Below are 288,358 nucleotides of genomic sequence, written 5' to 3' on the forward strand. Positions count from 1 at the left end.
TCTTCAAGTGTTGGCACAAATACGTTTTTTCTACACTTTCTCTTGTTTAAATTATGAAACAGTTAAAATAGTCTAAATTAAAATAAATTTTTATGTATTTTTCGAATTTTGGAAAGGAGGAGCGAATGATCGTCTCGCAGTGGTGAAAGGGGTGAATTGGACAGAAAAGCTTGAGAACCAGCTTGAGTTAGTAGGACTGTAATTGTTATCACATTACCATCACTACAGTAATTAGCATAGTAGTTTGTTTTTTGATTTATGTGTAAATATTTAGACAAAGCTTCCAACAGTAATTGATAATTTGGTTTCTTGATAAACAGTCAAAATCAAGTTGTCAATTCAAAGCTTGTACAATAAGTTCTTTACACCATCTATAGAATTCGAAACAAAACAAAACTTTTAAATTCATCCATTATGCCATGATTAAATGATATTTTCTTGATTAAAATTTCAAAATGACCCACCGATTTTTGTATCTCGACTCCTTTTCTTTTATTCACTTTTCTACATGAATTGTCTGGATTTATTTTAAGATGTATGCCTGCACTTAAATGTATCATGACAATTATCGCGAACTTTAGGTTACGAAAATTTATTTATTGGAATAGTATTGCCCAAATAATAAGCATGGAAACTTAAAAACTACTTTTAACATTATGAAATAGGTGTAGGGCAAATCTTCAGTATCTCAGATGAACAGATTTAAAATTAAGATTGAAGAAAAAATCAAGGTATGAACTTGGATTAAACTGAAACCTAATTTAATATTCTAAAGCAATGTCGGCAAACTCATTAGTCAACAGAGCCAATTATCAATATTTCAATGATCGAAATCTCATTTGAGGGCCACATTTTTTAAACTTAAATTATTTAGGTAGTTATATTGTTATTCACTTAATTAGCGTGCGATTACGCTGACTAAGATCAGATCAACGTACGTTCGCTGAGGTCGACCCTCTTCCAATTCCTCCATCCACACTTGTCTTATATACTCGTTTCGTATATCTTCTTTCTTTAAACCTCTCTATATGTCCAAAACATCTTAACATACCATTCTCAATTCTCAACACTACATTTTTTTCACTCCACAACACACCATAAAATTAAGTTCACACTTTAGTTTTTAAATTTTAATTATACTGTAGAGCTATTAGGTTATTTCGAAGCCGGAGAGATGAAAAATGAGCAACGCTGTCATATCCTTCTTTTTCTTGGGCGTGTAGCTTCTGGGTATGTATTTCCTTCCTACCGTAGACGTATCGTATTGTGTGCGTTGCATAAAACAGCCATTTTAACGGCACAAAACTTTATTAACACACAAATAAAAATAATAAGTACAAACGATGAACACACAAGTATCACTTCGTTTCTTGCATCTAAGCTGACATACAACACATTCCCTTCGTTACTTCCTTACTACCTACTAACTACTCTTCTCTAGTAAGTCTCATGAGAGAGAGGCGTTGCAGGCCGTTCGGCTAAACTGCGTATGCGTTGTCATCACGTCATGACACCTCCCCTCGAAAAGATTTGATTGCGTCTTTCAATGACCTGTCAAATCCACATATATAAACATTTCTTGAAACAAAATAAAATAACATTCATGAAATTTTCGAACTTAATTAACCCATTCTTACCATTTTAAATTAAAATTACTTCAGCATAAGTTCAGTAATCCTATTCCTTTAAAAAGATGTAACATTCAATTAACATTTCAAACTTAAATCCTTCACATAATCATAATCATATAAGCAGTTATCATATAAACGAGACAATACAAATCAATCATTAACATTAAACATAATACTTTAGCAAACCCTAGCTAAATCTTTAAACACATTACCTAACGTTAGAAAAAAAAATTTAGCATTTTAGCTAAAAAAAAAATCAAACTAAACAGTCAAAATGTCTTATAGTTCATAGTTCATAACATCAGTCATGCTTCCAGTGAGAGGCAGTCATTCGAGATAACGAATCTGCATTAATATGATCTTTTCCTTTCCGGTATGTAATCACTGCATGAAATCGCTGTAATGCTAAAGACCAGCGTTGTAAACGAGAACTTTGTGAAGAACATTCGGTGAGAAATCTAAGAGGGTTATGATCACTAACGATGACTATCTCAGAACTGAAGATATAAGCTTCAAACTTCTTCAGGGCAAAGATAACGGCAAACGCTTCCTTTTCAATAACAGCGTAATTTCTTTGTGTCTCGGTCAACTTTTTACTAGCGAAGGCTATTGGGTGTTCTACACTATTTTCATCTTGTTGAGCTAAAGAAGCTCCTACAGCATATGCCGATGCGTCTGCGTAAATGATGAAAGACAAACTAAAATTTGGAGGGTAACATTTAGGGGCATTGCAAATGGCACGTTTTAGTTGAATAAACGCTTCATCGTATTCCTTCAACCAAGTAATTTCGTTCGAAGCCCTTCTTTTTGTTAACGCCGTTAAAGGTTGTGCTATCGCAGAAAAATTGGGTACATAAGACCGGTAATACGATAATAGTTCTAAAATACTTCTTACATCTTTCTTAGTCCGGGGAACTTCTAAATTCTGTATGGCTTCAACTTTTTTTGGGTCAGGTTCGTATGAACCGGAACCAAATACGTGACCTAGAAATTTGATTTTATGCTTTGCAAAGTCACACTTATTGAAGTTAACCGTGAAATTTGCCTTTTCTAGCGTACTTAAGACTTTGTTAAGATGTTCCAGATGTGTATTCCAGTCATCAGAAAATATAATCACGTCATCAATATAAGAATCGGCGTAGTCTTTTTGTCTACACATAATGTTACTGTTCCATTTTGTTAACGCATAAATTACTGGATGCACATATTCACTTTCTGATTCAACGATTAGCTTTAGCTGTAAAAGCTCATCTATTTGTCGATCAACTTCATTTCTTAGAACTTCAGGTATTCGATACGGTTTCTGCTTTCTTGGCATACTTCCAGGTTTCAGTCTGATGCTGTGTTCTCCCACATTGGCGATTTTCGGAATACCAGTTCTCAGGTTCTTATGCCTTCTTAAAATTTCCTTAAGTTCTTTCTTCTTATGCGGTTCAAGGTGTGTAAAATCACATTCCTCATTAGAATAGTGTTCTTTTGCTTTCCGTGGAACAATTCTTGGAACGTTTTCAACTTCGCCGAAATCAATATCTGTATCATATATCACACCGACATTATTCACAGCGGTATTGAACTCTCGTATCTTGTTTGCGTGAACGTGCTTCGATGAATTGTCAGGCATTTGTACTATGTAACTATAATCAGTATGCTTTTTGATGATCGTAGCAGGTCCCGTCCATCTGGCATAAACTTTGTTTTGACTATCAGGGATTAAAGCTATAACCCTGTCACCTTCCTTGAATTCTTTATGACGAGTCTTTCGGTTACGGTAGAATGCATAAGCTTGTTGCTTTCCAACATCTGTAAGTCCTGCGTATTCAGCAGTTTTTTCCAATTTCGTCTTCAAATCATTCAGATAATCGGTAACTGAACTTAACTGTCCATGAGGAACAGGAGTTTCATTAGTCCATGACAATTTCAAAATAGACAACGGGCCATTAGGACGTCTTCCATAAAGCATTTGGAACGGACTAACACCAGTGGTAGCATTAGGAACTTCTCGGTAGGCCCAAAGTAAATACGGTAGATGTTTCTCCCAATCTTTCGAATGTTCTCTAACGGTATGATGTATCATTCCCTTTAAAACAGCATTAAATCTTTCTACCAGGCCATTTGAACTTGGATGATAAGGAGTCGAGAACCTTGGGGACGATCCGATCCTTTTCAAAAACTCTTGGGTCAACGAAGCAGTAAAATTAGTTCCTTGATCTGAAGCAACAATTTGAGGAATTCCTGTACGTGAAAAGATTTGCAACAATGCATCGCATGTTGCTTTGGCATTCAAATTCTTCAATGGCACCGCTTCGGGCCACCTTGTACATTGATCAACAGCACACAGAACATATTTGTAACCTCTACAGCTTGGCTCTACAGGTCCTAGGATATCCACATTAATTACCTGGAATGGTTCTTTAGGACGTGTTACTGGCGTAATCGGAACTTCATCAAAGGGACGCTTTTTCGCTTGAAGTTGACAAGAAGTACAAGCACTGCAGTATTCATTTACATCTTTCTTGATTTCAGGCCAATATAACGAATATCTCAAACGTTCAGCTGTCTTCTTGGTTCGCAGGTGACTTCCCCACAAGCTAGAATGAGCTAAGTCCAAAATTTGTTTTCTTCTTTCTTTAGGAACGACTAACTGGTAAACTCTTTCTCCTAGAACTTTATCTTTATGATACAAAAAGTTGTCAATAACAATAAAGTTATTACTTCCGTTCTTAACATTTTGCCAGCATGTTTTTAAAGATGGGTCATTGATTTGTTGCACTCGAAACAGTTCTGAATCCGAAGCACATTGATCGTGTCCCGTGCTACCTTTGGAATCATCCTTACCTGTATCTTCATATACAAGCGCACAACATTCTATTATCTTCTTAACAGTTTCATTACATTTTTCATTAATTAGGTTTTCCCTATCATGGTTAAGTATTTCGTCAAAATTTTCAGTTTCATGAAAAGGCATTTCACCGAAACTATCATTAGCAAAGTTTACATTTTTACATTCAAAATTAAACTTTCTTTTATCATCTTCCCTTAACTCATTAAAAGCACTTAACGACAAGAGTAAATCATTACATAACTTATCCACCATTGCACATGTTATAAAAATAGGTGACATAAATTTATCATTTTCAGAATATATTACTAAAGGTAGGTTAATGAGAGGAGCTTTTAAAGCTTGCCCGAAAGCTGACGTGAGGATAACACTTCCATGTGGCGTACAGTATTTTTCTGGTACAATATCGGTCTTGACAACGGTCAATTGCGTGCCTGTATCTGCTACTGCATTAATTAATTTACCATCACATATAAGTTTAACGGTTGGAAAGTCATATATTAATTCTTTAACCTCTTGATTCGCAGTAAAATATTTAGAAGAAATCTTTGCAGTTACGGCGTTAGAATTATTCTTAATTTCTTCTTTAGCAACCCTTTCCTTATCTTCATGCAATAATATATTATGATACTTAGAATTACATTTTGAACATTTTAATTGAGAAGGGCAATTTTTTATTCTACAGTTCCTTTCGAAACAAAGAAAGCATCGATTAGAAGCCCTTAAACTCTTTTTCCTTTCTTCCGGAGACATAACGCATTTTTCCGAAGCATGATTTTCGCTTTCGCAAAATAAGCAAGGGAAAGTTCGAACAACTGCAATTTTGCTTACATTAGGGGAATAGCTGGCGCCAAATTTGTTGGCGTTGAATGAATTCCGAGTGTGGAAGTTGTTTCGCTTTTCATTTGGTTGTGAATGCCTTCCAAGAGAATTAGCGTGACTCTTAGAATAAAATAGATTTAATGAAGTTCTTCGCGACTTTCAATTTCCCGTTTTAGAAATTTCATGAGGTTGTCGACATTAAAAGTTTCCTCATCTGTGTTTTGACGAGCAAAATCAAGCGTTATATCCTGAGGTATGCATTTCATTAACAAAGGGTATAGTAACTTTCCATACGATTCGGTCTTGACCCCTATCGAATTTAGTGACCTTACTTGTACGTTGCAGGTATCATATAATTCCCTCAAAGAATTAATGTCATTAGAACTTCGGACCGGCCGTAAATTTAAAAGTTTCTGCATGTAAGAATTAATAAGGAGATCTTTTCGACCATACCTCTCTTTGAGAATTTTAAAAGCTTCGTCGTAGTTTTCTGGAGATAAAGAAAAGCCTTCTATTGTTTTTAAAGCTGCACCGCCTAACAGGCTAAGCAAGTAATTAAACTTATCTACTTTAGATAATTTTTCGTTTTGATTTATTGCCGTTTCAAAAGAATTGTAGAATGTCTGCCACCTTTTAGCATTCCCATAAAATTTATCAATCATAATCTTCGGCAATTTAACATTATAATCAGAACTTTTATCGACACCAGAAATAGATAAATTGTTACTATCATTAGAAGAACCATTAGAAACTAGCGAACTATTGCTATTTCTTTTTTCTTTCAATAATTTTGTGCCTCTAAAGCTCCATTTCGCAATTTTTTCTTCGTATTCCAAGGCACTTTCGATTTCGGTTTCAATGTCATTAACATCAGTCAAAGTTTTAATTTTTTCGTCTAACGCTTTCAAAGAAATAGCTTTTACTTTTAAACTTTCCAGTGATTCTTCAAGGTCTTCAAGGTTACCGGCTGCAATTAATGATTCAATAGCATTTGTTACTTTAGTAATGGCTGAACGCATAACTTTCCGTTCTTTCTTAGATTTCGTTAGCTCTTCAGCCATTTTTGTAACCTTGAATTCCACTTTACCACAAAATAAATTGAACAAATTTCTTACCTTTCTGAAGACTCACTTACGCATTTATCCGTGAACTTTGCAGAATGACATATCCTCCTGTTCTGACACCACTGTCATATCCTTCTTTTTCTTGGGCGTGTAGCTTCTGGGTATGTATTTCCTTCCTACCGTAGACGTATCGTATTGTGTGCTTTGCATAAAACAGCCATTTTAACGGCACAAAACTTTATTAACACACAAATAAAAATAATAAGTACAAACGATGAACACAGAAGTATCACTTCGTTTCTTGCATCTAAGCTGACATACAACACATTTCCTTCGTTACTTCCTTACTACCTACTAACTACTCTTCTCTAGTAAGTCTCATGAGAGAGAGGCGTTGCAGGCCGTTCGGCTAAACTGCGCATGCGTGGTCATCACGTCATGACAAACGCCTTCGCCGGGAATCGAACCACGGACCTCTGGAATACGCGCCCAGCGTGTAGACCACTACATCACTAAGGCACGCTAAGAAGGCTGAAGAAATACCTTATAATACTATATCTCGAATGAAACATGATATTACACTTAATAAAGATACTGTTTATTGAGAAAATAAAACTGTAAGGTATCCAAAAACATAAATCGTGATAATTATGAACAAACAGTAATGTGAACAATGGTCTTACATCTCATTAGAAAGTTTGTGTAACTCAAATTTGTATGTTGTTATTTTTAATTTTAGGCATGATTGCAAGTTCTCATCCATAACTCGCTCTCTCTCTTGCTTATTCTTGAAAATATTCACGCTTGAAAATTATTGTTCTCATGAATATATAGATGCTAAGAATAAGGAAAGACCATCAAACGCTAGTTTTTTCAGCTGTTTATTTATATGAGATAGGAATATTGTTCCATGTGTTAAAAATCAACATATCTTCCTTCTCCAGGTCTTTCAAAGCAGACCACTTGTGCTGTGAAACTAAGCTCACATTTGCTTTTCTCCAATGTTTCTATATCAGCTGTAAGACTTTCAAATTTCGAGCTTCATAATTCTTTGTTTTTTAAATACAGCTATTGAGACTTGAAAGATGCCAGTGTGAATATTAAAGGGAGAAAAATTAAATTATGTTACAATAATATTTAGAAGTTTTTTAACAAAGGCTAATGTCGCTTTGTTGTTTCTGAGTTCCTGAAACCTGATGAGAAAAACTTCTATGATATTTAAAACCGTTGTTTTTAAATAAAAAATATCAATATCAGAATTATTTCCTTGACGATGTTTCAACAGGCTTGGAAGATGAATCAAAGTTTCTTCTTCAAAACCTTTAGCAAAAAGAGATAATTTGTTTTTAAATGAAATAATTTTTAACATCGAAAAACAGTATGTTTTCTTCTCCTGCAATTTTTGATTTAGAAGAGACGCAAAGTCTACCATGAAATAAAATTTCTGGATCCATTAGTTCTGAATCCGTTAGTTCTGAATAATAAACACCCTTTTCAAGGAGAAATACTTTAAATTCTGTTAATAAGGACGCTAAATGTTTCCTCTTGATAACCAACGTACTTTGTTATGCAGTAAAAGATCTGCGTACTCACACTCCATTTCAATTGAAAATTCTTTAAACTGGTGATGATTAAGAACTTTAGCTATAATGGAGTTGATAATTTAATCAGCAATTTCATGACTTTGCAGATTTCTTCTGGAAATATCTGTGCACAAAGCGCTTCTTGATGAATGATACAATGGTAAGTAAGTTTTCTCGTGACTGATTTTTTTCTTTCAAAGTAGCAACAAATCCGTTTTTTACCCTGTCAATACTTTTCGCCCCGTCTGTTGTAACTGATACAATTTTATCGAGGGGAATATTGTTTTTTTTCAATGCAACCAGTTACAGCATTTTCTATAGAATCTCCACTTGTTTGACCTTTGAGTGTCAATAATCCTAAAAGTTCTTCTTTGGAACCTGTAGGTGAAATAAATCCTACAAAAAGTGAAACTTGCACTATATTATTTATGTCACAAGACTTGTCAACTGCTGTTGATAAAGCTGAACCACTTTAGGATCTTCGACTTGCTGGTTAATTATATTCGAAGACATTTTGACTGTTCTGTCTTTCACTGTTTTAGCAAACAATGGTTTGTTTACTTTAATTTTTTTAGAATAAAAAAATTAGAATTTTTTTCTTAAAATCTCGAAATAGCTCTTCGGATGCATTTATAAAACAACTTTATATGTATTCGCCGTCTGTATATGCTTTCCCTCTTTCAGCAGTCTCTTGACTAATCACAAAACTTGCAATGTTAACATTATTGCAAGATTGCATCCAGTAATTAAATACAGAACTTAACTTCTTCTGAAGTTCCTTAACTGTTTTTTTCTTGCATCACCAACGGGATATTTAGAACTAAATGACATATGTTTAGTTGTGAAGTATCTCTCTACATTTGATGGGCCCACCAGCGGCCGAGCGGTAAAATCGCTGAACACTGGTAGTTCGGTCCGAGGTTCGAATCCCGAAAACGGGCTGGCTGAATGGGCGTTTTCGTGGTTTTCCCCATGTGTAACGTGTATACGAGCCAGTTTCCCTTAGAAAGTCCTTCACGAAGACATGCCTTTCCTTAGGCAGATAGCCCTAGTGTGCTTTCCCGTATTCTCAATACACACACTCTACATTTGATTTCTTGTTATTATCTAGTATTTCCTGCCAAATATAACAGGTGGAAGGGCCATTTGAGTTTCGAATATACACAAAAGTCTCAGTCCATTCAACTTGAAATTCACAGTGGATTTCATCTTCCGTTTTTCTATGCGTCTGATTTGTAGCCATGTTGTTACGAGAAGGGATGACTAAGGCCGGAAACAACGAAATGATTGAGGACCAGTCAACAGCAGTTAGGCAAAAAAAAAACGGCAGTATCCCGGAACGCAAGAAAACAGGAAATAGGGTTTACACCCATGAATTAATTCCCTTTTTTAAATGGCTTTTAAACAAAACAGGGGGAACCTCCTGCATTAATCACTCACAGCAAGCATTCTGACTGACAAAAGTAATAACACTCATTTAACTTGTGGATGAAATGTGCGCACCCCCGGAAGTATGGGAAACCTTGGTTCAGGCGAAATGCTATTGATGGGCGTCCCGCGTAGTCGTTAGCCCAGTGTAATGTGAGTAGAAAACGAGTGCTTCGCATCGAGGCAGGGACAAGTCGGATGCTAGTATCAGTGTTCTTGTCGGTATGATTGTACTGAAATCAGTACAATGGCCCATTTATCAATACACCAGTAAAAATCTTACTCGAATCAGTGAAATGGCAATTTTAACTTGATATGCCAAATATGAAATTTCGTGTTAAAATATCCGGGTTTTTAGTTTTTAGACAATTCCAATTTGAAATTTTTTTCATATTATATTACAGGGATGGTCAACCTGCGGCTCGCGAGCCACATGCGGCTCTTTGCAGGATTATTTGTGGCTCTCGATAAATGTACCCCAGTTCCCTTTTCATTTTTGTGTTATTATATTTAAAAAAATTATTATCGTTTCGTATGTGTTTCAAAATGTCTTTTAAATTACAGACAACAAATATGAAAGACTAAGTGCAACGTTGTAACAAATTTCATTTCCTTCCATCGTCTCTTGATTTTTTTCTGAATCCATTCCAAATTAACATAATTCAAGGTGAGTTTTCCCATTCCGAATATAACTATGATCCAAAAAGCATCTGGAGAATTAGAATTAATAGAGATGCAAGAAGATCAAGCTCTACAATTAAAATATTGTTACGTTATTTTCTTCCTTCACGTTCGTAGGGGGTTCGTAGATTTGGAGCAAATAACGACGACACTTGATGAGGTATCGAAACACACTTTATTTAGCCAATATTAATCAGGACAGCTTCAATAACACTTTTTACAGGCGTCGAAAATCTACTATAAACATGTTGGAACAATCAGCGACACAGCCTTCACACTGTCAGGCAATAACGGTGGAGATAGCTTCACTGCAAAGCACCAGAGTACAGCTTCCGACTCTGTTTGGTTGTTCTCGGAACTCCACGTACTCTCGAGACTCTCCACGCGATGCACTCGACGATACACAAGAGTATAGCTCTCGACTCATCACAGTCTAAGACAAAACTCGACAATGCACTAATTCGCAATGCACTAAAAGACTCTCTCGATGCACTCGACGACCAACTCGGCGCTAGACTTCGAGACCCTCGCTCAATGACTGACTATCAGCTCGCTAGACGAGGCACACTCGCTCGCCCTCTCGATGAAGCACACACTCACTGACTGCGGACCAGCAGGGTTTATATAGCTTTCGGCCTGTTTTCGAGAACATTCTGGGCTAAACCGGTAAGAATTCGTTGGTCCAGAATTGTCCAGAAGGTTCTCCAACTGTCCATGGTATATCGCCAATTTTTTCGCCAAATGGGCGATTTATCGCCAAATGTGGCAACTCTGTCCTCCTTGCTATTTTATGACAACCCTAAAACTGCTTTGCGGAGAAGCCATCTTACCGTGCCTGTACATTTCGTAACAATATAAATCGACGGCGATTACTGAATTTTGGAAATTTGTACCGGAATTCGAACTATCCTGAAATAAAAAAGGCTGCTTGTCGAATTATTTCAACATTCGGAGCAACGTACTTATGTAAATCCTTTTATTCCACTTTAAAATTCGTGAAATCCAAACACCGATCAGTATTAACTAACCAACATCTCAACGAATTACTGAGAAGTGCTGTCACCAATTTTTCACCAAGTTTTAAAGAATTATCAAGAAAAGTAAAATAAATGTGTTTAATTTTTAATATTTAATTTCAATACACATATTTTGTACTTTTATTTATATGTTTTCAATAATATAATTTCTGTAAAAAAATGTTTAATAGCTTTTTTGCATACCTTTTAAATTCATACTCGCGAAAAATTTCAAATTTTGAAAAATGGCTCGAACTGTCAAGGAGCTTGGCCACCGCTGTTATATTATATGCAGCCACATATTTCATTTCATATTATATGCAGCCCAAACATCGTCTATGTATTTTATGTTCCCTAAATTCAGTTGCTAGGAAAATTTTTGTTTCAGACACTGGAAAACAAAAATTTGAAAAGTCTAGAAGCTAAAACTCCTGATAGTTTGAAACTAAATTTCATTTTTACGTTATTGGTTTCTCATTCAAGTTTAAATTGAATTTGAATGGTACATTAATTCAAAGCATTTCATTTGTTAAAATTTGGCTTATGACAATAACTACCACAGCACAATTTGATGTATAATCAGTACAATCAAAATCCCGAAATAGGTACAAAATAAATTTCCTAAATAAAAATAACCATTGGCGGATATTTTTTCATGCTGGTGTAAAATTTGACGGCCTTTGTGCTGTATTTTCAAGATTTTCTTGCTTTCACGAACGTGTGGCTTTATGTGCTATTTTGAACAACAGCCACACTCAAGGAGCCAAAGAGCCACATTTGGCTCGCGAGCCACGATTTGCCACTGTTCTGTAATACCTGATGAATTCTCGTCTCATCTTTATTTGCAACACTAAGAATACTAAGTAAATAGAACAATGTAAAACAACTAAACTTGAAGTTATAAAATTAAAACTATTAACAAAATTAACTCCTACTTCTTACGGCAGGATAGGCCACAACGATTCAACTTATTTATGAATCAAGAATTACAATGGTTCATAACAGAAAATATTCCTTCAAAATTTGTTATATTTCCTGGATTTCAGGAAAGAATGAATTCCATGGTATTCAATATTACGTATTAGTAAAGAAAATGAAAATTCAATTAATGGTTGATGTATGCTGCTGATGTAATGATTAGTGTGGTGGTTGCAGGTGGTGTAATCTGAACAAAGTTATCTGTTTTTACTCAGAAAAAAAAATTTTAACTCGAGATACGCATTCAAGGAAATCATTACGAAATTTCAACAGCAATATACTCTTGTTTTTTATACTTGTTTTGTTCCATCGACACTTTTGAATCAAAATTACGAATATCAACTAAATTATGATTACAATGACATTAATAAGGAAGAATCCTCGTTAAGGGAGAAATATTTCAAGCGTTTTATTTCCATTGTTCCAAGAGAACTCGAAACAAGAACGTGGATGAGTAGTCCTTTCGAATTTTTGCAGTTTATTCTAATACAATCTCGAGAATATTTTAATATCATTACGGAATGACCTCACACTTACTGTAAGCAGGGCTTAATTTCTAAAATTAGAAGTGCCGGAGCGCATATAAGCATTCTGTACCGCGCCACGCGCATAGGGAAAAACCCGTACATACTTTCATTGGACATACTTTCAGATGACATCATTTTCTCTTGGCATAATAACGTTTAGGCCGGATTCTTACGTTTTTATTTTCTTTGAATGCCGCGCATGAGTGGCACGGAAGCGGGGAAATTATCGTTTGTTTTCTTCTGTTTCATGGAATAATAAAATTATATAATCTTTCAAAGATACTGTTTATATCAAAAGCAATCTTAAGCGCTTAGATTTCATAAATAGATGAGTTCATGAATTTAGCGCAAAAACCAAAACATGACGATCTCGATCTAACTGTAAAGGCATTGGGGGCTAGTAAGTATATTATTATTATTGCATTCTATTCCTTTCATATTGCAGAAAATATTTCCTTTGCAAATGTTATGTTATTTCCATGTTAATGTCTATGTTTTTCAGATTTCTAATATTCTCTTGCCTTAAATCAAAGAAAAATGTGCATTCAGTATTGTCGCTGAATTAAATACACGTGTATAAGAATACATTTATTAAAAATGTCTGCAATTAATACACATTTACGTAGCTAGCACATGAAGAAATAATACTTTTTCTCTCTAGGGGGAAAAACTGATATATTTTTTTAATATTAAGTTCACCACACTTGTGTTGTAAAAAGTGTAATCTCATAGCAATAAAAATACAACGCACGTAATAATCTTTACGGTACTGCTATCAAATTGTAAACACATGGTATGGAGGTGTACCCTCGAGTCCAAGCAAAGTCAAGGCGTTTCTAAACGTAGAAGAAATTATGTCATCGGAAGCCAAATCCAATCACGAGGAGGTATTTTCCTCCATGTGTATGGCTCGATACAGAATGCCTATATGCTGCCGGAACCTTTTGGAAAACTGTCAGGAAAGAAGATAAAAAATTTTATAACTAAATAAAATGAGTAGTAAAATAATTAATAATTAAACAACAAAATAATTAATTATTAAAATTAAATAATTAATGCTTAGAATAATTAAACAATAAATATGCAACAAAATGTAAAGGGATAAATAAAAATATAATAAGTTATTAAATAAATGGTAAACAACTAAATATTAAAATAAAGTGCTGGAACTTGATTTATTTGGTGTTTCGGCAAGAATTACAATTTCACACAAAAAATAAGAAATAGTCAACTGTTCTGCGGTTTAGTTTAAGTTATATATATAATGTACTACTTTAAGGGATGATAGAAATAAAGACCAATGAAAAACGTTAAAATAGTTAAAGCTTCATTAATGGAACTAGAAAGAATGTTATAAACAGTAAGAGAATATCGAGAAAATTTTAATGGATGGCCTGTAGGTATGAAAACAAAAAGAGAAAGGGTCTAACATTTTCTGACTATGAATTCTAGCTGTCAAGCAAAATATGACAGGGGAAAAAACTTTCACCCAATCCGAGCCTTAGTTGAAAAAGAAAAGCAACAAGTGGCAATTTTCATCCCCCGTCTTTGGTTACTTTGCGCTATAAAGTCTGAAGTCTCCATAAAGTGTATTCTTTTCCGCTGGATGACACTAGCGTTGGAACGAAAAATTTTCTCCCTGCCATAAATTCATTTTACTTTCGGGAGACTAAGCCTTTGACATGTGGATGGGGCTTTTCCTTGCTTAAGTCTCGACCTCTAGTCAAGGGTTTGTTTCCCAAGGAAAGAAAAGCATGCATTCAGAAGTTAGAATCAATTTTTAATATAATTTTATTATTAAAATGCTGAAATTGTTCATTTACATTAAAGAAGTTCCAGAGCTTTCTTATTTAGGGCTCCGGTGCGCTCCAATTAGAATTATGATCGATCCCAAAAATTCAGAAGCGCCGGAGCGGATCTCCGGTGGGCGCCGGCGCAATTTAAGGTCTGACGAAGAGTTGCTAGTTGTGAGAAGAGTTACTAGTTGTTAGAAAGCATTTTAGATCTGTAAATGTTTATTTGGCATTGCAGTAATCTTTCTGTTCTGGCATTACATCAACTGCAGCAGTCAAATAGACTTCTATGATGTTATGGAATGTTTTGAGAACAAGAAAGAAGCATAGTAATGGTATAATTTTAAAATTCTGGAATTAAAATTTTTCTTCAAAAATAAGCATAGGGTTTTAATTTGTTTCCCCATATGCCGTTTTAAATTTTTAGCCCAAAAGAGCTGTTAGGCCCGAAACACGAGTTTGAGTATTTCATTTTTCATTCGAAACTGCTGCCATTCAGCAACATGTAAGATGTTTGACACTGAATCTATTTGATACTTACTTACAAATTAAGCACAAAGCAACAGATGCAGGTGTTAAGAACATTAGCATTTTTTTAAAATTTTTAATTGGATTCATTTAAATATACTTGTAAATGCATTTATTTCGCAAAATATCTAATTTAAAAAATTAAATATTTTTATAAAATGAGTTTATGCAATTTTTTCTTTTTTAGATATATTGTAGATACATGACATTCACATGTTATTCTAGTACATGTACAGTCATCTAGAAACCTATAAAATGTTTCTCTATTTCTCCCGGACCATCTCTATCGACACTTTAAATTGATAAAAACCATATTAAACTTTAAAAGAAACCGCGTGACCATTACAGTCTGAAGACTTTAGGACTTTTTATTTTTGTTGCTCGGTTTTTTTTTTTTTTTTTTTTTTTTTTTTTTTTTTTTTTAATGTAGTTATTTGTTTGTGTAACCAGAAGTGTGGCAAATTCGAAGACCTTTTCCAGGCGGCAGAAGCTCTAACTACGCCGCTGCTTCTTTTTTCCGCCGTCTGGCTTGTCTCATAACTAGACTAACAACAAGTATGAATGGATTTTGAGATTTCAATTTCTAACGTCTAAAATTCCTTAACATCTTCCGTGCGGCTATGACGACAAACATTATGATCGCAAATGGGAGAAAGTCGTTATAACCTTGGAAACAAAATGCTCGAAAAAAGTTCGATTGGGTCTGTGTTAGTAAATGCTTAATATGTCCGCTTGGAGAATTTTCATTTACTTCCTTATCGATTGCTGCTATTAAGAGAAATATGTTAGGAATACTGTATATTTTCTAATACTATATATTTTCTAACTGGTTTTTCTTTTACATCTCGAACGTAACTTCCCAAATTTGCATATGTTGAACAGATGAATAGGAAATAAACTGAATACGTAGTTATTCAAGAATATTAGTACTTACAGTGTCTGAAAAAAGTGATGGAACACTTGTGCTTTACAAAAGGAAACTGCAATAAAATAAATTTAAAAAACATGTAACATTTTTTGTGGGTGTGTTTCACACTTAAATTTAGTAACAATTATTACATAACATACATTTTCTCAAAATATTAAAATATTAATTTAATAAAAATACAATTGTTTAGAACGGAGCAGAAAATGGCTTACTTAAGTGATGGGACACTTACTTTTCCATCAAATATTTATCCAAAAATTTTACTTTTTAAAAGGTTTTAATATTTTGTTGGATTTCCTTTTACTTTTAAAACATGATTTAATCTTCTTGGGATGGATTCGACTAATTTTTTTTGTGATTTCTGGAGTGATTTTACCCCATTCTTCTTGAAGCACCGATTTTAATTGTTGTTTTGAAGAAATGGTGTGTTTGCGAATTCTTGATTCCAATTCTTGCCAAATATTCTCTATGGGATTTAATTGTGGAGATTGGTGGGGTGTTTTTATTATTTCAGGACAGTTATACAGCAGCCAGAGTCTAACGTTCAAAGCACTGTGCTTGGGGTCATTGTCCTGGTAGAATTTAAAATCTTTATGAAGGTTCAATTTTCGTGCTGAAGATTTCAAATTTTGATTTAAAATGTCAATATACTTGTACTGATCCATTATACTTTCAATAAAAACAAGATTACCAACTCCAGCGGACGACATACACCCCCATACCATAACTCCTCCTCAACCATGTTTTACTGTTGGCACCAAGTTCTGTTTGCGAAATTCTTCCCTGGATTTTCTCCACACCAAGATTCTACCGTCAGAACCAAATATATTAAATTTGCTCTCATCAGCAAATATAACTTCATTCCAGTAATCAGAATTCTTATTTATGTTGGATTTTGCGAAAGCCAGTCTGAGTTTTCTATTCTTTTCACTTACGAAGAATTTTTTCCTGGCTGCTCTACCGTGATATCCAGTAGATCGAATTACTCTTCTAATAGTCTCAGAATTAACAATTACTCCATATAATGCTTGTAAATCAGGCAGCAACTTTAGGAGCACTCATTCTTGGATTTTTTTTAAATATTTCGAACAATAATTCGCTTTATTCCATTGGATAGGTTTGATGGTAGGCCAGGTCTTCTATTATCCTGAATCATATGATTCTTTTTATATCGTTTAATGATATTGAAAACTGTTGAATGACTGAAGTTAACTGTTTCAGTAGTTTCTCTAATAGATTTTCCACGTTCAATATACAAATTAATAACTAATTTTCGAATTCCAGGCAAAGTTTCTTTTCGTTTAGCATTCATGGCTGCACAGAGCTAAAAAACACAAAAATTCCAAAACAAACTGGAGAGAAATACTGCAGACGATTTTATAAATTATTGGCAATTGTTTTTGAGTAAAATTTATATTGCTTATTTTTATTGTTTACTTCAGACGATTTTTGTTGCATAGTACGTAGTGTCCCATCACTTAAGTGAACCATTTTCTGCTCCGTTCTAAACAATTGTATTTTTATTAAATTAATATTTTAATATTTTGAGAAAATATATGTTATGTAATAATTGTTACTAAATTTAAGTATGAAACACACCCACAAAAAATTTTACATGTTTTTTAAATTTATTTTATTGCAGTTTCCTTTTGTAAAGCACAAGTGTCCCATCACTTTTTTGAGACACTGTATATTATTATTATAATTTTATTTTCCTTTTTGTTAATGATCTTTAGTTACACCCGCAAATATTGCAAACATTTAATGTTTAAGCAACATGTGGTTCATTTCTTCTTAAGCCTGTTAGAAGTTTTAAGGGACTTTTTCATTATTTTTGAAGCAAACTTGAAAATTATCTGAATGAAACAGCTTTGCGTCACTGTCAAAAAGATTCATGTCAACGAAAGTTCTTAAAATGAAAGCCGAACGCTTTTCTGGGCAACTTCCGCGTAAAGAGATAATGCAGTAATTTCGAAAACAGAGCCAAGGCCTAAGGCTCCTCTAAAGCCTTACCGAGGCCAAGTGAGTATAAGTTGGCCTTGCCAGTGCTAAAGAACTATCCTGGGCGCGAGATGTCACTCGAAGTACTATTTTTGATGGAAAAGGCGGGAGTCTAAAATAGGTATCTGTGTTTACTGAAATTGCGTATTTTGTTCATGGATATGTTTTAAAATGAAAATATAGTTTTATAACAATGTTGTCATGCTTCATCCGTTAATTTTATCATTAAATATTTAGTAAATTAGTTTTTGCAAGATTATACGTTTCTCTGCCATTGTAATTAATGCAAGAGATGATTATTTTCATGCAAAAAAATTAGAAACACCTCCATTTTGTAGCAGCTTGTGATTAATGCAATAATATGGCGAATAGCTGCTAGTGATTTTATTAATTCTGATTACTAAACTAAATAAAATATATCAAATATTCAAAGGTTGTGGTTTTATACTGTTAAATATTCACTTGTTAACCGGGCTTCAGTTTTTCATGTGCATGGATACTGCCAAGTCTAGGAAAAGTTAATTTCATATAATAGCAATAACAGATGCAGATGAGGAGGGTTAAGAAAGCTTTTTAATTTAGTTCTGTGTCGCAAATTTTTTATAGGTGAATTCCTTACATGCTTGTGTATAATAAAAATTAAATAAACAGAACTCTCTATCAGAAGTTAGCTACTTAGTAATTAGACAAAAATAGTTGTGAAAACAATTTTTGTTATGTCTGTAAGTTACATAATTATATTTTACGTAGTACACGTTTGATTATATGTAGCTTCTTTTATACCTTTTTTGCAAAAAAAAAAAAAAAAAAAAAAAAAAAAAATTATTATTGAACAATAAAATTTACTTGATGACATTAGTGGCTTTAGCTGAGCACATGTCACACCAGATTTATTATATCTATTGAAAGGATTTTACCTTTTAGATAAACTTATAAATTTTGATTTAACAGGTTGTAAAGTGCAGTTCATGCTTATGGTGAATTAATTAGATTCTAAATGCTTTTTTCTTTCTTTTTTTTTTCTCTGTTTGTTAAAGTATGTATTCAATTATAAGACACTTAGCTATAATGTTTTGTAATCAGTTTTATTTCTAATTTTAAGTAAATTACATTCATTTGTGTTTTATTATTTTAGCAAATTTGTTTTCCAAAGCATTTTATTTGCAGTGATCATAAGTAAAGTGTGTTTGGTTTCTTTGATTTAAAAATGTTTGGATTTTTTTAACTGTCTGAATAAAGCATTCAGCATTCAAATTTTATTATAATGAACAGGACACATGAGTATGAATACCACATTCTGATGTTCATATGCTGTTTGAGTGTTATAAAATTGCACAGCAGCTTGAATATTGTAAAAATTATTGTGTTTGGAATAAATAGAAGGAAAAAAAAAAAGAGAAAAATAAAACTTTCATGTTTGTTTTGATTTGCATAAAGCCATTTCAAATGATATCAATACCAGAAAAAATTGAATTTTTTCCTTTATTAAGTAATGTTAGATAAGAGTCTAAAGTGACAGAACACTTGATAGATAATCTTATGTTTTGGTCTCTGCACTTGAGTAGACCAGCTACATGAATAAATTGTGATTTTCCATTTTATGTGATATAAACTCTTGTCAGTTTCCTTTAGAAACTTCTTCACAAATAAAGAAATTTTTAGCTCTTTATTAGTATTATCACATATTTTGTGTGCAACTGCATAATTGTATAGAATATCGAAATACTTATGGAACCCGACATTAGATGGAGCTTTAATAGTCAAATATTACATAACTTATTTGCATATTCTGTATTGTTGCTGTGTGTTACTAGTTGGTATATGTTTCATATCTAGCATAGTGTTAAAAATAAATATGGTACTAAAGTGTTTTATGAATTTGATATTTATGGCTGATCTTTGGAATATGGTAACTGGTAGTTTGGCGACATTTTGGAGGTGATAAAGGTTACTTCCTAGAACTTTGGTAATAATGTGAGAAGTACTTAGTTCCGATTACGCATTATTTTGTGTGAGGGAAATTAGAGATCATGAGATATGTCATGTGACATTAATGGACGAATTACAGTTCTTTAATCATAAAAAGGGGGGGGGGAATTTGGATAACTGTAGTACTATATTATTTTGTATTAAGCTTCGTTGTGTGTTGTGTGAAATAGTGGAAGTGTGTGTGTGCCACGTAATGAAGATTCTGAAGATTAGGTAAGTTAGTATTTTTAATCATTTGAGGATATTATTTTTATGCATTGTTCTAAATGTAAGGAGTAAATAAATTAATATGGTATTATTGGAAAATTGTTATTAGCAATGATTTAGTTTAAAGTAATTAGGATTGTAATTTAATTTTTATTAATTTAATGTATGTGCTTATTTATATTTTAAGTAGTGGTTTTTAATTTAATTATATTTTAATTTAATGATCGTGATTTTGTGAGTTATATGTTTGTAGTATTTTGGAATACGTTGAGTATTTTCATGCATTTTCGTGAAATTTTTGTAATATATGAGAAAAAAGCAGTGTACATGGATATAGTGAAGAGTGTGTGATTCCATTTTTGTGCGATTCTGGGATGTTTTTTTAAGTAAAAATAAGTCGACGTGTACATGGTTTAGTGATATTTGAATTAAATGATAGTTATTTTGTGAATTTAATGTTTGTAGGAATTTGGTATACGTTTCATTTGAAGTAAACGTGCATGGAAGTAATTTAAATATTTGACACTAAGTATTTGTAACCATTTGTAATGTTTGTGGTATGAATTCGTTGGTGACGCTTATAATATAATAGATAATTTAGAGGTAAAAGTTTTTGGATATTTTATTTATTTTATACGTGGAAATGTTCATCCTTGGAAAGGGTATATACTTTTTCGCGATCAGGTAATTTCATATATGTGCTTTTTACCGAGTTTAAAGATTCACAGATTTTTTTTTTTGCATTTTCGTGCAAATTTTTGTAATTTATGAGAAAATAGCAGTGTAGATGGATAAAGTTAAGAGTGTGTGCAATGCCATTTTTGTGCAATTCTGTGATTTTTTTTAAGTAAAAATAAGTCGATGTGTAAATGGTTTATGTGTATGTGCTATTCTGAAAAACGCGCAAGGAGTTTGTGATTGTGCACTTTTTCCCAATTTTGCAGTTAATATTTGTCATGAATAAGCGGTTTTCTTACATAAAATTTCTAGCATAAGTGTAATTTGGCTAGTAGATTGTTGGAAAAAGTGTTCAGTAAATAAAAAGGAAAGAAACATGTTTTTACTTCATGAAGACTAAATGGCGGCGAAAAAAACAATAGAGGGTTGCTGTAGCAGAGTTCGTCGCCAAATTTTCGCTAAAAAATCGCCAAGTTACCATAATCCAAAGATCAACCATATTTATTATTTTATATATTATTTTAGACTCAACCGTATTATGTTAGTCTTAGTAATAGTGAGCTATAAAAATTGCAACTGAGCACTTTTATCATATAAAAATAAAATATCAAATTCTAATGAAATGCTTTATTTTTTCCAAGATAGAATGCAAATAAATGCACATTTTAAAATAAAAAATTCACCAACTATCAAATATAATAATTCCTCTAGGATATCGATCATTAATGTGCGGTCTTTTAAAAATTCCAGGTTGATCTTTACAATACGGTAACTGGTAGTTTGGCGACATTTTGGAGGCGATAAAGGTTACTACCTGGCACTTTGGTAATAATGTGAGCAGTACTCAGTTCCGATTACGCATTATTTTGTGTGAGGGAAATGAGAGATCCTGGGATATGTCATGTGATATTAATGAACGAATTACGGTTCTTTAATCGGAAAAGGGGGGAAATCGGGAAAAAATCTAGAAATTTTGTATTTGGCTTTATTCTGGGTTGTGTGAAACAGTGTTCGTGAATTTTTGGATCCCATGGCCGGAACTAAAGTGAATTCGAAATGGGTATTTATGTATGTATTAATTTAGTGTATGTGCTCATTTATATTTTAAGTAGTGTTTTTGAATTTAATTATATTTTAATTAAATGATAGTTATTTTGTGAATTTTATGTTTGTAGGAATTTGGTATACGTTTTAGTTGAAGTAAACGTGCATGGAAATAATATAAATATCTGACATATATGTTCTTTTTACCGGGTTTAAAGATTGAGAAAATTGTCATGTATTTTCGTGAAATTTTTCTAATTTATGAGAAAAAAGCAGTGTACATGGATATAGTGAAGAGTGTGCGCAATGCCATTTTTGTGCAATTCTGGGATGTTTTTTTAAGTAAAAATAAGTCGGCGTGTACATGGTTTAGTGATATTTTAATTAAATGATAGTTATTTTGTGAAATTTATGTTTGTAGGAATTTGGTATACGTTAATTTGAAGTAAACGTGCATGGAAATAATTTAAATATTTGATAGTACGTATTTGTAATGCTTGCGGTATGAATTCATTGGTGACGTGTATAATGTAATAGATGATTTAGAGGTAAAAGTTTTTGGATATTTTATTTATTTTATATGTGGAAATGTTCATTACTTTTTCGCGATCAGGTAATTTCATATATGTTCTTTTTACCGAGTTTAAAGATTGAGAAAATTGTCATGTATTTTCGTGAAATTTTTCTAATTTATGAGAAAAAAGCAGTGTACGTGGATATAGTGAAGAGTGTGCGCAATGCCATTTTTGTGCAATTCTGGGATGTTTTTTTAAGTAAAAATAAGTTGGCGTGTACATGGTTTATGTGTATGTGTTATTTTGAAAAACGCGTAAGGAGTATGGTATTGTGCACTTTTTCCCAATTTTGCAGTGAATATTTGTCATGATTAAGCAGTTTTGTTAGATAAAATTTCTAGCATAAGTGTAATTCGGCTAGTAGATTGTTGGAAGAAGTGTTCAGTAGATAAAAAGAAAAGAAACATGTCTTTACTTCGTGAAGACAAAATGGCGGCGGGAAAAAAAAAATAGAGGGTTGCTGTAGGAGAGTTGGTCGCCAAATTTTCGCCAAAAAAAACGCCAAGTTACCATAATGTAAAGATCAACCAAATTCCAATTTAAAAATGAGTTTTGAATCTGTTATGGTAAAAATATATTTCAGGCTACCCTTTGGCAAAAATTGGCGATTTTTTTCGCCATTCCTGTTTATGTCCAATGCCCTCCCCAGTAAAATGGCGTCCAAATCATAATGCAGTAAAATGTAATTAAAACAAAAACTACATAATCTCAAAAAACTGCATTTTAAATCAAACAAGGATATAACATAAAAATGGAAATACAGTCAAAAGTCGTTAATCCGGACTCGTCGGGACTTCGGCGATTCCGGATTATCGATTTTTCTGGATTATAGATCATCAGTTTAAATCTGGTAAAATGGCATGCAGAAATTATAAAATTAAAAATATGAAACCGTAATTTACGAAATAAAGAACAATTATGATCTAAAGGGTATCAAAATTTACAAAAAAAAGCTTAATATTTATTTGTTTACTTTATTAAACATTTTTTCAATGTAAGTTGTTTAAGTTGCTTCATTTTTTATGTGATAATACATTCTCTTTAATTCTATAAACAGACATAATTTCTTGTGCAGTTACAAAGTTCCACTGTTCAAGTTCTATAATTGCTGTGTCGAGAATGCCAACTAATTTGTCAATCGAAATTTTTTCGTTTTCAATAACCTCTGTTACTTTCTTCGCTATCGGAAGCGAATTATAATGACGAGGCATTTGATTTAAATCATATCAAAGACAGAGTACATCGAGATGAAATACTACATTGAGTAAGCAATTATAAGCCAAATAAAATAAAAACATCTGCCCTTAAGATAAGGATAGTGCTGACAGATCAACTTCCAATTCATTGTACGCCGCCGCGGCGTTAAATATAAACAAACGTTAAAGTTTAGATAAACAAAGGATATGCCTTTATCCATTTTTTACAGCAATTCCACTTTTTGTTTAATGGACTCCGAAAGATACTTTCGCTTTGTATATCCTTTACATATTAGGAAATATATATCGGAAATTCTATTTGACATAATCGAAAGTTCAAGCTTACTTTTATAAAATTGCTCTAACAGTCTGTAAAAAATAATAATCCGGATCCAATTCGAAGATTAAGGAACAACGCAATCTGCAACATTAACTGAAATAGATAATTAGATAATTTTAGCTTAGCTTATCCCGTCCGTTATACATTAAACGCGCATTCGTAAACGTATTTTGCGCACGTGCACACGCAAATTTGAAGCTGTAAAGGTCTTACTTTCTGCGCATGCGTCAAAGAGACGCATGCGCAGAAAGTTTGTAGCTTTGAGGTCCGGATTATAGATCATTCCGGATTATGGGTGTCCGAATTAACGACTTTTTACTGTACTTGTTATGTAATCTTTCCAATACAAAAAAGAAATATCGACTTACCTTATTTAAAAATTTCTATTTCTTCTGTATAAGAGGCACAAAGAATTCCTTAACACCATCTAAAAACTATTTAAAATTATCTAAACTAGAATCTGTATACTGCCGTCGTCACATAAATTCACAAAAGTAAAAGTGAAAAAGATTCTCTGTACTGCTGGACTGTCGATGGCATTTCCTTTGAAAATCGATTTTTATTACACCCCACATACCTTTCATAGTATTGATAGGAGCTCAGATTTTCAAATCCTTAAACCTCACTGCAAAATTTATCGAGAGTTGAACGAAGCCATTTAAATCTTCATTTACACACCAGTCAATCAATGTTTTCTTCCCCAGTCATTTTAAACTGTACATAAACTTAAGGTTAATTGTACCACCAGCAGGCATTTTACGGTGTAAAGCACAAAATAAGCAATGTACTTCCTAAGCAGCATCCAACACATAAAGAAGCCCGTACAAATTTTTTCCCATCTGTCAAATTCACCGCAATCATGCAAACGATTGCGTTAATAGGGTTTCCATAACATTCAACTACTTGGGTTACCATAAATGAAACAACTAGGTGATAATCCTAGGGTTATCCTAAAATATAGACTAACCTCTGTTACGTGACGCAAGAGAAACATACTGGCGTGGAAAGTAAAACAGGCAAATCAACAACCTTGTATTTCGTGTAGATTTTCTAAAATCCCAATCGATTTCGAGGGCAAAACGGGTCCCCCTTCATCAGGAGCAAAAAATTCTGCAAAAGCAAATGCCAATCAGATTTATACCCTACAGGTGACCAGTGGAAGAGCCGACAGTGACATCTGTCGGCAGAAATAGTAAAGAAAAATGAAGGTTTAAGTTAGTAGAATTTTAAAGGCATTGTCAAAACTGAATGGGAATTAAAGTCATTGACTATTGACATAGTCGTTGAAATTATAGTACGCATTAAGCAATACAATTACAAAGGCATTAGGCAAGACTGGATTGGAATTAAAGTAGTTGATTGTTGATTAGACTGGATTTGACTAATTTTAATCCAGTCTTGCCTAATGCCTTTAAAATTCTACTAACTCAACCCTTCATTTTTCTTTACTATTTCTGTCGACAGATGGTGATATCGGCTCTTCCACTGGTCGCCTGTAGGGTATAAATATGATCAATGTTCGCTTTCTCGCTTTTGTAGAATTTCTTGCTACTGATGAAGGGGGCTGGTTTTGCTCTCGAAATCGATTGGGATTTTACAAAATCTACGCCGAACGCAAGGTTGTCGATTTGCCTTTTTTACTAACCTCTGTTACGTTTAATATTCGATAAAGAAACTTGCAGAGAGCTGGCTGGTGTTTCCACCAAGCAAGAGCCATTCATTGATTGCATACTGCCCGTTGGTGCCCAAATATGCAGCCAATTTTTAATATTTGATGCATAGATCTTTAATAATCTAATTTAATTCACATATATTTTATCAATAATTATTTCATAAATATTTTTTACTGAATCTTTTGATGGTAGTTGTAAATGATGAGTTACGTAATGTCAAATAAGATTGCTATGAAAGAAAATTTTTTTAGCTGATTGATAGCAGCCTGCAGTTATCTTCCTATCATTACATTATCTCCAATCGGAACAAGCAATTAAATAATTTTTGGAATAATTTTCAGAAAATGCAAATTAATTGAAAGCATTAATTATACAGTCATTTATGCATTCAGAAATTGTATACTCCGAGGTGGTTAGAATAGAAGGAGGGAGGATTCACAGTTTTCTCCACTATCGGGGAATGAAACCTTACCTAACAAGCAGGGTCCATGTTTTTAAAATCAAAACATTACATTAACATTACGGCAGTAAAACGTATGTTTTCTAAGCTTGTTCCATGCATGTATTATCCAGAAATAATATATTAAATTTATAATGAAATGCCTTGCTATTGTTGATTTTTTGTTTTAAAGTAATAAAAATGATATCATTTACTACGTACAGAAAATTATTAAGAAATAGTTCAAAATCTAGGTGCATGTGTATAACATTAAAGCCATTAAAAATGATGTTTCTGCATATTTCAAGGATTTATTTAGATTTTATTAGCCACCTGTTGGATGTACTTTTTAATTTTTCCTTTAAGAAGTAATATTTCTGATTTGTTCATGATATTAACATAATTTATTAAGGAATCATTTCATATACAAATGTTTAAGTAATAGGAAAGAAAGTTCAGCTTTAAGTTGCAATACGCTAAAACAGAAATCCACATATACGAGAGCTATCCAGAAAGTAGATTACGTTTTGGAATAAAAAAATAAACAAAGTATAGGAAACAAATTTTATTATATACAGATGAAAGCCACACTCAAATACTACTTTTCTACATAGTCACCATACAAATTAAGGCATTTATCGTAGCGATGTACGAGCTTGGAAATTCCTTCGTCGAAAAATTCAGCCGCCTGCGCCTTCAACCACTTCGTTACCTCTTCTTGCAGCTGTGCGTCGTCATCAAAACGCTGCATAGCCAGCCACTTCTTCATTGCTGGGAATAGGTGGAAGTCGCTCGGTGCCAGGTCGGGACTGTACGACGGATGAGGAAACAACTCCCACTTAAAAGATTCAAGAACTTTACGAGTGACATTTGCCGTGTGGGGCCGGGCGTTGTCGTGAATCAACAAGATCTTAGAGCTCAATATTCCTCTGCGCTTGTTTTGAATTGCTCTTCTGAGTTTTTGGAGAGTTTGGCAATACCTTTGAGAGTTTATTGTAGTGCCTCTTTCCAGGAAGTCCACCAAAATTACACCTTTTCTGTCCCAAAAAACAGTCGCCATCATCTTCCTTGCCCACATTGTTTGCATGCATTTCTTGGGTTTTTGGGGAGAACTTGTGTGCCCCCACTGCATTGATTGCAATTTCGTTTCACAGTTCACATGTTTCACCCATGTTTCGTCACCAGTAATGATGCGATCGAGTAAAGAGTCACCATCCTTATGGTAAGCGTCCAAAAAGTTCAACGCTGCAGCCATTCGCTGATTTTTGTGGTCCTCTGTCAAGATTTTTGGAATCCATCTTGCACAAAACTTGTGGTAACCAAGCTTTTCGCTGATGATTTCGTGCAACAAACTTCGCGAAATTTGTGGAAAACTCAAAGAAAGTTCCGTTATTGTGAAATTTCGATTTTCACGGACTTTAGCATCGACTTTTTCGAGAAGTTCGGCGGTCACTATGCTGGGTCTCCCACTTCGATCTTCGTCGTGAACATTGGTTCGGCCATTTTGAAATCTTATGACCCACTGACGCACTCCACCTTCAGTGATAATGTTGTCCCCATACACTTCACGAAGCTGCCGATAGATTTCTATCGGTTTACAGTTTTTTGCAGTCAGAAACCTTATTACTGAGCGCACCTCGCAGCTCGCGGGATTTTCAATTAACGCAGACATTTCAAACCGTCACAGTATCTGAACGGAGCACAGCACGAACCTCTCACTAGCACGGCTAGATGCAGACTGAGCTGCGCAACGCTCTGACCCCAAGATGGCCGCGCTAGCCCCGCCCCTAGCGGACACAGACGGAAACGTAATCTACTTCCTGGATGGCCCTCGTATATATATATATATATATTTAATTTTTGGCTATTGCAGTTGTTGAGATAGCTAATTATTTGATCTAATTTCAGGAGACTGGTACTTGATGTAAATAGTATTTCATCTTTTTCATTTATCTAAAGCATTTATTGGCATATTTTAAAAATTTAAATAATTCTTAATTTCAGTTAAAAACACATTTTAACTTTTGTCCATTTATCAATTTTTAGAAGTTTTTAAGGGGAGGGGGGAAGCTTGTTTTTGTGGAAACTTGAGAAAAGTATTAATTTTGATTCGGCTTCATTAAATTAAAATTACTTCATGGAATCAGAAAATCTAAAATGCTAAACAAATAGAAATAAAAATAAACAGCAAACAGATTTGCACGATATATGTCAAAAGCAACAGCTAATAAGGGATGGTTAATTTAGATGGTTGCTCAGCTCAGCGCATCTCCCAGTTCCATTAAAAAAAATTAAAAGCTTCTTTAAATTCTATTCTAACTTAAATAGATCCTTTTCAGAACCAACAACCTTCTAACAACGAGAAAATAAATATTAATAAAATAAAACAGATTTATGTGGTTCAGTTATGTAGATATTTTACTTGCTTTTATCACTATACTGTCCAGAAATTTGGAAGTTTATGCAAAATAAAAAATGAATAATAATTAATACATAAAGAAAAGCATTAATTTATTAAAAACCTTTACAGTTCATAAAATAGTAACAATTAATTTCTTACTTTTAATGAAAATTATAAAATGAATTACCTAAAACGTTCAAATTGTATAGTTTAAATCCTAGCATACATCATTGCATGTTAAGGAACAAAGACACCAGTTATAAACACAAACATTAAACTTTATTTAACATATTTTGATAATTATTAAGTCCTTTTTTTTTCCTTCACTTCTAGAAAGAAAATTACATGACATTGTGATATATCTCAACATATTAAATTATATTAAAAAATCAATATTTACATGTAAAAAGTAATCCAGGAATCCTTTTAAAAAATCTGTTCGTGCATCCATATGCAACACAAGATCCCATGCTTCAAAAATGGAAAAAAAAAAAAAAAAAGTTGCAATGAGAAACTTTATTGCACGAGTCACAGCAGTTGCAGTAACATTGCGCTGAGGATTTACGGTTTGAGTTGAACCTTCCCTCCTCCTATTTTCTAACCTCCTTGGTATATTTAGCTAAAAAAGGGGGGAAGGGTGTAGCTCTTCAATAAATTATTTCAATACTTTGTCAACATTATGTGGATCAGAACATTATTGGCTTTATTACTTTTGATCTTTGGGTTAGGTTAGGTTATTTGAATATATACGTAACTAAAACATACAAAGGCTATCTGGGAAGGACTTAAGGAACAGGCTCTCATTTTTGTTGCATATGGGAAAAACGAGGAAAACAACTATGCAACCAGCCTGTTTACCTGGGATGGAACCTGATCGATCTCTGTGATTTTAACCACTGGTGTGCCTTTGATCTAGTAATCAGCCTCTGTCAATCACTACTAGGGATGGCCAAACTGTAACCCTAAATGCAACTTGCTTCGTAGCAAATGACAGTTTTATTTTTCAACTTGAAACAGAAATTTTGCTGTGGCATGACTAGTAATTTTGTTTCTCAAATTTTACATAAAGTAATTTTAAATAATTTCAAATTATATGCTATTTTTGTGATTTATAGCCGCAATAATACTCCTTTTATTCTATTAAAATTACTATTTTTATTCTTTTGTGATCAAAATATGTATGTGTTATACATATTAGTTTTCTCTTTCATCTAAAGATTCCATTTACAATTTTCCCCTTCCCCTTTCCTTTTCTTTTCCCCCTTTTTATTGTTGTTGCTGTAGAGACTTGAAAAAGTCTTTTTTAAAATTTTAATGATATTTTTTAATATGATATTTTAGGGAAAAAGAAAATAAAAATATACAAGCCTATGGATACAGGAAAGAAACAGCATATATTCTTAGTACCAGGTTAGTAAACTCATGAATAATTTTTTTTTCAGTATATTGAAAATTGATAATTATATGCTCAACAGTATTTTTCAAAAACTATTAAATGTGATCATATGAAACCCATTTATTAACCATAGACTGCAATATGATGTGATAACAGGAATGTGTAGTTCTAGTGGTATATCATGGCACTAGTTCTTATGCTGTCTAAATCACTGGTTCTCCAAGAGTGTGTACCTCGGCACACTGGTGTTCCATTAAAATTCTGGACTGTGCTGCAAGAAAAGGTATAAGAAAACTCCAAACACATAAAAAAAACAGGCTTGTATATTAAAAATTTTAGTACTGTTACTTATTAATCTTAGAGAACTGAAAATACTTGCAATACAAACTAAAAACGTAATTACTATATAATTACTACTATCTCTTGGTGATTGTTCATTGGTTTATATACAGTCAAAAGTCGTTAATCCGGAATGATCTATAATCCGGACCTCCAAGCTAAAAACTTTTTGCGCATGCGCCGCGTTGGCACATGCGCACAGGCGTTTTACGCGTGCGCGTAAGACCTTGACTACTGCGCATATGCGTGTGCGCAAGTGCAGAATACGTTTTCGCCTGTGCGTTTAATGTATAACGGACGGCGTAAGCTAAAATTATCTAATTATCTATTTCAGTTAATGTTAATGATTGCGTTGTTCCTTAATCTTCGAATTGGATCCCGCTTATTATTTTTTGCAGACTGTAAGAGCAATTTTATAAAAGTAAACTTGAACTTTGGATTATGTCAAATAGAATTTCTGATGCTGGAACTTCCAAAGGATCTACAAAACGAAAGTATGTTTCGATCTCCAACAAACAAAAAGTGGAATTACTGCAAAAAATGGATAAAGACATGAAGAATGTGACAGAGAGGTTAGTGAAAACGAAAAAATTTCGGTTGACAAGTTAGTCGGTATTCTCGGCACAGCAATTAACGAGACTTGAACGGCGGAACTTTGTAACTGAACAAGAAATTATGTCTTTTTATAGAATTAAAGAGAAAGTATTATCACATAAAATGAAGCAACTTAAACAATTTACATTGAGAGAAATGTTTAATAAAGTAAACAAATAAATATTAAGCTCTTTTTTTTTTTGTAAATTTTGATACCCTTTAGATCATAATTGTTCTCTATTTCATAAATTACGGTTTCATATTTTTAATTTTAGAATTTCTGCATGTTATCTTACGAGATTTAAACTGATGATCGATAATCCAGAATCGCCGAAGTCCCGACGAGTCCGGATTAACGACTTTTGACTGTATACAGTGTTAAGCCTAGGAAGTGATTGATATTTCAATGGTTCATTTATCATGCACTAAGGAACTAGGGATTTGCCGCTGTATTCCATGCAGCAAAACAGTGTGCCACAAACTGAAAAGATTTAAAACCCCTGGTGTATATCATGTGGCAACAATTTTTTTTCATTTGCTGAAATAAACTTTGAGAGATGGTGTTTTGCATACCCAATCTGCCTAAACAACATGAACATGCTATCATACTATACCTCACTGCTGAAGGATACCAAGCAGCTGAGGTGTTTTGCCATATGTGGGAATTGTGTAGTAATGCATGCATCTTGAAGATAACTGTTGTGAACTGGGAAAGAATATTTAGGGAAGGATGTGAATAAATGAGTGATTATTCGAATAAGGTTTCATGTATATACTTGGAAAGATGACCATAAAACTCTATTTGAAGAACTACTTTTTAAACTCGCTTTTGCTTTTAAAACTGTATCATTCGATGGTGTAGAAAAGTTTGATAATTCATAAAATAATAGTTAATCAATCATCAGTTAATGAATATAACTAGCTTCATGATAACGTGATTTTATTTTATTCACACACAAAAATATAATAGATAAATTTTACATATTAGTACATCGGCAGAATATGCCAGTGAAAATCCGCGCACCTCTCTTTTTCTCGGCCTCTCACAACTACTGTTTTGGTGAAGTTCTTTCACTGTGATAAAAGTCCACATTTGGTGAAGTTTGCATACTTGGCTTTTGTATCTGTTTTTTGAATCTGGCAATTCCTTTCCTGATTAAGGCCATATTTATTCTACAGAAGACTATTGTCTCAATGAGGCTATCCATGTGAATAGAGATATTGGATTAACCATTAAGAAAAATAAGCTTGAGACTTCAAGGAACCACATACTTTGGCATCAAAGAAAGTGGGCATCGTAAAAGGTCCTTAAGTATTCAGAAAAGGAGAATCCAAAAATTTTCTGTTGCTGGTTTTGCTATGGAGTGCATGGTTTAGCTAAATCAAAATTGAAACAAACAAGGAATGAAGAAAAAAACTGACATAAACATATGTGGAAACACAAAAGTCTTTTAAGTGTTTATGGCCTCCAAATGTTTTAGCCGGCTCCTGATCTGGGATGTCACAAAGTGTGCGTATAGCGAGTTTTCAGGATATTCATGGAGAGACAAAATTTGGACTTCAAAGCTTTAACTCAGGTACTGATATAAAGGCTGTCATCCATGAAAGGTTCAAAAGTATCCTTCAGAATTTTACATGGATGGCATTTATAGATTGGTCACATGACGAGACAAACATTTGACTGCCAATGGTGACTTCCGAAGAGCAAATGCTGTGACATTCGTCTTTAATGCCTACATATAAAATGTAATTAAATATACTTATTATTTTCAGTTATAATCTATAAATGGGTTTTAGTGATCAACCCATATATATTTTGATTTTTGACACTGTTAAATTATACTTTATCTCTTTTGTAAGTTATTTGTTGTTTAATATAAAATGGAGAAATAAATAAAAGTGTTTCTTATTTACTTAACAATTGCATTCATTTTTGTGATCAAAGATTTACCTTTTCATCCATGCTGGTGTAAAACATTACTGGAGTATCAGGCTTTGACCTTATTCATTGCTAAGAGTTTAAATATTTTAATTTTATGCTTTTATATTGAGCTTTGTTGTTTTTTATTCTTTTTAGTCATCAATATACAGTCTTATATCTTATCTGTTTAAAATAACATACCGAATAATGATTATTGGAGGTGCTATGAATCAGCATAATATTCATAAATCTCCAGGACTAGTGTTGAAAGTTTACCCTTAGAAAACCAAGGCCTTTGCTCACTCATTTGCTTGAAACCCTGTGTTGAGATCTCCCATAGAGGGCGTTGTAGCACCCCTCAACTGTGTGAGAAAAGTTTCGATTTCGGGGAGAGTTGGCGTGAGTTTTGAGAATGTAGTGTGAAGAGCTGTGTAACGCGTATTTACTATGTAACTGTACTAGGTAATATAATGTAATTAAATGTATTTATTCAAAATGTGGAGCAATTTTGAAGGAGCATACTTCACATTTTTTTTTGGAGCCACCAAGTGAGGAAGAGTCGATCTTGGAAGCTGTGGATTCTAGTGGTTTAGTTACAAGCTTTGTTTGGGAATTTGTGGAATTTTGCAGGAAGGTAGGCTTTGTTTTGATGTTTTGTTTGAAATTTGAATTATTGTAAAATGTCGGAATTACCTAAGTTGAGAAAGGAGCATAGCGCGGTTAGGTCTACGTTAACTAAGTTAATTAACAAAGTTGAAGCTTTTATTAAGGAAGATTCTAGCGAGATAGATGTTACGAATAAGGTAGATACTTTAAAGTAATTTCGAGCCCAAATAATAGATAAGGAAACTAATTTAAAATGATTAAACGATGAAGTGAAAAATCTTTGTAATTGTGATGATGTAGAAGAGGAAATTACTGTGTCAGAGGAATATTCAGAAAAAATTATCCTCTGGAAACAAAAGATAACTAATGTAATTGATAGATTAATGAAAGATGAAATGAATATTAGTAACGTATTTTTTTCTATTCCCGCAACTGCTCAAGGTACACTAGAAAACCAAACCTTTAAAGAAACCAAAACAGTTAAACTTCCTAAATTGATAATCAGTAAATATTACGGTGATCCTGCTTCTTGGTTAGAATTTTATAACCAGTTTGAAAGTGCTATTCATAATAACAGTAATCTTACAAAGATAGATAAATTTAATTATTTAAGGTCATATTTAGAGGGTACGGCATCTAATCGTATAAGTGGTTTTGCGTTAACAGAAGAAAATTATGATGCTGCTTTGGATATATTAAAAGGTAGATTTGGTAATAAGAATAGTCTTATACAGACACATTTGAATGAGTTACTTAAAATTCCTATTATTAGAAGTATAAATGATTTAGCTGGATTGAGAAGGTTGTTTGACAAAGCTGATACTCAAATTAGAAGTTTAGAGTCGTTAGGAGTTGAAACAAAATCTTTCAGCACTTTATTGATTCCCATTTTGTTAGAAAGAATTCCAAAGGAACTTGTTTTAGAATTCAATAGAACATATCCAGATAGTGATTGAAATTTTAAGGATTTATGTACCTTTCTAGACAAAGAGATACGGTCTAGGGAAAGGACATATTTATTTAGTAGAAAAACTGAAAATTATCATAATTTTGGTAATGAATATAAAAGTAATTCTAGGAAATTTGAAAATAAAAAGCTTAATACTAATAGGAATATAACAACTGCTAGTTGTACTACAAATGTTAAAAGAAACTGCATATTTTGTAATAGCAAAGAACATGAATTTTGCCAATTTGAAAGTGTCGTAGAAAGGAAAGATAGATTAAAAAGAGATAATCAGTGTTTTTGCTGTTTCTCAAAATTCCATTTAGCGCGATTCTGTAAAACTAAACTCGACCCATGCAAGAACTGCAACAGCTTAGCTCACCATTCCTTGCTATGCGGAAAAAGTAATAAATCAGCTGAAGTCGAAGGGGAGAAAGAGAATTCAAACGCGGTGACTCAGTGCAGCTCCTCTCAGTGGGGTTCAAATGGCAGTGCTATACTGCAAACTTGTACTGTCTTGGCTTGTTCGAAAGGAAACTTTAAACTATGTCGGGTGTTAATGGATAACGGGAGTGAAAGATCTTGGATAACAAAATCTTCGGCAGATGCCCTTAGCCTTAAAACCATTCGAAAGGAAAGATTGTCATTTTATGCTTTTGGGTCTACGAAAGCCATAAATAAAACTTACAGTGTAGTAAAGTTAACATTGAGGAATAGGAACAATCCTAAGAAATATATTGAGATAGAAGCATTAGTTACTGAAATTATTACTGCCGCACCCATTGCATTTCCCGATATAAATATTCAAAATATTTTTGAGCAAAAGGGTTTAAATTTAGCTGAGGCATGCATGGATTCAGATGAAGGTATTCACATTTTAATAGGAGCAGATTATTTTTGGGACATCATTAAAGAGTCGAAAGTAGAAAAAATAACCAAAACGCTAAACTGCATACAAACTATTTTTGGCCTTACACTCCAGGGCATACAAAACAATCCTGAGGATAAAATTTGGGGAAACATATAGTATCAACAAACTTTTGCTTTGGCACCGATATGCAGATGCTATGGAATTTAGAATCATTAGGAATTACAGATTCTTATAAGTTATCAATTGCAGATGAGAATTTGATAAAACAATTTGAAGATAATTTGAGGTTTGTAGATGGAAGATACGAAACTTGTTTGTTATGGGGAATAAAGCCAACGGATTTAAAAAATAACTTTTGTCTCGCTAAAAAAAGACTTGAGGACTTAAAAAGCAATTTCGAAAATAATGAATGGTTGGCGAATGAATACAAAGACATAATTAAAGATCAGCAGAGTAAAGAATGTTCAAGAGATGCGAAGGAATATTTCATGCCACATAGAGCAGTTGTGAGAAGGATACTACTAAAGTTCACGTTGTTTTCAATTGTAGTTCGAAAGCGAAACTAAATCTCTCTTTGAATGATTATTTAGAGACTGGGCTGAATTTGAATCCCAATGTACTGGATGTTATTTTAAATTTTAGGAAATTCAAAATTGCATTTTGTGCTGACATAGAGAAAGCATTTTTGATGATTGGAATTTCAGAAGAGGATAGAAAATTTTTTAAATTCTTGTGGTTATCACAAAATAATGCATATGACACGTTTGCCATTTGGTTATAAGTCATCGCCATTTATTTTAAGTGCAACAATAAAAAAGCTCTTAAAACAGTACAGGAATAATAAACCCGAATGTGTTGAAATGTTAAACTCTTCACTGTATGTAGATGATTTATATTTTGGGGGAAATAGTATTGAAGAGTTTAAGCTGTCTTCTGAAGCTGTGTCGATTTTAAAGGATGCAAGTATGATTTTGCGAAAATTAAAAACTAATTCTGAGAAACGGAGGTCATTGTGGATGCAGAATGGACTTAGCCATGATACTTGTATTTCTGATTGTCAGTTGAAGGTTTTAGGCTTGAACTGGAACCCAGTAAATGATAAATTTTCTTTAGATGTAGCAAAATTAATGGATAGTTTAAAGAGTTTGAAGAGCACAAAGCGTTATGTCTGGCATGTTGCAGCAATGATTTTTGATAGAGTTGGTTTTGCAGCTCCATTTGTAGTTAGGATTAAGTGTTTGCTACAGGAAATTTGGGAACATGGTATTGGTTGGGATGAGAAATTGCCAGATGACCTTAAAATCAAGTGGACTAGCTGGTGTTCTGAGGTTAAATATCTGAAGGATATTTCAGTTCCGAGAAATTTATTTGTGTGTTGTGATAACTTAAATTAAAAAATGGAAATACACGTATTTTGCGATGCATCTCTTATAGCTTATGGTGCTGTAGCGTATTGTTGTTACTTAAATGATAAGGGTGACATTTCCGTGTCGTTTGTCATGTCGAAAAGCAGAGTAGCTCCTTTGAAGAAATTGACGTTGCCACGATTGGAACTAATGGCAGCAGTCATAGGAGCTAGAATAGGAAAGTATCTGGGAGAGGTTTTTAAGGATCTTATTGATAAATTTGTGTATTGGACTGATTCCTTAATTGTCTTGTTTTGGATAAAGGGTTCTGCGAAACAATGGAAATAGTTTGTCGGTAATAGAACGGTTGAAGTGCAGGAAAAATCAGATCCCAGGTCTTGGAATCATTGCAGTGGAAAGGAAACTTCTGCTGATTTCATTAGTAGGGGTGTACCAGCTCAGTGTTTGTTGGAAGGTGATCGTTGGTGGTATGGTCCACAATGGCTAGAAGGAAAAGATAGTTTTTTTCCTAAGCTTCCACTGAAGGATATCCCACTGGAAGTAGTAGAAACTGAGAGAAAGGGATGCTTTGTGCATACTACTGTGATTAAGAATTTTGTGATTGATGAACTGCTTCATAAATATTCTTCTTGGACAAAACTTTTACGAGTTGTAGCTTGGTGTCTCAGATTTATTGCCAATGTGAAACGATCATCAGTAACAAGAACAAAATCAAATTTTCTCCAGACTGGAGAGCTAGTCGTAGCACATTCTTGGGTAATCAATTCTGTGCAAATGCAAGAATTTAGTGAAGAAATCGATCATTTGAAAAGGAGAAAACCAGTGAGTCCCCGCAGTAAACTCAATATGTTGAATCCATTCTTAGATGATGAGGGTATTCTAAGAGTGAGAGGACGACTAAGAAATGCTAGCATCGCGCAGAATGTAAAATATCCAGTCATTCTACCTAAATCACACTATATTACAGAACTGATAATACGATATTATCACTATAAATATCTTCACGGAGGAGCACAAATGCTCCATTCAGAAATCAAGCAGAGGTACTGGATTATTAATGCACGAGCAGCTATTCGAAAGATCATTCGTAAATGTGTAACATGCTGTCGACACAGAAGTGAGTTGTCATATCAAGCAATGGGCGATCTTCCAGCATCCAGAGTGAATCCCGCAAGAGCTTTTTCGAAATGTAGTGGGGATTTTTCGGGTCCTTTTTTAAGTTAAATCGAGGAAAGGGCGGTGTTCGGACAGTGAAGATCTACGTTTGTGTTTTCGTATGTTTTAGTACTAAGGCAGTACATTTAGAACAAGTTGGAGACATGATGACAGATACCTTCATAGCAGCTCTAAAACGATTTATTGCTAGACATGGAAGACCAGAGGAAATGTATAGTGATTGCGGCACTAATTTTATACGTGCCAACAGACAACTGAAATCATATTGTTCTGACCAAAAGGTAGCTAGATACTTAATAGAGGAAGTGGAATTTCAATCCGCCTTCTGCGCCGCATTTTGGTGGACTGTGGGAAGCCGCATAAAGGCTATAAAATATCATATGAGAAGAGCAATTGGTTCTCAAGTTCTAACTTTTGAAGAATTTGCTACTTATCTAGCAGAAGTCGAGGCATGTCTGAACTCAAGACCATTAGTAGCAATTTCAAGTGATCCAGATGATTTTTCTGTGATTACACCGGGTCATTTTTTAATTGGAACATCATTAAAGGCTATTCCGGAACCAGATGTGTGCGACGAGACACTAACACTTTGCAATCGCTGGAAACTAGTTCAGCAAATGTCGCAGTCCTTCTGGAGGAAATGGTCTAAGGACTATTTGACTCAACTGCAAGTTCGCACAAAATGGCATCGTGCTTCAGCATATATTAAAGTAAATGACTTAGTAATCATTAAGGAAGATAACACACCTTCCTTAAAATGGAAACTGGGATGTATCACCGAAATTTACCCAGGTAATGATTATAGAGTTCGTGTTGTAAAAGTAAAAACTGCTGATGGTGAATTCAAGAGACCCATTCACAAACTGTGTGTGTTACCAATAGACAGTTAAGTATCGTGAAAAATTTTGAACTTTAACATAATATTCATCGCTATTCATTTAAATTCTCTATGTTTTAATGTTATTGTACATATTTATGTTATTAATTTTGTGTAATTCATTGTTTACATTTATATGTTGTTTAGGCTTAGTATTACTCATTTATAAGCAAGAACTATTTAATCTAGAAATTATATGTTTACTAAGAAAGTAATAATTTCATGTAAGAGGTAGTTTGATGTCCTGAACGGTCATCCGTGGGGAGTATGTTGAGATCTCCCATAGAGGGCGTTGTAGCACCCCTCAACTATGTGAGAAAAGTTTCGATTTCAGGGAGAGTTGGTGTGGGTTTTGAGAATGTAGTGTAAAGAGCTGTGTAACGCGTAATTGCTATGTAACTGTACTATGTAATATAATGTAATTAAATGTATTTATTTAAAATGTGGAGCAATTTTGAAGGAGTATACTTCACATCTGATACACCTGAAATTCGTTTGAGATTCAGAACAATTTCTTCCTCCTTCCATTTATTAATGTACAAAGAGATGGGAAGGTTTTAAATGATATCGGTTATAACACTTTCCAGCATATACAACAGCATTCCTAACAAAAAAGCTTCCATTAGCCTCTGAGTGAGCACCTATAATTTAAAAATAACCTAAAGTGTCACTTTTAACCTAAAGATAAGGAACCATGAAAGAATCCTTTTATAACAAGACTGTCTTAAAAAAAGATGAACTGATACACTGCACCTTAGGTTATTGTGTACTTTAGGAGAAGGGTAGAAACAGAGCATGTGATCACGGCCATTTGGACAGCTGTTGGTCATTTGAATGAAAGGCCATCTCAAGTGTTTTAGTTGTGAAAAAGTTAAATGCAGAATTTCTGCTTCGGTTGCAGAAGTGCAAATGAATATTATGCTGATTCTTTTTGTTTTAGTTCCCCTTATATTCTTACATCTTATTTAACTATCTGCTTTCTTTATGCATGTTTGTATTTCATCTTTGTCACTGAATAAACTTCCAAAAATGATGTTATTTCAAACACTTATTTTCAATTTTTTTTTTAAAGAGGAACATATCAAACAGAAGTTTTCTGTTTTGCGCTTGAAACATCCTAGAACGAGTAAGAAACTTTTTTTCTCTAATAATTATTTTAACCATTCATCTGTAGTGCGAGATTAAAAAGTGTTCCAGTGTTATATTAAACTATTTACTGTATTGGTTTTCCTGCATATTTCTGCAAGTTCTGACTTTACGTTTTTGGTTTTATATTTGTTTTGCATCAAAGATTTTTAATTTTACTGTATATAATTTTTCACTTATAGAACTACTTTCTTTTTTCATAGCAAATTAATTAAAATGTTTAATACTGCTAATTAAATAACAGTCCCCCACCTGTCTTCCCCTACTGCCACCAACACGAGAGGAGTTTCAGCGTTGCAAGTGTTTTGAATGCTCTCTTGCCTCACACATACTACAGCCAAAAGTCATTAATTCGGACACCCATAATCCGGACCTCGAAGCTACAAACTTTCTGCGCATGCGTCGCGTTAAAGCATGCGCGTAAGACCTTTACGGCCGCGAATATGTGCGTGCGCAAAATACGTTTACGAATGCGCATTTAATGTATAACGAACGGTATAAGCTAAGCTAAAATTATCTAATTCAGTTAATGTTGCAGATTGCGTTGTTCCTTCGAATTGGATTCGGCTTTTTTTTTTTTTTTTTTTCCAGACTGTTAGAGCAATTTTATAAAAGTAAGCTTGAGCTTTCGATTATGTCAAATAGAATTTCTGATATATATTTTTCTGAATTTCTGATATATAATAAAGGATCTACAAAGCGAAAGTATGTTTCGAAGTCCATTAAACAAAAAGTGGAATTGCTGCAAAAAATGGATAAAGGCATATCCTTTGTTTATCTAAACTTTGTTTATCTTTAACGCCGCGGCGCACAATGAATTGGAAGTTTGATCTATCAGCACTATCCTTATCTTCAAGGCAGATGTTTTTATTTTATTTGGCTTATAATTCCTTACTAAATGTAGTATTTCATCTCGATGTAATCTGTCTTTGATATGATTTAAATCAAATTCTTCATCATTATAATTCGCTTCCGATAGCGAAGAAAGTGACACAGGTTATTGAAAACGAAAAAATTTCGATTATCAAATTAGTCGGTATTCTCGACACAGCAATTATAGGACTTGAACAGCGGAACTTTGTAACTGAACAAGAAATTATGTCTGTTTATAGAATTAAAGAGAATGTATTATCACATAAAAAACGAAGCAACATAAACATTTTACATTGAAAGAAATGTTTAATAAAGTAAACAAATAAATATTAAGCTTTTTTTTTTTTTTTTTTTTTTTTTTTTTTTAAATTTTGATACCTTTTAGATTGTAATTGTTCTTCATTTCATAAATTACGGTTTCATAGTTTTAATTTTATAATTTCTGCATGTCATCTTACCAGATTTAAACTGATGATCTATAATCCGGAATCACCGAAGTCCCGACGAGTCCGGATTAACGACTTTTGACTGTATATGCTTACAAACATCCTACCATTCTCCGAGATTCAAACCTTGCCCCATGGGTGCAGCAGTCAGCATCACTAAACCACACTGTTGGCTGGGTGGCTGACAGGAGATCTACTGTAAATCTTAGGGTAGGGGATCAAAATTTATGAGTTAATATCTTTAACATTGTTTATGGTGTAAACTTGCAATATTTTGACATATGCCATGTTAACACAAAAGTAGTATGTTATTTCTGCAGGTATTTATATTATCTAACAAAACATTTTTATTAATTTTCATTATATTTTTTTTCTATGTATAGGACTATCCATTTTGAAATATTGTTACGAATTTGGTATTTAAAAAGCTAATGTTAGTTCAATTATAAATTAAATGGTTTTATTTCTCGCGCAGTGCAGCGCGTGATGAATATTAAAAGAAAGCTAAGCCGGAAAAATTAAAAATACAAGAGCGCGTGCGTTAAATAAATAAATATCTCTTTTTGATTTCGAGAAAGTACTGGAAAATTCTAGCGCGTGATTTTAAAATCTTATAAAAGGAAGAAAACATCTCAGTTTGTAGTAGTTGCTTAGTTTGTTGTTGTTTAGAAAACTGCCGTTGTTGATTATAGCGAATTCGCGGATTAGCGTTCTTTAGCTGAAGGCCTTGAGACAGAATATTGGTGACAAGAAACCGACCGTAAAGTGCTGGAACTGCGGTGCTGAAGGACACATCCGACGAAACTGCAAAACACCCCAGGGCACGGATGCTAAGACCGCTCCTAACGAACAGCAGGGAAACTAATTAGTGGCCATCTCGCGGGGCGGAGGTTGCCAGATCATGAAAGGCCCCAGTTTAAAGTGCTTCAGATTTCTGCAGTGAGAGGCGGCAGTAATGGACTTTTCATAATAGGACATATTAATGGAGTTCCCTGCAATATGACGATAGATACAGGAGCCAACGTTACCATCATCCGAAAAGATTTGGCTCAACAACTGGAAAGCAAACTTATCTGGACGCCGCCCTGCGTTACCCTACAGACTGTGTCCGGTGAGAAGATCAACATCGATGGAAAAGTAAATGTTAACATCACGTTTGGAAGTGCCGCTTACCATCACACGGCATATGTAGCAGAGATCACTGATTCTTGCATACTCGGATTGGACTTTCTAAGGAAATACAACTTTTCCTTGGACTTTAAAAATAACGAATTGCATTCTACATCTGAGGACATAGCGTTATTTGGAGTCAATGATGAAGTTAAATCTGTCCATAAAATCATAGCACAAGACAATATCACAATACCGGAAAGAACAGAAATTTTACTTCCTGGATCCATAGCCGAAAACAGAAATTTCCGCTACGGCATCATAGAATATCCCAATAACTGTAATAGCCCAAAAGGAGTACTAGTAGCCTCAACACTCGTCGACCTATCCAGAACGGTTATCCCGGTGAGAGTCGCCAATGTAACTGAGAAGGGGAGAATTATTAGGAAAGGTGAAGTGGTTGCAACATGTACTCCAGTAACCACCGTTGAAAGAAAGAGTAACATCCAAGAATCCGTGTCCTCAGAGAGAATTACATCGGAGTTATTGCAGAATGCGCAATTAAACGATAAAGAGAGGAATGCTGCCGATCGCGTCGTTAAAGATCTTCAAGTTGTTTTCTCCCGCTCGTCTTCTGTAGTGGGTCGAACTAGTTTGACACAACATAGAATAGATACCGGCAATCATCCCCCGATCAAGCAACATCCAAGACGTCTACCGTTTGCTAAACAGGAAGAGGTGCGAACACTGTTAAAAGATATGAAAGAAAGCGATGTCATCGAGCCTTCAGTAAGTCCATGGGCATCTCCCATCGTCCTAGTCAGAAAGAAAGACGGCTCAACAAGATTTTGCGTCGACTATCGCCGGTTGAATGAGGTTACGAAGAAAGACAGTTACCCTCTTCCTAGAATTGACGACATTCTAGACACTCTTTCTGGCAGCAAGTGGTTCTCAACACTTGATTTAAAGAGTGGGTATTGGCAGGTAGAAATACAGCCTGAAGACCGAGAAAAGACGGCATTTACTACGGGACAAGGGCTTTGGCAATTCAAGGTGATGCCGTTTGGACTGTGTAATGCGCCGGCAACATTCGAACGTCTTATGGAAACTGTTTTGAAAGGCCTTTCCTACGAAGCCTGCCTCATATACCTGGACGACATCATCATCGTCGGAAAGAGTTTTGAAGAACATTTAGAAAATCTTAGGAAGGTGCTTCAGAAACTGAAAGAAGCCAATCTGAAGCTGAGTCCCGCTAAATGCAAATTGTTCCAAAAGGAAGTGACTTACCTGGGACATGTCATCTCTGCAGAAGGTGTGCGCACGGATCCTGAAAAGGTATCAGCCGTTAAATCCTGGAAACGTCCCGAAAATGTCCATCAGCTGAGAAGCTTCCTAGGGCTTTGCACCTACTATAGGAGATTCGTGAAGGACTTTTCTTCCATCGCAAGACCCCTTCACAAGCTGACAGAGAGCAACCAAAAGTTCTTGTGGACAAAAGAATGCGACGATGCATTTAACAACTTAAAGGAGGCTTTAACATCTGCTCCAATCCTGACGTATCCTCAGCTTGACCGACCATTTATTCTCGACACCGACGCGAGTAATGAAAGTGTTGGTGCTGTTTGTCCCAAGAAATAGACGGCCAAGAACGTGTAGTGGCATACTGGAGCAAGTGCCTGTCTAAACCGGAGAGGAATTATTGTGTCACCAGGAAAGAGTTGCTCGCCATAGTCAAAGCTGTAGAACAGTTCCATCACTATCTATACGGCAGAAAATTCCTGCTCCGCACCGATCATGCATCATTGACCTGGCTTTTAAATTTCAAGAATCCTGAGGGTCAAATAGCCAGGTGGATACAGAGACTCCAAGAATATGACATCACTATCCGTCATCGTAAGGGATCATCACACGGAAACGCCGACGCCCTGTCTAGAAGACCTTGCCAAGAAAGCTGCCGATATTGTTCCAGGGTGGAAGCGAAATACGAGCTGCTGACTCCGGTCGCAAGACAAATTACAACATCAACATCGGCTGATCGAGAACCGTGGAGTGATGATGAAGTCAGGAAAGACCAGCTGGAAGACCGTGACATTAAACCCATAATTGATTTAATGGAGTCATCAAACAGAAAACCTACCTGGCAGTACATTTCTATCTGTAGTCCTACAACCAAACAATATTGGGCACTCTGGGATTCACTTCACATTCGAAACGGCGTCTTATACCGGAAATTCGAATCGGATGATGGGAAGACGTTCCGATGGCAACTTATACTTCCAAGATCCCGCATTCCTGATGTCCTTAAAGAGTTACATAGCACCCCTACTGGAGGTCACTTTGGAATAATGAAGACCTTGCAGAGAGTTCGTGAGCGTTTTTACTGGAATAATGCAAAGGATGACGTGCAAAAGTGGTGCCGATCTTGCGATGCCTGTGCAGGTCGGAAAGGACCGAGGAAACGCAGCCGAGGCAAGCTGCAACGTTACAACGTAGGGGCGCCTTTTGAACGTATCGCCTTTGACATCCTGGGACCTCTGCCACGAACTGCTGATGGCTACAAATACATACTCGTTGTCATTGATTACTTCACCAAGTGGCCTGAAGCTTATCCTATTCCTGATCAAGAGGCTGTCACAGTAACTGAGGTAATGATACAGCACTGGATTTCCAGGTTCGGAGTGCCTCTTCAGTTACATTCCGATCAGGGAAGGAACTTTGCCTCGGCAGTAATCAAAGAACTATGCAAACTACTCGGCATTGACAAAACTCAAACGACGCCATTGCATCCCCAGTCGGACGGCATGGTAGAGAGGTTCAATTGAACCATCCTTAATAACCTCTCATTAGTGGTTTCCAGAAACCAACAGGACTGGGACAAGAAATTACCACTCTTTTTACTGGCTTACCGCAGTGCTGTCCACGAGACTACCGGCTATTCTCCATCACAGATGCTCTTCGGTCGTGACCTTCGTCTGCCTTGTGATCTATTGTTTGGCCGCCCTCTGGATGCTCCTTCATCGTCTGAGGAATATATTCAAGATCTCCAGGCCCGGTTTGAAGTGATGCACAACTTTGCACGAGAGCGAGTCAACTTGGCGACGGAGAAGATGAAGACCCGCTACGACACAAGAGCTACTGAACATCAGTTCCACGAAGGAGACAAGGTGTGGTTGTGGAATCCGACTCGACGGAAAGGACTTTGTCCGAAATTACAGTCACCTTGGGATGGCCCGTATACAGTCCTAAAAAGGCTGAATGACGTCGTGGTTCGGATTCGTAAGTCTTCGAACTCTAAACCTAAAGTCGTTCATTACGACAGGTTAGCTCATTACTATGGCCATAGTACGTAATGTAAATAATTGTAAATAGTATCAGACCATGGTCCTTTTTGTTTATAAATGTGTATTTAGTATTTGATTTGTATTTAGTATTTGTTTTGTATTTAGTATTTGATTTGTTTAAGTTAGTTATTGCATTTATTGTTTATATTGTTTGATATTGTAATGTAATGTTTATGCCTCAGTTGCATTTATGCCACAGTTGTAAGTTTAGCTTCCTGTCCAGGGATTGTACTGCCCGGGACGTGCAGTCCTTGGGAAGGGGGCAGTGTTACGAATTTGGTATTTAAAAAGCTAATGTTAGTTCAATTATAAATTAAATGGTTTTATTTCTCGCGCAGTGCAGCGCGTAGCAAATATTAAAAGAAAGCTAAGCCGGAAAAATTAAAAATACAAGAGCGCGTGCGTTAAATAAATAAATATCTCTTTTTGATTTCGAGAAAGTGCTGGAAAATTCTAGCGCGTGATTTTAAAATCTTATAAAAGGAGGAAAACATCTCAGTTTGTAGTAGTTGCTTAGTTTGTTGTTGTTTAGAAAACTACTGTTGTTGATTGTAGCGAATTCGCGGATTAGCGTTCTTTAGCTGTTTTGAATTACGTTCTATTGGACATTTGAGTAGTTAAAAGAAAACTACTGTGAGATATTGTAATACTGCATGATAATTTGAGAAAATTTAAGCAATTTTGTTGTGATAATAATAAATTTTTGTTTATTTTTCATCGGACTTGTGCATTCATTTCATAACGAACCCGTACGCACACAACAATATTATTAGTGGATGTGAATATTCTACAAGATATCTGTCTAAAGCATTCAAGTTGAGTTCAGTGGATTTAGATTGAGTGTAGATGAACCCAAACTATTCAGGCAGTGTCTTAATTTTTCAAAGCATTTTAACAGATACAGTGTGATGGGGTAATAACAAAGAAGGGATGGGTTTATTCATAACTCATATTATTTGATCCACCTAAACCCATGGCAATTTTGTTAATACGGTAAGACCCCGCTTAACGCTGTTTCGTTTAGCGCTGTTTTGGTTTAGCGCTCTTTTATTTCAACCCGGGGATTCCACGAAATCGCTCGCAGCATATGGGGATTCCCCGAAATATTATGCCGCGATAGGTTTCAAATACATATCCGAAAGAGTGTACTTGTATTTCTTGTTTGGTGCGGTATTGTACAGACATATTTTGAAGGGGTAAATGTGGAAGATGTCGAAGAAATAATTCAAGAAGCAGCGGCTAGTCTTTCTAATGATGAGCTCAAGGAATTAACTGAACAAGAAGAAAACAAAAATGTTGACAGCAGTGATTCAGAAGAAGAGCAAAAAGAACTTTCGATGGCGTTTGTAAAAAGGAGTTTGTCTACCATAACTGAAATAATGGATCAATTCATTGAAAATGATCCGAATTTTGACAGGAGCTCAAAAGTAAGGCATGGTGTTAGAGATGCTCTATCCGTTTATGAAGAACTTTTAAGAGAACAACACAAAAGAAAAAGGCAAACAACATTAGATGCTTTTGTCACAAAAAGGCAGAACACTGAAAATGCGGAAGGCTAACTAAATATGACTGACTTAGAATTTTATTTGTTTTTTTAAGAATATTCGTTTTGTTATTTATATTTTGTTTTTATTTTTGCAAGAAATAATAATGTGGTATTAATTTGGGCTTTAAGAAATAAATGTTTGGTTTTATTTTTATTAAAAAAACATACTTTTTAAATTTAATACCTAACCAATTTCCTAGCCATCTTCCCCTAACCCCAATATTTACATGTAAAGATAGCCTCGTTTAGCGCTGTTTCGCATTACGCTCTACTTTGATAGAACGTATCCCCCGCGTTAAGCGGGGTCTTATTGTACTTTTTTCTTTGTCCAGTCTCATAAGGCATTCAATTTCATTTTTGTTTTCATTTTAGTTTTTCTTTTGCACTTGTTCAGTATTTTCACCTGCACATGAAACACAACATTTGTTAAGCCTGGTTATAAACTTGAGAAATTCTACTTTGAATGAACTAAAAGTTTTTGTTACAGTAAAGTATAGCCATAAATCTTCAGGCAAGTTTGCTAATGGCTAGCGATAGAAAGGAATGTGAGTGGTAATCAAGGACATTATATATAAGGACAAGTTATATGACTTTCTTCAGTCCCTTTGTTACTGAGAAGAGGAATGGGGTAGATTAGAATCTTTCCAAATTTGTAATCTAGTTCCAAGAAATGATGTCTAAAGGAAAAGAGACAAAAATTGCGAAATTATAATACCATAACAAATCTTTGCACAGAAAAGGAAAACGCACAGATATTTATATGTATAATATGTAGTTTAATTACTATTTTACAGTAATTGTAATACTATAGTAAATGTACTGTAAGCATTGTATACATAATATTAAAAATTATTATAGTCTAACTATTAATAAACCACTACATCATTTCAAAAATAATGTTGTGCTTGACCAGGAGAAATCTAGCGAGAGCACTGAGTTACACAAGATATTGAGTTACTGGGAGTCGAGCTAGCAAGACTCAACTTGCATATGGGACAGGAATATGTTACTATAGTTATATTCACTGGTTGTAGTTCTGGTTTCCATTATTTACAGTTTCATATTTCTATTAAGTGTAATGCCTTCTGATACAAGCATAAGCATCCCTTGCCTGTTATTTTGATTTGTTACAGTAATGCTTGCAAGCTGATTTTGTATGCCATCTTCTTGCAGATATTAGAATAATTATATTGTATATAAATTTATTATTATGTTTTATGTTGAGTTATTGTACACCATGAATTATTATGTATTCAAAATTATTGTTGAGGCATGTCCAGAATTGTTTTATCCTATGAAGCTACTGTCCTGTTTTTGTTTATTTTGTACTATTGAAAGTGGTGATGCCAGAGAAACTGAAAGTTATTAAAAGAATGCAATGTGTTGGTTGCTAGGCATTTAGTCTGCCTTTATGGAGTCATCAGACTGTAGTAAACCATGATATTGGACATGCACTGCTCTTATGCAATGCAGTTTACTGTCTGGTGTCAAGATCAGGTACCTTGAGGTTTATAGGATTATAAAATAATCATCAGTGGACATTGTTATTCATGGTCAACCACTGGTTCTTCAAATAACTCTACCTGTTATCTTGAAAACTATCCATATTTGTGATATGATGGTAGGAGCATGTTTTAACTCCCACTCATTACAGATCCTTACCTTCATCGCATTTACCTCAGCCACACTTTGTAAATCCTTACCTTCACGTTTTCAATTATTTAACCTTGTGTGAAGTTATTTAAATGTTTCTATTCTCCATTGCCTGCAATACAGGTCACAATTCAATTAAGAAATATGGACAAAACTCTTATGTTTCTATGATTTATGCAATCTAGCATCATTATTAATCCTTTGGCTGATCATCCCGCGATTTCCACAGGCAACTCAAATGTAGCAAAATTTGTTCATCACACGATTTCTGCAGGCATATGTTTTTCTTCCTTTATTGAGGAGCGAATCCCGTTTTTTCTCCGTTTAACCATTGAAATAAATTATATACAGTATTAGGCATTTAGTTTACATTTTGGCCAAAAAATATCGTTAGTTGTCCACTAAATTGCGGCATTTGAAGGCATGTGGTATTAGCACTCAAACTTCACTTTTTGCCGCTTTTTTCTTACAGAAATGGGTGCTAGAAAACGTTCAGCGATTATCTTAATTATTCAATTAAATTATTGAATTATTAATTAGATTAATAATTTGATTATTAATTAGATATATTGAATCTGCTGCAAAGATTGTGAAGTTGGACTTTGCCTTGAACCCTGTTTTGAACTCTTAACATACTAAACTGCATTTCCAAGCTATTTTTCCCTCAGCGCTTTATATTTTCTTAAATTTTATGCATTTTACTTTTTTATATTATGCAATAAATAGAAATTAACTGTAATTCGACTGAAATTTATTTTAAAAAGATTTTTTTTTGGGTGATAACATCTGAAATTGGTTTTTCTGGCTACTTAGTTTCTCATGATAAAAATCTATATAAAAAATATTTTCTAGAAAGAAAAAGTGCATTTTCCAATTCTCCAATATATATAGATTTAAAATATGAAAAAAAAAATTTTGGAAGAGATTTTGGTCCACAAATTGAGCTGTCAGAGGGTTAATGTCACAATTTCTAAATTTTTAAATGTATATCAGATTTCTGCTAAAGATCTATGATTATGCAAATTTTGAGATTTTAAGGTTTAAAAATAGAGTTGTTTCTTAAACTTTTATACACAGAATAGTTTAACTTTTATATGTGTAGAGCCATTGATGATAGCATATTAGTAAATATCTGTCTCTCAGGTTTAATCATGGATAACCACACTGGTACTAGTAGCAAATGAATAACATGACAATAATGAATGTGATTTTCTTTCTCCAAACCAGTTTCTTTCTTTTATGAATGGTTCATCTGTATCTGTCAATGCTAAACCTCCACAATATGTGTTTTTCATAAGTGATTTAAAATTTTACTGTATGGGAAATGAGCAATATCCAAAATTTGAAAAACCACAGACTTACATAATTATGAAATTGGAGAGGAGGTTAAGAATAAGCAAATAGTACAAGATTAAATGTATGGTTAACCGAAGTTAAGTATGATTTATGGTTTTCAAAAGCTAGTCAGATATTTTTCAGTTTGTTATCTTCAAAAATACAATGTTGCATTGTTAGCTAGTATTGCAATTAATAAATAAGTACCAAAGACTTATAAAATAAAAAAAGTTACATATTGTAAACGCATTATCTTTTACTGTAATATAGCGAAATATAAGGGCCATACTGCTGTAGTAGTAAAATAACTAATCTGAGTTAGCACTGGAGGTCTGAAATGACAGTTTTAAAACAATATATGGGGGGGGGTCTTCGGAATTTTATTATAAGATGAATAATTTTGGTGCAGACAGTTCAACTAAAATTAACATTGGATGATACCTTTAAAACATGCTTTATTATAAATAAATATTGCAGAATCTCACCTTTTTGGGAAGCATAAACTAACCTTAGAGTCAAGTTGAAGCTAAGCAACTTATAGCTGTGTTCAGTAAGAAGACGAACTTACAAAAAGGTGTAAAAGACCCTTTTATTTAACTCAATATTTTAATAGAAAGCATGTCTTGTGCTTACAAAACCACCCAACATTTATGGTTAATTCAAAAGTAATGAATTTCGAATTAATTTAGGTTAAGTCATAAGTTAGCCAAAGGCTACACAGAATGAATAACTTGGTAATTGATTCAAAATTATGCCACCGTGACAAACCACAATGTGAAGAATACGCAACACCGCAGGCAGACAGCTATTGAAAAAATTCAACTAGTAATGTGGGCTTCAGCAGGTGGAACATGTTCTGATTAAATAATCTAAAACCTTTCTTTAAATACTCTATCTCATTTGAATATGCACAAAATAAAATTAACATTCTGGCAGGAAAATGGAAAGGGAGAATGACAGTAAAGGTACTGAACATGAAATGACTAGTTAAATAAATAAATCCTTAAAGTATCTTTTTTGCTTTTATAAGCATTTATTTTATTTATTTGATGACTATCAAACACTTTTGTCATTCCATAGGAAATTTATTTTAGTTACAATGAAATAATAATAAACTTATAGAATTACTTTCAATAGATGTAAGATTTGTATTCCAGCAATAAATACACTCTTTTGGAAAAAAAAAAAAAAAAAAAAAGTACCATGAAGGAAGTGGTTGTTTTTGATGAAATTGAATATGTGTATAGCTCATACACAGGTAATAAAATGATTAAAAATCAAGGTCATAGTACCTGTTCACAGCTCACAGTCACCCATTGAGTGTTCAAATTAGTAGTTGGTCGAACCGCTCCTGGCAGCAATGCATGCTTAAATTCGTCAAGGCAAGGAGTGATAGAGGCTCCTAATGTCATCCTGCGACACATTATGCCAACCATTCATCAGTTGTCGCTCCAGATCTGTGATATTTTGTGGTACCCAAATCTGGCAGCCTACGATATCCCAGATTACACGATTGGTGAAAAAGGTCTGGTGACTTTGCTGGCCAAGGAAGAGTAACAACCGCTTAGAGACAGTACAGAGATATACGAGTGGCATGTGGCCTGACATTATCTAGGTGGAAAATGGCCCCAGGATGACGTGCCATGAAGAGTAATGCAACTGGCCGCAGGATGATATCAACATATTATTGAGCTGTTAAAGATGTATGGAGGATGACTAAAGATGACCTGCTGTTACAGTGATAGAGGCTCCTAATGTCATCCTGCGACACATTATGCCAACCATTCATCAGTTGTCGCTCCAGATCTGTGATATTTTGTGGTACCCAAATCTGGCAGCCTACGATATCCCAGATTACACGATTGGTGAAAAAGGTCTGGTGACTTTGCTGGCCAAGGAAGAGTAACAACCGCTTAGAGACAGTACAGAGATATACGAGTGGCATGTGGCCTGACATTATCTAGGTGGAAAATGGCCCCAGGATGACGTGCCATGAAGAGTAATGCAACTGGCCGCAGGATGATATCAACATATTATTGAGCTGTTAAAGATGTATGGAGGATGACTAAAGATGACCTGCTGTTACAAGAAATAGCGCCCCACACCATCGGTTATGGCTGTATGGGTTTGTAAAACAAAGACTGATTGGGACTGCTGGCCCCGTCCTCTCTCAATACAAACATGGTGGTCATCTGCTTCAAGAGTGAAGCGGGATGTATTGCTGAACACTATATGATGCCAGTCTGTTAAATAGTTGACTACGATGCCATTGGGGTGGTTTGGGCCTGGCAAACAATCATCCTATCTTGCCTCTCGCATTTGTGATCCTTGGCCTTCCAGAGCTTTATTTTGTCGGCAGTTTCCTTGTAGCAACCATTGCTGCCAACATCTTTGCATAGCAGTGTCTGTACGCTGTAGGTGGTAGCCTGTTGCTCGGTATGACCACCCAGCATCATGCAACCCTACAATGCGACCACGTTTGAAGTTGTGTAGTTGTCTGTAAGGTCTTCGATATTGTCGTAATGGCATCTTTAGTTGCTTTTTTACAGAATGACAATGGCTGAAAAAAAAAAAAAAAAAAAAAAAAAAAAAAACTAAAATATCCGCCTTTGTTACTGGTTTTATACTTTGCAAATTGTGCATTAGTAATGAACACTATGATCTCAATTCCTGTTCATTTGCCTTGAAACTGTTACCATTTGCATGCTCGATCAAGATGTTTTTGCATATCAAATTTTGTCACGATCGCAAAAGTCCTTGGTGCTTTGATTTTTTTTTTTTTTTTTTTTTTTTTTTTTTTGCAAAAGAGTGGAGTTTTAACTGACAAAGTTCAATGTCTGCTGTTAATTTTACTAGAAAAGGAAGAAATAAAAGGATTGTTTCTTCTTCTGGAAAGTTTATTTTTCCATTGATAAAATAATGCACAAATGAAGGTTGAATTTTAATGATCTTAAATTAAAGACTAATATTTTTTTCATCCCATCGTCTGTAAAACTGTTGCCAAGCAATGCAACCTAGATTCGATTATGAATAAGCAGTATTGTAAAACACATTCATTACACCTATACTTTGTTTTGACTTAACCTGATTGATTCTTCATAAGCCATTTTATTTTTGTTTTTATGAGTAAAGATATAAAAAACAATTTTTGATGTATTTATTTTTGCAACTTGACAAAAATTACCGTATTTGACGGCATATAAGACACACTTTTTTTCCTAAATTTGATCTCAAAAAAGTTACCTGCGTCTTATACGTGAAGGTAATTGCATTGAATAATTGTTTATTTGGCTTTTATGAAACGTGAGAACTAAAAGAAACCACGCTATTGAAACTTTTTTTCCTTGTGTGTGGCCGTCTAAATAAGGGTGCGTCTTATATGGCGTCAAATACGGTATTAAAATTTGGAACATGCTTTCTGTAGAACAGCAATCTGTGGAATATTTTCAAAGTTATGGGATCGGAACATGAAAAATCATTTGTGTGCATTAATGGGCACAATATGGCTAGCTAAATATATTCAGCAAAAACAATGTATTAAAGAATTATTTGTAGGATTCTAAACAGAATTTCCAGTAAAAATGGAGAGCCTAGCAAAATAAGAGACATTTATGAAAGCCTTCTTATAAAGTGCGAAAATGAAGCAATTCAATTGTTTATTAAATAAAGAAGTGTGTGTTCTACATGATTTGATAGGAATGACTGCCACAATTTTGGTGAGACATCCTCAGATTTTCAGGGTTCCATGATAGTCGGCTTTCATAATCGACAGGAGGATATGTAACTGTTCCCCCCCAAACCTAAAATAAATTTAAATCTTATCTACTGCTGTAATATCATTTCATGAGTTCAGCAACATTTTGCCTTAGAATTAATTATATTTATTTTTCAGGTACTCCAGTATTATGTGCCTTAAATTCCTCTAACAAATTATATGAAGTTTTACATCACGTTGATGAATTATCATCATGGTTTTATGAGGAATCTGTTATAAAAGGTATTCATAATTTTCTGTTAAATAATTTATTTGACTCTTAAGTTCGATGAAAGTGTTGAATTTATGTTTTTTTTTTCACCTGTGAATTATCTTAAATTAGTATGCTGTTGATATATGCTGTATTTTTTATGTCAAATAAATAATGAATTATGATTAAATAAAAAAAAACTAAGTGTTAATAAAACTTACAGTTATTTCCTTAATGTTTTCATAGTTTTATTTTACTTTCTTTCATTATGCTGAGGAAAAGTTTGAATAAATTGGTTTACTTGGAAAAGAATAGACAGGACAGGACTAAGTGTGGGAAGCACCAACACATCGCCATTGGCAGAACTGGTGTCGCTCCTTCATACTAACCGTCTTGAGATGAACACCTCCACAGGGCGTACTTAAGCCAGGCATCGGTGTTAATTGAAATGTTAATCATTGGGGCATAGGGAACTTGTGGTACGGAAGATACAGTTGCTGATGACAATGACATAACAAATACAATACCACAGTTGATGGTGAAACTATAAATATAAATATATGTACACAAATAAACAAAAAGAAATGAATGGAAAAACATTAAACAGTATTATCTTGGCTAAGTTATTGTGATATTATTGGGACAGTATAGCAGTTCATAGATGGTTCACAGTTCATTGACAGTTCATGAATTGGGTTAGAGTTCATACATACAGTAGAGTTCACCAGTTCCAGTTATGCCATTTTTAATGTGCATAACTGTGGTCGTATTGTCTAGGTGCTAAATCTGTACTGACATTGATACACTAAGATAAACTATTGCAATGACTAACTATAAAGGCACCCCTATTGGAAAACTGGCGTTCGTACCGGAGAAGAAGAAGCACTTAAAACAGTTATGGAGCACACAGTTCCAAGCCATGACGGTGGAGTGTGTCAATTATGTTTTTGATACTACTGTGGATTTTTCGGTGCTTTATCAACAAACGTTTGAAGTCTGTTCCTGGTGCTGTGGTATGGCAGATATGATAGTCTTCTGTTATTGGGCGTTGAAATAAATAATGGTCTGGATCACCCAGATTGCCACAGACGCATATTTCAGTCTCTGAAAGGTTTCGTTCATAGAAGTACTTTGGGTACGGTCCATGACCAGAGATATATTGAGAGAGATAATAATTATAAATGGTACGCTCAGTATCGACACATGGGAGAAGTGAATGCGTCCTTCTGCCTTGCGGTCCTTGATCCCATTGTCTCTGCCACTCTTCTTTGGCCATCACTTTTAGAGTAAACTTCAGTGTGGAACGTGGCCATGGGATGTGGATGGTAGTGCCTGACTGTTCAAGGGGTGCCCTGCTTTGCCAGGAAGTCCGCTCTTTCATTCCCGGCGCAATTGCTATGACCTTTCGTCCACGTAAGAATGAAGTTCTTTTGGCTGGAATTGATAATTGTTTGTATTTGATAGGCTATTGGTGAATTTGTGCAGGGATTTTTAATAGCATAGATTGATGATTGGCTGTCACTTGACGATATGGACTCTGTCCGTTGGTAGTTGATGGAGCTCTTGCATACTGTAGAGGATTGCTGTCAGTTCAGCTTGGTGCACGCTGTTTAGATCTCTAAGGTACCCTTGCCATTCTGTGTGTGAGCTAAGGTTATATTGGATGGTTGCAGCGCTGCCAACCTTTTGTTCGATCTTTGAGCCGTCAGTGAAAGCCGTGTATTCCATTGTGGGTGGTGGTTTGTCGAAAATGCAGTGCAGGTTTTGAAGATTCAAAGCTGGGTGATGAAAGTTCTTTTTAGGCTGATCTTCGTAGTCTGTTGGGTGAAATGTGGTCTCATTAAAGTTAGTTGTTTTCTTGAGTTGGAGGACTGTTGTGGAGATTGCATCCATTTGTGCTTGGATTGGGAGCACACCTGCCAGTGTCTGTAGGGCGTTGTTAGAGGTAGTTGAGAATGCTCTGGTGATTTTATAAGGAAAGGTCTTTGTATGGCGTATGGCGTTTTGCACCTTTTGTTGGTCATAGGTATTGCCCAAATAGCGGCTCCATATGTAATGATCTTGTTAACCACGGTTGTAAGTAGTATTTTCATAATTCGGTGGTTCAAGCCCCATGAGTAACCACGCATTGTGTTCAGAGCTTGTGCTATTTTCATAGTGGTGAGTTTTTTGTTGTGTAAGTACTGAATCCAGTTGAACTTGTTAATGGTGAGGCCGAGGTAGTTAACCGTTTCCACGCATTGGGTCCTGTGGTTGTCTATTTTAAATGTGGGATTTCGAGTTATAGTTCGTCCTGGTTTGTGGACAATCGGTGCCTGCGATTTTTGGTGTGAGATCTGTAGTTCTATTTTTTTGCATAGAGCGTTGAAAATTTGAAGGGTGCTATTGCGGTTTTCTTGGAGTTGTTCTCTGGAGCGGCCATTGATGATGAAAGCAACATCATCTGCAAATGCTACGATTTGTGTGTGGGCAGGCCAGTGATGGTCGATAATATGGTTAAAAGTGAAATTCCAGAGGTCCGCGCTCATACACGATCCCTGTGGACATCCTCTTGCTTGTTGCTTTGTGATGACCGAATTGTTGTGGAGTACTATGCTTTTTCTATTATGCAGGTAGTCAGCAGTTGTTAGCTAGAGGTTTCTTGGACATTGAAGGTCTCTGAGGGCCTGCTTGACAGAAGGCCACCAGAGGGAGTCAAAAGCATTCTTCAGGTCGAGGCATAGCAACACAGAGTGTAGCTGTTGGCTTTTGTTAACTTGGATTTGCGTTAGTGCTGTATCGATGGCATGAATGGTGGAGCTATTCGGTTTAAATCCGAATTGGCGAGAGCTGATTTTATTGTCCTTGAATACATGGTATTTCAGTCGGTTTATGAGGAGTATTTTGAGTAATTTTCCAATAGCTGGTAGAAGATTGATCAGGCGGTACGAGCTTGGATCCTCTGGATTCTTGTTCTTCTCTGAGAAGAGCACTATTTGTCCAATTTTAAAACAATCGGGAAAACACTGGTGAGCCAGACATTTGTTGTAAAACTTGAGTAGAATTTCTGGAGATGCTTTGTTGATGAGCAACTGAAGGACTTGGTTATTAATGCCGTCGGGGTCTGGTGCTTTGGCATTGTTAAGGGATTTTACTATTTGAAGTATTTCCTTTCTTGTGAATGGAATGTCATCTGGTGTGTTTGGTGTTTGTGTGGATGATCTTAGTTCTTTTTGCTCCGGTGTATCTTCTGCACTGTCATCTTTTAAGAAGACTTGGTCCAGGATACCGTTGATGGTGGTGCTCATGAGGTCCGTGCCATTACTTTGTGATGTATTGGTTGTTGCGTGGATTTGAGTTGGTTTATAAATCTTGGAAGTGGTCATTTTGTAAAGGGCTCCATAGGTAGTCTGATTTTTCGTATAGTAGGTAGTCCAGGATTTTAGTTTTGCTTCAATTAGTTTCTTTTTATAGATTGCACGTTGTTTGTTAAAGTCGATCCATGCTGCTTTGCATTTCTCATCGGTCGTTCTCCTTTTCATTTTTCGTCTTGGAGCTTTGGTTTTTTGGCGCTCTGCTCGTAGATCCTTGGTCCACCAGTTGGGCTTCGTGTTGTGGTTGACTGTTTTGACTTTAAGGGACGTATGGCTGATTTCTTGGATATGCTTAGTAAGAGTTGTAGCATATGCATTAACTTCATCTTTGGAGTTGATGCTTTGAATTTCATGGAGAATGATATGTGCTTTGGAGTTCAGAGCTTTAGCAAATTTCTTTTCTGCATTTCGGTTGATGCGATAATGTAGCGTTCGAGTGTGCGGAACCTCGACTACGATATCAAAAGTAATTATTTGATGGTCTGAGATGGACTCATCTTCGCAAATACGACGATTGTTAATCCTGTTGATTAAGTGATGGGAAGAGAGTGTTAGGTCTGGCCACCCTTTTCCGTTGATTGTGACAAAGGTTGGCGGGTTTTCTGGGGTATTGTGTAGTAAGAGGTTATAGGCGTTGATGAAATCTTCCATCTGCATGCCTCTGGTGTTGTTACGGGGATAATCCCATAAATTACTGTGGGCGTTAAAATCTCCAGAAATCAAATGTTGGTGTGGGTGTCTTTGAAGTATATGGTGGAGATCGTGAAGTGTAGTCTCTAGATCCTCACTTGGTGACGCGTAAGCACTGGTAAAGTAGAGATCTGAATTTGATATTGAAATTGAAATAGTGATAATATCTCTGTACTTCTTGAACTATTAGTGACCACGTCTTGTTGATGATGTAGATGGCAGCTCTTGGTGCTTGAGATGAGTCCGTAACTTTGTGCGAAATTACATTCCATGTTGTTGGCAGGTTTCGTAAAGATCCTTGGTGGAATTAAGTGATTTATATCATTTCTCTGACAGTAATGTAAAATTAAGTCTGCAATTTTATTGAGGCAAGGGTTGTGTCTGTCATGGACTTAGGTCTGGGCATTTTATAGGTGGCAATATGATTTTGCCCAGTTCTATTGTAGTTTTTAAGAAGAATCCCAGGGTGTGGGGATCTAGGGTCTTCTACTTCCATCAGCCTCTATAGAGAACTTTTGGCTAGATGATATTCTGCAAAGATGCTATACATACACAACCATCTATGCCTTCTATGGGATTCAAACCCAAGCCAAAGATTATGGCAACTGGCTCCTTTACGAACTTGCCAGCAAGCTGTATTTTTTTCAAGTAATTTTTATGTATTTAATGATGCTAATCTCAATTATGGATTGAGAATTTTGCTTCATGCTTCAGTTTTTAGAATCAGTTTTAGTTTCTTTCTATTTATATTGTTCTTAGCAAAGCTATTCTGCTGATAATTCCAATGAGTAGCTAGTGATAAATTATATTGTTAGTTTCTTTCACCTTGTCTTGTCTTCTGTTCGCTTTTTTGTATATGATTAGAAATAATTCTGCTGTTTGCTACTAGAGCTTTTAGAAACTCCAATATTTGTGATAGCTTGTTGATCCTTATAGACTTCCAAAAATACTGTTTTTGATCTTATTAATGGAGACATGTAGCTAAGCTATTTTTAAAATAAAAGATTTTCTTCTTAGTATAGTACTTAGTATAGTATAGTACTAATAGATAAATCATCGCATGATGCTTATCTCTCAATAAAACTTTTCGCCAATTACAGCTCCCCTCACATTTGCCTTAAGCAAATTTGTTTTCACCAAATCTTTTTGGCAGCAGTAGTTAGCTACTGTCTCAACGGTAACACTTCGGATAAATATGTATTTGGAAAAATTCATAGCATGTCTGTAGATATGTGGCAATAGTTTGTTTTTTGGTTTATAGTTTGAATCACTTAATATAATGAAGGAGGTGAAGCTGCCTAGTAGAAAAACTGGTCCTAAAATGTCGCGTTCACTAGATGGCATTGCTGTTCCATTTTAGCAGTTCCAAATCTAAACATTTATTGAGTAGCCAGGCGGCTAAGCTTACTAGCGGATGAAAAAATGTTTGTTTTTAATGTGATGGATTGCATTATTATCAACATTATAATATTCTGCTCACTAATGATTGTATTTTATTCTTCAAATTATAAAATTAATTTACAGCTTTCATGCTGTAAATTAATTGTATTACTTTTTATGAATGATTAATCTGAAGATATTTTTCAGTCCCCCCCCCTGAGAAAAATAATCATATTACTAGTAATAATACTTGCTGTATGTATGTTAAATTTAATTAGAAGAGGTTCTTCACGTCTCTCACAGCTTGATATAAATTGTGGCAAAATTTTAATGAAGCTTATAGAATTTTTTGTTTCAGTCAGTAAATTTTCTTTACTATCATAATGAGTTATTCTTTTTTATGAATCAGATGTCAGTTTTGATTTTGATATTTTTATCATTTTCTGTTAAAAATTTCCATATCTGTTATTGAGAAGTATGTTTCAGATTGATTTCACAAGATTTTAAAATAGAATTTGGATTTGAATTCGATTAAGTGTTCTGAACACTTGGTTATACTGAACTGTATATTGTTCATAATTAAATATAAAGAGTAAAAAATATTGAAACTAATTCAATCTGTCTTTAATTTTGTCCTGCTTGAACTAACTTCTAACCAATAAATGCAGTATTTTAACTAAAAATAAAAACCTATTTCAAACTGAAAAGAAGGGGGGAATGAGTTTATCTTCTTTTCTGTAAATGAAATAGAAGAGCAAATACTCTATCATTCTTGTATAGTTTCAGAAATTTATTTAACTTTAAAATTTAACAATTGCATACTTTCATGGACGAAATGCAGATGCACATAAGTTATGTGCAATATTTAACTAATTCCAATTTATTACTTTTTTTATAAGCCTACAGTAAATATTCTCTTATTTACTAACAATCCAGACGTTCTGAAAAGTTATATAAATTCGTATATGTGATCAGGCATAATATAAATGTTGCTCACCTTTGAAACTCTAAATATATCTGGTTTCTTGATTCCCAAGCTTTTATTCTTCAGTCTAACAGTTCCATAACCACTGTTGTATCCAGGGACGAAACAGTTTCCATTATTTGACTTTTTCATTATGAAAATATCAAATGAGAATATCAAATCAGTATTTTTGCTATTACTGTCTATGCAAAATACTACGAAAAGACAAAAAAACTAGTGATTGCAGCGCCCTCTATAAATAATGCAACAATAAGTAGACCATTTTTTGGAAAAGTGGTAATATCAGTTCTCCTCCATCTTTATACTCTGTGGTTTGAATACACAAAACACCGTGGCTTTCAGCATGAGTGAAATAGTAGGCACAAAGGGAGAACTTTACATTAAAAAAAATTATACCTAAAAATGATACATTAACTCCAGAAATTCTAGATAATTTTTGAGTCGTTAGTACGTTTTCAGAAAAAGTAATTGTTTTTACATGGACATGGTTTGATAAAAATAAATTTTTGATAGCAATTAATAATAATGATAATGATAAATTCTGTTTATTGAAAATGTACCAAAATTAGTTAATTAGGCTTTAATTGCTCTTTTGGGCTTGTGGACGTATAGATAACTTGCAGGCTTAATAAACATTAATGATGTTGATATGACCATAGGAACTGAGTTGCACTTTCAGGTAGCCCAGATGTTTGCTTATTTATATGATTTTGCTGTTGCCTGGTTAAATTTGGTTTATTTGACTATGGCAAAGCACTCAATGGCTATCTGCCTAAGGGAAGAGATGCCTTTGTGGAAGACGTTGTGAGGGAAATTGGCTTATATGCTATATATGAGGAAAACAATGAAAATGCCAATGCAGCTAATCCATTTGCCAGAATTTGGCCCAAACTTTCAGTGTTCAGCGACTTTACCACTTGTACATTTCCCATCTTTGCATTTATGATGCTTTGGTCATTCAGTGAACTTCCCTTCCAAAAATTTAAAAGTTTCTTTATATATATTCTGTTTCTGAAGTACAGTTTTAATGATTTTGTAAAAGTTTTGCAATGAAGGTCAGTGCTAATATTTCTTGATTACAAAAATAATGGAAGTTTAATTTCTTGGCATTTTATAAGACATCTTTTTTATTTGGTGTATCATATAAAATATTGCATTAAATCTTTCTAATTCTAAGCATTTAATATACCTACAACAGAAAAAAAAAAAAAAAAAAAAAAAAAAAAAAACCTGCAGACTGCAATTTTATAATTTTCTGTGTTAAATAATGCATTGTTTAAGTGTTCTAAATTTCCAACTACTATTCCCTAATATAAATGTGTCCTTTTGCTTTAGATGGTAGTTTATTTTTTTTAACTCCAGCTGATCCGCTATTCTTTGTTCTTCCATACATTAACCAGGTAAGTAATTGATTTTTATTGGATTTTTTTATCATTTAAGTATATTAGTCTTTTTATTTTGTAAACCTTTTTTATTAAGCCTTTCGGTACTACTGCCACCACTGACAGCAGCCACGGAACCTTCTCTGAGTACTCCTGTTGCCCTTTGGTGACAGCCATGAAACATTCTTTGGATATTTCTGATAGGGGTATTTGTATGGCTACTATCGCCACAGGTCACGAAATGTTCTCTGGATACAACTGCCTCGCTATTTAAATTGGCATTCATGGAGAGTTATGTGGGTATGATTACTGGCTGTAGTATGCATTACTTTGCATGTGACACATCACTTCATCATTCTATGTGTAAAATGTCTAGCTGCTGTAATTGTTCCATTATATGATAAGTAACAGTCAACAACATGTCTGAATTATATATATATATATGCTATAATATATTGATAAGCTACAGAAAACAAATAGATATGTTTGCTTATATCATAAATTCTTTTAATACTTTACTTATAATTTGAATTTAGTTCCCTTCAAGATGAGTGCAAAACATTTGAAAGGAGAACAATGGATAAAGGAAATAATTGATTCAGGAAGTGATTCTGATGAAGAAAATTTGTATAATTTTGCATTTCGTAAAAGGCAGAAAAACAATCGAGTACATATACTTAGCATTTCGGAATATAAGAAACAAGGGAACCTGAAATATGAATTCATACGCCTTCTGGTATCAAATGGACTTCTCAGAAATTAGCCTAAAAATTCATGATATTATGCTACGGCATTTGAAAGTACTAGGAAACAATATAAATCACTCATTGAGAATTTTAGATTACTTTCAACTGCTTTTTTTTTTTAAGATTTAATTCAATTTATTGTGGAAAAAATACTGGTGTTGATGACTTAAAAGGGATCACTTGGGAGTTTGAGAAGGGACAGAATTGAACAAATTATATTGTTTTATTGCTCTGTCATTATTAATGATATGAAACGCAAGGGTATCCTTAAAGGAATATTGGTGTAAAGATAAGCTTCTCTGAAGCTATATTTTCAGTGAAATTATGTCCAGAGATCAGGACCCCAAATTTTCCTGTTCAGACAGGCAGTGAGATAAACTGCTTATTTTAATGATTTCGCTGCACCTTTTTGACTTGGCACCATCGTTCGCTGCACGCTTTGACTTAGCACCATCGTTTGCTGCAAGTCAAAAAGCCGCTGTGCTATCATTAAAACAAGCAGTTCATCTCACTGCCTGTCTGAACAGGAAAATTCATGTCTTATTTGATTGGCCCTCCGTGGGTTGACTCAGGTAAAACCTGGGAAGCTACTGATTAGGATCTGTACCTATGCAATCTTGGTCATAGGTGTTTAAAATCAGTCTCCACAGGACTGGAGTCATCGTTAGCGATGGTTGTTCCAGGCACAGCAGGGACCATATAGCATACTTGCCCATTCTCGTCCGGTTGTGGTTGAGCTATATAGTCAGATATTCATGGTTGTCCGGGGGGAAACATCCCCATTGGTGAATTCAGCCAGCCTTTAAAGTGCTTGGGGTTTCGAGTGGCGCCTGGAGCCTCAAAACTGCATATTCATATCCTTCCATGGTTCCCCCTTGTGGGCATTTAAAGCCGACATCTGTATACCATGATGTAGTGTTAGCAGGCCGAATTGGTGGCCTGGTATGTCTGACAGTGTTTAAGTGACTTCGTTCTGCTGTCTGGCTTTGGGGTCCCTGTTGATGGCAGATGTTCTTACCATCCCTCCAGAAAGGGGACGTGGAATGTGAGTTGCTGAGTCTTCTTGTCGACTTAGCTTAGTCTTAGCTCGTAGGCTCGACCAATATATTAGTGGCCTCTTGGATCGCCTCTAGGGGTTGGGACGTTTAACTGTGTTAAGGCAGCCTCAAGCTTCCTAGGTCTGAGTGCTTCTTCCTATTAGCACACTGTCTTATTTGACTGAAAGATATAACCAGGGCAGGAGTTCGTCTTTGGTGTCCTTTATCTGTCTTATTTGAGCGTGAAAATATGTGATGCCAATGCGTATGTAAGGGTAGACACATTCGACAAATTGCTTAATCCTTATTTTGTGTCTACTGTTGCAATAGTAGTAATTTGTGCAACATTTATCATTTTTGTTATTGGTTTTCTACATAAAAATAGTTAAGTGAAGTTACATATTATGTTAAACTTAGATTAAATTTTAATTTGGAAAAACAACGATTTGAGCATAATTACTCGAAAACTGTTTACCTCTCATGTTTAAACCATTGTCGTATTCTTGGCCACGTAAATTACTAATATCTAAACCATTTTCCTCTGAAGTCTTTAATAAGAATGTTCATCATTCACCTGTCGTATCTGTTGAAACACAAAATACTAAAAACCTTTCTTCAATACTCATGTCTGTATTTTCTTAAGGTACCTCATACAAATTAATAACTGCTTTTGATGACTGACATCAGGGGTACAATCAAGTAGAATAGAAAAATACTTTGCATGTTTGACTTTACTTAAAAAAAAAAAAAAAAAAAATCTTTATATTTTCTCCCAATAAGCTAATTGTTTTATTTTGAATTTTATCTTCAAGGTAATGAAGCATATTTTTTGAGTTTGAATTTTATTAATATATACAGACATGATAGGGTCAAATTTTGTGATAATTTCATTATTAAATTATTATTTCTTTCGAATAACTTGTTACTGGAACCACGGAAGGCTTAAAACTGAATTTCAAATTAACAGGTTAATTCTTTCGTAATTATTCTAAAAAATTGAACCAAAGATGCAGATTCCAGAAATGCATTTTATTTTTTTCATGAAGTTTGAAGTGCTCATTTAAATGGTTCCAGTTGTTAAATTCAGAACTACTCAGTTTTACGTTGCTGAAACTGTTAAAAATTTTGCAACAAAAACAATAAACATAATGTTTTCAGAAGAATTTAACAACTAATCATATTTAACTCTTTGGTTGTTTTGCAAAATTCGATAAAAGTACATCTAAAAAAATTTGCATCAATTTTTGTCTTTTGGGAAACTGAAATTCGAAACCAGATTATCCAGGATAATTTTTTATTAAGGCTTGAACTTGGAATGGCAATAATGGACTTGAACATAATCCGGAATCATCAGGAACAAGCAGATGCGTATCTACTGCATGTAGATTTCACTAGTATTTTTTCTGTTTTTTTTCGACCGGCTGCATTGAAGTTAAAGGTCATTCACGGGTGAAAACACTTTCTAACAGTTACTGATTATTAGGTTCTTTTGGTAATTTCAGTGGTAGCGTAGATGTTGATGGACAACTAGTGCTAGTAGCATCATCTTGGATATTCCGTAGGTTTTGGAAAAACTGAGTAATTTTAAGTTCTGGTTTATTAAGCCTTCCTCTCACTTTCTTTTTCTTTGTTACATTGATACTCAGCCAGATTTTTCTGTTTTTCTCCCGACATCTGAGGAAAAATGAAAACAAGAAAAGCAAAAGTAGAAAATAACTATTATAAGAACTATTGTGTAAAACACTTTTTCTTAAAAACATTCGGAAAGTCACTGAAATATTTTACCTTACTAGTGAAAAACTGAGTATATCTTAAACCATTCCTTGGAAAATATATGAAATATTGCATCAATACCAAATAATTCAAAAAGGGAATACTACTCTTTTGTTTATTAAAGTAAATAAATCAAATTTAAAGTATGTATTTAAAACATAATGATATAACGAAGCATTTTCCTTTGGTTTTCCATATAGCTAAAAATCGGAGAATGGCAAATTTTGTATTTCAGAATACCTTGTATATTTTTACTTCTTCAAATCTCAAACAGGTATAATTTAAATTCAGTGATACTCCGTAAACATGCCAATTTTTCATCACAAAAGATACTAATTCTTAATTTAATAAACAAATGGTTGATGTAAAAAAAATTATTTTTGAGTAATTATGCTCAAATCGTTACTTTTGTGAATCAAAAAGCTAGCCTATGTTTAACATAATATGTAACTTCACTTACCTTTTTTATGTAGAATTTCAATAACAACAAGCTGTAACAAAAAAAAAAAAAAAAAAAAAAAAAAAATCACAAAATAGATAAATGTTTTACAAATTACTACCATTGCAACAGTAGACACTAAATAAGGACTAAGCAATTTGCCGATCACGTTGACAGCGCTGGCCTGTACCAACACATTCATAAACACTGGCCTTCCTACTGGAGGCTCGTAGTTTAGTGACGTCACAAACTGTTGGCTTTCTCGATGGGGTGCGAAAGATCGCCCCTAAACCAAGGCCATCTAGATGGCATTAGCAAGTTAGGGGAATTTCATCCTTGGTCGTGAGAAGGCACGTGAACCAAGTCAGCTTAATTTAAACTTGATATTTTATTTTTTCGATTTCCATCATGCCTTTAAAATACTGTGTGCCGTTATGCCGGGAAAATTATGGTGACGTTCCCTTGAAACAGTGTATAGATTTCCTAAGCAACAAGATGTATTACATAGATGGTTAAAATCGATATCGCGAGAAAATTTTACCATTTCCAAGTATTCTCGGCTAAGTTAAGCCAAACTTGAAATTTAAATTTATTAAGGTATTTGCTTCTGTATTTAAAAGAATGGATACTTTAATATTAAGGAATTTCATTTCTATAGAATACATTATGTATAATATTGTGTAATCACGTATCGATTAGTATAATTATGTGTCGAATTGTATGGTTTGTAATTATGTATCAAATTGTATCCTAAATATTCACTTACTTTTTAAAATGTCCAATTTTTTACATTTTGATTAATTTTATAACTTGGAACCTTTAACTTCATACATATATGGCAGAAAATGAAATTATTTAACTTAATAATATTTAATATATTTTGGTATTAAAAGTTTTTCTAAAGAAACTGTGAAGGCAATAAATATTTTTTTGGTTTTTTAAATTGTAATATAAAGTGCACAGTTTTGCATAAAACAAGAAATAATTTAAATTCCTAATGCATGAAAATTCAAATATTATTAAAACTTATGTCACTAAGAAACCTTTTCTTCCCTTCTCCTTCCCGAGTGGGAGACAAACACACATTTGCTTGCTATTACCTGTTTTGTTAAAATATAAATTGCAATACTAGAAATCCTACTTTTATTACTTTAAAATTAGTAAATAGGTCTATGTTTACATTTGTGCGGATTTTGCTCTGTGAATTACATTTTCATGAGAAAGATTTTCAGCGTGTTTCTGAAAACTATGATGAAAAAACGGGGAAGAAAATAGAAGTTCCATTAAAACAAGTATGATTGAAAAACAATGCAGTTCCCTCAATTTTCAGTGCTTTCCCCAAATATTTGTCTTCAACAAAATCATCACGTGAGGAGCCGCTGAAGAAAAAAGAGAGAAGGAAAAATGAGCAACTTGAAGCAGCAGTATCTAAAAACATAGCAGAACAGCAAGTATACGAAAAGAAATACCGTTATAGTAATCTGAGTGAGCTTTCATCATGTCTAAAAAATGATAAGATAAGATACCTGATGATTTAATACAGTCAAAAGTCTTTAATCCGGACTTGTCAGGACTTCGGTGATTCCAGATTATCGGTTTTTCCAGATTATAGCTCCTCAGTTTAAATCTGGTAAGATGGCATGCAGAAATTATAAAATTAAAAATATGAAACCGTAATTTATGAAATAAAGAGCAATTATGATCTAAAGGGTATCAAAATTTACAAAAAAAAAAAAAGCTTAATATTTATTTGTTTACTTTATTAAACATTTCTTTTAACGCGCACATGCGTAAAGCATACATTACGCATAGTCGAAATTAGAAAATTGCAACCAGACAGCTATTTGATATATATTCGTGATATTTATAATGACAAGGAATTTGATGTAAATCATATCAAAGATGGAGTACTTCGAGATGAAATACTACATCTAGTAAGGAATTATAAGCCGAGTAAAATAAAACATCTGCCCTGAAGATAAGGATAGTGCTGACAGATCAATTTCCAGTTCATTGCATGCCGCGATGTCCCCCCCTCCTGCAAAGCAGCGTGAAATTGGTAAACAGATTTCGGAATGGTTAGAAAAACACAGGATATGTCTTTATCCATTTTTTGCAGCAATTCCACTTTTTGTTTGATGGACATCGAAACATGCTTTTGCTTTGTAGATCCTTTGGCAGCTCCAGAATCGGAAATTCTTTTTCACATAATTGAAAGTTCAAGCTTACTTTTATAAAATTGCTCTAACAGTCTGCAGAAAATAATAAGCCGGATCAAATTAGAAGATTAAGGAACAACGTAATCTGCAACATTAACCGAAATAGCTAATTAGATAATTTTAGCTTAGCTTATTGTTGGAAAATATAGCTTATTTTAAACCTTTTACTGCATCATCTCTCCTCCTTGAAATGTTTATTTAGTTTAGTTCTTATTTTAAAGTAATATAGTAGTTACTTCTACTTCTTTTTCTTGCTGCCACTGTTTGCATTGAGAATGGACTGTTTCAACCTAATTGAGATGCAAAAACGAAACGCGATGTTACGTCATCTGAAAAGCCGATTCGTGCCGATAGCTGGTTGCCGTGAGATGACGTCATTCCTACTTCTGCTATAAGTATCTCGCGTCGCTCTGGCTCAACCCCCTTCTAGTTCCTGCTTTCCTGGCACTTGGGTGAGCGGTTTCCAGCCCCTTCAGAAGAATGCTTGCAGTCCAGTGATTAAAGTGCCTTGGTTCCGGTTTGCGGGATGGCTGTTCCTGAATAAAGTTCCTTGGTGCCTGTCCGTAGGATGATTGTTCCGTAAAAAGTTCCTTGGTTCATGTCCACAAGATTATTGTTCCGGAATAAATTCCTTGATTCCAGAGGCTACCATGTGAGTGACTGCTGTGGACGGCATCCATGTTCTTCAATAAAGGCGGCAATTAAAATACGTGAGAGGCGATTCCTACTGCAAACGGAGTTGCGCCGGTGCTTTCAAGAACTTGATTTAAATTTTCAGGTGTTTTTCTTGACCATTGATCATGAACTTATTGAATGTGTAGCCAGCTTTATTTTTAGGCCGCATAATCACTGTTTAGGACATTTTTGTTTGTATAGAATGCCAGTGTTTTGGAGACCAGGTAAAAATATTATTTGATGAATGATGGTTATATTATATTTTCCCTAAGACTCTGATATTGTTGAAATTTATTTTCTGTGTTTTTATTCTTTATTATATTGTTAATAAATTGGTTAAGTTCAAAATCTTTTATTGTCTTCAATGTCTGCACAACATATCTCAGGGAGCTTTTATTGCTACTACTGCTAAATGTTTAATTTCTTTAAACTTTAAACTTTGCTTTAGCATCATTTTGGTTATGGGCCACCAGCCCCTGAGTTATTTTTAGTGCAGACTTTTGAAGTTTAAAGTTAATTTAGGACTTAAGAGATTGGGGGGCGGTTTTTGTTAAAATTCAAATATGGCTACTGTTAGTGTCATGCATAATATTGCTAAACTTGATGCATGTAATTATTTTACATGGTCCAAAGATATGAAGTTTGTCTTGAACGAAAAAAGTACATGGCTTTTGGTTAAAGGTATTGAAAAATGTCCTGATTTAAATGATGTTAAGGGTATTACAAAAGAAATTATTGCCGACTTTCAAAATAGAAGTCGATTGGCATTATCTTTAATTTATATGAATGTAAGCCCTGAATATAGAAACTTGATATGTGAAATTGATGACCAGGTAGTGGCATGGAATACGCTTGCCAAATACTTCCAGCCAGATTATCGGTCTAGACATATCTCCCTGTTTTCAGAGTTCTTAAATTGTAAAATTAAGCCAAATGAAAGTATTAGTTTCTTTTCTTCTAGATTAAAACGCGTAACTGAACAGTTAGCTGATATTAATCAGGCTGTAAAAGACGTATATATATGTTTCCAGTTTCTTAGGTTTCTTCCAGATAAATTTGATCAAGTAGTTCAGAATGTTTTGAGGTGGCCAGATGAAAAGTTCACATTTAAAAATGTTGAACTTGAAATACTACCAGAGGAAACGCGTCTTAACTTAAGAGAGATAGATAGGGAAAATTCTAATAAGACTATAGAAGTTCAAAGTACTAACTGTGAACCCAAATTTAAGCAGATTAAAGGGCTCAAGTATTATAAATGTGGCTGTCCAGGTCTTATTCAAAAATACTGTGGAATGAGAGGTAATTTTTCCAGATCACCCTCACCTGCTTCTTCTGTTTCCTCAGCTGTATCTAGTAGTAATAAAACATCTTTTAAGTGTAAAAATAAACCCAAGTTGAGTAAAGGTAAAAATAATTCCCATGCTCAGTCCCATTTTATAGCTCAAGCTAATGTTAACAATTTGGAAGAAAATGATGATAGTTGGATTTTTGATACGGCTGCATCTCATCATTTTTGTAAAAATCGTGAATTGTTCGATACTTTTTCTCCTGTGAAAAATGAGAATATGCTAGCAGCTATTGATGGGGTAACTTTTCCAATTCATGGGAAGGGTACTGTTAAAATGAAATTTGGGGATACAGTTATTTTGCTTAAAGATGTGTTATACTCACCTGAACTGAGACGAAATTTAATATCTGGACCTAGAGTAGATATCAATGGAGCAAGATTTTATGGTAAAAATGGGCAAATTAAAGTTACTGATGATGAAAATGCAACTTTGTACAAGGCTAAGTTGATAGGAAGTAACTATCATGTATTCCCGAAAATAGTCAAAAAGGGGGGCAAATCTGTAAAATTTGAGGCATCCACAGTTCAGCATAACAATAGTGAATTATGGCATGGTCGGTTTGGTCATATAAATTATGGTGCTATTGTCAGGACTAGTAAGAGACATTCAGTTCGAGGTCTTCCTGTATTAAAGCACTCACCTAATTTGTTTTGTGAACATTGCCAAATCAATAAGCAAAGATGAATCTCCTATAGACCCTTAGAAGGTATTCAAGTAAAGAGGCCGCTTGAAAGGGTTTTTTTCTGATGTATGGGGACCTATTAACATTCCAGGTAGGAATGGTGAACGTTATTTCGTTTCCTTTATTGACGAATATTCTCATTATGTGGTAGTATACCCCATTGTGGAGAAAAGTCAGGTGTTTGAAGTATTTGAAAGGCATATAGCACGTGTGGAAAGATCTTTGAACCTTAGGTTGAAATACTTTAGGACTGACAATGGGCGAGAATATGATAATGATCAATTCAGGTCATATTGTAATAAAAATGGTGTAAAGCAAGAATTTACAGATGTATATACTCCAGAACAGAATGGAGTTTGTGAGAGATTTAATCAGACAGCTCTCAACAATGTACGTGCAATCTTACACGATAGTGGAATGAGTCCTGAATTTTGGTCAGATGCAGTAATGTATTTTGCATATTCATTTAATAGAATCTGTCATAAGGGCCAAGATAGAACCCCATTCGAATTGTACACTAAGCGGAAACCATCAGTACGTCACCTTAAGGCATTTGGAACGATTGCCTATGTGGGAATTCCAAAGGCTAAAAGAAATTCTAAGCTTGATCCAAAGGCAACGAAGGGCCGATTTATTGGGTACAGTGTATGAACAAAAGGGTACAAGATTTGGTTGGAAAATGAGCAAAAGGTAGTAGAAACCCTAAATGCTACCTTTAAAGAGTCAATTGGAATGCAGAAAAGTGGCAGTGGAGCTGTACTGGGCACCCTTCCTGATTTGGAATCTGAAGAAAGAACTTGAGTATCAGTGGAGTTCCAATCCACTGATACTCAAGTTGGCTATTTTCCTGAAATAGAGAAAGAACTGATACCAATGTACCTTCTTCTACAATTGGCACTGACACTCAATCTACATTGAGACAAGTAACTTGGCTTCGTAAACCTGTTCCAAGGCCAGACGGCACTCGTACGGATGTGTATTATTTTGAGAGGGGGTCTAATCAAAGACTACGATCGCCAAATGATGTAGAAAGGTATTGCACTGAACATAATATTCAGTATTATCCTACCTTGTTTGATTTCAAGGGAAGCAATACTTATAGTGGTGAAATCGACCCAATTGGCACTCCTTCAACGTCATATACCCGAGATAGCTGACTAGATGTTTCAATTCCAAACACTTATAACCAGGCAATGAAATCCACAGAAAAGCTTAAATGGATAGAGGCAATGGAAGAGGAAATGGCCAACATGCGAAATCATAAGGTATGGCATCTTGTTCCACTTCCTAAAGACAAGACTCCACTGGGTTGCAGGTGGATTTTCAACATTAAACCTGACGAATTTGGAAACATTGTTCGTTTTAAAGCTCGTTTAGTGGCTCAGGGTTATCGGCAAATTAAATACGATACCTATGATGAAACCTACTCGCCTGTAGTTAACTTTTCAGTAATAAGGCTCTTTTTCTCCCTTTTAGTTGCACACCTTGGATGGGCAAATATACAATGCGACGTAAAAAGTGCCTATCTCTACGCTCCTTTATCAGAGGAAATTTACATGTCCCAACCTCAGGGTTTTGTAGAGCGAGATAAAGAAACTTTTGTATGTCATTTAGATAGAGCCTTGTATGGTTTGCATCAGAGTTGGTCGATTATGGTATTACGAGTTGGATAGAACACTATGTAACCTAGAGTTTATCAAGTTTGAGTGGTGTAATTGTGTCTATCGTTTTAAAGATTTTGTCATTCTGTTGGTTTATGTTGATGATATAGTTGTGTTTGGAAAAAGTGAAGTTCAGGCCAAAAGAATATTAAAAGTCCTGAGTTCACATTTTGATTTGAAAATTTTGGGTAAAACAAGAAAGCTTCTGGGTGTGGAATTTGAATATGAGAACAATAGTGTTTTAATTCATCAGCAATTATATATAGAAGACATAGTTGATCGATTTAAGTCTTTTAAAATACAAATTACTTCCCTTCCAATAGTTAAAGGTGTGAAATACTCAAAGTCTCAAAGTCCCAGTACACAAGAAGAAATGACTGAAATGAATTATCCTTATAGAAATGTTTTGGGATGTCTCTCGTTTCTTTGCAAACGTACTCGACCGGATATAGCTTATGCTGTTAATATATTTTCTCAGTTCCAAAGCAATCCTGGTAAGTTTCACTGGGAAGGATTACTTAAACTTTTAGGGTACGTTTCCAATACCAGACAGCACAAACTTAAACTGGTATGCAAGGAACTGAAGCTCAATATACACTCACGTTTGTGAAAATTGCAACACCATGAAGGACTTACGCGAGTGAGCTGAAATTTTCAGGAAATGCAAAGTAGCGCATGATATGCAAATGATTAGAATTGCAAATCCGTAGCGCATGCGTATGCTGAGCAGCGCCCTCTGAACGGCTGATGGATCCGAATAAATAGATGGCTGTAGCGAGGCGTGTATGGTTATCGGTGGTTATCTGCTAGTGGTAAACGTTAACTCAATCTGTACTTATGCCTCGTCGACGAAAGAGAGTGAGATTTGAACAACTTACAGAGTTTGAACGAGGGAGAATCATCGACCTTCGTGAAGCTGGATTGTCGTATCGTGCAGTAGCCTCTCGTGTGCAGCGTAACAGCAGCACAGTGATGCGCGTTTGGAAGCAGTGGACGGACGAGTGTCGGACAACTCGGAAATCCGGGAGTGGACCCCGAAATGTGACGTCAGCTCGCGATGATAGACACCTGGTCCGCATGGCGCGGACGGACCGTACAGCTTCCTCTAGACAATTGGCAGCACTGTGGTCAATAGCTACAGGTGTTTCATTGTGTGCTTCATCAATTCATAGACGTCTGCTGCAGTGTGGACTGCGCGCACGGACTCCTTTATACAGGATCCCCCTAACGCACGACCATCACCGCCTGCGGCTACAATGGGCCAATCAGCATAGAGACTGGCGTGCTGATTGGCAGCATGTCGTGTTTTCTGACGAATCCCGCTTTAATTTGTGGTACCATGATGGCCGCATTCGTGTCAGATGCTATGCCGGTGAATGCCACTTCCGGAGTGCATTATCGAACGCCACAGTGGACGAACACCCGGAGTTATGGTCTGGGGCGCCATAGCATATCATAGACGATCTCAATTGCTACGAATTGTGGGCAATCTGAACAGCAACCGGTATATCCGTGAAGTTCTACAGCCCGAAGCTGTTCCCTTCCTTCAAAGCTTGCCAGGCGCTGTATTTCAACAGGACAATGCCCGCCCTCATACTGCTCGGATTGTTAAATCCTTCTTTGCAGCGCAGCAGGTACAGCTTCTTCCTTGGCCTGCGTGTTCCCCGGATATGTCGCCAATTGAACATGTGTGGGATGTCATTGGTCGGCGTCTTGCTCGTGATCCTCGTCCTGTTGCGTCTGCAGACGAACTTTGGGTACGCGTACAAACGATATGGAATGCTCTTCCTCAGTCAGACATTCAAACTTTGTTTGACTCCATGCCACGTCGCGTAGCAGCACTTATTGCGGCGCGTGGTGGCCACACAAAATACTGATTCTGATCTCTTGTTCTTGTTTGTTTGCTTTGAACATTTAATCATTTATTTGTACCACTACCACTCAACTGTGTATTAAATTGCATTCAATTATGACGATTCCTTCTTGGTGTTGCAATTTTCACAAACGTGAGTGTATATTCAGATTCGGATTTTGCTTCAAGCAGGGATGATATGGTGTCTATTGGTGAACAAATAGCTTTGTTGGGAGAATCACCTGTATCTTGGCGTACATTTAAAGAAAGGGGAGTGAGTTTGTCTACTATGGAGGCTGAATTTATCTCCATGACTGAATCAGCAAAAGGATTAGTTTGGTTTAAAAACATCTTGGATGAATGCATTCAGTTTAAAATTGCAAGTAACTATGTTTCAAAACCAATATTGTTTGCTGATAACATGGCTGCTATATGTTTTACAAAATCACCCATTGAAAACTCAAGGACAAAACATATATTTTCATTTCGTGATGAAGGTATTTTTCATTCGTGATCTGTTGAACAGGGAAATTTTTGATTTAAAATATGTTCCAAGTAAAGATAATCTGGCTGATCCCATGACAAAACCGCTGACTAAGCATAACCTGATAAGATTTTGTGGAACAATTTTCTTATGAAATTTGTTTGTGTATTTAAATTAAGAGTTTTGTTTATTTGAAACTAATATGTGATATATGATGGATATTAGGTAAATGTAAAATTGTATAGTGTAGAATGTTATATGAGTGACCAGGGCCCTGGGTAAATGTATTGAGTGTATGATCATACATATGTCTTTGTATTGTTTTGTAACATGTTGGACTTTCTTGCTACGGTAAAATTTTTGAATAATGGGATAAGATTTTCTCAAAGGAAAATTTTCTTAAAAATTTCTGAATGAAATTGTGATATTTATTTATTCTTGTTTTGAATTTTGTAAAGATACTGGCATTCAGTTTTATTTCAGGTCGGAGATGATGATGTGGGGGGCATTTGTTGGAAAATATAGCTTATTTTAAACCTTTTACTGCATCATCTCTCCTCCTTGAAATGTTTATTTAGTTTAGTTCTTATTTTAAAGTAATATAGTAGTTACTTCTACTTCTTTTTCTTGCTGCCACTGTTTGCATTGAGAAGACTGTTTCAACCTAATTGAGATGCAAAAACGAAACGTGGTGTTACGTCATCTGAAAAGCCGATTCGTGCCGATAGCTGATTGGTTGCCGTGAGATGACGTCATTCCTACTTCTGCTATAAGTATCTCGCGTCGCTCTGGCTCAACCCCTCGCTTTTGACATCATTCTAGCTTTGGATTTTGACCGAGCAGGTTGTACTTTTTCAGCTCTCCTTGACTTTTCGTAAGTATAGTACTTTTGAATTCATGATCGACATGCCAGACTAGAAGTACGATTCCGCGTTACGTTATGGAACCCTACGATTTTATTCGGCAATCAAATGCCATTGAGGAATTAATTAAAAAAGGCACTCGTGAGGAAATAGATGCACAAATCACTCACCTTGCAATTAAAAAAAATCTGATACTCAACCAAACCGTGCAGGTCGCACCTGATATCTTTGATAAGCTCTGCAACATTTATGATCGACTAATTGCAAAGAAAATTCTTCTAAACGTCCAATTTGAACAGGCCATTAGTGATACACCCGTTAATACGGATAACAAAGAACCCAGCACTTCTAACAACATCAACACATCTCAAAATGACACCACCGGAAAATGGAATATACCTAGGAAAACTCACTAAAGAACACTAAGTGACGGAAGTAACTCATCACTAACATCTGTTAAAAACAGATACACTGCACTCAGAATCAAAGATGACATGGACACTATCAACAACACTCAGGTGTTAAACTCCCAGGCTACTGATGAAGAAGGGTTCACGAATACCTCCTATCATAATATCAGACGTTATCGAATGGAAACCACTTAGAGATGAGCTAAAAAAGCTGGTGGAAAAATTCGACAGCAACTTAAAAGGTGGCGATATACATATTAAAGTACATGATTCAGACGAATACAGAATAATAACAAAATTCTTCGACACCAAAGCAATACCATACCATACCTTCCCTCTACCCCATGAAAAACCAATAAGAGCGGTTATCAAAAAATTCCCAGGTCATACCAAAACTGAAGACATAATACAAGAGCTAAAAGAACTGGGAATACCCGTTTCCACAGTACGACAAGTAACCAAAAAAATCGAAACCGAAATAATAAAACTACCAACTTACATTGCTGAAGTCGCTAGAAATGCTAACGGCAAAAAAATATTTGAAGTGACACATATTTTGGACCTTGGAGTCCAAATATGTCCGTTCCGTCCAACACCAGGGCATAAACAATGCCATAAATGTCAAAGGTATGGTCACAGCAAAGCGCACTGTAAACACAATCCCAGATGCCTCAAATGTGGTGAAAAACATTTCACATACCTATGCAAGAAAGATAAAAATATACCAGGGAAATGCTGTTTATGCGGGGGGCCGCATGTCTCGTCCTATCGTGGATGTGAAAAACACCCTGACAACATCAAAAAATCCATAGAGCTCCAAAGAGCACAAAAAGTTAATTCTACAGCAGCTCCAGCACCAGTCAACAATATTGAAAACTTCCTGCCACTACCGAGCAGAAAACCCACCCCTACTAGCACCAATGATACTAGTTCTAATAACAATAGCCAAATTAATAACAATACCGAAGATAATTCCACCACATCCACCTCTGACATGCTCATGTGGATAAAGAATCTGTTTCAAAAAGGAAAAACTCTACTAGAAAGATTTTTCAAAGCCACCTCAATCATGGATAAACTCCAAATAGGCTTGGAAGCCTTCGAATTACTTATCAGCAATAATTAATTACAACAACAATATAAATAATATTCATACTGCTGCCTCCAGCAGCCTGAATGTAGCATTTTTTAATGCTAATGGTGTAGCGCACTGAAATGGAAGACTTCACCACCAAACATAATATCGACATTTTTCTCATTAACGAAACGCACTTACGCGCTGCCAATAAATTCAAATTGCAAGGCTTCAACACCTTTAGGTCAGATAGAAGACATAACCGAGGAGGGGGTACCCTCATCCTCACTAAAAAGCACATACAAGCCACCAGCTATAATATCACAGGTATCAACAACCTGGAATACTGCGCAGTCATAGTGCACTCACATATAGACGAACCAACTATTTTCATATCCATCTGTAGCGCTCCCAATAATACCATCACATATAATGATCTTTATCAGCTCACGCACAGCAATAACCCCATTATAATAGCTGGGGATCTTAACGCTAAGCACCTATCCTGGAATTCAAGCATCAACAATCCTAACGGAATTCTTCTCTATAACTTTGCTACTAATAATGATCTTAAAATACAAGGACCCACCCAGCCGACTAGGTACCATCATACTGGCACATCAGAAGTTTTAGACATCCTTATTACCAAGAATATTCATCAAACTCCTTACCTAGATGTCCTACATGAGTTAACTTCAGATCACCTTCCTCCTGTCCTCCACCTTGTGTTTTACCTATTATGGCTTCGTCAATACTATACCTATGCAAAAAATAATTAACTGGGATATCTTTGCTAATTCGCTTGAAAAACTACCAGCACGACCTGCCCTAGCCGACTCAGCTGACATAGAACTTCAGATTACTAAATTTAATAGGAGCATTAACACCGCACTTCACCAGGCTACCAGATTCGAAGACTATAAAAAACCTAAACTTCCTGAGGAAATACTGAATAAAATTAAAGACAAAAACAGAACCGCAAAATTATGGAGAATAACTGCTGATCCAAGAATCAAAAATATACTCAATAGGAAAATCAGACTTATCAAAAATTTAATGAACGAATACAAATCCAAAAACTGGGAACTCCTGCTAGACTCCATGTCAATTAATCAAGATACGGTGTGGAAGATAGCTAAATCCCTCAGAAACAATAGTAACAATTTCGGTCCCATCAGCACAGGCTCAGGAATGGCTTACACCGACACTGATATGGCAGAAGCTTTAGCAAATCACTTCGAATCCACCTTCACCACAAATGATTACCAGGACAAAGATACTGAAAAAAAAGTACATAACTTCATCAACCAACTTAATTATTACACTGATACCGAGAGAATACCCTTTTCCACCCCTGCAGAAATTAAACATATCATTAATAACCTGAAAAAGCGCAAAGCCCCTGGATTCGATAGAATTACCAACAAAATCCTTAATATTCTCCCCCACAGATACCTTGTCCTACTCACGAACATCATTAACGCATGTATTCGGCTCAATTACTTCCCTGGGCAATGGAAACACGCCATTATCACAGTTTTTGTCAAGCCAGGAAAGAATCCTGCAGATTTAAATTCTTACAGACCCATCAGCCTGCTGCCCTGTATGGGTAAAGTATTCGAACGAGTCCTGCAAAAACATCTGACCCTACATCTTGAAAACAATAACATTATTAAGCAAGAACAATTCAGCTTCAGGAAAGATCACAGTACCATACGTCAGCTCTTAAATGTCACTGAGTACATGGCAGAAGCTATATCCAAGAAAAACACTATTGCCAGTTGTTTTATAGATCTTGAGACGGCCTTAGACAAGGTATTGCATGAGGGTTTACTCTACAAGCTTTACCTTGCTCGACTGCCTATCAACATCAGATTAATTCATTCTTATTTAAAAGGAAGATGCTTCCAAGTTAAAATCAATAGACGTACTTCCAAGAAGAAAAAAAAATCAAAAGTGGTGTAGTTCAAGGCAGTGTTCTTGGCCCTATACTTTACCAGGCTATACCTATACCTCTTAACTCAGAAATATTCAAATTTGCAGATGACACTGCCATAATTACAAAATCTTTGAAGCCTCAACTTGCAGCTGACAAGCTCGAAATTGCCGTCCATCAAATTGCTCACTACTTTAATGTATGGAAATTGAAAATAAACCCTACTAAAACTCAAGTCCTTATCATTAGAAGACATCATAAAAATACCCCGGTTCAAAATAATATTAAAATCAATAGCCAACAAGTCAATGAAGTCACCAATATTAAATATCTCGGAGTTTACTTCGACCAACAGCTTCTTTTCAAAAATCAAGTGGATTATTCTATAAGAAAAGCAACCGCTGCAAAAATGGCCCTACGACCTCTTTTAAACAGAAAATCAAACCTCAGCATCACTCTCAAAAGAAGACTCTATCTTACCCTAATTCGGCCAATGCTTTTATATGCAGTTCCAGTTTGGGCTACGGTCTATAAAACCTACAGGAAGAAAATACAAATATATCAGAACAAAACAATAAGAGAAATACTTAATGCGCCATGGTTCGTGAGAAATGCTCAGCTTCACAAAGATCTAAAAATAAATGCAATAGAAGATGAAATCTTAAGTACCAGTCATAATTTCTACTCTAAAATAGCACATTCAAGACATGAACACATTAGAAAGCTTATCGACTATGATCCTACAATCATAGCGCCTACCAAAAGACCTCGAAATATATTCCACAATTCCAAGTGGTAAATGTATAAAGTGTATATAGAGACTTTAAAAAAATGGACTTGGTCCGGTACCCGACCGCATCTTACTTATTCAGTTTATTATTTTATCTCTTTTCATCACTATTTAACCAAGAATATATAATCAAGTGTTTCAAATAATTTTGTGTTTATTACTGTAAATAGTGTAAATAGTGCAAGAACATAGTGTAATCTACTAAGATATGGACTTAGTTTAATGCCGTAAAGACTTTTACAAAATTGCTTAGAAAACTTTTGTGTGTACAATGACAATAACAATTCAAGCTTACACGAGTGCCTTTTCTTACTGCGCGAGTTAAATTCTCCGTATCACCTCAAAGGAACCTGTTTCCACCAAAAGAGCGCTTTTAAGACGCTACGATTGGGGTCATTGACCGACCTCACCATTCACGCATCACCGGACAGCTTTCAAATCCTTTCCCAGATAAGCGTACTTACGCTTCAGAGCTTCGCCGATATCGGCGCGCCGATTTTTTCGCCTTCTCCTTTTAACTTCATTGCCTTAGGGCAAAAATCCTCAACAGATGCAGTCAAAGTCGTAATACGACTAATGCTGCGATTACCACGAAATGATCTGATCTGGCTCAACCCCCTTCTAGTTCCTGCTTTCCTGGCACTTGGGTGAGCGGTTTCCAGCCCCTTCAGAAGAATGCTTGCAGTCCAGTGATTAAAGTGCCTTGGTTCCGGTTTGCGGGATGGCTGTTCCTGAATAAAGTTCCTTGGTGCCTGTCCGTAGGATGATTGTTCCGTAAAAAGTTCCTTGGTTCATGTCCACAAGATTATTGTTCCGGAATAAATTCCTTGATTCCAGAGGCTACCATGTGAGTGACTGCCGTGGACGGCATCCATGTTCTTCAATAAAGGCGGCAATTAAAATATGTGAGCGGCGATTCCTTGTGCAAACAGAGTTGGGCCGGTTTTAAGTGTTTTCAAGAACTTGATTTAAATTTTCAGGTGTTTTTCTTGACCATTGATCATGAACTTGTGGCGTTCCGACAGATACTTCAACTTCTATTCATGAGATGGCGCCACGTGTAAAATCCAGTTCTTAATCGGAGCAGCAAAGCGACATCTTTACTCACTCAGACTTCTCGTCACACAACTGTACGCGAAGGTAGCACGAACTGTGTTCCGAGCTCTGTGTTGATCTCTGCAATGTAATTTAAATTGTAATTTAGTACTTAATATATTCTTTTGTTATAGGAGATTGTCTACTCTTATTTTCTTTAATTATATCATGCATTAAGCACACGCGACCACCAAAAGTGGTGACCTTTTGACTGAGCACGCTACTGACAATGGATTTTCAACGACCCTAAGCCACGTGCATCCAAGGCATTCTGAAGAACTGACTAAAAATAACAACGAATATGGACATTAAACGTATGCTACAATGTACCCCTTCAATTATTTCTAGAAGTATTGATATATATTGCTTGTGTTTTTTTTTTTTCAAAGTCGTGCATATCATCGCAAGGAGCTTCAGCAAATCATCAATGTGATCTGTTCCGTTCCGCTGACTTTGCCAGTCGTGCAATAATTCTTCGATCATTCAACGACAAATGTGCTACAACAGTGATTTTCGCTAAATGTGCCACATCAGCAACTTTTGTGCAACGTGCTACGGCAAAATTCTTTTCTCAGTGTTCGAAAGTAGTGAATTGTTTTCCCATGTGCTACAAGAGTGATTTCCTTTTTCCTTCGAAAGTGCCTTAGCAGTGTGAAGTGGTGATTTTGTGTGTGCGCAATACAAAATTAACGCATCATTTTTTCTCAAATAGGGGTTTCTTTTCAAATGCATTTCGGTAAAATATTATTTGTGTGTGTAATTGCTGACCCTGTATTATTTGTGTGTGTATCGTTACGTAAATTTTTTCTGCATGGTTAAAATATTTATTGTTATCATGGTAAAATATCAATAGTGTATCTTCGTGCTACAATATTTGTGCTGTTATTATTTAAAATTATTTGTGTGTTTATTATTTAAAGTGAAAATTATCTATCAGTATGCCCGACGATATTCCACCAGAGCCACAAATCACACGCGTTGCGGTGAAGCCACCGCCTTTCTGGAAAAATAATCCTTCATTGTGGTTCGCTCAGATCGAAGCACAATTTTCTATCGCTCGCATTAGTGAGGATTCTACAAAATTCAACCATGTAGTTGCAGCAATTGAGTCTGATATTCTGAATTCAGTGCATGACTTAATTCTCAAACCACCTGATTGTGATTTCCAAACTGAAACGGCGGCTCATTGAAATCTATTCAGAAAGTGAATCTTCAAAAATACGTACTTTACTACAAGGACTTGAACTTGGAGATCAGCGACCTTCATACTTGCTGTCACAAATGCGTGATCTGGCAGGAAGCCATTTTAGTGACGACTTGTTGAAGTCACTATGGCTTTCGCGTCTCCCTAATAACATACAAATAATTCTTGCTGCTTCCAATGAAGATCTAACCTGTTTAGCAGCAATGGCTGACAAAATTAATGAACTTGTTACTCCAGCTTATGTCAGTGCTGCTAATGCTGCACCTTCCAGTTCATCCCTCGAACAAAAAGTGGCTGAATTGACCAAAAAAGTATCTGAACTCTCTACAAGTCTTCATGCTTCACGGAGATACAATCGATCAAATCAGGGCCCACGTAATAAATTTCGTGCCCGAAGCAGGAGTCCATCTCGTCTTAATACTCGAACGCAGTACAAAGAACCCACAAATGGCATATGTTTTTATCATATGAATTTTGGAGATCAAGCTTGCAAGTGTGCCCCTCCATGCACTTTTGAACAAGCGGGAAACTAAATGGGCGGTCTTCTGCTGGCCAAAAGAATGTCCGCCACATCGACAGAATAGTACTGGCTGATCGTTCAACTCAGTTATGTTTTCTAGTAGATACTGGAGCTGACATATCAGTGCTCCCGAGAACTAAAACAAATGCTCACCAACTTAATAAACTTGTACTGTATGCAGCCAATGGTACCCAAATTGCAACCTACGGCACCAAACTATTGACACTTGATTTAAACTTGCGCCGGACTTTCAACTGGCCTTTTATTATTGCTGATGTAACTCAAGCAATTATTGGTGTCGACTTCTTGACACATTTCCACCTTCTAGTGGATGTCAAGAATAACTGCTTAATTGATGCTACAACTCAGCTGACATCACAGGCCCAAGCTTCTCACATATCAAACGTACCTACCAACATAAGTGTTTTATCTGGCAGCACACGGTTTCATCGGTTATTAGCAGAATTCCCTGACATTTTAAACCCATCCAAATCAGGGCAGCATACTCATCAGCCAGAAGTGTATCATCACATTGAAACACATGGCCCACCTGTATTTTCCAAGCCTCGTCGTCTTTCTCCAGAGATGCTAAAAGCTGCTCGCAAAGAATTTGAATTCATGCTAGCACAGGGAACCATTCGCCCATCTAAAAGTCCATGGGCCAGTCCACTTCACATGATTAAAAAGTCTAATGGTGACTGGCGGCCTTGTGGAGATTATCGTTGACTTAATGCCGTCACAGTCCCTGACAGATATCCAGTCCCACATATCCAAGACTGTACCCATCTATTTCATGGAACAAACATATTTTCTACCCTCAATCTTGCCAGAGCATATCATCAGATCCCAGTGCATGCTGAAGATGTGCCTAAGACCGCAGTGACTACACCATTTGGTCTCTTTGAGTACTTATATATGCCATATGGCCTTCGCAATGCTGGCCAAACATTTCAGCGTTTCATACACCAAGTACTGTCTGGCCTCGATTTCTGCATTCCATATTTTGATGATATCCTGGTTGCATCTACAGATGCGGAAGAACATTTTAAACATCTACATCAGATTTTCACTCGCCTTAAAGATCATGGATTAAAACTAAATCCATCCAAATGTGTACTTGGTCAACCCTCAGTTTCCTTTCTTGGATGTCTTATCACCCAGAACGGAGTTAAACCTTTACCGGAAAGAGTCAAAGCAATTAACGACCTACCCCAGCCCAAAACCATCTCTGAACTGAAGCGTTTTCTAGCAATGTTAAATTTCTACTGACGCTTTCTGCCAAATGCCGCAAAAACACAAGCCTGCCTACATGAGTTTCTGAAGAATAGCAAAAAAAATGATCAACGAGCTGTCCCTTGGACTGAATCTGCATCTGCAGCATTCGTGCAATGCAAACACGATCTGGCAAATGCAGCCACACTTTCTTATCACTCACCTAGTGATCAGCTCTCTATAATGGTAGATGCATCTGACACGGCCATAGGAGCAGTGCTTCAAGCTCATACCACTAAAGGACTTTCCCCAATGGCATTCTTCTCCAGAAAACTTACTACTGCAGAAAGGAAATACAGCACATATGACAGAGAGCTAGTTGCTGTGTACTGTGCTGTTAAATACTTCCGACACAACTTGGAAGGACACGACTTCATCATTTTCACCGATCATCGACCATTAACCTTCGCTTTTAGAAAAAACTCTGACTCATGTTCTCCTCGTCAGCTTCGACATCTGGATTTCATCGCCCAGTTTAGTACAGATATCAGATATGTCTCTGGTACTGATAATTGTGTCACTGATGCCTTGTCTCGGGTAAACAATATCAACCTCACTACCCCAGATTTCTCTGAAATTGCAGAAGCTCAATTGCATGATGAGGAACTCAAGAACCTAATCTCAAATCCACAAACCTCCCTTCAGTTACAACCACTGCACATTGATCCAACGCTTAAAATTTACTGTGACATAGAGAACAATAGAATACGTCCCTATATTCCTGTCAATTTTAGACGTGAAGTGTTTAATGCCTTGCACAATTTGGCACATCCTGGAATCCGTGCTACCAAAAAGCTGATCGCAGACAGATTTGTCTGGCCAGCAATGAATCAAGACATCACAGAATGGACTCGTTCATGTATTAGATGTCAACGGTGTAAAGTATCTCGTCACACTCACAGCCCCATTCAACAATTTAACCTTCCAGCAAGACGCTTTGATCATGTACACTTAGACTTGGTTGGCCCATTGCCTCCTTCAAATGGTTACACTTACCTCCTCACTTGTATTGATCGGTACACAAGATGGCCTGAAGCCATTCCTATTGAAAATATATCCGCTGAAACTGTAGCTCGAGCATTCATCTCCCAGTGGCTTTCAAGATTTGGCATGCCTACCACCATCACTACTGACCAAGGCCGACAATTTCAGTGTCACTTGTTCGCATCCCTCACCTCTCTTCTTGGCATTCGCCATATTCGCACAACACCATACCATCCATCTGGAAATGGGATGGTGGAACGCTTTCACCGATCTCTCAAACAAGGTCTGAAGTGCCACAGTAGCACACACTGGACAGAAGCCTTACCCCTAGTCTTGCTTGGTCTTCGCGCAGCATTCAAAGAAGACATTGGTAGCACTTGTGCCGAAATGTTATATGGTGCAACCCTCCGTCTGCCAGGTGAATTCTTTCACCCGGAATCTACTCCAGTAATCGACCCTCCAACATTCCTTCAACGTTTACGTGAGACCATGAGCAATATCTCGCCAACCCCAGCATCTTCGCATAACCAGCCAAGCTATTTTGTACATCCTGCGCTTGAGACATCTTCGCACGTATTCGTGCGCAACGATGCAATTAAGCCAACTTTAACACCTTCATATGATGGTCCATTCAAAGTTGTCAAACGAACACAGAAACATTTCACCATCATCTGCAATGGCAAACAATCAGTGATTGGAATCGATCGTCTCAAACCAGCATTTCTAATGCAAGATCCAACAACTTCCTCATCAACATCACTCCCGGAAGAAAGCTTACATCCCGTTAAAGAGCAACCTAAAACTACCAGATCTGGAAGAAAGGTTAAATTTAACCCAAAGTACTTATAACGTACCGATGGTACTTGGGGGGGAGTACTGTGGCGTTCCGACAGATACTTCAACTTTTATTCATGAGATGGCGCCACGTGTAAAATCCAGTTCTTAATCGGAGCAGCAAAGCGACATCTTTACTCACTCAGACTTCTCGTCACACAACTGTACGCGAAGGTAGCACGAACTGTGTTCCGAGCTCTGTGTTGATCTCTGCAATGTAATTTAAATTGTAATTTAGTACTTAATATATTCTTTTGTTATAGGAGATTGTCTACTCTTATTTTCTTTAATTATATCATGCATTAAGCACACGCGACCACCAAAAACTTATTGAATGTGTAGCCAGCTTTATTTTTAGGCCGCATAATTACTGTTTAGGACATTTTTGTTTGTATAGAATGCCAGTGTTTTGGAGACCAGGTAAAAATATTATTTGATGAATGATGGTTATATTATATTTTTCCTGACTGGACTGACAGCATTAAGACTCTGATATTGTTGAAATTTATTTTCTGTGTTTTTATTCTTTATTATATTGTTAATAAATTGGTTAAGTTCAAAATCTTTTATTGTCTTCTATGTCTGCACAACATATCTCAGGGAGCTTTTATTGCTACTACTGCTAAATGTTTAATTTCTTTAAACTTTAAACTTTGCTTTAGCATCACTTATACTGTCCATTATACATTAAACGCGCATGCGTAAATGTATTATGCACATGTGTAAATGCTTATGCGCATGCGTAAACGCATATGCGCATACGTAAAGGTATTATGTGCATGAGCAGAAAGTTTGTAGCTTTGAGGTCCGGATTATGGATGTCCGAATTAGAGACTTTTGACTGCTGTTGTGATTAAAGAAAATAGTATATTTTTTCTCCAGATAAGCACAGAATCTGCTCCTTGTATTTCTGCATTAGTTGTTATCCATGATGGTCTGCAAGCAAAAGCATATTTTAGAGGTATTCCATTAACAAAAGTTAGTAACCATGAATTTCCTTTAAAAATTAATAATGTGCATAACTGTTCAATGCTTAAAGAAGTTGCAAAAATTAAAGGTGATAATAATGAAAACAGCTTTAAAAATTTATTATTTGTAACTCAAGGCCTTCCTCGTGAATTAGAAAAAAATGCCTCTGAACATAAAAAGAAAGTAGTTCAGTTAATAGCAGCTGTCATTACTCCTTTTTGCATAAAAATAATAATAGGTATAGTTCTGAATATAATGTTGATCCTAAAGTGAAGCAAATTCTTGAAAATTTCCTGAATTATGCTAAGAAAAAAATCCACTTTTTAGACGAAAACTATAAATATGTCACTTTAATGGTTGACGAAATTCACATCAAGCCATTCTTAGATTTCAAAGGTGAAAATATAATAGGAATGGCATATAATTGTAAAAACGCTGCCAATTCTGCTTGTGTTTTTATGCTGCAGAGTATTAGATCTTCATATAAAGATGCTATAAGTATTGTCCCAGTAAAATCATCATCAGTGCAATTTTTGTGTGGATATATTAGGAAAATAATAAAAGGTTTAAAAAATTTAGGTTTTCGTGTAATATGTGTGCTTATAAATCTACCCTGCTAAAATTTAAAAGCTTCTAATATCCTTAAAAATGTTTCCACACATCCTTCTTATATATTTTTTATGCAGTTAAGTGACTTGAATATTATTAGTATGGAGGGAGATTCCAACATTTCCTTACTGTTACTTATCAAAAGTCAACCAGTACTTTAAAGCATTATTTTAACTGTAATTATACAATATAAGACAATACAAAAAATTAATAATATATAATATATTTTGTACAAAGTAAAATGTTTCCGATATTATATCCACGAATGAATTGAAAATATATATTTTCATCTCTCTCTCTGTATATATATATATATATTTATATTTATAAATTTATCTCCTAATATATTTTGGCGTGCGTATTAAAATTTATCTTCTAATATATTTATATTTACATATACAAATATAGAGTAAAAAGAAAAATAATATGTATCTACATCATTAGAAAATACCCTCCTGTTACTAAAGCTTTAAAAACATATATACTTTAAAGGCAGGTAGTAGGTGACCAACGACGATTGTCAGCTGTCAGTTTGTGACATCACGATCTTGTAGTTGGGTCTTTGTTTAAGAAGGTGTTGCCTGTACCCTTACATACGCATCGGCATCACGTATTTTCGTTCACGTAGATTTACAAGATCAGATCAACTTAGGTCAAAAACTGAAAAATGCATTAATTAATAAAAATCAAAGCGATATAAATAGTATATAGATCTTGTGCATGAACTACAGCTTTTGAAAACTTTTGGAGGAAATGTAGCACCGCTGGCTAAAACTCTAAGCTATATTGTTGTCAACAGCATAGCGGTGTGATAAAAGAGTATTTTGGATATATCCCTCGATAACAACCCTACAGCATTTTTTGTGCCTTTTGTAATCACAGTTTGAACCTTGTCGTAAACAATGCTGCGAACAACAGTTTATTCAGTGCAAACTTATTAGATGTCTAAATTAGTTTGTTTTTAATTTTAAGATAATAAATAATGTTTAGCAATATATATTTGGTATCCAAGATGTTTAGTATATTGTTTCATTTCGCTTGCTCACTTGTCTGACCTACAGAGCCCAAGGCCATGAAATTCCTCATGTCAAGGAGCACAAGATATGCCTGTTGTTGGCAACAGTCTTGAGCACCTTACAGGTGACAGTGCGATTTAGCTCAATTTCACACCCAATTTTGAAGGAGAGCATCCTGGGGAAGGATGGGTCCGAACATCTCCCACCCCTCTTTCCCTACCACTAGCCTTTCGAGAGGACTTTTGCCTCGCATATTAGAGTGCCCCCATGCCACATGGACACTATACATTTACAAACACCCGTGCCTTCTCCGAGATTCGAACCCGGGTCCTTAAGCACCGCAGTTAGCACTATACCACTATACCGGTTGGGAGGCTTTTTATAACATAAATGTATGCATAATTCTTTTATAAATATGTTTGAGTGCGAGTTTTAACAAAGCACAAAATGTTTACATAATTAGACAAATTAAAAGATAAAATGTAATTCTTTTGTTTTTTCATATTATTATGTTAATAATACTTCATTTTAAATGTTAACGCAAAGGCGTCACTGCATAAAGGCGCTCACTAGACATTTGCATGATGGCACTGATTAGGTTTGTTGCGGGCCTGCCTAAGATTGCTAATTTTCATTACTGAATACATTGCATGTCTAAAATGAATGAATATGGATACCACAAAACACGTTTTCGCGGCTTATGCTGCTGTACATTGCAACCATTCTTGTGGGAAATTTTCTCATATCATGAATGTCAGCCAGCTCTTCTGTACTGAAAGGGTTAATATAAGTTGCTTGTAAGACATTTATCATGTTTCCATATTCATTAGTACAAATAAAGCTAATTTCTTAAAATAATCTATTGTAAAATACAGTCTACTCAACACAGAGAACTTGCATGAACCTTATGAAAAATTATTTATCATTTTTTAATTTAATTAAAATTTTAATAAAATATATTGTGTTATTAAAATCTTTGATGTTAGATAAACTTTTTATTGAAAATGAGTGTGTGTTAAAAAATATCCAGACACTTGAATATGTTAATATTTCTGCAGCAAATAAATTAATGTGGTATAGGTCCTCTTTTGATATGGTGAGTTGTCATTCTATCAGGAAAATAACCATTAATTTGTGAAATTTTGGAATTGAATGCCATTCTTACTGAAGAGATAAAATTGAGTCAGAGCTCTGGGTAAGTTAAACAACATGTTATCTATGGCTGGACGCATGATTGTTTCAGATTGGAAGGGGCCTACATCAAACTTCCCTCAGTGTGGGCAGTGCAGAATTATCTAAAATATTAAAATAGTTTCCTTCATGGGAACCAGGAAGCCTGCAAATCATAAGAAATAGCCTCAAATCATTATGCTTCTACAACCAAACTTCATTGTTAGTGCTATACAGTTATATTACTGTATAGCTAGTGCTATACAGTTATATTACTGTATAGCACTAACAATGAATTACATTACAATGAATAACAATGAATTACACTAACAATACAATTATTAGTATCATTCACTTGACATATTTTTTGTATTATAAACCCATCAGACTGCCAGCTAATGTAGTGAAATGCACTGCTTTATGCAGAAAGTTGGCAGCTTTAATGCTGTTAAATCATTTTAAGCAACTTTTGACATTGGTTGTAATAACGTTCAGTTTCTATGCATCTACTCAACTTTCAGTTCAGAGACGTCAGTGAACTGTTATTGCTCCAATGTTACATCTGGAATTCAATGCTAAGATTTTCCATCAGTGCAGTGTGGTTGTCTTTTACATACCTCTTCAGCACTTTACAGTATGTGCCATGAATTACAATGGACCGTGTAATAAAACTGCAGAAATAGCATAAATAGATTTTCTACAAGTGCAGCATCCAGTTATTTCACTGCATTCAAAATAGTTTTCTGATCTTCCATTTTATTTATTTGGTTAAACTAATCATTGTAAATTGTCTGTCACTTTTTTTATCTGTCTGAGCTCATTCTCTGACATCAGTTATAGAATCCATCATTCTGAGGGTGTTACTGAAGAAATTTCTAATATTCCAAATTTAATTTTAAAGAAATTATGAGAGCAAGAAATAGAAAATTGAAATATTTTAAAATAGATATGCATGATAGGTGCAGTTTTATTTATTAACATATAAACTGTTGTACTGGAAGTTGATGATATACACTTTGTCTTCAAACACCCAATGATCACGTGCATTTGGATTCTTTTCTTACAATCAGAATCCTACCTTCCTCTTATTGCCAGTTCTGAAAACATTTCCAAATAAATTGTGGGGAATAGGGTAGCAGTTTTTTGTGAAGGTAATGGTAAACAATTGCTTGCAAGAGGTTATATTCTAGGAGCATGCAGATAATTTTTATCATATAGAGTACAAGAAAGTTAATACTTGTCATCAACAAAAGTAATGTGTATGGATAAGCTTGTCATTGGAGCAATGCTGCTAGTGACAGTTTTAGTTAGAAATTATGGAATGGAATTAATATTAGTTTCAATAAAACTGATTAAAGTGAAAAAATTTGTTCTACATAAATTTAATTTGGAATAAATCTGATTATCATTTAAGATTTTCTTAAAATATTTTAAGAAAGAAAGAAAAAAAAAAAAAGAAAAGAAAAGAAAAAAGAAAAGAAAAGGAAGGGGGGAAACGTGTTTTGCAAAAATAAAATTATTTTCACTAAACCAAGTAGAATATGATAATTTTTTATATTTGAGGCAATTGACTGTTGCTATTTTGAATAAAATGCATATTAAGTTTTACTATGATCATTTTATGCAATTCTAGTTTTAAAATGAACAGTGTGAAATAGTTTTCACCCCTTTTTCTAGGATGGAAAATTCTGCCCTTTAGAAGATCTTCTCATTGATGAAAATTATCCAGATATTCACAACTTAACTAAATGCTGTGACTCTGAGGAACTCTTGAATATTTTTGATTCAAAAAGTGACTCTTTTTTTTTTTTTTTACTTTACTTTTCTGTAAATGTTTTATTCTTTCCATTAGTATAACTTCAAAAAAGATTGTCCAGTTTTATGTACTTTTCAGTTGTTCTAAATTTGTTAAATCAAAATGCCTGCTCATCTAAAAAATCCTATAAGTTAGGAAAGTTAACAAAATAAAAAGTGGTTAGAAAAAGGTGAATGAAAGTGTAAATATTTTCTGGCACTTTACCATTAATGCAAACTCTCTTTGAAAGCCATACTCTCTGTGCCATATTTGCTCATTTTTTTTCTTTCCCCCCCCATACCTTTGGCTTGATAATGTTTTCCCCTTCTTTTTTTTTTTAAGTTTTCTTTCCTTTTATAAAACTTCTTTTGGCAATTTTTTTTCTTGATTTCTGTTTATTTTATTCCTCAAATACTTTTTGAAGAAACATGAAATGAAAAAAAATGCAGAAATTATTTGTTACTTATTGCTACATAAGTAAAAAATAAAATATGCTTATAAAAGTAATATAAAAAGTAACAGTAATTAATAAACATTTCATTAAAAATAATCATTTAGGATAAATGTCAGGCATTTATTAAAAAGTAATTACTAGCATTTAAAAATTGCATTTATTATAACAGAAAATATTTCTGCTTTGTAATGTATGCAACATCACATGAATTGCATTGAATAAGACTCTAAATCTTGGCAAATAGTGTCTCTTTGTATTTTATTGTGCCATTTTTTTATACTTCATAACCACTAAAGAGATTGGGTATGACATTTTGTGTGCAGATGAATGAAATTAAAAGAATTATTTACTGTGCAATGTTCCAAATCCCATTTTAACATGTTAATAGCTCCATTTCCTGATGCTTGGTGCTGAGGAAATGCACCAAAACAAAGAACTGTTTTTAAAATGTTGGAGATGCTTAAAAAAAATGATAGTAAAAAAGAAGTGTAGATCAGTCTTTACAAATAATGGAAAGTTCATATCTAAAATAGTAACATCTAAATGAAAACCGACAGTCTTTAAAAGAAAGCAAATGAAGTGTTATTTTTATCTTTTTACTGCACAAAATATTTTATTCAATTAGCATCTTAAACAATACCACTAACCCATAGCTTTTCTCTATGCTTGTTAGCTGTTGTTCTTTCTTCTCTTTTGAAGTGTAACTGTTCTGTTACTCCTCTTTAAAAATCTAGTTGCACTTGAAAAACGAATAATACAGTTTAGAAGTTGGTATACAGTTACTTGTTATAATAATTAATTATATTAATTTAAATTTTTTTTCAGTTCAGTGTGATTCTATACCTCCACTTTTATTCTGAAATACTAAGAGTAACATTTCTTAAGAATAAAGTAATGTCATTAAATTTTTTTCAAAAGGAAGAAAAGGAACAATTTTTTCTAAATTTTATTTAGACTTTTCTAGATAAAGTTTATATTTCTAGATAAAGTCTGTGTAGACTTTATTTATTTTTAGATATTCTTTTTTTTTTTTTTTTAAATGGTTTAGTTGCAAGTCTTCTGGTTATATTTCAGTACTTCTTTTTTCCTGTGGCCTTAACGGAAAAGGGAATTTACTACCCTTTGCAAGCATGAAACAGTTATCAATACTTGCATGCAATTCATTTGATATCTGCACTACATAGTTTCTTTAATATATTTATATACACAGAACTAATTGAACATGAATTTGTATTAATTATTTTATTTAATGCACTTTTATAAGCAATTTATTTGAAATAAACAATGTATGTAAACATGACCCGGAATTCATTTTTAATAGATGCTTTCTGCTGGCTGTAGTTCAGCATTTGTTACTAATACTCCATTAAATACATTACCGCGATTCATGACTAAACATAAACTCTCCTAGTAGGATGTCAGGTGAAGGCAAACTACACTGGTGTGCAAAAATTAAGGACGAGACGGTTTTTTCAATATAACTTTGTACAAAAGCTTTCCAAATCAACACATTTGATACTGTAAGATCCCCAATACGTAAGGACATGAGTAATGTAAGCAACACTTACTAAAAGAGAAATCAGAGGGATAAAAAGAAGCTTTATTGAAAAAGTAGCATGGAGCGCAATGCGACTGAAGGCCGAAACATCCCTGTGATGGGTGTCCAGCAAGAAACATCCGGTCTTTAATAGGGGATATGATCTCCTGTCACTGCTAGGCAGGTTTCACAGCGTCTGCCCATGCTGAGAATGAGGGTGTCAATGAGTTGTGGAGGCAATGCTGCCCATTCGTCTTGCAGCGCCAATCGAAGCTCCGGAAGCGCTACTGGTGGTAAGGTACGAGCTGCCAAGCGTCTGCCTAGAAAATCTCATACATGCTCGATGGGATTGAGATCCGGAGATTGTGCCAGCCAATCCATACGTTCAATATCCTCACTCTCTAAGAGCTGTTCGGCAGCTACTGTGCGCTGACATGGTGCATTATCGTCCATGAAAAGGAACTGCGGACCCATAGTGCCTCTAAAAAGACGCACATATGGAAGAAGAATCTCATTACAATAACGGGTCCCGTTGACTGAACCTGCATCGAAGATGTGAAGGTCTGTACGACTACCAAGCATGATGCCTCCCCAAACGAGAACACCGCCACCTCCATACCTGTCCCTTTCAATGATGTTCGAGGGATGATTGCGGCTTCCCCGCTCTCTCCAGATGAGTATGCGATGAGAATCGCTACTCAGACTGAATCTGCTCTCATCTGTAAAGAGTACTCGTCCCCATTCATTGTCTCTCCAATTCCGGTGTTCCCGGCACCACAGGGAACGCCTTCTCCGATGGGCAGGCGTTAGAAGTACACACTGTACAGGGCGTCGTGCAAGCAGACTACCACTGTGCAGTCTTCTGGCCACGGTAAAACGCGATATCAGTCGTCCAGTCGCCTGTGTCGTATGTCTAGCGATTTCTCCCGCTGTCTGCCGCCTGTTTCTTCTGGCCTGTAAGGCAATATACCGGTCATCTGTGGGTGTGTTTCCTCGTGGACGACCACTACTAAACCCCCGGATAGCTGTTCCTATAGTTTGAAATTGTCTCCAAAGTCGTGAAACAATGCTGTGAGCAATTCCGAACTTTGCAGCCACACTTGTCACACTGTGGCCTTTCTCCAACTTCCCAATGATTCGACCTCGGGTAAAAGCATCCAGATGTCGTCTAACAGATTGATTATTCGCCATTTCTCGCTGAGGCAGCAACTCGGTGTGATTTTAACTGCTATATGGCGTGCAATCTCTTTGCCAGAAATACTGATCTTACACCGACAACATGCTTTATACTACTCAGACACTCCCCCATTACGTCTACCTGCATATCTGCGCATGTGCTACCGTACATCACCTTACTTAATCTCCTGATTGGTCTTTCTGTCCGCTCTGCCTCTTCGTTCAGCTGATATGCTAATTTTTCGACTTCGTCCTTAATTTTTGCACACCAGTGTTATATCCTTGTGCATTTTCAGGGTTCGTAGCTGTCCTTACAAGTGCTTATAAGTCCTTAATTTGAAAATAAAATATAAAGGCCCTTATAGGTGCTTACTTTTTCTTTAAAGCCCTTATTTTTTTTGTTTTTAGTGCTTATTTTTTTCTTTTAGTGCTTTTTTTTAAATCCTTTGTTTTTAATGAAGCACATTTTTTCCCCGTATCAAAGCCGAAACTAAATAAACAACTTTTCTTCCTTATATGCAATGTCAGATTGTGAATCATACTCCTGAAAATTGTTTTCCCCCCTTCCTCTGCATTAACGTAACCTATGGTACGTGCGAGAGTACAGACTGGTGCACGTCGTTCTATTGGCCAAAGAATTGCGAAAACGTAGAAAATTCCAGTACATTCGGTATTCTTTTCCTCCCACCCAAATACTACACACGTTTGAATTTCTATCAAGATTTTAATAAATTTGCATTCTCGTTCCGCGTGGTCAGTTCATATTCGTGTTTATTATGATCGTTATGCTTATAATATGAGCATATGTATGAATATTTATAATAATATAATTGCAGTAACTGCTGAAGTATAGATAAACTTCCAAAAATGGGTGTGTTTTTACACAGATTAGCTTTCTAAGGAATAATATTCGGAATGGCTTAAATAAAAGGAAAGTAATCGAATAGTCAAAATAATTTCATTTTCTTTGCCAATAATACATTATACAGTACGGAGGTTGGGAGTTTCTCCGCAAAATCTCTAATATTGAATCAGCAGACTTTTTTTTTTGTCACTGTCCAATCTGGATTGAATAGGACTAAAAGTTTTTGCGGTCTACCCAACCCAAGCAAAGATTGATTCTATTTCAGAAATTTAATACAGTCTGTTGAAAATTAGAATCAGAAACACCCCCAGATTAGTAAGTCTCTTTCTTTTCCTTTATTTAGTTCTTTCTCCGAATACCGGCAGGTGTTGATTCCGATTGCGTAATATCACATATGGAAGAATTACGCCGCACGTATTGCGCAATAACGTTTGCGGTATTTTGCATTGGTAATTAATTTTGATGTTCAGTCTGAGATTTGTTTATGAACACTTAAAAGAGTTTTACTGTGCTTTCTAAGCAGAATATTTCTCAGTTCCGTTGGTTTTTATATGATGCACATATCGAAATGTCAAAATCATTTATTTAACCTAAATTTAAATTTAAAGAACGGCTACAATCTCCCCCACTCCTCTTTTTCCAGTTACTATCCGGAAAATTCGGGAATTTCCGAGTATGCTGGTTAGTTAAGTTAAAGGATGACTGAATGAAGCAATTTCCCATCTTCTGATTTCAGAAATGTGCCTCTTTTTTACTTAAATTACTTTGCTTGGGATATATGTTAAGAAAAAACTGTTATGCAATGAAAATTTAGAAAATGTTCAGAATTTTGATTTAAGTTAAATTATTTAAATATTAATATGAGTGGAAAAATAAATTGTATGTATTATTAGGTGCCAAACAATACAATTAATATGGCTTATTATTATTTATTTTCTATATTTTCAACTGAAATATCATCATTAAATTTTGTAATATAGTTTAGTTCTGCATAGTTTTTTTTTCCCTCTCATTGTAAACTAATTCTGTAAATTGAACTGTCATTTAAAATTTAAAAAAAAGTTAATTGTTTTCCATTGTTGAGGTAATGCTCATTCTCTTAATAAATATTGCATTGCTCATATTTTAAATTAAAGTCTAATTTTTTCTTTTAAGGTTATGCAGTTGTGTATAATGTAATTAGACAGGTGCTTATTTTTTTCTTAAAATGTGCTTGAAAAGTGCTTATATGTGCTTATTTTTTTAACTAAAATGTGGCTATGAACCCTGATTTTGTTCTGCCATTTAACAAATCCACTTTAAGCATGTTGTTTCCAAGGTATGGTTCAGGTTGTAGGATCCACCAAGTTGTACTTATAGTTCACCATAAAATGTTGGAAACTAGCTTCCTCCAATTTTTCAGTTTTACAGCTATTCTAGTGGTAGTCTGCTCAATTCAACGATCTCTCATTCCCATACTCTTAGATATTTTGCATGAGAATTTTCACTTAGAACATGAACCAAGATGTATTCATTGTTGCTGCAAATGCAGCTTAAATCCACTTTTGCAGCAGTATTCTTTTTGCATTGATCTTTCATTGTATGAAGAAGGATTCACCAGTCTTTACAGTTTTATCATGTAACAGACCTCCCTCTTGTAATTATTCCAGTTGATCACTGCAATTTCTCCCATGTTTAATAGCTTGCACACTGCTGGATTGAAGTGATTTTTTTTACTAGCAATAAATGTCTATTTTAAGCAATAAATGATTAGTAATAAATAACTAAAGGCTATTTTAATTCACTAAACCAATTCATCTGACAGAAGCTCTTTTTTCTTTTTGCAGCTGCTGACTTTCCTTACCTTAAGTGGCTTCTTTTCAACTTACAATTGAATATTATGGCCATTTTCACAAATTCTTTCAAAGGTTAAAAATATATTTCTCTTGGGAAGGGACAATAGAATTTTTTTGCCATCGATAAAAGATTGAAAGTGGTAATCATATTAAACATTTAATAATAAAATGCATTATATTTTAAAGAGAAAATTTTCATTAGCTAAGAAATGTAAACTAAGAGCATATGTGCAGATTAGTAACTATCTATTTCTAGTCAGTGTGGAAATGTGCCAGTTCCTCTTTCTCACCAACATAACTATAAAGGTTCCTCTTTCTCACCAACATAACTATAAACGGAAATACACTGCACAAAAAGTAGGGGGGACAGTTCTATATCTCCCTTTCTACTGGTCCAATTAACGAAATTCAAATTGCATTTTTCATGTCTCAAAAGTGTGATTTAGGATATGTATTATATTTATATATATCACATTGTTCTAATATAAGTATTTTGACACAAAAATCTAACTTTTTCTGAAACGACATGCCAATTGTTTTCCATATTTCGATTCTATGACTCAAATTATGCTAAACTGCCAAGTTTTGTAAAAATCGCATGAGTAGTTTTTAAAAAATTAATTTTCAAAATTTTAGCTCCTCAGTGTTAACCCTTTGACGCGTGCGATATTATTTTTACAATTTTTTTAACTAAAAACTCTAGAAATTGAATATTATGATTCTAGAGACAAATAATATATGAATTAAAAAAATCTACTCTTTCCCATTGTTTTGTGGGTGGTGGTTGCACTGTGAAACCACCACACGTCTAGGACTTTGGAACTTACCTAGGTAGTAGGGAAAAAAACTTACCTTTTTCCGTGCGCGTTTCCAATAAATAACGAAATTTACGAATTTTTTAAAACAAATGCATGTAAGAATTGCATAATATATATATTTTACATTATTTTACAAACTAAATCGTCAGAAAAAATTTAAAAATAAACATTTATGTAATTTTTCTATAGCAGTGAAAGTATAGGAATCTACATAATAAGTACGTTTGGCTACATGGATTAAAAACCTCAGTAAAATAAGGATTAAAAAAAAGACTCGGCGTTTTTTTTTTTTTTTTTAAATTTCAAAGAACAAATATTTTTTGTGACACTGTTCAAAGATATTTTGTCTTTTTAGTACATGCATAGACTCACATTGCATGTTTCGCACATGTATCTTCCATGATGTTTCTTCCTTGTGCTACAAAATGTACACTGATTGGATCTAAATTTCCCCAGTTTATGTCCAGCGTTATTTAGTTTCCTTTCATCTGGCACGTGACATTTGTGGTTTTTTTTATGTTAATGAGGGGGAGGGCTTGGTCTTTTTGGCTTTAGTACGGATCATTCATTTCCCATTCATACTTATTTTATTTGTATTTCGTCTCAAAATATTCAGAAAATATTTTTAATTTAAATAAAACTTTACGCAATTTCTATTTTTAATTACAGCAAAGTATATTTACATTAAATTTAAACCACAGGAAATAATTTATAAAATCACAATACTAGCTTGGGGAGCAAGTTTGTTGAGGTCAGAGAAAAGTTTCTGGAAAAGAAAGACCTTTTTACTGGTCAGGTGCGTGTATTGTTTAGTAATAAAATAACTCTGTGATTTCAAAACCCCTTATCTATATCCGGGTAAAAAGAAATATTCCTATTTGAGAAGCAAGCAAATGCCATTGTAAAGAGCAGTGGTTTCAAGGTGCGACCACCAATTGTGACACAATGCTCTAGTGGGGGCAGTGGTCGTGCCCTGAAACCACAAAGCAAATGCCATACATATAGAGGGTTTTTTTTTTATATATATATATAGTTTAATTATTGCTATTTTTTATTGTTTATGATAGAAATCATGGTGTGCGATGAATAACTTTTCAAATTTAAAGTTGTTTATATTAATAAAAGTAAGTTATTTTGTCTCATTGAAAACGAATTTTAAAAGGCATCCGATTTGAAGTACTAAAACCTAAAACATGTATGATTCTGAAGTCATAATCAATTTATTACATTTATGAATTTCTGAAGAAAGAGGAGAAAAAAATTCGAAAATTGGTGGTTTCAGGGCGCGACCACCGCACGTCAAAGGGTTAATTGAAATTGATATATATTTACTAATATCTCTTTTTTATATTAAGCTACTTGATTCCTTCTTCCTGAATTCAAAATTTAGGTTCATTCCAAATAAAATTCGCCCATTTTTTTATGATTTATTTTTAAAATTTGTATTTTAAATAGTTTTTATAAATTTTTGAAAAAATTTTGAATTGTAACCTATAAAATTTTTACCATCATCTTAAAGTAGATGTATATCTAGGCATGCATCCAAAAAATTAGAATATTTTATCAAAATTTCCTAGGATATATGTGAATTTGCATACTGACACATTTTGAAATTTGGCATATTTGTTATAAGAAATAATAATGCCAAATGTGTTTACGCACTTTGTTAAAATTATTTGAAATAATGAAGGATGACTTTTTTTCTGTTCGTTTGAAATGAAAAAAGGAAAGGCAAAGAGTTTGCTATAAATTAAAAAGTTCACCAAGTAAATTATTTTTGGCACAAACTAAAAAAATGCTCCAAGATAAATTTCAGAATTTCTCTGTAAATTTCGCATCACATTTTACAAAATTTAATATCTAGGCATAATTTGAATCATAGGATCGAAATATGGGAAAAAAATTGCATGTTATTTCAGAAAAAGTCCAGTTTTGTGTCAGAATACCTATATTAGAACAATACTATATATATAAATCTAATATATATCCTAGGTCGCGCTTTTGAGGCATGAAAAATACAATTTGAATTTCGTCAATCGGCCCAGTAGGACAGGAAATAAAGAACTGCCTCCCTTTTTTTTGCATAGTACATATAGGGTACAATAAAAGGATAGTAAAGGAAACCTTTCCTTTTTGTAATTAAGCAAAAATTCTACCTACTTTTATTGAATTGTTTGATTGCATGTATATTATTATTTTCTCTATATATTTCTTTCCTTTATAGTAATATGTCAGATGAATTAAGTTACTTTGTAACCTTTTAAAATAATGGTCTCAGTATTCATAACACACCATTAAAATATATGAAATAAATTTTCCATATATAATTGCCAATTTTTTTCAAAATTATAATGTATATATGTTCTATTAACTATTGTTTTATTCTAAAATAAAGATAAGCAAAATAAGTAGAATTACGAAAACTGAAAGACACTATTTTACACCTGAATTTTTTAACACAATGTTGGGTTTCATGTTTGTGGCTTGATTTTGTAAACACCAATTTTAAGAATGTTCTTTCATCCTTGCTAGAATGTCTTTTGAGCATTATATATAATGAATGATTGATTTTATAAATATATATATATAAACAGTGAAAAGATATTGACGTTAGTTTGCAATAGCCATTTAACCCTCCTTTTTAATCTGGTTATTTCTCCTTTCTATCCTAAAAATGTTAACATGCTGATATTAAAATTATCTGAACTGCATCATTTCAAAATTAATCCTTCTGACATTATACTTTTGTAACACTTACGATGCAAGTATTTATATAATGCTTCAGCCATTTCAGGAAGTAATAATGTTATTTTTCTCTTCAAGATCTCTTCAAATAACAGATGTCGTAAAAAATACGACGTGCGCGTCCTCATGTAAAATTGCCAAGCGTGCGTACTGGAAGCTTAAAGTTATTATAATTTCATAACATTGCAGAATCAAATTATTTACATTAAATTTGTCTTTTACTATTCAGTTTGCAATAGCCATTTAACCCTCCTTTTTAATCTGGTTATTTCCCCCTTTCTATCCTAAAAATGTTAACATGCTGATATTAAAATTATCTGAACTGCATCATTTCAAAATTAATCCTTCTGACATTATACTTTTGTAACACTTACGATGCAAGTATTTATATAATGCTTCAGCCATTTCAGGAAGTAATAATGTTATTTTTCTCTTCAAGATCTCTTCAAATAACAGATGTCGTAAAAAATACGACGTGCGCGTCCTCATGTAAAATTGCCAAGCGTGCGTACTGGAAGCTTAAAGTTATTATAATTTCATAACATTGCAGAATCAAATTATTTACATTAAATTTGTCTTTTACTATTCTCAGAAAACATAATCTTTTATTGCTAATCAAAAATATTCTTAAGATATGTGGTATTAAATATTATTTTAGTCAGAAGTAGACTTGACTTCAGCCATTGAAGAATTAACTCACAATTTAAATTATATTTTTTTCTTAATATGAAAAAAAAAATAAAAAAATAAAGAGGCATGTTGTTATGTCATAAAATTTACCTTTGGATATATATAATCTCTGTCCAAATTCTTTGGACAAAGATTTAATAGTCTTTTATGACCATGTTAGTCTTTTGCATGCCAAGAGTCATGTATAGACTATCGCTTTTCGGATTAAATAATATTAGTAACTTCTTTGATTTTATGATGAACTTCCAAACTGTAGAAAAAGCTGTACAATGAAAATGCCGAGAAAGCTCACTGTCTCTTGCTGTGAAGATATGTGTAGACATTAAACAACAGAGGGGGAGAGGGAGAAATATAAGGAATATGTTTTATATATACCAAAAAAAGGAAAAAATGAATAATTAGGGACTTTAGCAAGGTTAATGCAATGTAGAGATTAGATTTTTTTAAATGAAGCTATATTGATATTTGTACTTAAAAAGACATATATATATATGTACAGGATGAATAGAAAAATAATAATAATAATAATAATAATAATAATAATAATAGCTTGCCTTCAATGTTGGTACTGTACTTTTGGGAGAATGTTGTAGCCTTCTATTTTGTTTTTGCTTAGTGAGTCTTTCTGACAACTTGGTGTCACCTAATGAAGCACTGATCTAGCTTTATTTTGATTTCCTATTAACTTCTGTGTGTATCATTTTAGGAAGATGGTATTCTTCTTATCATATATGCTGCCCTGTATATAATCAACTTTGAAAAATCTGGATGTCTTTGAATATGTTTTAATATTTTTTTCAATGCAGCAATAAATTTTATTATCAGATATTTTTTATGCTTTTCTTTTTATTCTTTAGATGCAGCTGGATATAAAGTATACTGCTACAATAAAGATAAAACTCTGCAGTGGTTGCAAACAAAAGTTAAATATTTAGCCATGTCTCTGGAGAATAAAAATATTCACATAAATGATGGTTCTAAAGCTGCATCATTACAAGTTGATGATGAAGAAGTTGATCCAAGTAATCATTTTAAATTTCTTTATGACTTTTTTAAATTAATAATCATAACTACTGTTAGTTCATATTTTTGAAAGCACTCTTTTTTAAATTAAAAAACTGCAAATTAATTTTTGTAACTAAATTTTTTAAATAAGTTAAACTTTTATTTCCTTCCTGAAACTTCTAAATTTTAAAATAATTTTTATAAAATACTGAATTTTGAAGCACATACTTTTTTGATACACATAATAGTGCATGTAAATGGCAGAGATATTCTTCCTCACTTAAATTTAGATAACATTAAGTTTGATAAAAAATATTCAAGATAATTAAACTAAATTAGTATTAAAATTAAATGGATAATGTTTAAGATGGTTTATGTAATATGTGGAAAGAAAAAGATTTTATATTTTTTAAAAATTATTGCTTGGGGGGAAGGAGGTTAACAATGAGTGGATTACTGAACATGATGAAACACTAGATCAAAAGGAATTAGTACTATAACAATATATACAGTCAAAAGTCTTTAATCCAGACTCGTCGGGACTTCGGCAGTTCTGGATTATCGATTTTTCCGGATTATAGATCATCAGTTTAAATCTGGTAAGATGCCATGCAGAAATTATAAAATTAAAATATGAAACCATAATTTATGAAATAAAGAGCAATTATGATCTAAAGGGTATCAAAATTTACAAAAAAAAAAAAAAAAAAAAAAAAAAAAAAAAGAGAAAGCTTCATCTTTATTTGTTTACTTTATTAAATATTTCTTTCAATGTGCACATGCATAAAGCACTCATGTGTAAAGCATTTCACTATCAGAAGCACTCATGTGTAAACGCTTTACTGGCTTTACGCATGTGCGAAGCGGATGCGCGCATCAAACCCGCATGCATAAGTTTGTGGCTTTGAGGTCCGGATTATAGATCATTCCGGATAATGGACATCTGGATTGCAGACTTTGTACTGTATTTGTATTCTTTCAGAGAATAACACAAAAGTCTGAAATTCTGAATAACCTGTTTACAGGGTCGAGTGAAATTAACACCCTTTTTTATGAGCTGATAATTTATGCCATATCTTTTAAACGTGATGAGATATGTATAGATTTATTATAGGAAATCATAACAACGAATAATGAAGCGAATAACATGACATTTATGAAATGTCAAAAATGTTATCCATCTCATGTGACTACTTAGCTAAAAAAATACCTCTGCTAGATTCAGTACTTCATTCTAGAAAAATAACTATTCTGAGAAGCAGAACTTAAAGGAATGAATGATTTTTTTTTTCTGTTTATATTTAAAAAAATGTTGTATATTCCACATTTCAGATTTACAATTTTATGTTTTCCTCCCAGTTTTGTTTCTTCAGTATCATTCAAGCAAAAGTGACCAAACTATAATTGGTTTTAGTCAACAACTCCTAGGTGATATCAGAGCTTAAACATGATAACATATAAAAATGAAAGTGTGTCTATCAATCATGTACGTAGAACAGTTGAAAGATAAATTCAAAATTTTGAATGTAGGTAATAATTTAGTAATGATTTTTTTTCTGTTTATATTTTAAAAAATGTTGTATATTCCACATTTCAGATTTACAATTTTATGTTTTCCTCCCAGTTTTGTTTCTTCAGTATCATTCAAGCAAAAGTGACCGAACTATAATTGGTTTTAGTCAACAACTCCTAGGTGATATCAGAGCTTAAACATGATAACATATAAAAATGAAAGTGTGTCTATCAATCATGTACGTAGAACAGTTGAAAGATAAATTCAAAATTTTGAATGTAAGTAATAATTTAGTAAATAAGTCATCAAACACCTTAAATTTCAATCTTGTTTTCAAACATATCTGAAAAACTGTACAAGCAGTGATGTTAAGAATGCCTGTGAATTTTTACTAATGACAGCAAATGTCTCTTGTTCTTCACATTTATTGCCAAGCAATGCAAAAGCAACATAAATATTAGAAACATAAGCAACAAAATTTTAAATTATTTTGTTATTTAGTCATTATGAGAGTTTGAAAGAAATCTAGCTGCGGAAGCCAGAAAGGTTTAACCCTTTGCAGCATACCTAAAAGTTTCAATCTGAACACACAAAAAAGCTGAATGAAAAGGAATTTATAGGTTGCTATAGGTTATTACTATAGAACCTTCTTTATTTATACTAAATGGTAGCACAACACAAACCAGTCCACATATTTTAGCCATGTTTAGTTTTTAAAGCCGTCTATTTTCAAAGAGTTTCTCCAGATTTTTTTTTAGGATATAAAAGGAATTGCTTGAAAAGAAATTTCCATGTTATTCTTCTGGCTGTATGCTAATCTCCTTATTCTACATTAGTTTTAAAATTTTACCTTGAAACTTGCCCAAAATTGAACGGTGAACATCAGGTGTGCCCAGAGTAGGATCACTGAAATACTAGGACCAGACCAACAACTGTATGTTTGTTTCCCTGCAGCTCTGTGGTGAGCTCATTCACAATAGAAAGGTGGGTCTACATGTGTGTTTCATTTCTTTTTTTCCTTTCTTTCTCTCTCTATTTATTTATTTTTGAGGAGAGGTTTGGTTATCAACTACGAAATTGTTGGGGTGATTTTCTGAAGGTCACGGGTAATTTTATCAGTTATCTGTTTGGTTTCTCATTAGAGCAGTTCTCTTTTTCTCAAAGAACTTTTGTTAGTGCTATGTTTTGGTAGTTTTGAGTTGTAGATGTTTATTTAATTTTATTTAAGTTTATCATTTCTAATTGCAGATCTAATACAGTACAAAGTCCATAATCCGGATGTCCATTATCCGAAATGATCTATAATCCGGACCTCAAAGGCCACAAACTTTCTTTTTGTATGCTTTACGCATGCGCGTTTAATGTATAATGAACGTTATAAGCTAGGCTAAAATTATCTTTAGTGATTCTAAGGCATTTCAGTTAATGTTGCAGATTGCGCTGTTCTTTAGTCTTCTAATTGGATCCAGCTTATTCTTTTTTTGCAGACTGTTAGAGCAATTTTATTAAAATTAACCTTGAACTTTCGATTATGTCAAAAAGAGTTTCCAATTCTGGAGCTGGCAAAGGATCTACAAAGCGAAAGCATGTTTCGATTTCCATCAAACAAAAAGTGGAATTGCTGCAGAAAATGGATAAAGGCATATCCATCTCAAAATTATACAAGGAGTATGATATTGGAAAGTCAACTGTATATGACATAAGCAAAAAGAAAAAGGAACTTTTTGAATCTTTTGTGGATTCCAATACCCCACTTGCAATGAATAACAGAAAAAGGGTTCGTTATGGTAAAAGTGATGATCATGACAAAGTGATGATTGAATGGGTCAGACAGCATTGCGGTGAGGACATGCCATTGATGGGTCCAATGCTAATGGTTCAAGCCAAAATCATTTCATGAAGAAATGAACTTAAACACTGAGTGCACTTATTCAACAAGTTGGTTAACCAAATTTTAAAATTGCCATAGTATAAGACAATTAAAAATTACAGGTGAAAAAGCTTCAACTGATACTGAAGCTGCTGAACAATTTTCGGACATCACAAACTAAAGATGAAATCTTTCAGTTATTGGATTTTGTAAAGAAATGTGGAGAAGCAGTAATAAATGATGGTATAACAGAAGTTTTCCATTGCGATGACAATGCCCCAATTATCAATCAATTAACAGATGGTGAAATCCATAGTATGGTTCTAGATCCAGAAAATACCACTTTCAATAGTGAAGAAAGTGACAGACAGGTTATTGAAAACGAAAAAATTTCGATTGACAAGTTAGTCGGTATTCTCGACAAGGCATTTACAGGACTTGAACAGTGGAACTTTGTAACTGAACAAAAAATTCTGTCTGTTTATAGAATTAAAGAGAAAGTATTAGCACAAAAAACGAAGCAACTTAAACAACTTACATTGAAAGAAATGTTCAATAAAGTAAACATATCAATATTAAGCTTACTCTTTTTTTGTAAATTTTGATACCCTTTAGATCATAATTGCTCTTTATTTCATAAATTGTGGTTTCATATTTTTAATTGTATAATTTCTGCATGCCATCTTATCAGATTTAAATTGATGATCTAAAATTAAGAAAAACCCTTAATCCGGAATCACCGAAGTTCCGACGAGTCCGTATTATGGACTTTGTACTGTATTAGTTAATTTTTTTTTCTGATTTTTAATTATTTTGCAAATGGATGGGAGAGAGCTGACCGTTTCGGAAGCACTGAAAGTGGCACACGAATTGCCTTCAAGTAGTGAATCTGATACGGATCCTGGTACACGTGCAAAACATGCAATGTTGTGTTGTGCTTTTTCAAAAGTGGTGTCACTTTCTTCAAAAAGTACCACCATGAAAAAAATAGACAGTGTAAATATGAAATGCAAATAATGTAAATATCATATACCTAAGTTACTTTTTTTTCATTTATACGCATGTAATCATCATATAATCAAGAAGAGCTTTTATTGGGGGGGTTTAGCAGGCCTCCCGGTGGCACATCCTGGGTAATGCTAAATCCTGTACAGTGCTCAGAATCTATTTTTTTTTTAATCATAGGCAAATACTTTTACTCTGTTATGCGCTTTCCAGCAATGCTCGCTTCAGCACTCTTTTTGAAGCTGTATTCATTCAGTGAGTCTGCTTCGGGCACACCCACAGAATTAATATGGTAAATACTATCGTTACAAAATTTTACCTGTGTAAGGTCTGATTAGACTGCCCATCTTTATTTATTTATTTATTTTATGGAATTTCTAACTTTAAAAGGTAGTGTGCCGGAAAGGGCTAAAAATTAAATGATCTGTGAATTGCAGTTGCACACGTTGTAAAGCATTTATGTACATTTTGATTTGTTTCTGCCACTTTACTTTTGTTGGCACTTCCATAGCTGTCTTGGCAAAACTAGATAATATAGTTATTTAATAAATAATTAATAAAAAAATTTCTAGTACAGTCAAAAGTCGTTCATCCGGACTCGTCGGGACTTCGGCGATTCCGGATTATCGATTTTTCCGGATTATAGATCATCAGTTTAAATCTCGTAAGATGGCATGCAGAAATTCTAAAATTAAAAATATGAAACCGTAATTTATGAAATAAAGAACAATTATGATCTAAAGGGTATCAAAATTTACAAAAAAAGAGTAAGCTTAATATTGATATGTTTACTTTATTAAACATTTCTTTCAATGTAAGTTGTTTAAGTTGCTTCGTTTTATGTGATAATACTTTCTCTTTAATTCTATAAACACACATAATTTCTTGTTCAGTTACGAAGTTCCGCTGTTCAAGTCCCGTAATCTGTGTCGAGAATACCGACTAACTTGTCAATCGAAATTTTTTCGTTTTCACTAACCTCTCTGTCACATTCTTCATGTCTTTATCCATTTTTTGGAGCAATTCCACTTTTTGTTTGATGCACATCGAAACATACTTTCGTTTTGTACGATCCTTTGGGAGCTCCAGAATCGGAAATTCTATTTGACATAATCGAAAGTTCAAGTTTACTTTTATAAAATTGCTCTTACGATCTGCAAAAAATAATAAGCCGGATCCAATTCGAAGATTAAGGAACAACGCAATCATCAACATTAACTGAAATAGATAATTAGATAATTTTAGCTTATACCGTCCGTTATACGTAAAACGCGCACGCGAAAACGTATTCTGCAGTTGCTCACACGCATATGCGCAGTCGTAAAAGGTCTTACGTGCACACGTAAACGCCTATGCGCATGTGTCAATGTGGCGCATGCGCAGAAAGTTTTTAGCTTTGAGGTCCGGATTATAGATCATTCCGGATTATGGGTGTCCGAATTAATGACTTTTGACTGTATTCGCTTTTTAAAATCCATTTTTATAGGCATCATTAAAAATTATCTCAAAAATAGCTTGCATTGTTTTAATTATTAAACAAAATCGGATTTAGTTAACAACATTGATATTTCAGAGTGCTGAAATTTTCATTTAAAAAATTATGGAAAACATTACACATGATATTTTTCTCCTACAGCTACTGCTTTATTCACAAAAAATTGTTTGATATATTTATTATAAATAAATAAATGTCCATTGCATATAAAGCCCAGATTTAATTTTTCTTTTTTAATCCAGTGGTTGGGAATTTGCTAATAAGCTATTTGTACAAAATTATTGTCAAACCCACTGATCATTTACCCATCATCTAATCATTCAGAAACCTGCACTATATATTTGTATAATTTCTGCATGCCATCTTATCAGATTTAAATTGATGATCTATAATCCAGAAAAACCCCTAATCCGGAATCACCGAAGTTCCGACGAGTCCGTATTACAGACTTTGTACTGTATTAGTTAATTTTTTTTTTTCTGATTTTTAATTATTTTGCAAATGGATGGGAGAGAGCTGACCATTTTGGAAGCACTGAAAGTGGCACACGAATTGCCTTCAGGTAGTGAATCTGATACGGATCCTGGTACACGTGCAAAACATGCAATGTTGTGTTGTGCTTTTTCAAAAGTGGTGTCACTTTCTTCAAAAAGTACCACCATGAAAAAAATAGACAGTGTAAATATGAAATGCAAATAATGTAAATATCATATACCTAAGTTACTTTTTTTTCATTTATATGCATGTAATCATCATATAATCAAGAAGAGCTTTTATTGGAGCTTTTATTTTTCACTATAGCAAAGAAAAAATATTGCATTGGCAAGAGAATGAAAATTCAACATAAAATCAGCTAAATTTTACAAGTCAAACTTTATTCACGATCATACCATCTTAGTGGCAAAGTTTTAAATAAATCTATGCATAATGAACTTACTTGTATAATTATCACATGCTTATCATATGTAACAAGTTAAAAAAGTTGAATATTTTATATGGTATGCAAATTAAAAATGCATATGTTTATATGTAAATAATTTATAATGCTATTCTTTTTAATAAAAATGTTTTCACTGGTCAGTAAATATCATGTTCTTTTTCTCCCATTTAGAAGTGCTAATGGAATATTCATGTCATATGGTATCCGAATATCTCTCAGATGAAGTATCAAAAGACTTATTTCTTAGTCTTGGGTATGGACTACAAATTATTATATTTTCTAATTGTACTGACACAGAAATCATTTAACAAAAAGCCATGCTGCAAGAAATGCAGTGGCGTAGCTAGGGTGGGGGTAAGGGGTACATTTGTGCCCGGGCGCAGCATCCAATTGGTGCCAAATTGATGCTAACCAATTTTTAAATGGAATGCTTTCCATTCTTTGCATACAGAAAGGGGTGCAAATTCTTCAGTTGTCCCCAGGCGCTGGAAACTCTAGCTACGCCCCTGAAGAAATGTGTGCGAGTTAATATGAAATCAAAGTATATGAAATAATGGACAATTAATATTACAATCAAATGATAAAATTAATAAGACAGACTATTATAGAGTAGAAGATAAAAAATTCACACAGCTTGGAACGGGTTGTGTATATTATAAGATTTTTTGGGATTTGTTGTCATTAATGAAAAATTATTAAATTCAGACTTAAAAAAATCATTTTGACTTTTTTTAACAAAGAAATATATAAAGTATGCTATAATTTTACACAAAATAAAATACATAGAAAAACACATCAAAATTATTTTTTGTTTTTTAAACATGTTTACATAGTTTGTTTTAAAATTTCAGAAGTTTTAGTTTGGTTTGAGTTTCTTTCTCAAATTTTACAAAATAATTACTTACTGATCAATAATTACTTAATTTGGCAGTTATAACTTATTTTTCCTCTAGTACTTGCAGTAAATCATGAATTTATTCAATCATGAAGCATTAATCATGAATTAGTATGTGTCATTCTGATAAGTTAAAAAAGTACTATTTTTAATTCTATAATAATAATGTTTTTTGACAAAGGGGCAGCATTTGCTACCATATGTTCTTAGCACAAAATATAGCCAGAAATAACAGCAACAACCATTAAGATATATTAAGAATGCATTTCAGCCTTTCAATATGAATAATTTGTTGCATCAGGTTCTTCTATTTACAATAAAATTAATGTAAAATTCCTTACCTGCTGCATCTTCAGTGTTCTCGATACCAGGCTTCTAATAATCACGTTTTACAGTAAGAGTTTCTATTAGAATTAACAGGCCATCTTGCCTTTTTTTTTTTTTATTCAAATAAAACACTATTATACACTATTTACAAGGTAGGTGATAATTATTTTAAGACAGTACATTTTAATTCTCTGAAGTTTCGTCTTTACGCTCCTCAGAGCGGTTCCAATCTAGTCTCGTTCTCGGAACTCAATTACAGCAAAAGTAAAGGAAGAGATGTTCGTCATCTTAGTGGCAAGAATGTGACATCCTCCCACCTTTTGATTTTACCTCGATAAGATGGGGAAAATAAAAAAAAAAAAAAAAAAAAAAAAAAAATTATCAATAATCAAACAAAAATTCAAGTACAACTTTCACAAATATGAAAAGTAACTAATGCTCTAAAAATTAATACTTACAAAGAAGGATTACACATCTAAACATTTTCTGCATTACATTCATACCATATCCAGATAACATGTTCCAATTGACTACTGTTAGGACAATTAAATTTCTAAAATACTGAAAAGAAACAAAAATTAGTATAGCAATTTAAAAATATGTAACAGGTTTTACAGTTTTACGTCCATATCTAGTTTGATAGTTCATATTACTGTCACACTTATCGGCAGAGTTCTTTCTGTTCATGGTGAAGTCACTAAACAAGTTAGGTCTATCAAGTTCGAGAGGATAAATACGTTTCACAGGTCTTAGGAGTTCACCCGTTGCAGTTTTCACTCTGACAACACGTACTTCATTGTCTTTCCCAGGATATATTTCTACAACACGACCTATTGGCCAATCTATTCTTTTCTTGTTGTTGCTGCTGACAAACATCAAGTAATTTTTGTTGATAGTCCGAGTAGATCGTTTAGATGGTTTTTGCACTAGGATAGCTAAATATTCATCATGAAATCTTTTGCGAAAGTGTTCTCTTAAGTTCTGCAAGAACTTGTATCTTTGTTGTATCTCTCAATAAAATTTTAAAAGGTAAAAAGAAATCTCTTACCTTTTCTTTCACCCGGGAGCCGAGCTTGTTCCATTCTAAATTCTTATTCGATGAAATATCTAAATAATTCCAAGCTTTTGCATAAAGACTGACACTTCTGTTTAAATAAAGATATTATATTTAGATACATTTATACATTTTATATACAATTATTAGGTTACATGAAAATTACGCGCTCTCCAGCTAACAGTCATTCAAGTTCGGGTTCAGAGTTCTAACTACGTTCTTACGTAGGTTTATTTTCGAGTTTAGATGTAATGGTGCTGATAGTTTGGAGTTTAGATGTGGTGGCGCTGATAGTTCGGAGTTTAGATGTAACGTCTTTTTGTCAGATTAATGGTATCCAGGTAGTCTAAGTCTGGTATTCCGACATCGTGCACATCTTGTAGAAACATTGAAGGAGTTAGTGCCGTAAGATCATTTGGATCTTCTGAAAGGTACGTAAGGGGTCTTGAGTTAATCACTGATTTGATATCACAAAGTATAGTCAACATTTCCTCGTAAGAGACAGGACTTTCCGAGAACATTTCTCAACATCTTCTTCACTACTTGTACCAACCTCTTCCACCAACCGCCCCACCATGAAGCAGTTGGGGGATTAAACTTCCACTGTATTCTCATACTAGTTGAATGACATTCTATTTCTTTCCAATCTATCGATCTTAACAGATTTTCAGTTCCAACAAAATTAGTGCCATTATCACTGTAAATAATACTTGACGACCTCTTCTGGCAATAAATCTCCTTAATCCCAAGATGAATGCATTTGTTGATAAACTTTCTATCAGCTCAAGATATATCGCACGATAGACGGCGCAAGTAAAGAGCAAGATCCATGCCTTTTTTCTTTCCTTAAATAAAGAGGACCGGCTACATCGACTCCGGTCACTTCAAACACCAGAGCATCTCGAACTCGATCTTCAAGAAGAGGTGCTGGAACAGTCTGTATATTCTTTGCGCTATATCTTCTACAGCGAACGCACTTCATAAGAACTTTACGTACTGTTTTTCTTCCTCTTAGGACCCAGAATTTCTGTCGAATATTGGCTAGTACGAATTGCATACCAGCGTGGGATAGTCGTAAATGGTAATCTAAAATTAACCTATGAACTAAGTCATGATTTGAGGGCAATACAATTGGACAGAGAAAATTTTCTTCTTCCTCTCTTCTAGTAATCTTGGTCTTTAACCAAATAAGGCCATCTGAGTCAAAAAAGGTACAAAGGTTGCTAACTTTAAGTTCTTTGCCAAATGCTTCTATCTGTATTATCTTGCATATTTTCCTTTCTACAGTTTCTATTTCAGGGACCGTGAGTTCTACTGATTGTTTAGAATCTGGTCTTTTGCAGTTGTTGATAAATCTGCATATCCAAGCAGTTATTCTTAACATTTTATGGTAAGATGAATATTTCTCAAAAAAATGTTCTACCCTTTGCGTATTTAGTGCAGAAATGACTGATTTCCTTTTTTCTGAATTCACTATTTCCATGTCCGGTATTTCCCTTTGTCTAGGCCATTCTTCTTGATTTTTCTTCAGCCAGTCGGGGCCCTCCCACCATCTAATTACTAAAAGTTGTTTGGCGGTGCAACCTCTTGATGGGAGGTCAGCTGGATTTTTTGTTCCAGCAATATGTTTCCACGTTTTTGGATCCGTCAGTTTCCTAATCTCCCTGATTCTGTTTTCCACAAAGACAGCCCAGACAATCTTTTCCCTTTGAATCCATGTCAAAACTGTTGTAGAATCCATCCAAAAATGCGTTTCCACATTTTGCCATTGTAAACGATTTAAAACAGAAGAGCATAGTCTAGCACCTATCGTAGCAGCTATCAATTCCAGACGAGGGATCGTAATAGATTTCATGGGAGCTACTCTAGACTTCGATGCCAACAGATGAACTTCAACTCCAGAATTCGTCACAGTTCTCAAGAAAACTGCAGCAGCATACGCATTACTACTGGCATCACAGAATGTGTGAATGCTGCAGAACTTTCTATTGTCCTTGCTGGAATGTATCCAACGTAGGAGGGATATTTCTTTTAAGAGAAAAAGGCTTTTATACCAATTCACAAAATTTTGTTTTGTACTCTCGTCGACTTCAGTATCCCAAGAAATTCCTGTTTTCCATAGGTTCTGCAACAATATTTTAGGATACAAGAGAACAGGACTCACAATTCCAATAGGATCAAATATTTTTTGTGTTACAGCGAGAATTGTTCTCCTCGTTATTATACCCATTTCAAAACCTTTTAGCCAATTCAGATTGAAAGTTAAATTATCTTTCTGAGAGTTCCATAACAGACCCAATACGGGTGAAATAGTTTCCCGTTTCAAGTTATCTCCGTTATGTAACCAACCTCGAAGATTAAACTTTCCTTCATACATTATTTCTCGAGATTTTTCGATGAATTGGATCATCTCGGATTTTTTGTCAAAACTGGCAACAACATTATCTACGTAGAAGCTACACAGGAGTTTAGCTATCATCTCCGTATCATATGAGGAATTTTTCATGTACTTTTGTATATGGAATTCTATAACAGCTGCCAAAAAAAGGACTACTCTTAACCCCAAATACTACTCTAGTATGACGAAATATTTTCGTTTTCTTTTCTTCCACATCATTCCACCAGAAAAACCGAAGCCAGTCTCTATCTTGAGGCCTTACACTGATCTGTAAGAAAGCCTTCTCAATGTCTGCTATAGCAGCAAACTTGCCTTCCCGAAATCTCAACAAAAGAGATGGAATTAGTTCTATCAAATTTGGTCCACACTCCAAACACTGATTTAGAGAAGGAGACGATTGTTTCCTCGCAGACGCATCAAACACCAGTCGAATTGGTGTCGAGCTATTTTCTTTGATTACCGGTCTATGTGGCAAAGAATGTCCATAGTCAACCGCTATATTTTCTGTAACTTCTTTGATCACTCCTAAGTTACACCAGTCATTAAAAACTGCATTGTATGAAGAAAATAAATTTTGAGATAGAAGTTTCAGGGTGGTAGATTGTAGACGTTTCAAAGCTAAATCCTTGTGGGTGGAGAGTGGTACATGATTCTCCCCTCACGGAAGTGCGACTTCATAACGCCCCTCTTCGTTTAGAGATACAGAATTTTCGAACTGCAATTTTGCTTGCAAATCCATTTCCTCTCTAGCCTTTTTTGTAACTGGATCTGTTATTCCGATAACATCAAGCCTCCACAGTTCTGACAGCGTGGCATCAGAAATATGTAAAGATAATGAAAGCGTGGAAAAGCGCTGTAAGATTCCAATACAACATCTAATGCTTCCAGACATCTAATCTGTGTTTGTACTTTATCATACAAGTTACGAAATGTTTTTATGTCATTCGCATTTTTTAATGATTCAACATTCAGCAAATTATTCATGTGTGCATTAATAAGAATGTCTCTCCTTCCAAAACGGTCGTGTAAGATTTGAATTGCTGAATCATAATGTTTTGGCGATAACGGAAGTCCTTGAACGCAACTAGCAGCTGTTCCTCCTAAATATGCTTTCAGGTAATTAAATTTGTCTACTTTGTTCAATGATTCGTTATTATGTATTGAGGGCTCGAAACTATTCCAAAAAGTAAGCCATTGACTACTGTTCCCATAAAATATGGGAATCGAAAGTTTTGGTAATTTAACATTAGGTGTATCTTTTATATTTTGCTGAGTGTTCGCTGCATTTAAGTCATGATTAAGTTCCTTAATACGTTTCTTAAGCCTGAATTTCCATAACGTTATCTTCTCGCGATATTGTTGTATAATTTCGAACTCATTTTCGAATTCATCTACACTCAGAATTGGTTCAACTTCTACATCGGCATTAGATAGTGTTTCGGTTTTAGCACTAAGCTGTTCTAACAATTCTTCGAGCTTATTAATACTACCTTCAGATTTATTTAATTCACTTTCGATTTTCTTAAATAGTTTTGTAAAGGCAGTTCTTAAGATACTTCTTTTCTTTTTTAATTTATCTACTTTTGCCATTATCTTTCTTAGATTCAAACACTTACACAAAAAATATACGTCTCATGAAAAAGAAATATTTAACTCTTACTTAGAAAACAAAATTATTCTTCTGCTGAATACTTCAAGAACAAGTACTAAAATCTTCAATTTTAATATTCAGCTTTTGAATTCACTTTATTAGAACTTTTCAAAAAACCTGGCGTCCCTGTTCGGGCACCATAAAAATGTTGTATCAGGTTCTTCTATTTACAATAAAATTAATGTAAAATTCCTTACCTGCTGTATCTTCAGTGTTCTCGACGCCAGGCTTCTAATAATCACGTTTTCCAGTAAGAGTTTCTATTAGAATTAACAGGCCATCTTGTCTTTTTTTTAATTTATTCAAATAAAACACTATTATACACTATTTACAAGGTAGGTGATAATTATTTTAAGACAGTACATTTTAATTCTCTGAAGTTTCGTCTTTATGCTCCTCAGAGCGGTTCCAATCTAGTCTTGTTCTCGGAACTCAATTACAGCAAAAATAAAGGAAGAGATAGATGCCCGCCATCTAGTGGCAAGAATGTGACATAATTCTTTTTCCTAAGAGAATTTAGTTCTGGATTCTACATCATTTAGTAAGGGCTAAACTGTAAAATGCACCTCAGTCCCTCTATCATAGTCTCACATGGAAAGTGTCCCTGAATGAAAATATGTTCAATTCACAATGTATAGTATGGCTCATAATGCAGAATTGCTATCTTTGCAATGTTTGAACGCATTTTGGCTGCTGGTCTATGAATGGGAGATCATCAAAATTCTAATTTTTGCCATTTTAATTAATTAAAACTGCACAGTGTTAGCTTTCAGTTACAGTATGAGTTTAGTGACTTTGGACAAGATATTTATTTAGTGTCAGTTATAAAAGTGATAATCCATTGAATATGGCACCGTTTTTTATTCTAAATGAGAAAACTTACCACTAGTAATTTAGTAATGGCATCAAAAGTTGTCAAAGCTATCTGCATTTCACTATCAACATCTTGAACAAGTAGCACATATTTCATATGTTGCAAATTTTTGGTCTTCTACTGTTTTAACCTGTCTCAAAATATTAGAAAGCTATTAAATACAATAAAATACTTCTTCTTGAGCTCTACAGCCTGCTACAGGCCAAGGCTGCCTCTCCAAGCTTTCTCCATCTGACCCTATCTAGCACCACAGCTTCCCATCAGTTTACCCTATCAATTTCAAATTCTTTTCCACACTATCCAGCCATCAACTGGGTGAATAGTGTGGAAAAGAATATGAAAACTTCCTTTTCATTGCTTCCCCTCTATTTTTGGAAAGGTTAGCTTTTTAGTAGGAAATGCATCATCATATCTATAAATATGGCCTAACCATCTAATATGAGATGCCCTTACAATTTCGACACTATCAGGTTCATTACATTTTGTATATATTCTCCACAGTTCATTTTACCTTACCGATTCAAAAATCTTCCGTAGAATTTTTCTTTTCAAATATTACCAGTAGATCTTTCTCTGTCTGGTTAAGTAACCAGCATTCGCTTCGGTTGTACCGAACGTAAAATCTCGTAATCCATCGACCTAAAATCTCGTAACCCCTTGGCTGAGAAGCACATCACTTAAAAGGTCCACTCGAAGGCAGGAGAGATGATGCTAAAAAAAAGAGAACAATAAAAGGGCCTTAACCTCAGAAATGTAATAGAAATAGGGCCACATATCTTATCGATCTTATATAAACTTATTTTGGTTTTTATGCCAATTAATTAGGATTTGAGTTGGTTTTTGAATCCATAAAAACATTTATTGGCCATAGATACCTTATTTTTAATTTCAGTTTTAATATAATTGCACCTTGAAGTCATTGTACCCAGATATTTAAATTGTTTAACAGTCTCAAAAGTATAATTGTTGATCTTTGAAGGAGGTAGGTCTACGATTTTATTTCTTACCATAAATTCTTTTCATAAATTTTGTCTTAGACTCACTGATGGTTAGACCCATCTTCCCTGTTGCTTATTCAGGCAAGACAAATGCTTCTACAACAGCCTGTTTAGATCATCCAGTGATATCAGTGTCTTCAGCAAAAGCCTGCAGTTGAATTGTTCTTTAAAGAATAGTTCCACTTGTTTTTAGCTCTTGCATGGCCTTTTCCAATGCCAAGCTAAACAACAGATAAGAAAGCGAGTCTCTCTATTGCAGACCTTTCTCAGTATAAAAAAGCTGAGGAAAAAGACAAAATTTTAATTCTGCATTTCACACACCTTAAGTGTCATCCTTGTAAGGCTGATCAGTTTCCTTGAGATGTTAAATTCCAGCATAGTTTCAAGTAATCTTTCTCTACTTAAACAGTCATATGCAGCTTTAAAATCAATAAACAGATGATAGGTGTCAAATTTATATTCCTTTGTTCATTTAAAATTTGTCTGATAGAGTGTATTTGATCAATCGTTGGAATCAATCGCCTTTCTAGAAACCACATTGGTAGTTCCCACTAATTTTAGAAGTATATCTCTGCAATCTTTTATAAAAGATGTTGGAGAAGATTTTATATGCTGTATTTAATAGAGTAATTCCTCTTAATTAAAACATTCTAACTTGTCTCCTTTTTTATAAATAGGACAAACAGACCCTTCTTCCAACTCGGTAGGCATTTGTTCCTATGTCTGTATATCATGAATAACATAATAGATTGCTTTAGTTAAGTTTCATTTCATTAATATTTAATAGCTCAGCTTTGATACCATCTGGCCCAACTGATATACTTCAACATCATAGAAGGCTGGAGGAGTGAAGAAAATACTTCCAAAACTATAATATAATTTTATCAGCATATATTTTCTTTTATCTGTGTTTTCTTTAATGCCAACATATTTTATATTAGAGACATCAACAACTTAATTTTTCTTTGTGGGAGGGGTTCTTACATTACATTGTGCAACCAGGACATTTACTATTCATGTAATCAGGCAGATATCACCATTGCATTGGTAGTTCCCAATAATTTCTGTTTTTCCTTCCTTGTCAAACATGGATGAAAGTCTTTCGTTTTTCATCCATGTTTGGCAGATTGCCAGTTTTCAGAATGTTATTCAATGTTCCATAAAGTTTTTCAGTTTAAAACATTATGCTGCTTAACTAAATGATTTAAAAGCAATGTATGTACTTTTAAAATAACTTGCATATAATACAATTTCATATATATATAGTTCAAGGAATTTTTAAATATCTAATCACTAAGATATTTCTGTTTATTTAATTATATTGTAATGAATAAAAGTATTTCTAATGCCATATATCATATAGCTTAAATTTAAGATATAATTGTTTATGAAAAGCCTAACAATAAGTTTTAAATTATTTTTACATTTATCCTAGCATGAACTGAAAAACTGTTCATTAACACATTCTCTTCTGTTTACAATGAACATCTTATGATTATCCTCAAACATAATTAAGCCTTTCTTTAAATTTTTTTAATAACTGATATTTTTTTATGTTCATATATATGCTTGTGGTATTGCTTCATTTTAATCTGCAAACTTATTTAATGAGAAAACTTCAGGTTCTGAGCTATAAACCATCTTTAATGATGGATCTTATTAAAATAAATTTTTTAAAATATAAAATTTTACATTTTAATTTTTTTTCTGAGAAGTGAAAATAACTGAAAACAGAGTTAGCTGAATTATTGATAATTAAAAAAGTACTGCCACTCTTTTTTTCATGTTACATTGAATAGTGAAATCATGATATAAAAATGTATAAAATGACAGACTCTTAAAATAATTGCATAAAAGCCATGAAAATAACTAAAGGTATTACATATGGAAAATTTCTAACTCTTAAATGGTATTAGAAGGATTTAAATATACAGAGTAGTTAAAAAATAAGTTAAGATTATTGCCAGAATATCTAGTTTAATATATTCAAAGGTCTAAGGTAAACTTGCAATGGAAGTACAGTTTTGAGCTTCTAGATTTTACCATAATTCTACAGAGGGCTTTAAAATTAATACATATTTGAAAGAACAAGACACACCTGTCCCCTTTTTTTCCTTGAAAAAATAAATTTCCTAATAGCATTCATATTATTTAACCCTTTTGAGATGATGTGCCTTTGTTTAAGACATTCCTTTGGGTCAGAGGGGAGTCGGAAGGTATCATCCCATAGCATGGAGGTTTTGTATTGCTAAGCCTAACTTTGGAAAAACACACACACACACGAATAAAGTCCTAACATCGTAATTTTTGGGTACTATTTCATATTATTACTTTAGCTGCCATTTATATATTAAAATTAGCATTTAAATATCTTTACTTTAAATGGAAAATATTTAAAAAAGTTTACTTTGAGGATTAATTATCAAAAGTGTCATTCAAATTATTCCGAAGTTTCAGTTGACAAAATACATTAATAAACTTTGAAATTAATAAAAAAGTACAAGAAAGGCTGTTTACAAAAAGAAGTAATAAAATCTTTCATGGGAAGGCAGGCACACGGTAAACTGACAAAATACATATTTCATTCATATACCAGAATCACTAAAAATATCACATTATAACTCTTTAGAAAATGAATCATTATTCTCATCCATCATTACTTTCTCTGATAAATAACACTTTCTTGCAATATAAATTGCAGTTGGTACTTTCCAAAATAAAAAAGGAAATACGTGAAATGCATCCGAAAGTAGCGTAAAGCATGACAGAATCCCGCATATAATCCTAAAAGACTCTCCACAGTAGCGAAAAGAATATAAAAAGGAATCTGAAGGATATCAGAAACGCAAATATCATATGGTGTGTTAAAGAGCTGAACTTTGTTTGCTTACATTACGTTTTGCCTCCTCCCTTGCAACAGCTTACATCAAAGTCAGGCAAAGTATGATTAGACTGAAGGTTATGATACTAAAACTATATTTAGTTCAAAAGTAATAGACACAGGATGCCATCTAGTGATCTTTAAAAAATGGTTCAGTTTAAAAGGCACCTATGCATCACCCGCCTCCTAAGCTCACTTTACAGCAATGTATAGGTGGCATACTCAGCTGTGAGAGACATTTGTAGGGAATGCATATATGGGACACCCATTCAGAAAAGGTTAAATCCTTATATCGACGGCAAGAATGTACTGAATACTATATGGCGATGTATGCAAGAAGTCCCCAGCTTGAATCCAGCTGCTGACAGTACTTGTTTTAATTAGCATCACTTCTTTTAATGTTGCTTCATTATAAAAAAAAATTATCATTGAAAATATTTTTATACAAATAGCACAATAAATGCCACATAACACAAATTTTGCATAAAAAGTAGTTAATATATTTATTTTGAATTTGTCCATTTCAACAAATTTATTTCACATTGTCAATAAAACTTTCATTCCAGATTAAATAATCAGAATATAAAATAATAATATGTATGTATTTAACCTATCACCTCGCTACTGTGACATGAAAAAATTACCTAACACAATTCATGCAGAATTTTAAAGAAATATATTTGAAATTATTTTTAAAAAAATATTAATATTTATTATAAAATAGAGTGGAAATTAAAATTACAATTGTAATTAATTACATGGTAATGTAATTTAAAACATTTTCCTTTTCAAAATTTTGTTTTTTTATATAATTAATGTAACAAGCTGCTGAATTTCAGTATGACACAGTTTTCATAGAATCTGTTATGAAGCATTTTGTTATGAGAATTATTTAACTAGATGGCTGAAATATAGTACTTTAAATATATAGTACTGGATGACTTTACGGACGCACTGTATTACATGAATAGGATGGATATTTTATTGACGACTTCTCACCTCCTAAAACAACCTTGCTGATAAAATTGTATTTAATTGGGCAGTATTGTGTACAGTGTTTTTGATGTATAGATTCTGTCCTGGAGAGTAATGGTATATTAAGGGAAATGTCTAACTTTAGATATTTTAATTCTTTAAAAGGTTCATACGCAATTGTATTTTGTATAATGCAGATATTATGTAGTTCTATATTTCATCTACCACAGTTTTCATTATGTCACTCCATATGAAGAATGTAATGTTTTATGCTTATTTTATTATAAACCTGTTTTGATACAGTTATGCTATTAAAATGTAAAAATATTGGGAGTACAAACAAGTCTCTGCCATTTGACAAAAAAATGGCACCACCAGTAAGTTATTTGTTAAAATTGTCTGATGTAAAATGTCGTATTATAAGGTTGGACATCTGCTAACAACATAACCTTGAAATATTAGCGATTTTATATCAGCACCATATATCTTTTCATGCGAAAATGTTGAGTTTTGAGCCAAATGAGCATCATTTGTGGAAACTTGATTTACTTCTTTCATTCGAAGAAATGTGCGACTGAGGTGTATCGATTGCTTATAAAAGCATATAGTGGGGCTGCCTTAAATGAGAGAAATTAATTGTCTTGAGTGTTTTAAAAAGTTTAAGAAGGGTGAATTTGACGTTGAAGACAAAGAACATAGCAGAAGGATAAAAGTTTACAAAGACGCGCAATGGGAAGCATAATTGGATGAATATTTAAGCCAAATGCAAGCAGAACTTGCATTTACATTAAAAGTGACTCAAAAGCAATTTCACATTGTTTAAAATCATCAGGAATGATTCAAAAGCAAGGAAATTCGGTTCCATATGAACTGAAGCTGAGAAATGTTGAACGTCAGTTTTTAACATATGAAATGCTGTTTGCCAGGCATAAAGTAAATTAAAAATAACTTGAAAAGTTTTTTTTTTTGCATCGCATGGTCACTGGTGATGAAAAGTGGACCCACTACAATAACCCAAATAAGAAGAAATCATGGGGACCACCTGGCCATGCTTCAATTTTGACAACCAAGCTTCATGTAAATTCATTTAAAAAAAATCATGCTATCAATTTGATGTCATATATTATGAACTGCTCAAACCAAATGAAACTATTACTGGGACTGTCTACTGAAGACAGTTGATGAGACTGAGCCTAGCACTCAAAGAAAAGTTCACCCACTACTACTCCATACATAACAGAATTATTCTCTTGCATGATAACGCTCATCCACATGTTGTGATGCTGATCAAAACTTGTTGGAAACACTCAAATGAGAAGTTTTCTCCCTCTTGCTGTATTCACCAGACATTGCTTCTTCTGATGACTACTTGTTTTGATTGATGATGCATGGCCTGTCTGGGCAACATTTCACATCATATGAAGATACCCAAAATTGGGTTGTTCTGAGGATAGCCTCGAAAGATGATGCGTTCTTTCGATGCAGTATCCATATGCTGCCAGAAAGATGGGAAAAAATAGTGGCTAGAGATGGACAATATTTTTGAATAAAACATAACATACCATTTTTTTTTTACAATAAATGCCCAATTTTTAATAATAAACAGTGGAGACTTATTTATACTCCCGATAATATGCATTATAAAAATGTTTTCACATTACATATTTTTTATTATATAGACATTAATAATTCTTTCAATCTAGGTTCGAACAAGTACAAAAGAAGTGTCAGCAGAAAAATCAAGTTATACAGAATAAATCAAAAGTATTTTTTTTTCATTTCTTTTTAATAGTCTTGCTGATGAATTACTCTTTTATATTGTTAATTTTTTAAACTATTACAAACAGATATTTTTTTAAATAGTGCATCATGCAGAAATTTCCAGTTTTTTATGATAAATACAAATGAAGGTGTACAAAAACATAAAAAGTTTCATTGAATCTTCACATAAGCACCCCCTTTTTTTTTTGTTATGATTTTTTGCTATTACTCCAGCAGGAAAATTCCTTTTTTAAAATGTCATTAATTTATTTGTAAAAAAGTTATTGAGGTGCTGTTTGACAAAGAAACTGAACTTAGGTAATTCAGAGAATTCTGAAGTGTTCCGAGGTGAGGATAATCTGAGGGAAAAGGTCTAGTAAATATGAGGTTGACCCAAAATATCCCATATACGCTCAGTGTTTGTTTGACATTCATTGAAATGTGAGAACAAGCATTGTCATGGTAAAAGACATCACCTCAACAATTAATCAGTTATGTGTGCTTAGCTTTGATTTCTGCTTTTAGAACTGCCATTTGGGATTAATATTTTTCTCAATTTATTATCTGGTTTGGAGGCAGTGTTCACAGTATACAATTTCTTAGTAGTCCCACCATATGCAAAGAGTTATACTTTTTGAGGTGCAGCCCCTTATCTGTGTTTCTAAAGGAAGTTCTTTTGACTTACCCATTATCTTTTTCTTGTAACATTATTGTATAGTATATACTTCTCATCTTCAGTAATGAGCTATTTTAAAAAGGAGCTTCTTTATTTTTAACAAAGAAGTGCATGCCTAAGAAGGAAAGCATAAACTGCTCTGTTAAGTATGGGTTACTTCTGTAGCATACCAACTTACATGTCCAATCTTCTTCAAATGATCATGTACTTACTTTTTGGAGTATTAGTCTGTCTGACAGTTCCTGAATTTGTATAGCATAGATTTCCAGGGATAACTTCTTTCTATAAGTTCTTGTTTGCAAAGCAGCATCCCTTTTAAGGCTGCAATTTCTATGCTTAAATTTCTTTGCCACCTTCAAACTGTATCATGAAAAACAATACTTTTGTCCATATTTTCTGAGCAATGTAACTTGCATTTTCCCCTTTTTTAAAATAAAAAAGGATAATATGACAAAAAATAATTTTGGGTTTCTCCATTCTTAACACTGCACTAAAACAAAAGTTATGCTGTTAACTATAATTATGTAATGCAAGCATAAAAGACTACACTTAAACATCTGCTTTGATAAACATCATTCCATATCAGCAGTAACAAAATAATTAGAGGAAAATATGCTTTGATTTGAAAAAACGCTGAATTTTTTTTAATGACCCAATATGTAAAGAACCTTTTACCTCTATGTCAAGTCTTTAAATGACTAATTTCATTATTTCTGCTTGAGAAAAGATTAGTGTTATTTAAATTACGAATTCTTGTGCATTCAATAGTTTTCATCTTACTTAAAATCTTGTGGTAGCACTGAATCTCGTGGTCTTCAGTTACTTTAGTGATACTGTCAAAATTTCAATTTAATGATCACAAATATTAGATAATTTGAGTAATAAGCCATGTTAATGCTGAAATGAAGTGAGGTGGCCAATAAAATATTTTTGTACTTTTTAACTTGATGTATCTGGCAACTTGGCATAGAAAGGAAAGGGAGGAAGCTGGCTGCAATTTTTTGTGTGTGTGTTCCAATTGTGTTCTAAGGCAGTTATGCTGATAATCTAATATGTACTCTACTTGGATGGATTTACTTTTATTTATTTATTTTCATTACTTTTGGTTTTTTTGTGTGATAAATTAAACAAACTATGTAATACCCAGTGAATATGCATAGCAGAGAATAAAGCTACATTCCATAAAATGAGTGCAATAACATTAGGTTATTTTGTTCTATAAGTATAAATCACAAAGTATGAAATAAATATTATAAATCCACTCAGAAATATAGATGGTTTAAGAATCCTCAGCACATTATAAAAAAATAATAATGAAGAAATGTATATAAACAAAAGAGATATATAAGAAAAAGTTTATATATTACTAATATTAATAGAACTGTTCTCTCTCTCTCACAGGAGCCCCCCCCCTCTTTCTTGCCAAATCTACATCAGAAAAGGAGTTTGGATATGATAAAAAAGTATTACTATTCCTCAAACTTCTCATTTGTATCAAAATATGATTTGGCAGCAATACAGGATATCCTCTTATTTGGGTTCAGTTAGACATTAGTACTCGGATGAAAAGTGATAGGACAATCAGATCTTAAAAAGTGTACCTATTGTTACTGATAAACGTTAAAGAATTCAAAAATGAACATATTAAGTATTCGAGGTTGTTTTATGGTTAAATTTTGTGTGAAACAAACTGAGCATTGTCTTTAAGCAACACAATCTTCACAAATTGAAATCTCATAATGATAGGATAACAAATGTTTAGAATTTCTGTAGTAATAAAGTTACGAAATAAAATTAGCCAAAGAGCATAAAAATTAGAATATCTAATTAAATATTAATATATTTTACATCAGAATCGTATAAATAGTTTAATAACTTCATAATGCATATTACAAAGCAAATTTAAGTCAATTTGGACTTCTTTGAAATGCTGCCACCACACAGTGTGAAAACCTCCTAGTTTCAGAAAATGAGAATGCCCTGGTTTTTCATATTTCAAGCTTTCAATTATGTATATGGCATCTTATAGGATTCTACTGAAACCAAATAACTGGTTATATTCAAAGACATTTTGACTGTTCTATCTTTCACTTTTTTTAGCAGACAATGGTAACGCTTTAAAAAAATTTTTTAAACCGCTTTCTTCCTAAAATCTCAAAATAGCTCTTTGGATGCATTTATAAAACAATTTTGTTAAGTATTCGCTGTCTGTATATGGTTTCCTTTTTTTAACATTCTCTTGACTAATCACAAAACTTGCAATATTAACACTTTTGGAAGATTGCATCCAGTAATTAAATGCATAACTTAATTTTTTGTGACCCTTTTAAAGTTCTTCAAATGCTTTCTTCCTTGCTTCACTGACAAGATATTTAGTACTAAATGACATGTGTTTAGTTGTGAAGTGTCTCTCCACATTTAATTTCTTGTTATTAACCAGTTTTTTCTGACAAATAAGACAGGTTGGAAGGGCATTTGCGTTTCAAATAAATGCGAAAGTCTTGGTCCTTTCAACTTGAAATTCATGGTGGATTTCATCTTCTGTGTTTCTTTGCTTCTACTTTGTAACCATGATGTGTTATGAGAAGGAGTGAATAGGGCCAAAAACAGAGAAATGATTGAGTGCTAGCCAACAGCAGTTAGGCAAGAAAATAATGACATTCCAGGACACAAACAGGAAATGTGCTTTTACACTCATGAATTCATACCCCTTTTAAGTGGTTTTAAATGAAACAAAGGAAACTTCTTTGCATTAACCACTTCACAACAAGCCTCCTGACTGACCAGGCTCAGCACTTTTTTTTCATTTTATCACTCACTCAACTTGTGGATGAATTGTGTGCACTTCATAGGTGGGGAAACCTTGGCCATAAAACGTGTGTTGCATCAAGGAAGGGACATAATTAAACACAGATATCAGTGTTATTTTTGTCGATACAATTGTACTGAAATCAGTACAAAAGCCCATTTATCAATACATCAGTGAAAATCTTACTAGAACCAGTACAATGGCAATTTTAACTTGATACACCAAATAATGTAAAGTTTAAATTTCTGACAAAACATCTCGGTTTAGACATTTCCAATATTAATTTTTTTCATGTTACACGCAATCCAAACATTGTCTACGTATTTTATGTTGCCTAAATTCAGTTGTCAGGGAAATTTTTGTTTCAGACACTGGATAAAACTTTAAATTTAAAAGGTCTAGAAGGTAGATATCCTGATATTTTGAAACGAAATTTCATATTTACGTTATTTGATTTCTCATTCGAATTAAAATAGCCATTGAATAAATATATTAATTTAAAACATTTCATTAGTTAAAATTTGGCATAAAACAATTACTACGACAATACAATCAAAATCCCGAAACCAGTACAAAAAAACATTACCTAGGAATAACGTTGGTGAATATGTTTTCATGCTTGTGTAAAATTTGAGGACCTCTGTGTTATATTTTCAAGAATTGCTTGCTTTTATGTGCACGTGCCCATATGTGCAGTTTTGTGAAAGAGCCACACTCAAGGAGCTAAAGAGACATGGTTTGCTGACCGCTGTTGTAAACCATTTAATGTAGAATGCTGTAGTTGATATGGTGTTTTAATTGATGATGACTTGCATATATTCCCCTAAGAACTATCAATTCATATCTTGCAAAATATTGTTTATGAAATTAAAGCTGAAAAGCATTAACTTTTGTGGGCTGCATATGAAATATCAAATGGAGTGAAAGGTCACACAAAGTATAAGCATTAAATGCAAGTTACCATGATAAGAGCACCATCTAACATCATGATTATATGAACAAAATGCAGATAAATTATTATAAATTTTTACATTAGCATAAAATGACGCTATGGACCACATAGCTAATTAATTATTAAATATATAAATAAAAATTATTGTTTCTTTAAAGTATTACCATGAAACTAAATTATGTTTCACACAAAGAACTGTGGGGTTCTCAAAATACTTCTTTGCATTATGAAAATTACTCGGAAATGTGATGAAAAATATATAGGCTTATTTATGCTTTTTAATATATGCTATAGCTTCATAACCATCATACATATTAAAAATTATCCAAAAATTATTTAATAATTTTTCTGTCATTTCAACTTTTTCATCTGCAAGAAAGTGTTTTTTATACTAAACTAGAATGGTTATGAAGTAAATTAAGGAGGTTTTCTTGGGAGATAGTAATAGTCTTTCCTATCTCCTACATATGAATAACAAAACTTAAAAAAGCTTTTACATTATTGGAATAAAATGACCTTACCTGTAACTTATTTTCACAAATTTATGCAAAAATATAGTTTAGCTTAGGGGGGTCATGCCACTTGAAAATTGTGATGTTATGTTAAAAGCACTTTCACTGATTTTATAGAGAATAGAGAGAGAAAATCTTTTTTTATACAATATAAATCGGTTATTTTTATTTAACAATTAAACTTCCTCTTAAGCAATAACCATTGTTAGCAATAAAATTATTTTGAAAAGCTTCAATCTAGTTTGTTTTAATAGCTGCATTTTTATAAAGAATGCTGCATACTTAATAAATCAGAGTGACAAAAAATTATAACAGAAAAGATGTAGACTAGTGAATTTTCAGCTTCTAATATAAATTTTCATGTTTATATACATGTTATAAAATATTCAAAAGTCATACAGCATGTGTTTTTTGCCAACTCTTAATTCAGTTTTCTCTATTTTTTTATTTAAAAAATATTTGTAATGCCAGTTTTCATAAGTTGATAGCATTTTATACATCCTGTTTTTAGCAGTATTTCTACTTTTATTTCTGGTTGTAGAGACTGAAAAAGTGGATTATTAGTTGACTAATTTAGCAACTAAAACCTAAAACTCTCTGCAAATGGTACATGCAACTAAAAATAATTTGGAATGAAACTCTAACATTATTATGATATCAAAGAAGATGCTTTTAATGGTGTATCTGTTAGTAGATGCCAGGAAATGGCATTTGGAGGAAACCCATTTTGATAAATTCTATACAAGAAAAAGTAAAAATAAAAAGGGTAATGATACATAAATGTTGATTATTAAAGAATGAAATGCTTATTACAAAAGTAAAATGAAATTATAGAATTTTTATTTTTTGCCTTGGTGGCAAATATTAGTTTTCTTAAGCAAGTCAGTTTGACCTGCATTGGGTGGCAGTTAAGATGTTCTCACAAGACAATTAGATACATTTTACTTTGAGTATGCTTTATTTATTTATGGAGATATCAACCTGAAGCCATGCACTCCTCTAAGGTTTTTGCCCTTAGTTGAGCAGATTCCTTTCATTTGTAATGTAAATGCAGGGCAGTTTCACCAGTAAAATCATTTACAAAAGAAAACTGTCCTCAATCCTAATATGCTTTGCCATTAATTAAATCCTGTTCAGTCAGCGACACTGTTCATCTCTCATCTTATTTTGCATATTTTCCATTAATGATCTAGGAATTTATTCTTAAAATGTATAGAAAGAACATTAGTTAACTTATGAAAATGCAATTACGAAGGAATTCATATGTGAAAGCTTTCTTGTCTTTAACTAACACTTTAACATTCATTGCAACTAGCCCAATCACTTATCAAATGCTAAGTGTAACACGAATTTACTAACAATCAATTGCTTAACTCAACTGCAAACAAATTCCTTAAAAATATGGCTAAAGTAAACTGAATAAGGTACACAAAATCTTGTGCTAAATTAGAAACAATCTCATAATATTTCAAGGGATGTTTTTACGAATGGAAACAGATTAATAAATGTTAAAGACATATATTTCTCATTGCTTACTATTGTATGATATAAGGGAGGATTAACTTTTTCTGCTTATTCCTGCGAGTATCACAGACTGAAGAGTCTATCCTATTCCTCATACTGCGATATTGTTAGTCTGAAACTTGAGGAAAATTATTTTCCAAATAATGAAGCCATCAACCTACAACATAATGAATAAAAGATCTTGATATTTCTGATCTTACCAAGAAAATTCAATGTAGCACTAGCTTGCACCAAACCATTCTAGTATAATTTCAACAAAATTAACGTGTTTGTTTATAAAGAGCTTATGCATGTTATAGGATAAGATGACATAAGCCTTTCAGATGTCAATTACGATAAAATATCCAAAGTAATTCTGAAATTAAATGTTTTATGGTATATTTTAAAAAATAGTTTGACAAGGTTTTCATGACAATAACAACAGAACTACAATTAGCTGAGGCAATATTTGAGATGATAACCATTGTTAATTAAAAATTGTGCTTAATCCGACAGCCATTTTATAAAATATAAGAAAGTTTATATTACTCACATAATTAACAATTTACTTGTGTTTTTAAGTAGTTTGATTATGTAAAAGTAAATCAGCATTCAAAGTGAGAACATACTTTAAAACAGGATTTATTGTTCTTACATTTAAATAGTTAGTGGGGAAGAGATTAGCTGCATTCATGATTTAACAGTGTTTATTGCAAATTATGTGCAGTTAAATTACGTAGTATTAGGAGTATAAATAGTTTAAATATTATACTATGCATTTTCCATAAAAACTAAATTTTTTGATGGCTTGTGATAATTTTTGTTCTGTATTAAATTTTTTAAAAATGTATTGAAAATTTCTAAACCAACAAAAATATTAGAAATCAACATGCTTTATAATACATGAATGAAAATAATCAAAATTTAGGCTCAAAATCTCCATGTTTCTTCATACAATTTAATATCTTTCTGCATCAGCTTATTATTTGCCTTAGAAATAATTAAAAGAGTTTTTTAATTAAACTTTTTTTTTTTCTCTAGAAAGAAGTTATATGTATAAAGATTCTCATGAAAACAAAAAAATCCTTAATTTTAAGAATGACAAAAATATGCAACTTTCATAGTTCCAAGGCTTGTATCAGTTTTTACATTTAAATATTAAAATATATAAAGTCATGTTTTAATAGAACATTTAATGTTCATAAATTTTCATTATTGATATCTTTATTTGTATCATTAACCATATTTCTGAAAGCAACACTGATCTTTACAAATTTTTTATACTTGAAAAACATTAATTTTCAGAAGTTAAAAGGCATACTTCTTGCATATTTTATAAAAGCAATATTCTTTCCAACTACTTTAGGATGAGCATCTAAACCCTGTCGAGAATTGCAGTAAAAAGTTAGATAGCAGCATCTTGCAGGATAAGAAAGTAAGTCTTTCTCAAATCTTCTGTTTGTTGTATACAAGCTGTTCATTTAATTATCCGACTGACTTTTCCCTCCAAAAACTGTCTTACTGGACACAGGTATATCAACAGTAAGAAGAGCTGCCATGCTACTCTTCAAAAGCAACAGTGAATTTATTCTGAACAGGAGAAATCAACCACAGCAACATACAAAATGTTAAAAATATTTAGTGAGAATGCTATGAGCACCAAAGCATTTGAGATAACATACTTAAAAAAATCCATTGTCTGTAAAGGTCTACTGTGTCTATTAACCTTTAATTATAATTTTAATAAATGGCATCTTTCCATCAAATAGAATGAGGGGAAATTTGCTGAAGTTAATGCTTCTAGAATACACAGCGACTGAAAACTATGTTTATCCAGTCCATTTTGTAAAACATGGCTGGAAAAGTTGACTTGGAAATCTGAGTCTACACCATGCCAAGTACTTAGTGTCAGTATTATCATAGATATTTAGTTGAAGTTAATTCATTTTTGATTTAAAAAAAGCCTTTGTATTTTTGCTTTCATTAAAAGGTATTAAATATATACTTTTTTAGTATGCCCAAGTATTTTTAAATTTATGAAATAAAATATCACTGCACTGTATAAATAAATACCTTGTGTTTACATATTTTTTCTATTAATCAGTTATGTTTAAAATATATATGAAATTTATTATAAAATATAATAGATCAGGGTTCGTAGCGGTCCTTATATTTGAAAATAAAATATAAAGGCCCTTATAGGTGCTTACTTTTTCTTTAAAGCCCTAATTTTTTGTTTTTAGTGCTTTTTTTTAAATGAATGCGCAATTTTCCTCCGTAGCAAAGCCGAAACTAAATAAACAAGTTTTCTTCCTAATATGGAATGTCAGATGGTGAACCATACTCCCGGAAATAGCTTTTCCCCCTTTCTCTGCATTAACAAAACCTTTGGTGTGTGCGGAGAGTACAGACAGGTGGCTGTCGTCCTGTTGGTCAAAGAATTGCGAAAGCATTAGAAAATTCCGGTACATTTGGCGTTCTTTTCCTCCCACCCAAATACTACACACGTTTGAATTTCTATCAAGATCTTAATAATTTGCATTCTCGTTCGGCTTGGTCAGTTCACATTCGTGTTTCGTTATGCTTATATTATGAGTATATGTATGAATGTTCATAACAACATAGTTGCAGTAACTGCTGAAGTATAGTAAACTTCCAAAAATGGTTGTGTTTTAACAGATTAGCTTTCTAATTAATAATATTCAAAATGGCTTAAATAAAGAGAAAGTAATCGAGTAGTCAAAATAATTTCATTTTTTTTTTTTGGCCAATCCATTATCCGATACGAAGGTTGAGAGGCTCTCCCATTTCTCTGTAAAATCTCGAATATTGAAACTGTTACAGTTTGCTGCAAAACAAGCAACGGACTTTTTTTTGTTACTTTCCAATCTGGATTGAATAGGACTAAAAGTTCTGCGGTCTACCAATCCAAGCGAAGAATGATTCTATTCCGGAAATTTAACGCAGTCTGTCGAAAATTAGAATGAATAACACCCCAGATTGGTAAGTCTCTTTCTTTTCCTTTATTCTCCCAATACCGGCAGCTGTTGAATCCGATTGCATAATATCATGTAGGGAAGAATTACGGCGCACGTATTGCGCAATAACGTTTGCGATATTTTGCAGAGATAATTCATTTCGATGTTCGGTCCGAGATTTGTTTATGAACACTTAAGAGTTTGACTGTGCTTGCTAAGCAGAATATTTTTCTGTTCCTTTGGTTTGTCTTTATATGATGCACATATCAAAATGTCAAAAGCATTTATTTATCGGAAAAATCTAAAGAACGGCTACAGTCTATCCCCCCCCTTTTTCAAGTTACGCTCGACTATCCGAATATTCGCCAATTTTCAAGTATGCGGGTAGTTAAGCTTTTACTATTAAAGGATGAACTGCATGAAGCAAATTTCTGTCTTCTGATTTCAGAAATGTTCCTCTTTTTTACTTAAATTACTTTGCTTGCAATATCTGTTAAGGGAAAACTGATATACGATGAAAATTTAGAAAATGTTCAGAATTTAGATTTAAATATCAATATGAGTAGAAAAATAAATTGTATTTATTATTAAGTTCCAAGCAAATAGAATAAATCTGCCTTATTATTATTTATTTACTCTATTTTGAACTGAAGTTTCATCATTAAATCTTGTAATATAGTTTAGTTCTGCATAGTTTTTTTTTTCTCTCATTGTAAACTAGTTCTGTAAATTGAACTGTTATTTAAAATTAAAAAAAAAAAAAAGTAATTATTGTCCATGATTGAAGTAATGCTTATTCTCTCTTAATAAATACTGCATTTCTCATATTTTAAATTACGAGTCTAATTTTTGAAGTTATGCAGTTGTGTATAATGTAATTAGACAGGTGCTTATTTTTTTTCTTACAATGTGCTTGAAAAGTGCTTATTTTTTTAACTAAAATGTGGCTATGAACCCTGTAGATGATAGAGAAATGAATTTGCTTCCTGTAACATTATAAATACTCACAACTTCATAAATCTTTTTTAGAAAAGCAAGCTGTCAACAGCACAGAAGCAGTTGTTAAAAGTGGATAAGACTGGAATGAAGAATATTTCATCATTTTTTCTAAAAAAATAATTCTTTGTATGTGTGCATTAGCAGCAGTTCTTACCACCATAAGAAAAAAAAGTTAAATAAAAGAACTGTGAAAAATGTTCAGAACTTATTTCTGAAATATACAAACAGTAAACATCTCTGGAGTGTTTCTAACTTACATTAAGTCTGTATATTTAATAGATGTGTACCTCCACAAATAAACGTCTTAAGAGCATAATCAAAATTTCACATTTGAATTTTTTTTCAAATTAATGAATTTAAGAGTAATAAATTTTTATTTTATACAGGAAGCAAATAATTTAGGAATGTAAAAATAAATTGCAGAAGATTCACATATATTATCCATGTTTTTATTGCTATAACAATAGTGAAGCTAACACTAAATATTTTGTGTGCTTACATTTAACAGGCTGAGAAAAATCTTTAGCAATAACAAAAGATACATTACACCCATATAGAACAATACTCTGCTGTAGAGAATGTAACTGAATCAACATTTCTGTACCATATATCTTTTCATAACATACACAAGCTACTTCACATTCAAGAAACATGTAATTCATGGAACTCAGACATCAACATCTTGTTTCATACAAGCCACTTCTTCCGATATACCGTACCCATTTTATGACATCATGGTCACTATAATTCAGTTTTGGCTCAAATACTTTCAGGTAACGTACTTTGAGACCTGAAGGAGCAAAAGGTACTTCAAAATTCATGGAGATTGGAGGCCGATTCCATTTCTTTTTGGTATCGGTCTGCAAAAGTTCAATCTCTGCACTTAACTGGGTTTCTTTCATGCCAGCCATCCGTTTAATTTTCCAAACTATAGCATTCTCACTAGCTTTATATTTAGCTTTTCCTTTCATACAAATGAGCTGAACACCACTGGTGTTAAGTGGAGTTGGAATGCGGACTTCAATTTTTTGTCCTATGAGGGAAGATTTAAAATTGGATTTCAAAACGACTTTTACTTCCATCTTAGTACGACCAACTTCTCTTACAAGTGGAATAATTCGAAATGGAAAACTAATATCTTTTGTTATTCTATACCTCATCAACTCAAATTCACCATCAGGAGGTATGAAGCTGATACTGTGCTCACTTTCAAATTTACTCAACTTCACACACTGGTGGAATTGGCAATCATCAATGGCAATTGATGTTTTTCCTGAACTGCGACTTGGATCATCAAGTGTGCTGCTCTTCCCTTTACTTTCCATGGTAATTTTATCATTAATACCAAATTTGCATTCCGGCATTCCAGAAAGGTATGATTTCATGACAACCCTGCCAGCAACATGAGCACTCAAAACTTGCCCTTGAGGTGACATTAGAAGATTAACATATTCCAGCACATCAAGAAAGAGCTCATTTCTGCGATATTTGATACCTTCTCGCCGCCATCCTATCTGCCCAGTTACTTGGGTTGTTATCTGAGTTTGCTCTTCTTTAGTTTGAGATTTTACTCCTTGTTGTGTGATAAAAGTTTTCAGTATCCCAGTATCGGTATTCTGGGGATATCCAAAATCAAGTATTTCATCAAGAAGCTCATAAATTAAAACAAAATTATTTTTCACATTTTCTTCACTTATTTTCCCAAAATAAGACTGCATTACCTCTACCATTTTTAACAAAAATTCAAATACCATAGCTGCATTAACATTCTGCTTTGTTACAGCAGCCAACCAAATATTGCTCCTTTTTATGTGGAAAAAACTTGTACGTGCAATATTAGTCACAGGACTTCGCACTTGTTGCCTGGCATGTATTACATTGACACGAAATGCATCAACAGCATTTCTCCCTATGTCATCCCTAAATACTCTGGAAACAAGCACTTCTCCTTTATGGTTGTAAATGAACAATCCCCCAATCATCTTTCTTTATTTCCGAGTCCTAAATGGAAATAAAAAAAGAGCATGTAAATATTATGTAATGCAAAGATAAAATTTGATCTGAAAAATGAAACTGTAAACAAAATCAAAGCAGAAAATATACATCTTTAAAACAGGAAAAGTATTTTATGTCCATATCCATGAATTTATTTCAACTTTATATTATTATCAATCCTATATGCTTGTTCAAATCTTTCCTCAGTAATCACTGGGAATGCATATATGTATGGAAAATATGGGATTAATTTTAGGAACCATTTATAATCTGGAATTTTGGCTAGCATCATACAGAGTCTTTTCTGTATATGCATTTTAAGTTTTAATAAATCATTTTATTTCCTTAAATAGCAGGTTAAGAATGTTGCTTTGGTTTTCACATTTTTTAAATATATCTGTGATCAGATATAGATCTCTCTTTTACAAAAGCAAAAAAGAATTGTCATTCAAAATCCATGCCAACTTACATTTGCTCTTTTACCTAGTTTCAAAACTTTTTTTAGTGTGTGTTTCAATTTGATATCCTAGAATATTTTATACTGATAACCCAATACTCTGAATATTTCTCTTGACATTTGAGCCTGCTTTTTTTTTTTTTAAATTTATATATATATATACAGGGTGTGGTAGTGAAACTGGCAATTTTGAAACCCTTCAGATAGCAAGTTACGCTAGGAATCAGAAAACGGGAGTGGTTTTATTTAGACTACAAACCTTTGCCATTGACCCCGATGGCATTGTAGACCGGTGAACAATGTGCTTTTGCTGTGAAGGCATTTGACAAAAAACAGCGACAGCTGCGTGGCTTAGCAGCGTGTATTTTGTGCTCCTTACAATCACACACCTCATGTCCCAGTCCCATTGGCACATGTAATCAAATTGTTGGTACAGAACTTTGAGGAAACGGGTGATAGGGTGAAAGTGCAAAATAAGTGTGCACACCAGAGAATGTTGCAAGAGTGGAAGCCTTCAGTGAAAGTCCCAGATGTTCTCCATGCAAGCATGCCCTGTAACTTGGCATATTGGATCACAGTGTATGGCAAATATTGCAAAAGGAACTGGAATACCACCCATATAAAATGCAGATAGTGCAAAAACTGTATGCAGACGACCTTCCAAAGAGACTATGCTTTTTGCTGGGAATTGCTGGAACTCGTGAAGGACAACCCAGGCCTGTGCGACAATCTGATCATTAGCAATGAGGCAAATGTTTATCTGTCGGGCTTTTTGTTAAAAAGCAAAAATTTAGATACTGGTCATATAAAAATCCTGAAATGCTTCATGAAAAGCCACTTCACAATCAGAAAGTGAATCATCATGCCTTACTTTTTTTAAGACGATTGCGGGAATGCCATTACTGTGAATACATAACGTTATGCTCACGTGTTGAACCATTTTCTAGTGCCACAACTTGCTGATCAGATGTACAGGGTGTCCGAAAAGTCTTTCCCTGATTACATAAATTGATAACTCAGGATAGAAGTAAGAAACAAATCTGAAACTTGTGTCGAATTGTTTACAAACTATCAAAGTTTTTTTTCAGTTTTAGGTTTGCAGTACGTAAGTAGTGGATGAGGTGCAGTGCCCAAGAAGCCATGTTAACCAATCAGGAGAAGGCACAGTGTGTCCTGTGGTACTATGAGACACGATCATCAACCACAGTGCAGAGACACTTCCAGACAACATTTGGAAGGAATCCACCTGATATCAAGAGCATTAAAGCCTGGTATGAGAAGTTCAAGAACAGAGGATCGGTTGCTGACCTTCCGAGGTCTGGTCGACCAAGAACCTCAGCAGACAGGGTGAAAGCTGTGAGGCAGTCTTTTCTGCGAAATGCTATCACATATTGAGGACGACGATGGTTATCTCAGACAAATTGCCTTTTCCGAGGAAGCGACCTTTTTGTCAGTGGAGTAGTGAATCGCCATAATGTGCACATTTGGGGTTCACAACCCCTGGTGAGGTCATGGAGTGCACCAAAGGCAGTTCAAAGGTGAATGTTTGGTGCGCATTATTGCACGATCGAATTATCAGGCCATTCTTCTTCGCTGAGGCTACCATCACATCTGCAGTGTATCTGGACATGTTGCAAATGTATGCTGTTCCTCAGCTGCTTCAGTATCACCCCGATGTCTTGTTTCAGCAAGATGGTGCACCGCCTCTTTGGGGTTTGGACGTCCGTGCCTATCTCGATATGACCTTTCCTGGGCGATGGATTGGTTGTGATGGGCCAACGGTTTGGCCTCCACGCTCTCCTGACATAACCCCATTAGACTTCTTTTTATGGGGTTATGTCAAGGACAAGGTCTACCGAACACGTGTACCAGATCTTGAAACCCTGCGGCAACGGATAATCACAGTCGTTGAATCGATCCCTCCAGTGATGTTGGCTAATGTGTGGACGGAAGTTGAATATAGCCTAGATGTGCTACGTGCTACCAAGGGTGCTCATGTGGAAGTTTACTGATGTGTGAAAAAAACTTTGATAGTTTGTAAACAATTAGACGCCAGTTTCATATTTGTATCTTACTTCTAGTTTGCGTTATCAATTTATGTAATCAGGGAAAGACTTTTCGGACACCCTGTATTTCAAGTGTAACTGCAAACACATTCTTCCAAAAAGACAGAGTCACATGACATACCTTACAGATTTCCAGTAACGCACTACAGAACATCTTTCCTGGTCATCTCATCTCCAAGAACGGGGATATTTCTGGCCTCCAGGATCCCCTGACCTTTCAGCATGTGATTTCTTCCTTTGTGATCATTTGAAATCTGAGACCTTCAGGTGTTACCTACCACATACCATCCAGGAACTAAAGGATTGAATTCTAATGCCAGTCTTGTAAGATGTGATGTCTAATTTCTGTAAAAGACTTGGAATATGTGTGAAGGAAAATGGAGATGACCTACATAATGTCATTTTGTACTGTGACATGCCTGTGCAGTATGTGCAAGTTGTTCAGAAACATTCCTCATACATTACAAGCATTTAACTTCTTGTATTTCTTTTATATTGGTGTGAATAAATTTGTATATCTGGTAAGAGATTATGGGTCAGGCAACCTGCACTTTTCTATTTCCCAACATTTAAAATATTTGTACCATTTTAAATGTTGTTAAATTATCATCTAAAGGGTATCAAAAATTACAAAAAAAAAAAAAAAAAAAGCTTAATATTTGTTTACTTTATTAAACATTTCTTTCAACGCGCGCACGCATAAAGCATACATTACGCATAGTCGTAATAATTTAAATTTATAAATTGAAACAAATTAATTCTCATTAACTACCTATTGCTACTCAAATATACCACCTTATAGTACTCACATTAATTTAAACATTTTGGCTCCAAATCAAAATGCACGGTATCATTATACACTCAAAAGTCTTTAATACGGAAAAACCAATAATCCGGAATCGCCGAAGTCCCGACGATTCCGGATTAGGCTTAATATTTATTTGTTTACTTTATTAAACATTTCTTTCAACGCGCGCATGCGTAAGGCATACATTACGCATAGTCGAAATTAGAAAATTGCAACCAGAAAACTATTTGATGTGTATTCTTTATATTTATAATGACGAGGAATTTGATTTAAATCATATCAAAAACGGAGTCGAGATGAAATACTACATTTAGTAAGGAATTATAAGCCGAATAAAATAAAAACATCTGCCCTGAAGATAAGGATAGTGCTGACAAATAAACATCCAGTTCATTGCGTGCCCCCCCCCAGAGCAGCGTGAAATTGATAAACAGATTTCGGAATAGTTAGATAAACAAAGCATATGCCTTTCTGCATTTTTTGCAGCAATTCCACTTTTTGTTTGATGGACATCAAAACATGTTTCGCTTTGTAGATCCTTTGGCAGCTCCAGAATCAAAAATTCTTTTTGACATAATCTAAAGTTCAAGCTTACTTTTATAAAATTGCTCTAACAGTCTGCAAAAAATAATAAGCCGGACCCAATTAGAAGATTAAGGAACAACGCAATCTGCAACATTAACTGAAATAGATAATTTTAGCTTAGCTTATACTGTTCGTTATACATTAAACGTGCATGCGTAAAGTTATTATGCGCATTTCTGTGCATGCGCAATCGCACTATGCGTTTACGCATGCGCAGAAAGTTCGTAGCTTTGAGGTCCGGATTATAAAGACTTTTGACTGTATTTGACTTATCAAATGATCTAACTTTTTAGTTACTTAGAAAAAACATTATATAATTTTCCAATAGCTTAAAAAAAGGATGAAGAAAGTCATTCTACTATTAACCTTTGCTTCTGAGATAACTAGGCCAAGTTTTGTAATTCCTTTTTATCAATAATATCTCATTACTATAGTACCGTGATATGCATCTAACTTATTTTCTACTGAACGAAAAGCAGGATCATATGCCATTTTGACATTATCTGTTATTTGATATTATGTAAATAACATGGTCATTATACTAGTTTAATCCATTATGAGCAAGCTACCAGAATTGTATAGCAGTTTTGGTAATAATCTACTATACAATATCCACTTTTTGTTATTTAGCTATTAGATGGCAACACTAAAATGCTATTTAAAAATATAAAAATAAATAATTTAGAATACGTAAATGAAAATAACAGCCAAACGTCTTTAATCGGGACTTCGGCGATTCCGGATTATGGATCATCAATTTAAATCTGGTAAGATGGCATGCAGAAATTATAAAATTAAAAATAATGAAACTGTAATTTATGAAACAAAGAGCAATTATGATCTAAAGGGTATAAAAATTTACAAAAAAAAAAAGGTTTATATTTATTTGTTTACTTTATTAAACATTTCTTTCAACTCGCGCATGCGTAAAGCCTACATTACGCGTAGTCGAGATTAGAAAATGTCAACCAGAAAACTATTTGATGTGTATTCGTGATATTTATAATGACGAGGAATTTGATTTAAATCATATCAAAGACGGAATACATCGATATGAAATACTACATTTAGGAAGGAATTATAAGCCGAATAAAATAAAAACATCTACTTTGAAGATAAGGATAGTGCTGACAGATCAACTTCCAATTCATTGTGTGTCGCGTCTCCCCCCCCACACACACAGAGAGCAGAGTGAAATTGATAAACATATTTCGGAACAATTAGAGAATCAAAGGATATGCCTTTATCCATTTTTTGCAGCAATTCCACTTTTTGTTTGATGGACATCGAAACATGCTTTCGCTTTGTAGATCCTTTGGTAGCTCCAGAATCGGAAATTCTTTTTGACATAATCAAAAGTTCAAGCTTACTTTTATAAAATTGCTCTAACAGTCTGCAAAAAATAATAAGTTGGATCCAATTAGAAGATTAAGGAACAATGCAATCTGCAACATTAACTGAAATAGATAATTTTAGCTTAGCTTATACCGTCCTTTATACATTAATGTATAAAGTAATAAAAATACCTTTATGCATGCGCATAATATGTGCATGCGTAAACGTATTATGCGCATGCGTAAAGGTATGTGCATGCGATAACATTATGTGTTGACGTATGCGCAGAAAGTTTGTAGCTTTGAGGTCCAGATTATAGATCATTCCGGATTAAAGACTTTTGACTGTGTTTAATTTAATAACCTATTAAATTTAAATTCCTTCCAATTTTATTAAAAAAAAAAAAGCAGGAATAGACCTTAAAAGAGCTATTTTTATGTGTCATTTAGACAAATTATACATTATGAATGGTGTACAGCATAGTTAAAAAAAGTCATCTTTTTTATTAACAGATCTCCACCATGCTTCTGAGAGAATTTAAAAACATTACCAATGTAGTACTCTGAATAGCATGCAAACTCTTTAACTTTAAGATCCCCCAGCACAATTCAATTGAGTATTAATAATGTCTGCAGGACTGAGAAAGTTCTTAAGCAGGTATTTACTAGCTACTGAATGGAGTGGTGCATCATTAACTGCATTATTTTTTATTATCACATAATTTTCACTCACTTTGATACTTCTGCAGCAATTTTATCATGGTCAACTTATAAGATGTGCAATATCTATAAGATGTATTTCAATTGTTTAAGACTTTACTACATGTTTTGAAATATGAATAAGGCTTGGAAGTTACAACAGAATTCTCATTTATGACAGTTTTGATAGATCTCAAGCAGATTTTGTAAAATTTTTCATCTATCTCATAATTGAAAAGACAGCACTACCACTGAGAAAACAGGCCACAATGGACTCTGCAAGGCTTCAATTTTTTAAATTCTTCCAAGTCTTTTCAGAAGTAGCTCATTCTACTACACAATTCTTGGTTAAATGGATGTTATCAAAGATATGAATACAGACTAGGCTTTTTGCAAAATGACTAGACTTGATTCTCTAAAATATTTATAGGTATCTATTACATCTCTGATACTGTAGTAAAAAATTAAAAAATATGAAGATTATCCCTAAAAAATTTGATTGTGACCAGTGACATAATTTGCGAATTTCACCATTTTAATAGGAAATTTTCAATGCATATTATAAATTCATTTTTTGCTATGATTAGTGTCATTTTCACTGATAATTACAAGATCAAACAGTACAGTATATTTTAAAAAACTAAAACTAATATAAAACGGGTTGCAGAATAAAACAGAAAATACTTTTATGTCCACATTGATAAATGTCTACTTCCATTATGATGCTTTACTTTGAACAATATCATCAGTGACAATACAGTGAAAAGATGAAAAACTAATTAGCAGTTGGTACATACAAGTGATTTTTAAGTAAAATTTAAATAATTGTTACGAAAACTTCTCTGTTCATTGCTACATAAAGATTACTAATAAAATTTATATAAGATTCATATTGTTTCAAAAATAAAATACTTTGCTTGAGTCTTTACATTAACATTTCTACTGACAGTCAACCAATTTTCCATAAAATTAGATAAATTCACAAAATGCATCACTGGTCAGAAAGTATGGGCTTAATTAAGGAAGAATTTATTTCTTAAATTTTGTGGCCCCTCTCCCCTAAAATTTATGCAAAAATACAAAAAGATTTCTTATACAGTGTTATGTTATGCTATTAATTGAGCATGAATTTAGACAAGTTCTAGGTACAACATTCTTTTCAAGATCTTCAATACATTTCCTCGTTTCTGTGAGAATAGAAAAGGAATATGGAAAGCTGATATGGAGGCCCAATAATACCTGTGGCCTAGATACAGATAATATCAGGGCTTTGCTATCAATATATTCAAAGGACAAGAATTAATTTCTTAAGGTAATATATAAACATAATCCAAGTAGCAAAAGCACTATGTTAACATTTATTTGCAACCTTTGTTACGTTGAAATTTATGTACTGTTAAATCATTACATTTTAACTATTACTGAAGGCATAAGGTTTTTAAGTGAAAATATTTTTAGAGACGTAAGTTTGATCTAGACACTTGAAAAGTATTTCATTCATTCCTCAATAATACACTTTTCCAGCAGGCCAGACACTTGCTTTATAGTGATATATATATATATATATATATACACACAAAACCTTAGTTAAACAGGAAGTTTTATTCAAACCCACTTTCAATATGCTATCATATTTATACTTTTTTGTAGTTATTACAAAAGAGAAAAATCTTAATGGTTTGAAAGTTACAAGCAGTTTTGAATCCTTTATAAGTAGCTCTATCTGCCTTTATACATGATGTGAAGATGCATCAGCTATTTGAAAGGGGTTAAAAAATTAAATCGTGAATATACGACAGATATAAATTTTCTTCTACTATAGCATTGACAATGCTATGAAATACGATTTAGAGAGAAAGTTATTGCTAGCAATGCATCAGATGCAAATGGGGTATTACAGTACAAAGTCTGTAAATCCGGACTCGACGGGACTTCGGCGATTCCGGATTATAGATCAACAATTTAAATCTGGCAAGATGGCATGCAGAAATTATACAATTAAAAATATGAAGTGTAATTTATGAAATAAAGAGCAATTATGATCTAAGGGATATCAAATTTTACAAAAAAAGCTTAATATTTATTTGTTTACTTTATTAGACATTTCTTTCAATGCGCGCATGCGTAATGTATGCACATTCTTTACGTGCATGCATAAAGTTTGTGGCTTTGAGGTCCGGATTATAGATCATTCCGTATAATGGACGTCCGGATTACGGACTTTGTACTGTATATTATTCATGGGCTGCAATTCCGGCATAACTTGAAAAGGAAGTTTTGAGATGAACATGTTTAAAGCCAGAAAAGAAACATGCCAAAGTAAAACATAAAATTAGGCAAGCAGTAACCTTGTGTTTATTATCAATTTTAGTCAAGGCTATTGATATCAAGGGTAAACAGGTAAAGGTCCCTATTCATCAGGAGTAGAGAAATCTGCAACAAAGGGAAAGCCATGATTTTATTTTACTGTTTTTGAGTTTTTATTACTGGCTTTTGCTTCATTACAGATTTCTTTGCTTCTGATAAAGAAGGACCTATACTTGTTTGTCCTTGAAATCAATAGCCTTAACTAAAATTTACACCAAACACAAGGTTTGCTAATTTTATGTTTAAAATTTTCTTTGGTTTTGAGAATGAACCAGCACGATTAAACAAACCTTTCTCAAAGCATGGCTATTTCACACAAATTATTAAAGTCGTGTCTGAGGTCGATCTCTTTCTGTTTCCAAATTTTTTTACTGGGGCTTTGATTCAGTCGATTTTGATCGGATCGAGCCTTTTAGACCCAGCACGCCTATTCGTATTACTATTACATAGTTGATTTTTGATGGTATAGAAAGCAATAAACATGTCATGTAATTTATCTTACAAGGAAGAAATATTGCAAAGTTTCTGGAATGCATCAATTGGCGTAGAATATATTGAAGAAAATGATTATGAAGTGATTATGAATGTTTAGTTCATATGATGATGATTCTCAGAAACTGATATCGATTCTGAAAACGAAAGTGAGAATAACAAAAATTGCTTTATTGGGAAAAAAATTATCTGGAATGATAAAAAATGAGGATTTTGCCCAGCAAAAAAGCACACAAAAATGAAAACGTGCAGCACAGATGTGTAAAATATTTGTATGTGGAATACACAACACTTTGTACAAAATACTGCTAACATCTGTTGTTGCATTTTTTCTCGGTGTCTATAGTGCTTATAAAGAAAATAAAGAATTGATACAGAGTAAAATACAGAGCTAATCAAGAAAATAAAGAGTAGACACAGAGATACAGTATTTTTTCCCTTATGCTAATATATAACACAAATTTCTATTCCTTTAAGATATTTTATTTCATAAAAGCATTTGCAGAAATTAAAAATTTTAATGTGCACATTTTTTTTCAGTTTGATCCTAAAATTTACTATTGGCACAGATGTAACACTTTTTTTGAAGATTTAGAATTTTTTCTTCAAAACTCCTGATTCGGGTCTTTTGGACCCAGTGCGAGTGCTCTTGTAACTTGTACGAGTGCGCACGCTCATGGGTTAAGGAAAAAGTCTTCAAAGGAGTTCTATTAATAATAATAATTATAAAATAAACCATTTAATAAATTTGATCAAACTATTTACTTATTTTTTACATTATGCTGAACTATAGTGTTCATGCCTCATAATAATGTAAAAATGTTAGACAAATTTAGTTTAATTAATAATGTGGCCATATTGGGAATGTACTACAAAATTACACACTGGAATTCTAGTTGTTTCAATGCTACATCATTAATCAAACTATGAAAGGAAATGAATAATTTTCCAGGAATAACCTATATTTACATAAATTTCAAAATAGAATCTACTTTCATGATTCGAATTCTAGATTGCTGTAAAATGCTGAATAACAACATGATGCTGCATTGCTGATGATTAAACTTTGTATATTGTCAAATTTCATCTTAGATATTACAAGAGGTCTGCAGAGGTCCACGTTTTTGGAGACATTTTAGCTTAAAGTTTGAAATATAGACAAAGAATTTAGATAGTAATATGGCAGTGTGGAGTTTCTTGCCAAAAATGTTTAGCAAGAAATTTGTCGCTGCATTTGGTGACCTGAGGGCGTATATAAGAATAGTTCCGAAATTTCTAAATTTGTTTTAATAATTTTGTTTGCCTCTACTGTGGAATTGGGTGCTCCTTTGACTTTTTTTAAGGACAGGCATCCCATATACGCATTCCTTAAGAACGTCTCTAACAGCCGGGCATCTCATCCACGCATCACTAGAGATTGCATTCAGAGGACCGGTGATGCGTATATGCATTTTAAGCTGGAACTTTTTTCTGAAGACCACTAGATGGCATCCTATGTCCATTACTTTTAAAATAAACAGTTTTAAGTTCCTGACCTTGAGTTTGATATTTTACTCGTCAGCTCTTGCGAGGGGGGGAGGGAAAGTGTAAACAGTTGCGAGCTCTTTAAATCGCTGCATACTGATGAAAACTTGCGTGTCTGATTTATATCCAATTCCTTTTTTATTCTATTTTGTCCTTTACTATGTACGGTCTTTTAGGGTTAGTATGTGGAGTACTGTTACATTTTGCATTGCCCTTCAGATATATTTCCGTTTCTTTTCTTTTTATTTCGGAAAGCCTCACTTCCAGTCCATTATGGCGGAAAGGCACTATTTATCAGAAGAAGAATACTCTCGTATGGTCAATGAACCATTAATTAATGCAGATGAGAGTGATGATTCATTTTCTAAACAGTTAGAAAGTGATACTTCTCTGTGTTTCGAGATTTACCACAGTCTTAATTTTAAATTTTGTTACTTCTTAACTGTAAATAGTCTTTATTGTGTTGTTTTAATAATTTAAAATTTTATTGATGGATTTTATATTATAATTATTGATGGAATAATTTGAATAGTGCTTCCGAAAATTATTTTACAAGATAAGCAATTTTTTAAGTATATTTTCATGTAAAATAAAAAAACATTATTAAGTGTTAACTTTAACATATATAAGAGCTCAAGTAATAATCCAAAATGATACAAAAACTTACGAAGCTAGAAGCGAAACTTTTTTTTTCTTTATAAAATTAGGCTTAGCGATGCAAAACCTCCGTTCTGTATGGTGACTGCCTTCGATTACCTACCGTCCGACATGAGCGTCTTAAACAAAGGTGCGCCATCGCGAAAAGGTTAAGTGAAAATATATCGAGTGTTCATAGAACAAGTGAAGGGAGCGTGCAATGCTAAATTTGTGCAACTCTGGGATTTTTTTTAAGTGAAAATAGGTCAATGTGTACATGGATATAGAGTTTGTGCAATTCTTTGTCTTGTTATTTTGGCTTTGGGTGCCACTACACAAACCAAAATAACAAGTCAAAGAATTTCACAAACTCGGTATCCATGTGCTACCAAAAAACACCAGTTTTTGCCAAGGGGTACTCGTAAATATACTTTTACCATCCAAATTATATCATGAAATACAGTAATGATACACTTGACATACTTTTGATTTTTTAAAATCTACTTTCCCTGGCATTCATTTTAGTTAATTTGAGCATGACAAAGCATTCAAATGCCATCTCCCTAAGGGTAGGATGCTTTTCTGGAGGACTTTCTAAGGAAATCTGGCTTGTACCCATTTGCACATGGAGAAAACCATAAAAACTTTCATGCTATCAGGAATTCTGTTCGCCGGGACTGAACTATGAACGTTCAAGGATTATACCAGTCAGCCTCTGATGAGCTTCTTTGGCATTCAATTCTATTTTTTGCTTACATTTTCTACTTTAAAAAACTTCACAACACTTTGGTTAATTCTTGATTTTTGCCTAATACCACATAGATGATATCAAGCCTTTTTGTAAATTACAAAAGAAAGAAAATTTTTTTTTTTTTTTTTTTTTCCTTTCCGGACATTCAAATGTATCTGCAAAACAAACAATACTAAAAGCAATGCAGATCCATCTCAAATTCTGGATGATACATATGAGAGATTAGTTATAAATTTTAACGCAGTGCTAAAATTTTAAAAATTTTAAATTGCAATAAACCATTATTTATTCAAGTTGCCAAGATATTTTATATTTTGAATGTTTCAGTGACAAGTATCATCAAAATTATTCATATAAAATTTTTCATACTTCCTGATTATCCCCTTCCCCATCGAAAAGTATTTATGAGGCAAAGCAATGTGTCACCAAAATCGATATGTGGTAACCCACGGTGCTGCTAAAAATTATTCATGTGACAACCCACATATGCATTCAACACATATCCATTTCAGTTGGTGCACAATGCTGAAGTTGTACAGATGACAATAATGTGCAATTCGGACATTTTTTAAGTGAAAAATTGTTCTGTGCATGGGATGAGTAAAAGCACAAAAAGGAGAACTTCTTGAAAACAGTGTTTTTTTGCTTTTATTTTATTGGTCTTTGTATGGAATTCTCAGTATGCCTATTCATCCCCCTCTCCCTTTTTTTTTTTTTTTTTTTTTTTTTTTTGCTAGTTTTTATTCTAGAGAATTGATAGGGGAAAACAGCCTAGAGCATTTCTGACAGAACAGATTAAATGAAGAGTTTAGCATATTATAACATAATTGGATGTACTATTATAGTCCATACTTTGAAGACATAGATTAGTTATTTAATAATATTCATTTTACATCATGACATACCATTATTATTTTTCTGTAATTTAAATGCAATAACTAAAAATCAGAATATTTTGAACTGTATGCAGAAAGGCTACAGAAGAATACAACATTATATATGAAATTTACTGAAGAATATGAACAAATTTTACCACCGTAAGAATTTTTTTTTTTAAACTTTACCAAGTATTGCCTAATTTTAAAAGCTCTAAAAATAATTCTTTTTAGAAACTGAATATTAAGAGTTAGAACAGCTTTCATACATAACTCTCAGATGATAGTAGTAGTAGGGAGAAAGTGGAGAAAAAAATAGCCTGCTGCTAAAATAGAATATATATTTGTTTTCATTTACCAATTTAGGGGAAAGTGCAGAATCGCCCACTGCTTGGCGTGTTTTTAAGAATTGCACATGCTTGGTATCCATGTACACATCGGCCTATTTTCACTTAAAAAAAATCCCAGAATTGCACAAAAATGGCACTGTGCACTCCCTTGACTTTATCCATGTACACATTGACCTATTTTCACTTAAAGAGTCAAAGAAAATTTTAAAAAATCCAATTCTTCTTACTCTTGTAAAAAGCGCCAAACAAATAAGTGGGCGATTCTGCACTTTAGCCGAAATTTATGTGTCACTTAAAATTTAAACAACATATTTCCCATGTTTATTAAAATACAAGTTCTATTTTTTATAATTATCCAATAAGGAAGATAGAATAAAAATTTAAGCACTGAACTAAATAAAATTTTACATTTTACCTAAAAGAAATATGCAATACACAAGAAAAGAAATATTCTGCTCTAGTGTAGAACTGGGCGCCCCTTCGATTAACGACAATTTTCTCTAAAATTTTTGCGAGGAAATTTCATTTCTGGTTAACATGATCGTTTAACTTTGCTTTAGCCTCCTGATTTTTTTTTTAATAAAAATAGATTGATGTGTACATGGACAAATTTAAAGCAGTTTGTGCAATGCCTAGTTTGTGCAATTCTGGGATGTTTTTTTAAGTGAAAACAGATCGATGTGTATATGGACACAGAGTTTGTGCAATTCTTTGACTTCTTATTTTGGTTTTGTTTAGTGGCCATCTTGAAATTGTGTCTTCCTGGTGCCGATCTTGACATCAAAAAAGAATCGCCAAAAAACAAGGGGCACCTAATTGTAAACTTTTACTTCCTCACTGCAGAAGCAAATACATAAAATCCTCAAAGCCAAAATATTAAAATATTTCAGATATAAAATATGCATACACTAGAGGAATCTAATAAAATAATCACAGTTTTTAATTACATATGCAAATCATCTTCAGTTGGCTGTGATTTAAAAGCCCAATAAAATGGTTTCAGAATGAAAGTTCTCTTCCCCAACCCATTTGATCCATTTAAAATTCTCCTGAATATTAATTAAAACAGACTGCTTAATAGAAAACTGAATTAGTCATACCAGCGAAAGTATTAATTTTAATATACTTTTAACAAAATAAAAATGTTTCCCATATAATTAAAAATTAAGAAAAATATTACTCTAGAGCAGAAACTGCAAGAGCTGGCAAAATTAGTGCTTTCATGTCTTCTTTCATACAAAAGCTTATTTTCTACTACAAGTTCCTTAAATGCTTTGTAATTAAGTTAAAATATTCAAGATTCTAATCAAAATACTAATGTATTTTAAAAGTTTGATTCAGTGTACCAGTAATATATTAAAATTGCATATAAAACTAACAACTGAAGATAATATAAAAAAGGCAGTTTATTTTAAATAATTATACATGAATTAATGAATAATTAATAATGCAAATTTTGTATAAGGGCTCTGTAGATGTGCAATACAAGAAAGCAAAAACTATGAATTACAGTTTAATGGATACTAAAATTCAATAATAAATTTATTACTTTCAAAAATGAAATCATGGGCATGATAGAGCTTGTTCTAAATACCTCAGCCAAATCTTTTGTAAAATATATTTTGTTTAAGAGAGTTTAGACACATTTATCTCTTTAACATCAGCATTTAAACGGCCATATAAATATCTCTAATACAGAAAAGTTATATTAAAAATAGTTATGGAATAAGGGTACAGAATAATTCTAATTAATTCAATTTCTGTAACACATTAAATTTCATAGTTTTAAACCTATATTCGCATAATGAAAACAGCAATATGAGTAATTTAAAGTGCAAAATGACATAAAAGAAAAGCCACGAGATTAACGGTTCATTTTATTCGTATAAACACAAAACAGTATTTTACCTTACTTTCCTTGAAACCAAATTTTGGAAAGTGTTCTGTATTACTCACGTTATTAAACTTTTACGAATGAACAACTTTCACGTCAGCAGGAGCCATCTACATCAATGGATATTAGAGACCGTAAGTAGAAAATTAGCTAAAGCTTAGCTTTTAGGCATTGAAATTACTCCCAATGTTTGATTACACACTTTTAAAACGAAAGCATAAGGCCAAAGAAGTCAAAAATACCACATTTTTAAGCTCCGGTATCCTCCCACTAAAAATTAGCTACCTCTCACCGCAATTTGAAAACAGGATGTTGCCACAAACTATTACTAAAAATTAAATGCTTCCTTCGAATGTTACCGTCTTTGTTCAATAAATAATTCCTACGCTAAACTGAAATTGAAGCTGAGATTTAGGTCAGAATTATAAGCATCTCATTTTGCTTAAAAATAGTAACAAAGCAAGAATAAATGTGACATTTTTATGACTTTTGGCTTTTTATTCTACCTAAGCATTATTTCTCACCTTCGCTCAGTATATCATTAGTGACATTTGCTTAGCTGTTCAATGAGCTTAAAATGCCAACGTTATTTGCTGGATAACGGACGGTTCTGAAATATAACATTTTAGAACACACGATTTGGGAAATTTATATCATCACGAACAGGAAACAAAGCAAGATACCATAGCACTCTACCAGAAATTTCAGCTTTATTATTTTGGATTATTTCAAATGGCGGAAAAGGAATTTCCCCGCATTAACTTCGGACAGAGTCGTAGCTTGGGTTTTCAGCGGCCAGGGACAACTGAAGATTTCGCGCACCCTACTGCTTGCCAAGGATGGAAAGCATTTAATTCTAAAATGTCGTAACATCAGTTTGGCGCTCCTTGGATTCTGCGCCCGGGGACAGATGCCCCCTTGCCCCCTCTAGCTACGCCCCTGACTTCGGATGATTCTAGAGCGGTTGCTCATCACCTCGTAGCGGGACTGTCGAACGAAAAATTAGATAACGACTGGAACGAAATACTACTAAAAGATACGATTAATAATAAGGAATATTTGAAACTTCTGAATTATGTGACCATAATCCGTACTGAAAATCAAAACGCGGATGGTATGTTCGCTGTTTTCAAACCAAACTAAATGCCTGCTAACATGGACCACTACAGAAGGAAAAGGGCATTCTGCGAAGGATTACTCACATTATTCGAAGGTAAGTGTAAAGCATTCGGTGAAGTACAATCTGATTATGTTAAAACTGATAATAGTATTTTGCATGCTATGCCTAATAATATACCCCCGACTGATGGAAACCTCATTAATAATGCTAATTCTAATGATACTAAGGTTACGGATGATGATTGTATTATGTTTACGAATGAAAAATGTATTCCCAACCCAATAATTTCGGATACTGATGTAAATACTGTGACTTTCAAAACACTTATGCCTAAACGGCCGTCCAAAAAATTAAGCAAACGCCCCATAATAAAATATTTAGATGCTGATGGCTTCACTTCGCCCCAAGAAAACAGCCCGACCATCTAAGTTAATCAAAAAGTAACGTTGAAATCCCTCTAAGAAATAAATTCGACAATTTACCCAAAGATGTTGCAGATAATAACGAAAAAGTTAAGGAAACGGAAATTATTGATGTTTTCGCTCCAAAACTTAAGCCCATAGTGGCTAAGAATGATATCAAGTACTCAGAATTTCTAAAAAAATGAGACAGGAAACTGAATTAAACTTCGCGGGTAAGGTTTGGGGAGAATTCCTGAAATACTTCCCTAAAACTGAAGATGATCACATAGGTATTACTAACTATTTAGACCAACTAAAAGTGGATCACTACCTCATTACAAAGAATTATGAACGACTAGTAAAAGTTCGTAAGAGGTCTTCCGATAGATTGTTCCGTTAATGACATTCACGATGAACTATTTAATTTAGGATTTAAAGTGAGGAAAATAATCCAGATGCCTAGCCTAAAAACTAAGGCGCCCAAGCCATTATACCAAATCCAACTAGAAAATGTTTCAGGGGTAGAAAACATTTATGGCATCAAATACTTGTTACTTTTCTGTGTAGAATTTGTCGACTATAAAGTGAATGGAAGTGTTGTGCAGTGTTATAACTGCTAGCACTTCCATCAAAATTCGGATACTTGCAAACTCAGACCGCGTTGCGTCAACTGCGCCTGGCGATCATAAGACTTCTGAATGCATAGCTAAGAAACTTGATGTAGTAAAGTGCTGCTACTGTTTGGAAGAGGGACATACCGCCAATTTCAGGGGTTGTTCCAAGTTCCCTAAACCCAACAAAAACAATGCTAATCTTCACTCGAATAATGACAAAAATGCAATTACGAAACCCATAGAAATTAAATATTCTCAGGTCACTAATGGCATGTCTTATGCAAATATTACCGAAAACGGCAGCAGGGCTAATAGACATTCATCAAAACCAAGTAATTCAGATGTAAACAAAAATAATAGCAACAAATTTAACCTGTGTTCCCTGGGTGAAGTTTTCAAACTTTTTAAAGAAATAAGTAATCTGTTCAAAGGACGCTCACTAGCTAATATAATTATAAAAATTTCTGCCAAAATGCTAGAGATTCAATCAACGGAAAACTCAATCGACAAACTTTTTCTATTATTTAACGTATTTGAAGAAATATTTATGCAAAGTAATGTCAGCGTATAGCATTTCTTATATATAAGCTTTAAAAACTATTCTATATCTTGTTTGCATTATTATGTATGTATCTTGACAAATAACCTATTAAATTCTCGGCTGGTTACTGATTTTTCACTCTTGTATATTGCCATAGCTTATGATTCTCACCCCACTTATTTCAGTAAATTTATTTCCAATCTTAAAAGTGCAGTTATATTACCAGTGTCTTTATCTACAGTATTTACTTAACTAACTTAATTTAATGCCTAATTTTGTATCTCGCGGAATGTTTCTGTATTCCCTTTATCTCTCATGTATTAAGAAACTCTCTTACAGCATTTCAAGTCACCACCTCCAACAATTTCCCAGATGCTCTGGCATTTTCATCTTTCGATTGGTTTTACGCTTACTTTATTCTAAATTCCTAGCCATACTCGCAACTTCAAAATTTTTATCATTGCTTATATTATACTTTCCACTTTATGGTTTGCAAAATTAAAAAATATCCAAATTGTTTGAGAAGGGGTAGGGCCTTCGGCCCAGGTACCCTGGTGCTAACACCTTCTACCGCGAAACAGGAAACAAATATTTTTTAAAGAGGAACCAATTGAACATTGTGTTGAATGGAATGTTAAGTTGGTTCCTCTTTCAAAAATATTTATACGCGAACAGCTATTCCCTCCCCACACAGTTGCATATTGATAAGAAACGAACCCAACTAACTACTTGGTATGTGCATTCCATGATGAAAATAATTTTCAGTAATTTCTTTTCAAGGCTGCAAACTTTATCAGAACTGAAACACAATAAAGTCTCAAGCTGTAGTAACAAATAAAGAGTTTATAATTATTTACACGCGCACATATGTATTCTTATTTATGGGTCGAAGAAACGAAGAAAACGTTCACAAATAAGGAAACGAAATTAGGCTGTTATTATTTATTCTCAAGTTTTGACCCACTTGGAAAATCTCTTCTCAAAACTTATAAAGTCTCCGAAATGTGTTAATTTTTAGTTTAAATAAAAGTAAATTATTTAATGATTAATTAAACATGCTAGAAATATTTGGAAGGAATATAAATCTAAGAATTCAACATTTAACTGTCAGTGTGTCCGAACTACAAAGTGTAACCGTTAAATATCTCTTGCAAGTATCAAACTAGATTTCAAATAAAAAATAAATAGAAATTTGAGTTTTTTTTTCCTTTATGATATTATTATTATTATTATTATTATTCAAGTGATATTTTCATAAATATTTAGTAAGCGAAATTTAAAATTTATTAAAAATATTTTTTAATTTGTTAATAAATTTTTTCATTAAAAAAATTCTGACCATCAGAGCCGCGTGCACAATTCCAGATTGTGCACGCGGCTCTCACGTAATTTGCTTTTCTCACCCCAGGTCTAACTTAGTCAAAACATAGTTGAATCGAAACGACACAAAAACTTTCGAAAATAATGAATAAGTCCGAAATTGAATGAATGTGAAAATCTGAATGCTTTTTAAAAGAGGTCACCCTTTTATAAATTCTTTAGAGTTAAACAACATATTTCATAGTGACTCGTGAAAACAAGTGGCCTAAATATATTGCAATAAAAAAATGAAATGTCAAAAAATTTTTTTGTTCTGAGCATCTGCGTTCACTGAGAGAGTATATCAATTAAAATTCATATCGAAACAAATTACTGATCTATCCTTCCTCCTCCCCCCCCAAAGGAAATATCAAAGATTCCAATAAATAGCGGTTGATTGTGTACGTCTTATTGCTATTTTATGAGGAAATTAACTCCTTTATGTTAAAAATATTCCAGAAGCTAATTTTGAAATTGGAAACATAGGGTTATTCATGAGATATTTTATGAGTATTAATTATAATTTCATGCTCTCGTAAGTAGCTTTTGTTTTTAGTATATGTCATGCATTTAAATAAATTTCGTCTATCCTATCAAATGATTTAAGTAATTTCAAAATAAAAACACATTTTATTAAAATAATTTGAATGAAAAAATAAAAATTTATACGTAAAAAGTAGTAATTAAAACAAAAATTATTATTATTTTTTTCAATTACAGAAATCACTTTATTTCCTTTACATGTAAAAATTTCAAACTACTGCATTTTTTTATGAAGCCGCATGATATCGCAAACTAGGCTCTACTTAATACTATGCTACAATCAAAAGATAAAAGAGAACTAAAATCGGAAGATCACTATTTATTTTAATACATGTATTATTCCAAGTACGAATGTCATAAGCATTGTTTAGGGATTGTACTGCCTGAGACGTGCAAAAATTGTTGCATGCGTGCGGGCTGGTAATGGATTGAACGGTACAGAATCGATGATAGCTTGATACAATTTATTTTCACACACACACACACACACACAAAAAAAATCTTAGTGCTATAATTTTCCACAAAAAAATTCGTGCAGTTCTTCTCAGTATGATAGAGCACAATCAGTAGTTACCGGTTTAACTTCCAAGAACGTTAAACAGGATGCAATGCAAATCGCATGTAAAGAGCGATGCTCGCACGGAGATCTAACCCTGAAGGCTCAGGTGCTGGGCACTTCTTCAGGCGCCTCGGCTGGGAAAGCCGCATCCTGTGTCTATCACGTGTGAGGTGGCATATCTTTTTACTGGCATATTACTTAGAAGAGGAAGGTTCCTCGTGATAAGTAGTGGACGTGATAAGCAATGGATGAGCCTTTCGCATAAACAGCACGGAGAGTTAGTCGTGTTCATGGCAGGAGCTGCGAGAAAACCTAAGTGATGCTACTGCTACGTTGGCCGGCGCTCAAATGAAGATGGAATGGCATAAAGATGGTCGAAGAGGTGCCCGGAGGAGCTACTGGTCACGTGCGCCAGTGGTCGATCTGTAAAGAAAGTGCACAGTCTTGCTTGTCAGGCATTGGATGGGGGGAGGGGCTTAGCTAAAAGTTGTATCTTATTGAGGATTTGACTTTAAAGACAGAACTAGGAATTATATGCAAGGGTAAAATAATAACTAGAAACTAAAATGGGGAGAACGCAAAATAGTGAAAGGATCATGTGCTAAGATAATAGGTGGCCTAAATAACTATTATGTATGGTCGTAACAGTGTTATGAATATAGAGTAGACGAATAAAAATTGAAGTCCGTGGTAGTGCATGTAGTTGGCGACACTTATGCGTGTCCTAGAATTCCATAGAAGTAGTATTGCTAATACAATTGAATTTTATGAAATTTGGTGCGAGAGATTAATTTATAATTTGGGTACATACAATAAATGCCGGAGTACAGCTCCTGGTCTCTTTTTATTTTCTTCAATCGTATAGTCGTAGGCCAGCCTGGGAATGGAACTATTATTAACTTTTTCAATATTGTTGAAAATTTTTTTTGCAATTTTGGCAACACAAATACTGATGCTATATATATTTAGTTCGTTATGGATGGCTTCGTTTCTGAAGTACCAGGGGCTGTTAGAGATTCTTCTCAGTGTAATGCTCTGGCATTGCTGGATTTTTTGCATGTGTGTTTTACAAACATACCCCCAGACGGGACAGGCGTAAGTAACTATTGGTCGCAGCATGGATCTGAATACATGAAGTTTGTTATGGATAGATAAAACCGAGTTTCGGGCAATTAGGGGGTTGAGTAATGCTTTAGTTCCCCGAAACTTATTCAGGATATGTGTGATGTGTGGGGCCCATCTGAGTTTTTGGTCTAAAATGACACCAAGGTATTTGACTTGCTTCGCCCAGGGAATGTTGACTTCATACATCTGGAGGGTGATACTCAGGTCGACGATTCTTTTTTCTTTTGATGAAGTAAACAGCTTCGGATTTTTCGACGTTCGTTTTAATTTTCCATTTGAGCATCCAGGACTCTAATGCATGGATGTGTTCTTGTAATATTTGTACGACTGCGGCCATGGACGCATCTTGGTATAGTATCGCAGTATCGCCTGCATAAAGTGCGAGTGTAGTGCGGGGGTGGTGTGGGATGTCGTTCGTATAAATTGAAAATAATGTGGGCGAAAGTAAACTTCCTTGCGGTAAACCCGCAAGAGTTACTTTCTGTGTGGAGTGAGTATTGTTATAGCGAACGACAAAGTGTCTATCGTAGAGATAGGAATTAATGATGTCTATGATGTAATCTGGGAATCCCAGAGTGAGTAATTTGTAAGTGAGGCCCTGTAACTATACACAGTCAAAGGCTTTCGAAATATCGAGGAAGAGAGCTCCTCTGATTTGCCTCCTCTAACCCTGAACTGAGAGCTAATACTCCCTTCGAGCTTATATAGATTTTCTCCGGCCGCTGAGAGATCTCTTGTACCTTCCACTTCTCAAAATTACTGGAAGGCATAGGATGAGGCACGAATACTCTCATAGTTACATAATGGGATCAATTATGTCTATTCAACCACAATACCAATTGCAGTTATACACTAGGAGACACAGAACACTAGGAGGAAGGGACACCCAGACCCAGCTTATAAGATAAGCCATAACGCCCCAACCCGTAGAGGCGATCCAAGAAGGCATAACCTCCCGGTTAACCCAAGGGGAACTGTTGGTTTGTGCAGTAGCACTGAAGGCGTAATGAGTAAGTTTCCTCAAGCACAGTTTTCATTAAAGAATAAGTCAAAAAATTAACTGCGAAATCTTTATTTCATAAAATAGGATAATTTTGCTTAACTTAAGCATATCAAAAAGTAATAATCTTCACAGACATTAAAACACTGAATTATCGAAAAGGAGATAACTTACATAGAATCATCATCAGTCCTAAATATCATCAGGCTTACCTATTTAGGCAATAAGAAAATGAAACAGAAAGATACTTTGACACCGTACCTGAAAAGAGAAAGTACTAACTGTATTAGACCTTTGGCTAGGTACAAGAAGCTGAGGTGAGAATCGAATGCTTTGTATTGCTCGCGAACTTTACTTTCTCTCGCCAATATATATCTTGGCGCACGTTCGTTTCGTATGCCTTTCGAGTTTCATTATGCAAAATACCTAAATTTATGCTAACAGGAACAATTTCAGTTTCACAAAGTTTGGATTTCACAAAACTAAGACAACGGTGGACTGCAACGAATCCACCAAAAAAAGACAAACAACGTTTGTTAGACATCGACCGTCCTCCAGTGTTGACCAAGGGAAAGACAACCTTCGAAATTAAGCCATGTAGCGTCTCCACAACCAAAGGGCAGACAAGGCAGTACCATATAGTCTCTGTCGAGCCTAAACCTACTACCGAATAAACGGTGGTTCTTGTCACTGTGAAGACAATCTTTCTCCAGAAGTCGAGTCTCTCTACATATTCACCTAGCCGAGTTATATCAATTCGATTATGTTATATTATATTAATTTTATTGAATACCTTTTGTTTTAATTTTGGTGTTTATATTTCTTGTTAGATTGTTAACCCTTTTTATCACCTAATTTTTGATTTAATTATTATCTCTTGATTTTATACATAAGCAGTAGCACATTGTAATAAAACAATAAGCTTAGATATAACGATGTAGAAGCGTCGATAGCATAGAAGGTAGAATGTTGACTCTGTAATGAACAGGAAACTTGGCAGCCGAGGCAGATTAAAAATATATCTTTATTTCAATCGATATTTGCGGTAACAATTTACTGGGCACTCCAATCGTGATTCTTCAAGAACATTTACATTTTTTATACTGTTGCGAAAGAAAGAGAGCAACGAGGCATAATCTTAGCAACAACAGAGATGAAAACAAAAGTGCGCAGTTTTTCCAATATGGTAGCTTATTAAGATAAAAGTTTTCATTTAAGTTCCGAATTAGCTACGTCATGAGCGTTCCGCAGGTCATATGATATGAATTGATCTAGAAATGACGTAGTCCAGCAATAGCAATAGTTCTCTTTATTTTTAGAATAGAGAGGGAAAATAGTCAATTTAAAAATGTGGAATCAAGGGGCTATTGCTAATTTAAATTATAATTTTGATTTACACATTTTTTAATCTTATATCAGATTGTCACAAATATTAAAAAAAATTTTTTTTGGTTCTTATTTTAAAGAAATCCTTGACTAACACTTTCTTTTAATTGCTTAATATTTTTGCTAATTGTTTTCTTAATCAATATTGTCCATTACAGTAGTTTTTTACACTTTTCAACATTGTATAATCCTTTTATAATAAAAATGTGTTTATTCTGTATATTTAAATTTTCAATCTCAAGCTGCTCAAGTGCTTCTTTTATTATTTTAAGTCCTAACTTTTTTTAAATAGTTGTTTTATAGATACATACACTGGTTTCCAAAAGTTAAGCAAAACAAGAAAAACTGATAACTTAAAAAAGTATGCAAGCAAGTTGGACGCAACCTCGAATTCAGCTAATTTACCATTTTCCGCTTTCTATTTTTATCTGATTTTGTTTGTTTTGTGTTTTAACTTGTTCCATGGTTTGATTTTCATATGTTTTAACTTTTCAAGTGTCAAATCGATAGGTATTTTACTGTATTTTTTGCCATTACTAGTTTCCAACGCTTAGTATTTTACTGTGTTTATTTTCTCATGTAGCATAATTTCTCACCTTTCAATGACATTTTTTTAAAAATGTGTTGAACTTTTTTGGAGCCACAGCTCCTAGTAACTTTTAGGCGAGCTTACTACAATTTCTAATTTACTTAATTTTGCAACATATTGTGCAAAAAATTATCTAGACCAAATTGGTCATACAGTATTGTACTAACTACCTTGCTTGTTAATATATAGTTATGTATATATATATATAACTAATTAAAGTAAAATGTTTTGGGATCTCAAAAGAAATCCCAAAACATATATATATATAAAGTTAAGTAGTAAGAATAAACGAAAAAAGACCTAAGTGGTCAAAAATTTGGGGCATTGTGCTGAAAAATTAAGGAAATTAGAAGATAAATTTTAGTTTGCACGCTAAAAAGTTACCAAAAACTGTGGCTCCGTGAGAACTTCAACATAAGCCTATCTAGTTGCTATGAAATGTGTGAAAAAGAAGAAATATACAACATTTGAATATTTGCAAGTAAAATTAATAAAAATAGTAAGCTATATGCTAAACGAATTAAGTAGATTTAAAACACAGTAAAATACAATTGATCGAAGTAAAAATAAAAAATAAAAATAAAAAATAAAAATTAAGAAGCGGTAAATGGTTAATTAACCCAATTCGAAGTTCATTTTGGCTCGTCAAGGGAAATTTTTTAAAATGAATTTCGAACTAAGCTAACTCCATCACGCGTTTCGCCAAAACAGACAATTGAAACTGTGCGCGACAAATTTTTCAATGAATTAAATAAACTATGTCAAAAACTTTAGTCTCAATTCTCTGTTCCAATTTCCCGACGCGTCCGCTTATTTTTACACATTAAGGTGTAAAATTATATATATAATAATGTAATAAATTTCAAACTAATACCACAAAAGACATAAAAGAAATGAAATTAAAAACCAGTACGATCCAATAAAAAAATGTAAAAAGACCCCCATCAAATCAGTGTTTTTAACTCAAAAGAAATCCCAAAACAATAGAAATATATAAAAGAGGAGAAAAGGAAGAGGAATACAAACCAAATCTGATTCAACGTTATCAAGAGAAGGTAGATCAGACTTCAATTGAATTTGAAGGCGGCTGTGTAGAGAAAGCATTCAAAATTTTCGGGTGAACTGTAATAATTAAATAATTTAAAATGGTTCATTAGTTGATTTTGGATGAATAGAAACACAGTGGTTTTCTTAGAAAGTTGAGTTCAACTGAAAAATGTTCTATCGCCATTCGATAATGTTGCATCAGGTTTTTTTTTTTTTTTTTTTGTAATTTTCCTTTCTTTTCTCCTTTCTTTTATGTACTTTCATGTATTTCTATTGGCTTCGGAATTTCTTCTCCGTTAAAACACTGATTTGATGGGGGATCTTTTGCATTTTTTATTGGTAGATTTCAGTATTGTAGTGGTTTTAAATTTCATTTCTTTTATGTCTTTGTGGGATTAGTTTGAAACTTTACTTTTTTGTCTGTAATTAACTAATTTTTCAACAGCAGTTTGCGCAGAAATGATTTGATGTAAATTATGGACAATTCCTTGCTATTATTTAATATTTTTTTATAATTGATTTAAATGGCTTTTAAATTTATAATATATCATAGATTATTCATATTTTTATGCTCCAGATCGATTTCTTACAGAGTAATAATTTGAAACATCAAATATTGAATAACCACATTATATTATATCATGTATCACATTTCATTCCACATGATATTTTCAGCATTTAAAGATGAAATAAAATAAGCAATAAAATGAAATGAAAATGAAAAATAATTTTTAAATCTAAAAAGGAAAAATTATATACATTATTTACACATCTTACTAAAAAAATATGCGATTATCCCAACATGATAAAGTCTCTCACAAATGAATCTTTAGTACATAATTTTAAACATAAAATTACCATAATAATATAAAATATAATTATAAAACACGCCAATTTATAATGAAAATACAGCGGTCGATTTAACCGCAGAAATTAAACTTGCAAAATATTTGACACATAACAAATTTGCCAAAAAGCAGTATTTCAGAAGATTATTATACGCTTTTAAGTTCATTTCATACTATTAACAGTGAAAATTAACTCTTAACTTTCTTGTAATTAAGAAAAAAAAAAAAAAAAGAAATTAATAAAATATATGTTGTCATCATACAAAAACACCTGTAAAAACCAAAATGGTACTGTTCCTCTTTTCTGTTTTGGAGATAGAGAGAGGCAGATTCGTTATTATGACGTATTGCTGACGATATATTTTCATTATACATAGAAGAAACTTCCTAAGATAAAAAGTAAAAAATAAAACAGGCTAGATGATAATAAGTTTAATTGTAAATTCCTCCCTTCGGCCCACCAGCGGCCTAGAGGTAAGGTAAAGTCGCTGAATACTGGTATTTCGGTCCAAAGTTTGAATCCCGCGAACGGGCTGGCTGCCTGAGCTTTTTTGTGGTTTTCTCCATGTGTAACGTGTCGACGAGACAGTTTACCTTAAAAAGTCCTCCACGAATGCATCCCTCTCCTCAGAAGGATAGCCCTCGAATGCTTTGCCATAATCAAAACAAACCAAACCAAATTCATCCCATGCCTTCCGTAGTTCAATGAAAAAGCGCCAAAGAACACAAAGCATTTTAAGTTCCAATTCCGAGTTCTCAAATCAAAGATAAATTTTTGCGAATCTGTAATTTTGATAATAAGCCCGATGTTGTAAATTGACAATAAAAATCTACGTTTTTCTGTTTAAATTAGCACATGATAATTAAATATTTCAGTTATTGAAAGGAAATTTCAAAAAGGATGATTACTTTTTAAACAAGTTGCTTATTAAATACTCTTCGAGATAAAGAGCAATTACTTTCAGATCACTAAATAGCAAATGAACACACAATAACATCCAAAAGTACTTTGACTTCTTTCGCTTATCAAGGATTACGCGTAAATTACGTAGGGTGAGGATAATTATCTTCAGCTTGTTTTTTATCAAAACTTACTATGCGCATAATAAGTAGCTAATGCGATGCGATCTGCCACGAAATAGATATGCTTTATTTTTCTTTTCATTACAGGGTCACAAGGTCAATTTTTTCCCTCATAATACCTGCAGTTGCATTTACTCAAATACTTAAATAATGATTATAACAATTATTAAATTAATTAATTGATTATTATACTACTATAAATATTATTAATTATTTATTATATTATTATAATTACAATAAATTTAATTGGATTATAAAATTTCGCATTTGTTATATTAATTGTTTCCTTGCTTGATAAAAGTCGACTGAAAATAAAAATATTAATAAAATTTTAGCTGCTTTTACATTGTATATGATATATGGTTCAATGAACATGAAGAAATAAAAATAAGCCATAAAATGTCCCTTCATAAATCCACTATAATTAACTATATTTGCAATTCAGATGTACAAAATAAAAAATTTTCTAACTCAAACAGAGCCAAACATTATCTCTTGATAATGTTAGGAACCAGCTTTCTAAATGAGGAATGAAAAGATATACAACAAGAACAAAAAAGAATAAAGGTATGCATATAAAATATAAAAATCTGACTGGGCACCGCATATTATTTCCTTGTAAAGCATATTAAATAATATACATTTTTTTGTGGACTTCAGTGAAACTTAGTTCCCTGAATTTCATTAGAGATCCATTTCTTATTCAATCAATTCAATTCTCACTCCGCGGCAAGGCTAAAATGCGAAAAAAATTAAAAATATCTTCAAAAAAATTGTGAAATGCACCCACACAAAAAAAAGGGGGGGGACCTAAAACATCAAATACTGTTAAAAAACGGTTTTGCTTTTTTTTTTTTTTTTTTTTTTTAAACAATTAAAATTACAGTTTCTGCGCAGAAACAAGTAATTCGGCCAAAGAGAGGGAAGACACATTTCCCATTGTATCAGAATTCAAAGTTAACTTTTAACCCCACTGCGCAGAACGACTCTGAAATTCGTATACCAACTGATTTAATTCACTATACTACTAAGAATTTCAAATATAAAGAAATCCGAGCCATCGTATTATTAATTCGACTTACACTTTCAAAAATTGTTGATAATTCTACACTTATGCATGTAACTAAGGCATAAAAAACTTAATCTGTACATAAGAACAACATAATTCAATCACTTTCAAAACAAAAAATGCACAGTTTACCAACATATAAGAATAAAATACTGTGCTCACGGAGCCGGGTAACAGTCGAGAATATATATATATCGCCATTTTGTAATTTTTCATGTACTACCTTTCTTCGAGGTAAAACATGTTTAGGGCCTTCAATGCGATAGGAATTGCAAACTTGCATTTTAGCTAGAACCATTAGCTCTTCTTTTTGAAAAAAATTACATTTTTTTCGAGACTGCAGCAATTTGCATAGATCATCTCTTAGTTTTTAAACTTTGATTTTGAAATCTTTTTCGGAAGTATTGACTTATGACTTTTGAGTTTATATATATATATACATATGTCATATAATAATAATTAGGATATAATTAATAACTAGGACACTTTTCATATACCATTTCCAAGAAACAGAAATTCAATTAAAACAACACGTTTCGTACTGCTGACTGCAACGAAAAAACCAGACGCATAACTAGATGTTATAGCAGTCCCATATACAAAAATTAACCTTTCTGTGACTACTCGTTTTGAGATATGAGAGATACATACGTACATATAGACGTTACGAAGAAGGTCTCTTCTGAATCCATTTTAAATCCATTTTACAACTCGTTTTGGAAAAAAAAAAAAAAAAAAGAGTCCTTTATTCTGTCAATACGTAGAGATATCAGGTAAGAATATCGTCTAAATATATTCGAGAACGGTGAAAATGGATATTTTTGCTGAAATATGCTTCCCGAAATTTTTCGCAATTACAAAATACTTCCTTTACTTCGTACAAGGAAGTTGAAAAGAGAAGCATTAGAAATTTTATTTTTTAATGTACAAAACATGACGCTATATCATAGATGACGTTCTTTACCTTCATTCTTGAGATGATAACTGTTTTTATTTGAATTACTGCGCTTTCTGTGAAAATAAAACTCAGCATCAGAAAAGATAATTAAAACATTTTCAAGATATTCATCAATTATAGATACAGAATAAAACACTAATAAGTTTTTTAAAAAAATAAACGAAATATAATTTCTGAAATATATAAAAGTACATTGTAAATTTTGCTTGAAGGAAATATAAAGTATAAATGTCTGGAACATAATAAACAAAGTAACGAAGGCCAGTTATGGCAAATAGCGATTCCAATTTTGAATTGCTTAAAACGATGTACGATTTCAGAAGACATGCGGCGTTTTCTCTGAAAGGACATTTTCTGCTTCTTTACCACATGCCTTTGAGAAGTAACTGGAAGAACATCCGACTAGCAATCGAGAATTAAAAAATAACCGAAGCAAACAAAAATTAACGGAAACACAAGCAATAAGACCTTGAAAACAATACTTTACGGACGATCCCTGAGTTTGCTGTCTCAAGAGGCCCTTAGATTTGCCACGCCTTTTGATATACAAATAAATAACTGCTTAAAATTTCAAAACCATGCAGGGGAAATATATTGAAGCTCTATGCTTATTTTTGAAGAATAGTTTTAATTGCACCATTTTAAAATTATATTAACTTTTATGCGTTTTTTTTGGTTCAGAAAATTATTAGTGACATTGTGGAGGTCTATTTGACAGCTCTTGTTATCGTGTAGATAGTAAGGAAAGATTTTTTAAAATGCAAGATACACAACTGTAGATTTTAAATATTTCTTAAATGCTTTTTATTTAGAAAATGCTTCTTAAAACTAGTAACTTGTGTATTTGTGTGTATTTGTGTATTTTAATTATGGCAAAGCACACTAGGGATATCTGCCTAAGGGGAGGGATGCCTTCGTGGAGGACTTTCTAAGGGAAACTGGCTCGTATACACGTTACACATGGAGAAAACCACGAAAACACCCATGCAGCCAGCCCGTTCGCGGGATTCGAACCTCGGACCGAACTACCAGTGTTCAGCGACTTTACCGCTCGGCCGCTGGTGGGCTAAAACTAGTAACATTTACAACAATTGGGAGGAAGGTTGGCACTTGTATTATTCAGAACTTTGTTCTGGAGATTGCATGTTAGAAGAAACTGCAAAAATTTAAAAGAAGTGTCCTTCACGTTTTTGTTTTGATTTTTCTAGGAATGATGGAAATTAAATTCTGAAATAATTCTTAACAATGAATTAACAGTACAGTTCATTTAAGGGGGGGAGTCACAATTTCTTTTTGAGGGGGGGGAATTACATGAGTTCCCTAAAACATACATTCAGACACATACGATAATTTGGTTATTGAAGACATTTCTATTCTAATACCACTCAAATTTATCTCCATGACTATGTAAAATAGCATTAATAAATTACGCGTAATTTATGGGCAAAATCTGTAAAAATTTAGAGAATGCAGAACATTTTGATGGGCATATCCTGAAAAATAAGACATGAGCTTACGTTTTCTTTCACAGTCCGGAACTTAAGATTAAATTATTGTTAAATACTCAAAATCAAATTACTGAAAATTCATAAATGGTATTAAATAAAAAATTACTTTTGCATGTCAGACTGGGGATTTGAAGAATTAGATTGAAAGTTTTTAATTTTATACATTTATTATATTTTCAAATATAGTATAATGTGTTCATTTAGATTTTTATAATTATACTGTTACGAATTAAATGTTCTTGAAGATAAAAGATGAGCAGAAAGGAACTGGCAATTACTGCAAGAAATAAAAGCACACAGCAAAATAAATAACCTATGAAGATCATGGAGAACACAGATATAAAATAAACTCTCCTCAACTCACAAGAAACATCATAGACATCATCATTTATTCACAGAATAAATTCTAAAATACAATTCGGAATTCATGACAGAGTCTCATGATATAATCAAAACTCTTCAAACCGAAAAATGTTTCTGAAGCAGTTGACCCCATGGCCAAAAGCAGCCGCCTGTATAGGGTTACCCTACCTTCTGGAATAAAAGAACGTTTGAAAAAGCGTATTTCTGAAAACTTACAAACAGTTACAAGATTGAAGAGAGAAAGCCAAAAGCTGTTAATTTTGGAGATAATTCCCCCCCCCAGCTTTTAACCTGAGTTATTCTGACAAGTTCAACGTTGAATTCGTATATAGAATTACAGACCTGTTTACCAAATAAATATTTAGAAACGCAATATAAAAGCTATACATAACATCAGGCCTATATATAACATCAAAATACAATAGAGAAGATTCAAATATTAAAATAAAATGCACCTTATATTTAATATTACTATCACATTCCCATTTTTCCTATTAAATATTTATTATTTATTATTTAAAAATATCCTAATAGTACATTATGTGCAGATACATTAAACTGGACATTTATTATCATATTTAAATTTTTATTATTGTATTTTCAAATTTAAAAATATTTTTAATAAAAATAAAATTTAAAAAGTATGTTTTATGTTAAATACAAATATTTTTAATTAAAAATTAATAACATTAATTTTAGAGCAGTTTAAAACAATTATTTACCTATTTCATTTACTTGTTCCGCAGGGCCAGTGGCGCAAGGGATGACGCGCCTGACTACGGATCAGGAGATTCCAGGTTCGATTCCTGGCTGGCTATATTCTGTTTTCACTCTTAAATATTTTTCTTATTATTCCTTAACGCAAACAAAAATTATTAAACGCTTAGATAAAACTTTTATAATATTATGGAAAAATTAATCCTTTCTGTTTTTCCATCGTAATTATTTCTCATTTTCTCTTACATAACTGCGATAATAATACATATTATCATATTCAGCTACATAATTGGGTACATAAGGATTTGAAATTAACGTGTCTGAGCAATTTCGACTCAGAACGATATTTTTTCTAAATTGCAAACATACTATTTAATGAAGACCTTCTCTATGGAAATGCAATTCCTTAACAAGAAGTCTTTATTTTAAAAAAGGCATTAATTATATATTGCTAGAATTTGACAGATTTATTAATTATCAACAACGTCATAAAAAATGTAAATCTTCATCTTTTGTTGCGCTCATCAACTTCTGTGTCTGTTTTTCATATTTATTTCTTTTTAAGAAATTTTCTTAATTTTAGAAGCTTTTTGGGCCTAAAAAGAGTGTGATTGGTCAGAAAATTCTTTAATCTAATCCTACTAGGTGCTAATTCGGATTATTCAAGCATACGATGAAACTAGCAACCAGTTAATTGAGTTTCATAATGAAAAGATTAATTGTATTATATTATGTATATATTAAATTAAATGTATATATTATTAATATTACATTTATTAGATTATTAGATTAAATGTGTATATTAAATGTATTATATAAGTTATTATTATTAAGCAGGATATTTTTAAAAAGGAAATTTTTCTAGTATTTAAATTTTGTAGAAAAATAAAGTAAAGTAGAAAATCTCTCTTAAAAGTAACTATTGGATTAAAATAAAGACTATACCTCAAATTAATTTGATTATTTTCATTAAACAAACTATCAGTGGTTGAATTAAAATATTCATTAAAATTAGTAAAGATAATATTATTTCCGATTTTAAAATTACTATAATGATTTGAAACGACTAATTTAATTCAGACTTTGAAATATTAAATATACTAACATTTCAAATCATGATATACTTTTATTCAGTTAATTGAAGAGTGCCACATTTTGAACACATGCAATTTAGTATAAATGCAACTTCTTAAAAATTTTTTGTGCTCTAAAGTGGCGTTGCTCACGATGTCACTGTACTGTAGTTTTTAAAACATAATTTTTTTTTTTTTTTTTTTTTTTTTACACAAACTGCAAGAGAATTTAACTTTTCTGATCCCCAAAACGTTTCATCAATTTCCCTTGCGTGCAATAGCTGTTTTAGTTCCTATTGTTGCAGCCAATGATATTGGAAATGTCACAAATTCCGAAAAGCCGTGCGTATTTTAGCATAAATGTCCTGTAAATCGTACCTATTACTATAGGAAGTAACTTTTTCTTTTTTCATTTTAGAGCGAAATGAGATTCTATATAATTCTTATAGTATTCTATGGTCATTCCTTCACCACTTGCATGAGGCTGGCAGTTATTTAATTGTACGTTCAGCTATAGTTTGCGTTAAACAAATCGAATATTTTCTCATTTTTCCATTAATCAGTTCCTGTCCAACTTTCAGTTTCATAAATAAATGACCAATCTAATCTTATATTGCTGCTATACTAAGGAAAGTATTAGAAACTGGAAAAAAGAAATGCTTTTGAAACTGCTCTTTTGGATCTACTGAAGCTTTGTTTGAGTATTCTTAATCGAATTTTCATGGGTTTGAATTAGGCTCAAAACATTTCAGCCAAATCTCGAGTATCAACCAGAAATCTTTTAAAGCAGCTTCTTCTATGAAACTACTTCATCTTTTGAGAGTAGGACTGACTATGAATTTTCCGATAAAGGATTTTAAAAATTTGCCTTCATTGTTCCTCCTTTATTATTTTACCCCTCTAGCTTCCTCACAACATCGCTGTTGTTGTTAGCAATCTCACTTGTCGGACAATGTTTAATATTAATATATACATTGCACATTAATGCAGTATGCGGCCACCGCAGCAGCACCGGGCGGCAGAATTTAGGGAAGGTAAAATTTTTAGAATTTAGAGATGCACTAAGTAGAATAATGTAAGAAGACATAGATATTTCACTGGGTTGCATGAAGTCCAGCACCGGTTGCAGTAATCGTTCGCAGTATCTATATACCATATTCCCTCCCCTTAGCTTTTAACGCCGGGTTCTGAAAATTTAAAAAAATAAGTTATAAAGTCTATATTTGTTTGGGAACATAAGCTTTTAAAAGGATTCTTAAAGAATTATTTTCTAGCCTTGTGAAATCAAACAGAGATCAGAAGAAGGGTGTATAAAACCCTTTTATTTAAGCATAAAATTAACAAATGATCCAACTTGGGTTACAGTAAGGTGACCAGACGTCCCGCTTCTGGCGGGACAGTTCCGATTTTTAACAATTTGTCCCGCGACGTTTTAAAAAAGTCCCGATTTTTGGAAAGAATGCACGATAAGCTAGGAAACGGCGGGAGAATACGGTTTTCGGCGGCCATGTGGCTACTTCGCTTATATTCTTTTTGTTAATTTAAAATGTTAAATTTTAAAATTAACAAATAATTGTTGACAACTGATTATCGAGAACTGCTTATCAAAGTTCACATTGTTGATCAGCTGTTAGAATTCAACCACCGTTGTTTGGACTTAATGGCATTTTTTGGCATTGCCATTGACGAAAACATTTTGTAATTGTCTCTCAGACGAAACACATCGTACTGCGTGCTAGCGCTAGTTAAACATGGACCTTATAAGAGATAGACTAACCCAGTGGGCGGGGCGCGCGTCACCGACATGTCGGCAAGAAAGAGTAGGGACGATCTGGTTTACTTTAACACTGAAACCTATGGCGTTTGTATTACATAACTCTTTTTAATTATTAAATGTGATACGTTGTATAGTGATGAGATTTTGAAAGCCACAGTTTTTTCCAAATAGGATTTAATATATCTCATTAAAGCACTTTTTACTGCATTTCGAGCATTTTTTTCAAGCATAATTCTTGTACAAACATCTTTACTTTGGTAAAATGGTAAAAACTCTAAGCACAAAATTTATGAACTTAATTTTGCTTAAAAATAAAGTAAAATTAAATAAGATTGATAGTACGTGGTGCTTTGAAATAAATAAGTAAAATTAAACAAGATCTGATATTTTTTTTAAAAAAAATTAATGAAAATTTTCAGGCAGTGATTTTCCAAACAATAATAACATTACAAAACGATCATATTTATTTGATTATAGGATCATTAAATTATTAACATTAAAGTAGATTAGTTATTTTAATAATTCATAAAATTCGGAGCATAAAATTTTCTGAGCGTAATGAAGGAAAAAAAAAAGATAAAATAAAATCTAGAAGAACTCTTTTTTTAAAGTTTTGTGCGTTACCTATATTTATTGAATATCATGTTCTTCGCCCGTAAATCACATACATTCGAAAACAGCGTATCTTTAGAATTTCCGCACTGGAGATAAAACTGTTATTTTCTGTACAGTGCTCGCTCTGAACTCGTTGAGTTTGTTAATCAAAAATTCATTAAAGTTTTACAAAATATGAAATAGATTAAAACAAATTCGAAATTCGGCCGTCCAGATACCCATGTTCGGGTGGAAGATTACATTATTCAAAATTTGATGGCTCTAGATACTGTCGTTTTTGTCACAGTGCGAAAAACATACATGTATTCATGCAGATTCTTCATTATTTAATTTCTTTAAATGTAATACAGGGCGATAATATTTGGTAACAATAATTTGCAAGCAGACACGGACATTTATAGTAAAACGGCGCAAAATGCCGCTTCGAAACTAACAGCCTTTCTAGGCTACCACCCCTTTGGGCTAATAAATTAATAGTAAATAAAAAAAATCTTAGCAAGAACTAAAAATAAATTTAAAAAATAATCACTATAAAGTACAAGCAAAATTAATTATTACGTTAAATACAATTTTAATATTAGAATTAAATGTATAAAAATTGAGAAGAAATAAAATAAAATAAAATAATACTATACGTAATTTTTTAATGTATTATATTTGTAAATTGTACTTATGTTGAAATTAAAAAATATATATTACAATACTAGTATTTTTGCGTTCTATGAAAATTTGTGTTGCTCTGTATAGACCAAATTTTTAATCAAGAATCACCCCCCTCAAAACGGTCAATGGGGTCCAGCTTTACCAATGTTAAAATCTGGTCATCTTAGTTACAGGAAGCCAACACCTCTGGCGTAACAGAAATACGTAACAAATAAAAATTTCAAGCTGTGGTAGGTTAGCCTAACTGCTCACAGAATACTTTAACGCGCAAGAAGAGCTCTGGTCTATAGTAATCGGCGAGACAAGCTTAAAGGCAAGAACACATCAACGCCGCTAACGCAAATTGCTAATAATCACAGCACAACGTGGCCTGGAATAGGCAGACACACTTTAAAACTAACTCCTGTTTTTGTTGTCGCCGCATCTAGCTTGATAAATATGCAAGCTGTATACCTTCTGTCGTAACACAGGTGCTTCAAGGAGCGATGCAAGTACAAAAGTGCTTGAGTGGGTCCAGAGAACAGGTTGAAAGTTGGTGACTCCTTTGTCACGTGAGGGATGTGAAAAAGCACATTTTACAGAATTATACACTACATAAAACATGAAATACATATTTTCCCAGAAAAGAGACCACTATTTACATAATATTTAAGTATATGCCATGCTAAAATAGCAGTAAGTCCTACGAAAAGTAGGAAAAATATTAAGAATGCTTGAGTTTTCACAATATGGAGTTGTAATAACAATTTTAAATCCTCTCTAGGGAAATTTTGATTTTCATTTAATATAAAGGCTGCTAAAGGGCGCAAGTGCCGATCTTCTTGCAGAATTTCATAGCTGAATAGATTAAAATGATTCATAATATTGCAATCTTGTAAATCCTGATAGAACTGCTTATTAATCTTGCGTAAGAACTTCGCTAGGGGTTCTGCTTTGAGGTCATCATGAAGACACTTCTTCCTTACAAAAAAGTGGGCATCTGTGATGATACGCTGATATCTGTTCTGCATCACTTGTAATCCATTAAGTTCCTGGTTAGTAAATGTCTTCCAGACTGGTGAAGCGTAGATCATTATTGGCCTAATAACAGAAAGATAAATCTCTTCTTATCCAAATCTAGTTAAGAGTATTTTCAAATGTTGGGATTTAATGATATTTAAAGTCCTGTCTCGCACGTTATTAACGTGGTGAGTTCATGTGAGGCGATCGTTAAACAATATTTCAAGGTATTTTGCTTGAGAGACGACAGGAACAGGTTCATTGAAAAACGGAAGTCCTTTTTTGAGCGGAGCGTTCCCTTTTCCTTCCCGAATAATCAAAAGTTCTGATTTGGACGCGTTGACTTGAACTTTCCACTGTGCGCATCACAATGTGGGGAATGAAGTTTTGAAGCTTGCCGACAGCATAATTCACATTTGCGGATCTTACCGCTAAAGCGGTGTCATTCGCACATCCGTATAGCAGGCTAAAATAGAATTATTTTGCTGACTTTATTAGAAATATGTGGCATAAAGTAGATACAAAATCGGTCCTAGGAAGGAGCCTTCTGGAATACCGCTTGAAATAAATCTTTCGGAGGAGTTTGCACCGTTAACACAAACACTGAAAGTTCTGTTAGTGATGAACGAGTGAATCGTAAGAAGCAGTTCTCTGTCAAAATGACAGCAGATGAGTTTATAAATAAGTCTCTCATGTCAGAAGCGGTCGAAAACTTTCGCCACATCTAGCATAGAGAGAGCAACGCACGTTTTATTACGGATTGCAGAGCCAGAAAACTCCGTAATTCTCATTAGTTGTTTAGTAGTCGAAAGGTTGGCTCGAAATCCAAATTGCTCCAGTAGTAATGACACAAGATCAGGTTGCATTCGAGAAAGTAATATACTTTTATAAATTTTTCCAAGCGCTGGTAATAAATTGATCGGAAGATAACTGTCAGGTTTCGTGTAATCTTTACCAGGCATTGGGATTAGAACCACTTTAGCACTTTTCCATTTCTTTGGAAGTAGGAATAAAGCAAGAACGCATTTAAAATGCTTGTCAATTTACAAACAATATTAGAAGGCAAGTTTCTTGATCGCAGTGTTTGTTATTCCATCGTTTCCCGGCGCTTTACGCGGCTTCAGTGTTTTAATTATTTGTGTAACTTCAGCAGGAGTGGCGGATTTTGGAATACTTTTAGCAGAAGGTGAATTAAGCCAGTCACATACACGTAGTAATGTGTGATGGTGGTTGTGGTAATAGATGTATGGAGCACAGCTCTAAAGGCCATATGCACCAAACACAGGATTTATTGTATATAAGCTAGGTAGAGAAAAAGGTTTAAATACAACACCACACTTATAAAATCGAGGCAAGTAGTAAGATAATGAAATGGTGGGATGAAATTCTGATTCAGATAACGATACATGCAATATGGATTTAAAATCACAACATATCTGATTCATTAAAATATAACTAAAATTCTAACATAAAATCTCAAGATAAAATCAAATTAAATAATAGAGACCTTTTTCTTTTAGATATTGAAACAAATTGGTATTGACTTCTCTTCCGATTAAACTGTCGAGAGGCAGGTCACAGCTATTAAAATACTTCTGACAAAGACTATTAAAATATTGACACTCAATTAAAATGTGATGGACTGACAGACAAACAGTACAATTTGGACAAACAGGTTCATTCTCAGCTTTTAGTAGATAGCTATGTGTCGCTCTAGTGTGACCTATTCTAAGCCGAGTCAAAGAACTTCCTCCTTACGATTTCTAATACAATCCCAAAGCTCTATTTTAAGTTTCACCGTTCTTAACTTGTTACAAGATTGGAAGTCATAATGTCGCTGCCAATTTCTTAAGATACTTTATTTGATGGAACGACTGATATTTCTCAAAGGGATGAGGCGACCAGACAGTTTAACAGCAGATTTCGCTGCGATGTCTGCCAGCTCATTACCCTTTTTTCCTGTATATCCGGGAACCCAGCAGTACAGAATTTCATATCCACGACTTGTTAATTTAATATTCAACTTGAGTACATCCACTATCACAGGATTCTCGGTGCTGGAAAAAGATTCTAAAGCTTTCAATGCACTGTAGAAAACTGTATATATAATGAATTTTCTATGGCGTCGACTGAGTTGAGATGTACAAAAGCGCATAATATATGGCAGGCAGTTCAGAGCTTAAGACCGAGGAAGTGTCGTGTAAACGTCTGCCCTCCATGTGGTCACCAATTATAAATGACATCCCAACATGACAAGTTGACTTAGATCCATCTGTATGTATGAAAAGATAACTCATGTAACTATTCCTGAGATCAGCAAAAAAATTGTCTGTAAATTCTCTCATTAGTGGTTGTTTTGAAAAATATCAAGAAGCTGGATTTATGCATTTTCCCAAGGTGGGATTTCAAAATGCTGTACTGCTTGTGGGGACATATCAGACAGGGAGAATTCTTTAATGAGAGGACGAACTCTGACAGGAAAAGTAAGCACACAGGATGGACCTGCTTCAAATAAAAGGTCGCAGCTATTATCAAGTAAACACAATTTATAAGGATGGTCAGGTTGAGACAATTTATTAAAATACTCTAAAAGAGACAACCTTTCACGCCTCAAACGGGGTGATGGTTTGTAACAGTCAACATAAAAGCTCTGGACAGGAGACGTCCTGAAAGCTCCAGAACAAATCCGAAGAGCCTAATGATGAACAGGATCTAGTTTTAACAACACTGAAGACCGAGCAGATCCGTAAACAACTGCACCTTAGTCCAGTCTAGAGCAAACAAAAGCTCTATAAATGCGAAGCATAGAGCAACGCTCTGCACCTCAGGAGGTATTCGCCAAGACTTTTAAAATGTCAAAAATTTTTGTACACTTCTTTCTTAAGTTTAGGACATGAGAAAGGAAATTCAATTTTCGGTCGAACAATCACCCCCAAAAATTTTATGTGATGTGCAACTGGAATCGCTGACCCATTGAGATATAATTCAGATTCAGGATGGAGACTTCGCTTTCTACAAAAGTGTACACACGCAGTCTTCTGTTTCGAAAACGTAAACCCTTGTCTGTTTGCCCATTCCTGGATCCTGTTCAAAGCGATTTGGAACATCTACATGTCTCATATCTGCACCTCGACAGCTAATTTGTAGATCATCAACATATAAAGATCCTGAAATGCGATCTGGAACTCTACATGTCTCATATCTGCACCTCGACAGCTAATTTGTAGATCATCAACATATAAAGATCCTGAAATGCTGGGAGGAAGTTGTTTTAATACAGAATTTATTTTTAGCCTGAACAGGGTTACACTAAGCACACAGCCTTGAGGAGCATCCTCTTCTTGATTGAAAACTTTTGACAAAACAGAGCCAATCCTTACTTGAAAAGTTCTAGCTTCCAAAAAATTCTGAAAGAAAAATGGTAGGTTGTCACGCTAGCCACTATCATGAAGATCACGAAGTATACCGCATTTCCATGCCTTATCATAAGCTTTCTCTATATCAAAGAAATTTGAGACAAGGTGATTTCTTTTTATAAAAGCTTTACGAATAGCTGTCTCCAAAAGGAGCATGTTATCTATCGTTGTTGTTCTTTTTCGAAAACGTATTTGATAAGGCGAAATTATATTATTCTTCTCCAAGAAATAGAGTAAGCAGCTGTTTACCTTTTTTTCAAACAGTTTGCATACGCAACTAGTAATGGCAATTGGCCGATAGTTCGAGGGATTCCTCAGGTCTTTTCCTGGCTTAGCAATAGGAATCACAACAGCTCTCCTCCATGCACTGGGAAAAGTTCGCTCGTTCCACACCCTGTTGTAAAGAGTGAGAAGGGCAGTCAGTGACTTATAGGACAGATGCTTCAGCATTTCGTAATACGCACCATTAAGAACCGGACAATATCTACGAGTCTGCAACAAAGCTCTCTTTAGCATAGTAAAATCTATGTTATAAGGCTCAAAATTGGAAGAGTTGAAAGCGATGGGATTTCTCTCAGAGGGCTGCTTGATAGACAGAAATGCAGGTGAATAATTTATGTTCGAAGAAACGGCAGAAAATTTCTCCTCAATAGTATTCGCAATTTCTTCTATGGAGCTAATCACTCGGCCGTCTTTTCCATAAAGGAAAATGAGTGGCTTTTATATGCTTTTTAACTCTTTCCCAAACCCGCTTACTACTTGGCGTCGAGGATGTTATGAAATACAGGAATCCCTCTGGCTTTACCTTCTTACTTTTCGTGCCCTTGCTTTGGCTTTTTTAAATGGTATAAGTTTTCGCAAAGTAGGGTATCTGCGAAAAATTACCGAAGCTTTTTTCTGCTTTTTTATTGCTTCATGGCAGTCACGATTCCAAAATGGTTTCGAATACTTTATCATTTTCCTGATGTTCTAGGTATGAAGAGCATAGCTGCCTGAATAATAGTATTAGAAACTGTTTCAACTGCTTCATCGATCTGAACATCTTCTACTATGTTCTCTGTGAGCTCTTCAGTGGAAGAGTTCCCAGTCCGCCCTATCAGGTATGAACCGAGGGGATATCGACATGAGGTTTGCTCCTCTTCGTGCAAGAGATACAAAAATGGGATAATGATAGCTGTTGTAAAGATCATGTCCCACACTAAAAGTGCAAAATGGCAAAAAAGATGGTGAACAGATGGCAAGATCAAGAGCGTGGAAAGTCCTTGAAGGCTCATGGAAGTAAGAATCCTGCCCATTATTCCGGAGACAAAGGCTATGATCTTCAATCATGTGCTCAATTTGTCTTCCTCGGAAATTTGTGTCTACTTCTATGGCCGTTAAAATATCCCGTTATGATAAAGGACTCATGCTTGTTGTTCTGGTTTCAGATTTGTTTCCTGGACTGCTAAGCACACAGGATGATAAGCATTTATTATAGCTTTGATGTCGAGCAAATTTCAGTGGAAACCGCGACAGTTCCATGAGACGAGGGTGGCCATTATGATTGATTTTTGTTCTTTCTGTTCTGCTTTTTAGTTTTTCGTAGAAATAGATGCTTGGGAACTTCTAGACCCTCTTCTACTTCCATATTATCTGAATCCGTAGATGCAGAAATCATCACATCAAGAGAGTTATTGCTGGGACTTCTATTTTTATTAATTATTTTCTGAGTGGCATTTTGGGGTTTATTTTGAATAACTGTTTCTTTTTTTGGTGCTAAAAGAGTTGGATTTTCTTTTTTCTTGTTGTTTGTAACCGGTTGGGTTTTATTTGGTAGAGTCTGGTTAAAAATTGAAGTTTGGATGGCAACTGTACGAGTTGTTTTCAGAGCATTGGCATAAGATGTATTTGGTTGAACCTGTGTGCTTTTTGGACTAATCTTCTGGCTTCAGTATATGTGATGTTCCTAATTACTTTTGAAGTCTGCACTTCTTTTCTAATTTCCATTTTGGGCACAAACGAGAAAATGCTGGGTGATCACCTTTGCATTTTATACACAAAGGCGCAGCGGTACAATTATCACAATCGTGATGAATCTGTGAGCATCGGGCGCATGTGGGGCTCCCACGACAAGACATCCTAGAAAGGCCGAAGTGCTGGTAATGGAAGCATCGCATAGGATTTGGAATATAAGGTCTTACAGGACAATTTAGGTATCCGGCCTTAATATTCTTAGGCAGATCAAGCGAGTTGAAGGTCAGGATCATGTATTTCGTATCGAGTAACTGACCTTCCTTAGACATCTTGATTCGCTTAACACCATAGACATTTTGGTCAGACAGCTCAGATGCGATCTGTTCTTCAGAAACACACAGAAGGTCGACTTCCGAGATTACACTGCGACATTTATTCAATGTCTTATGTGCTGTTACAGTGGCATTTGCTTGCCCAAGTTTGGTTACTTGAAATAAGGAAGCAGACTGGTAGCTGAAGTTGTGTCAATAAACAAGTCTTCAGAGCGGAGACGCTTTATATTTCTGGGACCACCAATATAGGAATGGATGTATTTATTTATCAGAAAAGGAAACATCTTTTGTAGCTCGCCAGAAGCACTAGAGACAACAAGGAAACGGGGACTATTGTTAGGATTATTTGCATTTGCATCTGTACGTACTTTTTTACCGGATTTTTTCAGAAGAACTAACGCTTTGAGCGATGGGACTGACTTCAAAGTCTTTAATCATATATATTTTTGAATTAGTCATATTTAAAAGAGAAATGATTCGGACCCGGCAGCCCCACCCACCACGGAGTCCAACAAGGGGACGCAGAAAACTGAGCTAAGGTTAACCGGGTCTACACGCGATCTGAAGCCCTCACACTCAGCTCTCCCGAAATCAAGAACTCCTTAAAGCTTATCCCCTTATCCCCAAGCTACTGCCCTTAAGGACACGTGACCCAGCCGATTGACACTAGAGGGGACAACTAAGTGCCTCCCGTTTCAATCTGTAGCAGTGGCCAAAGCAGTGTGTTGGGGCAGTACCTCGTTGTTCAACTACCAGGACCCTCCTTTCCAGCGACTCTATCAGACAGATCCATGAGACTTTCAGTTAGATTATTTTATGGTGAATTATAAAAGGTACTAAGATATAAGTCTTTATACACCGGGAAGATAATACATACAGTCCCAAATTCACAGACAAATTCATTGCATGCTTTTACGAGGCACGAAGGTAAATTCCTTTTAACATAAATAATAACACTTCTGCCGCGATGGGAAATCCTGTCGCAGCGATAAATAGGAAAATTTGGGTTGTTAAATTTACGACATTGTTGTGCGTGCGATTCAGTTGTGATCGCTATGTCTATGTCATGATCGTACAAAAATTCCTTTCAGTTACTGCTTCTTATTTTGGAGCTCGTTCAAGTTCCATATGATAAAACGTATTAAAATTAAAAGGAGTTTTTTTAGATTTAACCATTTTGGGTGTTGTAGTGTCCTGAGATGCATTTTTCACATCCTGAATGAGCTGTTTCAAGATGAGAGGAAGACCAACGTAATTTTTAGGTTCATTAAGGGTACTTTTTGCCTCCGAAATTGCTTCTGGTGCGAAACCGCTTGCCAGGGCTTGTGAACACGATTTGTTTGTGATGACTGTGTCAGCATAAGATTTAGCTTGTGGGGGAGGCTCTGGTTTGGGAAATTTCTCGCATCCACGATAGTTAACCGTGTGTCCCACACTTGCTGGCAGCTGGCGCACTTAGCAGGGGTATTTCTGTCCTTATCGCTGTTATACGATTCATGTGAGTCGCCACATCAAACACACTTAGGATCATGATACGATTGCGCATGGTGAAACCCCTGGCAGCGGAAACACTGCAGGGGCCCAGCACGTCCATTGTAACGCTCCACAGAAATTCTCATATCATTTATATCTTATCTTCATCATTTATATCTTATTTCATTTTATCTTATTTCATGAAGTATGTCATGACTTTTTCTTTCCTTTCTAGCGTCACTAACAAGAGGGGAAGATGTATCACTTCACCATTGCGTCTGCGTTTTAATTGATTAACTCTTGTAACACTATATCTTTTAGCGATTCAAGTTCATCCGTAATTTCATCAATTGGTGTACAAGCAGAAAAGCTACTGATTACCGCTTTAATAGACTTGTTTTCAGATAGTTCAAAGCAATGGTACCGAACTCTTGCATCTGTGAGCACTGTTGTTATTTGACTGTACAGTGTAGGCATTTTGAATTTTGAAGCCACCCTGAAATAGTTGTCCATAATAATCACGTTCAGCTTCTAGATTTTATCCAATTAATAGATGGTGGTTTTCGTCCTAAAGTGCTCTGATTAGTTTAAGATGTCGTCGGTGCAGGTTTAACATTTCGAGTGGTATCCATAGCGTTAGATTTGAAGGCAGCAGCAGCCGGATCAGCAATCGGTGAATCAGAAGTCTCAGGAGGTGGAGGGTGAGGGTTAGTCTTCCGGATAGGTTTTAGAGTGCGTTTTGTAGTGTTCCCTTTCGGACTATTATCGGAATACCAACTCCTGTCCAAAGCTTTGTATTTTCTGATGTCCTCATCGGAGCATGAAGGATCTTCAGCTCGTCTGCCACTCGGTTTAGCAGTAGAAAGTTGAGCAAATTCTTCATTGTAGCTATCATTGCAGGTCACATGACTAGCAGTACTAGCAGAACTAAGTTGCTCTTTCAGCAGCTCCTGGTCAATGAATCGTTTGAGTCGTTTTAAAAAGATAGGTCGTGAGCATCGCTGTCAAGAAGACTGTGGTGAACCTCGATTTGTAACTCGAGGTTTTGATTTCCGTAGCAATATGTCCGTTGAAAGAAACCTTCTTTAGCCACGTCTTCCTAAAACTAACTTCTGAAAGTCTTACTTAAATAGGATCTCAATCTACCTTAATTTTGAATAAACTCTCGTTAAATCCTTTACATTCTGGCATGAACAGCCTGGGTGAAAAGAGAGTAATAGGAAGGTCTTTCAACTTCAAAAGAACTATTAGCTCGAAATAAATACATAAACCTCACAATGTGCATAATTTTTAATTTTTCCCTTCTTCAATGCTCTCAGAGAAAAAGCGTACTTAAATTTTAAAATCGATTCCTCCACGTAGTGAATATTTTCGTCTTCCTAACAAAGACAAACTCTTGCAAACTGCTTGCAAAGGTAAAGCCGAAACTATGCTTTCTAATTGTGGAAATTTTTGCCAACCTAATGGAAGAATCGACCTATCACAGAGAAGCAAACACGAACTGGAATTCAGTCTACTATTTCGTCCAGTCAGCTGATTCATCTTCTCTATTTATTTATAGATGATTTCATGTCTAAGGAGTAGCAGAGACAACTGTAAGAACGGGCAAGATTAAAGTCACCGAGAAGTAGAAAGGAAGATATCTAATTTAGTATTGTAATGTTAATATAGATTGCATTCTTATTTGAATGTAAGCTTCTTTGAAATAAATTATGTTTTGATATTTACTTGTAGTTTATCCATGACTAGTTTTCATTTTTTATATTTTCACTATAACCTCGTTCGTCGGAAATAAGATTATTCGTGTAATTGTCCCCTCTCGATCTTCGGACGATAAAATTAGTAAGAACGAGGGGGGGGGAGGGATAAAACAGAAAATGCAGTATGTATTTAACAATTTTATGATATATCAACATTTTATGAATTTTTCTTCGGACGTTTTAAGACTGTATGGTGCGTTTGCAAGTTTTTCGAGCTATTGAAAGGTCTTTAACTTTTTTAATTCAAATTATTGAAGAATGTCTGTATAAACGGGTATCTACGAACTTTAAATTTGCATTACTAATGGGTACTATAAGTACATAAGTGGGTTTGGTAAGCTGTCCTTATCTATGAATTCTAGTTTATATATGAGAGATTACACCAGCATAGATGAGAAGAAAAATATCTTTTATTTGGAGATATAAGCATTTTTTTTCTGCTGCTTGAGAAACCAGAATAATTAGATCAAATCTAAAAGTTATTTTTTTGTTGGTGGGTGGGTGGGTAATGGTAGATGATAAAAAATGTATGCCGAAGAGCTTTTATATTTTTTCAGGTCAATATATAATTTTTTAAAAATGAGTAGGATGCTATTGTTGCATCGATTTCTTTCCATTTAGAGACACAATGATAATTACGTTAGGATTATTTGCAAAATCCTCGACCCACATGCAGGGAGGTATAAACTACGAACGCTTCGTAAATGCAGGCATCCTTTTAAAGAAACGATTGAGGTCTTCAGGTCGTTATGCTTCCGTCCTTTCTGAAACACCAATTATAATATTATAGAGCGAAAACTATTTTTTTCCAAATAAAGTAATTTTTTTTTCGAATTCAGTTTGTTATTGTTAGATAAGAAGAATCCGTATTAAGGACGAAATGCTTCCTTATGAGAACAATTTCATTTGGATTCGTACGTAACTTGGATCCTCGACATGAAAAGTAATCAGAATTCGCAATAAAAATAGTTCACGGGGGTAGTAATAGTTAAAAGTGGTAATCAGTGTAAAATGCCGTTTCGAGACTGATACCCCATTCTAATGCTCCGTTTTAATTAAAAATCTAATGCCAAGACTAATGCACCGCTTGAATTAAAAAAGAGAGCATATACCAGTTTTTGAATACATGTAGTCCTGCACCCGAACATGTGCCTTTAGAGCCCGAATTTTAAATTTATTTTATAATTTATGTGAATCTAATGAGATTCATGAAGTCAATGCGTATGTTGTATTCGCACATGCATTACTCCAATGAACGCAGGTGTTTTTTATGACTCGGATACGATAAGAGACTGAAATCTGAAAATCTTATGTTAAAAAAAAATGCAAAGGAAAAAAAAAATGTGTGTGTCATGGACGCACTCAGCTGATCAATGATTATTAAAATTTAACAATTTTTTTTTAATCCGCATCATTGCGTAGAGTGAAGTTTATGATTAATTTCATGAGTTGATATATTTTGCAAACTTAACAACTCATTAGTCCGCAAATTTTGACTTATGTTGTAAACTAAAATAATAAAATAATTGACGCACATTCGTATAGTCTATATTTAATATTGTTTATTTATTATTTCATCTTCGTTTAATCTTATAGTCAAGTCTCAAATATAAACTATATAATTTAAAATTGTATTTTTCTCTACTTTTCAATTCTCTCATTCTCATTCCTATTGATTTCATACCGTAGCGAGTTTCATGCGTTCGCTTATTCGATTCGTTAGAGCAAGGGTTGTCAAACCGTTTTAGAAAGGGCCAGATTGTAAAAATTTTTGCCTCGGCAGGCTAAATATCAGACATGAAGATTTGAGTGGTAATTTTCTCCTGAGGGAAAAAAGGTTCGTTTTTTTTTTTATTATGATGTTATCCTTTTACATAATATTTATACATATTTTACTAACACTTGCATAGTTATTAGATTATTTTGAAGCAAGAGTAGGTTGAAAATGATCAATGCTCTCGCCGGGACTCGAGCCTGGACGTCTTGAATACGTGCCGAGTGTGCTACCGTTACACCACGAAGGCATGCAGAAAGAAGGAATAAAATACCTTATCATTATTATTAAATGGGTTAAAATTTGTAATGCGAAGAATGTAATTGTTTTTCTCTGGTAATATTTCATCATACTGGAGTTTGAAATTAGAACTTTCTTTACTATTCCGTTTTGAGGACCGTAAAAAAATTGCAACGAAAATGTATGCGCAAAAGCTCCAAATCTAGCAAACGCGCCAAATCTAGCGTACGCGCTGATTTCAAATTGTGTAAGTTTAGATAGTTCTAGTATATTTCTTAAGACGCCATTGAAATACTAGTTTAATTTTTAAATCCTTTTTTGATATCCTATGGATTTAACAATTTGGGAATTGCCGATGACGAAAAGTCTGAAATAGAATTTTTTTAAAGAAAAGGCATAATTTATTATAGAAAATTATGTTTTGAACAACCAACGAAATGAAATTATGCTTTAGTGATCTCGGTAGCGAAATAGCGATGCAAGAATCCATTCAGTTATGTTTAGCCTTTTTTATATAAATTATAATAATAAAAAAGTATTATATGAAATTAACCTTTCATCTAAATTAAAACAATAATCTTAGATAGTTATTTACTATTATACTTCCTTTCTTGCGTTAGGGTTGTCGCAATTATTTTTGGCAGGACTGGCATCAACAATAGTTTGGCGATTTTTTACAGTCCTCAAAACGGAATAGTACCGAACTTTCTACCATTAAAGTTGTTTGCAAATGGTTTTCTGCTAATAATGATTCGAACTGTAATTTACATACTGCGTTTTCGAAAATGTCTTTTCGCGTTCGTAAGTACTCCCAAATACAGATCCTTATCCCCATGCATACGATTTTAATTGAGCATATTTTATCTTCTGAAAGCTATTTATAGTGAATAAAACAAAATAAAAAGAACAAAATATCGCAGAGTACCTTGACAGAAGATGTCACTGGCATCGCTTTAGCAAAACTATCAACATGCTTTCGTGGCGCACAGTGCTCAAACATCGCATGTTGGGAGTGCTTTTAAAAACAACGGCAAACGAGAGAATACGACATCAGTGCCAATCGCGGTCATTATTCTAAATAGTATTTCAACTCAACTATCGGCCGTCACATAATGGCGCGTAATTTGAGTTTATTTGTTATGTAAAAAAACAATAGCATCCTCGGGCCAGATTAAAAACAAGTGGCGGGCCGGAATCGGTCCCCTAGCTGTTGTTTGCCGACCTCTACGTTAGAGCGTCGGAGATTTACTAGTTGCATAGAATCAAAGACAGAAGTAACAAAAAACGGTTTTTAAGATAATTTCTGTTATCATTGACTGAGTAAAACAGAACACGTTTTCATAAGTAACGTTTTTGTCTATGTATGATAATTTACAAATATTATTTTAGATAATATTATTTATCTTCGAGTGCATATAAGCATCTTATTGTTTAATAATTAAATATGGGAATGAAAAATGAATAAGATTTTTTCTTTTTTCCAGATCTTCTCCAAGTATATATATGTATATGTATATATTTCGTATTATATTCTGTTTTTCAATATATATCTGTAGTATTACTCAAATATCGTTTCTTTTTTCTTATGTTTATACTGAAACATTCGATGATAAGGTACACATTAGCCATTCTGTAACAATTTGAAATGCATATTATTTCTATAATTATGTGGAATTTTCTCTTACGTCACCGCTTGTTTCCGTGGTGTAACCTGTAACTGATAGCGAGTCGAGTAAGCAATCGGAAGATTTAGAATTGCAAAATGGGTAAAGGCAATTGCTGATTTTCTGAACTACTTTCTCTCAAATCAATTCAAAAAACTATTATGAAGCACGAATAAAATGCAGTAAACGATAATTCATCACCAACTGTGGGTTTAATGACTAAGCCTCTTCCCTCCCTAGTTGCTTTTTACGTAGGATTTAATGTAAAAAAAAAAAAAAAAATGTTTGCGTTTGCCCCCCGCGTGCGTGCCTTCGTGAGGAAATTAGTGGCAGGTCGGTCTAGAATCGGTAACTCCCAGGTTGAAATCTCGGTGAGGGATGGATACCTTCATGGAGGACTTTCAAAGAGAAAATGGCTTTTATACATGTTACAGATGTTGAAACTAGTTCAGCGATTTTACTGTTCCGCCTCTGGTGGGCCCGTAAATCAGACTTTTCTTAAGTAAGTATGTAACTAAGATTTTCGTAAGGTAGGTCAGTAAGTTTATTAAGTAGGATAAGTAGAGTTTATTTACTCTACTTATCCTACTTAATAAATGGTATGGAGCAAACTGTTCCATTGGAATACAATTCTTAGTGCTACTTCGGTCTACGAAAAGAGACTAGAGTTGAAAGAGATACTGAAATTCGCGTATGAGGAAGAAGCGTTCTTCAATCCAGCATCCCAAACCGTTACTCTTTTGAAGTTTTATATTAAAGATGACCCTCCAATGTTCACAGGTCTTGGATTATTCCATCTAAACAGCAGTTTTATATTATCCTCTTTTGGAGCAGTATTAGAGTACGGTTTACTAATAATTGGGCTCAAAAATTGATTAGTGTATCTATATCATTTTGATAAGTTCGGTTAACATCTTATTCTCATGTAAAATACTCCCCCCCAAAGAAACTTTATTTTAAAGAGGAAACTGGGTACTTGCCAGTTATACGGCCTTAGCAAGAAATGAGAATTGCTGTATTTTATTCTTTGCTAGAAATACGATGTTATCTATACAAACAACGAATTCATTCAATGTCTACTGTACATTATTTGTTATTCGTATTTAGAAATAATTATTTATATAAATTTATACTTCTTATTTTAGCAATGTATTTAAAGTAAATAGTTATAGAAAAATACTTGAAATTACTACAGCATATATAAACAGTGCATAACTTATAGAAACATAAAACACATAGAAGAGAACCTAAAGCATATAAATTAACATAACAGCATATAGAAACATATCCAAACTGCGATTTACTGGTGCTTACAAGATGATTTCTTTTTTAACATGCAATTTCAAATTATTATGGCCTCTTTCATAAGTTTCTTTGAAAAGTAACATACATTTTTCTTGAACAAAAATTATGCGATCTTTCTTTCGTCAGTGAAAGATTGCAAGTAGTACGCATATTAAATATTTGGCTGAGAAAAATATGAAACATTTCCAGTAGCTGAAGAAACATAAGAATGTAAATTACATGTATATGCAGTTCGATAATCGTGTGTTTTTTTCGAAAGCTAATTAGCCCCAAATTCTGTTTCTCGTCAAAGCTATTGTAACCGACAAGTACCAAAAATGACTATGAAAAATTAATTTTATTATTTGCAGCACCCCCACACGTATAGTGGTTAGTGATACTCACTGTTTTGCGGAAAGGGAGCACGCAAAATACACGGAGAATCGAAAGTCCTCTCGGTAGGAGATGGTCGGGGAAGAGGGTTGGGAAATTCTCCGACTGCGCGCCGAAATGTTCTCCCTCAAAACTGACGCGAATCTGCGCAGTTAGTGCCATAGGACTACACCTGTACATTTTATGGTGAAACTCTTATTTCTCGCCCACTTATACTTATACCCCTTATTAGCAGTTTAGTTACTAATTTACTGACTAAACGGAAGTTAAGCTGAACAAGCATGTTTCTAATAATATTCATCTATTAAAAATATTCATGGAAAAGTTATATATATATAAAGTAGTACTACATCTCGCTCGCAATACTTGAACTTGATTGTTAGAGTGAGATAGCATATGCGTTATAGAAGAAATATATTCATCAATTAAGTGGTGTCACACACGACTTCGTAACTAGTGTTGTAGTTCAAATGTAGTTAAAGCATCTTTTGACCATTATTCACAATGTTGCAGTTTGAGTAAAAAAGCTTTGTTTTTTTTTAAAAAATCAGAAATCGTTCCTCTTTGTCAGAACTCTTATCCACCTAACTACATTGTTTTCTCTTATAAACATGAATCTATGGAGCCAACATTTTTCAAGCTAATCAAGCCATCCAAACAAACAGACGGCTAGTTTTTAAAAGATGAAGAATCTGTGCAAGAATTCGTCGCACCGTGGAAACATGGTAACACTTAGATCTACAAAAAGCTGAATACACCGTCTTTTATGGCCTCCAGCACGAAAGGTTAAAACTTGTAAACTGCACGGAATAGAAGTCGTGAATACCTCCCAAAATACTGGCTTTAAGCTAATTTTGTTGCGTAATTTTTTTAATGAGTAAAATAGAAATTTTCATTATAAATACATTTTACTTGAGATAACTTATTAGTTTTTTTTAGATACGTTATTTTATTTCCCAGTGTATTACTTTCTTTCAGATTTTCTCAACGGTAATGAGATACATTCCGCAAGAGAAGAAGAGAAAGACTCACCTTTATTGTTTACTTGAGCTATACATAAGTCACATGATTTCTGAGGTCATCAGAATGTATCTTATTGCATTACTTCTATTATGTTACTCTTTATTTCAAATGTATACTGACAGCACTGATGCTTGTTCAAATATTTAGTGTTTCATTTCAATCTAGCTGTCAGACCGAAGGTGACAACGCTGACTAGCGCTTAGTAATAATAATGATAATAGCACTGCTGTACTGCAATAAAAATGCCCAAAAACTATTGTGTTCTTTAAATTCAAACAACGAGAACATGAAACCAAATTTATACCAAAACTTCAGGTAGGAGATAAAAGAAATTAAAGCAAAGAAAAAAGTAAAAAGATATTTACTCTCACGCTTGATGTCCACGTTATCACCGATAGACCGTTGTATGTTTGCTCATATGTCATATAGTGAGTGCTGGCACGATGTTGGACGCTTTGAAGCACGACCGTCAATCAAAGATGTGGCTCTTTTCTTTGGATGATTCGGTAATTTATTGAATGTGGGAATAGTTCAAAAAAGTCAAGCAGCTGTCCGAAGACCTCTGCCCAATCGACCAAGGATTGTTACCACTCCTGAAGATTGGTAAATTTTTATATTAGCCAAATGGAAACGAGAACGACCTCCACAACTGTTATATTCAACAAGGAGAGAATCATGGAGAAAGACTCATCATGGACTAAGACTTCGCTTTGGCGTTTTTTGGACGACACGAAAGATCCTTTTCAATAAATTTTACACAACATCCTTGTACTTATTAAAATTCATTGTTGATCTTTCTGGATAGCATCTTCTTCAATGTTTTCGCCATTACAAGAAGCCGCAATCCTACCACTTCGAGTAACGTCAGTGAAATTTAGTGGATTCTGAAAGCGCTTAAATCTTTCATAAATGCACTTAAAATGCATCATCTTCGCAAACTTGTTTCGTCATGTCATGAATTCATTTTAGAGATTTAATAAGCTTAAAATAAGACTTTGGTGTAGCTTTTATATATTTCGTCATTCGCATACACATCCTACATCATACACCAAACTTTATTACCATATCTTGTATACAAGCATTCTTTGCATTAGTAAAGGCGTTAATAAGTATATGTAAAGTTCTAGCCTGTTACTAAAAGTAACTTGTGAGTAGACCTAAATAAAATTATAAGCGACTTATGCCTATGTCTTGAAAAGTATTACATAGACTTGGGAAAGGGGTAAAAGACTTTTTTATTTAAGACTCAATTAACTGAACAGAAGGCACACCTAGTGCTTACATACCCCCCAGCAATTATCGCAAGAACCAAAGTAGAATTTAAAATTTAAAAGTAAATCTAAGTATCAGATAGCCAAAGGCTGCGCAGAGTAAATTAACCGCGAAAGTTGGGTTTTAAACTTACACCTATGTAAAAGCACTATCGGCAAGAATAAAGCAGCGCCGAAGACAGGATCTCGTATCTTAGAGTAGCAAACTAGTAGCATGGCCTTCCGACAGGCAGAATACACTCTTTCTGAGCAATCTCACACCCTCCGTCAAGTACACGAACTAAATTTAGATTTTGCGGGAAAACGGAAAGGGAGAAATGACAATACAGATCTGCCAACATAAAATAACTGGTCAAACAAATTCAAATAAACCTTACACATATTTTAAATAATTGGGAACTAGTCTATATTCGAATTTATCATCAGATTCGCTAAAGGTGGGCTAGGTTGGATTACGACAAAGCTTACTGAGTCTGTTTGCCTAAGAAAAGGAATGACTTCGTGGACAGCTTTCTAAGGAAATTTGTAGGTATTTAGGTTAGATATGAGGAAAATCGCGAAAAATCCCACAACAGCCAATCCCCTCAACCGGCAACTGGTGTCGAGAATAGCCTCCAAGGGAAAACACAAACGAAAAGAATAGATATTTTTCTTTTCACCAGATGGCATGCGGCACGAAATGTTATGTTTATGTCATTAAAATTTTCAATAGTTTAAAATTCAAAAAGAGATGTAAGACGTCGGCTGTAATTCTTTTTCTATCATCTGTTTAAGTTAGATATGGAGTGTTTTGCAGCTACGTTTTTTTCGTGTCCGACATGTAAGAATTATCAGAGCTTAAACTGCACCGGATCCCGGCTTCGGTACTTCTTAGTTTTTGGGATAAATCATAATTCTAGTCGGAGCGCACCGGAACCCTGAATCAAAAGGATCCGGCGCTTCTTTTTGTAACTGAACAACAATTTCAGTAGAAATTTGATGTCGAAAATTTTATTTTTTGCAAAAAAATTATATTACAAATCGCTTATTAAATTTTAATTTATCTCTTTACATTTTATTTAATTTTAATTTAATTATTTAATTACGTTTATCTTTAATTATTTAACTGTTTTAATAATAATAATGAATTATATTTAATTAAATAATAATTGGCATATACTAATTATTAACATTAATTAAATTCGTAATAATTAACTATTTAATTTTTAAATTATTAATGGTTTTAATAGCCATTTTATTTATATATTTACTTTTGTTCCTTTTCCGCGAACGGGCTGGCTGCATGCACGTTTTCGTGGTTTTTCCCATGTGACACATGTATACCAGCCAGTTTCCCTAGAAAGTTCTCCATGAAGGCATCCCTTCTGTTAGGCAGATAGCCCTCAAAACTTTACCATAATCTCATAAAATAAACCAAACACAATAATTAAACCTGGTGGAACTACTACTGTTAAACTATTTCCGGTCAGTCATTGATGGATTCGCTGAATGTGAATACGGGAAATCTCTTATTTGTATTCGAAAATCAGAGAACAGTCATACTTATTATCTGCTAAATTTTTGGATGCAAAAGGAAAAATAAATAAAAGAAGCCCATAAAAAAAATCTTGAAATTTATCAACAAATTTGCATTTTTTGATACTTAAAAATCTGATTTGATTTGAATTTTTTAGCATAAAATTGCCCCATGCTTTAAGATTATTCCAAGCAAAATTTTCGTTTTCATAATTGAAGATTACTGTATCCGAATTTCTTAAAATGGCAGTGGCTTAAATCAAGATATTAACATTTTTTTTAAATATTATTTCAATCTCAGTGCAGTTCTGTTTTTCTTTTTTATATGATAATCTGAGTTTCTTGTTCAGAGAAATTAATTGGGTTTAGAAGTGATACTTTAGTAGCAGGTATAATTACATTAAAAACTTCTGTAAAAGTATGTTTAAGATTAAACTGACTTGAAATAAATTTATTATTTAGAATGCAGGAAAATATCCTGTGGGTTTAATTTTTTCATGAAGGAAATTATAAAGGGGGGGGGGAAATATTATCACTTTGGCTTCTGAAGTACATGTAGTACATTACGGCATGATTAACAATTTTTTTGCTGTTTCAAAATGTGAAATTTTGAGATATGAGAGTGTGTGTGAAAATGTATTAGGTATATTCCTGCTAAATTTGTACTAACAGTTATTTAAAATACAGATATTCTGGATTGCTAAGTATCCAAGCAAATGCAGTCTGAGCATTGTCAGAATTAAATATAATATTTATGTTTCTCATTTGTCAGTGAAAATGCAATCTTTTTAAAACTTTGACTACTGGTTGAAATTGTCGTTTTTCGTAATAAGATTCTTTGATTTGGTAGTACGCTTTGAACTCGAAGCTGTCACTTTTCATAAGCTGTCACTTTTCAAATATATTTCTTACTTGAATGTTTTTTTTTTTTTTTTTTTTTCGGAAGGAACAAAGGTTATGTACTTAACAGTATAAAAAGATAATTCTTGAATTAGCTTTTCAAACCAAAGACTTGAGTTTATGTTAAATGAAACATGAAATAGAGCTACAATTGCTAGACTTTATTGCTTAAAGACTACTTGACATAATACCACAGTTTCTCAATAATTTCACAAACTACAGATGACGAAAAACATTGAACGCTGAAATAGTAATAAATAAATTTATAATGTTTTAAATTAATTTAATATTTTTAGTATGGGGCGTAACTTCCACTTCGCACTGCTTCTAACTTAGATGGGGCTGGAGCGGAGTAAACTGGAGCGCTGTACTGGGGTGCTGCGGGCTGATAGACTGGAGCAGGTGCGGCTGGCTGATAGACTGCAGCAGGTGCAGCAGGCTGATAGACAGGTCCTGAGGCATAGATTGCTGGGGCTGGTTTGTAAGCGGGAGCCGGTCTGCTATAAGCTGGAGCAGCAACTGGAGCTCTGGCATAAGCAGGTGCAGACACAGCTTTACCGTAGGCTGGAGCTGAATCGTACTTGACAGGGGCAGCTTCGGACTGGATTTCAACATCAGCGGGGTTCTGGTTTTCAGTGCCTGGTTCGTTGGTCTTGATAGCAGCTCGGAAACCTTTGTCATCAGCAACATAGTCAACTTGGCGGTAGATTCCATAGGCATCGACGTAACCGTAAGATCCCCTCTTGTTGCCGTAGTCATCACCTTCTTCTTTGCGGGTTAGTGTGGTGCCGTAGTCATCCTTCACATCATAACCAAAGCTATACGGTTGAGGTTTTTCTTCCTGGAGGGGGGAAGAGAATGAATGTTAAGCCCCTTGTTACTCGAAAAAAGCAGTGAGATACGTTTGGAAATGTTCGAATAGTGCAAATCGATTGCATAAACAGTGAAAATCATGCAAGACAGTGCAAATCGATTTACTTTTAAAAACTTCTTCAGGTTACATTGAACTAGTTACGCGCAATAAATTGATATAAATAGACAGTTTTCTCTTCGTATAATTTGAGCTATTCTAGGCATTAAATTTATTTCATCTGTAATTCATCAAAACTTTAAATTGTTCCTTATTTTTTTGTTTAATAAAATAAAGAAAATTAGAAAAAAATTAATACTGAAATTTTCATATACATTTCTTGATTTTATTCTCTCTTATTCAAAGGATTCTTTTTTTTTATCCAGCTATTCATTATTAGCATAATTATGTAACTTTATGCAATGAAGAATTTTATTATTATTATCAAATTTTCTCTTCATTTATTTGATTCAATGAAAGAAAATAAAAAGTTCTTGGAATTAATAAGAAGACTTGCTACGTTTTAAAAATTTTTAAATACCTTTTCAGCTTAACTGAAAGGGCGATTATTAAATTAAATTCTTTTTGATTTCTTTCCCTACAGATCTTAAATATTTAAGACGGAATAAAGAATTTAAAAATGAAGATAAGTAAAATAAAATTCTTTGCTTCTTTTTAATGTGATGAAATGGGTACATTAATAAAATTCATTTCAGGAAGATCCCCCCCCCTTAGAACTAGCTTTACTTTCAGATTATCAAACTGCATAGTACATCGTTCAACGGAATTTAAATTCGTAGACCGCGTTTTTAGACCGAGTCTTGGTATCTCATTGATACGCATAACAGAAACATATACATGAGATTTCTAAAGATAAACAACGAAAAAGAATTTCCAGTTAGCACTTAAAAACATATTTTATGAACTCCTGTTTTTTCACTTAAGGCTTCCCCCCCTTTTTTTTTAAACTTTTGATTATTTGTATTCTTATTATTTATTGTGAAAAATGCTTAAAATAAAATAAGTGTTCTTATTCGCGAGTTAGTTTGCACTTTATAATGTTAGAAAAATGTTTTAGAACAAGAAGCAAATTTGGAATCTTTTAAACAAGCCAAATTAGTGTTCTAAAACTTTCCTAACGTTTGAAATATACCTAAACAATGAAAGTAAATCTTTGGGAATATCCAATTTCACGTGGACGTATGCATTACGAAAAGAATACAAAAATACAAATGCTTTCTTTAATACTTACGTAAGCTGCTCCATAGGGCTTAGCATAAACAGGAACATCGTACTTGGGACCATACTGGGCTGCGGCCAGGGAGACAAGACAAAAAAGAGCTACCTGTACCAAAATAAACCAAAACAATAAATGAATGAAGAAACATAATAAATAGATTAAACATAGCTAATAAACTAAAGAATAAAGTAAGCAAAATATATCAATTAAATTAAATTTTAATGAGTGACATAATTGCGTCCTTTTCAACAAGCTTTAGTTTCAGTAACCAGCAACTTAGTCTTACTAACAAGTAAACCTTCTCTCCTTTGATACCGGTTTTCCGGAAGCCCATATATTTTCTGAAAGTTTATGTCACAAGGAGAAAAACTGTAAAGTCTTAGGGGCAGAGGGACAAGCGTTTAGGAGCTGTAGGACCCACAAAGTATCATTAAAATGTGCATAGATGAGATATTTCCCTGATGTCTCCTATTTCTTGTATGCTATTGCATTGTCTGCTTCCAAAGTACCTGGTGGTAAAGTCATACAAAAGGAACTGGTGCCCATTGTGAACTGTCTTTCTGTCCGTCTCACGGTTTATTTGACGAATTGCACATTGATTGTCTCTTGTAATAGATTTTGTTTGAAGTCATTAATAACCATTTTCAACAGCGTAGCGTATATTGCTTCTTTCCAACGTGCTGCTTCTTCCGTTATATTAAGATCTGCACCTTATTACCATATTATTAGTTCATATAAATACGTGAAGCGAGAATTTTAGCGACTTTTTGTGTCATGTTTACAACACTTTACTGATACTTTGTAGGTTCTATAGCTCCTAAACGCTTTCCCTCTGCCCCTAAGACTTTAAAGTTTTTCTACTTGTGACATAAGTTTTCAGAAAATATATTGGTTTCCGAAAAACCGGTATCAAAGGAGAGAAGGGTTTACTTGTAAGAAAGTACACTAACGGCTGGTGGATAAGGCATCTTAACACTAGTAGTTCTATCTGGGATTGGTTCTTGACGATTGCAAATATTGACTGAATTGGATTAGGTTATTTGATTATGGCAAAACACATTATAGATGAGATGCCTTTGGGAAGCACTTTCAAAAGTAATCGGCTCGCATTCAAATTACATGAGGGGAAACCACAAAACCACTCAAGCAACCGGCTCGTTTTCCGGTATTCGAATCTATATCGAACTATTAGTATTCACCAGTTTTATTCATTCGGTCGCTGCTGAAAGAACCAAGGACTATCTGAAAGAAGATTTTGTGTATTTGTTCCTGTGAATGGTGTATACTAAGCAGTTTTCTTTCGAAATTGCTTCACTTTTAAAGTAGGTAATTCTCGGATGTTTTCCTAAGATATGTAACCAACCTTATTAAATAATGTTTTAAATACGTCGCTTTTAAACATAATAAAGTAAAAGGCAATCTTCTGGTAAATATTTGATAAGCAGCTTAATAGTAGAAAAACATGGTAAAAGCAATACAAAATTTTTATGAGCAACTAAATAATTGTAAGTTTAAAAATGTATTTGACCAACTTAAAAACTACAAGAGAGAATGTTATAGCCATTTTCAACAGAAACTGTTAAGAGAACATGGCAAGTATTTACTTTTAACATAAAAAATTTCATTTATAAACAATTGTGTTAATAAAATTTAATTACTGAAGTTTATCGCAAAACTGCTTTCCCTAAATATTTCTTTTGTAACATTAATAGATTTTGGTTTTCTTTGGTAGCATAAACTAGCATCAAACTCCTAACAGACTTGGAGTGAATTATCCCTCGGTACGAAGTAACAACTGAGTCTTAAAAAGGTATAAAACAACCTTTTCATTAAATCAGAGAGTGAATATAAAATCCACGTCTCTTGTTTACCACCACTTGTGGCGATGTAGCTTCAAATAACAATAAATTCAAATTTTAATCTAAGTCTAGTAGTTAAAGGCTACACATTGGATTTAAGGCGAAGTTGGCCCAAAACTTCTCAGTGGCGAAACAATTTTAATAACAACAAGTACTAACTGATAGCTGAAGAACAGCAGTCTTGTCGGAGCTGGCGAAACCTAGTAACGTTGCCTCGAGAGGTAGACACATGCTTTCTCTTACAATCCAAACACTTCGACTTAGATATTCGCTAACTAAATTTGCATTCTGGTAGGGAAACGGAAAGGAGAAGTGACAGTAAGGAACTAAATTATAAAATAAATGGTTATGCAAAATAATAGTAATCTTACAACCTTTCCACACTAATGTTTAATTCATTGTACATCCATTTTGAGACTTTTCTTCTTTTTTGCCTAAGGTAAATGCCTCACTCGGGACGCTGCACGTTCAATTCTGCGTTTAAATACATTTGTCTTATATCTTTATTGTATTTAAGATATAGAAACACATGACGAAGATATGGACTGGATTATTTGCTCATAGCAAAGCTCACTAGAGTTATCCGCCTAAAGGCAGGAACACTTTGTGGAGGACCTTCAAAGGTAAATTAAATCGTTTTTATCTTGGAAAAATTATAATAAAGCTCATATAGACTTTTCCTCCTCTCGGGAGAGGAAGCCGTGTCGAACTACTAATATTCTGTAACTTATTCATTGCGTCACTATTCGGCAAGTATTTAAGATATGGAAACATTTCAGTTTTGAAGTGTATTTCTAAACAAGGCTGTGGTTATTTATTCGAATTTCAGACAATGCACAAGATATTCAGATTCAAAGAAGTTCTTTAATACCAACAAAAAGATATTTTAGATTTTAAAAGTGACAAACTTTTTTAATAGCTAAAGTTTTAAAAATATTTTAGATTCATTAAAAATATAACTTTTTGGAAGATATAATAGAAACGGTGCTATTTAAAATGTTATAAGTAATTATTATGATCAAGATTTCCGAACAAATTGAATGTATTTAGTGAAATTTTTATGCTTTTAATTAAAACATTAAATAAAATTTAGAATTTGATACCCTAAATGTAAGAGAATACTAAATTACTAAACATAAAACAAAAACCTACAAATTATAAAGGCATATAAATTAATAAAATTAAAAAGACTTAAATTAATGAAATATTATATTGTTTCCACAAAAATGTTTCATAAAGGCATAGAAGTAAGGAAAAATACTCAGTATTTCTTTACTAAAAATCTAATATTATAGGTGCAAGCTAGAATTTATAGAAATGTATATTTCAGTTAAGTTTTTAATTTTACGTATTTTAAAGCATGTGAGAATATGAAAGGTGAAGGATGCTTTCATGGAAGATTTTTAAGAGAAAGCATCTTGTATTCAAGTCACACTACTAGGTTTTACAAATCTCTTACGTTAAATGAGGATAAATCTCATTATTTTAAAGAATAAATTATCTATTTTAAAAAAAAGTTTGGAACTCATGCAGAAAAGAAAATAAAAAACCTAAAATTCTGGCCAAGAGAAACTGAAAAAATTAGTAAATATTAAAACGGCATTAAAACGCATAAATACATTTAAAGTAATATCCTATTTTTTCCTTAAATATGAGGGACAATTAATATGGGAAGAAATCTGAGGAGGTTTCAGTTAAGATGCAGTTTCAGTTCAAAAAATTGCGTAAAACTTTATTGTAACTGCCTGTAAAATTCAAAGCCTTCAAAGCAAAATTTTAACTGAAAGTTATAATTAAATAATTAAAAAATTGTGGTTATAATTTGGATTAATGCATGTAATTTTTATTTAACACTGTAGTGAAATTTTCAGGGTAATTGTTTTCCAAAATAATCGAAATTTTGTAACAAAATCATTGAATTTTTGAATAAAGTAATAAAAATCTTAAAACCAAAGAAATCAAAATTTAAAAACAACACCAACAAAAAGTTTATAGTTTTAATATGTTAAGCGCAAAATAAAGTACGCTTTTAAAAAAATAGAGCATTCTTTTTCAAAGTTAAGTTTTAACAAGAATTTAAGAAAAAAAGTTGGCATCACTGAAAAAATTGATTTATGTTAATAGGAATTTTCTCATTCGTCAAAATTAAAAAGTATTCCATAAATAATTCTTACCTTTACGAACATGTTGGCAACGGAAATTTACTGAAGTTGCTTATAAAAGCTGCAGTTGGATTGTTGGATTAGAGAGATCTTTTCGAATCGAAGACCGAACTCAGATTGATGTCCGAAAAGTGATTTGGGGATGCTTAAGTACTCGAGGTTTGGCCCAATTTTAGCGGGGCGTCATGGCCTAATCAGGCTGTCCTGCCCTGAAGGCTGGGCTGAAAGAGAAAGTTAATATGTGACATACTTTGGAAGAAACCGCTTAACCGAAACTGAACAGCAGGGACCAGACCGCGCAGGGTGTGTAATGGTTTAATCTCCAATCGCAAGTTTTGATTTTTTCTTTTGAATTATACTTAGTTACTATTGTTCTAAATCTAGTTAGGAATTTTTTGTACTTCTTCTTCACCTTGGCATTAGACGGAACGCCCTTGAGAGTAGAAATGTCACTTTCTCTTTTACTACGTAAATGATTGATGTTTCGTAATTACGGAAGGTATATTGGTTTTAATAGTTCAACCATTGCTGCAAGTTCTGGAATAGCTTGCGTCAGTGTGAGGAATATGTTAATTGTCATGACCCGCCAAGGACTCGTTTGATGGAATGCCGGGTTAAACTTTGATTGATTTTAATTTTTTAATAAATTTATCTGATGCAATTCATGAATGTTACTGAATCAGCTTTGTAATTAAAGCAATCAATGTCTTCTTTTCATTACAAAGGCATTGTCTTTAGATATGAAGTAAGGTTTTAACAAAATATAAAAAATTAAAAAAATCTGAAAGTTTTCAGATTTTATATTACTTTTAAAGGGACTTTTTTTAAAACGTTTTCAGTGTTACCGTTATTTATTAAATATCATGCTCTTCGCACTTAAAATTCAATTCAACAGAAATATCACAAAATAATTAAAAAAAAAAAAAAACTTATCTCTAGAATTTCTGATACACAGTCTCCCGCTCTGCAGATAAAAATGTAAAAATGTCTTCTTTTTTTTCGTACAGTGTTGCCATTCCTCGCTTTGAAATCGTTGAGATTGTTAATTAAAAATTCGTTAAAGTTTTACAAAATATGAAATAGATAATAAAAAAATTTCCAAATTCCAAATTTGGGCTTTCAGATGCCCATATTCGGGTGGAGGATTACGTTATTCAAAATTTGATGGCTCTAGATGCCGTTGTTTTATCAAAATGTGAGAACATACATACATTTATGCAGATTCTTCATTATTAAATTTCTTTAAATATAATACAGGGCTGTAACATTTGGTGGCAACAATTTGAAAAGTGATTCAACGCATTTAAGGTTTCAACGCAAAATGCCGAAACGAAATTAATAGACCTTCTGGGCAAAATTGCCCCCTTGGGCTAATAGTTCATATTATGTTACATTTTTGAAAGACATTTTTTTGAAAGACAGAGGAAAAACAGTGACATGAAGTTCCGCAAATTTCGAGCAGAATTTTAGGCCTGCCAAACATACGTACCTAGAAGCCTGAATTTTTTTTTTTTATTTTTCGCATTTTATATGAATTTAATGATTTTTTGATTAATAAACTCAGCGATTTAAGAGCAAATTATTACCACTGCTCAGAAACAGTTTTACATTCCTTCTACGCATGTGTTGGCGTTCAACTAAGTGTGAGATACTTACTTTTAAAATTTAATCAACTAACTCGGCTATATTAAAAAAAAAAAAATGTTTGTTATTGCAGACAGAAATAAAATACTTTTATCTTACACACTCCAATATGCTGTCATTCGGCAAAACGTGAGATATTTAACTTTCAGATTCAATCTGTCAGTTTCCGATTAAGAAACTAAATGCTTTACAACAGCCATAAACGCAGCGTTAATAATATTTTTTAAACTTTTTAATTTGATTGTTTTCAATAAAAATTAATTTCATTTATAATATATTTAATTATGAAATTAAATATTTTTGTATGCAAAATTGTAAAAATATTTTCAATTGCAAGAAATATTTATTGCAAGCCTCGTGCACAAGTGATCTAGTGAAATAAAAGCAGAGTTACGTTTATGAAAAAAAAGTGTTTTTTTTATTAATTAAATTCAGAAATCACTAAGTGGTCTTAATTTAAGATTAGACAACATTATAAATTTTTTTTTCTATCCCTTCACTTTGCTTTGCCATTTTGAAAAGCTCACTGTAAGTACAAGAATTCATGTCCTGTAGCTTAATTTCTTTGATAGTAAGTCTTAAATTCGTAGTCCTATCGTAATCGCTTGGCTTGAATTTCCTTCATGTGTTCAAGAAAAAACTACATACCGAGACCACATTGCAGTTTTTTTTTAAATAGTTTGAATTTTATATTTAAAATTTTTGTAAAGTATTTATCTGAACTTTTTGAAACTTTATTCGTAAATTCTTTATGGTGTTATACTGTAATCTGAAGTTGTCAGATTACAAATATTTCAGTCTTTACTATTAAAAAATGAAAAATCTGTTGAGCATGTGATTTCATAGCTCGGTGGGAAGACGCTAAACACTGAGCCGTCAAACTTTGAATACATATACTGCCCCCGAATATATGTATCCGGAAGTCCGAACTTAGAATTTCGATACTTTAATCATAAATATTTTTTATTTATTTCCCACAATTTGTTAATATTATTGCTCCGTGCGTACGGTTTCGTAATAAATTGAATGTACAAGTGAGATGAAAAGTGAATAAATTTATTCTTAACTCAACAAGTAGAAACAAAATGCTTAAGTTTCGTTAGAGATATTCGTACAATATCCCAATATCTCACAGTAGTTATCTTTTAAATTACTAAAACGTTCAACAAAACTTAATTCAAGGCAGAGAAAGCTAATCCGATTTCACCGCGAATTCGCTACAGTAAACAAGTTTTTTAAACAACTGAATTGAGATGTTTTCCTCCAGCATTTATAAGCTTTTTAATGACACACGAAAAATTTCTCGTATTTTCTCGATATTGAAAGAGTACAATTACGAGATATTTATTTATCGAAATGGTAAATGCGCGTGCTCCTGCATGTAAATTTTTCTGGCGTAGCTTTCTCTTCAAATAAGTCTCGTGCCGCATTGCACGGGAATATAAAACAATTTTAATAACAATTCTAATAAAAATTAGCAAATTAAATACAAAATCCGTAACATTATTTTAGTATGATTTAATACATAAAAGAATCTTATGGTTTAGGAATTAAACACAGAGAATGGAATAGGAGTCAGGTTTTTATTTTTTCTTCAGACATTTGTAGTTTTATTTATATTATTTTTGGTACGATTTTTTTTAACGTATATTGAAAGCACTGATGATAGCTCGAATATAAGTTATTTCAGTTTTTAATTAAGAACTCGATGCACACAACAGTCGTTCTGCAACAATCATATCATTTCCATGGTAAAATTCTTTTTTCTCTCTACCTATCCACTGAAAGTTAACGAATCTTTAATAAAGAACACCGAAAAGAATCAAGAAAAGAACTTAACGATGATACTGTAAGATATAAGAATGAACTGGGCGGACTAAATGAATAATGAAGAATTTTTTTACCCTTGTTCCAGCCAGCATAATGAATAAAATATATTTCTACACAACTTGATAAGTTGGCTGCAAAATTTCTGCTTCTAGTTTTTGTGAACTCTGTCGTTGGCACTGAAAATAGAATCCAATGGTAATCATAAAATTATTCATTAACATATTAACTGCAAGTTATTTTTTTCTTTTTATATGAAAATTTCATTCAAAAAATATTTTTTCAAACGGATTTTTTTATATATTCTATTCGTACCATTGTATTCTCGAAAACGAAATGCCTAAATAAAAGCTGAAATTTTCAAAAATTTTTTTAGACCTTAGTATTATGCAACAGTAACGTTTTATTTTATCAGTTTGCAATCAAAGGTATTATTTTTGTATAATTAATAGTTAAACCCTTTCTAAGATGTTAAAACAGAAATACAGGTATTGTTTGAAGCAAGGGCGGCATCTTTGCATTTCCGTAAGTACCGTATTTTTTAGAGTATAACCGGCGTACACTGAAGTGACAAAAGTCATGGGATACCTCCTAATATTTTGTCGGTCCTCCTTTTGTCCGGCGAAGTGCAGCAACTCGACGTGGCATGGACTCAACAAGTCGTTGGAAGTCCCCTGAAGGAATACTGAGCCATGCTGCCTCTATAGACGTCCATAATTGTGAAAGTGTTGACGGTGCAGGGTTTTGACCACGAACTGACCTCTCGATGATGTCCCATAAATGTTCGATGGGATTCATGTCAGGCGATCTAGGTGGTCAGATCATTCGCTGGAATTGTCCAGAATTTTCTTCTAACCAATCGCGAACAATTGTGGCTCGGTGACATGACGCATTGTCATCCATAAAAATCCCATCGTTGTTTGAGTACGTGAAGTCCATGAATGGCTGTAAGTGATCTCCAAGTAGCTGAAGGTATCCATTTCCAGTCAATGATCGGTTCAGTCGCACCAGAGGACCGAGTCCATGCCATGTAAAAACAGCCCAGACCATTATGAAACCACCACCAGCTTGAACAGTGCCTTGTTGACAACTTGGGTCCATGGCTTCGTGGGGTCTGCGCCACACTCGAACCCTACCATCAGGTATTACCAACTGAAATCGTGACTCATCTGACCATGCCACGTTTTTTCATTCGTTTAGGGACCAACCGATATGCTCATGAGCCCACGAGAGTCGCTGCAGGCGATGTCGTGCTGTCAGTAAAGGCACTCGCGTCGGTCTTCTGCTGGCATAGCCCAAGGAAGACAAATTTCGCCGCACTGTCCTATCGGACACGCCCCTCGTACGTCCCACATTGATTTCTGCGGTTATTTGACGCAGTGTTGCTTGTCTGTGAACACTGACAACTCTACGCAGACGTCGCTGGTATCGGTCGTTAAGTGCAGGTGATCGGCCACTGCTCTGTCCATGGTGGGATGTTATGCCTGAAATTAGATACTCTCGGCACACTCTCGACACTGTGGATCTCGGAATGTTGAATTCCCTAACGATATCCGAAATGGAATGACCCATGCGTCTAGCTCCAACTACTATTCTGCGTTCAAAGTCTGTTAATTCTCGTCGTGCGGCCATAATCACGTCAAAGCCTCTTCACATGAATAACATGAATAACCTGCCAAAGCACTTCGCATTTATACATTTTCTACGCGATACTATTGCCATCTGTATATTTGCATATTGCTATCCCATAACTTTTGTCACTTCAGTGTATAATGCGCATCTATAATTTCATGCTACATTAAAAAAAAAAAAAAAAAAAAAAAAAAAATTAGGTATATTCGCTGTATAACGCGCACACAATTCTTCACGAAGAAACCTAAAAGATACATCCGCAATGCTCGTATCTTTTGAAGTAACTTATTCTAAGATTTATCCAATAGTATATCGAATTGATAAACAATAAGGGGAACAATATATGTGATTGAGGGAATAAATATTCCGGCAAAGAGGGTCTATTCTACTCAATGCAGATGTTCAAAGGAATGCTGTTGTAGGGTTTCGAGAAAAAGAGACATAGTTTGAAGTAAGAATGCCCTTCCAACCTGAATGAGTTCGTGTAATTAAGAGTTAGAATTTTTCTTTTTCTGTAGTCATTTGAAGCCGTGATTTTGAAGAGAAAATCGAAGGTTTTAGTAAATCGTATTTACTTTTGTTGAAATATAGTTGATCTAGTAGTAAATATGGCTCCCGTGAAAAGAAACAAGCACATTGCTGGTTTCAAATGCAAAGCCATTCATTTTGCGAAAGAAAATGGAAATCCTGTTGCAGCAAGGGTGTTTGGTGTTGGTGAAAGATGGAAAGGATAATAATTATTTATTTATGGATCAAAATAACAATGATGCTGAAGATGAGAAGATATAACGGAAGACGAACACGACGAACTGTTCAAGTTACCCTATAATGAAAATGTTAAATTTCATAAGGTAAGACATTTCTTTTAAATAAGCAGCATTTTGGTGTATATAAAAAATATAATTTTTTCCTTTATTTTTAAGCTATCATTTTTAGATTCAGCGTATAGCGCGCACCCATAAATTGCTATCCTATTTTTTGTATTAAAAGTGCGCGTTATACGCCGGATAATACGGTATATTCTGTATCGCCGGGCCTGTTGACTGCTAAGCTTCCGAACCAGTTTTGGACTTTCGGCTCACCACATATTTTGAGTGCCTCCTTACTGCACAGACACTTTTCGCTTACAACTATTCATGCTTTGATTTAAACCTGAGCTCATCGGTACAGCAGGTAACAGGTGAGAGCAGGGTCCGGACACCCGGGCTGCTTTCACTAAGCAGCATTAACTACTATATTCAAAATTCAGAGAATAAGTAAATGCTGAATTAAGACACAATAACACGCCGAATAAATACTAATTCAGAAGTCAAATAACAAAAATCAGCGTTATATTTACAAAATTTTCACATAGTGTCGATCTTACGCAGTATCGATACTGTGCTGTGTCGGTTCTACACAGCGTTGAATATATGCCGTGTCAGTTCTATGCAGTGTTAGTTTAGTGCCATGTCGATGCTATAGCGTCAGTATGTCGATCTCGTGCGGTGTCGATTCTACACAGTGTCGATCATGTGTTGTATTGATTTTAAACAGTGTCGAATGTGCCGTGTTGATTCTATGCAGTATCAAATCTATGCCATACCGATTCTATGCAATGTCGATCTTTTGCCGTGTCGATTCTACGCAGTGTCAATCCTGTGTCGTCCGATTTTATGCTGCATCGTACCCTGTCGATCCCTGCAGTGTCAATCTTACGAATGTAAGCTTAAATTTCCTAGCATCACACCATTTTAATTATTAAAAATACATTTTTGAGGCTACCAACAATAACGGTTTTAAAAGTAAAACTGTCAAAGAGATCTTGAGTAAAATTTAATCTTTGTTACATATAAGTAATTTAAAAGTTATATTTTATATCTTTATTTTTAAAATTGCGTTAACATCCTAATTCCTTTTTTTTTTTTTTTTTTTTTTTTTATAATCATCTCGAGGTTTTATTTTAGCCAATAATGTTATAACGGAAGAAAGAATATTTTTACTTTTAGCGCACTGGATTAAAATTTAGTAATTTAAAAGTTTTTATATGTATTTCATTTCTTACTTTTTAATCTAAACAAGAGAAAAAGTAAAAGATAAGAAACATCATAGAACTTAAGAAAAGTATTCCTTTGTAGACATTAGGTTATTTTGCAAGCAGAAGATGGGAAAAATGAACCATGCCCTCGCCGGGACTCGAACCTTGGACCTCTCGAATACGTGCCAAGTGTGCTGGCCATTACACAAATAAGGCTTGCTAAGAAGGCGGGAGAAATACCTTCTTATTAAAGAAGCAACGAAACATCTAATTTCCTTTTGAGATCATTCAAATTATTCGATGTTATATGTGTGTATTCAGTTCAATTAAATTTTTGTTTGTTTTAAAATTGGCTTCACAATTTTATTTAGAATCTGTTGCTACAAGTAACGGTGAATTATATTTTCAATTTAAAACCGTCATTGCGAGATAACTAAAATAATCAATCGATTTTTGTGTAAGCTTCCAGAACAGTAAATTACATTAGAAAAATTAGATTATAAAATGCTATGAGAAAAGGTTTGATATAGAAAATTATTTTTCGAAATAAAGATTGAAATTCTATGGTATTGATTTGACCAATAAACACGGATATGCCACAAAAGTTCACAACCAAAAATCAAAACACAGCTTTGAAGGATTTATGCATTTCTTTAAATTATACTTTCCTGTTCGATTACCCGATCGGAAGTTCTAACCAAATTTTTAATTAATTTTGTTGATTGGTTTTGTAACCTCTCTTCTGCAATTCTTGAATCTACTTATGATCACATGTGTCCTAAATCTGTTGAAAAGTTTGAAAGCCAATCGGTTAAAATTAATTTCGTTATAAAACAAAGGTCGCATTTATCGGTTAATAGTGTAACTGTCACCAATTAAGAAAGAATTCAGATGGCGGGTTGAATTGCACAAACAGGATTCCTCTTTTCGAGGAAAACAACCCAAAATCTAAATTAGTATCATAATTGCGTTGCAACGAGGAAGTTTGCGATGAAAGAGTTTTAAAATAATTTATATGTTTGTTTTTCCTTATGTGGTAAGATGTAGTACCTCTATATTTGCTCTTTAAAATCCTGCCGTAAGAGTAAAATGTATCATGTGATTACATTTGTCTGCAGCTATTTTGACAAAATTAGCTGAATGATAACATTAAACGATGAGAAAAAGCAAAAAATTCATTGCTCCATTGCTCTTCAAAATAGCAATGGAATTTAACTAATTAACCAGAAACATATTCGGAAAAGGCAAAAATTTGTTTATGAATCAAAAATGAACCTCAGTAGAAGTTTTTATGGAATCTTAGCTCAAAGGCGATATCGGACTCGAAACATGATTTTGCATTGCTTCACTTTAATACGTTGTTTCGCTAATTATTTGATTTTGCTTTATTGGACTAATCATATTAGTCTGCTGCCATGCGAAAACATGTAAGATATTATTCTTTCATGTTTAATCTGTCTGTTATTAATTAACAACAAAAAAAAATAAAAACAATAGATGCAGTTCTTAAAAATGTTATTTCTTACCTTTTAATCGCATTGATTTAAATAAAAATGTATTTAGTTGATGATGGATCTAATTATACAAATTAAATATTTTTACGTAATTACATTACACATTTTTTTTTTAACTTTTTAACATACATTTTGGTATTCAGCTTCAATTTCAGGAGTGGAATGCGGCCAGCCTTTTCTTTAGTTGTTAAGTATTTAGTTTTAGATTATGAATATAAAAAACTGCTTTTATTCAAGTTGTACGATTACTATTATTTTGTATAAATTAGTTTTAGAATTTCAACTTTTACTATCACTTCTACTTTTCCATTTCCTTATCAGAAATGTAAATCAATTAGAGAGTATTTAAATCGAGGGTTTTGGATTGAAAGACAGAGCGTGTTTCTGCCTCTCAGGAGCACATTACTAAGTTTGGTCAGCTCTAATAAGACTGGAATCAATCGGCTTTTCGTTATAACTGCAATCTTTTAATTGTAAACCAGTGGACGTTCTGAGCCAACTTAAGTTAATTGTGTAGTCTTCGACTACTAGACTTAGTTTAAATTCTGAAATTACTGTTACTTTAAGTTACACCGCCACAAGTGGAGTTTGATCTTGTGAAGCACGAGAAGTGCGTTTTATAGTCATGTTCTGATTTAAAAAAATGTTTGTTTTAAACCTTTTCATGCTTCTGTAATTCATCTCAGACACAGCGATAATTTGCTTAACGTCTGTTAACAGTTAGATACTAGTTTATGCTCCCAGAGAAAGTCAAACACTTTAAAGTTTTGGTACAATTTTCTATGCTTTTCGTTGTTTGATTTATAAAACACGTTAAGAAATAATCTAAATAAGTATATATGTATATTTTTAAGATTTGGAAAGGAGGGGAAATGATCTGGCAGTGGTGAAAGGGGTACATAGAGGCAAAAAAGGCTGAGAACCACTGGCCTAAATACATATTCCTCTAATATCTTCTAAAATATTTCGCTTTTCCATCTAGTCCATGAATATTGATAATCTCTACTGATAAACTATATTAAATTTTAAAGAGCACTTTTAGACAATTGTTGAAATCTGAACACTTTTAGACTTGCCACTTAAAATTTAATTAAATTAATTAATTTATTTCAGAAGCAAGGAAAAGTGGAAAATTTCTGTAGAATTTTTCTTTATTTCGAATTTTTTTATTATTTTCGTTTATTTTCGATATGTTTGGATAAGTACTAAATGATATATCTGGAGAGTCATAGGCTTCAAATGGGGTTAAATAAAGATTTCTGTAGAAAGTTCTCAGTTTATGACAAAATAGGCAGCTTTTGGGAAAAGGAAATATTTTCACATAGGATTTCATGTTTTATTCTTCGGAATGCCATAAAACTAAATAAATCCACTCCAAGGAATTATGTTAGAAAGCACTTACCGCTACTTCTCAGTTTTAACCACTCTGACTGGCTTATCTTTGAAGCAAAAGGAAACATGAACTTTTTTTGTTTAGTCCGTTTGCTCTTCTTACAAATAAAAGACAAGCTTTTGTAAAAGGATTAATTTTTCAGGAGGAGAAAAAAAAAAGTTCTACTGTTTTTCACCCAGTGTATACAATACATGGCATAATAAATATTTTTATAAGTTTCAGCATGTCCGCAAATTTCATAAAACTCTTGTTTGGGTTGTAAATTAAATCAGCTGAAAGGTTAAGAATTATGTCAGTTAAATATGTCATATTTATTCCCACATATTCTTTTAGTTTTTTTTAGCGAGGGAATTGAGAAACTTCTGCTTAATGCTCGCAACATAAACGCAACGAACAAACTGCAAAACATGTTGTGTGAATAAAAATTAATAATTAACATATTAATTTTAATTAATACGTTTGAAATATACACCTACTTTTCATGCGAATTTTCACCTATCATATTCTTCCCGTAAACCCCTCCTTCGATGTTGGTATACACCGCATAAATATCCTCCTTGATTTTCAGAAGATAAAATTAATAGGAAAAAGAGAGAAAATATGCGAATAAATTATGGTATAAGGTATTTCTTCCGCTTTCTTAGCGTACCTTCGTGGTGTAGTGGTCTGCAAGCTCCGAGCGTATTCGAGAGGTCCGTGGTTCGATTCCCGGCGAAGACTTTGCTCATTTTTTATCTCTCCTGCTTTCAAAATAACTTAATGACTCTGCAATGGTACGATTAGGAGAATAAAGTAGTTATTAAAAAATGCGTTTACTGCTTTAAAGTATCTATTTGTTAAGTATCTACAATTATAATTTGAAAAATAAGATAAAGATATCAAGCTAATCAATCAGTCATTACTTTTTCATTAAATTTTGACATTTTAACGTTTTGTTGTTCTAGAACTTTATTGTTGTTCTATGTAGAAAGGTATTTTTAGGGTATTTCAAAAGTAGTTGAAAGAGTCTAGAGAGTGAGCGGTTTGGTTGAGTTGATTCCACCGATCTCACTCCTTTTTCGATTTTTTCTGCTTTTCCCCATATCTGCACACCGTTCTTGATCCACGCCTGTTCCGAGCGCATTCATCAAGGTTATTGTTAGTGACTGGTGAATCGCTAAAAAGAACTGATTCACTTCAGTGAGCGAACGGCTCTTAAAGGAGCAGTTTTGTCCATATCTAACACTTACTATCCATATCTAACAGACAGTGACGTGGATGTGTGTTCTAGAATTGAATGTAATAAAAAAAAAACCATTTGTCATAGAAAAGTTCTTTAACATTTTGTAAGATTATAGCTAAATTAACTTAACTTGCCTGGTTAGATCTTTACTTGAATTGTGAAATGACTATTTGCTAATTTCAAACTGTAGCGCTGACAAGACGTAAGAAGTGTGAAAGACCCTTTTATTCAGCTCAAGAAGGAATTTACAGGCAGCACTCCAGATGCTTACTAACCCAGCGAATATTTTTGGCTGTAACTCAAAAGAGAAATGTAAAATTAAAACTAAATAATCAAGCAAAGCTACACAGAGATTATTAACATGAGTTGGCTCTTAGCCCTACCACCGACGTACACAAACCGGTAATTAATATGCATGACAGTAAAATAGCAAGCTTAAATCAGCGAAACAACGTGGACTAACGGCAGAACACGCTGTGTCTGAAGAAACTCAGATATCAGCCTAAAATTGTATCTTTCTACCCTACTTTTCGTAACACGCGAAACTGAAATATCATTCTGTCAGGAAATGGAAATGAGGGAAGATAGAAAAGATAAGTAACAACGAAAACTGGTAAGTTTAAAATTAAATAATTCCTTGCAGTTTAATTGCTGTATAATTTACTATAATATACAAAAATACAAAGCGCAAAGAAATGGGAAAAAAAATGTTAGCTTTTTCTTTTATCCTCACAGAAGAGGCTCAAAAGTTCCGTGAGCAGCTGGGCTATTTTCAGGGTACAAATTGTACCCGTCTGACTGCTGTTCATCAGTTTAAACCATTTACAATTAAATTTTGTAAATATGTACCTAACAATGTTTCGCTATGATATATTTCTTATGAAAGCGATATGTACCAGAATTTTGCATGTGCACTATGGATACATGCAATAATACATAGATACGTGCATACACGCCATATATAGCATATGCCAAGATGCACGTATATGGAGTTTTTAATGCGCCATAATGTGTATTGGAACTCATGCTAAAACATAAGAAATTGGAACTAAATGACCTTTTTCCCTATTGCTGGATTTTATTTTATTTATTTACTGTTTAAAGAATGATTTTTCAACACATTCAGAGTCTAAATAACACGCATAGTTTAGAAGGCAGTTATCATTGTGATTTTTACGCGGAAAAACGGGCACCTACACTGTTGTTCAACAAAATGAGATTTTATAGCTTTATTTCGTATAACTTTACCAATTACTTTTATGTTTAATTTAGCAGCCAGAGAGACCACATGCCTGTACTATTTCAGTAAATAGGTTGGCAGAGAATCGATTTTTCAGGAGACCAATTCACAGTTTTGAGTGATATAACTGGAAATTAAGTCTAGTCAACAGATAAACAGGCAGTCAGAGAAATGCATTGTCCATTTGGGGATAGGAGTTAAAAGAACGTCTACAATTAACGTTTGCTTTCTGTAAACCCGTTTTTAAAAGCATCCATAAAATTGTATAGGATTGTCACTTGAGTTTTCTCAAACTAATGGTTTGTGGTTTTTGAGCCATCCTGTGCAACTTACGGTAAAATAACCATTCGCTGTAAATTTTGAGCTTTAGATTTTTTTTTTAAATGGGCTTTTTTGATTCGAAGAATCACTACATAGTTGTTTCTAGAATTTGAACTCAAAAACATTCTTTAGCAGCTCTTATACACATTAGGAAATTGTTGACAAAGTTGTCGATATTTCTTTAATACTTATGTTAACTAAAATAATACTAATGTTAGTTAAACGATAAAAATGACAGAAAAGTAACAAAAAGAAATTATTTTAAATATATTTTTATCAATTTGAGTTTAATTAAAAACTGTCTGTAAAGAATTTCGTTTCCCCTGTTCTTTTCCAGTGGCTGTTGATTCCTTTGCTGCTATGCTGCTCAGTCCTCTTGAAACAGGTTTTGGCAAAATTAGTATCTTCTTGTTCCTCATTATGCCAAAATTTGGTTTAATGCCATTAAACCAGATGGCCTAAAATTCTCATGTGGATTGTAAAACACCTTTAGTTTTAAGAGGCAGGAAATGTGTGAAATCAATTATGCTTTAGCTAGGATTCGAACCACGAACCTTCCACTTGCTAGACCAATGTGTTAATCACTTACATAACAAGACCACACATGGTAGTTTGCAGTAATTCCTTACATTCCCTTTAAAGAGCGACGGGGAGAGGCCCAAGATCCAGTAGACTAAATTCGAATAATGACGAGTTATTTTCCCCCATTCTATTTGATATACTATTCCAGATAATATTAGATATTTCGGATAATGAAAACATATTGTGCTCTTGCTAGTTGAACGGAACTACATTTTAGTTTTAATGCCTTTACATCACCAGTACACGTACTGGGGACGTGATAGTTCATTATAGGTTTCCTATATGCTAGGTACAGTTATTCATGGCATAACATTTATTAATTCTAAGAAAATATTATATCGTATTTACAAGTAAATTCAGCTTATGAAGAAACTGTTTTAGCCGGATGTCGGATAATCAGGATTCCACGATAACTAAACTTTGAAGCTCTTAAAATATAAGAAATATTGCAAATCTGGAAAACGTGAATTTGTTCTACTTTGCAAAACATTGTTTTCATAAAAAATGTCTCTGCGTAAACGTGATTTCTTCCTCACTCATAATATTAAAACACTATTTTTAGCAAGCAGAGAAACAGGAACACATTTCCGGATAATCATTTCTTGGGAAGATCTATCGATATCGTAAAGGTCAAGGGATAATGCTGTTTACGCCAGTAAAAGGGAGTCATTTTTCTTGTTGCTATAGTTACAGTTAGCATTCGTTGAGCAAATCCATCGTTCGAGCTGGAAGTTCAATGCTCGGTGGAAACCCAATAATCATATATATTAGAGCTTTATTTATTAACACTGATTTATTTGAAAAGACACCCGTTATTTTCCCCGTCAATGCGAGATATATTGATGATATAACATTTTAAAAAGAAATTTGCCTCATTTGAAACTTTTTCTCTGCACTGCTTGGTATTAAAGGACTTCAGAGCAATTAATGATGTAAATGTTTTATTTTAATTAAAAACTATCAATAGAGTACAGATATTATTATACCTAATATTGTAACCTTTTCTATAACCTTATTTACCTTATTTATAAACATTTTGTTAAAATGAAATGAAATTTAGAAGTAGTCTAATAATTAAGAGTGGAGATAAAAGATATATTAGTTTTGGTAGACATGACGTATCAATCTAAATGGAATGCCTGGTTATTCTAGAGTTAGAATTAATTTTTCTTCGCTTTTCCCTTTTTATTTTCTCTTTACGTTTAACTTAATATCAATATTAATTACCTGCTTACTTTGCAGAGTTCTGTGTTTGTAAATTACCAAAAGTTCTTAAACCCTATTAAGAGAGGCGAGTTACCTGTTCGTCTGTGAAATAATTGAGTCTTGAGAAGGTTTAAACAAGCCTCTCTCTTAAAAGTTTGAACTTAACGCATGCACGTTTTGTGCTTGCAAAATTAAATCTCTAATAAGATAACAGATGGAGACTGAAGCACAGACTGCGTCTGCTAATTCTTGGACGTATGTTAGAGCTCGCTAGCCCTTGGTAACTATTAAGCTCCGCTCCAAAATTTGATGGAGAACACTCCGATGCGGTTCCAGAGACTCCCACTATGCTTCCTGTACCACCAACCTCTCGACTTGCTGTGTATTTTGAGTGCTCCCCCTCGCCCCGCATACAATACAGAGGGCGTTCACATATTTTTGTAACGATTTTGCAGAGATTCATATATAAATAAACCTTAGAATTTTGTTCTCTAATACGTTCAGTCTAATAGTCCTTTTGTTAAACTATCATATTACATCTTGATTTCCAAGATAAAAGTCCTTTTTTTAAAACATCAAGTTTGATTTTATTCTACTCCTCCTTCAGAATCTTCCAGAGTCCATCCAATGTTTGGGGATGCCGCTTATAAAGAGCTTGTTTTAAAAGTCCAGATGCACGATAATCCATACGAGACACGTTAGGGGACTTGGGTGGGATGCACTTAAAGGGAATAGCTTCATTTCCGGTTTGATGTCTCATTTTTTCAAAAAACAGAGCAGTAGATGTAGAGATATAGCTTGGAGTCTTATCCTGATGGAACTTAACAGAGTGAAGATTGTTTGGATACAGAGATTAAATTTCTTCTTCAAAAATAGGTGTTAAAACATATTTCTGATAGTAATCCGAATTAAGTTGACATTTTTTCCTACTTTTCTTATTTTAATTTTTCTGTTGCAAGAGAATTTAGTAATAACCATAAAACCTTTAGAAAACTTTCCTTCTTTTCTCTGAAAGTTTGTTTCGCCCCTTTTTCCGTAGTAAATCGATTTTTTTCTATTATAGTCAGATAAGTATATCCAAGCCTCATCAGTTGTACCTATATACTCGTATTTCCATTTTCACCTGCCAAATAATTTTTATACAGCAATCTGCACATAGTCTTACTCTGAGAATCATGTTTCGGCGTTACACCATGAACATCGTGTAATACGTGTAATACGATTTATGTAATACAGAAGTGTATTTATTAACGTAAAAAGGTTACTTGTGATTTCTCCGTTTAATGAAGGAGTCTATTTGAGACTTTAAAATTGTTGCGCAGTCTTCTTATAGTTAATCTATAAGTTCAATGAGTACGTGCCACAAATGTTTTTACGCACAAGAATTTAAATCTTCCTTCAGAATGTTTACTATGCTAACATACAGAGCCGGATCAAGGTTGAAGCACTCGCTTCAGGTGAACATATAGAGAGGGCGTCAAATTAGCTAGGAAATTTCAGAAATTTATTTTACAAAAATACATTATGATTTTTAACTTTGAATTTCGAAATAGCTAAAGAATTTTGTGTAATAAACAATCAGGTGGTGGAAAAAAATAAAGAAAATTTATAATGTCGATTTATTCTGAAAAGAAATGAGCTTTCATAATAATGTACATATTACTCTCTGAAATGAAAATTTACTACTGAAAGTAGCATTATAAAGGTAATGTACACATTTTGTAACAAGTTGTAAAGACCAGCGGTTCTCAACCTTTTGACTAAAGCTTACCATCTAAACAAAAATTCCAAAATTTTAGTACCACCACTACATTTTACAATAATTATTTTTCAGTTTCTCAATAGAAATATTTAAAAAAATGTATTTTGCCATTTGCACATCCTATTGTCTATTTGTATTAGCAATGAACACATAATTATATTAGATTAAAAATTGGTTACCATTTTAATTATCAAAATTTAAGTTATAATACTTTAATTCTAAAATTTAGTGCGAAATTTCAGCCTGTTTTAAGAGAAATAAATTTCCTTATATCTGGTCTTATTTCACTTAGCCGTAAATTAGGATCCAATTTTAATTTTCTTCTGTATTTATTTTTCAATTATAACACGGCCGTAAATCCTTGTTCACACAAATAGGTTGTAGAAAAAGGAAATAAAAATTTAATAGCTTTACTTGAAATGCCTTTAAATTCTTTTTTTTTCTTTTGGTTCAGCCAAAAGTTAACAAGTGTGTTATTTTTGAAATCTTCAATTAGAGTTCGATCACAGAAAATTTCTATCAATTGTTCTTTTTTTCATGAGATAAAATTTCAGATACATTTGAACAAAATGGATTTCTAATTCAATTTCCTTTTTCATAATCCTCGGAGAAATACATGTTGAAATTATTTATCAATAAAAAACAATGATTTTTAATGTCGGATGCTAATTCTTACTTTATTTTTAAATTACTAGGTTTGAAAACTTTCAAAAAGTGGTAAAAATCTTAAAATGTTATTACCAAATTCTTTGATTATTAGCTCGAGTTTTTTTTATCATTGCATGTATTTTCTTTCTACTGGTAAACAAATTAACACTTTTTAATCCTAAATTCAATTCATTTTACTTTCCAAAAATATCGGCTAAATATGCTAAACGCGCCAAACATAATTCATTAGATAAACTCTTTTTTTAATTCAAATTTTTAATCACAGAGGAATATTTGAATTTCCGATTGAAGTTCAAAAAGACAATTTAAAATTTTGCCTCCGGATAGTCACTTTACTTTGGAATGTAACAAAAGCGTTTCATGTTCACTGCCCACCTCTTGGCATAAAATTGCAAATATTCTTGAATTTAAAGCTCAGCTTTTAATAAAATTAACAATTTTCAGAGCTTGATTCAAAACGAGTTTCAGGTTTTCGGGGATTGTTTTGGCTATTAAAGCTTAACGAACAGTCCGATGATTTCCTCCTAAAATATTTATCTGATTTATCCTTTAATTTGGCATGCTTAGATTCAAGATGTCTTTTAAGAAACGATAGTTTCATACTTTGATTGGATAATACTTCACCTCAAACAACACATTGGAGTTAAGGGTCCATTTCATCTCCATTCCAAGCAAACACAAATGATAAATAATTTTAATTATATTTTCTATAAACAATCTTTCATTTCTTTTCAATATTCATAGTGCTAGTAGACTGTCCTGGATCCATCACCTGGTTAATCATTACTTTTCTGCTTAGTCAATCCTAACCATTTTTCCATTTTGAAAATCTAGGTTTGTTTTATTATTTTTTCAGAAATATTTAAACGCACAGTATATTATGAGTTCTTCAAAACCAAACGACGATATTCTCAAATCGCGTAGAAAAGTAAGGAATACAGAGCAACAAGAAGACAAAATATCTGCTGGTGGAGACAGCAAATTGACGTAAAAATGATTCCAATTGAAAATAGAGCAATGTGAGACCAGAAACGGTGGTGGCGACATACAGTGTAGAGATGCTGATAAATCGATCAACTCTAAAAGAATAAATGAGATATTTTTATACTTTTGTAGGAACTTATTTTATTTCCCATTAAATACAATATCCATTTCTATTACTCCTTTTAAAAACATAATTTATGATAAATTTTGTTATTTTAAAAGAATATTTGTGAAAATAGAAACGGATTATTTTGCTAAGAATTTGCTAAAATTTTGAACAATGCTGAGATTGTGTGAATTTACGAATGTTAGAGATGTTACGTCACTGTTAGATTGTTAGAAGTGTTTACGAGTGTTAGAACGTAAACAGGATGTTGGGGGATTTAATTTTTGAATTTAATAACTAGAAATACTTTATTTGCGTACCACAAATGGTACGCGTATCACCGTTTGAGAATCGTTGATATAGACCAAACTTCCATAGAAAATATGCTACTACCGACATTAGCAGTTCTCAATTGTTTCTAATTAATTTGAATTAGCTGTTACTGCTCCTTCTCGTCATAAAAAGCTTGCCCGAGTCCACTAACTGAGGGTAGACGACGATCAGTTACTGAGATTTTTGCAGCGGATGTAATGTATGAGGCCTTGTAGAAAAGAATCTAAAGAATAAACAAATGTGATTGAAAATAAAACCTAACACTTTATTAGTCATTGCTTCCTTTTTTTTAAGACGGTGACGAGTTTAAGTTTTGCTAAGACATAGTTCTAATAAACTTATCAAACTTCTTACTGGAGTTCTCTGAGATCTGATTGAGTAGACATTAAATCGTTTGATACTCAGAGGAAATAATGCAAAACAAGGCTTAGTTCGAAAACTGAATTAAATTTACATTATTATAGTCTCTTACCTTAAAAAAGAAACTTCAAGATTATTTTCCTCCACCATGAAAACCATTCGTAACCATGAAAACAACAAATGCGGAAAAAATGTTGACTCGCTTAATTCCCTTCCCCCCACTTTATATTTCTGTTTTACCATGATTCGCTTTATGAAAAGCACGCATGTGAAAACTGACTTAAAGAGCAGTCTCAAATGACGTGGAGAAAATTATTGTTCTGCGGTGATGAGGACATGAGAGATGATTATGGATGTGGAGGCTGGTAACAGCCTTGAAGTGCCCATTTAAAGTAACAGGCCATTTATGACAATCCCTTAAAGCAGGAAGCTGTATATACATATATATATATATTCCTCCTGCCGAAAATTATAAGATTTATTTGAGTGACTAATCGAACACTTTAAAAAAAATACAGAGAATTTGAACTGAAATGGTAGTCACAAACTGAAGTGAGGGAAGAACAAAACATGATAAAAAAACAGCTTTCCTAATACACTGTAATGGATGTGAAATGTGAATATGGATTACAGCCTATCAGTGGCAGAGCGGTAAAATCGCTGAATAACTGGTAGTTCGTCGGGGGGGTCCGAATTACAGCAAACGAGCTGGCTGAAAAACCATAATCAATTAAAAACTTACGAACGAAAAACACAGGTAATGGAAAGTGGTTTCAGTTGCAGATATTTACAGGAATTATTTAAGTGAATGACCACCAACTGCAATACATGCATCACAACGAAGATGAAGTGATTGGTCAGCGGCGCATAGTGCTTGTACTAACCGGCGCAGGTTGCGTGAAAAGAGTGCCGGCGCTCTTTTTAATTTTTACATCGTTCGTAAGTGCAAGGGTTTCCTGACATAAAAGGTTCAAAGGTGGTGGCTCATCATAAAGTTCGGTACCTTGGAAAAGCAACCCTCGTGAGTGCTATCGGAGCGATGTGATTGCGAAGGCTTAACCTGGGTAATAGTCATCAATTTGCACTTAGGTGCAAGCACTTTTTTATAAGTTGTCATTTGTTAGTCGAGACACAAAGGAGCTCTGACATAAAAGCACATATGTGCCGGTACAATTCCGAAGTTCGGTATCATAAAGAAAGCAGCCCTCATCAAGGTTGCCAGGATACATATGTGAATGTTTTAATCTTGGTGAACAGCTGCCTATTTGCATAAAGATGTCTGTATCTTTGGAACATTTATAAAATCATCAGGACGACCGGACATGAAAAGTCTTTAATTTGAGCAGTGGCGCAAGGAATTATTTCCGACAATTACGAATTTTCAACGATCTAACGGTGACCGGGTTAAGACGCTGAATTTAATACGGTTTTCATTAGTTTATCTTCCGATTTTTTTAGAGTGTCACTAAATGCTTTTTGAATCACTTATGAATCTTTCTTAAATCATCGATTTAATGTAACAAAGTAGTGTGACAGGCACCGGCTCGCTCGGAAATTTCCCGAAGGCCCCATTCGCTCTTAATTGGCGCACACTTTGAAAGATGTCCGATTTGTCACGGTACGACATGACGCTATTTCTGGCGAAGATCTTCAGAAAAGTCAATCTGCGACTGCTAAACGAGTTCTGTCATCATGTTGTGCTGTATTGTGGCTTATCTCACACGCCTGGCAGTAACATCAGAACAAGCCCACGAAATTCATCGTGGCAAGGAGAGCAAGCTTGCGCCTCTCGTTGGCAAGAGCCTTGAACACCATACAGATGAGAGTATGCCTTCGCTCAGATCCGCCGCCAGTTTTGATGGGGGACGAGTGCAATGGTCTCCCTCCCTCTTTCCCTACCATCAACCTCTAGAGAGGACTTTCGGCTCGCCATATATTTAGAATGCCACAAAGACACTATACATTTACAAACATCCATGCCTTCTCCGGGATTCGAACCCGAGCCCCGCGGTACAGCAGTAGGCTGTCCTAACCACTATATCGTCTTGGCGGCTCTGTCATCACCAGGATGCATGTATTCAGTTGCTGGTCGTTCATTTGATCAATTATCGTAAGCAACCTCGATTAAAATTACTTCTCCTTCTCCATGTTCTTCCTATTTCCTGTATTTACGCGTTCTCATTTCACATTTCAAAGAAACACTTTATTACGAAAACTGTCAGTGGTAAAATGTGTAACAGTTATTGTTTTTTTCTAGCATCCCTCAAACTTGTGATTATCAATTCTCTTACACCTTATTCAGGAAGTACCACTTATGATCTTATTAAATGAAATATACTTATTGAACTTTAAAAATTAAAATCAAATTAGTAATTTGTTTGAAATGCAACGATGAAAGTTCATGTGCCCCCATTACTTTTTATTGTGAAAATGATATGACACATATTACTGACTGTGGTTTCTGCACATCCGCGAGTTGTGCGAACAGCATTTGTTTTATACTAAAAAGAAAGAAAAATAACATTCTTGGCACCTTTAAGATCTTTTACACACCATTTTTCTTTCATGTGGTAATATTACAAAACAACTGAAATGAGAGTCATCAGATACTTTTTACTTAAAAGCAGCACAAATGATCGGTGATAGGCTATAAAACAAATAACAAAATCCTTTCAAGAAAAGTGAAAGGAATCAGCTGAACCATTCCGCGCAAAGTGAAACTTTCTCCCAAGGGCGAAATTGAAATCTTCAATATATTTAACCCGCCTGCGGCACGGGTCGCGGTTGTTCCAGATTTCGGTTTCGCACAGTTTCCGGGCGTAGCCTGCATTTTTAGTTTTGTCCACACCTTCGGAAGTTACCTTCTAACTCATTCTACCTTCTCTCAACAATAAATAAATAAAAACAAATCTTAAGGACGTTCAGCTAGAGAGGAATAAATGCAAGCCTGGTCATCGCTTGCATCAGATGAGGTCAAAAGGTAGAATCTGGGTTGATAGCAGAAGCGTATTTAAATGACTGGCGTAGTGAAGAGAATGTGTCGGTCACGCTGAGTCAGAGGATTGTAAGCAGATACTGTATGGCGTGATATCAATGAATGACAATACAAACAAGACACTTTCTCAAGAAGATTAAGTTTTCTTTTCCTTTTTTCAGAACTTTAAAGAACTAAATGAGAGCAAGCCCCAAAATTTTAGGAGGAATTATTTTCTGAAACTTTTAACAAACAATAAATGGGTATTTAATTACCATATTAATTAAACGTATCTGTAACTGGTATTCGAAAATGACAGATAACCCAGAACTTTTATTTCCATCTTTTATGATATATTTTGAATCTTTTTTTTTTTAAGATTCGAAGATTTGAATATTCAGTCTCTAATAATTAGCATATTAAATTAAGTATGACTTTAACTGGTATGCAAAATGCGTAACATGATAGGATATTATTTCATTCTGGTATGAAAATATTAAAATACTAATAAAATTAAATGTCAGTTTTGGTTACTGAATAATGTTTTAAGAAATTTATAACACATATATTGCACTGCCATTTTATAGAAGAAAAAAATTTAATAAAATTTGTGAGTAATTTGCTTTTGTTAGAGATGAAACACGAATTCCAGAATTCGAATCCTAAAGAAGTCTCTAAATTTTCGAGTCTTTTGATTCATTTATTTAAGACTAATAGTAAGAAAAAGAAAAAAAAAAAAAAAACTTTAAACGCTACAAATTTTTAATTAAAGCAAAATTATAATTTTTCATTTAATGAAAACTTTTTAAAATATAATTTTTAAAAACGCCCCTATACGATTAAAAAGATGCTAAAGAAATCTGCTAATATGCTTAGTTAAAAATCTCATCATAATTAAAAATATCATCATAATTAAATCATAGTTAAAAATCTCGAATCTTGAAATTCATTTCCTCAGTATAATTTGACAGCCCCCTCCCATATGGTATAGTGGTTAGGGAAGCCTACTGAAGACATGATTGTCACTGCTCGTCTCTTCACAGGAGGTAACGGTAGCTGCCTTTTAGGTGCCTCCACAATAAAATGGTCATCACTTCTGGCCTTATGAGTGGCCAGAGCCAAAGATTAGAACTGGATCGTATTAAAAAAATGGCTTAAAACTGGATTGAAAAAAATATATTTTGACAAAAAATATTTGAGTTACATTTTTTTCAAAATTTATATGACTCAAAATACGCAGTGATAACAGAAGATTATTTCAAGCGTATTAAACAATGAACAATAAATTCTTTTTTGAAAATTAATTATGTAGTACGATAGCCGGAAGTGTTTTTCAGTTACACTCGAAGGTATAAGTTAAGAAGGGAGGTGTGTGTGTGTGATTATGGCAAAGCCTCGAGGGCTATCTGCCTAAAGGGAGGGAGGCCTTCGTGGAGGACTTTCTAAGGGAAACTGGCTCGTATACACGTTTCACATGGGGAAAACCACGAAAACGCCCGTGCACCCAGCCCGCTCGCGAAATTCGAACCTCGAACCGAGGTACCAGTGTTCATCGACTTTACCGCTCGACCGCTGGTGGGCGTTAAGAAGGGAGGAAACCCTTACTGGTTTTGAGTAAAAATATTTCACGTTTAGTTTTTTCTTTTTCTTTTTTTGTGAGTAAGATTTGAAAGATTTCAATGAGGAAAAGGTACAAAGATTCCAGGACTCGAATGCAATTTTTTTATAATTATCATATTAATTAAATACAACTTTAATTGGTATTCAAAATGCATAACATGCCATAAGTTCAGTTTCGTATGAAATAATAAAAATATTAAAAAGCGTAATGAGTTTTAATCTTTACTGGTTCAAAATAATATTTTATAAAGCTTCTATCATCTATTCCGAATAACTGCAAAAGTACGGGGGAATGAATCTTAAATTGTTCCACATCCGAATCTAAATCCTAAAACATACTCGAATTTCAATAATACTTCGAATCTCGAAATAAAAGAATAATAACAAAAAACTGTCTTAAAATACGAAAAGATTTTAATTAATACAATTTTAGCAATACACTTTTCAAAAATTTTCTTTTATTTATAAACAATATATGTACGAAAGTTTATCATTGAAGGCATAATTAAAGCCTTTGAAATTTGAGGTTATTTTTTTTTACTGAAATCCGAAAACAAATTTAATTATCAGTTCAAATTTTCTGCATTTTTGCAGTATATTTCTTAATTAAATTGAGTAAATTGAGTAATTTCCTTAATTAAATTGCAGTATTTTTCTTAATTAAATTGAGGGAGAATTTAGTATTAACACGGGGTAAACACTAATACTGAAACATTAAATTCTCTTCAGAGAAAAAAAAAAAAAAAAAAAAAAGTAAATAAATAAATAAAATAAATAAATGAAAGAAAAAAATTGCGTGTAAAAGCTCGTAACGCGAAATACATTTAGAACATGAAAAACTAATGATCTAGGCATTTATTTTAAATGCACATTTTTACTCGGTGTCACTAAATCTAATTTTTCCAAAATTTTCACACTTGAATTTTTACTTTTTTTAGGTTAGCATGAGAAGGTTCGGTTTTGGTTTGATACATTATGGCAAAACTCACTAGGGCTATTTTCGGAACGAGGGAAAGCCTTAGTGGAGGACTTTCTAATAGAAACTGGCTCGTATACATACAAGGGCAAAACCCCGAAAACGCCCATACAGCCAGCCCAAATGGTATAGTCTGGAATCGAACACTGAACGGAACTACCAGTATTCAGCGATTTTACCGCTCAATCGCTGATGGGCTAGGATTGGAAGGATTTGAATAAAGAGCGAAGGTTTGAGATTTGGAATCTTTCAAAGATTCGAGGGTTTGAGGATCTGAATGTCCTACCTTCAATAACTGCTATATTAGTAAAGGTAACTTTAATTGGCATTCAAAATGCGTAATAGGATAGAATTTCAATTCAGCTTCATACAAACGCCTACAAATATTTAAAAACTGATGAAGATCAATTATAATTTTCATTGGCGTAAAACTGTATTATAAGAAGTCTTATGCTGAACGATCTTTCTATTGAACAGAATTTTATAATAAAAATCCGCACAACAACACATTATATTGATTGGTTTGGCCTGAAATAATAGTTATTAATTAATTAAATTACTATACGCTCTAAGGTATTTTCTCCTTTCTTTCCGCATGCTTTCATGTTGTAATTGAAAGCATATTCGACTCGTATTTGGGAAGTCCGGCGTTCGAAACCCGGCGAGAGCATTGCACATATTTCACGTATCTAGTATAAAAAATTCAATCAATTTACAACACTTATACGAATTTACCAGATTTACCTCTTTTGCCTCATTTAAGGAACTGCGTGAAAGATGAAGTGTTAGGAATTGTGGAAAGAAAATTTGAAACTTAAATTAGGAAAAAATAAGGAGAAGTGATTTTAAATGATTTGAATTTTAACCGCATCTCTTTTTAACTCGAAACAAATGCCAAACAGAATTTAACTAGACAAATTTGTTAAATGTTGTGTACCTTTAGCAATGGTTCATGAGAATATCTGCAAATTGCTACTGTGATTTCAAAATTTTATGCTACAAAGAGTCATTCTGATTAAAAGATTTTGTTTTCATATAAATCAAGAACGAACTCAATCGTATATTGTCTAGTTTTAAACATTTGTTACCGAGCTTCTGTGATTTTATCATTTTACTACAGCATGTTTTAAAACGGAATGTATAGAAACACGTAAGAGTTGGTGTTGTCGTTGTTGCTAATGCTTCCTTGTCTGACCTATAGTCACCCCAAGCCCGCGAAATTCTTCGTGGAAAGGAGCGCAAGTTTACGCCTGTCGTTGGCAACAGCCTTGGGCACCTTACACGGGACAGTGCGGTTTATCTCAGTCCCCCCCCCCGCGATTTTGACGAAGAGCACCCCGGAGGGACGGATCCGAGGGTCTCCCATCCCTCTTCCTCTACCACCAGCTTCTCGAGAGGAATTTCATCTTACCGCATATTTAGAGTGCCCCCCATGCCGCACGGACACTATACATTTACCAACAACCATGCTTTCTCCGGGATTCGAACACGGGCTCTTCGACAAGACAGTCAGCGACGCTAACCACTATACCAGTTGTGTGACAACATGACAGGTTTTATTCATTTACGCGGAAGTGATCTTTACGCAATGATTTTTCCATTTTGTCTGGCAAAAACCTTATCGCACTAACAGCTAGTGGCAACCAAATGCGTTGTAAATCCATCTATTCTGTCTTCGAAAAGTAGGCTCTTCCCCCCTTTCTTTCAACACTTGAACATTGTTTACGCTTCAAGCAGTAATTAAAGAATACCTTTCATTTCGGAGAAAGTTCCCAGCTGATCAATGATAGCGATCACGATCTTGACGCTCCGCCATTTTTTCTTCTTCTTTTCTTCACCTCTTTCGTACTTCCTTCTTGACGTAAATCGTGTTATTTGAACACGGTTTGATGAACAGTGTGTTACAGAATGGTTTTTTATCACGACGTTTTTAGAATCTTCTTTTTCTTTCAGACTGAATGAATAGTCTTTTGTCGAACGGAAAGAATAAAGACGCGAATAATTTATAATGATGAACTGTGACTCGCATGTTTAACACTGATGTTGCCTTTTTTTAATAAGTAAAGACATCGTGAAAACAAGATTAAGAGGTATTTAAGTGTTTTGGATTGTGAAAAATCTATACGGAATTACGAAGCAAAGAATGAATAGTGAAAAGAGAAATAATAGACAATAGGTTCTTACTTAGGATGAAACTTTCAAGCCTGCACAGATTAAAAAATTTGGACTTCTTTTTCTTTCTTTCCTTTCCCCTCTCTCTTCCCCCTTTCTTGTATAGCTCAAAGGGGCGTTAGCCCCGATGGGCTGTTAGTCTCGGAACGGCATTTTATGTTGAATCGCTAAAAGTGTTGAATTACTCTTCAAATTGTAGACAGCACATATTAGCGCCCTGTATTATATTTAAATAAATTAAATTAAATAAACTGTCAATTAGATTAAATAAACCGTCAAATTAAATTAAATGAACTGTCAGATAAATTATATAAACCGTCAAATTTTAAATAACGTAGTCCTTCACCCGAATATGGGTACCTGGAAGCTCGTATTTTTTATTTCGGATTTGTTTTATTGTCCATTTCAAATTTTGTAAAATTTTAACGATTTTTTTATTAAAAAACCTCGGCTATTTCAAAACAAGCAGTGGCAACAGTGTACGGAATAAAGTATTTTTATCTCAAGCGCGGGAGACTTTCTATTCGAAATTCTAAACATATGCTACTTTTAAATATTTTTAGCCCAAAGGGGCGTTATCTCAAATGCTCTCGAAACGTGTATGTGTGTGTAAAACAATGCTTTGGGCGTAATCTGAAAGCTTTCAGCTTTTTTTATTATTTGTATCAGTTTCTGAAATTTCCTTTTTGTATTGGTCATTAATATTTCTCTGTCCTTTCTTCTTGTATTAATAAAATGCAAGAACTAGATTAAACAATGCTTATTTAGACAATTAATTTTAATTTACAGGAAGTTTTGTTCTTAAGTTACGCCATTTTCTAATTCATAGTGTAGTCACTTAAAGTGTAACAGTGTACTTAAAAAGTGACCAAATTTTTCCGAAGTCTGGATCAGACTGCCCAGGATTGGAACAACTTATTTGTTTGAAATTTATATATTTTTTCTGCTTAGATTCTTTTAACTCCATTTTTCTAATCTTTTAATATATCTTATGATGTTTCTTTTTAATTGAGAAATATTTCTTTTATTATTATTCTTCATATTTCTTTTAACAAGTTGGCTTTTTTATCCCATAAAAAAGCCTTCGCGAAATTTATGGCGTTCACAGGAGGCAAATATAAGCAAATAAAGAGGATTGCATTTTAACTAAGATGAAGATCTGGATGTATTTATGGTATCGGACATGTCGAAGCAATTAAAGGTAGTATATGCTAGCAAAAATATATGGAGGCGTCTTGGAAAATATTATCTCTTTATGTAGCTGAATGTATGGTTTACTAAGAAAGGTGTATTTTTTTAAGAAGACAACATACATTCAGAAAACTGGAAAACTACAGAGGGTGTTTCCATATTTTTAGAATGCTTTCAATGAAGAATTAACAAAAGCAATTGTTTTAAAATAAATATTTTTGACAACAGTTTATTATTTGAAATGAGAAACACCGTCCGATATTTTTAAATACATTCTTCTTTCAAAATGTCGCATGTCAACAATTTGTGAACTGAAGGATATATTTTTGCGCTTTCCGAAGGGAAATATTCCTAATCAGTACTTCAAAAACGTTGTAAAATGTATAGTATTAACATTTTTAGAAGCAACATTTTTAGAAATAAAATAAGAAAAATTATTAATCGGAAAGGGAATCATTATTTCTACATGGAAAGGTGATTCCAAAATGTACCCGAAAAAGTTACATATTATTTGCAACGTTCTTAAAGTTAAAACATTGGTAACAAGAAAAAAATCCACTGAAGCAGAATTCTATTACAAAGTTGTAGAGACATTAGGATTTTTCGAGGCCGGAGAGATGAAAATTTATCAAACGCCTTCGCCAGGAATCGAACCACAGAGCTCTGGAATACCGGCCCAGCGTTCAGAACCACTACACCACGAAGGCGGGCGAAATACCTTATATACTCCCCCTTTTAAAGGGAGACGGGTTTTTTAGGGGACCCATTCACCAAATCCCGGGTGAGGAGAATCATCCTCCAACACCCTTTTAGTTCGGGCGCCACTATAGAGACATTAAGTAATTTTTTTGGAAGCAAACAGATTGAAAAATTAGCAACGCCTTCGCCGGGTTTCGAACCACGGACCTCTGAAATACCGGCTCAGTGTGCTGACACCTACACCACGAAGGCACGCTAGGAAGGCGGGAGAAATACCTTAAAAAGTCTTTAAATACATCTATAGCATACCAAATAAAGTAATAAACCAAGATCTACAACTTAAAAAAGCCGAAAAATATTACATTCACTATCTCTTACCGATGCATATGGCTCAACGCAGAACAATCTGTAGAACCCTTCAAGAAAACTATTTAGCACGACATAAATAGAAATACATCGTGATCCTTGATGAAGCATGGGTTTATCTAAATAACTTCAACAAAAAATATCTATTTGTCATCACAAACGATGAGAAAAAGTTGTACAAACCTGGTTCCATCAATGGCAAAGAAAATCTCAATAAGAGGTTTAAGATTGTTGAAAGATTCTCTTACAATCTGAAATTTAAAATAAGAAGAGCAGAAAAAAGTATTAAAATTAACACAACGTGCTATCAAGAGAAAATTTTACTTCCGATATTTTCAGAAGAAATTCCATCTCTTTATCCCAATGATTTCAAGGAGTACAACTTCATCTAGACAAAACAACAAGTTGCTTTCGTAGTCAACTAACGTGCAAGTCAACTAAGTCAATAAGTTGCCTTCAACTCAACTTAGTCTTAGAACCTAAGACCATTTGACAATCGGTGAATTTTCACTAGGTCCTGTAACTATCACAGAGAGAGGAAAAGGATGTAAATGACCCATTATTTAACTTAAATACAGTTAAATAGTCGGCACCAACTCGTGCTTTCGGAACCCAATAATTTTGTCTTAAATCAAAAATAATGGAGGAGCTAAAACTAAAGAAATTAAGTATGGCCTAACAGCTTCACAGTGTAACTAACGCTCAAGCTGGCTCTGACCAAAGTAGGCGTAAACAAGCTTAATGGCAAGAATAACTCAACACCGCAGAACACTAAGAGAATAAAATTTAGCACCGTGACCTTCAAGCAGAAAGAACACGCTCTGATTTTACCCTTTAAAACCTTCCATCAAATACACTATACTTCTACCTCACTTCAATAACTCGCGTACTAAAAATTAACATTCAGGCAGGAAAATGGAAATAAAATTGATAGAATAGCACATTAACCTAAAATAACTGGTTAAAACTTAAATGATAATTTTTATGAAAATTATGTCATATTTCGAAAAATACGATTCATTCCTTGAGAAAATGAAGACTGATACAGACATTGCATTTTCAACGTATTCCTGCAAAGTTCGTTAACATTTCACCTATAGACAATAGGCCAAAGGCCCTATTGGGCCTTTGGTGTCTTTAAAAGAGCTATTTACGAGCACAAACTCACCATGATTCATGAACTCTGGATGATTGTGGTGATAGAAGAATGGAAACCAGTAGCCCTGGAAAGTTTATGAAATCATGATGCAGATTTATAGTCCAGAAAAAGGGCTATCAGATCAAATATTTAAAAATATGGTCTTTATATTTTAAACATTAGTTAAATGGCTTCGGAATTGTTTTAAAATTGTGTAAGCACCCTCTATATTTTAGTTCTAAAGAGCTTGGCTGGAAATGGTTTTTGGTATTATCCCCGCTAAAGTAATATGGAAATTTTTATAAAATTCATGAAGAAGAAATTACGAAAATTTCTTCTTCATGAAGAAGAATATAGGATTATGGCAAAGATCTACAGCAAAATTATGAAGTCTTTTAAAGAAAGCTTTGGGTCATACTAAATATTGAAATGTATTAAATATTAATATCGCTTAAAACAGAACTTATTATATGTTTTTTTATTTAGAAATATTATTAGAAGTAATTAATAAATCACTAAGAAATCACTATATCTATGTATTATAAATCACTCCTCATCATAGCTATATATACCTTAGCAACATGTATTTTAAAAATACGTAATAATTTGCACAAGACCCTAAGTTGGTAATATTTTTTACTTTGACAGGATGAGCTTTTTGTTTCCTAGATTTTCTTTTCTTGTTAAAATCAATCGAGATAATTTTAGATGCTAGACAAAACTATGCTGAAAGATTGATTAGTTATACAGGACACCTATAAGGTTCATTTCATCTAATTATTTTATTTGTCAGTAGATTGGCCATTTAAGAAAAGAATAAATTTGTGCGTTTGTCTTGCTGAAAAATTGCATTTTTTAGACACTGCATTTGCTGTGAAAGGTGTTCTCCAGGCAATTCTTTTCATGTATATTATTACAAACAGATCATAATGTTAGAGTGATTAAAAATTAGCTAGATTTTTAAATATTTGATAAACGTTCCAAAACTTCATCATAGCTTAAAAAAAACTGTAAAGTACTTTTCGGAACAAAATCAAGAGGAACAGAGCTGTAACTGACACCAGACAAGTCCTTGCCGTAGTGCATGTACCCATAAAAGGTAATAGCCCTATATAAAAATTTTTTTAAGTGAGCCCATAGGCATTTTACGGATCAATAAGATAGTTGGACAGAGCTTGTATCACTACATGATAAAATCCCGATGTTCTGTACCTTTATTTCTATCCAGTCCTGAAAGATAAAGATTGGGTTCACATTTCAGGAGCTGTGGCAATACCCTAGTGTGGCAATATCTATACTACCGATATATCACAGCGAAAAACACCTTTTGTATAGTTTAAGCATATATGAGGGGTTATCTTTATCTTCCGCAAAGGACAGAGAGGTTTCCTTGACGTCCTTTGACTTCCTTTCTCAGATGCTGAATGTTGCAATTTTCTGTCGCCAATCGTTTCCTCATAAAAGGGTTCAGATATCTTTAAGTCATTTTAATTCATTCCGCGTATCTTCTGAAGTAACTCCATCAGGTAAATAGCTAGAAGTAAAAAGGAAAATTAGGAAATTACATGGTAAGATGGCCATAAAACTTTATTTAATTGTCGCTCAATGTTTAACCTAATAACTACCATTTTGCGCAAGATACTTACGGAAAACAATAAAATAGATCCCATATTTTTTCCGAATCTGAATTAATCAGTCACGATTTTAAGTTTTACGATAAAGCTTAAGGTTTAAGACAGTAAAAGAAACATGGAATAAAGAATATTATAAGAAACGCGGAATTAAATTTCAGACTTAAAAAAAAAAAAAAAAAAAAAAAAAAAAACGTTTTTTTTGTTCCCTAAGAAAAAAAGTGCTTGTTGAACTCGGGCGCAATTACTGAACACAAAGTTTCACCTACAACCCTTTATTTCTTAAAAATTCTTTTAAAGATCTTCGTGTCTTTAGGCGTAATGCTTTATTGTGGGACGATTATCATAACTCACAAAGAAAAGGGTGGATTTCTGAAAGATTATTGACCATTTGCGAAGTTTTTTTCAAGTGATATTTGCTCGAAACAAGTTTGTTTTTACAGGTGTGTTATGCAACTTGTCGTTGAAATGAAACATTTTTTTTTACAGTGATCGACAGCACTTCACCATGAGTGCAAAGGAAATGAAACTGGGTGGGAAGAATTATATTGTTTGAAACCTTTAGGAAAATAAAGTTTTTGAAAACACTTTTGACTTTTTTAAATACTTTTTCTGATCGCTCGGAACATGAATTCCGTGCTTGAATCACATAAGTAAACTAACAGTTCTAGCGCACTGACACAGTCTCCTCTTGTTTCTTTAGCAAAAGAATCATTGTTAAAGTATTATACTTTATTAGTAGGTACATATCAAACTGGAAGAGAAACACGCCAGTGTAAATTTTAAAATTATGCCAAACAGCAGCATTGTTTAGAAATTATGTCACCATGTTATACAAAAAATTGTTACGTTTTACTCTTATGTATACTGCACTCTTAGCTTTCCCTTCTGAATCTTTGCTTTCTAATGAATTCAATTATTTGAAATCAGTTGATATTAACTTAAAAATCCTCCCATAAATTTTAACAAACTTTCAGAAATTTTCTTTTGTTTTGCCATCAAGGAAAACGTTCTACCGTTAGAAATAACATTAATAAATTCGTTGTCATTCCATTTCATCCTTCTGTCAGTTATAAAAATGTACAGCTTTTTTAATTTTCAGCACAGTTTTTCGTATGCCATTAAAATTCATTGTTCCATTCTTTAGGATTTCATTTTGACTTTAATTAACAGTAATTAATTTAAGCATATCTTGCCAGCGTTGTTTGAGATATATCGGTCAAACTAAAAAAGTCCTAAAATTCGCTTTAATGAACACAACTATTATGCTCGAAAAGAAAAGATAAGCAAATCCATAGCTAATACTTCGATAGATAGTATAGTTAGAAGCTTAATCACCATCTTCACTTTATGTCTTCGAGAATATTGTTGAAGCTTCTTCAGCTGGTGAAATAGATTTCTTTCATGCTTTTTATGTTCGTAAAAACTTATCTTCCTTAATTAATAATATTAATTCCTTCCATTTCTTACAAACGCTTTTAGAATTATAAAATTTTAATTTTTCAGTTTCATGACTATTTTTCTCTACAGATTTTTACTAAATTAATCTTTTAATACTTAATTTGAAATTTTTTGATTATGTATAAATAATCTATTTCTCGAGTAAATGTTGATACATATTATATCCCATCTCTCAAATCCAGCAACACTGGAAATCTAACAAATGCAGAGCTTCTCAAAGTGCAGGAAAACAGAAACTGACCTCTAAAGACAAATATCATGTGTGCTACACTTACTATACTATATCTAAACTTTACGCTTGTTTGTTAATTCTACTTACATACAAACTATGGTGAGATAAAAGGCACCTTTTAAAGTCTTCCTCAGCTTTGATCTTTCCTAGCTTTTATTTTCAATACAAATTTTTAAAAATCTGCTGCTTTCTGACTATTTGAAACAAAAGTTTCAACATTAAAAGGCGCTTTCTTGTAAAGATGTATTCTTTTGGTATCTGATGTCAAAAACTTGTATATGGCTATCATTTAAACATTTTGCTGCAATAAAATTTATGAAAAATGCTTTATCTATTTAGATTTTTTAAAATCCGATAAAGAAATGCCACGTTTATCGACTGTATATGCAGTATTTCCCCCTTCTTTTCACTCATTTTACCACCGAAAGAAAGAGAGGGGAAAATTATACGAACAATATAACTTTCCAGGAACGCAGTTACAGTAAGAATACAACAAATAAAAAGTAGTCCTAGCTATACTATAGGTAACTATCACAATATCATTTTTTCGAGAGAAATCTACATTCCAATAAGAATACATAATAATATTAAGATTGCAAAATCTAATAGGATATTTTTATTCCTATTTCTCTGTAACTTAACTCTTTTCCATTCTTACTGTTGTCTCTGACATTCCTTAGTGCTCAAGTTATCCATAGAAGAATTAGAGAAGATATAAGAAATAATTAGAGAAGGCGAATGTGTAGCTGGGGGGGGGTACTCGGCGAAATCGTAGACTGAGTGTCAGTTCGTGTTTACTCCCCTGTTATGGGTCAGTTCTTGTATCAGGCTGGCATAAAGTTCAACAATTAGAAATAAAAGGTGAAGCGTGCCTTCGCAAATAGTGTTCGAGGATTTGCCTTTGTTTGTAAATATAATAATAATAATAATATAATATAATCACTACATGGACGAATCCATTTTAAAGTACAGAGGAGCTCCCTCTCTGAACACATTGAGGAAGAGGAGAATTGCTCGGATATTTTTAAAGTTTCAGCATCTGGCACTGGAAGCTAGGGGGGAAAATACACGGGAAAAATAGTAATTAATCAAAGGTGATTATAAGATCTTATATTACTGTTATATGAAACTGCATTTCTAAACGAACCACTTTTAGAACTTTCGTGAAGGCCGCAATTGAGCAGCATCTGCCAGCTGTAAAAATATAAAGTTGGTCATATAGCAGATTTTTTTTTTTTTTTTTTGTTTCTAATAAAGGGCATCTTTGTTTCATTAGTTACGAAAGGAATGGTATCTATGAGCAAAAGTGTTCCCCTAACGAGTTAGCGACTTTTCGTAGGGCTCCGGATAATCAGAAAGTACCAAAGCCCTTTTAACCACATTTGATGATATGATCTCTCAGTATTGAACCTAACAGTAAGGAATATCCATACACCATCTTCTGTTAATCAACAAAACTACTCTTCTACGGTTTCGAAGTTTAGTTGATTACGACAAAGTACCCGAGGGCTATATGCTTAACGGTAGGAAGAACTTCGTGGAGTACTTTCTCAAGGGAACTCGTTCGTAACCACGTTACCCACCACCGGAAAAACACGCAAACGGCCCATGCAGCAAGCCCAATTATTTGGAATCGAACCCAGGCGAACTACCACTGTTCAGCAACTTTACCACTCAGCCTCTGATGGGTCATCAAAGGTCTGGAGAAAATTAAAAATTTCAAAAAAACTAAAAACATATTAAAAAAGATAAAACATCATAAGAATATTTTTAAAAACGCGATTTGATCTTCGCATTCAGTTTCCATTTTTTCTCCTGAAATATCTTTAATTTAAACTGTAGCAATATGTAAATTTAGTATAAAAATAAAGCCTTGGGAATTCAAATTGCGTGATACAAAATCGTATATTGTTAGCAGCAGCTGAAAATAACATTGCCAAATTTGAAGCTGCAGGGAGAATTGTTACAATATTATTTCCTCTTAAGTTATGCTCCGAGAATAAGTTTGCCCTTTTTTAATGAAGAAAAGAGTTTAATTATTAAAAACTAAACTATACATTCTTTCACTGGATTGCTTGTACATGAAACTTAAGAAAAATATTTTCCTCAAGTGACAACTATTGTTATCAAGATATGAAATTCGCGTAGTTAAAACAGTAATGCATGTTTGAGTTGTTAATATCTGCTATATGAAGGCCACTGACTATTGCGCGTTTTAATTGAGCACTTGGATCTAGTCAGCATTCCACCATTACTGTATCTGTTGCCCTCTTTTGACGATGAAATATGCTTTCGATAAATCGATTAAAGGTATTTCTTTTAAATCTCCGGCGGTTATTTTTGTTTGGCAGTTGCATTCAGAATCGCATCAAACAGGTTCTTACTTTCTTCAGCTTATCTCTTGCTTTCCCATGCATTTGTTAAATAAGGTAGTTGACTTCCTTTGAGCCTATTCTCACTACTTATTTTAACGTCCTGTCGGCAATAATTAACATTACATTTCAATTGCACATCCTTCATCAAGTATATTTAATTTTCATGAAAATTGGAGTATGGTCAATTTTTTTGTAAACTATTCGTGGCTCAAAATAGTGGTTTGCCTCTGCTGCATTTCTTGGAAAGTAACCGTACGATGCAAGATGTTGTAAAAAATAATTTGAAGAAATTTTGCCTCAAGAACTTTTCACAAGAAAATAATTCAAGAAAAAGTGAGGCGATATCTGACGCTCACGTTGAAATAAATAAATCCATACCCATCTTCTTTTAAACCTCAAAGAACAAACTGAATAAATAAAAAAAAAGAATGAAAAATATTTTAAAGGGCTCAGATTTTAACGGTCGCCCAAAAGGATTTGCTATGGTTTTCTACGCTCTCGCTGAGCTCTCGGTCTACCAGTCTGCTGTTGCACTCACTCTTGTTAGCCCATTTCTTTTTCTCTTATTATTATTAAGCATTACTTTCTTTGCACATACGCCGTATACAATTCAACAGTAAAATTACTCAAATTTTAAAAGCAGATTGCGCTTAGAATTCTGAATGAAGTTGTAGAGACGTTAGGATTTTTTTTTTTGGAAGCAGGCAAGATGAAAAATTAGCAACGCTTTCGGCTGGGAATCGAACCGCGGACATCTCAATTACACGCTGAGCGTGCAGACCACTATACCACAAAGGCTCGCCAAGAAGCTGGGAGAAATACCCAAATACCTTATAAAGTGTTACGTGTTATCATACATTTCTTTACAAGTCTTTTCTTAGTTTATCATATCAATGGACAGTTTTCTTAATATGGATTGCTTGCAAAAACTTTTTTCTGTCTCTTTATTATTAACATTTTGTGTATTAAATTTATTAACTAAATATCATGTTTTTCGTAATTGCAAAACATAAAATTCAGTTGAATAGCAAAATCGTAAACTATTTAAAAACAGCATAGCTTTAGAATTTCCGATGGTAAGTCTCGCGTACTGGAGATAACAATGTTTTAATCAGTACAGTTTTGCCACTGCTCGCTTTCAAATCGTTGAATTTGTTAAAAAAAATTCCTTAAAGTTTCACAAAATTTGAAATATAAAATTTGAAGTTCCAAATTCGCTCTTCAAGGTTCTCATGTTCAGGTGAAGATCTACGTTATTCAAAATTTGATGGTTAGGATGCCATCGTTTTTTCACAGTGCGAGAAACATATATACATTCATGCAGGTTTTTTATTTTTTATTTAAAAGTAATACAGAGCGGTAATATTTGTTGGCAACAATTTGAAAAGTGACTCAGACATTTAAAGTGATACGCCGTGAAATCTATCTTCGAGACTAATAATCCATTCGGAATGATAAAATAAAAAATGTGTGTAAAAAAATTAGTGTAAAACTGCGAGAAACAAATTATAAAATACATTTAGATGACATGAACAGAAACGTACATTAGTTGTGACAACATTTAGTTATTCTCCAGTTTTAGTAATACTGATGATAAACATCACGGATTGCTTTAAAGTTCCATATCGTTCAGCGCCCAAAGAACAAAAGAGCTATCTTATCTGTCCAAATAAGTAACAATTTTTTCTTCTCTCTCTCTTTACTACTAAAAATTACATTCCCTCAGAATGGGCATATTTTTATTGCAATAAATTTGTGTCTTTACCTATATATTTTACTTAACAGTTTTACACTCATTCGGGTCATATCCAGTGTTCTTATTTAATCGATACAATTTCATTTTTACTAAGATCAATTCAAAAGTCAATTTTAAATCCAAGGAAATCTGGCACTGTTGTTCTTACCGAACATTCAGTACATTCGGTATCAGTAGGAAACTGCAATCGTTTCCTGAGAACTTGAGCAAGCGATATATATTTCCGGTTCTGGTGATTTTCATCTTTCGGGGAGAGAAGGATGTAATCAGCACAAAACACATAAACTTTCGGAAATAATCAGTTGTGTGAAATGCAGTTGAATTCTGCAGTAGAAGGAACGATATCTTTAGATTTCATAACTGCCAGACGCTGTTTCCCAGAGCATATCATAGCTGTTAACGCTCCTAGTTTTTCTCCACATCTTCCAATAGATCCCCAGTCTACCAATTTTTAATTTTCTAGCCTTTACTAAGGAAAACTATAAAGTAAATACTTCCCAGCAATAAATTAAATTTATAGAATTAATGGGAAAATTCCATTCCCTTCACCCCTAGTGATTTTCAGTAGAATTTTCCTTATTAAATTTTATTTAATCTGAATTCTGTTGATCTGCTGATAATATTTATAGGACATTTTATTTAATGTTAAAGCAATGCATAGAGATTAATATTTATATTTACATCTAGATATAGAACGTTACTCAATTTATCCACAGAATAGTAAGTACAGTAATTATTATTTTCTTTTATTTTATTTGAATTTAAAAAGTACCTTGGAAAAAAAAAAAGCTTTTCTTCCCTAATCAGTTTTTCTCAGTATAAGTGTTTTTATTTTCAGCATAAAAGTCTAAGAAAATTACAAAATGAAATTAAATAAAATTTAAAATATTTAATTTAATTGTAAGATTCTCACTAGTGTATTTCTCAGTTACTGTAGAAAGTGACGAATCTTAAGAACTAGTTAGCGAATAATCGCTTAAGTTTGTATAGCAGAAACAACAAAAAGGAAGGGTAACTAACCCTTTATTATTTCAATAAGATTTAACAAAACTCTGTCTTGGAGTGTACAATAAAAGCTGACACTTGGGCTTGAACTTAAGAGACTAAGAAATAAACTAAAACTAAGATTTAACTAAATATAGTCGAAGCTATCAAGATTCTAATCGAGTTGGCCCCTTAACTCTATTTGACAACGAAGCTTATCAAGGGCCTGAGTCAGTACCTCCTACTACATACATGTATGTAGAAGGTACTGCCTGAGTACAGCCGAGCGTAATAACAGCTTTGAGAGAGAGAGAGAGAGAGAGAGAGTAGGCAAAAGGCAGACGCGAGCAAATCAGAAACTCTGATTCTCTCTAACTCTGCAAGTAAACTTCCCGGTTTAAATACCGCTCCTCCTCATTATGTATTCAGAATGATTCCAAAACTACGTTCCGGGGGGAAGTAGTAAGTTGAAGTTAAGAATTTGACAGGAAAGGAACTTAAAATTTAACTGTTAATAAAATTAACATAATCCTTACATAATATTTATATATTTTACATCAGAATTATGTATTATAATATGGATTTGAGTAAATCTGGAATTCTCGCCGCGCAGAATGAAAACTTCTCGGTAATTCCTGGTTTTCGTGCGATAACCTCCTAATTTTCCCTATTTCAAGATTTGCAGTTATGGTATATGAAAACTGAAAATATAAAAGGAAATCCAATTGTACTAATGTAATTGTCCCTTGAAATACATACGATTACATTGATGCGAGCGAATTTTCTTTTTCTTTTTTAATAAATAAACAAGAACACTTGTTTGAAGATTTGAGATCATTCAAAAACTGGCATACAAACTGCGAAGCTCAAAATTATTGAAAAAAACAAGTTGAATACGTCATGACTACGACATCCTTGCGGCACGAATTTTAGAGGATCTTTGAAGTTAGGTAACTTGATAAAGCATACGAGGGCTATCTGCTTAAGGGAAGGGATGGTTTCATGGAGGATTTTGTAAGACAAACTGGCTCGCATTTACACTCATGTCCATAAATTAAGGATAATGCAAAATCAGGCAAAAAAAGAGTTAGAAGCAAAACAAATTTGACTTACTTGTAAAGCTTATTTATTAAACAAAAGGTAAAGAGCAAAAAAAGATGCTATATGTTTGATGTTATTAAAAAAATTAGCGATTGTTTCTCCCTGGAGCAAATTACAAAAAAAAAAAAAAAAAAAAAAAAAAAAAAAAAAAAAAAAAAACCTATTTACAAAAAACCAATATTACATGGTTGGTATGAATGTTAATACATTGTATGTCTCCCAGACGATGCAATACAGTCCGTACAACACCTAGACATGCTGAGTATCAAATTATCGATCTGATCTTGGGGAATATTACACCACTCAAAAAGCAATGCTCTCCGAAGTTCCGGTAGACATGTAGGAGGAGATTGACGGGCTGCAACTCGTCGGCCAAGCATGTTTCACACGTGCTCTACTGGATTCAAGTCCGGTGAGAATGCTGGCCAGTCCATACGGGTGATATCCTCCGATTGAAGGCATTCGCTTACGATGTTTGCACGGTGAGGATGGGCGTTGTCATCCATAAACACAAATTGAGCGCCCATGGCGCCCCGAAAAAAACGTACATGTTGTTCCAGAATGACATCCCGATAGATTTGGCTTGTCATGATTCCAATTTGAACATGCAGGTCAGCTCTGGAACCCAGAATAATTCCACCCCAAACGAGCACTCCTGCACCACCGTAACGGTGTCGTTCAATGATGTTTTCTTGGTAGTAACGGGTACCTGGAGCTCTCCATATGAAAGTTCGGCGAGAATCAGACTGCAAGCTAAACCCGGACTCGTCGGAAAACATCACACAAGCCCACTGTTGCGGTGTCCACAATGCATGCTCTCTACTTCAGGCTAACCGCAGGCGACAGTGAGTTGCAGTAAGTGGAACGCATCTGACAGGTTTACGAGCATATAGACCAATCTGCCCTAAGCGTCTCTACACGGTCTGCCTTGAAATTGTCGTACCAGTGGCTGAAGAGAGCTGACAAGACGGGTCTGAGACTGTGGTCCGCCTGTTTCTTTTGGCAGTAACTGTGAAATACCGGTCCTCATTCGGCGTTGTAACTCTGGGGCGACCTGTGCTGTAACATCTACTCACATTACCATCATCTTGGAATCGTTGCCAAAGCCTGTAGATGACACTCTGGGCAATTCCAAGTTCGTCTGATACTTCCAGTTGGGTATGCCCACATTCCAGACGACCGATAATTCTACCACTCAGAAAATCATCCAAATGCGTCCTTTGTGTCATAACTATTCGGTTATTGCACTGAAATGCTTATAAAGCGCCTGCGAACAATTTTACTTCTTTGACTGTATTCCTTATATATCACTTTCTTACACTGTCGTTATTTTGACGAACCATCGGAATCATCTTGTTACTTCCTGAAATTTGTATATGATTCTTGAAGATGTGTGTAGTGATTTTACAGGTGATATATTTATTTTAGAGTTCGATTTCCGCGTGACTTCGAATTATCCTTAATTTATGGACATGAGTGTAAATTACACACACAGAAAACCAACAGAAACACAGAAAACACACACAGAAACTTGCAGATAGCCCTTTCGCCCGAGATTGAATCCTGGTCTACTCTCAGGATTCAGCGATCTTAGCCACTATGCCATTAGTGAGGTTAAGTGATCTAATATTTCCAGAATGTTCCTCGAATTTCAGATTTTTTGTTCTCATTTTTAATTTATATTACAACTGTTAGCTTATTATTATATATAAGTAACTTTTATGCTGCTTTCCGTTAGAATTTTCTCAAAATGCCAATTTTTGCAAGCAATTCTATTCCAAAATCCAAACTAGATCACTGCATTTTTAATTACCTTAAACTTAAGATTTTACAGGGGGGATCTAAAAAAATCTTTGTATGTCTCAAATTAGAACTCCAATTATAAACACAGTAATTAAAAGCGAAATTTTTTCATTAGAAGTGCTCAGGTTTCTACGCTTTTCATCTTTTCTTTCACTCTTTTGATTTTGCTTATTTCAGTTAAAGATGAGGAAAAGGTATTTCTTAAGATGAAATGATGAAATAATAATAATAATGATAAAAACTGCATGATAATTCGTTTGAGTAATTTAGAAAAACGCCTGATGAAGGAAATTTACAGCTTGTTTCTCATCGGTAATGGGTCAGCGAAATCATTATTCTTCCTTCAATTAGAAAACAATCAGATTTTCTAGTAAAGTTGAAGCAGTAAATATTAATCAAACTTATTACAATTGAGCTTGTGACTTTAAGAAACGATTTTGTGTATAGAATGATATAAATATGACATAGCTTTTGAATATGTACTATTAATCACACTAGACGGGGTGGCATGATACTAGCACAATGCATTTAGCAAGAAAATTACTTTCAATTCCATTGTTTTCTCAAAAGTCCAAAGTTCACGAGGCCGTTCTACAAATGAAAAATGTAGAGCTTGCAAGAAATATTTCTGATCATTATGCTGTTAAGGAATACCAATTGACATATGTAAAACACCCGAAAAGAATCATCATCAAAACATTCTGCGAGAGCAAAGTACTCATCAATCAGTTGGCAGCAGAAACTTAACAAGCTAAGTGAAACTCTCCGCTACCGCTTAAAGTAATTGCGCCGGAAGATCGAAGGCCGCGACCTTGCTGAACACGAAATGGCTACCACCGGCATTTTACACCCAGGCCTCGCGTTCGAATTTCGCTTGGGGTCAAGACTATGGCAAATTGTTCATTGTTTAAATTTAAAATTGAATCATAGTGCTTCTTCTTTTGTTGCTACCTTCTGGCTGGCATACTAAGCAATTTTTAACGTGCATGTTCATTTTAAAATGCGTTACGAAATGTCCTTAAAAGAAGTGAATAGAATTTTAGCAGCTGTCAAGGAATTGCATGCATGGGCAATTTCTGGGTTTGTTAACCGAAAGAGCTTTTGGTTTTGAAACAGATAACCAGTAAATTTCTTCTTGAAAGACAGTTTTACGTTAATTTGTTTGCATTCGATTGTCTAAATGTCAAAAGGCGGGGAACTAAGAAAATGCAATAGGATCCTGTTCTACATTGAAAACTCAATTTCAAAATTTAATTCGTACCTGAAAGCCGTTCTTCAACCGAAATGTTCGTAAACTGAAACTGTATTCCCTGTAGGAATCAATATAAAATCCATTAATTCGTTCATGAACATAGATTATTATTTATTTAAACTTTCCAATAGAATCTTGTACGTAAGTCTACAATCCAAAACGAATGGAAATAATTAAATCTACGACAAAGAATATGGACACTGTATTAAAAAAATGGACGAAAAATTGATTTAATTCTACTTGATACCTACGAAGCAGAGCGGACGCACACAAGTGGAAAATGATGAGGAAGATGTTATTACTTCGATGCAAATTTCTCATCCATAAAAATATCATGTAACAATTTTAACAATCTCTTGAGGGCATTTTCGTTTATCTTTTATTTACCGTATATACCCGCGTATAAGTCGATACCGCGTATAAGTCGACCCCCCACGTCGACATAAAAAATTCGTAGAAAATAAGAAACCCGCGTATAGGTCGACCCCCCACTTCCGAAATCGATCGAGAAACTTCGAAAAAAATTTTTTAAGTACTACATTTATTCAAAATCATTTGAGAAAAAAATGTAAATATACGATAAAAAATACCTTAGTAAATAAACAAAATCAAAATCCTTCAACGTCCGATTCATGGTCAGATTCGCCAAACGTTTCATAGAACTCTTCTGTCGTCATTGGCTGGTCATTATACATATTTTCAGTCTCGAACTCTGTATTGTTACAATCACTACTAGAGCCTTCGTCGTCATTTTCACTTTCAAAAACAGTATCATCTTCCGTGCCGTCTAGTTCGTTGCTAATACATCATTTTTTAAATGATTTTATAATCAAGCATCTTTAACCCACTGAGCAATTAATGTAATATCGGGCTTTTTAATGTTGCCTCCCTTTGTAAATGTTGGTAGACCGGAACTAATCCACTCTGCCCAATATGTTCTATAATTGGGGAAAAATGATCGTATATAGTAACCTTCTAGAACTTGTTCCGGAAAAGATTCGCGTACGTAAAATCTATCTGCATTTTCCCTTTTTAAAGGTTAAAAGAAATATTCAAAACTCTTCAGTTATTGCGTGGGCTATTTTTTTAAATTTTGACGTGTACGCCCGTTAACAAAAATATTTCATGATTGAACAATAACTATTATAAAGACTTATATGGACGTAAAAACTATCTGCATTTCTCTTTTCTTGGCGTGTTGGCGAAACTTTTTTATTGCTCGATATTGATCGGTTGTTTGGGTGTCAAAAATTCTTTGGTTTAATCGAAACTTACTTTAGTTAAAGTATGAAACTCTGTGATTAGTTCGTCACATAATGTAAGTCATGAAATTACTTCAAGTAAGTGACTTATTTGATAAGTCGTCCAATTTGAGTGCGGGAAGAAAACAGCTGCAGTATATAAAGAAATTTTTGAACTTCCGATTCTTTTAATTTTTTATGGCCCCGCATGTAAGTCGACCCCCCCCACTTTGAAGCCTTTTTTTTGTCCAAAATATCTCGACTTATACGCGGGTATATACGGTATCTCTAAGTGATCGCCGAGACTCAGTGTACCCTTCTCGCTGAGACTCGGTGTGTAGAGTCATCAGGATTTTTGAAGTAGGAAACACGAAAAAGGAACAATGCCCTCGCCGGGACTCGAACCTAGACCTCTCGAATACGCGCCGAGTGTCCTACTGTTACATACCGAAGGAATGCAGAAAAGAAGGAGAAAATACCCTCGCCGGGACTCGAATACGGACCTCTCGAATACTCGTCGAGCATTCTGACCACTGTACCACGAAGGCATGCTAAGAAGGCGGGAGAAATACCTTATATACTCCACTTTTTACAGGACGACTGGGGATTAGGGGACCCAATCGCCAAATCCTGGTGGAGAAGAATCATCATCCACCACATTTTTTCACTTCGGGCGCCACTGAAGAGTCATTAGGTTATTTTACACTGGAGACATGAAAAATGTACAGTGTCTTCGTCGGGATTCGAGCCTGGACCTCTGAAATATGCGCCAAGTGTGCTACCGTTACACCACGAAGGCATGCTGAAAGGAAGGAGAAAGTACCTTATAACTGGTCCTCCATTTATCTGAAAATTTGTTCAGTGTGATTTTTTTGTTGTCCATGTTTTAAAATACTTCTAAAGTAAGACATGGCATTATCACTGAAAATGCTTGCGCTGTAGCTTGCAACTGCTTTATCAGGGTGATACCGTTAAAGTGAAAAAAATTTACATTTTAATCTAGTTTGCAGAAATTTCACAGATCACAGAATTAGGACCTATTCTTCTGAACCAATTTCTTCCAAACTAGCCTTTGGTTGCTGCCTCTGAAGCTACAATAAATTTTTCTTGCTGAGCTCATATCTGGTTTTTCTAGTAACTTCTCCACGCTTTCATTGGTTTTGTCGTAGTCAACGGTTGTACCTTCGGGCACATAATCGCAAATAATAGAAGAAATCCTAAGTATTCAAAAGACTCTGCCTGCAGCCGATTCTGGCCATAATTTCCTCTATTAATTCATGGTTTTGTAAGTTTTTGCTGCAGTCTTTATTAATTAAGCAATGAAACTTATTAAAATGATGTTTTCAGAAGTCCCTGAGTATTAATTATGTGGCGTAAGTCACCTCAAAACAACATTACCTCAAAACAGCTTTAAACATAATTTTTTACTAGTTTGAGTGTCTTTAACTCAAGTCAACCCAGGCGTTTTTTGTTTAGATAATTTGTTAACGAGCAGAATTTTCTTGAAGTAAGCCATTCGTGATCCCAGGTTGAACTCATTACATATTAGAGGAGTTAGAAACATTTACGGTAACATTCATTTTTCTGGATAACTTCTCGGAATCACGGTATTATTTCGTATTTAAGGCGCAATTTTTGCTCAAAATTTTAAAATTAGTGTGCGGTTTAAATTCAGAGCGAATATTTTAATATCTTGTTGCTTTTATCAATCTCACTTGTCTGGCAAAGGTTAGATAAAGCCCACGACATTCATCGTGACAAGGAATCATATGCACCTGTCTTTGGCAAGAACCTTGAACACCATATAGGTGAAAGCCCGATTTTAGCTCAGTTCCGCCGCCGATTTCGAGAGAAAGCACCCCGGGAAGAACGGGTCCGAGGGTCTCCCACTCCTCTTTCCATACCATCAACCTCTCGAGAGGTCTTTCGGCTCGTGGCATATTTAGAGTGCCCTCATATCGCACAGATACTATGCATTTAAAGGGACCTAATCCTTCTCCGGTATTCGAACACGAGCACTTCTGCTTTTGGCATCTTATTTACGTGCATCCCCTTTTCTGTTCTTGGAATCCCTGAAGAAATTTAAAAGTGTTGTATTAATAATAATTTAAATTTTAATCCGGCTTAAAAGTCCTTACCCGCCCTTTATTTTCGCTATTCTCATTGGTCGCGTCACGTTCTTTCACTTACAGAAGTGTTTTAAATAACAAAATATTCAGGATTTTTGTAATGTTAAATTTTATAAAATTAGTTTTTGACAAATAACGAAATCTAACTTTTAACGCGGTCTCCTGGTTTCTATACTCATATTTGGGAAAGTTTTATACTCGTTATGAAAAAATTAAATTAAGAAGACAACGACGACACAAATTGATTGGAATATTTAATTTTAAATAAAATTTGCAATTTTCGATATCTTTCTGAATTCATTTAAATAATAATTAACAGGAGTATTTATGTAGTATATGAGGATCGCACAATAAGGGCAAGCCAGTGTCAGCGGTGGTTCCCGAAATTCCGAACCGGAAATTACAGAGTAGAGGAGGAGCTTCTTCCTGGAAGATCTGGAGAACTCGATGAGGACGTCCTGTAAACCCTGGTTGAGAAAAATTTTATCTTAACTTTTGAGAAATTATAAGATGATGAAGAAGTATGTATTTTAAATTAAAGAAAAAGGTTTTTATCTTAATTTTGAAAAATAATATAATAAGTATGAAAAACGTTTTTTGTGGAATGCCACTCGTATGTTAATGTCTATTTAAGCAAATAAAAAGATTTCTTATTTTTCGACTATTATTATAAAATAAATTTTAGTTCTTATTCATTTTTTAATTTTAAAAACTGTCTATGTTTGAACTCGAACTTAAAAATTTTATCATTTTCCACAGTTTTCCAGTTTTAAAATCCTCCTACAGCTTAAAATCGAGGAGACTGAAACTCAAAGTAATACAGTATTTTCTCTTATAAAATATACATCTAACATTGTTATATAAAGCATAATTATTATGCATATGCTTCATATTCTAGACAAAACATCTTCTATTTTAGATAAAGATTTAACTGTTCCCTTTTACTTATAAGTAAATCTAATCTACTACAGCAGAGCTGTGCCTATATATTTCTTCCCTTGAAGAGAAATTAAAATAAATAGAAAAGTGTGCCCCGTATATACAATGCAAAATTAACTATTTGTAGCATTCCAAAGAAAGCCTGGGAAAGCTTCAAACAGTTTTGGTCCCTAAAAACAACTTTCATTTCAATTGAAATCTTGTTGCAGACTGACTAAAAAATACTTGTATTGGAGCGTTATATAAGATCCTAAGATACGAATTAATTTCAAATGACGCAGTTAATAAAGCATACATTAAAAGCAGTTACTATTTTTAGGACGGAAAGGAGAACTGTTCAAATTAAAATGAAGAATGTAAGGGGCTATTCCCAACTGAAATTAGAAGTTTGCTTTGCAGACTTTTATCTTACATCTTTCTATCTGATTTTTGTCTATATTTCACAGTCGAACTAAATGTCTGGCGCACTCAAACTAGGCGATTCAAACTGGCGAGTCAAACTACTAGAACTAGGCTACAGACAAAACGATTTCTGGCTAAGATTCCACATTTGAGCTCTGGTGCTCTCGCACGGATCTCAACCACGGATCGCTGTGTTTGCGGGGGTGAGGGGTCACCGGACCATTATATCTTTCAGTGTCCACTCACGGAACAGTTCCATTTCCCGATACCAGCCAATATCTCAGCATTTCACAAGTTCCTAGCCAAAAACAGAGCGGCCATAAATAAAATCTGCAAAATAATAACCACCATTGCAGCATATGGCCAGGACCTCTGTCAACCAGAGTAATAGGGACATGCATTACTTGCACTGACATATGCACTCTAATGCTCTACCATCTAATCTCTGACTGCATAGGGAGCAGAAGAAAATTGAACACCATTTTTAGGTGTTTAATTTTCTTCTTTTGTTATAACCTATTTTTTTTTTTTTACCGTGCCTGTATGTTAATTCAAATGTACTTCAAATGCCAGATGTTAAACAGTTGGGGACATATGCCTGTTAACCTCTGTTAAACTTCAGTTAACGTCCCCGTCCTCCGTCACCTGTCACCTGTATGGAGTGATAGTATTTGTATATAGTATGTATATGTTTTTCACAATTGAATTTTAAATTAAATATAAGATTTCCCTTCAAAAATTAAAAAAAAAAAATTATTTGGTTTCACCAAGAATCAAATATTTCTTTATAATATAACGCTACTCTTAGTATTAAAATACTTGCTCCACGCCGTAGATAATAAGAAGATTAACAACTTTATTAATAATCTTACTATTATCCGAAAGTACGGGTATATCGTTAAAAAATGCATTTTTGGCATGACTCATTTGTTACAGAGATAAGCAAAAAATGTTATCATTCGAAAGAAAAAACAAAAATTTCACGCTATGCACATATTAGGAAGGAAGCGTTTGTGACATCATTAGAGAAAAAAATCTTACCTTGAGTAGAGTAGCAACTTTTTGTTATCATTAGATCTAGCTAAAAACTGTGATTTTCTATGTTTCGTACTTGGCGGAAAAAAATTCTACCTGCTCTTTAGAGGTTTTAGTAATTAAATTTAGTAATTTTAGTAATTATTTAATTTAATTACTTTAATATTAGAAAAAAACAATATAAGAAACAGCAAGTGTTGCAGAAAAGATCCAAGGAGCAAACGAAATATGATTTTTGTGAATTGACAAAATTTTGTGAATTTAATATTTACGATTTTTGCTAATTTTTCCATATATTTCCATCTAAATGAGAAAGCAAGCAAGTAATTTATAATTAATTTAGTCCAATTTATTTAAAAATTAGAAAATTAAAAAATAATTTAATCATTGTTAGTCCAAAGTTTGCCCTGAAGGACTATTAATTTCATTTCGGCATTTTGCGTTGAAAACCATAAACGGCGAATCACTTTTCAAATTGTTGCCACCAAATATTATCATCCTGTATTATATTTAAAGAAATTTAATAATAAAGAATCTGCATGAATGTTTGTATGTTTCTCGCGTTGTGATAAAACAACGGTATCTATAGCCATCAAAATTTGAATAATGTAATCTTCCATAGGTAATATAGGCTAATTTGATTTGAAATTTGTGTTATTATCGATTTCAGATTTTGTAATATTTCAACGAATTTTTGATTAAAAAACTAAACCATTTCAAAGCGAGCAATGGCAACACTGTGCGGGAAAAAAAAAAAAAAAAAAAAAAACATTTTTATCCCCAACGCACGAGACTCTGTATCAGAAATTCCAAATTATATGCTCATTTAAAAATTATTTTGAGATACTGCTGTTGAACTGAATTTTATGGTTTGAGTACATAGAATATGATATTTAAGAGATAAAGATAACACAACTAATGTTAAAAAACGCTCCTTTGGACGTAATTTCAAATCTGATACATTTAAGATTTTTTTTTTAAAATTTATTTTTATCTTTCTTTTTTTAACGTGGTTGCAAGAAATTTTCCGTGAATGCGATGAATAACTAATTTCATCAGTATTAACAATCATTTATATTCTTAAGTAAATTCTTTCTATAAACTTAAAGACATAAAACTTAATGTAAGACATGTAATTAATTATGTATCGAAAGCAGATTTTGCGTCAAAGCAAATTATGTATCGAAATTAATTATGTATCAAAAGCATATTATTATTTGACATTATAAACGTATCGAAAGCATATTTTAATGTGATGGGAAATAAAAACCCTAATCTTAATAAATTCCTAATTAATTTGTTCATTAGCTTCGAACTTTACACGGGGAATGATCATGTTAAACAAGTAGTGATTAAACTTCTTGTATTTCATTAAAACTTATTAATGACGCCTAATGTCGCCATCTGTCGATAAGGACCGAGAATAAAATAGAAAATTGGAGTTAAAGGCTTGTTATTAACAAGCAAATAGATCTTTAATCATATTAAGGAAACCATTTGTGCATAGTGTCGCCATCTTTCGAAATGTTTTGTAACTAATTGCATAAACAGGAGAAAGAAAAATGAACCTGCTTCAAATTATTGAAATTAATCTCCTCCCGTAAAGAGACATTAAACTGAATTTATGTACTATTACAATTTAATATATATGCATACTTTATCCTCCGAATTTAAGTATAAATGAGAGAATAAACTGTGAGTTAAAAATATAACTTCATGAAATAGAATTCCTAATTATTTAAGTTTATACTTTTATTTAATATAAAATAAATAAAATATTTTCATGTTATCAGGCTATTTATATTTATATTTTATATTAAAGATCATAAGATTCTTCACTTTATAGACTTTTTGCAGAAAATTGGTTTGATCAACTAAAAAAAGTTAAAAAAAAAAAACGATTTAGAAAAGCACATTTATTTCTGTTGCTATAGAGAAAGGATGAAATGGTTTCATTGTTTCTAGAAATTCGACGTGTGGTCAAACTTTTAAACATTTATTGCATCTTATATTTGCTTTTTTTTTTGTATACGACGCTAGAATAATATTTGAAAAAATTTTTCACTAGTCCTTCTCCACGTACAATTCTTAAGTCACGACGTGTTATGCTGTTTTAAAGTAAGGTTCATAGAACTTTTGATAATCATTCCGTAAATTAATCTTGTTTTCCTGATTAGTCACGGCAGCAAATGAATTCTAGACTGGACAATTTGCATTTCCAACTTGTTGGGCATTGAAAACTAGTGCCCTGAAGCTTTAATATTTACGTGAGAGAAACGGTAAGCAAAGTGCTTCGCTATCTTTGATTCCCATATAATGCTTCATTGCCTTCGATTTCCGCTCTGCGTATACGGTATTCTTCCAGTCAGTAAACGCTATGATTATTTTCTATTAATCATTCTGCATATACAGATCCTCAACAGATGATGCTACATTTATTTTCACCTTGTTCCGCCCATTGCTTTCCATGTAAAATTAGTTGTCGCTTCTTTGCTAACTCCTCGGAAATTACTATACTGTCTGTCAACAACAACAACAACAACAAAAAAGATTTATGTATCATTGTGAGGCCAATTCTATACTATGCATCTTCAACCTGGGTCTCAGCCTTGAATGTAGGCTTCCATAATCTTCAAGTAGTACAGAATAACATTCTGAAACGAACAGTAAATAGTCATTTTCTGATTAGAAACAACTAGTAATCCAAGATGACTTGAAAATGGGCCCTGCAGTGAACCACATTACCTAAATATACATAACTTAATAAGCGTTTACTCAAAACTGTTGTGATGTTGCAAATTTTTCAGAAGTTCTTAATTTCCAAATCATTCCAGAATGTAACTTGCTCAAACCATTTGTTTCCCACATGATTAGAGATCACAACTTCGTACCTAGCTTGGACTGCTAGCCTTTAATTGTTTTTTCGCCTGGCGTGGCTTTTGTCTGTCGTCGCTTTCCATCTGACTGGCATACTTGCAATACTGGCGACAATGGTACACCTTTACCTTATTTTCTTGACCATTCTCGGCGTTTCACCTTCTAACTTGTCAAGCTAATGTGCCCTTAGAGGCTTAATTTCCTTATCTAGCACATAAAGGCCAACATTGTGTTCACATAAGCAATTTCATAGTACGTATCCGTATCCACCTTTGCTCACCAGTGTACTCTAATAGGGTTTTCCGATTTATTATGTTTTTTCAAGAGGGGTTCACTTCTAAGGGGTTTACATTAATTTCGCTAGAAAGTGTCATTTTGACAAACTAACAAATAAAAGCAGAGTCCAAGTTCGACTTTGGAATTTTATTTCTTACTCCTGTAGAAAATGGATAGTGTCTCATAGTTTTCGAAATAGGTAGAATTTATGTAGAAATCTACGTCAGTCTAAAGTTAAGTCTTTTTGCTTAATTTTAAATTGCTTCACATTATTAGTTTTATTAATTACAAAACATATGTCTCAAGATTTATCTCATCAGTGATAATTGTTCAGTACGAAGATTTTAATGATATGCTAAAAATGAGAGAGGAAAACGTTTCGTAACATTGATTTATTTCGTGTATATTTCAGCTTGCTGCATTGGGTGGTACCTATATATAAGAATTTACTTAGGTCAGTCACGCGCCGTTGGCCTTGTCTTGGATTCTAACTCTGCATAAGACATGGACATTGTGACTGTGTAGGGTTTATATTTATTTTAACTAACATTTATTTTAAGTTTAAACTATCTTTCCTGTCAAGCCTTACTTTCCCCTGGAACTGCCAATGCCAGAATATGTAAATTTTAGTAGAACGCGCAAGGATTCAAATTATCAGTGGAAGTATTCTGATTTAAATAGAAGGAAACGAGTTCGGTGTGATATTCTTACTTCACGAGCGCGGAGGTAGTTAGCGAGAAATTGAAGAACCCCGCGTTTCGGCCTATGTGCTTGGCGGGAAGTAGTGTTAATCGTTCAAGTGAGCTTCAAGTCTGCTGAATTAGCAGCGGTGTTGTAAAATGCGGTGAGTTAGTTATTTTAGAGAGCCTCGTAGTTAGAGTCTTGTCTTTAGTTTCTTTTCAGGTTATTATTTTTATTTGACCGCCGAGTTGGCACCGTCTGTAAGCGTCAAGAGCACGCAATTGTAATTTATTACGTTGAATAAAAAGGGACTTAAACCCTTTACAAGACTCTGTGTTTTATCCTGTTTTCACAGTCACCTCTTGGTTGCGTGCAAGTTGGAGGCACGCAACGTTACATTGGCGCCCGAACAATTATCGAACTTAAATGGCCGAAAATTGGATGGAAGCCGCTGGACAACACCAAGAAATGACAAGCCAGTTAGAAGGATTTGGATACCTGGTCCAGACTTTGAGAGCGTCAATCAAGCCAAATGTCCATTTCGACGGAAAAAATTCGGTGGCGGTATTTCTAGAAGGTCTAGAAAACCACTTTCAGCTCTACCCTGTTCCCGAAAGACAAAAAGTTGCCATCGCCACATCAGCACTAAGAGGACAGGCCGCGCTATGGTGGAAAAATATAGGTAAATTTTTATTAGGGGATTTTGGAAGCCAGACATATACATTTGAAAATTTCAAAAAATCGTTAGTAAAGGCCTTCCCCATAGTGAAAGATCGCGCACGGCTGGAAGCCGAACTATATAGTTTCTACCAACGGGATACAGCAGAATTGACGGACTTTATTCTACGAAAAATTAAGCTAACGGATATGCTGTATGGGAAGAAACCCGATGCGGAGATTATTGAAATAATATTACCAAGATTGTTACCCGCTGTTCAAGACTACTTCGAAATTAGAAACCCAAGCACATTGCAGGAACTCTTCGAATTGGCGGTGAAGTTTCAAAATCGCAGAATAGCGGAAAAAGCGAGAGGGGAAACATATTCTCAAAGTACCCGAAGGAAATCTTCAAAGGAGGAAACCAGAAATGGAAATCGCTCTTATGGGGGAAAAAGCTATCAAGCTAACGCATCGAAACTCGAAGGTCAAGGCCCAAAAAGAAAATTTGAAAATAAACTTCCGCGTACCCAGAAGACACAGATTGAAAAGAAAGCTTTAAACGACTAGAGGGGCCTGTGAAAGGGAGGGTCCAGACACCGGAAGTTTTAAAAAAACCCTCAAATAGACATTTAAATACGGTCATCGTAAAAAACACCCAGCTACCAATTATACAAGTCCTGGTTGGCGATGTACCAGTAGAAGCCCTCATCGATACAGGAGCAGAAGGAAATTTTATGAGTGAAAATTTCTTCAAAAAGAATTTTTATAGGGTACGATTATTTAAAACCAAAAATACGGAAATTATAGCGGCGCAAGGAAAAACATGTCACTGCATCGGGAAAGTATCATTAAACGTACAGGTAAAAGAGGAAAATCTCAAAGTATTAATTTTTGTGGTGAAACACCTGCAACACTCTCTTATTTTAGGTATGGACTTTTTAAGGGCCGCGAGGGCCAAATTAAATTTTCAAGATAGTTCCGTGGTGTTGGAGATGGACCAGAGGGTGGTGGAACCTGTGGAGACACCGCAATTGGACCTTAGCCATCTGAATGACCATGAAAGTAAAGCAATACAGCAAGTGGTGAGTAATTTTTCTCATTTGTTTTCAGAAAAACCAGGAAACTGCCAAATAGTAACGCATAAGATTCAATTAAATGCCGAAAAACCTTGTAGAACTAAACCTTATCGCTATGACAAACAAAAAGACGTAATCATCGAGGAACATATTCAGGAGATGTTAAAGAATAAAATAATAACGCCCATAAATAGTGAGTACGCGAGTCCAGTCGTACTATGTAGGAAAAAGAACGAGTTTCCTCTTTCGGATAAAAGGGCTTGGAGGTTTGCTATTGATTACAGAAAACTAAATAGTATTACCAAATTTCCAGTTTAACCTTTGCCGGTTATAGACGAGATCATTAGACAGATCAAATCAACAAGATATATGTCTGCTTTGGACTTAACGTCTGGCTACTATCAAATAGCTATGAGACCCGAAGACATACATAAAACCGCATTTATAACAAAATCGGGCACTTATGCATTTTTACGCATGCCCTTTGGGTTGTGTGGGGCCCCATCAACATTCCAGAGAGCTATGGACATTGTTCTAAAGCCTGTCCTAGGAAAATCGACTTTAATCTATCTAGATGATATAATTATAACGAGTAGTACTTTGGAACAACATATTAAAGATATAGAAGAAGTTTTTAAATTATTAAAAGAGGCCGGTGTTACAATTAAAGCATCAAAATGCAAGTTCGCAATTAAAGAACTTAAATATCTCGGTTATAAAATTTCGCAAAAGGGTATAGAAACGCAAGATTCAAAAATAAAAGCTATTAAGAATTTCCCACCGCCCAACACCACCAAGAAACTTTCTTCCTCCCTTGGGTTATGTTCTTACTATCGATCTTTCATAAAAGATTTCGTTAGAGTAAAAGATCCTAAAGATTCTAAAGAGTTGTTGAACCACTCTTAGTAATCAAAAGAAAAAGGGCTAAATTTACGTGGACAGCGGAAGCTAACACAGCTTTTGAAAGATTAAAAGAAGCGCTTATTAATGCCCTTGTTTTAAAATTCCCGGAGGGGGACGAAAACCTGGAAATTGCAGCAGATGCGTCAGACTATGCGGTGGGTGCGGTTCTTATGCAAAATAACTATCCGCTGGCATTTTTTAGTAAAACATTGAATCAGACACAAAGGAATTATACAGCTACAGAAAGAGAAACATTAGCCGTATTAATGGCTGTACACAAATTTCGAGTTTATTTCGGCAAATCGCCAGTAACAGTCTTTTCGGATCATGCGGCTGTTGGTAGACTTTACTCGGGGATAAACCTAACGCCCAGGTTAATAAGATGGGCTTTAAAACTCCAAGAATATAATATCACAATAAAATATAAACCGCGTAAGGAGAACAATGTAGCTGACGCACTTTCTCGTATAAAACTGGACGATGAAGGAAATGAACTTAAATGCGCTGTGTTGACTTCAAAAATTTTAGATTCTAGAGATACGGTTATTACTGAACTGAAAGCTGATCCTGAATTTGGAAATATCTATTCTTATTTGAAAGACCCCGAAAGCTTTGAGCATACAGATATCGATGCGATAAGAAATAGAGCAAAAAACTATGAAATAATAGATAATTTATTATTTTATACGAAAACAACAAACGAAAATCTTGAGTATAAGCCAGTCATCCCAGCCTCGCTTCGATTAAGCATTTTAAAGGAGTTGTACGAAGCAAAAACAGCGGGCCACCTAGGGGTCAGAAAGACTTTAAAAAGGGTACGCGAGGCGGTATATTTCCCGCAATTATACAAAATAGTAACGGCGTATGTCAGGTCCTGCAATCAATGTCAGTTAATAAATGATATTAATTACAGCCCGGCCGGGTACTTAAATAGCATTCGCGCTACATTTCCGAATGAAATTTTAGGCATAGATCTCCTTGGTCCCTTACCCCAGAGCGAGTTAAATAAAAATCGTTTTCTTTTAGTAATAGTAGATCATTTTTCAAAATGGACAGAAATTGTTCCACTTAAACGCGCGTCAGCCAAAACAGTCGCAGATGCATTCTTACACAGATACATTTTAAAATACGGTGCACCGATAAAAGTCATTAGCGATAACGGAAAACAATTCATTAGTCAAATATTTGAAAACATATGCAATGGACTTGGCATACGCCATATCAAAATGGTTCCGTATAGACCACAAGCTAACATAGCAGAAAGAGTTAATAAAAATATAGTAAAAATAATTCGCAGTTACGTGAGCACACATCACAAGCGCTGGGATGGCTACATAAATGAATTAGCTTATGCTTTAAGAACGGCACATCATGACACTACGGAAAAAACTCCAGCAGAATTATTCTTAGGCCGAAAATTAATTACGCCTTTAGATAAATTATTCTTTGTGCAACAAAGAGAGCAGGAGTTTAAACAAAAAGATGTGCAAAAGCTAATTGATCAGGGGCTTAAAACCTCGGATACGGCAAGAAATAGACAGAAAATATATTATGATAGAAAACGCCGTGAAGCAGATTTTAAAGTTGGGGATAAAGTATTGAAGCGGAAATTTTCTTTATCAAGTGCCCCAGACAATTTTATGGCAAAGCTAGCTCCAAAGCTTGAAGGCCCCTATGTAATTCAGGAAATCAAAGGAGTAGTCTTATATCTTAAGAACGAGAGAGGGGAAATCTGTAAAGCAAGTCCCGACCAGGTGAAAAAATACTATAATCCAAATGATTTTGAAATCCTTAAAAGTTTCTTGCAGGACTCAAGTCTAAACGAAATAGAAGGTCCAGAGACAACAACTATTCCACCACCCAAGAAACAGAGAACTGAAGAGAGACCTAGCACTTCTTCAACCCGGACGTCGGTATCAAAAAGAAAAAATAATTTTCAAACGCCGGCGTTTAAGAAAAACAAAAATACAGATGCACCGGGTAAAGAAACCGTGGTGAAGAGAAAAACACCACCTACAAAGGATTGCAGGAAAAATTATACATCAAGGAGAACGCGCACACGGCCACAGAGTCAGGTGCCAGCAAGGCCGCCGTTCCGGAAACTGAAACGCCAACAGGAGGCACAAAAATACGAGGAACAGAAGAAATTCAAGAAGGACTCCAGACCGGAGGACGTCAAGACCAGCCGTCCCAGGGAAAAACAGAAATGCCAACAACCAGACGATTACTCCGCCAAGAGGCCAGCATGTAGAGGACGCAAAAGAAAAAGTGTGGACGATACTCGGAGGGCAATAAGGAGAAGATTGACATCCATGAAACCTCTAACTTGGGAACAATTTTGCCAAAAACGAATGACGGAGTTTCAAGCATCGAAAACTCAAAGATAAGTTAAAACCTTCTATAAATTTTTTTCTCTTTTGTTCCGAAATGTTATGCATAAGTACGAAGTTCTATGTTTTGACGAAAGTCAATATGTCTCGGTTGAGACTTAGTTTTGTTTTACTTCATTTAGCTAAGGCAAAAGTATTATTTTCTTTAAGTGTAAAAGCTAAAAACAAGCATTTTCTGTTGGTCGAAAGACTAATTCTGTTATGTTAAAGCCAAAATTTGGCCGAAGATAAAAATAACTTCGTATTCTTGTATTAATAAGAATTTTAGTTTCAGTTCCGCCAGCTTGGCGAAGAATGAGTAAAGTAAAAATTTATTTTCTCTTATTCATTTTATGGTAAATTGTAAAAATCATATGTATTAAAATTTTGTAAATGTACGTAAATACTTGAATGTTATGTAAAAGTAGAATTTAGTCTAGAAGCATAAAAGTGTAGATGCTAAAAGTGAATGCTTAAAAGCAATGAAGTCAAAATTTAAGTATTAAACTGTAAAGTCATGCTTTAGAGCGAAAGCCTGCATGTTTAAAGATGAATGAGGGGAAGTTAGAATGAATGTGTTTTGTAGGGTTCTCCACCTACATTTGAATTTTTAAGAATATTAAAGTAGCTCATTGAGTTGTAGAATGTCGAGTAAGGTGTGTCTATTTGGTCGTTGAATTCTAACAAATCATGGTGGTTAGGGGAAGTGTTGTAAGACTAAAACACGCATATTCCCATTTGACACCACACACGGTGGAGAGCCAGGGTAAAGTTAAATTAATGCTTGAAAAATTGAATGAATGTGAAGTAAGCAATAACTAAGAAAAACGAATCGTTTAAAAACAAAAAATTATTGTGTCAAGAAAGTGTAAATTATAATGTATATAGAAAGATACTGATACTTATTCCTTCCAGATGCTGGAAGGAAAGACCAAGATTGATTGATGAAGTCCAGGAAAAGTTGCTGTAAGAAGAGAGCTTTATAACGATCAACAGAATTTTAGTATACAAATTGTTACATAAGATTTTTTTGTGTAAACGAGGTTCTCGCCAGTTAGTTCAGAATTAGAGAAACTTACAACAGGTCGTTTGTAGGACTTGCTTCCAAGTTTTCCAAATTCTGGCAGCGGCAAATGTAGGGTTTATATTTATTTTAACTAACATTTATTTTAAGTTTAAACTATCTTTCCTGTCAAGCCTTACTTTCCCCTGGAACTGCCAATGCCAGAATATGTAAATTTTAGTAGAACGCGCAAGGATTCAAATTATCAGTGGAAGTATTCTGATTTAAATAGAAGGAAACGAGTTCGGTGTGATATTCTTACTTCACGAGCGCGGAGGTAGTTAGCGAGAAATTGAAGAACCCCGCGTTTCGGCCTATGTGCTTGGCGGGAAGTAGTGTTAATCGTTCAAGTGAGCTTCAAGTCTGCTGAATTAGCAGCGGTGTTGTAAAACGCGGTGAGTTAGTTATTTTAGAGAGCCTCGTAGTTAGAGTCTTGTCTTTAGTTTCTTTTCAGGTTATTATTTTTATTTGACCGCCGAGTTGGCGCCGTCTGTAAGCGTCAAGAGCACGCAATTGTAATTTATTACGTTGAATAAAAAGGGACTTAAACCCTTTACAAGACTCTGTGTTTTATCCTGTTTTCACAGTCACCTCTTGGTTGCGTGCAAGTTGAAGGCACGCAACGTTACAACTGTAAATGCCATTTCGGAGTAGGCAATATTAATTTCTAGTCTTAGAGTTGCTAGAATTGTATGGAAGGCCATCACGGCTGGTGAAGAAAAATAAATGGAATATTAAGAAATGCCACCTTAAAATTAAACGAAAAGTAAAGAGGTAAAAAATATTAATGAATTATATTGAATCAATGATAAATAGTTAAATAGGTTAAACTTATAATATCATAAAAATAAATAAAGTAATCAATCAAATAAATAGATAAATTAACAAAAAAATAAAAATGTTATCATTAAATTCGAATGAAATTATAATATAAAAGTAAGGTGAGGAACTAAGTAATAATAAGATAAGGTGCCCGAAATAAAAAGAAGATACATACTACAGAATTCTTCATTATGTATTAAATTAGTTCCCTTACGTAGTCTTATAATCTAATCATAGCTTTTTTGACTAAGTAGGTACCAGAAAACCCATGAAAATTTCTCTTGTTGAAGAGATCGCATTTCGACATGGCGGCTTTCTTTCTCATCAAGTTTTCCACGCATTTTTTTCTGCCTGAAAAAATAAGATATGAATGCACTACTTAGTATTACTATTAGTTTTACGAACTGCTAAGTAAAATCTTTAAATAATAACAGGGTTTTCCGTTAACATCGTGATTCAGTTACACAAGAATATATCAAAGTTAACCTCCTTTGGACCTCCGGATCACTGGCTGGTATTATGACTTCATGAAAAAAAAAAAAAAAAAAAAAATACACCTGTGCTCCGTATTAAATTAAGATCGGGGAATTGGACACTTACATTTCATAGCTACCCTTTTGAAAGTTATTGATAAGACAAGAAAGAAAAAAATAATCCCAGATCATATTGCACCGGTGATCTCAACAAAATTAGGATAGACTTGAGTACTGGGTAATAGCGTATACCATCATTACTAGCTCTCAAGGACTATGGGTAACGACAGACGCACACACTGATTTCATCAATGATTATTGATTTGTAGATGTTAGCTTGTAAGTGACAACAAAAACATTATTTTTGGCGTGAACTGCGAGCAGAATTCAAGCATTCATTCAGATTTACCATCATCTGTCAAAATAAGGTCATTCCTCAAATACGAAAATTCTAAATAAAATGACTATTCTATTGCTAATTGCGACTGAAGAGTTCAAAAGCATTTCACAACTTCAGATGGATTTTTATTGATTTTATTAATTTATTTATTTGTTAACTATCTCCTTTTAAAGGCAAACACGGAAATAGGTTACTACGAACAATTAAAATCACTGGACATTCTTTCTTCATTTTGACCGGCGTTTTAAAACGCACGTCCTTTTCGAAGGTCGATCGTATTCGATTTGAAGCCGGAGGCCGGCTGCTGGCTTTGCGGGTAAAAAGATGACATTAAGACTGCTTAGCAGAGGTGAAGGCCCATGAAAGGACCTTGCATTCATATTTTACGCGTAACGTTTTCTCTAGGAGGATTCTTTTGAAATAGTGCATTTTCGTGATGTAGTACTTCGAAGCATCGTTGGAAACACGCATTAAATCAGCGTGGTAGATTATTATAAATTAACGAAATGCATTATTCACAGTTTTATTAGTGCTGAATTTGAATACATTAAAAATTAGTCTATAATGTTATGAACTCTATTATGAATTATGAATTATGTCTGCTGTGTTATGACTCCCATATTTTGGTTGTAAATGTAATCTATAAATTATTGTAATCTATACAAGCCTGAAGGATGATGGCTTTTGACCATAGGCCTTGAGAAACATAAGGTGGCAACTTCATTGCAACTTCGGTCGTGAATGTACAAGGGTAAAGAAATGGAAAACCTCGTCTTAACTTCTCACAAACATTTAAGAATCAATAGATTTCAAAATGCGCATTAAGACACTACAATCAACAAGTCTACAAAGACACCACTGTCATATGTATCCATGACTAGGTCGAGATTTGAACTATGCCTCATTGAACCTTAACTTCCACTAATTACTACACAGACAGGGGAGGATTTATGAAACTTGGCATATAAACATGTTTGGTTTTTTAGCAATTGACTGATTACTATCCAGTTTCTCTCGTTTTGTAACCATTTTTTGTTCTAACGAACTTAAATTGCACAGGAACCAAATAGGAAGCGGGGAAAGAGCAAAGATTAAAGTTATGCTTACGTAATAATAAAGCTATGATTATGGAATATCTAAAGTTATGATTACGGTAAACGAAATCGTAATCGTTGAAATCAGTCTTCAACTTCCATGTTGAACAGTTTTAGTAATTAGTTACAGTTATAATAACTATTAGCAAGCAACTTTTCATAAGTTATTCATATGTGTTTCATAAGCCAGTAGTTATTCTTTTATATTGAAGAAACTTCTTGCACTTATCACTCGCCAACAATAATCAATTAGTCAAAAAACTTCTGTTAGTTCAGCTGACTTTTAAAATTTTAATAAATGCGGGTTAACCAAATGGCATCGTGAAACCTTTCGCGTACATCTCGTGCAAAAGGCAGAAGTAAGTCCACTAATCTGTTACTTCATCTGACTCCCAATTTCTTCCTTTAAATTATTCTAATTTACATTTCCTGCAATTATTTTTAGAAATTAAAACGTATGTTTCCAAGGTTAATAGATTCAAGATAACCATGCCGATTTGAAATTTAAAATGAGACAATATTCAACCTTAGATTGATGCAGGTTTATTAAAAAGGAACGGGCATCGATGGTGTCAGTCCCAAATCATTATTTAAATTTCATTCAAATTTAAACCCTTCTTCATTCCCTTCATTAAACCCTTCTTCATTTAAATTTCCTTACTTTTAAAATTAAAAATTTTTTAATTTTAATTTAAGAGCAACTATAATTTGGCTTAGGATTGAAAAAATATTTATCGGGTCTAAGGGCCATCCGATATAGATCCATGTTCTTGACAAAAGATTTTCTTCTTCTCTAAAAGAAGAATTTCTTTTTGATGCTCCTCGAAATTGACAGAGTTTTATTCAAAATTTGTGCTAAAACTGTTTTTCAACTTTATTTTAAATTTTACATTGAAAGGTTTCTCTTGCAATTAATTGTTCTACTGTTTATTAATTCTTATGTGAAAATCCATTAATCGTGTAATGTCTTCAAACTTTTATTCAGGAAATCATTTTGTAAATTCATCAAGCTGTACAAATATAAACTAGGTATTTTACTCAATAATTGTAGCAAACTGAAGCAATTTTTAACTGAAAACTAATATGAGAAAAGAGAAACTTTAAAAAAAAATTACAGAACGTTATACACAACAAAACAACTTTTTATTAATATCCTGTGTCTAACACTTCAAACAGAACTTGTCAAGGGAAAAGTGTTAAGGGAATCTGCACTTCAAAACAACATTAAAGTAGTTCTAAAATGTTCAGGTCTTTTCCCTAGATGCATTCGTATTCAAATAAGACCAAAAATTTAAATCTAATCTAAATAAGACTTAATTTAAATAAGAGTAAAAAAATATTTTACTAAAAACTGAAAAAAAAAACCCTATAAAAGGTCTAAAAAAAGAAAAACGAATTACATATACTAAATTAAATCAAGAAGAAAATTTCTACATAAAAAATTAATGAATCAATTTATTTTTTCAAAATTGAAAAAATATTGTTCAGTCAAATTATATAAAGCCTAAAAGATCGACGGCTGAATTACTCGAGAAATTAGTTTTTTTGTGAATTTTGAATATGTGCCAAAAATTACTCATAAAAACAAGCTGCTGGAGCGAGCTGAACTAAATTGAAAAACTTATTATTAAAAATCTATATAAGATAAAAAATATGTAAATCAGCTTTGTAATTTAATTTAGAAATAGCCTCTTAACTCCTCGTTTTTAACTTGGGTATTTCCTCTTTATCCTTAAAAAAAATAATAATAAATTTCTGGTGTACTTTATTTCTGGATCAATCAATGTCGCATGGCTTGTGTAATGCTAAAGACATAGCTTATTCGAAACTTGAAATCAAAATTTTGAGAACTGAAACCTTTTTGATCTAAACCAAAACCTTCCTCTTGGGGATTTCCCGCATTGGAGAAATACACTTTTTACTTTTAACTTCACCCTCTGTACTGCTTGGACGAAATTTTGCTGTAGTCTCTTCCTATCGCAATAGTATTTAATAATGTACACTGCTAAAAAAAAAAAAAAAAAAGGGACAGTGCTATATCTCTCGTTCTACTGGGGCGATTCACGAAATTCAAATTGCGTTCTTCATGTCTCGAAAGCGCGACTTAGGATATATATTAGATTTATACATAGCACTATTCTAACAGGTATTTTGACACAAAATCGGACTTTTTCTGAAATAACATACCAATTTTTTTACATATTTCGATTCTACGACTCCAATTATGCCAGAATACCAAGTTTTGTAAAAATCGTACGAGTAGTTTTTGAAATATTAGCTCTCAAAATTTTAGCTCCTCAATGTTAATTGAATTTGACAAATATTTATTTATATCTCTTCTTTTATTAAACTTTTTTGATTTTTTCTCTCACATTTCAAAATTTAGGTTCATTCCAAATAAAATTTACCCATTTTTTTGTGTTTTATTTTTTTAATTTCTATTTTTAAATAATTTTTATAAATTTTTCGAAAAAAATTTTGAATTATAACCTATAAAATTTTTACCAACATCTTAAAGTAGATATATTTTTAAGCATATCTGCAAAAAATTAGACTTTTTTATTCAAAATTTTCTAAGATATACACAAATTTACATATTTTCGCGTTTTGAAATTTGGCATCTTTTTTTGAGCGATAATAACGCCAAATGTGGTCTATGGATTTTTGTTACACTGTATTGCCACAGCTATTTTTAACCTTAAATTTCAAGTAAAATTTTACGGAGAATTTATTATATGACATTTTTTCCCTCAATGATGCGTAATAAATATTTATTAATACTATATGAAAAGCTATTTTTTTAAATACATTTTTTAAATTTCTCTCTATCTTTTTTTTTTTTTTTTTTTTTTTTTTTTTTTTTTTTAAGTAAGAGTAAATTTTTACCTTCGGCGTTTTATCGTCTGCTACTTTACTTCGTTTAAATCGAATTGTCTAAAACTGAGAATTTTCGTTTGATGTTCATTTTAATTTTATGACATTAACTGCACAATTTATTTCTAAACAAACTGATGCTTTTGAAGTGGCTGAAAGAGCGGCTGGTACTATCATCCATATTTTTAAAGCACAGTATATTTTTGTAGAAACATAAGATTTAGAATAATAATTTTTATAAAAGTCAAATAAGGATATAAATATACAACCCTCTAGAGACTGAATTAATGGAAGTTCAATGGTTATGTAGAAATGATCTGCAGCTACTTAATCGCTGGATAAGTCAGCAGATTCCGTGGACAAGTAAGAATAATTATATAAACGACACCCAACATTCTGAATTAAATTAACAACGAGGATACGATGTTTATTAAATGAATTCAAGAAGTTTTAAAACATAAAAAATCAACTCATTTTTTATCCTAAAATGTATTTTTTGTGCGTAGCGTATTTTCATTATTCTAATTTAAAATTCTAATAATTCTTAAAATTCTAATTTAGAATGTAATTGTCAAGAACGGATTCCTAATCATCAGTAATATAATAAGTAATTATTACGGTTATTAATAAATCCTTCTTATAAAGTAATTGCAAATATTTGAAAAAACTTTCTGTCTGAATGCAAATATTTTTCTGTGCAAATATTTTTAATTTTATATTAATCAAGATTGCACACGATATTATTTATTTGCACTTCAATTCTTAACGTCAGTTCTAGTAGAAGTTAGAAATCAATTATATTTAATTAAGGATTGGATTGGATTATTTAATTATGGCAAAGCACAAGAGGACTATCTGCCTAAAGGGAGGGATGCCTTCGTGGAGGACTTTCTAAGGAAAACTGGCTCGTATACACGTTACACATCGGGAAAACCACGAAAACACCCATGCAACCAGCCCGTTCGCGGGATTCGAACCTCGGACCGAACTACCAGTGATCAGCGTCTTTACCGCTCGGCCGTTTGTGGGCCTTTATGAAATGGAAGGCGATAACTTTATTTAAAATGATTGTCAGAAGTACCAAAATGTTTCGAAAAGTTGGATACTTTTTAACATACTTTCAGAATGCTTAAGAAAGAAAAAGAGAAGAAAAATAAATTTTTTCGTAAATTTTAGTATTTGTATTTTTTTTAAATTTAAAACTTTTCAATGTTATGATATTTGATTCTTGCGATTTCAAAAATAAAATATTTGACTAAAATATGAATAACATTTTAAGAAAACAAATGTAGGATAAAGTTGTGTAAAGCAATGGGCACAATGATAAAACTGTTTAAAGCGGTGTATGCAAGTCATCCTAAGTTAAAATGTCGGTTATACATCTCTCTTATTTATATATATCTTTTCTGAACGGAACATTGAAAGGCGTGTAAAACTGTGCTTTACTGTATTTTCTCTTTTAATATAGTATGCAGTTTTCAAACTCATCGTAGTCTGGGTTACAAAGTATTCTTCCGAAAGAAACGCAGTTCAAATAAATAAAATCAAATTCTGGAAAATTGATATTAATAAATATATTTAAAATGCTCAGTTCGAAGGAATAAATAGAAAATTTTAAAACAACTATCTGAAGAGACAATGCAACACAAACAATTAAAATAAAAGTATAAAAATTTAAAAATTACCTAAAATAATAACTATGACGAAAAATATATATGAAGAAAACTATTTGAAAAAAATAAACGCTGCACCTTTATTTACGCAGTTCGAATAGGTAAATAGAAATTTTTAAAACAGTTATTAAAAAAAAAAAAACAAAAAAAAAAGTGCAACTTAAACAATTAAAATGAAATTCGAAAAAGAAAAAATTACTTAAAATAATAAGTTATAATTAAAAATATAATATAAAGAATATTATTTGGAAAAAAGGAACGATGGTGACTTTTTTTCCTCTCACGGGAAAGGAAACTTGTTTGCCATATATTAAGAAGTTCGCCAAGTGAAGTATTCTTGGCGCAAACTGACAAAATTGTGCCAACATAAATTTGTGAATTTCTCCGTAAATTTCGCTCCAAATTTTACAAAATTTCGTACTTAGGCGTAATTTGAGTCGTAGAATCGAAATATGTAAAAAAATTGGTATGTTATTTCAGAAAAAGTCCGATTTTGTGTCAAAATACCTATGTTAGAATAGTGCTATATATAAATCTAATATATATCCTAAGTCGCGCTTTCAAGACATGAAGAACGCAATTTGAATTTTGTCAATTGGCCCAGTAGATCGGGAGATATAGGACTGTTCTTTTTTTTTTTTTTTTTTTTTTTTTTTTTTTTTTTTTTTTTTTTTTAGCAGTGTACATTTTCTGGAAATAGTCATGATTAGAGTGCCAAATTGTGGCCACAAATGTCAATTTTAATAAAAATGGAATTTAATCCTCCTGGGAAGCCAAGTTTTCTTAACCATTACGAATTTTGCATTTTAAGATTTAAGATTCTATGCAATCACAATTCTTCCTCTTCAGCATGGATCTACAATCTACGCCAAACAAGATTGTTACGTTTCTACGTTTCAGTGCTTCTAATTTTGTTTTCGTTGTATTCATATATATATATATTAATAATTAGTTTTAGTTTGGTTATCTCCTAAGAAATAACAACAAAATACTAATTTAATGCGATGCTTTTTAAAAGGAAATTCTAATGAAGTGGTAGATTTTAAAAGTGTAAAACTTAGTTACGCGTTATGTGGAAAGCAAAAGGCTTATTATGCACACAATTTAATGAAAAATTTTTAATAAAATAAAAATATCTTACAAGAAAAATTGTTGCAGATTCCATTTAAAGATCCTAACTTTTCAAGAGGAATCAGTTTCTCTATATAAAATCATCATAAATTTCCATAAAAGATTATATTTTAGTAAGTTTTAGGAAGAAAACACAAATGTAACTCTTACCTAACTTTTATTAGATTTCATTTTCGAAACCTCAAGCCACGTACATTCGCGGAGAAGAATATTTCATAAAAGGGTACCTTAAAGAGTTACTTTTCCTTAGGTTCTTATTTTGAAGGTGCCTAAGAGAATCATATTGCCTTTTGCTTAAAGTTAGCGATGTTTTCAAGCAAAACTTATGCATTTACATTTAGAATAAATTTAAATAGAATATAAATTAAAATGTATTTATTTCAGGAAAAGTTATTCTTGTTTCGATAAGTGTTTGATCATAAGTACGGATTTCAGTAACATATTTCTTCAAGGGTTAAGTCTTTTATAATACAAAAGGCATGCAATTACTTCTGATTCCAATGAATATATCAGTAATATATTTATTATAGAAGCTGTTTTTATTTGAATGACCATATACTGACTACTTGAAAATGCATCTAATTTAAAATTTAATAATGAAAAAAACGTTGTATCTTTTCCTTAATTTCATTTGTAGTAAAATTCATCATTTTTATGAGAAAGGATTTCAACATTTTGGGCACTGTTCTTTTTATACCAAGATGCAAGTATATTCTCGAGGATTTTTAAAAACATTACTTCATAAATTTAGCTAATTCTATACTGTTGATACTTAAACAGTTTTATTACCGTTCTGAACATTTATAACAACATATATTGCTACATAAATAGCCTTGGGATTTTTCTAAAGAAATTTGCAAACATTTATGAAACATATCATATTAATAATCCTTTTTCCATTTAGAACTGACGCCCTTCTTCTAGATTGCACAAGTACTGTAAAAAATTGCGTTAATTACGCGAATAAAGGCGATAAATTCAATTTTAAATGCCTAGTATTTATAACAGCTCTCTTATTTCTTTAATTCATAGATAACATTTCGACCATTTATATACCATTTATATGGTCCTCGACCATTTATATGGTCTTGATAGCCTGAAATGTTGACCGAAAATCTATCATAGATTTCTTCTGCTTCAAGTGAACGCCCATTGGATCACGAGGACAGTAATTTTTCTTAGTAATAAAAGTTACTCAACTGGAATGGCCTTTATAAGGTGATTCTACGCCCTTTCTGAGCATGATTTTCGCCCGCATCGTGAATAAAATGGCCACCAAGTCCAAATTCAAGTTAAAAAAAAAAAAAAAAATGCGCCCAATTTATTATTTTTCAATGAAGCTTTTGTCTCTTTCTTTCCCTGTTCTGGTGTCCTCGCTTGGTGGTCAAGTTAAGGATTAAAATAAGTCGAAAACTAAAAACTGCTATCACATGAATCCAAGTTTCTTAGCATTTTAATTAATAAAAAATTTAAATACCTCATTATTATGTCACTTATGAACGGACTGAAAAGCTGAATTATGCCTTTTTATGTACGTAAAATGTGATAAAAATTTACCGATAACTTTTAGAAATAAGCTGAAATAATTCGAAATCGAAAATTACTTTTCGAGTTCATAGGTTCTAGTGACTAAAAATAACAGACAAAATAATAAATGTGAGTAATAAGAGTACCATTTTGCAAGTTGGCCAGCATTATCTAACTCAGAAATCTTCACAAGCGTAAGGACGCCAGCACTGCTATGAAGAACAATATTTAAGTTCAGAAAATAACCTTCACAAGGTGTCAATACCTCATATAATTTGTTAATTTGATTTTTATTGCAAACGAAAATCCTATTTGCTACCCCTAACAAGTATGTCAACATCTTCATGATAGTTGCTTTTTTCATATTAAATACTGTTCTATTGTGACTGATATTTTCATTCTGACATTTGTGTTTTTCAGTTTTATTTGCAAACACCTAGTATAATAATTTTGTGCATCTCCAAATCAGATGATGGTGGTTCAGTGGGTTTACTAATTTTAACACTTTTTCATTTTTGACAATATTTTAATTACTATATACAGAGCGTATTCTTAGGCCGCCGCCTTCAACATGAACAAACTTTATTCTCTCCAACTAAGCGAGCAACAGCGCCCTCTAGCCTTTTTCTTCAAATTACACAACACTCCCCACCTGAACTCGGAGAGTTCATCTTTCAATAATATATTCTAGAATATACAATTAATATTTCGACAATAAATCCTGGAGAAATGGTTAAATATAACAAACATGCATACATAATTATAAGCACATAAAATTTTACAAAACATTAAATGATACCTATCAGCAAGGTCAGGAGAATCAAACCTAAAAATACAAAATACAAACATTAGTTAAGTTCCATATTATATAACAATTGTATAGGCCTTTTTAAGGTACCAGTAAGTGTTTTAATTATGCAAGATCTTATTTTACCATCTCTGCCTGGCATTAATTCCAAAATTTTACCTATTGTCCAAAGATTTCTGGGATGTTTGTCGTCATGAATCAAGACAATATCGTTGATTTTAAACTGAGATGCGTTAGAGTGTGGAGGACAAATATTGGCAGATCTCAGATTAAAAAGATACTCTGATCTCCAACGCTTCCAAAAATGATTTAAAATATCTTGATGGTATTTATATCGTTTAATAATTGAATTTCTTGACCCAGTCAAATTATTTGATGTTATTTTATTAGCAGGCAGAGATAGCAATCGTCTACCAACCAGAAAATGAGAGGGTGTTAGTGGAGAAGGTTCATTGGGATCGGTAAACACGTAGGTAATTGGTCTACAATTAATCATTGCCTCGATTTCAATGAGCACTGTTTCAAGCTCTTTCACAGTAAGGGATGATCGACCAATAATTTTTCGCAAGCTGGATTTTATGGTTCGTACCATACGCTCCCAAAACCCTCCCCACCATGGACCCCTCTCAATAATAAATTTCCAATTTATGCCTCTAGCAGAAAATAATTCTTTCACAGATGAATCACTCAAAGTTTTAAAAATATGTTTTAGTTCTTTATCAGCTCTTTTAAAAGTCTTGGCATTATCGGAATACACGGTGGTACACAGTCCTCGGCGAGCTAAAAATCTTCGGAAAGCTAGCAAAAAACTTTCAGTGCTGAGATCAGTTACTATCTCTATATGTAAGGCACGAGTGACCGCACACGTTAACAACAGCATGTAAACTTTACCTTGCCTGTCTTTCGTAAAAAATGGCCCGGCGAAGTCCAACCCGGTCACAGCAAATGGAGGCGACTCTTGGATTCTGTCTGGAGGAAGTGGAGTGATATCCTGTACCCCAGGACGAGCACTATATCGTTTGCATATCACACATTTTCTGATGATAGTCTTAACACGCTGTCTTCCCTTAATGATCCAATATTTGTCTCTGATCTGAGTTAGTGTCGAATTAACTCCAGCATGGAATACCCTTTCATGCGAGTCCATGATGATCAACTCGGTAAACTTGCATTTTGAGGGTAATACAATAGGATGTTTTAAATTCTCGTGACAGTCTGCAAATTGAATGCGACCTTTCAACCGAAGAATTCCCTCCTCATCAAGCCTTGGATTAAGGGAGTAGATGGAAGAATCGAGAATTGATTTTTTATTTGATAACTTAATTATTTCCGTTTGATACGATTCTCGTTGAGTAATTTTTACCCAATAATGTTCAGCTGCTTTAATCTCAAAAGCACTTAAGGTCCATTCTCTGTAGACCTTTTCCGAAGCCTCCCAATAAATCTAAATACATAGGCAGTAATTCGAAGTAATTTTCCTAAAGAACTGAATTTTTCTATATGCAAAATTGGGGATTCATTGTTAATTACAGGTGCAGTCAAAATAATACTTTTTCTTAACTCCAACGATTCTGAATTTGGTTTTAATTTCTTTTGTTTTGGAAAGTTTTCAATAGGAAAACGTAACCAGTGTGGCCCATGCCACCACAGATCATTCTTAACTAGTGACTGAGCACTAATTCCTCGAGTTAGTAAATCGGAAGGATTTTGTTTTCCTTCGCAGTGGTTCCACAATTTTTTGTTGCATATACTCTGTATTTCTGTAACACGATTGGCGATAAATGGTTTCCAATTATTTGGCGAACCTTTAATCCAAGTAATGGCGATTTCGGAATCACTCCAAAAATAAACATCCTCAATTAAATCACCAAACAATTTTTTCAAATATTTATACATTCGAGCAGCCATGAGTGCTCCCATTAACTCTAAACGAGGAAGCGTGATTGCTCTTAAAGGTGCAACTCTGCATTTCGACATGATAAAGGAAGTTTTAATTTTAGAATCACTCGTACAATATCTGAAATATGAGATGGCCCCATATGCTTTAGGACTAGCGTCCGAAAATAGGTGAAGGCTTATATTCATTGGATCGTCATCAAAGAAATTTCTCTGTATCGATATTTCAGTTAAATCATTAAGTTCCTCCCGCCAAATGTTGAATTTGTCCTTAATCTCTGCAGGAAGGACCTCATCCCAGTCAGAACCGGAACACCAGATTTCTTGCATAATAATTTTTGCCCGAATAACAAAGGGTGCAATAAATCCAAATGGATTGTATATTTGGGCGATGCTTTGAAAAAGTTTCCTTTTTGTAGCAAAATCGTTTCCAGTAGAAAAGTCAATTAAATTTTTTAAATTTAACTTTATATCGTCTTCAATGGAATTCCAAATCATGCCTAAGAAATTCGATTCACTAGTTAATTTGTTGTCTGATTCCTTAATCCCATCTGAGACCCATAAATCGTTTAATGCTTTAGAATTAGTTCTTAATTTTCTGAAATTCATCCCAGCATCCTTAAATATATTAACCGCATCTACAGATAACCGATATGCATCTTCAACCGTTCCTGCTCCAAAATATAGGTCATCGACATAGACAGAAGAATTTAACATTTGGAAACTGTCCGGCATTTTATCTTTATATTTTCGAATGTGATATTTTATAGTGGCGGCCAAAATGAAAGGAGATATAGTCAAACCGAAAGCTACGCGACACATTTGCATAATCTTAAAGAAGTCATTATTTTCATTAAACCAAAGAAATTTTAGAAATTTTCTATCACCTTCAGCAATTCCTATCATCAAAAAGGCTTTTTCAACGTCTCCACAAAACGCTATCTTAAACTTACGAAAATTTAACATAATGTCTAGTATATTTGGATTTAAATTAGGTCCCGATTCAAGGCAGTCATTTAACGAATTCGTGTCCTCTGTCCTTGAGCTAGCATCGTACACAATTCTTACCTTAGTAGTTTTACTAGGTCGTATCACTGCTCGGTGCGGCATAAAATATCCCAAATTTGTATCATTATTTGGACATTCCTCCACAATTCCTTCTAATATCTGGTTCTCAATTATATTTTTATATTCCCGAAAAATCTCCGGAGTTTTACTTAGTTTATTGTGAAGGTTTGCGAATCGTTTCTTAGCTACCTCAAAATTATTTCCTAAATTATTCGGACTGTATTTCCAGATTAAATTTGCCTCATATCTTCCGTTTTTAAACTGCAAATTTCTTTCAAACTGGTCTACTATTTCGCAATCAATATCGGAATAGTCATCAGAATCATTAATTCCCATATGTTCTAATTCCCAAAAACCTTTTAAATCTTTCAACACAACAGTGTTTGTCATTACCGCTAAATTTTCAGAACAATTTTTGTTTGTTTTATTTTTCTCGATTCCTGCGGCAACCCAACCAAACACAGAACTGACTGCGTACAACCCTTCAGATATTTTAATTCTTTCAGAATAAACTACATTCCAGAATTCATCCCCTCCAATTGATATCTCAACATCTATGTTATTTTTTCTTGCGCAATCGGCGATCTGCAACCCCATATGCTCCATGAAGTCTGCAATTTGTTTACTAGGCACACTCATGGACGCCGAGGAAATAACATCCGAGATCAATCATTCAATTTTTATTTTATTATTTTGTTTCCAATTCTGAATTTCGATTTCAACGACCGGATAGGAATGATTCATTGCCTTCGTCGCACCAAATGAATAAACAGAAAGTCTTTCATAACGGATTGGAGTAAGTTTTAAATGGTCGGCCAATTTTTTCGTTATAAAGGATCTGTGACTGCCTTGATCAAGAATTAATCTAGTTAATTTTGATTTATACTTAGAACAAGCATAAACTGTACAAGTTTGTAATAATATTTCCCTGGCATTACAGTCATTATTATTATCACCTTGAGGAACAGAAGCAATCAATTTTAAGTTTTGAACTTTATTTCTTTCCTCAGAATTCAAAGTCAGAGATTCAGTTGCATTTTCGGAATAACCTTGTTCCGAATTTTTGTTTACAAGGGATTTATTAGTACAAATCGATTCATTGTGATACATACCGCCACATTTATTACATTTAGTTTTATTTCTGCACCTTTTTGATGTATGGAATTTTTTAAAACAAGAAAAGCAGCGGTTTTCGGATCTTAGTTTCTTTAATTTATCAGAAACATTCACTTCGCATTTAAATGACTCGTGCAAATTATCACAAAAGATGCATTTTCGGTTAACTGCAGTATGAAATGCAGCCGTGGGTGTATTTTTTACATATTTTCTAGTTTCATATTTTGATTGATCGACTCGCGGAGGCACAGGATTTTTCCTTTCGCTTAATACTAGATTTGAAACTTCCCTGCATTCTATTTCCGTTTTAATAAATTGTGTTAATTCCGAAACTTCAACTTTATCTTTCGATCCTCTTTGCCGATTAAATTCCAAAACTAAATCGTCCGGAATTAATTTTAATAATATTGGAATTAATAAATGTCCATATGAGCCAGAAGTTACTTCTAAAGTTTCCAAATTACGAATCGAAACTTCTAATTCGTCATATAATTTACGTAAAGCCTTTACGTTAGCAGAATTTTTAACGGCTTCTAAATTGAGAATTTTATTCATGAATGAATTAATGATCAGGTCTTTTGGACCATATCTGTCCTTTAGTAATGCTACACAACTATCATAATTACTTTCTGTTAACTCAAAGCCTGACACAACATTCGAAGCTTGTCCCGTTAAGAATGTTTTTAAGTATACAAATTTTTGTATTTTTGAAAGCGTTTCGTTTTTATGTATCGAATTTTCGAAACTATTCCAAAATTCATTCCATTGTTTGGGGTCTCCCCAAAATTTATCAATCATTAATTTTGGTAATTTCAGCGTACTACTCCCACTAGAACTGGAACTTACATGCAAAATTCCATTACCACTAGACTGGTTTAAATCAGAACTTTGGGGATTCCTCGCTGGCGGTACTGCGGTAACCGTACCTAGAAACTGCTTAATTTGACTACAAGCAATTATACATTTGTCATTGTATTCTTCGCTTATACTACAATCTTCTTCAATTAAGTTAACATCAATTAACTCTTGTATTTCATCATCAAGCGTTTTCAAATTATTTTTCTTTTCGGTTAATAATTCAAACAATTCTCGTAATTCTTTAATCAAATTTTCCTCCCCTTCAATTTTTAATTTATCTTCAATCACTTTAATTAACCTAGTAACAGATGATCTCAATGTGGAACGTTTACGTTTCAATCTATCTAACTTTTCTTCCATTTTATTTAGTTTAAATACACCCACGACAGCAATAATAAATACTTACTAATGTACTACAAATAATCACTAAATAATTAATTTAAGATTTCCCTACCTTTATTTGGAATTCCATTGTCACTTGAATATAAAATATCCATTGAAATCGAAACACTTGGATCGAACACCTAAAATCTTCACAAAGCCTTAATTCCTTACGCCGATGCACCATCTAATAATTATGTGCATCTCCAAATCAGATGATGGTGGTTCAGTGGGTTTACTAATTTTAACACTTTTTCATTTTTGACAATATTTTAATTACTATATACAGAGCGTATTCTTAGGCCGCCGCCTTCAACATGAACAAACTTTATTCTCTCCAACTAAGCGAGCAACAGCGCCCTCTAGCCTTTTTCTTCAAATTACACAACACCTAGTTACTAAATATTTGCAAAATTACGCTTCTTTCAAGTATACTATTGATCTTCTATTTCAAAACTTATTTATTTTTTAAAAATATGTTCAAAATATCCATTTATTCAAAATTTAGCACAGATTTATTTTATTTTTCGGGTAAGAATGGTCCATTAGTTCCATGCCTACGCAAAAATTGCCTTTAGTAAAGCTTTCGAAGAAATATTATGTTCTCTTATTCTTTCTTCCAACTCATTCTACACATGTTTTAAAGGATTTAGAATATGAAAGAGTTTTGATAACTTCAGAATAATTGTATAATGAACGTTTATGGTGTAAGTTTAGGTTCATTATTCTGACAGAACATGAATGTATTTTGCATTCCAAATTTTCCTGCAGATGCTTTAAGGCTTTATTTCAGAATGTTTATACATTTATAGTAATTCATATTATTTTCGAGTGATACGGAATTTCTAGTTCTAAAAGTAGCGAAATATCTTCAAATCGTTATACCTACACTCTCGAGCATAAGGTTAAAAAACAGATTTTGCAAATTCTTAATTCAAATTTACCTCCTATTAATTCGTCTATAGGACCGAAATGTATAAATTGCGACTTTTCTGCAAATATAACATCGTTTCAATGTGAAAAAAAAATTTGCTTCCCATAGATTTTGCAATCGTCTGGCTTAATTTTGCTTGTTTTCTTGCTGATGAAATGCTTATTGTATTCATGCGTCCTGCGGAGAACCACATAAAATCAAGAAATTCATGTGTGTCGTCCGTCCCCACAGGTCGCAATGTTCGAGCTGTTACAAGGTGTGAGATGACAGGCTCTGACATTGCCGAAGCAATAATTCGTTCAGTTACAGCTGCACTTGACATTACAAGAATAATAATTTCACTACCAGTTTCAAAGGATTTTAGCGATCTGTATTGTGTCGAAGCCTCTCGCTTTGAGGGAGACCGACGGACCAATGTTTCCGTTGCTTCTCTGATATGTTTTGAACTATAACGAATCAGAGAACGTAAAATACAACCGAAGAATTTTACGGCATGACTAATTCAATCTGCAAACCGTGACAAGAACTCAGAATGCTCATAAACTCTCGACTAGAGAGTCTCTTACAGCAAGAAATATCCTCACATAATGAGGATAATAACCTACAATAATTGTTTCAATGTCTTCAATCTTGTTAGGTATTTTTAGTGGAAAATATCATAGATTTATATTATGTGTATTTTTATTCTATATGCAGTAAGTAATATGCAACCTTTAAATGGTTTATAACGTTATATTTTAACATTATATTTATAACATAACATTATATTTATAATATTAGGTTATCTGGAAGGAGGAGACATGAAAAATGAGCAGTGCCCTTGCCGAGACTTGAACGTGGACCTCTCGAGTACACGTCGAGTGTGCTACCATTACACCACGAAGGCATACAGAAATAACGCAGTCACCTCCAGTTACCACATGGAGTCGTGCCATTAGCGCGATGTATATCGTCATCACTCCAGTCCTGAATGATTCTGCTAATTCAAAGTTAACTTTTATTACAAACGTTCTTCTGAATCTGCTGACCATTTAACCATACCAAGTTTTGGCTGCTGTTTGATTTTTTATAGAATTAATCTGAGATCACTTAGTGTTATCTTGGAATGTATTCTAGATTCCAATGCATTTTCAACCAGCTGAACGCAATTTCCATCGGTTTATTATAACGGATATAGTTAAAAGCTTTACATAATGTGTTAGTTTGAATATCTGAAATATTTTTACCATTTATAAAAATGAGTTATTAAAATTTGCAAAGAATCTATAGTTAATATTTAGCGTTTTGTCACGTTCACTTCAGATAGAGAACTGTTAATATATTTTGCTGAAAACAAGTAATCATTTCTAAATGCAGACGATTTATCTTATGATGGATTTTCATTTAAAATAAAAAAAAAAATATATAACAAGAAACATTGTTTACCAAAGCATTTCGAGAAAACTTCAGAGTGTCAGTGTAACACTTGATACCATACTTGAGTCCGTATACTTGAATCATTGATTACTTCTTTTTGAGCAAATTATTTTATTACAAGGAATATTTTGATTATATTTATTTGAAAACAATGAAAGCTTAAAGCAGATAAACAATAACATATTAGAAAAAAAATGAAGTCTATGTTTTAGTATTTTGTACAAGATTTAGGCAAATAAATTTAAAAAATACAAACCGAAAGCAAATGTTAGCTACTATATATAGAGGTATTACCACTCTTATGTAGGGCGACTCTTGTAAAATGTTTTGTCTTAATGAACACTGGATGATCTTTTAAGAGTTCCAAAACCTTTAGGACGGGGTACACTTAAACCGCAACTCCAAAATCACCATATCATCAAAAAATGGAGAGCCGCCTAACCGGGATAGTGGTTAGTGACACTGACTGCTATAGTGAAGGAACGGGGTTCGGATCAAGGAGAGGCATGGCTGTTTGTAGATGTATAGTGTCGGTGCATGATGAAGACACTCAAAATATGCGGCGAGCGGAAAGTCCTCTAAAGAGGTTTATGGTAGGGGAAGAGGGGGTAGGAGACCTTCAGACTATTTCCTCTGGGGTGCTCTTTTTCAAAACTGGGGGCGGAACTGATCAAAATCGTACCATCACATGTATTGTGCCCAAGGCTCTTGCTAACGACAGGCGCAATCTTGCTTGCTTGCTACAATGAATTTCGTGGGCTTGTTGTGATGTCAGGAAAGCGAGATTAATCACAACTACAAGAAAAACTACCCAAAGTGGAGAAATTAATCCTTTAAATATGCATAACATGTTTAGTCTTTTACAGCTAACCGAAAACATAACTTTTTTAGCGCTAATAAGAAGCTGTCCTAGTTATTTGTAATTGAATTTTAATGGCAAATAAAGCCAAAATTTTTAACAAAATTGTAAAATGTTTCTTTATGTTAATTTAAAAGGAGGAAAGCAAACTATGAGCCTAGTGATCAGAAAAATAAAAAATAAAGAGAGAAATGTGAAAGCACATGCCTTTCTCTCCTGTATCATAATATTTGAAGCAATACCTTCAAATTTACGTTTGCTGCAGTGAAATGCATTTGCACAATCTTTTTAAAAGAAAAAGAATTATAATTTGAGGTAAATATAGCAAATTACTCTATGCTGTTTTACAGAAATTTCATTGATTTTATGTAAAAAACACAAGTAAGAAAATGATAAAAATAAAGATACAACAACTGCGGCTCCCTCTGTTAAGGAATAAAAGAAATGAGATAGATTTTTTAAACAATTTTGTTACGGAAGATACATAGTTTAAAGTCTTACTAAAAATTTATTGTAATTTGTTTGTGTTATTTATAATTTGCATTATTAATTTTCTTTTCATTGATTTTTTTTGTGCAAACTCATCAATATTTGAGAAGTAAGAGGTTAAGTAATGGTTTGGGTCTTGGCAAACCATTTGGTTACATAAGGTCTTTCATGGTTTACTCCAGCTGTCTGAAACTGACGGCCCCTGACGCAATTTTATGCGGTTCGCTATGACGTTTCATTTGCGAATTTATTGCAAATACAGAGTTACGAAGATTTCAAAATTTTAATTTTCTGAAGTGTGGGTTTACGTTATTTTCATACCATTGAAAACTAACGTGAATAACGAGTCAGGGAATCTATAAATGGATATAACTAATTTACAAAGTAATATAAATCTTATTCGAAGATTTGGAGATACAGATTTTGTTAATTTTTATTCGTACTTTTCAAAAAATAAATAAGGCCAGTTAGGAGTTTTTGCGCTAAGAATGATCGCTTTGTTCGGGAATACATTCATATGTCAGCAGTGTTTTTTTTACATGAAATTTTTTTTACCTTACATGAAAATTAATTAAGGGGAAGAAAAAGATCGACCGACAAGCATTACAATCTGTGAAATAGATAATTTCTAGTAATTTTTATCCAAGGTTACAAACGTTATCCGCATCGAAACACCATAAAATGTCAAGTTGCAGTAAGGAATAAAGGAAATTAACAATTATTTACACGCAAACATTCTGTATTATCATTTATGCGTCGGGAAAAAAATAGTAAATAAGAGAAGAGACTAAGTTATCATTATTTATTCTTAAGTTTTGTCCCACTCGGAAAAATTTCTCTCTCAAGATTTCATAGATTCTTTCACTTTAAATTAAAGTACGATATTATTTAATGATTAATTAAATATGTTATAACTACTTTAAATAAGAGTTAGTCTGAATATTTAATATTTAGTTTTCAATATATTTGTATTACACTATGTAACCAAAAATGACTTGCAAGTACCAAATTTCGGATTCCAATCAGTTTGAATTTTTTGCCTTTGCTGTTTGATTGTTATTGTTTATGTATATTTTAAAAAATACTTCGTAAGCAAAATTTAAATTTATTTAAAATATTTTTTATTTGTTAAAAAAAATTTAAAACATTATTAAAAAGGTTCTGGCCTGCTAGATGTTTCAGGTCAAGCATTTTGAACTTGAGACCGCTAGCTTATTCCACTTATAATACATATATGAACCAGGTTTCCTTAAAATGTCCTCCACGAAGGTATCTATTTTCTCAGGCAGGCAGACCTCATGTGTTTTTACATAATCAAAATAATCCTTGTTTCAATTCTTTCGTTCTGCTTTCCGGGTAAAAAAAAAAAAATAATAATAATATTTCAAGTTTTGCGAATCTGATTTCTATAAAAATAAATTGAAGTAAGTTAGTGAGGATTAAAAACTCATAAATGAATAAACAATTCTGCTTTTTAAAGACAGAATTAACTATAATGTCAGAGCAACAGAAGAGAAACAAATTTTTTTCGGAAAAATTAAATTCGTTCATTAAATCAATAGGCATATACTGTTTTTATCAAGAAGGTAACAGGTTGAATTAGAATTTGCTCTTATTTTCGAGTACATATAGAACAGTGGTTTTGTCACCCCCCTTTTTTTTTCTTCCAAACTTTGACAGCTGAGATCAGTTGGGTTAGATTATTTGAATACGGCAGAGCGCACACGAGTCCTGTCTGCCTAAGGAAAGGGATGAGATGACTTGCTAAGGGAAACTTGCTCATAAACACTTTACTCACGTGGGGAAACTCGAAGACAACCAGGCAATACATTTGCAAAGTTCGACGTCAGGTTTAACTATCAGTGTTCAACTGTATTTCTACGTACATTTCTACGTTAAAAAAATTGTTTTTTTAATTATGAAGTACTCTAAACAGCTATTAGCGTTTATACTATTTTAATAACTTTACGAATTTAGGGATTAGAACTAACATCACAAAGAGATGGGTTAATGTTTTCCTCTATAAACTTTACTGTAAATTATGAATTTCAGTTTTTGGTTTTTGTGAAAAATTGTTTCTAAATTTCTTACTTTATGTCTTTATTGATAATTTTTCAGCAGATTAATGGGCTAAATTACTAGGCATGTTTATATTTTGTCTTTTAAAAATTGTTTTGTAATTAATAAAGGCTGTAAATATAGTTCGAATGAAAATCACGAATCACTTTTTTCTTTCCCTGCAGAGTAAAATTTTGATTTCTAGTAAGTAAAACAATCTGATAAAACAGGTAACAAATTTGTGAATAAAGGGTTTAAATTCCAATATAATGATTTATGTATTTCAAAATCAATGTTGAAAAGAATCAAATATTTTAGTTTCAAATAAATTGTTTAAAATTTTAATAAATTAAATGTAATACATTCTCTTGTATAGAAAAAGTGTTTTATGATAGAGTGGTGGATAAATTATGAATTCACAAGCAAAGTCTTAACCTATATAAACCATTAAAATTGATCGATCTATGTTTTACAAATGTAGGACAGGTTTTCCAAGATTAATTGGTGCAATATTCAGCCCATAAAATGCATACCGGCCCATGCCTAGTTTGACACATTCTGGTCAGTTCAACACTCTTGTTAGTTATAAGAAAATGAGCCGCGTCAGTATCAAAGTAACACACCACTTGTCATATTCCAACAGCTATAATGGACTTGTTCCGTGACAATGAGGTCATTGTATCTTTCCGAATGAACGTAGAAATCTACGAGTTAAAACAGTGGTAATATACTACACTTCGCCCCAACATAACATTATATGCCGATATTATTTTATTATCGTTTCCGGTAAAAGTGAGGAAACTTTTGGAAAATGTACGAAGGAAGCTTCTTACTTAAGTTAAACAGTTACTTAAGTTAAGTTAAAAGCTAAATTTTAACTTCTTACTTAAGTTAAGTTAAAAGCTAAATTTTAAATAGTGAGGAACCGGAAATTGCTTTCATTAAGCAGTGCATAATTTATTTCCTAAACAAGCTTTACTTAACAATTATAGTTATCATACTTACGTTTTTAATAATTAAGTTAACTAAGCACAACATGGTTTGTAAGTGTAATAATAATGTGCTGGAAATAACATTATTTTTAAGTAGCATCATTAATAACTTAATTTGCATTAAATTATCATTGCAGTAATAGGATGGTATAATAATACTAGAATGTATTCGTATGTACAGAGGTGTTTGCTTATTTTTAGAACGATTTCGAAGTAAATTAATTCATGTTTAAAATTCAAAGAGCATCTTTTTTAATGATCGGTCTAATAGACTTTCTTCTGGACTGCTAGTCTAAGTGATACTTTCCAAAGACAGAAGGCCGTTATGTAAAATTTTCAGTGTATTGATCTCCGTTCTTCTACTTTTTTTCCAGTCGTGGCAGGTTTGAGCGTAGGAAGAGCTCTTTTAAAGAGATCAAAGAGTCCATTATGAAACGTCAGGGTATTTCGCAGGAGTACTTTGAAAAGGTATAAATGCAATACCTGTATCAATCTTCATTTGCTCAGAGAAAGCAGTAGTAGTTTCCAAAGTATGACTTTTTGCTTCACCTTGGTGAAGTTTCACTCTTTGTAAGCGATTAGGATAAACAAATTAAATTTATTCTGTAAACATCGGAAGTGCAACTTTCTGTTGATTTAGTACATTGAATTGGTTTTAACACTCACACTCTTCTTGTTTTTAGTTTTCCATTGTAACAATATCCTGAGACGATCATAAATCCCCTTGCTGAAACTTTTTTTACACTGACGAAGCCAGGTTTATACGCTTTTATCTCTTCATTTTCGATAATAAATAGACCTTTTTTTGTGGTCGTCAGTTAGATAAGCCTATGCTGCATCAAGGATCACATTTATCTCCTGCTAAATAGTTTCCGTGCTAGATTCTACAAATTGTTCTGCGTTGAGCCACATGTTTCGGTAAAAGCTAGTGACCATTAGGGTAAGGTTGCGCAAGTCGTACCTCTTAAGAAAAAGTAGGTATAAGTCGTAGGATCTATGAAAAAAATAAAAATGATGTGTAGTCATAATATCTTGTGGTTGTTGCAGCTGATATTTATTACAATAAAATTCCATAAAATAAAAATTATGTGTTGTAATAATATTGGCGATATTGTTATTGGCGATATTTATACAGTCTCCTTACTTGGGTAAAATAAATAAAATTTATAATACGACTTACACAACAAGTATTCTAAACCATACCATATGTAGCTTAAGTCATACAACGTTTAAAATTGAACAAGTGTAATAAAATTTTCTTTTTCTCAAATAATTTCTTTATGAAATTAATTACAGCAATGATCACAGAGATATTTTTTCATTTTGTTGTTAACTCCAGCACATAAGTCGTGCATCCTAGCTTTGCAGTTTAGGCCACTGAATCATATTCCCTTCGCGGTCTTCTTCACAGATATTATAGGGAGAAGAACACGATGTGAAACAATATAGTTGACTAGGGGATAGCCCGTTTTACCAGAAGAGGAGCAGTATTGGTATGATATTAAGCCTGATATTTAAATGGTACGACTTGAGCAAACTTACTCTATGTTTTTTAGCTTTTCTAAATTGTAAATCTTAGTTTATTACTTTATTTATTGTTGCTGCAGATGTATTTAAAAATTTGATTTCTGCATCGACCGGATTTCCTCTTGTTTGCAATGATTTAACTTTAGAAACCTTAGAAATAGTACATACTTTTTCCGGGTAATGTTTTGAAGTCTCCCCTTTCATGCAGAAATAATGATTGATGATTTTTTCTTTATGGATAATTATTGTTGCTTATTTTGCACTTAAAAATTATAATACTATGCGTTTCACAACGTTTTAGAGTTATAGAATAGGAATATTTCTCTTGGGAAAGCTCAAAAACATATTCATCAATCCACAGCTAGTTTACATGCGACGTTTTCAAAGACGAGTAAATTTAAAAGTACTAGACAATATTTCTCATTTCAAACAATAAGCTGTTGGCTAATATTTGTATCCCAAAAAAACTTTTCAATTTTTTTTAAATTTTAATTCCTTATGGAAATCGTTCTAAAAGTGTGTAAACCCTATTAAAGAAACATCTTCCTTTAATATTATTGAGTCATTATGATTTCTAGAAAAATAGTTTTAGAAGAAAACTAGCTAGCTATCGGCCGGAATCGGACCTGAAACTTTTAATTTTAGGCTGTATGTGGTGATACATTAAGTTATTATTATTGATTATATATCACTCCAATCTGTGACACAACACAGTATTTCCGAGTAACCCCATTAATTCGTCACAGGCGTTACAGGCAACATACTATTGAAAATTTAAATTTTAAGATTAAATTTTATTTGAACTAAATAGAGGAAAGAATCTAAATCTGTAGCTGCCATTCTAAAAATTAAATTTAGCACTCCTGAAAAGTGCTAAATTTCATGTTATTAAATATCACCTTTTAAATTATAAAGGAATAATTTACCTAAAATGAAGTAAAAACAGTAAAATGAAGCATGAGGAAATTTAACGGGGTTGTAATTTAAATGCATGAGCATTTATTAAAGGAAAGTGCCACTTAGAAAAGAAACGGATTAAAAAAAGTTAAATTTCTTAGATAGTTCTTTAGAGATTTCGTACTGTTAAATCTAAGAATGAGATTTATTTTCTAAAATTATTCACCAATTTCAGAGGAACTATATGAAATTTAAACATCATTTAGAATTTAGTACAGAGAATCCCGCAAATAACGAAACCTCAGATAAGAATGAATTTTATTTTATCCTTTCGAACTTCCTGTACCAATAATGCTATTTTATACGGAAGCAGAGAGCTTCCAAATGCATGAAAATCGGATGCAACGAATTTAACATAGTGAGTATTATCATAAAGCTAATAGAGGTAACTAAGCCAAGAATATCATTTATTCAAATCTATAATTGTAACTTTAGACTAGATCTTTCTTAAAGTTCTGTTCATCTGACTTCAGAAATGTTTGGAATTATCCCCCTCTCTAAAATAAAAGATTAAAATTAAAAAAACTTTTATTTGACAACAATTCATAATTTACAACTTAACAAAAAATATACACCTCGCACAAAAAAATGGTTACAGTTGAGTGTCTTCTGTTCTACTTGGCTGATTAACAAACAAAATTTAACTTATGTTTTCATATCTCAAAAGCGTGTCTTAGGCTATATATTAGATTTATATATAGCATTGTTATAACGTAGATATTTCGACACAAAATATTTACTTTGCCGAAAACTGCTAGACTTTTACTGAGACGGCGTACCGATTTTTTATCATATTTTGATTGTACGACACAAATTATACTCAAATATTAAATTTTGAAAAATTTGTTGAGAAAATTGCCGAGAAATTTAAAAATTCATCTTGGGGGCGCTTTTTTCAGTTTGCGCGAAGAATAATTTACGTGGAGAAATTCTTAATTTATAGCAACCTATTTTCCTTTTTATCATTGTGCACTAGCGAAAAAAGGTGCATCGTTCATTCTTTCCAATAATTTTTAAAAAATGCGTAAAACACATTTGACATGATTATCGCTTATAACAAGTATGCCGAATTTCAAAACGCGGCAACAAATTCTCGTATATCTTTCGAAATTTTGAATAAAAAAACTCTAATTTTTTGTCAATATTCCTAGAAATACCACCCTCTCTCAGGAGCATTCTCTCAGGAAAGACCCCTCTCTCAGTAAATGGATTTTTATCTGCTCATAAAATTATGTAGTATTTTAGTTTAATTAATTTAATGAGCCCACTGATATAAAATATTTAATGTAGACTTGAGAACTTAAAAAGTTTTATTCTTGTTAAGTTCTGAAGAAATCTCTGAGGTTAGAAACCTTTTTGAATTTCATCATTTTCTTGTATTCCGGTAGCATCATTTTCAGCCATCCACCAGATTTCCATTTATTGTCTTGAAGGAGAGATTATACCTTTGTCAAGTTTTCTGAAGTTAATGTAAGTCCTAGATATAGTTTAATAATTATAAAGCTTCATTTAATTATGTGAATAATAATTCGGGTCTTTCTTTCATTGTTAATTATTTTGATTTCTTTGGGATAATGTTACACAATTTTAGTGAAAAAGTAAATTAAAAAATGTATTCGCAAGTATTTTGTTAGTTATGAGCGTGTTTTAATGAGATTTACTAGGAAGCATATATGCATGGCTTAAATGTTTAATTTACTTACATAATCTTAAGGAACAGTTATCAGAGAAAAGTTAAAGATTAAGAAAGTTTCTGTTTTATTATTTGTTTATTAAGGAGTTAAAACTAAATAAATAGATCAGATATTTATTTTATCTTTCGCACTTAATTATTTGAGAATATTGGATTGATTTATTGTGGTCTGCATCCTCATTTTCATCGTTTATTGTTCATTTCAAACTATTTCTTTTTATATAAAAAGTCAAGACAGCTGATTAGTTGGAAAACAAAATATTTAATATCTTAAGCAGAATTTCCTGAATCAATAGATGAATTAAATACCAGTGTTATGGCTTTTGTTGCAAAAGCCATCACATATCACACTGTAGCCACACACATAATGTTGTATAAATTATTCCTAAGTGAATTGAATAACTGAGACAAAAGTAAAATAACCTTTTACAATTCCTTGGCCGGTAACAGAATTAAAATGTGATTTCATGAATTACAGATTCATTTCTGTAGTGTGCATGTTCTTCGAGAGCAAGTGATGGGATTTCACGAGTTCTCTGTAAAATGAATTGAAAGTGATTTAACACGATTTACTTGCTCGAAACAATAATATGCATACGCTTTTATTGCGTACTTGAAGAGCCAAATGGTGATAGACGCCACAGTTCTTTTTGCCCCTTCAAACTGTATAAATGGGAAAGGAAAACGCTACACGTCAGATCTTTTCTAAATAAGATGGAATACTGCATTACTTTGCGAATCATGTGGGAGGCGAGATTATTCATCGATCCCGTAAAAAAATATTCATGTCGCTACAATAGAACTTTTGTTCTGGGGCTTCGCTAATGATAAAAACTTTCCATGAAAGTATTGATTACCTCGAGGAGTCATTCACTGTATCGGTGCTATGCAGGACCGGCCCTATGAACGTAACCAGAAATTTCAGGAAATGTTTTGTTAAATATAAACGTCCGAAATAAAGTGCTTTTTCTTGATCAAGTCACTCACACTTCACGAGTTAACTAATAAATCAAAGGATCACGAGTTAACTAATAAATTTCAGCACGTACACGATTAATAGTAGTACACCATTAACAGTACGATAACAGTGATATTCAATTGGGTTACATTCATAAGAATGATGCTGCATAAAATCGATACTGTATAGGATCGGCAATGCTTGAGATCAACACGGCTTAGGTTCAACATAGAAGCGATACCGGCTGAAGTCGTATTCAGCATAGAAGGGATAACGGCACTGGCATACGTTCGGCTTTAGTTACTGTCATACGATCGACACGATAAATTAGAAATTTTGATAAAGATATAATAATAAGAGGATTATGTAAATCTGTAATTTTCACTGAATTGTCATAGTTATACGATCGTCACTGCTTAGGTTCCATATCGATATAACATCGACAGGGCGTAGGAACCACGCAACCACGCTAGCAGACAATGCGCTGCGTGATGTAGACAATGATTATAACTAGCAATACCACGTAATCAAGAGAGAAAGAATTTGATTTTATTATTATTTATGGTATCTGCATAGGATTAACACAGACATAGGACCGGCACTCGCATAGAACTGATACCGGCATTAAATCGAAACCGCTTTTGAACTTCCTTGTTGAATACGTGCTGGCAGAAGAGGTTGCCGCTTTTACCCAGTGTAAGTCTTGATCCGCTGTAACTCCTTCTTTTCCTCAAGTAATTTGGGAACATGAAGAGAATTCCCATGCCTAAGTTTTACCGTTCTTGAAATTTTCTTTCCGATGGTCGGTCTGTCGGTCAGAAATGTTTGCACTAGTGAAAACTTTATACTGACCTACGAAAGGGTCAGAGATACCTAATTTAGTCTCTGTCGGAAAGAGCGGAATTTCCACCGTCTCTAGTGTCGAGCAGTTGAACGAACAGATAACAATTCGAACGGGAAGAAAATGAACTAGGGGCTATCTCTCGCTTTGTTGTAGAGAGGATGTATTTTAAAAGTTTCTTAAATGTAACTACTGTTCATAGTTTGTATGTAATTAAATATTAATATTAGGCTAGGAATTAAAATCCAGATCTTGATTGATGCCTTACATTAACCTCATTCTAGAAATTTTCTCGTTCATTTTCAGATACCCTGCACAAAACATGCGAAATTCAACGAAGATTGTCATTACCATTCTCTCAAATATAGCGTAAAAATCAGTAGCTAGAGAATCATACGCATTGAAACATAAAAAAAAAAATGAAACAATCAATTCTTTTTTGCGAGGAATATGTTTCCATTGGAAAGATTCCACATTTTGCAGATTTCTTTCAGTGTGAAAAATTACTTCACATAAATCTGTTTAGTAGTGTTTTCCTGCATACGCAAAATGGCTTCCCATTTACCCTATAGAGTATGGCTTTATACAGAATTGATTTACTGCGAAGTTAGCTCAGAACTTCTCACCAGCGTAATAGTTTAAATGTTGGCTGCAGTAATGCAAACCGAAGAATTACAATCTTATTTTGTAAGGATTTTAAGTTTTACTAACGTTTATTTTAAAACTTTACTATCCTCTCTGATTTTCCATTTTCGGCCAAAATAAGTGCGAGTAGGAATTGTTTATGTTAATGAGATTTTAAACTGTATAGGTATTTAAGAAATGGCTTTTAGCCATGATAGAGAGAGATAGCCTTCTTGGTGCCCAGCCACGCGTGTGCTTTTCAGTCAGTTTATGTCTGCCTTTAAGGCCAGAACTTAGTTCCTGCTGATATTTGAAGAAGTATTGTAGTTTTTGCATTTCGCGCACTACATATGTAGTGTCAAAACCCCAATTTCTTATTTTCTTCGTTTTAGATCAAAAGTGCTGGTTTCTTTATCCCGAAGTGCAGGAGCGGCTTTACGCTGTGAGAAATAAAGGGTAAAGTTAACTCTTTTTGTTTGTGTTCTATCTTCTACACACATACGAGCATAGTTTGAGTAAGCTCCCTGCTCCCATTCAGGATTACTAAATGTTCCCAAAGGCAATTAGAAGGAATAGCACTCCTGACAATCTGAGCGAGCGAAACTTAGTATCGCTCGTTTCGATTAACGCTTTCGGACGTTAGTGGCCTCGAGAGGAAGAAATACGCTCTCTTTTACAATCCAAAGCTCTCGACTTAATATTCTCAAACTTATTTGCATTTCGGTGAGGAAACGGAAAGGAGAAGTGATAGTAAAGCTGAAATTATAAATAACTGATTATTTAAGATAATAATAAGCCTAAAACTTTCTAAAGGGATATAAAAATAAAGAAGATAAATTTAAGATTAATCTGATTAAAGTTACATTTTTTTCAGGTGTAAAAGGAGTTTATATTTTTATACTTATCGTAAATTTATGAGAAATACATAGACACAATTTCTAGGCACTAAACCATAAAAATAATGTAGAATAAATGCAAGGGTACTCGAGAAGAAAGGAAACAACTGTACTCGGCTAAAACAACATTCTGATATAATCTGATATAATCTGATCATTCTGATATAATCTTTCGGAATGTATTGTTGCCAAAAGATTTCATACCATAAAATATCTGAGCAACATTCTTATTTCGAAATAGCAGGAAATTTCGAATTCTGTCATTCTAATTCTAGTTTTTATTTTAAACTCAGATGGCAATGCAAATTTATCGATCTGGTAAATAAAAAGTTACTTGTAGTCAATTCCAGTTAAATCAGTAGTTAGAATTCCTAAATTCTGACTGGAACATCGAGAGTTTTAAATTTTTTAACAGCCGTGTTTTAGTGCCGAGCTGCCAGTTCTCAATTCTTCAATGTTGATAGCTCTTTTCAACAAAGCTATTCAATTGGAAGCAAACTTCGTGGCGAAATCAGATTTCATTTTCCTTTTTTGTTTTCTGATGCCTTGACCATGAAAACCACAAAAAATACTTCCGGTAACTGATATCCTTCTCGTTGAATAACTGAAAGGTAACATGTTTGTATTTAAACAATCTCAGAACTTTTTCTTTTGCAGTGAGTTTCTAGGTGCCCTTAACTTATGGTGAAGCCGATGGCTCTGTTCAAAATAATTTTTAAAATACATTTGTGGGATGGCATCGTTCATTATAATCAGATGACGCGACAAGCTGTGAAAATAAATCTTTTACTTTTCCGATGATAGGAGGCAGACGATTCCGCCATTAAGACGATGACGCGATTAAAAGATGTTTGCATATTAAAGATGATTCCTTCTCTTCATTTGTAAATAATCTCACCTATTTCCTTCTGCGTATGTAATTACTTTGTAGTTTTACTTTGTAGTAGTTAGTTACTTTGTAGTTGTTAGTAGCAACTATTCATGTTTCATTAAATATTCAAGTTATTTGTAAATTGGACTAGTTTATTAGCCCCTAGACAGCCACATCGGAAGTAAGTTTACGAACATCATATTCCTAGACAGTAAGTACCGATGCAATTTATTTGGGCGCTCAGGCCGCGATGAGCCTAGGAAGAAGCATTATGAATATTACAAAATAAGTAAGTTTTGTTTCGATTATTTCCACATTGTTACTTCTAAGAATAGTGTTCTATGATACTGTGAATTAAGATGACTACCTTAAATTCTATTCCTAGAATTTCAAATTCTTTAAAGACTGGGCCTACTAAGTCAATTAAACTTTTACATCAAATTGTGTTTGGAACTTTTGGTGATCGAAAAAATAGAGCTAGATTGCGTAACTTTTGCGGTTTTCCATCTGATTTTAATATTGAAGAAACAAAACAAAAATTACTTAAAACTCTTACTGCAAATGATTTTATTTCTGTGTGTAATTTGTTACATCTTAATTATGACTCAAATCCTGATAAAAACTGTGATTTAATATTGAATAGTCTTTGTGATTTTAAGATTTTAAAATCCGAAAGTGATGACGATGATGAGTTATCTGAAAACGAAAGTGTTTATGATTCTGATAAAAATGATGATATTAATTCTGTTCGGTCAGAATCACCTCCCATAAATAACTCAGTGGATGAAAACATTATAATGCCTAGCAATATTTCCCTACATTTTCGTGATATCTTAGAAACTGTTTTTGAATTTAATGGCACTGATACATATCCAGTTGAATCCTTCATTGGTGATTTAGAAGAATCTTTTAAATTATTTAAGTTATCGGAATTACAGAAAATTGTGTTTGCTAAAAAATTGCTTACTGGTTCTGCTAAAGTATTTATTAGGTCTTTGAAAGGTATAATATCATGGAAAAAATTAAAAGAAAATCTTTTATCTGAATTTGGTTCTAAAATAAACAGTGCACAACTTCATAATTTGTTACAGAAACGACACTTAAAACCTGGTGAATCACTTTCCGAATATTTAATTGCCATGCGTGAAATAGCCAGTCGCGGTTCTATTGATGATTCATCAATTCTTGATTATGTAATTAATGGGATACCAGACCAGAGTAGTAACAAAATTGTTTTGTACGGGTGTAAAAATATTTCTGAATTCAAAGAGAAATTAAAAATATATGAGAAAATTCGCGTTTCAGATACGAAGAATAAGGGTTATTCAAGTACTATCATACAAAATAAGGCACACACTATACCTAAGAGTAAGGATCCAAGGTGTTATAATTGTGGAAGTTTAGACCATAAGTCGAATTTTTGTAACAATAAGAGTAAAGAGTTTAAGTGTTTTAAATGCGATTTGTTTGAACAGAAGGCCATAGATTGTTCGAAAACATCATCTAAAAATATCCAAGATGCCAAAGCTGTTACTCTAATAACTCAGACTTGTCAGAAAAAAATGCACAAAACTGTTAATTTGGGTAATTTGCAAATTAGTCCTTTAATAGATACTGGTAGTCAAGTAACGTTAATCAGAGAAGATATACATAGGAAGATAGGCTCTTCTGAACTTAAGTCGGCAGAGCTACAGTTAACGGAATTTGGCAACAAACCTAT

General features: G+C 33.5%; 3 protein-coding genes across 5 annotated transcripts; 1 reads left to right on the plus strand and 2 right to left on the minus strand.

The window, feature by feature from the left end:
* Positions 1 to 17,594: 17,594 nt before the first annotated feature.
* On the plus strand, positions 17,595 to 133,506 carry LOC118192277 (ribonuclease H2 subunit B). 2 transcript variants are annotated; one of them, XM_035363202.2, is made up of 11 exons: positions 17,601 to 17,940; positions 29,703 to 29,771; positions 39,527 to 39,580; positions 53,797 to 53,901; positions 61,613 to 61,677; positions 91,001 to 91,115; positions 102,096 to 102,260; positions 109,238 to 109,319; positions 122,823 to 122,883; positions 130,699 to 130,767; positions 133,340 to 133,506. In XM_035363202.2, the coding sequence occupies exons 2-11, from the start codon at positions 29,732 to 29,734 to the stop codon at positions 133,427 to 133,429; spliced, it is 846 nt and encodes a 281-aa protein (XP_035219093.1). In that variant the 5' UTR covers positions 17,601 to 17,940; positions 29,703 to 29,731; the 3' UTR covers positions 133,430 to 133,506. The 2 variants fall into 2 exon arrangements, with proteins under 2 accessions (XP_035219094.1, XP_035219093.1); XM_035363203.2 differs by lacking the exon at positions 39,527 to 39,580 and having other exon boundaries at positions 17,595 to 17,940.
* A 238-nt stretch (positions 133,507 to 133,744) lies between these two features.
* On the minus strand, positions 133,745 to 150,450 carry AP-2mu (adaptor protein complex 2, mu subunit). 2 transcript variants are annotated; one of them, XM_035363201.2, is made up of 2 exons: positions 150,205 to 150,450; positions 133,745 to 135,310 (listed from the first exon to the last, which is right to left on the minus strand). In XM_035363201.2, exon 2 carries the CDS (start codon positions 135,289 to 135,291, stop codon positions 133,984 to 133,986), a length of 1,308 nt encoding a protein of 435 aa, XP_035219092.1. In that variant the 5' UTR covers positions 135,292 to 135,310; positions 150,205 to 150,450; the 3' UTR covers positions 133,745 to 133,983. The 2 variants fall into 2 exon arrangements, with proteins under 2 accessions (XP_035219092.1, XP_035219091.1); XM_035363200.2 differs by having other exon boundaries at positions 150,157 to 150,449.
* A 40,793-nt stretch (positions 150,451 to 191,243) lies between these two features.
* On the minus strand, positions 191,244 to 197,374 carry LOC118192278 (uncharacterized). Its single transcript, XM_035363204.2, has 3 exons — positions 197,221 to 197,374; positions 193,200 to 193,292; positions 191,244 to 191,938 (listed from the first exon to the last, which is right to left on the minus strand). The coding sequence occupies exons 1-3, from the start codon at positions 197,230 to 197,232 to the stop codon at positions 191,390 to 191,392; spliced, it is 654 nt and encodes a 217-aa protein (XP_035219095.1). The 5' UTR covers positions 197,233 to 197,374; the 3' UTR covers positions 191,244 to 191,389.
* Positions 197,375 to 288,358: the final 90,984 nt, after the last annotated feature.

Source organism: Stegodyphus dumicola, chromosome 1 (genome assembly GCF_044657685.1).
Source record: "Stegodyphus dumicola isolate Sdum_Otavi_A_Nest chromosome 1, ASM4465768v1".
Taxonomy (NCBI): Eukaryota; Metazoa; Arthropoda; class Arachnida; order Araneae; family Eresidae; genus Stegodyphus; species Stegodyphus dumicola.

Coding starts and splice junctions, on each gene's coding strand:
- LOC118192278 (XM_035363204.2), bottom strand. Junction 191,939..193,199: donor AGCCCTATGGAGCAGCTTAC/GTAAGTATTAAA, acceptor TCCCCCCTCCAG/GAAGAAAAACCTCAACCGTA.
- LOC118192277 (XM_035363202.2), top strand. CDS start 29,732: ATGGATACAGGAAAGAAACAGCATATATTCTTAGTACCAG. Junction 53,902..61,612: donor TGAGGAATCTGTTATAAAAG/GTATTCATAATT, acceptor CTTTTGCTTTAG/ATGGTAGTTTATTTTTTTTA. Junction 61,678..91,000: donor TTCTTCCATACATTAACCAG/GTAAGTAATTGA, acceptor CCCTTTTTCTAG/GATGGAAAATTCTGCCCTTT.
- AP-2mu (XM_035363201.2), bottom strand. CDS start 135,291: ATGATTGGGGGATTGTTCATTTACAACCATAAAGGAGAAGTGCTTGTT.